General features: G+C 43.1%; 9 protein-coding genes, 1 long non-coding RNA gene and 2 pseudogenes across 16 annotated transcripts in view; 5 read left to right on the forward strand and 7 right to left on the reverse strand.

Moving 5' to 3' along the window:
- LOC115112872 (NHP2-like protein 1) overlaps nt 1–5062 on the forward strand; it is a 5985-nt gene extending 923 nt beyond the window's left edge. The window contains exon 3 of the mRNA XM_029639892.2: nt 4650–5062. Coding sequence (XP_029495752.1) covers nt 4650–4912 — 263 coding nt within the window. The 3' untranslated portion in view covers nt 4913–5062. The remainder of the gene's footprint in view (nt 1–4649) is intronic.
- Nucleotides 5063–7430: 2368 nt separating this feature from the next.
- Nucleotides 7431–14999, reverse strand: LOC115112873 (ras-related C3 botulinum toxin substrate 1). Of its 2 annotated transcripts, XR_003861042.2 has the most exons (7): nt 14680–14999; nt 11318–11389; nt 10859–10976; nt 9982–10044; nt 9631–9790; nt 8887–9069; nt 7431–8720 (listed from the first exon to the last, which is right to left on the reverse strand). XR_003861042.2 is itself a non-coding variant. In XM_029639894.2 (6 exons), the coding sequence occupies exons 1-6, from the start codon at nt 14712–14714 to the stop codon at nt 8939–8941; spliced, it is 579 nt and encodes a 192-aa protein (XP_029495754.1). In that variant the 5' UTR covers nt 14715–14999; the 3' UTR covers nt 7431–8938. The 2 variants fall into 2 exon arrangements, 1 of the variants encoding a protein (XP_029495754.1); XM_029639894.2 differs by having other exon boundaries at nt 7431–9069.
- Nucleotides 15000–39517: 24518 nt separating this feature from the next.
- On the forward strand, nt 39518–93749 carry LOC115113816 (cytohesin-3-like). Of its 2 annotated transcripts, none has more exons than XM_065012644.1 (13): nt 39518–39880; nt 60011–60093; nt 60301–60365; nt 61998–62064; nt 62574–62692; nt 71882–71962; nt 72129–72241; nt 83363–83511; nt 83594–83705; nt 89003–89079; nt 89616–89687; nt 89985–90139; nt 92962–93749. In XM_065012644.1, exons 1-13 carry the CDS (start codon nt 39862–39864, stop codon nt 93032–93034), a joined length of 1185 nt encoding a protein of 394 aa, XP_064868716.1. In that variant the 5' UTR covers nt 39518–39861; the 3' UTR covers nt 93035–93749. The 2 variants fall into 2 exon arrangements, with proteins under 2 accessions (XP_064868716.1, XP_064868717.1); XM_065012645.1 differs by lacking the exon at nt 39518–39880 and adding an exon at nt 40198–40313.
- Nucleotides 93750–94695: 946 nt separating this feature from the next.
- LOC115112874 (ubiquitin carboxyl-terminal hydrolase 42-like) lies at nt 94696–122284 on the reverse strand. Its single transcript, XM_029639895.2, has 18 exons — nt 122142–122284; nt 112410–112656; nt 107522–107731; nt 104239–104349; nt 103833–103932; nt 103362–103429; nt 101743–101813; nt 101555–101637; nt 101039–101150; nt 100787–100927; nt 98952–99052; nt 98619–98784; nt 97939–98523; nt 97762–97844; nt 96478–97671; nt 96031–96374; nt 95827–95936; nt 94696–95669 (listed from the first exon to the last, which is right to left on the reverse strand). The coding sequence occupies exons 2-17, from the start codon at nt 112645–112647 to the stop codon at nt 95860–95862; spliced, it is 3684 nt and encodes a 1227-aa protein (XP_029495755.1). The 5' UTR covers nt 112648–112656; nt 122142–122284; the 3' UTR covers nt 94696–95669; nt 95827–95859.
- Nucleotides 122285–122649: 365 nt separating this feature from the next.
- LOC115112875 (eukaryotic translation initiation factor 2-alpha kinase 1-like) lies at nt 122650–144538 on the reverse strand. Of its 2 annotated transcripts, none has more exons than XM_029639898.2 (15): nt 144202–144538; nt 136019–136186; nt 135681–135817; nt 135525–135568; nt 135179–135278; nt 135003–135083; nt 134759–134855; nt 134597–134645; nt 134131–134503; nt 132374–132470; nt 132134–132240; nt 126404–126524; nt 126044–126123; nt 123214–123447; nt 122650–122925 (listed from the first exon to the last, which is right to left on the reverse strand). In XM_029639898.2, exons 1-15 carry the CDS (start codon nt 144347–144349, stop codon nt 122800–122802), a joined length of 1962 nt encoding a protein of 653 aa, XP_029495758.1. In that variant the 5' UTR covers nt 144350–144538; the 3' UTR covers nt 122650–122799. The 2 variants fall into 2 exon arrangements, with proteins under 2 accessions (XP_029495758.1, XP_029495759.1); XM_029639899.2 differs by lacking the exon at nt 144202–144538 and adding an exon at nt 136450–136588.
- Nucleotides 144539–144932: 394 nt separating this feature from the next.
- LOC115112634 (uncharacterized) lies at nt 144933–147747 on the forward strand. The gene is made up of 2 exons (XR_003860982.2): nt 144933–146673; nt 147051–147747. It is a non-coding gene; the product is annotated as an uncharacterized LOC115112634 (long non-coding RNA).
- Nucleotides 147748–151829: 4082 nt separating this feature from the next.
- LOC115113818 (mismatch repair endonuclease PMS2-like) lies at nt 151830–154322 on the forward strand (annotated as a pseudogene).
- Nucleotides 154323–154510: 188 nt separating this feature from the next.
- rsph10b (radial spoke head 10 homolog B) lies at nt 154511–165814 on the forward strand. 3 transcript variants are annotated; one of them, XM_029639900.2, is made up of 19 exons: nt 154511–154914; nt 155081–155156; nt 155277–155345; nt 155442–155615; nt 155730–155815; nt 155939–156059; nt 156193–156369; nt 156461–156605; nt 156739–156872; nt 157058–157247; nt 157437–157548; nt 157671–157750; nt 157837–157985; nt 158138–158245; nt 162394–162648; nt 162755–162854; nt 162959–163078; nt 164511–164724; nt 164916–165814. In XM_029639900.2, exons 1-19 carry the CDS (start codon nt 154673–154675, stop codon nt 165109–165111), a joined length of 2748 nt encoding a protein of 915 aa, XP_029495760.2. In that variant the 5' UTR covers nt 154511–154672; the 3' UTR covers nt 165112–165814. The 3 variants fall into 3 exon arrangements, with proteins under 3 accessions (XP_029495760.2, XP_029495762.2, XP_029495763.2); XM_029639902.2 differs by having other exon boundaries at nt 154513–154914; nt 157440–157548; XM_029639903.2 differs by lacking the exon at nt 162959–163078 and having other exon boundaries at nt 154515–154914.
- Nucleotides 165815–178343: 12529 nt separating this feature from the next.
- LOC115113819 (vacuolar fusion protein CCZ1 homolog) lies at nt 178344–191910 on the reverse strand (annotated as a pseudogene).
- Nucleotides 191911–198973: 7063 nt separating this feature from the next.
- Nucleotides 198974–208614, reverse strand: LOC115112877 (parvalbumin, thymic CPV3-like). Of its 2 annotated transcripts, none has more exons than XM_029639904.2 (5): nt 208342–208614; nt 207472–207539; nt 206663–206795; nt 203007–203116; nt 198974–199319 (listed from the first exon to the last, which is right to left on the reverse strand). In XM_029639904.2, the coding sequence occupies exons 2-5, from the start codon at nt 207530–207532 to the stop codon at nt 199294–199296; spliced, it is 330 nt and encodes a 109-aa protein (XP_029495764.1). In that variant the 5' UTR covers nt 207533–207539; nt 208342–208614; the 3' UTR covers nt 198974–199293. The 2 variants fall into 2 exon arrangements, with proteins under 2 accessions (XP_029495764.1, XP_029495765.1); XM_029639905.2 differs by lacking the exon at nt 208342–208614 and adding an exon at nt 208195–208279.
- Nucleotides 208615–218396: 9782 nt separating this feature from the next.
- LOC115112878 (parvalbumin beta 2) lies at nt 218397–222458 on the reverse strand. Its single transcript, XM_029639906.2, has 5 exons — nt 222355–222458; nt 220119–220182; nt 219345–219477; nt 218936–219045; nt 218397–218797 (listed from the first exon to the last, which is right to left on the reverse strand). Exons 2-5 carry the CDS (start codon nt 220174–220176, stop codon nt 218772–218774), a joined length of 327 nt encoding a protein of 108 aa, XP_029495766.1. The 5' UTR covers nt 220177–220182; nt 222355–222458; the 3' UTR covers nt 218397–218771.
- Nucleotides 222459–228365: 5907 nt separating this feature from the next.
- Nucleotides 228366–231173, reverse strand: LOC115112879 (parvalbumin-2-like). The gene is made up of 5 exons (XM_029639907.2): nt 231070–231173; nt 230204–230273; nt 229944–230076; nt 229338–229447; nt 228366–228663 (listed from the first exon to the last, which is right to left on the reverse strand). The coding sequence occupies exons 2-5, from the start codon at nt 230262–230264 to the stop codon at nt 228638–228640; spliced, it is 330 nt and encodes a 109-aa protein (XP_029495767.1). The 5' UTR covers nt 230265–230273; nt 231070–231173; the 3' UTR covers nt 228366–228637.
- Nucleotides 231174–235000: the final 3827 nt, after the last annotated feature.

Below are 235000 nucleotides of genomic sequence, written 5' to 3' on the forward strand. Positions count from 1 at the left end.
CAAAAGGATTACTTTATCCTATCCTAGGTATTCCTAAAGAGGTGGGGTTTCAGGTGTCTCCGGAAGGTGTGGTGATTGACTCCGCTGTCCTGGCGTCGTGAGGGAGTTTGTTCCACCATTGGGGGGCCAGAGCAGCGAACAGTTTTGACTGGGTTGAGCGGGAACTGTACTTCCTCAGTGGTAGGGAGGCGAGCAGGCCAGAGGTGGATGAACGCAGTGCCCTTGTTTGGGTGTAGGGCCTGATCAGAGCCTGGAGGTACTGAGGTGCCGTTCCCCTCACAGCTCCGTAGGCAAGCACCATGGTCTTGTAGCGGATGCGAGCTTCAACTGGGAGCCAGTGGAGGGAGCGGAGGAGCGGGGTGACGTGAGAGAACTTGGGAAGGTTGAACACCAGACGGGCTGCGGCGTTCTGGATGAGTTGTAGGGGTTTAATGGCACAGGCAGGGAGCCCAGCCAACAGCGAGTTGCAGTAATCCAGACGGGAGATGACAAGTGCCTGGATTAGGACCTGCGCCGCTTCCTGTGTGAGGCAGGGTCGTACTCTGCGGATGTTGTAGAGCATGAACCTACAGGAACGGGCCACCGCCTTGATGTTAGTTGAGAACGACAGGGTGTTGTCCAGGATCACGCCAAGGTTCTTAGCGCTCTGGGAGGAGGACACAATGGAGTTGTCAACCGTGATGGCGAGATCATGGAACGGGCAGTCCTTCCCCGGGAGGAAGAGCAGCTCCGTCTTGCCGAGGTTCAGCTTGAGGTGGTGATCCGTCATCCACACTGATATGTCTGCCAGACATGCAGAGATGCGATTCGCCACCTGGTCATCAGAAGGGGAAAGGAGAAGATTAATTGTGTGTCGTCTGCATAGCAATGATAGGAGAGACCATGTGAGGTTATGACAGAGCCAAGTGACTTGGTGTATAGCGAGAATAGGAGAGGGCCTAGAACAGAGCCCTGGGGGACGCCAGTGGTGAGAGCGCGTGGTGAGGAGACAGATTCTCGCCACGCCACCTGGTAGGAGCGACCTGTCAGGTAGGACGTAATCCAAGCGTGGGCGCGCCGGAGATTCCCAACTCGGAGAGGGTGGAGAGGAGGATCTGATGGTTCACAGTATCGAAGGCAGCCGATAGGTCTAGAAGGATGAGAGCAGAGGAGTTAGCTTTAGCAGTGCGGAGCGCCTCCGTGATACAGAGAAGAGTCCGTCTCAGTTGAATGACTAGTCTTGAAACCTGACTGATTTGGATCAAGAAGGTCATTCTGAGAGAGATAGCGGGAGAGCTGGCCAAGGACGGCACGTTCAAGAATTTTGAGAGAAAGCAAGAAGGGATACTGGTCTGTAGTTGTTGACATCGGAGGGATCGAGTGTAGGTTTTTTCAGAAGGGGTGCAACTCTCGCTCTCTTGAAGACGGAAGGGACGTAGCCAGCGGTCAGGGATGAGTTGATGAGCGAGGTGAGGTAAGGGAGAAGGTCTCCGGAAATGGTCTGGAGAAGAGAGGAGGGGATAGGGTCAAGCGGGCAGGTTGTTGGGCGGCCGGCCGTCACAAGACGCAAGATTTCATCTGGAGAGAGAGGGGAGAAAGAGGTCAGAGCACAGGGTAGGGCAGTGTGAGCAGAACCAGCGGTGTCGTTTGACTTAGCAAACGAGGATCGGATGTCGTCGACCTTTTCAAAATGGTTGACGAAGTCATCTGCAGAGAGGGAGGAGGATTCAGGAGGGAGGAGAAGGTGGCAAAGAGCTTCCTAGGGTTAGAGGCAGATGCTTGGAATTTAGAGTGGTAGAAAGTGGCTTTAGCAGCAGAGACAGAAGAGGAAAATGTAGAGATGAGGGAGTGAAAGGATGCCAGGTCCGCAGGGAGGCGAGTTTTCCTCCATTTCCGCTCGGCTGCCCGGAGCCCTGTTCTGTGAGCTCGCAATGAGTCGTCGAGCCACGGAGCGGGAGGGGAGGACCGAGCCGGCCTGGAGGATAGGGGACATAGAGAGTCAAAGGATGCAGAAAGGGAGGAGAGGAGAGTTGAGGAGGCAGAATCAGGAGATAGGTTGGAGAAGGTTTGAGCAGAGGGAAGAGATGATAGGATGGAAGAGGAGAGAGTAGCGGGGGAGAGAGAGCGAAGGTTGGGACGGCGCGATACCATCCGAGTAGGGGAAGTGTTGGATGAGAGCGAGAGGGAAAAGGATACAAGGTAGTGGTCGGAGACTTGGAGGGGAGTTGCAATGAGGTTAGTGGAAGAACAGCATCTAGTAAAGATGAGGTCGAGCGTATTGCCTGCCTTGTGAGTAGGGGGGGAAGGTGAGAGGGAGAGGAGTGGAAAGAAGGAGGCAGAGAGGAATGAGTCAAAGGTAGGCGTGGGGAGGTTAAAGTCGCCCAGAACTGTGAGAGGTGAGCCGTCCTCAGGAAAGGAGCTTATCAAGGCATCAAGCTCATTGATGAACTCTCCGAGGGAACCTGGAGGGCGATAAATGATAAGGATGTTAAGCTTGAAAGGGCTGGTAACTGTGACAGCATGGAATTCAAAGGAGGCGATAGACAGATGGGTAAGGGGAGAAAGAGAGAATGACCACTTGGGAGAGATGAGGATCCCGGTGCCACCACCCCGCTGACCAGAAGCTCTCGGGGTGTGCGAGAGCACGTGGGCGGACGAAGAGAGAGCAGTAGGAGTAGCGGTGTTGTCTGTGGTGATCCATGTTTCCGTCAGTGCCAAGAAGTCGAGGGACTGGAGGGAGGCATAGGCTGAGATGAACTCTGCCTTGTTGGCCGCAGATCGGCAGTTCCAGAGGCTACCGGAGACCTGGAACTCCACGTGGGTCGTGCGCGCTGGGACCACCAGATTAGGTGGCGCGCCACGCGGTGTGGAGCGTTTGTATGGTCTGTGCAGAGAGGAGAGAACAGGGATAGACAGACACATAGTTGACAGGCTACAGAAGAGGCTACGCTAATGCAAAGGAGATTGGAATGACAAGTGGACTACACGTCTCGAATGTTCAGAAAGTTAAGCTTACGTAGCAAGAATCTTATTGACTAAAATGATTAAAATGATACAGTACTGCTGAAGTAGGCTAGCTGGCAGTGGCTGCGTTGTTTACTTCTCCACCATGGCCTTTTTCTTTTTTGCCTTTACCTCCCTTATCTCACCTCATTTTCTCACATTGTATATATACTTATTTTTCTGTATGTTTGTTTGTTCTACTCCATGTGTAACTCTGTGTTGTTGAATGTGTCAAACTGCTTTGCTTTATCTTGACTTGTTCTCAACTTGCCTACCTGGTTAAATAAAGGTAAAATAAATTAATGCACACCTTTTTATAGGGTTAGAGTTCCCACTCTGCCATATTTCAATTGTATTTATTTTATTTAACCTTTTTAATTAGGCAAGTCAGTTAAGAACACATTTTTATTTAAATTGACGGCCTAGGAACAGTGGTTTAACTTCCTTGTTCAGCTCGGGGATTCGATCTAGCAACATTTTGGTTACTGGCCCAATGCTCTAACCACTAGGCTACCTGCCGCCACTAGGCTACCTGCCGCCACTAGGCTACCTGCCGCCACTAGGCTATGTTGCAGCACAAACATGTTGTCACTGAAAAATACTGTCGGCTGAAACCGTTAAAACAGTGTACAGTAATTATGTATTTAGCATTTGTGAAATTATTTTGGTGTGATATGAAAGAGGGATGAATATTACTAGAAACGTACAGTAATTGAGAACAGATTAACGTTTAAAGATGGAGTATTTGGCTGTTTTGGCTTCCAGAGCCAATTCGCCCTTTAAACTGAAAATGTAAGATCCTTGGACTAAAAGCTTCCGCATGCTATGCTTCGGCTGGCACCTAGGCCAATTCTGTTATGTGAACCGAACGAGTGTGCTTGCATTTATTCAACTTTCGCTTAAACTGAGTGACAACGGTACTGTTTGTCCATCTTGAGATGTCTTAGCCAGTATACACTTCCTCAAAATGGAATTAATCGAACTCAAATCTTTCATTCATTTTGATTTTTTTTGCAGACATCTTGGTCATGTAATTTTACATCAAACTAAGGTGTTTGGTGCAGTATTTCTCAAGCTAGACTTGTTTATATGCTAATTTTATATCGCTAAATAACAGCACTTCATTGACGAATCCCTACTGTTGACCAGTCACCGACGACTGGGTATAGAATTCCAAACTGCTTGCTGGAAGCCTAAAGAAACAAACAAATGTTATGAAATATTGTCATATATGCACAAACTGTTTTGAACTGTTTCAGATGGGAAGGTCTTAAGGATTACCGTGCTCTCCTTTAGTCCAATACTGGGTTAACTCTTAGCCTTAACATTTAGCCTGGCTAATGTTAGCCACAACTAATTGGAATTTGTAACATATGCATTGCAAATTCTTAATATATCGAATGAAATGGATGGACATCCACAAATTAATACATACGATACCAATGTAACATATCAAACTAATTTAAGTGTCCCAGATTTGTTTACTATGTTACGTCTACCCCTGAATGGAGGTTGTGTGCTTGGTCTCAGACCACTGATTCGATGTTTCAAATCCTGCTCCGATTATGACTGTAATCACTACACGTTATCCATGGGGGTCTCATTCTGCACTATTAATCTATCAAAGACATGTCATTAATCCTTGAATCTTGTCTACCCTCTTCCAGCCACCAAGACATTGAACCGTGGTATCTCCGAGTTCATTGTGATGGCTGCTGATGCTGAGCCACTGGAGATCATCCTCCACCTGCCACTGCTCTGCGAGGACAAGAATGTCCCCTATGTGTTTGTGCGATCCAAGCAGGCCCTGGGGCGCGCCTGTGGGGTCTCCCGCCCGGTCATCGCCACCTCGGTCACCATCAAGGAGGGTTCTCAGCTGAAGCCCCAGATCCAGTCTACCCAGATGGCCATTGAGAGACTGCTGGTCTGATCTGGTTACTTATCTGCTCTGTTTGTATTGGATAGTCTGAGAGACTATATCAGGGAGATGGATTATGTTTTGTCTTTGGAAGAGACATTTTGTGTACATGTATCTATTTTACTTTTGTCAGGGACATGCAAATAAAATTATTAATGTCCATGTGCTATGTCATTCATTCTTGTTTTGTGATAAAACATAAACATGAGTTTCTTTTGTGTTCTTCCATTGTCAGACTAGTACAGTATAATACTGTATGCAAGAGAATGGTTGAGAACCTGAGATGGAGGATTTTTTTGTTTTTGGGGGGTCCTCAAACTGTCTTGGCAGCATTTAAATGTGCCCATTGAAGTCCTGTAGAGCGTTTTAACGCAGCCTCGAAGCAGGAATCAGTTTACAGTGAGAATCCAAAAGCTAAATGTAAACTGTCTGCACCCTTGTTGAGCAAATGTTTTGGCCACCGTGGCTGAGCCACTCATTGTACAGCACGGAGGTTTAAGAATAGTTACGTTGCTTTGAAAAAGCATGGGAAGTTTTCCAACCCGTTTGTAGTAAGGTCCTGTTAAAAATAACATTCCTGTTCCAGCTGCAGAGTGCATGCAAACACTTACTTGCTATGTCAACTTTTTTGTTCTAACGTTTGAATGTTTGTTGGGTGGGTTAGAGACCCACTGGTATTGTAGCTATGTACCTACCTCCAGACATAATGGGTTCTGGATCGAGACAATATGGAAGGCCAGAGGGATCACATTGGATTTGTGCATCTCCAACAGATGTGTGTGGAGCAGGAGGAAAGAGTTCTACCCAGTCCGCCCAAGGTCCTGTTACACTGAGGGTTAGTGAAGGGGGGAAGATGTCGGTCTCTGACAGGCCAGTGAACTAGTGGGTAAAGGCAGGTGAGACTCCTGACTGAAAACAGTATGCCATGACTTCAGATATCAATGTGTGAAAATATAAAACGCAACATGTGAAGTGTTGATTTCATGAGCTGAAATAAAGGATCCCAGAAAATAGACAACCATAATGTCAAAGCAAAAACAGGTTTTTAGAAATATTTGCTCATTTAAAAAAATAAACATTGAAATATGTTTTCAGACCCTTTACTCTGTCCTTTGCAGTACCTTCGCAGCGATTACAGCCTCATTTTGGGTAATTTTATTTAACAAGACAAGTCCGTTAAATCTTACTACAATGACAGCTTCCCAAAAGGCAAAAAAGCCTTCTGCGGCAACGGGATTAAAAATAGGACAACACTGCAGCGCTACAAACATTACTGGGCACAGACAACCGCACAAAGGGCAAGGTAGAGACAATGACACTACAAGTTTGGCACACCTGTATTTGGGGAGTTTCTGCCATTATTCTCTGTCAGTTTGATGGAGAGTGTCGCTGCACAGCATTTTCAGAGCTCTCCAGAGTTGTTCAAGTCCAGGCTCAGGCTGGGCCACTCAACATTCAGAGACTTGTCATGAAGCCATTCCTGCATCGTCTTGGCTGTGTGCTTAGGGTCATTGTCCTGTTGGAAAGTGAACCTTCGCTCCAGTCTGAGGTCCTGAGCGCCCTGGAGCAGGTTATCAAGGATCTCTGTACATCTTTCCCTCGATCCTGACTAGTCTCCCAGTCCCTGCCGCTGAGGAGTGGCTTCCATCTGGCCACTCTACAATAAAGGCCTGATTGCAGCAATCCACCAGAGATGGTTGTCATTTTGTAAGATTCTCCCATCACCACAGAGGAACTTTGTGGCCATCGGGTTCTTTGGCACCGCCCTGACCAAAGCTCTTAGGAAGAGTCTTGGTGGTTCCAAACTTCTTCCATTTAAGAATGAGGCCACTGTGTTCTTGGGGACCTTCAATGCTGAAGAATTGTTGGTACTCTTCCCCAGATCTGTGCCGTGACTCACTCCCGTCTCATGCTCTACAGACAAATCCTTCAACCTCCGATAGGTTTATGCTCTGACATGCACGGTTAACTGTGTTGAATGCCTTTCCAAATCATGGCCAATCAGTTGAACTCCAATCAAGTTGTAGAAACATCTCAAGGATGATCAGTTGAAACAGGATGCACCGGAGCTCAATTTTAAGTCTCATTTAGTTATGTAAATATGGTATTAATTTTACTTTATATATTGGCTACAATTTAAAAACTAATTTAATTCATTTTAGAATAAGGCTGTAACAAAACAAAATGTGGAAAAAGTCAAGGGATCTGAATACATACAACCTGAGGGGGGTTTACTACAAAGCAGGATCAATTAGTTAGCCAGCTAACCTTGATAAACAATCAGAAATAGTTTATTTTCTGGTTCATAAAGAAAGCTAAACATAGATATGTTTTTAGTTATGGAGTTAAGTAGACCATGCTCATTTTAAACTCAACCAAAAAAAGTGATTTCAGAATATTTAGTTAAGTTAGCTGGCAAAGTACTTGACCTTGTTTTGTAGTATACCCTTCTGTTCTGTTTTAAGGGAGTGGGTGGAAAATGTTTACATTCCTACAGCCACACAACAGAACTTAAAGCTGACAACAGGCAGAGATTTTAAATGAATTTATTTGCTTTAAAAAAAAAAAATCAGCAGAGTAACCACTATCATGTCCAAATAAAAGCAGAACAAAAATTGAGTTCTTTCAATGTGCCATTCATTAGTACACTGGTAATACCTCAGCGCAACAGCCTCTCACTCAGTCAAAAATAAAGAGCACTGAACCACTGTATATTGTAAATACAGCCATTAGAAGCTACTGTAAACCAAAGACATGGTCAGTCTTCTTCTGAACGCTATTAAAATAGTTTAGTGATACAGTAATAGTAATGTTTACATAGCATCATGTCAATGACATCCTTTCGAGTAGCAAACAAACTCCAGATTCTTCACACTTGTACTATACGTTTTTTAAAGGACTGGACAGATGGCAACTGCTGACAGAACCTGTTAAAAGGGAATAACGTCAAATACAGGCCTAGATTCTACCATAAAAACAAACAAGGCCTATAAGAAAAAGGTAATGATGCACCAGGTGTCTGGAGTGTAAAGCTGGCGGACTACACTCATACAATGGATGTATTTATGTACAGTAACACTCATGGTTTGAAACTGTTGTTTAATCCAACAAGAGGGATCCATCTAAATTGGTCTGATAAAAAGAACCATTCCCCATCCTCTTTCTGACCAATAGGTTCACCTATACACCTAGTCAGGTGCATTCTTAGTCTAGACACCTTAAGAATGCAAAATACTGGATCTTTTCTCAGACCAAGGGGGAGCACCAAGTACAATAAGTAGAGATTTAGATTGATCTAATATGCATTTACATCCACCTAGGTATAACGTGATAGCTATTATCCATGACTGACATCAGTTGTTTTGACAATGTATTCCAAGGTGGATCAAATTCACCTGAGGAGAAATGATTGATCAAAATCTACATAAGAGTATGATTATAGAACTTAACAGCTAGTACAAAGCTTAGAATTTGTTTATTTAGATTTCTCTTGAGCTATAAACCGTTTTGTCAAGATTAAGCAAATTATGGTCGCAAACATTGTACAGAAGAGAAAAAACAAGAAATCATGACATTTAGTGTACACGGAGCTCCTAGAAAGTGATGACCGTTATATGAAGTAGGAATTTTGGCAACACCTCAATTCATTGAAGTCTGTAAACAAACAATATGGACTCGGAGTGGAAAGAGACCGAAATTGAAAAGCGCAATTAGTATTACCTTCCAGGAACATAAAAAAAGGGAACATTTTTGAAGGCAGCAGGAATTTCTTAGTGTAGGGGAAACATGTAGGGCTTGTCCAACCCCCTTCTTCCTAGAGCTGAAGAAGAGTTCATTGTAAGCTTCGTATAATAAAATCAATCATATTTAAGTAGTATGTACCAATTACAATGTGAAAGAGAAAAAAATTATATCTGGATACATATGGTTTTTGTAGAATCCTCCCCCTTCCTCCTAAGACACTCCCCCGCCCTCTTATTCATTACCAATAGGTGAGCTCAGACTGCAGCGTGACTTCCTACTTCCTGTCTGCGGAATTTAGAGTAGTGAGCACTTCCTCTTCCTCTTCTTGACAGGTGGGGGACACAGGACCGCCCGGATGGCTTCGTCAAATACTGTCTTAAGGCCACGCTGTGTCAAGGCTGAGCATTCCAGGTACTTTACTGCTCCTGTAGAGAGACAGGCTGGCAGTCAACATAACAGCAAATAGGGATTTAATTCATTAAAATTCTAAATAGACTAATAGCTATGACTACCCTGAGCGGAGCCAGGTTAAGCTATGAAGAAACTGCATTGACATTGCTGTGTAGAGTCCAGTAATAGGCTTACTCTACGTCCGGGAAACTGGCCCCTAAAGTACTACTAAGAACTAAGTAAGCCTTGTCCGAGCCAGAACAGCCCATCTCCTGTTTCTGTACTGAGGCACCTTGATGTACAGTACCCCCCTGGACAGGACACTAGCCTATCTCCGGTGTCTGTACTGAGGCACCTTGATGTACAGTACCCCCCCAGACAGGACACTAGCCCCTCTCCTGTTTCTGTAGTGAGGCACCTTGATGTACAGTACCCCCCTGGACAGGACACCAGCCCCTCTCCTGTTTCTGTACTGAGGCACCTTGATGTACAGTACCCCCCTGGACAGGACACTAGCCCCTCTCCTGTTTCTGTAGTGAGGCACCTTGATGTACAGTACCCCCCTGGACAAGACTAAGTACCATCAGTAAACTAACCAATCTCTTTGGCCATGGCCAGGCCCTGGGGGTAGGTGATGGGGGTGAGTTTCTTCTCCTTCAGCTTCTCGATGGTGTCCTTGTCGTCTCTCAGATCCAGCTTGGTGCCCACCAGGATGATGGGGGTGTTGGGGCAGTGGTGTCTCACCTCTGGGTACCACTACGGAGGACATGGACAAGTCAGTCAGAATAGGATCAGGATATTACTGTAAACTAGAGGCCTACCTATCAGGTCTATACATCAGTTGTTTTGAGTATGTGGATAAAATCCACCCTTTCAAGCAATGACCTTGATGATAAAGCATTAAGTTATCACAGAACTAGATAAACAAAGCCAAGGCTATGGCTCACCTTGGCACGGACGTTTTCAAAGGAGGCAGGACTCACGAGGGAGAAGCAAATCAAGAACACATCCTGTTGAGAGGAAACAAACAGCATAATTTATATAAGATCCACCATGAAAAACTGAGTTTTAATTCATGGAGATGATGAATGGTACAAATTAACCACACAGACAGAGTTTATGAACCAGTCCTCAATCTAGGACAAAGTTTCCCTGAACACTGACCACTGTCAATTGATGGGAGGAGTCAGAGCCCAGAATGAGGGCAGACAAAGGGGCAGACAGAGCACTCTTTCACTTAATGCCTGCTCCAGACATTGTTTAGGTACTATGGGCAGAGGACTGTACTCTCATCCCCATACATGCAGACTGACATAATAAATGCTCAATGTTGGCAACAACGCAATATGCCTTTCCCCAACGCCCTGAATAACTTGCGTTATATTGTTCACAATGTTGTCAAAACCGGAACGAAAACAATGTTTTTGAGGGGGATATTCAGCTAACACCAGGAATTCAGCTAAAAACTACAAATTTAGGCAGTCTGTTCCCAAGTATTCCCACAAATAAAAGAGAAGTGATTGTGTCTCAATGTAAATCAAGGTATGAAATTGTTATTTTCAAACACTATTTTTGGGCTTAGCATTGGTCAATTTTCAGGGTAGAAATTACTATAGTTAATGGTACAAATTAACCACACAGACAGAGTTTATGAACTCCCCGACCATCCACTGCGACAAAAATCTACCCGCGGCTGAATCTAGTTGCCTACTCGTTGTATGAATTGATGCTTTACGCCCCGCTGACAGCAATGCACTGATAGAAATGAAGATAGTCACTAATTATGACACTAGTGACAACAGTACATTTCTCCTGTTGTTTTACCGTCTGTGGATAGGACAGTGGTCGGAGTCTGTCGTAGTCTTCCTGTCCTGCTGTATCCCATAGACCCAGATTCACTGGTTTCCCATCAACCATCACATTGGCAGAGTAGTTGTCAAAGCTGCAGGGAGAGATGCATATTGTTACGCCACAATGACATCATCAGGGAAGTGATTAGCACACAACCAGGAAATAATGGCAACCAGTAAAATGTCAATGATTCTACAGGCTAAATATATAATTTCCTGATTCAACAGGCAAAACTTAAAACCACACCTCTTATAAAATGTAAACATAGAATGCTAACATGAACATGCAGCACTATGTTTCTAGTGTAGGGGAGAAGGGTTAAGCATTATAACTTAGACCCTGGCACAGCATTTATTTTGCTGACAAAACTCTATGCCATTTGTAAGACCTGCTGCGGAGTGAGAGAGAGAGTGTGAGAGAGTGAGCACTTACACTGTGGGTATATATTCCCCGGGGAACGCATTGGTGGTGTAGCTGATGAGCAGGCATGTTTTACCCACAGCTCTGGAGGAGAAAACGAGAGATGGAGGGATAAGGAGGAGAAATAAACAACTTTAGTTTTGTTTATGTCAATTTCAAAACTGAAAGGAGAACTTGGAGGGGTTTAACTGGCCAACTTGAGACAATGAGTTAAACTATGAATAAATGTCTGCATTATCAAGTAGTGATGCACCGATATGACATTTCTGGCAGAAACTGATATTTTCCTTGCCAAAAAAAACCAAGCAGGGAATAGTTATCACACACACGCGCAGTGGTCTATGGGACTGCATTTCAGTGCAAGAGGTGTCACTACAGTCCCTAGTCGAATCCAGGCTGTATCACATCCGGCCGTGATTGGGAGTCCCATAGGGCGGCGCATAATTGGCCAGGCATCGCCTGGGTTTGGCCAGGGTAGGCTGTCATTGTAAATAAGAATTTGTTCTTAACTGACTTGCCTAATTTAGGTTACACACACACTGACCAAAAATTTATTTTGCTCGCATACATGTCCCCCATTACCAGTAAAACAATCAAAACCTGTTTCACTTACTTGTTGTGCCGTTTCGTTGTTCATTTGTTCAGTAGTTTCATTCTCAAACAGGATTTCTACAGAACGTCGTTTGGGTCTTTGCGTGTCAAAAAATATACTATTTAACGTGTCAACGCTACTGCTACTCTCTGTTCATCATATATGCATAGTCACTTTAACCATATCTACATGTACATACTACCTCAATCAGCCTGACTAACCGGTGTCTGTATGTAGCCTCACTACTTTTATAGCCTCGCTACTGTATATAGCTTGTCTTTTTACTGTTGTTTTATTTCTTTACCTACCCATTGTTCACCTAATACCTTTTTTTGTACTATTGGTTCGAGCCTGTAAGTAAGCATTTCACTGTAAGGTCTACACCTGCTGTATTCGGCGCACGTGACAAATAAACTTGTATTTGATTTGAAATAAGCTTGTTGACCAATCAGGACTTGAATATGAATGCACGTCACATAATACATTTAACACGTTCATTAAGTTTACACATTGATTACACTCATTCATATGTCACAAAGATTCATCGATACGTATGCTATGATTCTGGTAAATTTGTCTCACGCACCTACAGTGCTGGTCATTAAAAAAAAGAGCCGGCTAGCTCATGGACGCAAACCATGTTCTTCCCCAAAAACATAGCAAAACGACAATCTGTTTCAGTAGCTATAGTTTGCTAACTATATAGCTAGGTTTCATCTAAAATAACAATCATTTATAAGACAGTTCTTATTTGATTAATGGTCTGACCCATCTATGTGAAGCTAGCCACAATAGTGGACCTCACGGTTAGCCTTAAAAATAAAAGTATGGCATAATTCTACGATTTGTATTAATTTGCATCACTGTCAATTACAGACTTCTATTTAAGGCAACCTGCAAATTCCACCATTGTGCCTAATCCTTATTGTGGTCTGGTCGAGCATCACGAGCCAGATGAAGCTAGCTGGCTGCTTATAACGTTAGCTTTGGGCAACAGGGTTAAGTAGCTGGCTAGCTATTTATTTTCATGAACTGAAGTTCAATTTCAATAGGCGAACAACAAGAGGCAACCTAGCTAATACTTACAAGGATTCCTTAATCATTGCTAAAAATGAAAATGACTGCAGTTTCTACTGGTCATTGTTTTCAGGCTGGTTGTATTGGTGCTAGCTAGGTACCAAACTAAAGCCAGCTACCTTAGAAGTTGCGGTCGAACAAATGATGCTTTATTACCAACTCAGTATTGTAAACACATCGTTCATGGCCGGTGTTTGAAGACTTTTGTACAGCTTTGACAGTACTAATGTACCTTTTGACAGTGATACTGTATCTTTTTTGACACGCAAAGACCCAAATGGCGTTTCATAGTATGTATGTTGTGAAGCTAATCGCAGTGACGCTATTACTGTAACTCCGGTAGGGCAACATCTGAAAAATAGCACACTTGGTAGTGTGTACCGGTGCTCAACCAGTCTGCGAAAGTCAACATCACCCACGACAGAGAACGGTTGATTGTCAAGGGCAATGAATTCCATTATCTTGGCTTTAATGGATTTTGCCTTTGAGTGGTCTCAAATTGTGTTACTCTCAAATGACTGCTCGACTTGTTGACTACTCGATCCACACAGCAGACATTGTAGGCTAGTTTCGGAATACTTTGTTGCACGTATAGCGCAAAATTGTATGTGGCGTCATTACGTCATGTACCTACGTTATTGGTATACACGTCAGCTTTGACATCGGTTTTGCACCTCGACGTTAAACTAGACGTTGGCCGATACCGATGTTGCCATTTTTAGCTTATATCGTCCGATTCCGATATGTTCACCGATAATTTGTGCATCCCTATTATCCCGTAGTGATCCAATGTTGGGGTTTCGCTCTACAATAGGGACATATTATGAAGACTTGAGAAGATGACCCACTATCTAGCAGATATTTATCAGAACCTCTTAGTTTCTTTAGAAAGCTTCATACACTACTTACTATATCTCTTTAATTTAAATATGTCTGGAAAAGAGTAGTTAACTGCCTGTTAATGAACTCCACCATCAACATTATTTAGGACATGGTACCAGCATTGACAAAGCATGGCACTATGTCCCTATGTTCTAAATAATGTTGATGGTGGAGTTCATTAACAGGCAGTTAAACTACTCTTTTCCAGACATATTTAAATTAAAGAGATATAGTAAGTAGTGTATGAAGCTTTCTAAAGAAACTAAGAGGTTCTGATAAATATCTGCTAGATAGTGGGTCATCTTCTCAAGTGTTAAGTTCTCAATAAAGCAAAGGGAAGAAAATTATCTAAAACCCAATGGTGTAGCAAATTATGTCACTTATCATAATACAAGGCGGTAACAAGAAGTAAGTGGAATGATAGGACGGACACTAAAGGGTTGCTGGGAATGGATCATTTCTCATAACAGTACATACAGCGGGCTTTGTCTCACTCGCTAGCCACTACTCATTTTAACCTAACAAGAAACGTGTGGTCCTAACAGCAAACGAGAATGCATAACAGTTACCGTAAAGTAACAATTAGTTAGTATGCCACAACAAGTTTGCAGTCTGATGTTAGCAAGCTAACTTAGTTGACGCTAATTAGCTAACGTTAGTGTTGGGAACTGACAGTTGTCACCAATTAGTAAGCCAACGCTCAAACTGTGGGCTACTAGAAACAATTCACTTTGACAATGTATTCTAGATCATAACTTATATTGTATGACGTCATTTTATAAAAACATACCTAACTAGCTACATAAATGTAGGTTTAACTTACCCGTCCCCCACTACAACACACTTGATGGCCTGCATCGACGCCTCTCTCAGCTATCAAGCTACAGTAGCTAGCTCAAATTGTAGCTTATTGGTCAGCTGGTAAACCACTCTTTTGATGCGTGAACTTGTTTTCCCAAAAAGGAGAAAAACAAGGTTTGAAGCCTGGATTGGAGAGCCCAAATTGCAATAGGTTAGAAATGAGGAGAATTCCTTCAAATCAGTGTCCTCAAATAACTTGGTGGAGCTCCAAACTTATAAACCAAGCAGCCACCACCCCAAAAATCTCTGGTGCTAAGCTTGAAAAAACGCCCTCAGACAACGGAAGCTGTAGCTCCCATTCCATACTACAAGTCATTTCCGTTTACCGTAGATTGGATAAAGGAATTTTCAAAGGGCTGTCAAGCGACGCCACCTAGCGGTAAAGTAAGAACATTTCTACAGCCACTTTCAGTTTCTGAACATTAGAGGGCAGTATTCCCTCATCAGCTGAATATTGTAAAGTCGCTACAAGGTGGTGCACCATTTCAGAGTGGCAGGCGTCATGAGACAAGACAGTCAGTCAATACTTAGGGTCTAATGATTTCATTCATCCGGGAACTTTGTCATGGTTGTCCCGTGTTTTATCCTTTAAAAAAAGTATGTGTTTATCCACATTACAGCATCTTATCTAAGTTGGCATTTGACAGATGATCTTATCCAGAGTGACTTAGGGTTAAGTGCCTTGCTCAATTAGTAGACAGATTTTTCACCCATTTCACTTGTGGATTCAAACCACTGACCTTTTGGTTACTGGCCCAATGTTCTTAACCAGCAAGGCTACTTGTAGGCTACCTGCTCCCCGGCACGACACAGATTGTCTGTTGACTGCAGATCCAAAACATCTGAATAAAAACAGAATAAAACCAGTTAAGATGTAATTTTGAGTTCTCGCTCTCTTTCCCTTCTCTCTTCCTTCATCCTTCTCCCCCTTCTCATTTCATCAGCAAAACTATTAGTGTCTTCATTGTTAATTAATCAGTGTCTCTGGCTGTTCTACTCAAGGACATTCGGAGACTTGTCCCAAGCCAATCCTGTGTTGTCTTGGCTATGTGCTTAGGTCGTTGTCCCGTTGGAAGGTGAAGCTTCGCCCCAGTTTAAGGTCCTGAGAGCAGTTTTTTAAGGTCCTGGAGCAGGTTTTTGTCAAGGATCTTTCTTTACTTTGCTCCGTTCATCTTTCCCTCGATCATGACTAGATTCCCAGTCCCTGCCGCTGAAAAACATCCCCACAGCATGATGCTGTCACCACCATGCTTCACCGTAGGGATGGTGGAAGGTTTCCTCCAGATATGACACTTGGCATTCAGGCAAAATAGTTCAATCTTGGTTTCACCAGACCATTGAATCCTGTTTCTCATGGTCTGACAGTTTTTAGGTGCCTTTTGGCGAACTCCAAGCCTTTTACTGAGGAGTTGCTTCTGTCTGGTCACTCTACCATAAAGGCCTGATTGGTGGAGTGCTACAGAGATGGTTGTCCTTCTGGAAGGTTCTCCCATCTCCACAGAGGAACTCTGGAGCTCTGTCAGGGTGATCATCGGGTTCTTGGTTACCTCCCTGAACAAGGCCCTTCTCCACCGATTGCTCAGTTTGGCCAGGCGGCCAGCTCTAGGAAGAATCCTGGTGGTTCTAAACTGCTTCCATTTAAGAATGATGAGGCCACTGTGTTCTTGGGGACTTTCAATCCTGCAGACGTTTTTTTGGTACCCTTCCCCAGATCTGTGCCTTGACACAATCCTGTATCGGATCTCTACAGACATTTCCTCCTACTTTATGGCTTGGTTTTTGCTCTGACATGCACTGACAACTGTGTGTAGATGGATAAAATATTTATTTATTTGATCCATTTTAGAATAAGGTTGTAAATTTAAAATGTGGAAAAGGGGAATGCGTGTGAATACTTTCAGAATGCACTGTGGAGCAGGACTACTCATGTACTATTTGAGAAGGTCCAGTCAGAAACATTTCCTAGGTGGAAAAGGTCGGAATGGATATCATCATTTATTGGCGTAGTAACAAACTCCCACCTTGCAACCTATGCGACCCCAAACTGTTCACACCCCTCGTTGGCAGAGAGAACATTTTGCAGTTTTAAAGCTAATTTCCTAAAAATCCACGAATTTTCCCATGACTTACTGTAGGTTATGTGCGTTCCTATGATACCAGCTTACTGTAGGTTATGTGCGTTCCTATGATACCAGCTTACTGTAGGTTGTGTGCGTTCCTATGATACCAGCTTACTGTAGGTTATGTGCGTTCATATGATACCAGCTTACTGTAGGTTGTGTGCGCTCCTATGATAGCAGCTTACTGTAGGTTATGTGTGTTCATATGATACCAGCTTACTGTAGGTTATGTGCGTTCATATGATACCAGCTTACTGTAGGTTATGTGCTTTCATATGATACCAGCTTACTGTAGGTTATGTGCGTTCCTATGATACCAGCTTACTATAGGTTGTGTGCGTTCCTATGATACCAGCTTACTGTAGGTTGTGTGCGTTCCTATGATACCAGCTTACTTACTGTAGGTTGTGTGTGTTCATATGATACCAGCTTACTTACTGTAGGTTGTGTGTGTTCATATGATACCAGCTTACTTACTGTAGGTTGTGTGTGTTCATATGATACCAGCTTACTTACTGTAGGTGGTGTGTGTTCATATGATACCAGCTTACTTACTGTAGGTGGTGTGTGTTCATATGATACCAGCTTACTTACTGTAGGTTGTGTGTATTCATATGATACCAGTTGCCTGACTGAATGTTTTATTTGACTGTTTTTTGTCGGGAGTGTGTGTATGTTGTTTTCTACTTGACTTACATTGTCTCTAAGAGATCAATACATGTGGTCACAGAAAAATATGGTGTATCTATGCATCTATACAATGAACTCACTAAGCAGTCGTGTAGGTCGTATAGGATTTCTGATGTATTTTCACGTGTATGTTTGAGTCATCCATTATATATGTACATTTACTGTACTGTATGATTCATAACCTAACCAAAGGTTATTACTGGTCAGTCCATGAGTCTGTCAAGCTAAGCCACCCTCTTAGCAGAACACACACACATCCTCTATACCAATGCTGCCCCTGGAAAGTTGTATACATCTGTTTCAACATTTGAAGCTCAACAGTGCTGTAAATCTGCACCGGAAATATTGTCTTTGAATCGTAAATTAACTTCTCTTCCTCTAACAAACTTTTCTTCCTCTAACAAATCCCCTCTAGGTATCCATCCCTATCCCTAGTTAGTTCATCATGCCATTATAGTCATAAACCATATCTGGCTCTTCTCTGATGGTGTCAGAAAAGCTTCCCTAATGTGTATGTAAGCCAGATGCTCTTGCTGTGAAGCTTCCTGCAAGAAAATAGACCTACGAATGAAAGTACATGATTATAAGGCTGTTTGTGTGAGAAACTTCCCTTGTAATGAGTTGTATGAAGAATGAAAGCACATTCATTCATCAACCAGCAGCACTATTCTTTGGTGTTGCATTATAAAATCAGCAACCAGGACACTTTCAGTGAGAAGAAATTAAACCATAAACATTTACCATGGTGTTCAGTGATGCATTCTGCTCCACTGTGCTACGCATCTCAACACATTTCCACTGTGCTACGTATCAACACATCTCCACAGTGCTACGCATCTCAACACATCTCCACTGTGCTACGTATCAACACATCTCCACAGTGCTACGCATCTCAACACATTTCCACTGTGCTACGTATCAACACATCTCCACAGTGCTACGCATCTCAACACATTTCCACTGTGCTACGTATCAACACATCTCCACAGTGCTACGCATCTCAACACATTTCCACTGTGCTACGTATCAACACATCTCCACAGTGCTACGCATCTCAACACATTTCCACTGTGCTACGCATCTCAACACATCACTGTGCTACGCATCTCAACACATCTCCACTGTGCTACGTATCAACACATCTCCACAGTGCTACGCATCTCAACACATTTCCACTGTGCTACGTATCAACACATCTCCACAGTGCTACGCATCTCAACACATTTCCACTGTGCTACGTATCAACACATCTCCACAGTGCTACGCATCTCAACACATTTCCACTGTGCTACGTATCAACACATCTTCACAGTGCTACGCATCTCAACACATTTCCACTGTGCTACGCATCTCAACACATCACTGTGCTACGCATCTCAACACATCTCCACTGTGCTACGTATCAACACATCTCCACAGTGCTACGCATTTCAACACATCTCCACTGTGCTACGCATCTCAACACATCTCCACTGTGCTACGTATCAACACATCTCCACAGTGCTACGCATCTCAACACATTTCCACTGTGCTACGTATCAACACATCTCCACAGTGCTACGCATCTCAACACATTTCCACTGTGCTACGTATCAACACATCTCCACAGTGCTACGCATCTCAACACATTTCCACTGTGCTACGTATCAACACATCAACACATCTTCACAGTGCTACGCATCTCAACACATTTCCACTGTGCTACGCATCTCAACACATCACTGTGCTACGCATCTCAACACATCTCCACTGTGCTACGTATCAACACATCTCCACAGTGCTACGCATTTCAACACATCTCCACTGTGCTACGCATCTCAACACATCTCCACTGTGCTACGCATCTCAACACATCTCCACTGTGCTACGTATCAACACATCTCCACTGTGCTACGTATCTCAACACATCTCCACAGTGCTACGCATCTCAACACATCTCCACTGTGCTACGCATCTCAACACATCTCCACTGTGCTACGTATCAACACATCTCCACTGTGCTACGTATCTCAACACATCTCCACAGTGCTACGCATCTCAACACATCTCCACTGTGCTACGTATCAACACATCTCCACACTGCTACGCATCTCAACACATCTCCACTGTGCTACGTATCAACACATCTCCACTGTGCTACGCATCTCAACACATCTCCACTGTGCTACGCATCTCAACACATCTCCACTGTGCTACGCATCTCAACACATCTCCACAGTGCTACGCATCTCAACACATCTCCACTGTGCTACGTATCAACACATCTCCACACTGCTACGCATCTCAACACATCTCCACTGTGCTACGTATCAACACATCTCCACAGTGCTACGCATCTCAACACATCTCCACTGTGCTACGTATCAACACATCTCCACACTGCTACGCATCTCAACACATCTCCACTGTGCTACGTATCAACACATCTCCACACTGCTACGCATCTCAGCACATCTCCACTGTGCTATGCATCTCAACACATCTCCACAGTGCTACGCATCTCAACACATCTCCACTGTGCTACGCATCTCAACACATCTCCACTGTGCTACGCATCTCAACACATCTCCACTGTGCGCATCTCAACACATCTCCACAGTGCTACGCATCTCAACACATCTCCACTGTGCTACGCATCTCAACACATCTCCACAGTGCTACGCATCTCAACACATCTCCACTGTGCTACGTATCTCAACACAACACATCTCCACACTCCACGCATCTCAACACATCTCCACTGTGCTATGCATCTCAACACATCTCCACAGTGCTACGCATCTCAACACATCTCCACTGTGCTATGCATCTCAACACATCTCCACAGTGCTACGCATCTCAACACATCTCCACTGTGCTACGTATCAACACATCTCCACTGTGCTACGCATCTCAACACATCTCCACTGTGCTACGTATCAACACATCTCCACTGTGCTACGTATCTCAACACATCTCCACAGTGCTACGCATCTCCACTGTGCTACGTATCAACACATCTCCACACTGCTACGCATCTCAACACATCTCCACTGTGCTACGTATCAACACATCTCCACTGTGCTACGCATCTCAACACATCTCCACTGTGCTACGTATCAACACATCTCCACTGTGCTACGTATCTCAACACATCTCCACAGTGCTACGCATCTCAACACATCTCCACTGTGCTACGTATCAACACATCTCCACACGGCTACGCATCTCAACACATCTCCACTGTGCTACGTATCAACACATCTCCACAGTGCTACGCATCTCAACACATCTCCACTGTGCTACGTATCAACACATCTCCACACTGCTACGCATCTCAACACATCTCCACTGTGCTACGTATCAACACATCTCCACAGTGCTACGCATCTCAACACATCTCCACTGTGCTACGTATCAACACATCTCCACACTGCTACGCATCTCAGCACATCTCCACTGTGCTATGCATCTCAACACATCTCCACAGTGCTACGCATCTCAACACATCTCCACTGTGCTACGCATCTCAACACATCTCCACTGTGCTACGCATCTCAACACATCTCCACTGTGCTCAACACATCTCAACTACATCTCAACACATCTCCACAGTGCTACGCATCTCAACACATCTCCACTGTGCTACTCAACACATCTCCACTGTGCTACGCATCTCAACACATCTCCACTGTGCTACGTATCTCAACACATCTCCACAGTGCTACGCATCTCAACACATCTCCACTGTGCTACGTATCAACACATCTCCACACTGCTACGCATCTCAACACATCTCCACTGTGCTACGTATCAACACATCTCCACAGTGCTACGCATCTCAACACATCTCCACTGTGCTACGTATCAACACATCTCCACACTGCTACGCATCTCAGCACATCTCCACTGTGCTATGCATCTCAACACATCTCCACAGTGCTACGCATCTCAACACATCTCCACTGTGCTACGCATCTCAACACATCTCCACTGTGCTATGCATCTCAACACATCTCCACTGTGCTATGCATCTCAACACATCTCCACTGTGCTACGTTTCAACACATCTCCACTGAGCTACGCATCAACACATCTCCACTGAGCTACGCATCAACACATCTCCACTGTGCTACGCATCAACACATCTCCACTGTGCTACGTATCTCAACACATCTCCACAGTGCTACGCATCTCAACACATCTCCACTGTGCTACGTATCAACACATCTCCACTGTGCTACGTATCTCAACACATCTCCACAGTGCTACGCATCTCAACACATCTCCACTGTGCTACGTATCAACACATCTCCACACTGCTACGCATCTCAACACATCTCCACAGTGCTACGCATCTCAACACATCTCCAATGTGCTACGCATCTCAACACATCTCCACTGTGCTCGTATCAACACATCTCCACACTGCTACGCATCTCAACACATCTCCACTGTGCTACGTATCAACACATCTCCACAGTGCTACGCATCTCAACACATCTCCACTGTGCTACGTATCAACACATCTCCACACTGCTACGCATCTCAGCACATCTCCACTGTGCTATGCATCTCAACACATCTCCACAGTGCTACGCATCTCAACACATCTCCACTGTGCTACGCATCTCAACACATCTCCACTGTGCTACGCATCTCAACACATCTCCACTGTGCTACGCATCTCAACACATCTCCACTGTGCTACGCATCTCAACACATCTCCACTGTGCTACGTATCAACACATCTCCACCGTGCTACGCATCTCAACACATCTCCACTGTGCTACGTATCAACACATCTCCACAGTGCTACGCATCTCAACACATCTCCACTGTGCTTCGTATCAACACATCTCCACACTGCTACGCATCTCAACACATCTCCACTGTGCTACGTATCAACACATCTCCACAGTGCTACGCATCTCAACACATCTCCACTGTGCTACGTATCAACACATCTCCACACTGCTACGCATCTCAGCACATCTCCACTGTGCTATGCATCTCAACACATCTCCACTGTGCTACGCATCTCAACACATCTCCACTGTGCTACGCATCAACACATCTCCACTGTGCTACGCATCTCAACACATCTCCACTGTGCTATGCATCTCAACACATCTCCACAGTGCTACGCATCTCAACACATCTCCACTGTGCTACGTATCAACACATCTCCACTGTGCTACGCATCTCAACACATCTCCACTGTGCTACGTATCAACACATCTCCACTGTGCTACGTATCTCAACACATCTCCACAGTGCTACAACACATCTCCACTGTGCTCATCAACACATCTCCACACTGCTACGCATCTCAACAGATCTCCACTGTGCTACGTATCAACACATCTCCACTGTGCTACGCATCTCAACACATCTCCACTGTGCTACGTATCAACACATCTCCACTGTGCTACGTATCTCAACACATCTCCACAGTGCTACGCATCTCAACACATCTCCACTGTGCTACGTATCAACACATCTCCACACTGTGCTACGCATCTCAACACATCTCCACTGTGCTACGTATCAACACATCTCCACAGTGCTACGCATCTCAACACATCTCCACTGTGCTTCCACGTATCTCAACACATCTCCACACTGCTACGCATCTCAACACATCTCCACTGTGCTACGTATCAACACATCTCCACAGTGCTACGCATCTCAACACATCTCCACTGTGCTACGTATCAACACATCTCCACACTGCTACGCATCTCAGCACATCTCCACTGTGCTATGCATCTCAACACATCTCCACAGTGCTACGCATCTCAACACATCTCCACTGTGCTACGCATCTCAACACATCTCCACTGTGCTACGCATCTCAACACATCTCCACTGTGCTACGCATCTCAACACATCTCCACAGTGCTACGCATCTCAACACATCTCCACTGTGCTACGTATCAACACATCTCCACACGGCTACGCATCTCAACACATCTCCACTGTGCTACGTATCAACACATCTCCACAGTGCTACGCATCTCAACACATCTCCACTGTGCTTCGTATCAACACATCTCCACACTGCTACGCATCTCAACACATCTCCACTGTGCTACGTATCAACACATCTCCACAGTGCTACGCATCTCAACACATCTCCACTGTGCTACGTATCAACACATCTCCACACTGCTACGCATCTCAGCACATCTCCACTGTGCTATGCATCTCAACACATCTCCACAGTGCTACGCATCTCAACACATCTCCACTGTGCTACGCATCTCAACACATCTCCACTGTGCTATGCATCTCAACACATCTCCACTGTGCTATGCATCTCAACACATCTCCACTGTGCTACGTTTCAACACATCTCCACTGAGCTACGCATCAACACATCTCCACTGAGCTACGCATCAACACATCTCCACTGTGCTACGCATCAACACATCTCCACTGTGCTACGCATCTCAACACATCTCCACTGTGCTATGCATCTCAACACATCTCCACTGTGCTACGTATCTCAACACATCTCCACTGTGCTACGTATCAACACATCTCCACTGTGCTACGCATCTCAACACATCTCCACTGTGCTACGCATCAACACATCTCCACTGTGCTACGCATCTCAACACATCTCCACTGTGCTATGCATCTCAACACATCTCCACAGTGCTACGCATCTCAACACATCTCCACTGTGCTACTGCATCTCAACACATCTCCACTGTGCTACGCATCTCAACACATCTCCACTGTGCTACGTATCTCAACACATCTCCACTGTGCTACATCTCAACACATCTCCACAGTGCTACGCATCTCAACACATCTCCACTGTGCTACGTCAACACAACACATCTCCACACTGCTAAACACATCTCCAACACATCTCCACACTGCTACGCATCTCAACACATCTCCACTGTGCTACGTATCAACACATCTCCACACTGCTACGCATCTCAACACATCTCCACTGTGCTACGTATCAACACATCTCCACAGTGCTACGCATCTCAACACATCTCCACTGTGCTACGTATCAACACATCTCCACACTGCTACGCATCTCAACACATCTCCACTGTGCTACGTATCAACACATCTCCACAGTGCTACGCATCTCAACACATCTCCACTGTGCTACGTATCAACACATCTAAAACACTGCTAGGCATCTCAACACATCTCCACTGTGCTATGCATCTCAACACATCTCCACAGTGCTACGTATCTCAACACATCTCCACTGTGCTACGTATCAACACATCTCCACTGTGCTACGCATCTCAACACATCTCCACTGTGCTACGCATCAACACATCTCCACTGTGCTACGCATCTCAACACATCTCCACTGTGCTATGCATCTCAACACATCTCCACAGTGCTACGCATCTCAACACATCTCCACTGTGCTACGTATCAACACATCTCCACTGTGCTACGCATCTCAACACATCTCCACTGTGCTACGTATCTCAACATCTCCACTGTGCTACGTATCTCAACACATCTCCACAGTGCTACGCATCTCAACACATCTCCACTGTGCTACGTATAAACACATCTCCACACTGCTACGTATAAACACATCTCCACACTGCTACGCATCTCAACACATCTCCACTGTGCTACGTATCAACACATCTCCACACTGCTACGCATCTCAACACATCTCCACTGTGCTACGTATCAACACATCTCCACAGTGCTACGCATCTCAACACATCTCCACTGTGCTACGTATCAACACATCTCCACACTGCTACGCATCTCAACACATCTCCACTGTGCTACGTATCAACACATCTCCACAGTGCTACGCATCTCAACACATCTCCACTGTGCTACGTATCAACACATCTAAAACACTGCTAGGCATCTCAACACATCTCCACTGTGCTATGCATCTCAACACATCTCCACAGTGCTACGCATCTCAACACATCTCCACTGTGCTACGCATCTCAACACATCTCCACTGTGCTACGCATCTCAACACATCTCCACTGTGCTACGTATCAACACATCTCCACTGTGCTACGTATCTCAACACATCTCCACAGTGCTACGCATCTCAACACATCTCCACTGTGCTACGTATCAACACATCTCCACACTGCTACGCATCTCAACACATCTCCACTGTGCTACGTATCAACACATCTCCACTGTGCTACGCATCTCAACACATCTCCACTGTGCTACGTATCAACACATCTCCACTGTGCTACGCATCTCAACACATCTCCACTGTGCTACGTATCAACACATCTCCACACTGCTACGCATCTCAACACATCTCCACTGTGCTACGTATCAACACATCTCCACAGTGCTACGCATCTCAACACATCTCCACTGTGCTACGATCAACACATCTCCACACTGCTAGGCATCTCAACACATCTCCACTGTGCTACGCATCTCAACACATCTCCACTGTGCTACGCATCTCAACACATCTCCACAGTGCTACGCATCTCAACACATCTCCACTGTGCTACGCATCTCACACATCTCCACTGTGCTACGCATCTCAACACATCTCCACTGTGCTATGCATCTCAACTGTGCTACGTATCAACACATCTCCACTGTGCTACGCATCTCAACACATCTCCACTGTGCTACGTATCAACACATCTCCACACTGCTACGCATCTCAGCACATCTCCACTGTGCTATGCATCTCAACACATCTCCACAGTGCTACGCATCTCAACACATCTCCACTGTGCTATGCATCTCAACACATCTCCACTGTGCTACGCATCTCAACACATCTCCACATCAACACATCTCCACTGTGCTACGCATCTCAACACATCTCCACTGTGCTATGCATCTCAACACATCTCCACTGTGCTACGCATCTCAACACATCTCCACTGTGCTACGTATCAACACATCTCCACTGTGCTACGCATCTCAACACATCTCCACTGTGCTACGTATCAACACATCTCCACTGTGCTACGTATCTCAACACATCTCCACAGTGCTACGCATCTCAACACATCTCCACTGTGCTACGTATAAACACATCTCCACACTGCTACGCATCTCAACACATCTCCACTGTGCTACGTATCAACACATCTCCACTGTGCTACGCATCTCAACACATCTCCACTGTGCTACGTATCAACACATCTCCACACTGCTACGCATCTCAACACATCTCCACTGTGCTACGTATCAACACATCTCCACAGTGCTACGCATCTCAACACATCTCCACTGTGCTACGTATCAACACATCTCCACACTGCTAGGCATCTCAACACATCTCCACTGTGCTACGCATCTCAACACATCTCCACTGTGCTATGCATCTCAACACATCTCCACAGTGCTAAGCATCTCAACACATCTCCACTGTGCTACGCATCTCAACACATCTCCACTGTGCTACGCATCTCAACACATCTCCACTGTGCTACGCATCTCAACACATCTCCACTGTGCTACGTATCAACACATCTCCACTGTGCTACGTATCTCAACACATCTCCACAGTGCTACGCATCTCAACACATCTCCACTGTGCTACGTATCAACACATCTCCACACTGCTACGCATCTCAACACATCTCCACTGTGCTACGTATCAACACATCTCCACTGTGCTACGCATCTCAACACATCTCCACTGTGCTACACTGTGTACATCTCAACACATCTCCACTGTGCTACGTATCTCAACACATCTCCACAGTGCTACGCATCTCAACACATCTCCACTGTGCTACGTATCAACACATCTCCACACTGCTACGCATCTCAACACATCTCCACTGTGCTACGTATCAACACATCTCCACTGTGCTACGCATCTCAACACATCTCCACTGTGCTACGTATCAACACATCTCCACTGTGCTACGTATCTCAACACATCTCCACAGTGCTACGCATCTCAACACATCTCCACTGTGCTACGTATCAACACATCTCCACACTGCTACGCATCTCAACACATCTCCACTGTGCTACGTATCAACACATCTCCACTGTGCTACGTATCAACACATCTCCACTGTGCTACGTATCAACACATCTCCACTGTGCTACGCATCTCAACACATCTCCACTGTGCTACGTATCAACACATCTCCACACTGCTACGCATCTCAACACATCTCCACTGTGCTACGTATCAACACATCTCCACAGTGCTACGCATCTCAACACATCTCCACTGTGCTACGATCAACACATCTCCACACTGCTAGGCATCTCAACACATCTCCACTGTGCTACGCATCTCAACACATCTCCACTGTGCTACGCATCTCAACACATCTCCACAGTGCTACGCATCTCAACACATCTCCACTGTGCTACGCATCTCAACACATCTCCACTGTGCTACGCATCTCAACACATCTCCACTGTGCTATGCATCTCAACTGTGCTACGTATCAACACATCTCCACTGTGCTACGTATCAACACATCTCCACACTGCTACGCATCTCAGCACATCTCCACTGTGCTATGCATCTCAACACATCTCCACAGTGCTACGCATCTCAACACATCTCCACTGTGCTATGCATCTCAACACATCTCCACTGTGCTACGCATCTCAACACATCTCCACTGTGCTACGCATCAACACATCTCCACTGTGCTACGCATCTCAACACATCTCCACTGTGCTATGCATCTCAACACATCTCCACAGTGCTACGCATCTCAACACATCTCCACTGTGCTACGTATCAACACATCTCCACTGTGCTACGCATCTCAACACATCTCCACTGTGCTACGTATCAACACATCTCCACTGTGCTACGTATCTCAACACATCTCCACAGTGCTACGCATCTCAACACATCTCCACTGTGCTACGTATAAACACATCTCCACACTGCTACGCATCTCAACACATCTCCACTGTGCTACGTATCAACACATCTCCACTGTGCTACGCATCTCAACACATCTCCACTGTGCTACGTATCAACACATCTCCACACTGCTACGCATCTCAACACATCTCCACTGTGCTACGTATCAACACATCTCCACAGTGCTACGCATCTCAACACATCTCCACTGTGCTACGTATCAACACATCTCCACACTGCTAGGCATCTCAACACATCTCCACTGTGCTACGCATCTCAACACATCTCCACTGTGCTATGCATCTCAACACATCTCCACTGTGCTATGCATCTCAACACATCTCCACAGTGCTAAGCATCTCAACACATCTCCACTGTGCTACGCATCTCAACACATCTCCACTGTGCTACGCATCTCAACACATCTCCACTGTGCTACGCATCTCAACACATCTCCACTGTGCTACGTATCAACACATCTCCACTGTGCTACGTATCTCAACACATCTCCACAGTGCTACGCATCTCAACACATCTCCACTGTGCTACGTATCAACACATCTCCACACTGCTACGCATCTCAACACATCTCCACTGTGCTACGTATCAACACATCTCCACTGTGCTACGCATCTCAACGCATCTCCACTGTGCTACGTATCAACACATCTCCACAGTGTTACGCATCTCAACACATCTCCACTGTGCTACGCATCTCAACACATCTCCACTGTGTTACGTATCAACACATCTCAAATACAAATCAGATCAGAATTAAATTGTACAGTAGAATTAATGTTCCTGTATGGCGATGGATGGGAGGTGTCCTGACCAGCAGCCTTGCTCTATAATCAGGTCTAAGGTCATCATATTAAATCAGTCATTGTGAGAAGGAAGGATGTCCCCCACATTTCCCTTTCCCTCCAGCTCTGTGTCCCACTCCCTCGTCTGACCGCTTCACCCTCTCCCTCCCTCTGTGAGAAAGGAGGCATATCACATTCACTTCACTGTGTTCAAGCTGCACGCACACACATTCACTTCACTGCAGTAGTTCTTGGAGAATAGATGGGCATGCTTTTTCCCATGTCTGAGCTATGAGCAGTTTACCTGAATGTTGTGACAAGAGACACAGTGGTCAGTGTAAAAAGACACTGATTTGATCTGGTGTGGATGTGGATGGCTGAAACAAGATAGGCGGTTCATCCCTAAACTCAGCTGACTCAGTGACTCATCACATTCCACATTCCTTGGAAATGTATCAACATTCCCCCGCCCTGCTGAGAATCACTGCCACGGGTTTCAATCTGATTTCTCTGTCAATGAACCGATTCTCACAACTATTCAACCGCTGTTGTTGAGTCTGCCGCCAGTCATGGGCATGTGTAACCGCTGTCCAGTGAAGACAAGAAGACTGTTCTGGGCACCAGTGGAACAGATGTGATCGTACTTCGTTAATCTTGGGTTGTGTTTTTAAAGAAAGGACTGTCCCAGCCAGTGAGCCCAGTTGATTGGTGTTTATTCTGACGATAGACACAAGGAAGCACAGTAGATGTGCAGGACAACAGGATGTTGATGGCTGTAGATTGGTAATTTGTCTGTTAGAATGGAAATAACTGTGAATAAGCAGAAAGCTAATGTGACCATTACAATTAGTGCATGCTAGCTCTCGCTCTCACAGCAATAATATAAAAAAGAATATCCCAGGATTCCCATGTATATTCACCCTCAAGCCGATACCACGATGGCCCTCAAGGAACTACACTGAACTTTATGCAAACTGGAAACCACATATCCTGAGGCCGCATTTATTGTAGCTGGAGATATTAACTTAACAAAGCAAATCGGAAGAAAACGCTCCCGAAGTTCTATCAACACATTGACTCTAGTATTCGCTCTGGCAAAACACTCAACCACTGCTCCTCCCCTTTCGAAATGCCTACAAGGCCCTCCCCCGCCCTCCTTTCGCAAATTAGATCACGACCCATTTTGCTTCTCCCTTCCTATAGGCAAAAACTCAAACAGGAAGTATCCGTGCTTAGGTCTATTCAACGCTGGTCTGACCACTTGAAATCCATGCTTCAAGATTGTTTGATCACGCAGACTGGGTAGTCTCTGAAAATAACATTAACGTATACACGTACATTGTGATTGAGTTCATCAGGAAGTGTATAGGGGATGTTGTTCCCAATGTGAATATTAAAACCTACCCAAACCAGAAACTGTGGATAGAAGGCAGCATTTGCGCAAAACTGAAAGCGCGAACCACAGCATTTAACCATGGCAAGGGGACTGTAAATATTGTTGAATATAAACAGTGTAGTTATTCCCTCCGTAAGGAAATCAAACAGGCAAAACATCAGTACAGAGACAAAGTGGAGTTGCAATTCAACAGCTCAGACACGAGACGTACGTGGCAGGGTCTACAGACAATCACGGATTACAAAGGGAAAACCAGCCAAGTCGGACACCGACGTATTGCTCCCAAACAAGCTAAACATCTTATTTGCCCCCTTTGAGGATGACACAGTGCCACCGACACCACCCGCTCCCAAGGACTGTGGTCTCTCGTTCTCTGTGGCTGACGTGAGTAAGACATTTAAGCATATTAATTAACCTTCGCAAGGCTTCCGGTCCAGACAGCATCCCTAGCCGTGTCCTCAGAGCATGCGCAGACCAGCTGGCTGGAGTGTTTATGGACATATTCAATCTCTCCCTATCCCAGTCTGTTGTCCCCACTTGCTTCAAGATGTCCACCATTGTTCCTGTACCCAAGAAAGCAAAGGTAACTGAACTAAATGACTATCGGCTTGTAACACTCACTTCTGTCATCAATGAAGTGCTTTGAGAGGCTAGTTGAGAGGCTAGTTATATCACCCCTACCTTACCTGACACCCTAGACCCACTTCAATTTCTTAACCACACCAATAGATCCACAGACAATGCAATCGCAATGCCCTATCCCATCTGGACAAGAGGAATCCCTACTTAAGAATACTGTTCAGTGACTATAGCTCAGCCTTCAACACCATAGTACCCTCCAACCTCTCCATTAAGCTTTGGGCCCTGGGTCTGAACACCGACCTGTGCAACTGGGTCCTGGACTTCCTGATGGGCCGCCACCAGTGGTGAAGGTAGGAAACAACACTTCCACTTCACTGATCCTCAACATAGGGGCCCCACAAGGGTGCATGCTTAGCCCCCTCCTGTACTCCCTGTTAACCCATGACTGCGTGGCCATGCATACCTTCAACTCAAATCATCAAGTTTGCAGAAGACACAACTGTAGTAAGCCTAATCACCAACAATGACTAGGCAGCCTACAGGGAGGAGGTGAGGGCCCTGGCAGAGTGCCAGGAAATGTCAACAAAATGAAGGAGCTGATTGTGAACTTTAGGAAACAGCAGAGGGAGCACGCCCCTATCCACATCAACAGGACCGCAGTGGAGAAGGGGGAAAGCTTCAAGTTACTTGGTGTACACATCACAGACAAACTGAAATGGTCCACCCACACAGATAGGAGACTGAAGAAATTTGGCTTGGCCCTCAAGACCCTCACAAACTTTTACAGATTCACAATTGAGAGCATCCTGTTGGGCTGTATCTTCGCCTGGTACGGCAACTGCATCGCCTGCAATTCTCCAGAGGGTAGTGCGTTCTGCCCAACGCATCACCGGGGACACACTGCCTGCCCTCCAGGACACCTACAGCACCCGATGTCAGAGGAAGGCCAAAAAGATCATCAAGGACATCAACCACCCGAGCCATGGTCTGTTCACGCTGCTATTTCTTTTATATATTTTTTTATTTAACCTTTATCTAGGCAAGTCAGTTAAGAACAAATTATTATTCACAATGACGACTTAACCCTGGTCAAACCCGGACGACGCCGCCCTATGGGACCAATCACAGCCGGATGTGATACAGCCTGGATTCGAACCAGGGACTGTAGTGACGCCTCTTGCACTGAGATGCAGTGCCTTAGACCGCTGCGCCACTCGGGGGCCCTGTTGTTTAGGCCAAGGTATGTATCGTTTTTTGTGTGCTCTAGGACAACTGTGTCTAGACAGAATTTGTATTTGTGGTCCTGACAACTGGACCTTTTTTGGAACACCATTATTTTTGTCTTACTGAGATCTACTGTCAGGGCCTAGGTCTGACCGAATCTGTGCAGAAGATCTACGTGCTGCTGTAGGCCCTCCTTGGCTTGGGACAGAAGCACCAGATTATCAGCCAACATTTGACTTCAGATTCTAGTAGGGTGAGGCCGGGTGCTGCAGACTGTTTTAGTGCCCTTGCCAATTTGTTGATATATATGTTGAAGAGGGTGGGGCTTAACCTGCATCCCTTTCTTACCCCCCGGCCCTGTGTAAAGAAATGTGTTTGTTTGCCTATTTGAATCGCACACTAGTTTGTGTACAAGGATTTTATGTCGTATGTATTTCCCCCAACACCACTTTCCATCCATTTGTTTAGCAGACCCTCATGCCAAATTGAGTCAAAAGCTTTTTTGAAATCAACAACGCATGAGAAGACTTTGCCTTTGTTTTGTTTGGGTTGTCAATTAGGGTGTGCAGGGTAAAAGTCTGCTGTTAATGATAATGCAGAGGATTTTCTGAAGGTTGCTGTTGACGCATATTCCACGGTAGCTATTGGGGTCAAATTTGTCTCTACTTTTGTGGATTGGGGTGATCAGTCATTGGTTCCAAATATTGGGGAAGATGCCAGAGCTGAGGATGATGTTAAAGAGTTTAGCCAATCGGAATTTGTGGTCTGTATATTTGATCATTTCATGTTTGATATCATCAACACCACAGGCTTTTTTGGGTTTGAGAGTTCTTATTTTGTCCTGTAGTTCATTCAATGTGATCAGAGAATCCAGTGGGTTCTGGTAGTCTTTAATAGCTGATTCTAAGAATTGTTAAATGATCATGTATATGTTTTTGCTGTTTGTACTTTGTTATAGAGTCAAAAAGATAATTGAAGTGGTTTATCCATACATCTGTTTTGGATATATAACTTTTTAGATTTGATAGGGAAGCTGAATGGTCAAATATACTGTTTAGGCTTTCTACTGCCAAGTTTACACCTTCACTATTACAGTGAAATGTTTTGTCCAGGAAGTTGTCTAAAAGGGATTGAATTTGTTGTTGCCTAATTGTTTTTAGTAGGTTTCTACACTACTTTCCTTCCATCTATAGCATTTCTTAATATTGTGCAGTTCCTTTGGCTTTGATGCCTCATGATTGTGTATTGAGTATTGCTCTGTTCAGGTAGATTGTGATTTTGCTGTGACCTGATAGGGGTGTTGGTGGTCTGACTGAATGCTCTGATAGTCTCTGGGTTGAGGTCAGTGTAATCTACAGTACTACTGCCAAGGGATGAGCTATAGGTGTACCTAACATAGGAATCTCCTCGAAGCCGACAGAGCTACAGGAGTTGTGACCCATTTTTGTTGGTTATGGTATGTTGAAGTAGTTGTGTCTAGGGCAGGCCTGGGCAATTCCAGTCCTCCAGGCCCTGATTGGTGTCACACTTTTTCTCCATCCCTACCAAACACAGCTGATTAATCAAATTGCATTCTAAACTGAAGATCATGATTAGGTGATTATTGGAGTCAGGTGTGTTAGATGGGACTGGGGCAAAAGTGTGACACCAATCAGGCCCCGAGGACTGGAGTTTCCAAGGCCTGGTCTAGGGGGTCATATTTGGGAGGGAATACTGTCACCTCAAGGTAGATGTTTGTCTCTCTTTGTGCTGAGGGTGTCAGGTTGTTGTCCAGTTCTGGCATTTGGGTCGCCACAGACTAGTACATGTCCCTGGGCCTGGAAAGGATTGATCCCTCCCTCTAGGATGGAGAAGCTGTCATCATTAAAGTATGGGGATTCTATCTCTCTGTGTGTATTCGTCTGTATCTGTGTTGTTGAATTGAACTTTAGATCTATTCTCTGTCTACTCCCCTGATGAGTGGTCCTCAGTGCATCATTATAACCAGCTAGCGTTGCTCTCTGTATCACATCTTCTGTTGTAGCTGAGATAAAACAGAGGTCACAGTGGAAGAGGGATTGGGGGAGAGTGAGAGAAAGAGAGAGAGATTAAGAGGGTGAGAGACAGGAGGAGAGGAGGAGTGGGAGAGAGAAAGAGGAGGATTGTCGAGGGTAATCTGGAAATTTGATTTAGTGTGTAATGGAGGACGGGTTGTTGTTACATCGGCCTAACCTCTGCTCAGATACAAACATCATAAACTCCCAAAACATCTGTCTCCAACACATCATGTAATGTAGGAGTTGCCCTAAGGAGATAACCTCTAAACCTCTACCCTACTCAACAAATTGGATGCAGTCTATCACAGTGCAATCCGTTTTGTCACCAAAGCCCCATATGCTACCCACCATTGCGACCTGTACGCTCTCGTTGGCTGGCCCTCGCTTCATACTCGTCGTCAAACCCACTGGCTCCATGTCATCTACAAGACCCTGCTAGGTAAAGTCCCCCCTTATCTCAGCTCGCTTGTCACCATAGCATCTCCCACCTGTAGCACACGCTCCAGCAGGTATATCTCTCTAGTCACCCCCAAAACCAATTCTTTCTTTGGCCGCCTCTCCTTCCAGTTCTCTGCTGCCAATGACTGGAACGAACTACAAAAATCTCTGAAATTGGAAACACTTATCTCCCTCACTAGCTTTAAGCACCAACTGTCAGAGCATCTTACAGATTACTGCACCTGTACATAGCCCACCTATAATTTAGCCCAAACAACTACCTCTTTCCCAACTGTATTTAATTTATTTATTTATTTTGCTCCTTTGCACCCCATTATTTTTATTTTCTATTCTTTGCACATTCTTCCATTGCAAAACTACCATTCCAGTGTTTTACTGTATGTTTGCTATATTGTATTTACTTTGCCACCATGGCCTGGTTAAATAAAGGTGAAATTTTTTGTCACAAAAAGTTTTTACCTCCCTTCCTTTTACACCCCAACAGGGAGTCAGTCAGAGGTTCAAGCAGTGAGAGGGCTATTCCACCCCAACAGGGAGTCAGTCAGAGGTTCAAGAATTATCCTATATTCAAGTAGGGCTACACCCCAACAGGGAGTCAGTCAGAGGTTCAAGTAGTAGGGCTACACCCCAACAGGGAGTCAGTCAGAGGTTCAAGCAGTAGGGTTAAGGAGAGGGAAAAGGAAAAGTAAGCCTACACCCCAACAGGGAGTCAGTCAGAGGTTCAAGTAGTAGGGCTACACCCCAACAGGGAGTCAGTCAGAGGTTCAAGCAGTAGGGCTACACCCCAACAGGGAGTCAGTCAGAGGTTCAAGTAGTAGGGCTACACCCCAACAGGGAGTCAGAGGTTCAAGTAGTAGGGCTACACCCCAACAGGGAGTCAGAGGTTCAAGTAGTAGGGCTACACCCCAACAGGGAGTCAGTTAGAGGTTCAAGTAGTAGGGCTACACCCCAATAGGGAGTCAGAGGTTCAAGTAGTAGGGCTACACCCCAACAGGGAGTCAGTCAGAGGTTCAAGTAGTAGGGCTACACCCCAACAGGGAGTCAGTCAGAGGTTCAAGTAGTAGGGCTACACCCCAACAGGGATCAGTCAGAGGTTCAAGTAGTAGGGCTACACCCCAACAGTGAGTCAGTCAGAGGTTCAAGCAGTAGGGCTACACCCCAACAGAGAGTCAGAGGTTCAAGTAGTAGGGCTACACCCCAACAGGGAGTCAGTCAGAGGTTCAAGTAGTAGGGCTACACCCCAACAGGGAGTCAGAGGTTCAAGTAGTAAGGCTACACCCCAACAGGGAGTCAGAGGTTCAAGTAGTAGGGCTACACCCCAACAGGGAGTCAGTCAGAGGTTCAAGTAGTAGGGCTAAACCCCAACAGGGAGTCAGTCAGAGGTTCAAGTAGTAGGGCTACACCCCAACAGGGAGTCAGTCAGAGGTTCAAGCAGTAGGGCTACACCCCAACAGGGAGTCAGTCAGAGGTTCAAGTAGTAGGGCTAAACCCCAACAGGGAGTCAGTCAGAGGTTCAAGCAGTAGGACCACACCCCAACAGGGAGTCAGTCAGAGGTTCAAGGTGTAGGGCTACACCCCAAAACACCGCTATAGGGAGTCAGGGGTTTAAGCAGTAGGGCTATACCCCAACACACCGCTATAGGGAGTCAGGGGTTCAAGCAGTAGGGCTATACCCCAACACCCCACGACATGAGTCCTCTGCAACTGTAGGTGCACCTGTGAGTGGCCCTGTGGGAGGACCTGTGGGTGGACTGTGCCTGTACTCCTGTGAGTTAGTTACACTCCTCCATGTAGGTCGGATGCACTGAAGTCACTAAATCACTACTATTTTGAGGCATGGCTGGGTTGGGATTGACAGGAAGGAACTGACTGGAGTTCCTGTAACATGCTGAATACTGTATGTCATAATTGGCTATGCTTAACTATTGGTTTAATCTGTGATGTCACCATTGGGAAGAACCTATTACCATAACATTCCCCAAGATAAATGGAGGGACCTATTCTCCTAACATTCTCAAGAGAAATGGAGGAACCTATTCTCCAGATAAATGGAGGGACCTATTCCCCTAACATTCCCCAGAGAAATTGAGCAACCTATTCCCCTAACATTCTCAAGAGAAATGGAGGAACCTATTCCCCTAACATTCTCCAGAGAAATGGAGGCACCTATTCCCCTAACATTCCCCAGAGAAATGGAGGAACCTATTCCCCTAATATTCTCCAGAGAAATGGAGGAACCTGTTCCCCTAACATTCCCCAGAGAAATGGAGGAACCCATTCCCCAGAGAAATGGAGGGACCTATTACCCTAACATTCCCCAGAGAAATGGAGGAACCTAATTCCCCTAATATTCTCCAGAGAAATGGAGGAACCTGTTCCCCTAACATTCCCCAGAGAAATGGAGGAACCTATTCCCCAGAGAAATGGAGGGACCTATTCCCCAGAGAAATGGAGGGACCTATTCCCCTAACATTCCCCAGAGAAATGGAGGAACCTATTCCCCAGAGAAATGGAGGGACCTATTCCCCTAACATTCCCAAGATAAATGGAGGGACCTATTCCCCTAACATTCTCCACATTCTCCAGAGAAATGGAGGAACCTATTCCCCTAACATTCCCCAGAGAAATGGAGGAACCTAACATTCTCCAGAGAAATGGGAAAGAACAGTTTGATCCTGATATCCAACACTAAGAGCAATTCAATATTAATATCATACAGAATGCCATTTAATAATGCGATTGGCAAATTTAAATTATATTCCTCCAGACAGATTCATATTAATATCATTATCACCATTAAATGACAGCTTAAGCTTGTTGCACAAAACAGAGACTCTTTATCTTACATCTGTGAATTTAAAACAAAGTTTTGGAATAGATGGAGTAAAAATCTATATGTTTTATACAGGATAGTATAGGCTACATTTTTATATATACAGGACCTTCGGAAAGTATTCAGACCCCTTGACTTTTTCCACATTTTGTTATGTTACAGCCTTATTCTAAAAGGGATTACATAAAAAATGTTCCTCAGCAATCAGCACACAATACCCCATAATGACAAAGTGAAAACAGGCTTTTAGAAATGTTTGCAAATGTATTACAATAAAAAACAGAAATAGCTTATTTATTATGTGACTTTGCTATGAGACTCGAAATTGAACAGGTGCATCCTGTTTCCATTGATCATCCTTGAGATGTTTCTACAACTTAATTGGATTCCACCTGTGGTAATTCAATTGATTGGACATGGTTTGGAAAGGCACACGCTTGTCTATATAAGGTCCCACAGTTGACAGTGCATGTCAGAGGAAAAAACAATCTATGAGGTTGAAGGAATTGTCCGTAGAGTCAGGATTGTGTTGAGGCACAGATCTGGGGAAGAGTACCAAAAACTTTCTGCAGCATTGAAAGTCCCCAATAACACAGTGGTCTCGTCATTCTTAAATGGAAGAAGTTTGGAACCACCAAGACTCTTCCTAGAGCTGGCAGCCCATCCAAACTGCGCAATCGGGGGAAAAGGGCCCTGGTCAGGGAGGTGACCAAGAACCCGATGGTCACTCTGACAGAGCTCCAAAGTTCCTCTGTGGAGATGGGAGAACCTTCCAGAAGGACAACCATCTCTGCAGCACTCCACCAATCAGGCCTTTATGGTAGAGTGGTCAGACAGAAGCCACTCCGCAGTAAAAAGGCTCATGACAGCCCGCTTGGAGTTTGCCCTAAGGCACCTAAAGACTCTGACCATGAGAAACAAGTTTCTCTGGTCTGATGAAACCAAGATTGAATTCTTTAGCCTGAATGCAAAGCATCCAGTCTGGAGGAAACCTGGCACCATCCCCATGGTGAAGCATGGTGGTGGCAGCATCATGCCGTGGGGATGTTTTGCAGCATCATGCCGTGGGGATATTTTTCAGCAGCATGGATGGCATCATTCTGCGGGGTCGAGGCAGGATCGAGGCAAAGATGAACGGAGCAAAGTACAGAGAGATCCTTGATGAAAATCTGCTCCAGAATGCTCAGGACCTCAGACTGGGGAGAAGCTTCACCTTCCAACAGGACAACGACCCTAAGCACACAAACCTTTGGGACAAGTCTCTGAATGTTCTTGAGTGGCCCAGCGAGAGCCCAGACTTGAACCCAATCTAACATCTCTGGAGAGACCTGAAAATAGCTGTGCAGCAATGCTACCCATCCAACCTGACAGAGCTTGAGAAGATCTGTAGAGAGGAATTGGAGAAGCTTCCCAAAAAGAGGTGTGCCAAGTTTGTAGCTTCATACCCAAGAAGACTCAAGGCTGTAATCGCTGCCGAAGGTTCTTCAACAAAGTACAGAGTACAGGTTCTGAATACTTATGTAAATGTGATATTTTATTTTATTTTGTATTTTTTATTAAATTTGGAAACATTTCTAAAAACTTGTTTTTGCTTTGTCATTATGGGCTATTGTGTAGATTGAGGGGGAAACGATGTAATCAATTTTAGAATAAGCCTGTAACGTAACAAAATGTGGAAAAAATCAAGGGGTCTGAATAATTTCCGAATTCACTGTATATGTGCAGGCTACTTGGAATTAATGAAACATTTGTATGAAGGGAGGGGTTGTCTGTCAACCCCAAGGCGGAGCGAAGGGATGACGTATGGTAAACGTTGCCATCGCAGAGTAAAGAATCCGCTATCCTTTGCATCGCTTTGGAGTAACCAGGATCATCGAGAGGGTTCTGTAGTGGCAGGATAGCTATTCTCGTTGGATTAAATACATCCAATTCTTTTACATTTTTATTACACATAATACATAGATGTTTATTTGGTGGCAGCATATATTTCTCATGTAGGGATTTTGTCATTGACACATGCCGCTGTTGCATTTCTGCACAGCTCAGCTCTCTGTGTGAGCCGTCGGTCTGTTATTACAGTATCTACAGTTTATAGCCAGTAATAAAACACATCTTCCTTGACCCACCGATCTGATTTCTGGACTCTCATCACTGCATTCAAGAGATGGACGAAGAATATCAAAGTAAGACTCACGATGATTCACTCACCGTCTCTCTCTTTCTCTGTTTCATGGTCATTTGCTTTGGTGTGTGGATGGACTGATATGGGTTATGCGCCGTAAAGCATGAGTCAATGAATAGTTGTAACCACTGCATGCATTTAATCAGAAATGTATTTGTTTCCCTCCAACAGTAAGGTATTAAGAAATGCAATGGTATTTTGTCAACTGTTGTCATAAATGGGTGTAAATATAGGTAGGGTAAAAATAGCCTTTGATCATGACTCCGTTCCATTCCATTACACTTATTAAGTCATTGGGCGAAGGCGGCTTCTGAAGTGGGGCATTTTGTTAATTATGATCCCAGACTCTGAACATTTAACATGCATTGCTTGCAGCACGGTTTTGGAAGCATAAGGACCTTATCTTTAATTTCAGCGAGAAATCATAAAAAAAGGTAAATTGATACACACCTTTGTACGGTTAGTGTTCCCACAAGGCCATATCTCCACGCTACAGTGCTTGTTTGCTGAAGACAGACTGAAGACACGAGGCGAACACCTGTGTGTAAACTTAACTCGGGAAGTGTAGTTTCATCGGATGGAGGCACCCATAGTTGTATGGATCTGTGCAAAACTGCTACATTAAGTGTATATATTTTTTATTGTAATGATTCCTCTCGAGGTTGAAAGGGCCATATGTTTTGAAAGCCGTGTTGCAAGCGATTATTGACGTTTTTGTAAACGTTAACGCAGCATCGGGATTGTAGATCACATGAGGCAGTCGTGAGCGAAGCTAATGGCGGAAAACTGAAGGGAGAAGGCAGTATGCTGCCTGGAGTTTGAGAGCTCTAGTGGAGGATGGTTACTGGACACATTTCTTAATCATCAAGTGGGACAACAAGTGATATGTATCCATCAAATAGGAGGGCATATACATAGAGTATACAGAACATTAAGAACACCTGCTATTTTCATAAGACTGACCAGGTGAAAGCTATGATCACTTGTAAGGGGGATGCGCAACTCTATTAGGAAGGTGTTAAGTTTGCTATACTCAGCATATTAATTGAACTCTGTGTGGTGAATGCGTAAAAACGCATGCAGCAATGTGCTTCGTCGTCAATATGTCTGTTGCGCTGACTTGCTTTGAAGTTCGTGCCGGAGATTTAAGCTAGGCTAATCTTTCCATTACAAAGCAGTTCTATTGAAACGGCTGCTCAATGCCCTGGACGGGTGAAAAATATCAGATAAACGTATTTTTCAACAGGAAAGTCGACTTTTTCGGCTGGAAGGCTTTCAAAACAGGCTCATTCATTAGAACCTTCAGTGGCACCTGTTCCGAATGGATTGATTCAAATGACAGTGCTAAACCACAGCCTGTTGTATTCAATACTGCTTGCATGATGCGAAAGAAGAGACAACCCAAGGCAGGGGGCGAAGGCCATGTATATTGTAAACATTTGTCTTGAGAAGAAAAGCAGGATATCTGTTGGGGTTAAACTGGGAGAGTTTAGCAGACGCTGAAGAGGGGACCCTCTACATGTCTCACTGGTCCATCCTGTTGCTGTAGCGTTAACCCTTTTCGAAACCTAATTGCCTATTTAAATTAAAGTTTCACTATTTTTCAACTTCATATTAATCATCTCCAGGACCGGCCCAACATCAACCTACTGAATGTGAAAATGGCGAAAGGCGAGTGTTTCCAATGATATCAAATCAAATCAAATTTTATTTGTCACATACACATGGTTAGCAGATGTTAATGCGAGTGTAGCGAAATGCTTGTGATTCTAGTTCCGACAATGCAGTAATAACCAACAAGTAATCTAACTAACAATTCCAAAACTACTGTCTTATACACAGTGTAAGGGGATAAAGAATATGTACATAAGGATATATGAATGAGTGATGGTACAGAGCAGCATAGGCAAGATACAGTAGATGGTATCGAGTACAGTATATACATATGAGATGAGTATGTAAACAAAGTGGCATAGTTAAAGTGGCTAGTGATACATGTATTACATAAGGATGCAGTCGATGATATAGAGTACAGTATATACATATGCGTATGAGATGAATAATGTAGGGTAAGTAGCATTATATAAGGTAGCATTGTTTAAAGTGGCTAGTGATATATTTACATTTCCCATAAATTCCCATCAATTCCCATTATTAAAGTGGCTGGAGTTGAGTCAGTGTCAGTGTGTTGGCAGTAGCCACTCAATGTTAGTGGTGGCTGTTTAACAGTCTGATGGCCTTGAGATAGAAGCTGTTTTTCAGTCTCTCGGTCCCAGCTTTGATGCACCTGTACTGACCTCGCCTTCTGGATGATAGCGGGGTGAACAGGCAGTGGCTCGGGTGGTTGATGTCCTTGATGATCTTTATGGCCCTGTAACATCGGGTGGTGTAGGTGTCCTGGAGGGCAGGTAGTTTGCCCCCGGTGATGCGTTGTGCAGACCTCACTACCCTCTGGAGAGCCTTACGGTTGAGGGCGGAGCAGTTGCCGTACCAGGTGGTGATACAGCCCGCCAGGATGCTCTCGATTGTGCATCTGTAGAAGTTTGTGAGTGCTTTTGGTGACAAGCCGAATTTCTTCAGCCTCCTGAGGTTGAAGAGGCGCTGCTGTGCCTTCTTCACGATGCTGTCTGTGTGAGTGGACCAATTCAGTTTGTCTGTGATGTGTATGCCGAGGGACTTAAAACTTGCTACCCTCTCCACTACTGTCAAGCCTACCACTGTTGTGTCGTCCGCAAACTTGATGATTGAGTTGGAGGCGTGCGTGGCCACGCAGTCGTGGGTGAACAGGGAGTACAGGAGAGGGCTCAGAACGCACCCTTGTGGGGCCCCAGTGTTGAGGATCAGCGGGTTGGAGATGTTGTTGCCTACCCTCACCACCTGGGGGTGGCCCGTCAGGAAGTTCAGTACCCAGTTGCACAGGGCGGGGTCGAGACCCAGGGTCTCGAGCTTGATGACGAGCTTGGAGGGTACTATGGTGTTGAATGCCGAGCTGTAGTCGATGAACAGCATTCTCACATAGGTATTCCTCTTGTCCAGATGGGTTAGGGCAGTGTGCAGTGTGGTTGAGATTGCATCGTTTGTGGACCTATTTGGGCGGTAAGCAAATTGGAGTGGGTCTAGGGTGTCAGGTAGGGTGGAGGTGATATGGTCCTTGACTAGTCTCTCAAAGCACTTCATGATGACGGAAGTGAGTGCTACGGGCGGTAGTCGTTTAGCTCAGTTACCTTCGCTTTCTTGGGAACAGGAACAATGGTGGCCCTCTTGAAGCATGTGGGAACAGCAGACTGGTATAGGGATTGATTGAATATGTCCGTAAACACACCGGCCAGCTGGTCTGCGCATGCTCTGAGGGCACAGCTGGGGATGCCGTCTGGGCCTGCAGCCTTGCGAGGGTTAACACGTTTAAATGTCTTACTCACCTCGGCTGCAGTGAAGGAGAGACCGCATGTTTTCGTTGCAGGCCGTGTCAGTGGCACTGTATTGTCCTCAAAGCGGGCAAAAAAGTTATTTAGTCTGCCTGGGAGCAAGATATCCTGGTCCGTGACTGGGCTGGATTTCTTCTTGTAGTCCGTGATTGACTGTAGACCCTGCCACATGCCTCTTGTGTCTGAGCCGTTGAATTGAGATTCTACTTTGTCTCTGTACTGACGCTTAGCTTGTTTGATAGCCTTGCGGAGGGAATAGCTGCACTGTTTGTATTCGGTCATGTTACCAGTCACCTTGCCCTGATTAAAAGCAGTGGTTCGCGCTTTCAGTTTCACGCGAATGCCGCCATCAATCCACGGTTTCTGGTTAGGGAATGTTTTAATCGTTGCTATGGGAACGACATCTTCAATGCACGTTCAAATGCGAATCAGCGTATTCGTCAATATTGTTATCTGACGCAATACGAAACATATCCCAAATGGAAGCAGTCTTGGAGTGTTCAGCTTGGTCTGACCAGCGTTGGACAGACCTCAGCGTGGGAGCCTCTTGTTTTAGTTTCTGTCTGTAGGCAGGGATCAACAAAATGGAGTCGTGGTCAGCTTTTCCGAAAGGGGGCGGGGCAGGGCCTTGTATGCGTGAAGTTAGAGTAACAATGATCCAAGGTTTTTCCACCCCTGGTTGCGCAATCGATATGCTGATAAAATTTAGGGAGTCTTGTTTTCAGATTAGCCTTGTTAAAATCCCCAGCTGCAATGAATGCAGCCTCCGGATAAATGGATTCCAGTTTGCAAAGAGTCAAATAAAGTTCGTTCAGAGCCATCGATGTGTCTGCTTGGGGGGGGATATATACGGCTGTGATTATAATCGAAGAGAATTCTCTTGGTAGATAATGCGGTCTACATTTGATTGTGAGGAATTCTAAATCAGGTGAACAGAAGGATTTGAGTTCCTGTATGTTTCTTTCATCACACCATGTCTCGTTAGCCATAAGGCATACGCCCCCGCCCCTCTTCTTACCAGAAAGATGTTTGTTTCTGTCGGCGCGATTCGTGGAGAAACCCGCTGGCTGCACCGCCTCCGATAGCGTCTCTCCAGTGAGCCATGTTTCCGTGAAGCAAAGAACGTTGCAGTCTCTGATGTCCCTCTGGAATGCTACCCTTGCTCGGATTTCATCAACCTTGTTGTCAAGAGACTGGACATTGGCGAGAAGAATGCTAGGGAGTGGTGCACGATGTGCCCGTCTCCGGAGTCTGACCAGAAGACCGCCTCGTTTCCCTCTTTTTCAGAGTCGTTTTTTTGGGTCGCCAGCTGGGATCCATTCCGCTGTCCTGTTTGAAAGGCAGAACACAGGATCCGCGTCGTGGAAAACATATTCTTGGTCGTACTGATGGTGAGTTGACGCTGATCTTATATTCAGTAGTTCTTCTCGACTGTATGTAATGAAACCTAAGATGACCTGGGGTACTAATGTAAGAAATAACACGTAAAAAAACCAAAAACTGCATAGTTTCCTAGGAACGCGAAGCGAGGCGGCCATCTCTGTCGGTGAGATGTCTCTATTAATCGGTGTATCATCGGGGTGTATCGTGATTGTTAACCAATTATGAGTAGGCATTGCCTACTAATTGGTTGAGATCATTGGAAACACTTATCTTCCTCTTTTTTTTACTACAGAACATAGAAACGTGCCATATTCACATATGTTGAGGTGGTGCTGGAGATGATGAATATAAAAGGACATTTCACAATTGTTCTTCAAGGTTATGTTTCCGCCCTTCAGTGAATTGGAGTGCTGTTCAACGGCTCATTCACCATTAGATTTACTCTCCATAGATTTTATTCCTATTGGTCTGTATGTGTGTATACACTCAAACTCAATGGACAGAAGAGGAAAGATTTAAAGGGCTGCGTAACAATGGCTTGTTAACGTAAAACTTGGTCTTTAGGGAAGCAGTATCTACATGTACAATACAAGCCTTTGTCACAATACAAGGACATTGCCAACGCCAGTCATTTCCATTGTTCCCTCTGGTTTATAGGTTTTAGGTTTTACAGCTTTATATTTATTTATAATTTATGCACGATCATGCTTAAATAACTAAGCTCACACTTTGCCTATGCGGCAGTAGTCAAATTAATTTATTCAAATGTTTTCATAGATAAAGGGAATATCTGTAAAGCACAGAGTAATCTTTGGACATAGGAAGACACTGGATGAAGGGGGTAGCGGCATGGCGACGGGGGGTAGCGGCATGGCGACGGGGGGTAGCAGAACAAAGAGGCTTGAGGTCCTGTGTTCACACTGGGAAGATAAGTGCATGGAAACGATTACATGTTGTACTGCATGAATTAAAACAACAGTATAGATGTAACACACGCACATTGTACACAGACACACAAAGTCAATGCATTTATGCTGGCATGCTAAATTTACCCCAGCTAATCACGTACAACAGCGCTGGTTAAAATGCTTTTTAAATTCAAGCCAAACCCCTTCAACTGAAATTAGTGCAGTGCAGAGTGTAATGTCATGGAGCTGCACTGTGCAGCATACGGTCAAAGTTGGGGCATAATTTGTTTTCAAATCAGTTGACTGCCTGGCTGCTAACTAGGAGGGGGAGGGGGGGGGTGCCATTGTGTAGGATTAGGCCATGGTGTAGGATTAGGCCATTTTCTTATATGGGCTGATAATGGGCATGCATACTGCCTCATGCATAGAACACACACACACACACACAAACTATGGCAGTGAGTAGAGTAGAATATGGAATTAATTACTGCGTGTTTACTCTTAGTTCTCTACACTTGGTGCAATCCTCTGTTCTGTTTACATGCCACAAGACAGATGTCTGCTCTCATGTGACACAGACCCTAAATCCCAAGTGTTTTATGGCACCAAGTCTATTTATAGACATGGGTAGTTAGGCTAGTAGAGTTAAAGCAGAAGTGGAAAGACGAGAACCCACTACAATATAGAGCTACAAATTGGCCAGCACTCGCTTGATGCTGTTTTATTTTTTATTTTTTTAGCCTCTAGTTCCTCTGCAGGGACACTTTCAGCTTTGCCTTTATCAGGGGGATAGAAGGAAAGTGCTCTGTTTGAATGGTGTTTTTACTAAGTGCTGTGTGTCTTGACAGTATTTTCTGTCAGGATCCTGATAACTTTAGTGACTCCCTCTCTCTCAACACGCTTTTCCCTAACTGACTGTGAGAAACACTAAATGGGAATCTGCTTTCCTTCCATGCTCTATGGCCTGAAAATGTATGTGTTTATTCTTTGGGTGATAGTTTGGGGTGTTGAGGGTCAGTTGACTCTGTCAAAAGGCTTTTCTTATCAGAAATTGGCAACTTGACAGAACTGCCCGGTGCGATTAGTTTAGTAAGTTATTACTTTACCCCTTTATGTTGAATTCATGGCCATTTATGAATCTCACCCTCTGGGCAAGGAAACATACATATTCTTTGAGAAGAACATCAATACAAACTGCTTGAGTCTTTGGGGTGATGAAGTTTCATATGAATCCAGACATTGGTGGTTTCCTGCCCTGAGTCTACAGAACAGAGTTGGCCAGCAGTCTTTGTTGTAGCGGTAGGGTGAGTGGTGTGGGAGGACTTCCTAATGGAAGTCATTATTGCCATGCTGTGGGCAGCTGGTCTGTAGCTTTAACCCTGCCTGGAGGACCTTCTGGCTGGCACAAAGTATCTGGTTGCTACAGCCATCGGCTAAATGGCTACAACCGATACAGCCATTCAGCTAACTAGCCCATCTACTCAGCTGTTTCTCTCTCTCTCTCTCTGCCCTTCTGGTTTGTTAGAGTAAGTCCTGTTTTCTTTACCATCCTGTGTCTTACGGTCTTCCTTCCACACTGTATCTTTAAGAAGACAAAAAAAAAAACTTATTTGAGGGCCATCTGATACATTTGATATTTAAAGCCACAAAGAAGGTGTTGATTTGATTCTTTTGAGATTACCAAAATGAGAATAACTTTTCTTTTTCATCCTTAAAATAGCCTTTTCAGGTCCTCCCACCATCTTGCCTTATTCAACAGCTTAACAGGAGATTTAGAAACATTATTATGCTAATTTGGACCATTTAATATGGAGTTTTATTGTATTGTGGCACAACATTGAAGGATTAGGCTAGACAGTAGACACACACTCCCCTTAAGGGGTGAGTAATCAATGGCACTCCAGACTTGGTTTAAGGAGGGATTGAGAGGGTCTCATAAAGTGTCCCAGTACTGCTGCCTCATCTGTAGAGAAACACCATGTATGGAATTCATTATGGGAAATGGAAGAGAGGGTAGACTAGCACGTACAACTGTCTGGAAGGGTTGGCATGTACCACAGAATTTTTATTTGGGTGCAGTATATTGCCCCGACTGTTTGAGTTATAAAATGAGGAGAACGAGACCGGGATGGAGTAGAGTAGAAACTACACTACCGTCCAAAAGTTTGGGGTAACTTTCGAAATGTTCTGGTTTTTGAAAGAAAAGTTGTTGTCCATTTAAAATAACATACAATTGACCAGAAATACATCAAATTGACCAGAAATACATCAAATTGATCAGAAATATAATGTAGACATTTGTAAATGACTATAGTAGCTGGAAACAGCAGATTTTTTTTTCTTAAAAAAAAAAAGGAATATCTACATACTGTAGGTGTACAGAGGCCCATTATCAGCCGCTACAAGACCATGGTGCTTGCCTACGGAGCTGTGAGGGGAACGGCACCTCAGTACCTCCAGGCTCTGATCAGGCCCTACACCCAAACAAGGGCACTGCGTTCATCCACCTCTGGCCTGCTCGCCTCCCTACCACTGAGGAAGTACAGTTCCCGCTCAGCCCAGTCAAAACTGTTCGCTGCTCTGGCCCCCCAATGGTGGAACAAACTCCCTCACGACGCCAGGACAGCGGAGTCAATCACCACCTTCCGGAGACACCTGAAACCCCACCTCTTTAAGGAATACCTAGGATAGGATAAAGTAATCCCTCTCACCCCCCCTCCCCCTGAAAAGATTTAGATGCACTACTGTTCCACTGGAGGTCATAAGGTGAATGCACCAATTTGTAAGTCGCTCTGGATAAGAGCGTCTGCTAAATGACTTAAATGTAAATGTAAATGTAATCAGCAACCATCACTCCTGTGTTTCAATGACACGTTGTTAGCTAATCCAAGTTTATAATGTTAAAAGGCTAATTGATCATTAGAAAACCCTTTTGCAATTATGTTAGCACAGCTGACAACTGTTGTCGTGCTTAAAGAAGCAATACAACTGGCCTTAATTCAGCTAGTTGAGTATCTGGAGCATCAGCATTTGTGGGTTTGACAGGCTCAAAATGGCCAGAAACGAATAACTTTCTTCTGAAACTCATCAGTCTATTCTTGTTCTGAGAAATGAAGGCTATTCCATGCTAGAAATTGTCAAGAAACTGAAGATTTCATACAACGCTGTGTACTACTCCCTTCACAGAACAGCGCAAACTGGCTCTCACCAGAATAGAAAGAGGAGTGCGGGGCCCCGGTGCACAACTGAGCAAGAGGACAAGTACATTAGTGTCTAGTTTGAAAAACAGACACCTCACAAGTCCTCAACTGGCAGCTTCATTAAATAGTACCAGCAAACACCAGTCTCAACGTCTACAGTGAAGAGGCGACTCCGGGATGCTGTAGAAGGAAAAGAGGGAAGGAGAAATATCAAAAGAGAGGGAGACCTCACTTTCCTTGAGTAATATGCATCTTATTTCACTACTAGTAGGGGAACTAAATGGAAGCAGATCCAGTATTAAGGAGATGGCGAGCGGCTACATAGATGCTGAAGGCTACAGGGTTTGTGTTTCTTGGCCATGCTAGGTAAGTGCTGCTCTCTGGAGCCCTCAACCCTGAGAAGACAAGAATGGAATTCACATTCTAAAAGGAGGAGGTGTGCTGTGCTTGTATTTTCACGGATTCTAAAAGGTGTGCTTTTAGCTACTAACTACACTATGTACAGATTATGTAAAGATTTTTACAAACATCCACCCTAACTACACAACATATACAGATGTCGATGTAGGTGTTCGGTGACTGTTATTTTGAAGTGGCCTGTGTGTCTAGTCTTTTAAGCCTGCAGCAGGTCAGCCAAAGACAATGTTACTCTGCCTGGTAAGACGAGACAAGCAACAACATCCTGGACCTCCAGGCAGCAATCGCCTGGTTCGTATTCGGTCTTCTCAGTCACTCAACCCCCATCCAGCCCTCTGATTAGAAGTGGGTGCCAGAAACTGGCACCATTATGAATGCTCTGGCAGCAGGCTTATGGTCGTGGAGAGAAGACCCCCAGCACATCAAATCCAATACTTACATCATAGAGGTGACCCTGAGCAGATGTTGGATATAAGGGGACATGACGTCCGGACAGACCAGGACAGAGGGACCACCCAGACGGATGCATCACCCCCTAGTAGGGGTCCGTTCCCGAAAACAGCAGATTAAAACAATGTAATCAGTGGATGACAGTTTAGTTTAACCCCTCAGTACTAGATCCTAGATCTCTTCTGAGTCCTGACCCACAGAGGCAGCTAAACCCCAAGATATTACCCCCCCAAAATCTTTGCTGTCCTCTCACGCAATGATGTGAGCTATTACTGGAAAAATAATGGAATAGGGATCACACTCACAATTCACTTTATCTGGATCCACAAAGCAGTGGGGCGCAACATTCCCAACTATTGAAAAGTTCATACAGATGCCAGATCTTACGATCATAAAAAGAAACCCCTTTAAATTAGCTGCACCTGCCTGTCTATCTCATCCCATATCCCTGCTCTGTGACAGCCTGCCTGGCCTGTATCTCATCCCATAGCCCTGCTCTGTGACCGCCTGCCTGGCCTGTATCTCATCCCATATCCCTGCTCTGTGACCGCCTGCCTGGCCTGTCTCTCATCCCATATCCCTGCTCTGTGACAGCCTGCCTGGCCTGTCTCTCATCCCATATCCCTGCTCTGTGACAGCCTGCCTGGCTTGTCTCTCATCCCATATCCCTGCTCTGTGACAGCCTGCCTGGCCTGTATCTCATCCCATATCCCTGCTCTGTGACCGCCTGCCTGGCCTGTATCTCATCCCATATCCCTGCTCTGTGACAGCCTGCCTGGCCTGTATCTCATCCCATATCCCTGCTCTGTGACCGCCTGTATCTCATCCCATATCCCTGCTCTGTGACCGCCTGCCTGGCCTGTATTTCATCCCATATCCCTGCTCTGTGACAGCCTGCCTGGCCTGTCTCTCATCCCATCGTCCTGCTCTGTGACAGCCTGCCTGGCCTGTATCTCATCCCATATCCCTGCTCTGTGACCGCCTGCCTGGCCTGTATCTCATCCCATATCCCTGCTCTGTGACCGCCTGTCTCTCATCCCATATCCCTGCTCTGTGACAGCCTGCCTGGCCTGTATCTCATCCCATATCCCTGCTCTATGACAGCCTGCCTAGCCTGTATCTCATCCCATCTCCCTGTTGGGGCCAGTGGGGTGACTGGGTTCTACTTTTCTATAGTACTACAGTTTACGGAAAACCTACATATATAAAAAAAAATGTATACTGACAGCTGATAGTCATCACCCTCTCCTCCTAAAAAGCTTCAAGACAGAAGCCAGTTACTTAAATTTCAACAAAAACAAAAACTTCTCTGTAAACTATATACTTACTTTCAATGATGGGCGTAATGACATCAGGTCTATTGTCAGTTAACACTGACATATATATACTATCCTCACTCCTCTGACTTCCAGAATCCACCCTTATCACCTATAAATGATCAAGAAATGTATCAAACATATTGGTTAAATCAGATGTGGTCAGAGAGAGAAGAGGCATTCATAGAACATCCTTTTAACTTAGTATGCCCTCAGACTTCTAGGAGCTATGAGATAAGGTCTTGTAGAACTTGCACTACTAATAGTGTTATTTATATGTTAGTGTTCTTGTAATAAGATGTATATTGGAAAAACATTCTGCGCCTTAAAAGTACGCCTCGGAGAACATAAATCCACTATCAGACATCAAGATATCACCTCGCCAGTTGCGAGACACTTTTATAGAACAAAATCCGTATATTAATGAATTGCTTTGGATCTAAAAAGTTCATCCACCAGGCAGGATGTGATTACGACAACAAATGACTTAAAAGAGAAGCCATGTAGGTAGATCAATTAATTTCTGTATCTCTACATGGTGTAAACACAGAACTAGACTTCACCTCCTCTTTTATAGGCCACATTCAGGCTGTTATACAAGAACACTGTCCATATCAGATTTTACATATCATTGATGAGTCAGTCCAACTATTTATGAACGACTGTGCCTGATGTCCTTTTTTGGTAATCTATCTCAGGAATTGATATAATTTATCCAAATGAGGAGACACCTAAAGCCAATTGATTCATGAATTGCTCTTCGTGCCCACTCCCACACCCTATAATTCTGTATTTCTTTGTGACTAACTTGTAGACCAGAAAAGCCACATTCCTGATTAAAAGCACCTGCTGTCTTCAGTTGTTCTTTATAAATGCTGTTTTGAATTAAAAGAAAATTGCTCCAACACATTAACAGACCAGACTGTGACCATTACCCAGTTTAGCTCTTAACATGGGAAGTTGGCTCATGTACAGTCTGTAAGTGAGAATGGGATTTGGTCTAAGTCCCACTCAGTTCCACTGGTCAAGCTGGGATGAGTGGGGGTTTTAGTGTCACTAAGGGTCTGATTTATGATTTACTACACTGTCCAGTTCAAAAAGTGGCAAGAATGTGATGAAATGTACACTTTTGGGTTGATTTAACATAATGTTTTGAGGGGGGCTTTCTGCCCCCAAATGTATCATCATCCCATCTGAGATTCTGTTAGGTGCTCAGTCAGAATTAGTTTCTGTGTCATCAGCTACCCTAGTGGCAGAGGGAGGGTAGTGAACAGTTGGTCATTTTTGTGTGAGGACCTCATTGTTGGGATTTAGATTTTTTTTTTTTGGGGGGGTAAATGAGGCTCTGCTCTGTGGTGCACATGTTGAAATATATTTTGCCCCCTGCTTTGCACCCACCCAACCCAAGCCATCGCTCCGCACACTGGAGTAGATCTCATTCACTGTGTAGCTCTTTCAGTGGTACTCAGATGAAACTCAAATTAAATCCAATTCAGATACAACTTTGACATACCTGTGGCAGCTAGACCGTGCAGAGTGGTGAAGAGACATGAACCGATAAAAGGACAACCGTTTTGTTGATAAAGGAACCATTCAGTTGTGACCATCAGGGCTCTGGACCCTGCTAGTGTCACAGTTGTTGTGACTGTCAGAGATCTGGACCCTGCTAGTGTCAGTTGTTGTGACTGTCAGAGATCTGGACCCTGCTAGTGTCAGTTGTTGTGACTGTCAGAGATCTGGACCCTGCTAGTGTCACAGTTGTTGTGACTGTCAGAGATCTGGACCCTGCTAGTGTCACAGTTGTTGTGACTGTCAGAGATCTGGACGATGCCAGTTAAAAAAGAAAAGGTCTCCTCTGTCTGTCGACTGGAGACAACTAAACTCATTCTTTGGATGAGACGGAGGGCAGTTACCAGGAGGGATTGAATTGGAAATATAATTTGTAGACCCCTATTTTCATGTTTAATGTCCACTACCACTGGACCAGAAGGGTCCATTTTATTACCCATTTAAATGTACCTTCCTGACCTTTTGCCTTGCTTGTTGATCTGATAAATGAAGGTGTGTTTTGTAGGGTGACGTAATGGTCAGAGCAGATGTGATGTAGGGAGGCTTCTGAAGGCAGCTCAGCCTCCCATCTAGCCTGGTTAAACCACACTGAATGCTGTACTCGCATGGTCTGCTCAGTCTGTAGCATTCAGTCTGGTTTAACCAGGTTATCTCCGATTCACTGTCTCATTAACATCCACGATGAATCCGATCAGTCAGAGATGATTCTTCCCAGACGGTCATATTAACCTGAATACAGACCTCCTCAGGCCTCAGACAAAACCAGACTACATTCTCTCCATGCAGAATGTCATCCATCCAACAAGCAAATGATGAGAAATAACATGAGTCTAAAATATTTTCGGTTAAAGGCAATAATGAAATTTGCATTGGAGGATCCATATTATGATCGAAATAGACACGAGTGGGTTTCTGGGGAAACAGATTTCCTGTGATCTTGGGAACAGTAAGACACATACAGTAGAGTGGTGAAATGGAACATGTCATTTCTATCATAGATAACATTGTGCCGCTTCAAATTTGTCTAATTTCTCAATTGAGAGCTGCCTGCTGTGTGTCAACTTGAAACTTAAATGGAAACGAATTGCATCAGTCACAGTTCCAGTAGGTTGTATAACCGAAGAGGTTAACCCTGAGGTTAGCCAGCTAATTAATGGCTCTATTTTGATGTTGAACTCCAGTCAGTGATTATTGTCGCTCTACATCCCTTCTGTTGTCATACAGCAGCACGTAGTCTACTATCATGGACCAGAAGGAAGTCCCTTTACTGTCTGTCACACTCCCTGAAAAGCAGACCCCTTTACCCCCGTCCAGCCCGGACACAGGACTACATATGCTAGTTAGGAACAGTCATTTAGACGTTTCACAGGCTTTTGTGTTATTAATATCGTGGCTGCAATCACTGTTTGGACCCCTTAGCCGTGTACTTCCTCGTGCCAAATGAGTTCGAGGCCTCTCTTGAGCTAGGCTTCCTGGTTCACTTTTAAATGGCAAGACATTGCTTAAATTCTGTCTAAAGGGAAGCTCTGAAGTAAAGACTGTATGTTTCCACAGCTCGTATATGCAGAGGCTTAGCTGTGATATCAGGCTTGTCATGTTCCTGATTTATGAAGAGGCTACACGCACACTAAATATCTGCCTCTCAGCTGGGTTAATGAAGTCGGATCACAGATACCCCTCTCTGGTGGTTACACACACAGTGAGATATGTTTCACTCCAGCTCTAAGCCCCTGGGCGGGTAGAGTTGAGGGCGAAGGTTGCGTTAATGAAAAAAAAGAAATGAATCTGGATTGGTTTTATTAATAGAATATACCCCCGCGCATTTATAAAGGGTTGGAAAACACTTTCATGTGGAATAATTAAGACCGTTAGCCTTTTTTCCCACTAATTAAGACGTATTAGATTTTATTATTTCATATTGTTGCGTTGTCCATAAGGAAACTGCCAGTAAGCATTTAGTTGGATGGTGAATACCATGTGTATCCTGTACATACGACTAATAAAACTGTAAACTTGTATCTTTGATGCGTGTGACTCTGATAAACTGAGTGAAAGGGTTATAGTACTGAAGCAGAGTTAATTAGTGTAGGCTTAGTTAGTATAACTGTTATGTTACTGTAGCAGGCTTAGTTAGTATAACTGTTATGTTACTGTAGCAGGCTTAGTTAGTATAACTGTTATGTTACTGTAGCAGGCTTACTTAGTATAACGGTTATGTTACTGTAGCAGGCTTAGTTAGTATAACTGTTATGTTACTGTAGCAGGCTTAGTTAGTATAACGGTTATGTTACTGTAGCAGGCTTACTTAGTATAATGGTTATGTTACTGTAGCAGGCTTACTTAGTATAACGGTTATGTTACTGTAGCAGGCTTACTTAGTATAACGGTTATGTTACTGTAGCAGGCTTACTTAGTATAACGGTTATGTTACTGTAGCAGGCTTACTTAGTATAACGGTTATGTTACTGTAGCAGGCTTAGTTAGTATAACGGTTATGTTACTGTAGCAGGCTTAGTTAGTATAACGGTTATGTTACTGTAGCAGGCTTACTTAGAATAACGGTTATGTTACTGTAGCAGGCTTAGTTAGTATAACGGTTATGTTACTGTAGCAGGCTTACTTAGTATAACGGTTATGTTACTGTAGCAGGCTTAGTTAGTGTAACGGTCATCATACTGTGCAGCAGGCTTAGTTAGTATAACGGTTATGTTACTGTAGCAGGCTTAGTTAGTATAACTGTTATGTTACTGTAGCAGGCTTAGTTAGTATAACGGTTATGTTACTGTAGCAGGCTTAGTTAGTATAACTGTTATGTTACTGTAGCAGGCTTAGTTAGTATAACGGTTATGTTACTGTAGCAGGCTTAGTTAGTATAACGGTTATGTTACTGTAGCAGGCTTAGTTAGTATAACGGTTATGTTACTGTAGCAGGCTTAGTTAGTATAACTGTTATGTTACTGTAGCAGGCTTAGTTAGTATAACGGTTATGTTACTGTAGCAGGCTTAGTTAGTGTAACGGTCATCATACTGTGTAGCAGGCTTAGTTAGTATAACTGTTATGTTACTGTAGCAGGCTTAGTTAGTATAACTGTTATGTTACTGTAGCAGGCTTAGTTAGTATAACGGTTATGTTACTGTAGCAGGCTTAGTTAGTATAACTGTTATGTTACTGTAGCAGGCTTAGTTAGTATAACGGTTATGTTACTGTAGCAGGCTTAGTTAGTATAACGGTTATGTTACTGTAGCAGGCTTAGTTAGTATAACGGTTATGTTACTGTAGCAGGCTTAGTTAGTATAACGGTTATGTTACTGTAGCAGGCTTACTTAGTATAACGGTTATGTTACTGTAGCAGGCTTAGTTAGTGTAACGGTCATCATACTGTGCAGCAGGCTTAGTTAGTATAACGGTTATGTTACTGTAGCAGGCTTAGTTAGTATAACTGTTATGTTACTGTAGCAGGCTTAGTTAGTATAACTGTTATGTTACTGTAGCAGGCTTAGTTAGTATAACTGTTATGTTACTGTAGCAGGCTTAGTTAGTATAACGGTTATGTTACTGTAGCAGGCTTAGTTAGTATAACTGTTATGTTACTGTAGCAGGCTTAGTTAGTATAACGGTTATGTTACTGTAGCAGGCTTAGTTAGTATAACTGTTATGTTACTGTAGCAGGCTTAGTTAGTATAACGGTTATGTTACTGTAGCAGGCTTAGTTAGTGTAACGGTCATCATACTGTGTAGCAGGCTTAGTTAGTATAACTGTTATGTTACTGTAGCAGGCTTAGTTAGTATAACTGTTATGTTACTGTAGCAGGCTTAGTTAGTATAACTGTTATGTTAGGCTTAGTTAGTATAACGGTTATGTTACTGTAGCAGGCTTAGTTAGTATAACGGTTATGTTACTGTAGCAGGCTTAGTTAGTATAACGGTTATGTTACTGTAGCAGGCTTAGTTAGTATAACGGTTATGTTACTGTAGCAGGCTTAGTTAGTATAACGGTTATGTTACTGTAGCAGGCTTAGTTAGTATAACGGTTATGTTACTGTAGCAGGCTTAGTTAGTATAACGGTTATGTTACTGTAGCAGGCTTAGTTAGTGTAACGGTCATCATACTGTGCAGCAGGCTTAGTTAGTATAACGGTTATGTTACTGTAGCAGGCTTAGTTAGTATAACTGTTATGTTACTGTAGCAGGCTTAGTTAGTATAACTGTTATGTTACTGTAGCAGGCTTAGTTAGTATAACGGTTATGTTACTGTAGCAGGCTTAGTTAGTATAACGGTTATGTTACTGTAGCAGGCTTAGTTAGTATAACGGTTATGTTACTGTAGCAGGCTTAGTTAGTATAACGGTTATGTTACTGTAGCAGGCTTAGTTAGTATAACGGTTATGTTACTGTAGCAGGCTTAGTTAGTATAACGGTTATGTTACTGTAGCAGGCTTAGTTAGTATAACGGTTATGTTACTGTAGCAGGCTTAGTTAGTATAACTGTTATGTTACTGTAGCAGGCTTAGTTAGTATAACTGTTATGTTACTGTAGCAGGCTTAGTTAGTATAACTGTTATGTTAGTGTAGCAGGCTTAGTTAGTATAACGGTTATGTTACTGTAGCAGGCTTAGTTAGTATAACGGTTATGTTACTGTAGCAGGCTTAGTTAGTATAACTGTTATGTTACTGTAGCAGGCTTAGTTAGTATAACTGTTATGTTACTGTAGCAGGCTTAGTTAGTATAACTGTTATGTTACTGTAGCAGGCTTAGTTAGTATAACTGTTATGTTACTGTAGCAGGCTTAGTTAGTATAACTGTTATGTTACTGTAGCAGGCTTAGTTAGTATAACGGTTATGTTACTGTAGCAGGCTTAGTTAGTATAACGATTATGTTACTGTAGCAGGCTTAGTTAGTATAACGGTTATGTTACTGTAGCAGGCTTAGTTAGTATAACTTATGTTACTGTAGCAGGCTTAGTTAGTATAACAGTTATGTTACTGTAGCAGGCTTAGTTAGTATAACGGTTATGTTACTGTAGCAGGCTTAGTTAGTAGTTAGTATAACGTTATGTTACTGTACGGTTATGTATACTGTGTAGCAGGCTTAGTTAGTATAACTGTTATGTTACTGTAGCAGGCTTAGTTAGTATAACTGTTATGTTACTGTAGCAGGCTTAGTTAGTGTAACGGTCATCATACTGTGCAGCAGGCTTAGTTAGTATAACTGTTATGTTACTGTAGCAGGCTTAGTTAGTATAACTGTTATGTTACTGTAGCAGGCTTAGTTAGTATAACTTATGTTACTGTAGCAGGCTTAGTTAGTATAACTGTTATGTTACTGTAGCAGGCTTAGTTAGTGTAACGGTCATCATACTGTGCAGCAGTCTTAGTTAGTATAACTGTTATGTTACTGTAGCAGGCTTAGTTAGTATAACTGTTATGTTACTGTAGCAGGCTTAGTTAGTGTAACGGTCATCATACTGTGCAGCAGGCTTAGTTAGTATAACTGTTATGTTACTGTAGCAGGCTTAGTTAGTTATGTTACTGTAAGGCTTAGTTAGTTATGTTACTGTAGCAGGCTTAGTTAGTGTAAGTGTAACGGTCATCATACTGTAGGCTTAGTTAGTATAACTGTTATGTTACTGTAGCAGGCTTAGTTAGTATAACTGTTATGTTACTGTAGCAGGCTTAGTTAGTGTAACGGTCATCATACTGTGCAGCAGGCTTAGTTAGTATAACTGTTATGTTACTGTAGCAGGCTTAGTTAGTATAACTTATGTTACTGTAGCAGGCTTAGTTAGTATAACTTATGTTACTGTAGCAGGCTTAGTTAGTGTAACGGTCATCATACTGTGTAGCAGGCTTAGTTAGTATAACTGTTATGTTACTGTAGCAGGCTTAGTTAGTATAACTGTTATGTTACTGTAGCAGGCTTAGTTAGTGTAACGGTCATCATACTGTGCAGCAGGCTTAGTTAGTATAACTGTTATGTTACTGTAGCAGGCTTAGTTAGTATAACTGTTATGTTACTGTAGCAGGCTTAGTTAGTGTAACGGTCATCATACTGTGCAGCAGGCTTAGTTAGTTAGTGTAACAGTCATTGTACTGTAACGGTTGATAGTTAGTGAAATGGTCAGGTTACTGTAGCAGGCTTAATTAGTTAGCGTAACGGTCATCGTACTGTAGCAGGCTTAGTTAGTATAACGGTTATGTTACTATAGCAGGCTTAGTTAGTATAACCGTTATGTCATATTAGCAGGCTTAGTTAGTATAACGGTTATGTCATATTAGCAGGCTTAGTTAGTATAACCGTTATGTCATATTAGCAGGCTTAGTTAGTATAACCGTTATGTCATATTAGCAGGCTTAGTTAGTATAACGGTTATGTCATATTAGCAGGCTTAGTTAGTATAACCGTCATGTCATATTAGCAGGCTTAGTTAGTATAACCGTCATGTCATATTAGCAGGCTTAGTTAGTATAACCGTCATGTCATATTAGCAGGCTTAGTTAGTATAACGGTCATGTCATATTAGCAGGCTTAGTTAGTATAACGGTCATGTCATATTAGCAGGCTTAGTTAGTATAACGGTTATGTTACTGTAGCAGGCTTAGTTAGTATAACCGTTATGTCATATTAGCAGGCTTAGTTAGTATAACGGTTATGTTACTGTAGCAGGCTTAGTTAATTAGTTAGTGTAACAGTCCTCATACTGTAGCAGGCTTAGTTAATTAGTTAGTATAATGGTTATATTACTGTTGCAGTCTTAGTTAATTAGCTGGTATAACGGTTATTACTGTAGCAGGCTTAGTTAATTAGTTAGTATAACGGTTATATTACTGTAACAGGCTTAGTTAGTGTAACGGTCCTCATACTGTGCAGCAGGCTTAGTTAGTATAACTGTTATGTTACTGTAGCAGGCTTAGTTAGTATAACGGTTATGTTACTGTAGTAGGCTTAGTTAGTGTAACGGTTATGTTACTGTAGCAGGCTTAGTTAGTGTAACGGTTATGTTACTGTATCAGGCTTAGTTAGTATAACGGTTATGTTACTGTAGCAGGCTTAGTTAGTGTAACGGTTATGTTACTGTAGCAGGCTTAGTTAGTATAACTGTTATGTTACTGTAGCAGGCTTAGTTAGTATAACTGTTATGTTATTGTAGCAGGCTTAGTTAGTATAACTGTTATGTTACTGTAGCAGGCTTAGTTAGTATAACGGTTATGTTACTGTAGCAGGCTTAGTTAGTTAGTGTAACAGTCATCGTACTGTAGCAGGCTTAGTTAGTTAGTGTAACGGTCCTCGTACTCTAGCAGGCTTAGTTAGTGTGTGTAACAGTTCTTGTACTGTAGCAGGCTTAGTTAGTGTAACGGTCCTCGTACTGTAGCAGGCTTAGATAGTGTGTGTTGTCATGCAGTGTAAGAAGATGTATCAGCAGTAAAACTAAGAAGGTTTCTCTCTCTGTGATCTCTCTTCAGTACCTGAGGAGCTCTCACTGGAAGAGAGGGATGAGCTGTCAAACATCCGGCGGAGGAAGAGAGAGCTGCTGGATGATATTGAGGTGGGTAGCCTTGAAGTTGCTGTGGCTCGGCATAGTAGCTGGAAAAGCTTTAAAGAAGAGTGTTGTTTTTCTGATATGCTCGTGTAGCTTGTATAATTTTCTCAGAATGTCTAATCCCTGTTTGTCTCTGTTCATTAGGTTGAATAATTTTCTCTGAATGAGCTTATTCCAAGATACCAATTATATTACCTTTTCTTCCCCTCTCAGCGCTTGAAGTTTGAGATAGCTGAAGTCATGACTGAGATTGAGCAACTAACGTGTGTAGGAGAGAGGTGGGTGAACAGCCCATGGTCTCATTCACTGGTGCTCGCATTTGCTTTTCACTGTTCTAACTGCAAGACTGAACAAGTATGTGGTGTGCAGTGCTTTCAATCAGGTGATCTGTGCCGATGCAGTGATTTCAATCAGTCTTAGCAGGTGTACCATATCTAATGTCCTTACCCAAAATGTGACTAAACTACACTGATCAAAAAAATAAAGGGAAGACTAAAATAACACATCCTAGATCTGAATGAATGAAATATTCTTATTTAAACTTTTTTCTTTACATAGTTGAGTGCTGACAACAAAATCACACAAAAATGATCAATGGAAATCAAATTTATCAACCCACGGAGGTCTGGATTTGGAGTCACAATCAAAATTAAAGTGGAAAACCACACTACAGGCTGATCCAACTTTGATGTAATGTCCTTAAAACAAGTCAAAATGAGGCTCAGTAGTGTGTGTGGCATATGGTCTCACAAGGGGTCTGAGGATCTCATCTCGGTACCTAATGGCAGTCAGGCTACCTTTGGCGAGCACATGGAGGGCTGTGCGGCCCCCCAAAGATATGCCACCCCACACCATGACTGACCCACCGCCAAACCGGTCATGCTGGAGGATGTTGCAGGCAGCAGAACGTTCTCCACGGCGTCTCCAGACTGTCACGTGCTCAGTGTGAACCTGCTTTCATCCGTGAAGAGCACAGGGCGCCAGTGGCGAATTTGCCAATCTTGGTGTTCTCTGGTAAATGCCAAACGTCCTGCACGGCGTTGGGCTGTAAGCACAACCCCCACCTGTGGATGTCGGGCCCTCATACCACCCTCATGGAGTCTGTTTCTGACCGTTTGAGCAGACACATGCACATTTGTGGCCTGCTGGAGGTCATTTTGCAGGGCTCTGGCAGTGCTCCTCCTGCTCCTCCTTGCACAAAGGCGGAGGTAGTGGTCCTGCTGCTGGGTTGTTGCCCTCCTACGGCCTCCTCCACGTCTCCTGGTGTACTGGCCTGTCTCCTGGTAGCACCTGCATGCTCTGGACACTACGCTGACAGACACAGCAAACCTTCTTGCCACAGCTCGCATTGATGTGCCATGAGCTGCACTACCCGAGCCACTTGTGTGGGTTGTAGACTCCGTCTCATGCTACCACTAGAGTGAAAGCACCGCCAGCATTCAAAACTGGCCAAAACATCAGCCAGGAATCATAGGAAGTGAGATGTGGTCTGTGGTTACCACCTGCAGAACCACTCCTTTATTGGGGGTGTCTTGCTAATTGCCTATAATTTCCACCTGTTGTCTATTCCATTTGCACAACAGCATGTGAAATGTATTGTCAATCAGTGTTGCTTCCTAAGTGGACAGTTTGATTTCACAGAACTGTGATTGACTTGGAGTTACATTGTGTTGTTTAAGTGTTCCCTTTATTTTTTTGAGCAGTGTATTTTATAATGTCATCTATCAGCCTGCTCAGTTTCCTATCATTAGTTGATTCAATCTGGCTCAATGTATACAGCACTAATGGGTCTGTCTGAACAGCTGAAGGTTGAAACGGTACCTTTTGACATGTAAAGTTGCTGTTTTTTTAAGTTGGTTGGTTGTAATAGAAGGTTATTCATGGATTTTCTTCCATGTCATGTCTCACAGCAAAATGATACAGAGGAACAAACAGATTGCCATGGGGAGGAAGAAATTCAACATGGATCCTAAGAAGGTATTTTCAGGTTGAAATGTTTATGACCAGAGCCTCAGGGTTCAGGGATGGCCACATTATTTCAGCTCTGGGATAGCTTTTGGCGGGGTTGTGTCCAGTAATGTACCCCAGTGATATAAAAGCTATGTTTCCGTTTGTACGTATGGCCCAGGCTTCTTTGGTGTCCTCTTTTATTTCAGTCCTGGAATGGCTTTTGTGGGTGTTGTCTAGTAATTGGGGCGGCAGGGTAGCCTAGTGGTTAGAGCGTTGGGTTAGTAACCGGAAGGTTGCAAGTTCAAATCCCCGAGCTGACAAGGTACATCTGTCGTTCTGCCCCTGAACAGGCAGTTAACCCACTGTTCCTAGGCCGTCATTGAAAATAAGAATTTGTTCTTAACTGACTTGCCTAGTTAAATAAAGGTAAAAATAAAAATTATTTTTAAATTGACCCCTGTCATATACTCTGATAGAATCATTCACCAATGATTGAGATAAACAGTCCACTGTCTGTCATCCATCTTGTGTTCCAGGGGATCCAGTTTCTCCTGGAAAACAACCTTCTGCAGCACACCCCAGAAGACATCTCTCAGTTCCTATACAAGGGTGAGGGCCTGAACAAGACTGTCATCGGAGATTACTTAGGGGAGCGGTAAGCCATCCCATCTACATTGGTTTGTGCAATTATTCACCCCCTTGGCATTTTTCCTATTATGTTGCCTCACAACCTGGAATTAAAATAGATTTTTGGGGGGGGGGCTGTATCATTTGATTTACACAACATGCCACACAAAATATTTTTTTATTGTGAAACAAACAAGGAATAAAAACAAAAAAACAGAATTTGAGCGTGCATAACTATCCCCCCCTCAAAGTCAATACTTTGCAGAGCCAACTTTTGCAGCAATTACAGCTGCAAGTCTCTTGGGGTATGTCTCTAAGCTTGGCACATCTAGTCTCTGGGATTTTTGCCCTTTCTTCAAGGAAAAACTGCTCCAGCTCCTTCAAGTTGGATGGGTTCTGCTGGTGTACAGCAATCTTTAAGTCATAGCACAGATTCTCAATTGGATTGAGGTCTGGGCTTTGACTAGGCCATTCCAAGACATTTAAATGTTTTCCCTTAGACCACTCGAGCGTTGCTTTAGCAGTATGCTTAGGGTCATTGTCCTGAAGGAAGGTGAACCTCTGTCCCAGTCTCAAATCTCTGGAAGACTGAAACAGGTTTCCCTCAAGAATTTCCCTGTATTTAGCACCATCCATCATTCCTTCCATTCTGACCAGTTTCTCCAGTCCCTGCTGATGAAAAATATCCCCACAGCATGATGCTGTCACCACCATGCTTCACTGTGGGGATGGTGTTCTCAGGGTGATGAGGTGTTAGGTTTGCACCAGACATAGTGTTTTCCTTGATGGCCAAGAAGCTCAATTTTTAGTCTCATCTGACCAGAGTACCTTCTTCCATATGTTTGGGGGAGTCTCCCACATGCCTTTTGACGAACACTAAATGTGTTTGTTTCTTTAAGCAATGGCTTTTTTTGTGGCCACTCTTCCGTAAAGCCCAGCTCTGTGGAGTGTATGGCTTAAAGTGGTCCTATGGACAGATACTCCAATCTCTGCTGTGGCGCTTTGCAGCTCCTTCAGGGTCATCTTTAGTCTCTTTGTTGCCTCTCTGATTAATGCCCTCCTTGCCTGGCCTGTGAGTTTTGGTGGGCGGCCCTCTCTTGGAAGGTTTGTTGTGGTGCCGTATTCTTTACATTTTTGAATAATGGATTTAATGGTGCTCCGTGGGATGTCGAAAGTTTTGGATATTTCTTTTATAACCCAACCCTGATCTGTACTTCACAACTTTGTCCTTGACCTGTTTGGAGAGCTCCTTGGTCTTCATAGTGCCCCTTGCTTAGTGGTGTTACAGACTCTGGAACAGGTGTGTGTGTGTGTATATATACTGAGATCATGTGACTTATGTGGCACTTAGATTGCACACAGGTGGACTGTTTTTTTGAACTAATTATGTGACTTCTGAAGGTAATTGGTTGCACCAGATCTTATTTTGGGGCTTCATAGAAAAGGGGGTGAATACATACGCACGCACCACTTTTCAGTTTTTATTTTTTTACAACAGTAATTTATTTTCATTTCATCAATTTGAACTATTTTGTGTATGTCCATTTACATGAAATCCAAATAAGGCAACAAAATAGGAAAAACACAAGGGGGTGAATACTTTTGCAAGGCTCTGTATCTGCCTAGTAGAGATACTGTTTTCCCTCCCTGTCATACTTATAAACCCGTGCTGCAGATTTATGTCCACCTCTTGATTAGGCCATTCGTTCCCTGATTCTGAGGACATCTCCACGGGTTATTATGGTCTGGATTTATTGATGAAAGTGGCCACCTGGTTCCCTCAGAATACAAATCACCTTAGTAACGATTTGTCGTGGGTGTCTCGCCACCCCACTTTGAACACCTGACTAGCCATAAAAAAATAAGTTCTCATTTGCAACTGAGACCTGGCCAAGATAAAGCATAGCAGTGTGAACAGACAACAACAGAGTTACACATGGAGTAAACAATAAACAAGTCAATCACATAGTAGGGGAAAAAAATAATCTATATACTGTACATTGTGTAAAAAAGGCATGAGGAGGTAGGCAATAAATAGGCCATAGGAGCGAATAATTACAATTTAGCAGATTAATACGAGTGATAAATGATCAGATGAACATATGCAGGTAGAGATACTGGTGTGCAAAAGAGCAGAAAAGTCAATAAAATAAAAAACAGTATGGGGATGAGGTAGGTAAATTGGGTGGGCTATACACCGATGGACTATGTACAGCTGCAGCGATCGGTTAGCTGCTCCGATAGCAGATGTTTAAAGTTGGTGAGGGAGATAAAAGTCTCCAACTTCAGAGATTTTTGCAATTAGTTCCAGTTGCAGGCAGCAGAGAACTGGAAGGAAAGGCGGCCAAATTAGGTTTTGGCTTTCGGGATGATCAGTGAGATACACCTGCTGGAGCGCATGCTACGGGTGGGTGTTGCCATCGTGACCAGTGAACTGAGATAAGGCTGAGCTTTACCTAGCATAGACTTGTAGATGACCTGGAGCCAGTGGGTCTGGCGACGAACATGTAGCGAGGGCCAGCTGACTAGAGCATACAGGTCACAGTGGTGGGTGGTATAAGGTGCTTTAGTAACAAAACGGATGGCACTGTGATAGTGGCGGTTATGATATCGTTTAGTACCTTGAGCGTGGCTGAGGTGCACCCTTGACCGGCTCGGAAACCGGATTGCACAGCGGAGAAGGTACGGTGGGATTCGAGATGGTCAGTGATCGGTTTGTTGACTTGGCTTTTGGAGACCTTAGATAGGCAGGGCAGGATGGATATAGGTCTGTAACAGTTTGGGTCCTGGGTCTCCCCCTTTGAAGAGGGGGATGACCGCGGCAGCTTTCCAATCCTTGGGGATCTCAGATGATACGAAGGAGAGGTTGAACAGGCTGGTAATAGGGGTTGAACAGGCTGGTAATAGGGGTTGAACAGGCTGGTAATAGGGGTTGAACAGGCTGGTAATAGGGGTTGAACAGGCTGGTAATAGGGGTTGAACAGGCTGGTAATAGGGGTTGAACAGGCTGGTAATAGGGGTTGAACATGCTGGTAATAGGGGTTGAACAGGCTGGTAATAGGGGTTGAACAGGCTGGTAATAGGGGTTGAACAGGCTGGTAATAGGGGTTGAACAGGCTGGTAATAGGGGTTGAACAGGCTGGTAATAGGGGTTGAACAGGCTGGTAATAGGGGTTGAACAGGCTGGTAATAGGGGTTGAACAGGCTGGTAATAGGGGTTGAACAGGCTGGTAATAGGGGTAGCGACAATGGCGGCGGACAGTTTCAGAAATAGAGGGTCCAGATTGTCAAGCCCAGCTGATTTGTATGGGTCCAGGTTTTGCAGCTCTTTCAGAACATCTGCTATCTGGATTTGGGTAAAGGAGAAGCTGGGGAGGCGTGGGCGAGTAGCTGCGGGGGGGCGGAGCTGTTGGCCGAGGTTGGTGTAGCCAGGAGGAAGGCATGGCCAGCCGTTGAGAAATGCTTGTTGAAGTTTTCGATTATCACGGATTTATCGGTGGTGACCGTGTTACCTAGCCTCAGTGCAGTGGGCAGCTGGGAGGAGGTGCTCTTGTTCTCCATGGACTTTACAGTGTCCCAGAACTTTTTGGAGTTAGAGCTACAGGATGCAAATTTCTGCTTGAAAAAGCTGGCCTTTGCTTTCCTGACTGACTGTGTGTATTGGTTCCTGACTTCCCTGAACAGTTGCATATCGTGGGGACTATTCGATGCTATAGCAGTCCGCCACAAGATATTTCTGTGCTGGTCGAGGGCAGTCAGGTCTGGAGTGAACCAAGTGCTATATCTGTTCTTAGTTCTGCATTTTCTGAACGGAGCATGCTTGTCTAAGATGGTGAGGAAGTTACTTTTAAAGAATGACCAGGCATCCTCAACTGACGGGATGAGGTCAATATCCGTCCAGGATACCCGGGCCAGGTCGACGCAGAAGTGTTTTAGGGAGCGTTTGACAGTTATGAGGGGTGGTCGTTTGACCGCGGACCCGTAACGGATACAGGCAATGAGGCAGTGATTGCTGAGATCCTGATTGAAGACAGCAGAGGTGTATTTGGAGGGCAAGTTGGTCAGGATAATGTCAATTAGGGTGCCCATGTTTACAGATTTAGGGTTGTACCTGGTGGGTTCCTTGATGATTTGTGTGAGATTGAGGGCATCTAGCTTAGATTGTAGGACTGCTGGGGTGTTAAGCATATCCCAGTTTAGGTCACCTAACTGAACAAACTCTGAAGCTAGATGGGGGCGATCAATTCACAGATGGTGTCCAGGGCACAGCTGGGTCAGTAGCAGGCAGCAACAGTGAGAGACTTATTTCTGGAGAGATTCATTTTTAAAATTAGAAGTTCGAACTGTTTGGGCATAGACCTGGAAAGTATGACAGAACTTTGCAGGCTATCTCTGCAGTAGATTGCAACTCCTCCCCATTTGGCAGTTCTTGACGGAAAGTGTTATAGTTGGGTATGGAAATCTCAGAATTTTTGGTGGCCTTCCTAAGCCAGGATTCAGACACGGCAAGGACATCAGGGTTGGCAGAGTGTGCTAAAGCAGTGAGTAAAACAAACTTAGGGAGGAGGCTTCTGATGTTGACATGCATGAAACCAAGGCTTTTTCGATCACAGAAGTCAACAAATGAGGGTGCCTGGGGACATGCAGTGCCTGGGTTTACCTCCACATCACCCGAGGAACAGAGGAGGAGTAGGATGAGGGTGATGGAGTTGGTCCCCCCTTTGCTGCTATAACAGCCTCCACTCTTCTTGGAAGGCTTTCCACTAGATGTTGGAACATTGCAGTGGGGACTTGTGATCATTCAGCCACGAGAATTAGTTAGGTGAGGCACTGATGTTAGGCGATTAGGCCTGGCTCGCAGTCGACGTTCCAATTCATCCCAAAGGTGTTCGATGGGGTTGAGGTTAGAGCTTTTTGCAGGACAGTCAAGTTCTTCCACACTGATCTCGACAAACCATTTTTACATGGACCTCGCTTTGTGCACGAGGGCATTTTCTTGCTGTAGTGTTAAGGTTTCCCTATCACTGGAACTAAGGGGCCTAGCCCGAATCAGGAAAAATAGCCCCAAAACGTTATTCCTCCTCCACCAAACTTTACAGTTTGCATTGTGCATTCGGGCATGTAGCATTCTCCTTGCATCCGCCAAACCCAGATTTGTCCGTTGGACTGCTAGATGGGAATGCGTGTTTCATCACTTCAGAGAACAGGTTTCCACTGCTCCAGAGTCCAATGGCTGTGAGCTTTACACCACTCCAGCCGACACTTGGCATTGTGCATAGTGCTTTCATGAAGCTCACGACGAACAGTTCTTGTGCTTACGTTGCTTCCAGAGGCAGTTTGGAACTCTGTAGTGAGTGCTGCAACTGAGGACAGGCTATTTTTATGCGCTACGCGCTTCAGCACTCGGCAGTCCCATTCTGTGAGCTTGTGTGGCTTACCACTTTGCGGCTGAGCCGTTGTTTCTCCTAGACGTTTCCACTTCACAGCACTTACAGTTGGCTGGGGCAGCTCTAGTAGGGCAGAAATTTGACCAACTGACTTATTGGAAAGGTGGCATGTTGAAAGTCACTGAGCTCTTCAGTAAGGCCATTCTACTGACAATGTTTGTCTATGGAAATTGCATGGCTGTGTGTTCGATTTTATACACCTGTCAGCAACGGGTGTGGCTGAAATAGCCCGAATCCACTAATTTGAAGGGGTGTCCACATTGTCTGTCTGTCACATTGTAATTACAGATGTGTGTGCGAGATAAACCCTTATGGAAGGTAACTGATTTTCAGGTTTTGCACATGTAAAAACATGTGGTTTTGGAACATTTCACATGTAATGGTATTTCATATGTGATCACATAATTTATCACGTGGATTAATGGTGATTCCCTGAACAGTGGATAGGATGTCACCGGAACATCACAAAATAGTCGCAGTATTGTGTGTAGATTGAGGGGGGGAAAACAATTCTAATCCATTGTAGAATAAGGCTGTAATGTAACAATGTGGAAAATATCAAGAGGTCTGAATAATTTCCGAATGCCCTGTATTTGACACACTTTACCATATGATTACACTGTATGTTTATTTATACAGTAACTATTATTCAACATGTCGTCACCTGGGATTTGAACCCACAACCTCTTGGTTCATGGCATTCCGATCTTCCTGCTATGCCACAATGTCTGTGTTGACTGATTTTTCACCTGTATTCCTACACTTTGGACATCAAAGTAAATCTGTGTTGTTGAAAATACTCTGAAGAAAAACTATATTTGTCATAGTGATACAGGAGTATCATTAATCCAGAATTATTAATCCCACCAACATTAGACAACTATACAGGAAAACCCTCAAAGTTATGTTGAGAGAATAATCAGATTAACTGATAACTAAAATAGCAGTCAGATGGCACTCTGCTGCTCAGTGTAGAGATGTACTATAGGTCATGAAGGGGACTTCTGAGAATGCTACAGACTTTGTGGTGCAACAGAAAGATTAGCATACCCCAAATCCCAGGTGGGGTAATATTGAAATTCATAATGTCATTAATTAAACTTTTTTAATTTTTTACACAGCATTCCACTTCCCTTAACCCCCATTTCATTTCTTCCCTTACAAAAAAAACACATGACAATGCTAATTAAATATAATCATATGTATTAAATTTAGTTTCACATGTGAGGACAATAACATGTTTTCACCTCACATTGAAGAATTGAAGATTCACATGTGAAATTGGATTTTCACACGTGAACATCGGACTCTGTTTTACATGTGAGTTAACGTTTTCACGTGTAGTTTCACATTATCACATGTTGCTTTTGCATGTTGTCATGTGAAACACATGTGAATTTCAAATGTTTTTCTGTCTTGAATGACACAATCAGATGGGGTCTTTGATCAATGTTTTAGTAATCTTGTCCTGATTTCCACACTTTTCTTAACTCCTGTTGATACAATACAAGTTTAGATTTTCTCAGATGAATGTTTTAAGTGAGATATTGACAAAATTCTGTAGTACATCAATAATACAACTGTTTTTATTAGTATGATTGGTTCTTTAGAAGATATTCTGTTTGGTTGCCTTCTTGAGTGATTTTATTTATTTATATATATACACTGCTCAAAAAAATAAAGGGAACACTAAAATAACACATCCTAGATCTGAATGAATGAAATATTCTTATTAAATACTTTTTTCTTTACATAGTTGAATGTGCTGACAACAAAATCACAAAAAAATGATCAATGGAAATCAAATTTATCAACCCATGGAGGTCTGGATTTGGAGTCACACTCAAAATTAAAGTGGAAAACTACAGGCTGATCCAACTTTGATGTAATGTCCTTAAAACAAGTCAAAATGAGGCTCGGTAGTGTGTGTGGCCTCCACGTGCCTGTATGACCTCCCTACAATGCCTGGGCATGCTCCTGATGAGGTGGCGGATGGTCTCCTGAGGGATCTCCTCCCAGACCTGGGCTAAAGCATCCGCCAACTCCTGGACAGTCTGTGGTGCAACGTGGCGTTGGTGGATGGAGCGAGACATGATGTCCCAGATGTGCTCAATTGGATTCAGGTCTGGGGAACGGGCGGGCCAGTCCATAGCATCAATGCCTTCCTCTTGCAGGAACTGCTGACACACTCCAGCCACATGAGGTCTAGCATTGTCTTGCATTAGGAGGAACCCAGGGCCAACCGCACCAGCATATGGTCTCACAAGGGGTCTGAGGATCTCATCTCGGTACCTAATGGCAGTCAGGCTACCGGCTACCTCTGGCGAGCACATGGAGGGCTGTGCGGCCCCCCCAAAAAATGCCACCCCACACCATGACTGACCCACTGCCAAACCGGTCATGCTGGAGTATGTTGCAGGCAGCAGAACGTTCTCCACGGCGTCTCCAGACTCTGTCACTTCTGTCAGATGTGCTCAGTGTGAACCTGCTTTCATCTGTGAAGAGCACGGGGCGCCAGTGGCAAATTTGCCAATCTTGGTGTTCTCTGGCAAATGCCAAACGTCCTTCACGGTGTTGGGCTGTAAGCACAACCCCCACCTGTGGACGTCGGGCCCTCATACCTCCCTCATGGAGTCTGTTTCTGACCGTTTGAGCAGACACATGCACATTTGTGGCCTGCTGGAGGTCATTTTGCAGTGCTCCTCCTGCTCCTCCTTGCACAAAGGCGGAGGTAGCGGTCCTGCTGCTGGGTTGTTGCCCTCCTACGGCCTCCTCCCTGTCTCCTGGTAGCACCTCCATGCTCTGGACACTACGCTGACAGACACAGCAAACCTTCTTGCCACAGCTCGCATTGATGTGCCATCCTGGATGAGCTGCACTACCTGAGCCACTTGTGTGGGTTGTAGACTCCGTCTCATGCTACCACTAGAGTGAAAGCACCGCCAGCATTCAAAAGTGACCAAAACATCAGCCAGGAAGCATAGGAACTGAAGTGGTCTGTGGTTGCCACCTGCAGAACCACTCATTTATTGGGGGTGTCTTGCTAATTGCCTATAATTTCCACCTGTTGTCTATTCCATTTGCACAACAGCATGTAAAATGTATTGTCAATCAGTGTTGCTTCCTAAGTGGACAGTTTGATTTCACAGAAGTGTGATTGACTTGGAGTTACATTGTGTTGTTTAAGTGTTCCCTTTATTTTTTTGAGCAGTGTATAACACAATGAGTGTTCAAGCTCGAACATTCAAATGGATGTTACATAAACAACATCAGAGAACCACAGGCCACATAGCTTCAAAGGTGATGTTGACTTTCTTTCAAACTCCCCTTTGGAGCTGCAACAAATCTTTCGCACAGAAGGCTCCTGTGTCTGGATTCTGTGTCTTGTTTTTTCATCAATCAAATGCACCCTGGACCATGCCAGCTCCTCGAGGTATTGGGATCCATTTCAGTAGGCCAGCTCCTCGAGGTATTGGGATCCATTTCAGTAGGCCAGCTATTAGATTCCAGACTCTTGCAGCGCTGCTTTGTATGTCAATGAAGGCAGACATATGTCTGGAATTCAAAGGAAAAAGCATCTGCTTGGACAAAAGAACATTCACAGTGGAAATATTGTTTTCCCCTTCTGGGCTCAACCTGTGTGTGCAACTATTCCATCTCTTCTCCAGGACACTTTATATTCCCTTGATAATATTCCCATTCCTTGCTCTGGAAAAATGCCTTGAGGAAAAAGCAGTTCCTGATGGGATTACATGTCCTTGTGTCCCCAGAGATGAGTTTAACCTCGATGTACTACAGGCGTTCGTAGAGCTTCATGAGTTTGCTGACCTCAACCTCGTCCAGGCCTTAAGGTGAGCTATGTGTTTCTCTCATCTAACAGGGAACAAACTGCACAAAACTGGCATTATAAGGAAATGGAGACGTTTGTTCTTCTATATGGGACACACACAATACTGATATTGAAAATTGTGTTCAATGAGGTGCTAAGTGTCAATGTTTCTGCTCTGTCTGTTGCAGGCAGTTCCTGTGGAGTTTTCGTCTACCTGGTGAGGCTCAGAAAATTGACCGGATGATGGAGGCGTTTGCCTCGCGGTACTGCGGCTGTAACCCTGGGGTGTTCCAGTCAACAGGTCTGATTCTCAGCATTCAACACTGTCTACCTTCCAAATGGTACTTTTGACCAGGGCCCATAGTCGTATACTATATAGGGAATAGGGTGCCATTTGGGACTTACAGATAGTTCATATGTGTTTTAATGTAGCAGCGTTTTGACTGCTGTGGGTCTATGACACCCTCAGCCTTGTTATTCAATTATCACTAATGAATACTTCCTGATATTGATTGGAGACCATTGCCATCTGTCCTGGGTCAAAAGTTCACATGGGGACTGAACAACAAGTATTTAGCCACCAGAACATCCGTCCAGGCGGCCATGTAAGCAGAAAGATGTATGAAATACACCAGCATTGGATGAGACTACTGTAGCGCTGTTAAAGAACCTAGTCATCAACATTATTAGATTTACAATATCTGTATTCATTCGCGGAGGGTGTGTGTGTGTGTGTGTGTGGAGGGGGAGTGGGTGTGTGTGTAAATAGCAGGAACCTGGTTACTGAGATTTACTGCCCAAAACCACTACCTTTCCCTGGGATAACTGCGAGAAACCGGTAAATTATAATAAATTATTTATATGAACAGTATGGCTTGAATTAGAACCGTTCAATTATAGCCTATGCAATGTCTAAATCTGACTTCTCTACAGCCTCTGCATGATGAATCAATGCTCAGGGTGGGGACAGACCCATCTCAGTATGGAGCACAGTTCACCATGCATGTAGAGCTATCATCTCATCATGGTCACTTTTTTTCTTGTGACATGAAGGCCTACATTTGTTGCAGCATAGCCTATGCTACAGTAATATAAAGACCCAATGCGCATCTAATTTACCCATCTCCATCTGGCTTTTTTTATTGCCTCTGCAGAGTTTAAAAAACAACAACCTATCGCTTGAATATTGTTGCTTTAAAGTGGTGCATGTGTGAGCAGTCTCTCTCTCTCTCACCATCAACTCTAGATTTCCTAGCCTACCTTTTCAGGTAATACATTCAATGCCGTATTAGCCTTATTACGGTGCCTTGCAAAAGTATTCATCCCCCTTGGCATTTGTCCTATTTTGTTGCATTACAACCTGTAATTTAAGTGGATGTTTATTTGGATTTCATGTAATGGACACACACAAAATAGTCCAAATTGTTGAAGTGAAATGAAAAATAAATTATTTAAAAAATAAATTAAAAAAACTGAAAAGTGGTGCGTGCGTATGTATTCACCCCCTTTTGCTATGACGCCCCTAAATAAGATCTGGTGCAACCAATTACCTTCAGATGTCACATAGTTAGTTATATTGCACACAGGTGGACTTTATTTAAGTGTCACATGATCTCAGTGTATATATACACATCTGTTCTGAAAGGCCCCAGAGTCTGCAACACCACTAAGCAAGGGGCACCACCATGAAGACCAAGGAGCTCTCCAAACAGGTCAGGGACAAAGTTGTGGAGAAGTACAGATCAGGGTTGGGTTATAAAAAGAAAATATCAGAAACTTTGAACATCCCACAGAGCACCATTTAAATACATTATTTAAAAAAAAAATGGAAATAATATGGCACCACAACAAACCTGCCAAGAGAGGGCCGCCCACCAAAACTCACGGACCAGGCAAGGAGGGCATTAATCAGAGGCAGCAAAGAGACCAAAGTTGACTGAAGGAGCTGCAAAGCTCCCCAGCGGAGATTGGAGTATCTGTCCATAGAACCACTTTAAGCCGTACACTCCACAGACCTGGGCTTTACGGAAGAGTGGCCACAAAAAAAAGCCATTGCTTAAAGAAAAAAAATAAGCAAACACGTTTGGTGTTCGCCAAAAGGCATGTGGGAGACTCCCCCAAACATATGAAATTAGGTACTCTGGTCAGATGAGACTATAATTGAGCTTTTTGGCCATCAAGGAAAATGCTATGTCTGGCGTAAACCCAACACCTCTCATCACCCCGAACACCCATCCCCACAGTGAAGCATGTTGGCGGCAGCATTATGCTGTGAGGATGTTTTTCATTAGCAGGGACTGGGGAAACTGGTCAGAATGATGGATGGTGCTAAATACAGGGAAATTCTTAAGGGAAACCTGTTTCAGTCTTCCAGAGATTTGAGACTGGGACAGAGGTTCACCTTCCTTCAGGACAATGAGTCTAAGCATACTGCTAATGCAACACTCGAGTGGTTTAAGGGATACCATTGAAATGTCTTGGAATGGCCTAGTCAAAGCCCAGACCTCAATCCAATTGAGAATCTGTGCTATGACTTAAAGATTGCTGTACACCAGCGGACCCCATCCAACTTGAAGGCGCTGGAGAGGTTTTGCCTTGAAAAAAGGGCAAAAATCCCAGTGGCTAGATGTGCCAAGCATATAGAGAAATAACCCAAGAGACTTGCAGCTGTAATGGCTGCAAAAGGTTGCTCTACAAAGTATTGACTTGGGGGAGTGACTATTTACGCACGCTCAAGTTTTCCATTTTTTTTGTCTTGTTTGTTTCACAATAAATATTTTGCATCTTCAAAGTGGTTGGCATGTTGTGTAAATGAAATGATATACAAACCCCCCAAAATCTATTTTAATTCCAGGTTGTAAGGCAACAAAATAGGAAAAATGCCAACGGGGTGAATACTTTCGCAAGCCACTGTATGCATAACACATAATTAATTAGCCAAATATAAGTTTCTAACCTCTGTCTCTTGCGCAATACACAGGCACCTGTGCTCTGCTGGCCGCTCTTTAGACTAGAATAGCTAGCTGGACATTCTATTTTTTTTTGCATTTCTTATACCAATAGACTTGGAAGAGGGACGCAAGCTCCTTTTTTTCTGATTGTTAAGTGCAGCAGCCAATAACTCATGCACTTATGTTAGTCATTAACTTGTTTTTCAACCACCCCACAAATGTTTTAACAAACTATAGTTTTGGCAAGTCTGTTAGGACATCTACTTTGTGCATGACACAAGTAATTTTTTCCAACAATTGTTTACAGACAGATTATTTCACTTCTATAATTCACTGTATCACAATTCCAGTGGGTCAGAAGTTTAGATACACTAAGTTGACTGTGCCTTTTTAACAGCTTGGAAAATTCCAGAAAATTATGTCATGGCTTTAGAAGCTTCTGATGGGCTAATTGACCTTATTTGAGTCAATTGGAGGTGTACCTGTGGATGTATTTCAAGGCCTACCTTCAAACGCAGCACCTCTTTGCTTGACATCATGGGAAAATAGAAAGAAATCAGCCAAGACCTCAGAAATAAAATGGTAGACCTCCACAAGTCTGGTTCACAATCTCAGCAAAAAAAGAAAAGTCCCTTTTTCAGGACCCTGTCTTTGAAAGACAATTTGTAAAAATCCAAGTAACTTCACAGATCTTCATTGTAAAGGGTTTGAACACTGTTTCCCATGCTTGTTCAGTGAACCATAAACAATTAATGAACATCCACCTGTGTGGTGGAATAGTGGCATGGTTAACTCTTCCACCAAGGCATCTGCAAGTTCCCAGACATTTCTGGGGGAATGGCCCTAGCCCTCGCTGACCATGGCAGAACACTGACATTCCTGTCTTGCAGGAAATCACGCACAGAACGAGCAGTATGGCTGGTGGCATTGTCATGCTGGAGTGTCATGTCAGGATGAGCCTGCAGGAAGGGTACCACATGAGGGAGGTTGTCTTCCCTGTAACGCACAGCGTTGAGATTGCCTGCAATGACAACAAGCTCAGTCCGATGATGCTGTGACACACCGCCCCAGACCATGACGGACCCTCCACCTCCAAATCGATCCCGCTCCAGAGTACAGGCCTCGGTGTAACGCTCATTCCTTTGACAATAAACGCAAATCCGACTCCTGGTGAGACAAAACTGCGACTTGTCAGTGAAGAGCACAGAGAAGAGTCTTGTCCACGGTCCAGCGATGGTGGGTTTGTTGCTGGTGATGTCTGGTGAGGACATGCCTCACAACAACCTACAAGCCCTAAGTCCAGCCTCTCTCAGCCTATTTCCAGGCAGTCTGAGCATTGATGGAGGGATTGTGCGTTCCTGGTATTACCCAGGCAGTTGTTGTTGCCATCCTGTACCTGTCCCGCAGGTGTGATGTTCGGATGTATCGATCCTGTGCAGGTGTTGTTACACGTGGTCTGCCACTGTGAGGATGATCAGCTGTCCGTCCTGTCACCCTGTAACGCTGTCTTGGGCGTCTCACAATACGGACATTGCAATTTATTTCCCTGGCCACAGCTGCAGTCTTCATGCCTCCTTGCAGCATGCCTAAGGCATGTTCACGCAGATGAGCAGGGACCCTGGGCAGCTATCTTTTGGTGTTTTCCAGAGTCCGTAGAAAGGCCTCTTTATTGCCCTTACTGTGACTTTAATTGCCGACCATCTGTAAGCTGTTAGTGTCTTAAAGACCGTTCCACAGGTGCATGTTCATTAATTGTTTATGGTTCATTATGGTTCATTGAATAGGCATAGGAAACTGTGTTTAAACCCTTAACAATGAAGATCTGTGAAGTTATTTAGATTATCTTTGGAAGACCGGGTCCTAAAAAAGGGGAGTTTCTTTTTTTTGCTGAGTTTATATGCATCAGTCTAATAATTATACAAATGGGCACTATTATATTTCAAAATTGAAATCAAATCCGCTAGCCTATAATTGTAACTTTGTAGGCCGCATGTGCTGCACCAAAATCACGTTCTCTTCTGCTTTATCATGATTGGAATTGATGTGTGTAATTCCAGTCCATATAATACAGTTCACACTCAAAGATTAGCCAACTGGAGGTAGTTTAATTTATTTACGCAACAGGGCATATAGTTAGCTATATCTATGGGTTTTTGTTTTTCTGTCGTGCGTAATGTGCAGTGGCCTATATCATATATGTATTGGATAATGGCACAATCATTTGGGCTTGGACTCATTAAATGTTGTTAATGTAGGGCTCCTCAGCCTGAGGTAGTATCAGGTTTGTTAATGTAGGGCTCCTCAGCCTGAGGTAGTATCAGGTTTGTTAATGTAGGGTTCCTCAGCCTGAGGCAGTATCAGGTTTGTTAATGTAGGGCTCCTCAGCCTGAGGCAGTATCAGGTTTGTTAATGTAGGGCTCCTCAGCCTGAGGCAGTATCAGGTTTGTTAACGTAGGGCTCCTCAGCCTGAGGTAGTATCAGGTTTGTTAATGTAGGGCTCCTCAGCCTGAGGTAGTATCAGGTTTGTTAATGTAGGGCTCCTCAGCCTGAGGTAGTATCAGGTTTGTTAATGTAGGGCTCCTCAGCCTGAGGTAGTATCAGGTTTGTTAATGTAGGGCTCCTCAGCCTGAGGTAGTATCAGGTTTGTTAATGTAGGGCTCCTCAGCCTGAGGTAGTATCAGGTTTGTTAATGTAGGGCTCCTCAGCCTGAGGTAGTATCAGGTTTGTTAATGTAGGGTTCCTCAGCCTGAGGTAGTATCAGAATACAAATAGTCCGGGTAGCCATTTGATTACCTGTTCAGGAGTCTTATGGCTTGGGGGTAAAAGCTGTTGAGAAGCCTTTTTGTCCTAGACTTCGCACTCCGGTACCGCTTGCCTTGCGGAAGTAGAGAGAACAGTCTATGACTGGGGTGGCTGGGGTCAATTTTTAGGGCCTTCCTCTGACTACGCCTGGTGTAGAGGTCCTGGATGGCAGGCAGCTTAGCCCCTGTGATGTACTACCCTCTGTAGTGCCTTGCGGTCGGAGGCTGAGCAATTGCCGTACCAAGCAGTGATGCAACCAGTCAAGATGCTCTCGATGTTGCAGCTGTAGAAACTTTTGAGGATCTCAGGACCCATGCCAAATCGTTTTAGTTTCCTGAGGGGGAAGAGGCTTTGTCGTGCCCTCTTCACGACTGACTTGGTGAGTTTGGACCATTCTAGTTTGTTGTTGATGTGGACACCAAGGAACTTGAAGCTCTCAACCTGCTCCACTACAGCCCCGTCGATGAGAATGGGGGCGTGCTCGGTCCTCCACAATGTTTCTAGTAAATCATAAGAACCAAAGTTTGAACGGCCCCAACCTGTTCCAAACACATTGGGAGTAGAACGAAAAAACAGGCTAATTTATAACTTTTATAATCTAAGCACATAGAAAATGACCAAGGCTTCTGTAATGAGTGGCACACACATGAACTGCTGCCCGACCTCTCTCACAAAGGGACAGAAGAGCCATATCTACATCCTGTTTCCTGACAGCTGGTGCACTCTTAAAGTGGCAGCGCACGGTGAAGGCGCCGTGCAGGATTTCGACACACAACTTCTCATCCCCAAACAATCTGGAATTATTTATGATAAAGAGCCAGAGAAAGGATATTATTTCCACAATAGGTAGTAAATAGTTTTATAGTTAATTTTCTATGCTAGTCATGGGTTCATTCAGAGAGGGGCTGGACTGTGCCGTTTATCTGTACTCTGTTCACAATGGACACATCTCTGAACAGACAGTCTGTCATGTACAGAGCAGAACAACAGTACCAGAACCCATAGTACACCGATTTTGGCCTTTACTACTATAGCCCATAGAAACACATTGAATAACACATTCAAGTAGCAAAACACAGTAAAAAAATAATAAGAAAAAAGTTTTTCAAGTGTTTGTCCTAAATCTAGGAGACAAGAAAGCTCATGAAATATATATTTATTTTTATACATATTTAACCCTTTTATGGGGTAAAAACTACCTTCATACTTTTAAAAAACCAGTACCGGTTACCTTCAGACGAGTCCCGTGACACTTGTGGGGGGGTCTTAGAGAAAAAAATCTTGAGCTAAAATGTACAGATTTTCATGGGGATTATTTAAAAAAAAAATTACGGTGTGTCAATTGACTCTATGGGGATATATTACTTAAAGATATCGAGTCTCTACTAGTAGTAACAGTAGACTACTCCCTGCTGGGTCACCAGGTTGATCTACTGTAGTAGTGAGTCTCTACTAGTAGTAACAGTAGACTACTCCCTGCTGGGTCACCAGGTTGATCTACTGTAGTAGTGAGTCTCTACTAGTAGTAACAGTAGACTACTCCCTGCTGGGTCACCAGGTTGATCTACTGTATTGAGTCTCTACTAGTAGTAACAGTAGACTACTCCCTGCTGGGTCACCAGGTTGATCTACTGTAGTAGTGAGTCTCTACTAGTAGTAACAGTAGACTACTCCCTGCTGGGTCACCAGGTTGATTTACTGTAGTAGTGAGTCTCTACTAGTAGTAACAGTAGACTACTCCCTGCTGGGTCACCAGGTTGATCTACTGTATTAGGTCTCTACTAGTAGTAACAGTAGACTACTCCCTGCTGGGTCACCAGGTTGATCTACTGTATTAGGTCTCTACTAGTAGTAACAGTAGACTACTCCCTGCTGGGCCACCAGGTTGATCTACTGTAGTGAGTCTCTACTAGTAGTAACAGTAGACTACTCCCTGCTGGGTCACCAGGTTGATCTACTGTAGTGAGTCTCTACTAGTAGTAACAGTAGACTACTCCCTGCTGGGTCACCAGGTTGATCTACTGTATTGAGTCTCTACTAGTAGTAACAGTAGACTACTCCCTGCTGGGCCACCAGGTTGATCTACTGTGGTAGTGAGTCTCTACTAGTAGTAACAGTTGACTACTCCCTGCTGGGTTACCAGGTTGATCTACTGTGGTAGTGAGTCTCTACTAGTAGTAACAGTTGACTACTCCCTGCTGGGTCACCAGGTTGATCTACTGTGGGCCACCAGGGTAGTGAGTCTCTACTAGTAGTAACAGTTGACTACTCCCTGCTGGGTCACCAGGTTGATCTACTGTAGTGAGTCTCTACTAGTAGTAACAGTAGACTACTCCCTGCTGGGCCACCAGGTTGATCTACTGTATTGAGTCTCTAACAGTAGACTAGTAACAGGTTGATCTAGACTACTAGTAGTAACCCTGCTGGGCCACCAGGTTGATCTACTGTAGTGAGTCTCTACTAGTAGTAACAGTAGACTACTCCCTGCTGGGTCACCAGGTTGATCTACTGTAGTGAGTCTCTACTAGTAGTAACAGTAGACTACTCCCTGCTGGGTCACCAGGTTGATCTACTGTAGTGAGTCTCTACTAGTAGTAACAGTAGACTACTCCCTGCTGGGTCACCAGGTTGATCTACTGTAGTGAGTCTCTACTAGTAGTAACAGTAGACTACTCCCTGCTGGGTCACCAGGTTGATCTACTGTATTAGGTCTCTACTAGTAGTAACAGTAGACTACTCCCTGCTGGGCCACCAGGTTGATCTACTGTAGTGAGTCTCTACTAGTAGTAACAGTAGACATTTACATTTACATTTAAGTCATTTAGCAGACGCTCTTATCCAGAGCGACTTACAAATTGGTGCTTTCACCTTATGACATCCAATGTCTACTGTTACTACTAGTAGTAGACTACTCCCTGCTGGGTCACCAGGTTGATCTACTGTAGTGAGTCTCTACTAGTAGTAACAGTAGACTACTCCCTGCTGGGTCACCAGGTTGATCTACTGTATTGAGTCTCTACTAGTAGTAACAGTAGACTACTCCCTGCTGGGCCACCAGGTTGATCTACTGTGGTAGTGAGTCTCTACTAGTAGTAACAGTTGACTACTCCCTGCTGGGTTACCAGGTTGATCTACTGTGGTAGTGAGTCTCTACTAGTAGTAACAGTTGACTACTCCCTGCTGGGTCACCAGGTTGATCTACTGTGGTAGTGAGTCTCTACTAGTAGTAACAGTTGACTACTCCCTGCTGGGTCACCAGGTTGATCTACTGTAGTGAGTCTCTACTAGTAGTAACAGTAGACTACTCCCTGCTGGGCCACCAGGTTGATCTACTGTATTGAGTCTCTACTAGTAGTAACAGTTGACTACTCCCTGCGGGGCCACCAGGTTGATCTACTGTATTGAGTCTCTACTAGTAGTAACAGTAGACTACTCCCTGCTGGGCCACCAGGTTGATCTACTGTAGTGAGTCTCTACTAGTAGTAACAGTAGACTACTCCCTGCTGGGTCACCAGGTTGATCTACTGTAGTGAGTCTCTACTAGTAGTAACAGTAGACTACTCCCTGCTGGGTCACCAGGTTGATCTACTGTAGTGAGTCTCTACTAGTAGTAACAGTAGACTACTCCCTGCTGGGTCACCAGGTTGATCTACTGTAGTGAGTCTCTACTAGTAGTAACAGTAGACTACTCCCTGCTGGGTCACCAGGTTGATCTACTGTATTAGGTCTCTACTAGTAGTAACAGTAGACTACTCCCTGCTGGGCCACCAGGTTGATCTACTGTAGTGAGTCTCTACTAGTAGTAACAGTAGACTACTCCCTGCTGGGTCACCAGGTTGATCTACTGTAGTGAGTCTCTACTAGTAGTAACAGTAGACTACTCCCTGCTGGGCCACCAGGTTGATCTACTGTGGTAGTGAGTCTCTACTAGTAGTAACAGTTGACTACTCCCTGCTGGGTTACCAGGTTGATCTACTGTGGTAGTGAGTCTCTACTAGTAGTAACAGTTGACTACTCCCTGCTGGGTCACCAGGTTGATCTACTGTGGTAGTGAGTCTCTACTAGTAGTAACAGTTGACTACTCCCTGCTGGGTCACCAGGTTGATCTACTGTCACCAGGTTGATCTACTGTAGTGAGTCTCTACTAGTAGTAACAGTAGACTACTCCCTGCTGGGCCACCAGGTTGATCTACTGTATTGAGTCTCTACTAGTAGTAACAGTTGACTACTCCCTGCTGGGTCACCAGGTTGGGCCACCAGGTTGATCTACTGTATTGAGTCTCTACTAGTAGTAACAGTAGTAGACTACTCCCTGCTGGGTCACCAGGTTGATCTACTGTAGTGAGTCTCTACTAGTAGTAACAGTAGACTACTCCCTGCTGGGTCACCAGGTTGATCTACTGTAGTGAGTCTCTACTAGTAGTAACAGTAGACTACTCCCTGCTGGGTCACCAGGTTGATCTACTGTAGTGAGTCTCTACTAGTAGTAACAGTAGACTACTCCCTGCTGGGTCACCAGGTTGATCTACTGTAGTGAGTCTCTACTAGTAGTAACAGTAGACTACTCCCTGCTGGGTCACCAGGTTGATCTACTGTAGTGAGTCTCTACTAGTAGTAACAGTAGACTACTCCCTGCTGGGTCACCAGGTTGATCTACTGTATTAGGTCTCTACTAGTAGTAACAGTAGACTACTCCCTGCTGGGCCACCAGGTTGATCTACTGTAGTGAGTCTCTACTAGTAGTAACAGTAGACTACTCCCTGCTGGGTCACCAGGTTGATCTACTGTAGTGAGTCTCTACTAGTAGTAACAGTAGACTACTCCCTGCTGGGCCACCAGGTTGATCTACTGTGGTAGTGAGTCTCTACTAGTAGTAACAGTTGACTACTCCCTGCTGGGTTACCAGGTTGATCTACTGTGGTAGTGAGTCTCTACTAGTAGTAACAGTTGACTACTCCCTGCTGGGTCACCAGGTTGATCTACTGTGGTAGTGAGTCTCTACTAGTAGTAACAGTTGACTACTCCCTGCTGGGTCACCAGGTTGATCTACTGTAGTGAGTCTCTACTAGTAGTAACAGTAGACTACTCCCTGCTGGGCCACCAGGTTGATCTACTGTATTGAGTCTCTACTAGTAGTAACAGTTGACTACTCCCTGCGGGGCCACCAGGTTGATCTACTGTATTGAGTCTCTACTAGTAGTAACAGTAGACTACTCCCTGCTGGGCCACCAGGTTGATCTACTGTAGTGAGTCTCTACTAGTAGTAACAGTAGACTACTCCCTGCTGGGTCACCAGGTTGATCTACTGTAGTGAGTCTCTACTAGTAGTAACAGTAGACTACTCCCTGCTGGGTCACCAGGTTGATCTACTGTAGTGAGTCTCTACTAGTAGTAACAGTAGACTACTCCCTGCTGGGTCACCAGGTTGATCTACTGTCGTGAGTCTCTACTAGTAGTAGTGTCATGCATGCAGGGGGGCAGAGGAGAAGAAAAGTTGTTTATTGTTATTAGATCAATATTCAGATATAATTGATATTAACCACAAAATTCTTCCCAAAACTCATGAATTGACTAGTGTCTGGCGTCCTTGGTTAACCTCAGTGAAAGGCAGAGAGATGTCTGAGGTGTGTATCAGTACTAAATATTCATTACTTCTCTCCCTCCTGTAGACACCTGTTATGTGCTGTCGTTTGCCATCATTATGTTGAACACCAGCCTGCACAACCCCAATGTCAGAGACAAGCCCTCTGTAGAGAGATTCATCTCCATGAACAGAGGTATCAATGAGGGAGGAGACCTGCCAGAGGAACTACTCAGGGTGAGAGTGTGCGTGTGTTTGCGTGCGTGTGTAGAGCAAATGTTTTTTCCATTACTCAACCTTTTTGTATTCTATTTGACAGAATTTATTTGACAGCATAAAAAATGAGCCCTTCAAAATCCCAGAGGACGATGGCAACGATCTGACACATACATTCTTCAACCCTGACAGAGAAGGATGGCTACTGAAACTAGGTGAGTGACGACCAAAGAATCCACATCTTGGTTCACCAACATAACTCCAAGTATTCTATATCCTATCCTTTTTCACTAAATTTTTGTGCAGATGGCTATGATCTAATGTTAGCAATGTGAAAAACAACTCCTATTATTTCTGCACTACTGTCTCAACCTGTCTTTTCTCTCTAACTCCAAGCATGGTCTGTGTGATTCAGCTGCTTCTCTCTCTGTCCTTGGTTTTTGCCCTTACTGTTAAATGTGCCCTCTTGTTTTTTCACTCACCCCCTTTTGACTTGTCACCTTTCTGTTCTGTGACTGGCTGTTTCTTCTTCCTCTGCACTAGGAGGTAGGTACCTCTCCTCGATCCCAGTAGAAGTTGCCCCTAACTACTGATACAAGGTCAAATATATTGGTTAAGGTTAGGATTGAGGGTGGACGTAAACTGATCCTAGATCTGTGGTTAGGGACAACATCTCTCCCAACCTTCCCTCCCTCAACCCATGCTAACATGTAGACCAAGCGGTTAATCTTCTTAGTCAACAGATGTATTCGCTGCTAGCTGGTTAGTCTGTTTGTTTTTCCAGCCCATGTGACCTGACCAGGAAAAACTCAGGGCCCTAGTTATTATAGCATCGAGCTTAAATAAGGCCCAAGGAAGGGGTGCATTTATTTAATTTTGGTCATGGGTTTGCACTTGGAGAATGTGTTCTGTATGCTACAGTATGTGCTGATCTTGTGGTGTTCTGAGTTCTTCCTGCTGCTGCCCTCCAGGCTGCCCTGCTGCCAGGCCTGCTGCTGCCCTCCATGCCTCAACCACATCCAGGCCTCAAACCTGCTGCTGCTGCCTCCAGGCCTCAAACACATATGCTGCTGCTGCCCTCCAGGCCTCAAACACATATGCTGCTGCTGCCCTCCAGGCCTCAAACACATATGCTGCTGCTGCCCTCCAGGCCTCAAACACATACTGCTGCTGCTGCCCTCCAGGCCTGATACGCATCCTGCTGCTTCCTACTTCCTCCTATCTGGGTGCGTCTCAAATGGCCTCCTATATAGTGCACTACTGGTGAAAATAGTGCACTATATTGTAGAGAACAGAGTGCCATTTGGGATGAAACCTCTATCTATCTATTGGGATCCCCCTCTTTCCATCCCACCGGCTGCGCTTGCCAGATAATTTTAGTTTGTTTTCCACTCAGAGTTGCATGCATTACATCTGTATGCTCATTTTAGCATCATTTTAGAAGGAGCTGCCTGTTAGCCAACTTGGTTTTTATGATGTAGTTAAATGGGTCATTACTGCAGCCTGTCAGGTAGTTAAATGGGTCATTACTGCAGCCTGTCAGGTAGTTAAATGGGTCATTACTGCAGCCTGTCAGGTAGTTAAATGGGTCATTACTGCAGCCTGTCAGGTAGTTACATGGGTCATTTACTGCAGCCTGTCAGGTAGTTAAATGGGTCATTACTGCAGCCTGTCAGGTAGTTAAATGGGTCATTTACTGCAGCCTGTCAGGTAGTTACATGGGTCATTTACTGCAGCCTGTCAGGTAGTTACATGGGTCATTACTGCAGCCTGTCAGGTAGTTAAATGGGTCATTTACTGCAGCCTGTCAGGTAGTTAAATGGGTCATTACTGCAGCCTGTCAGGTAGTTACATGGGTCATTTACTGCAGCCTGTCAGGTAGTTAAATGGGTCATTACTGCAGCCTGTCAGGTAGTTAAATGGGTCATTTACTGCAGCCTGTCAGGTAGTTACAGTGCCTTCGGAAAGTGTTCAGACCCCTTGAATTTTTTCACATTTTGTTAGGTTATTATTATAAAATTGATTGTTTTTTTTTCGCTCATTAATAATGACAAAGCAAAACCAGGTTGTTTTAGAAATTTGTGCTAATTCATAAATGTGTAAACTGATATTACATTTACATAATTATTCAGATCCTTTACTCAGTACTTTGTTGAAGTACCTCTGGCAGCAATTACAGCCTCAAGTCTTCTTGGGTATGACGCTACAAGCTTGACACACCTGTATTTGGGGAATTTCTCCCATTCTTCTCTGCAGTCCTGTCAGGTTGGATGGGGAGCGTCGCTGCACAGCTATTTTCAGGTCTCTCCAGAGATGTTCGATCAGGTTTAAGTCCGGGCTCTGGCTGGGCCATTCAAGGACAATGAGACTTGTCCTGAAGGCACTCCTGCATGGTCTTGGCTGTGTGCTTAGGGTTGTTGTCCTGTTGGTGGAAGCTGAACCTTCACCCCAGTCTAAGGACCTGAGCGCTCAGGTTTTCATCAAGGATCTTTCTGTACTTTTGCTCTGTTCATATTTCCCTCAATCCTGTCTAGTCTCCCAGTCCCTGCTGCTGAAAAACATCCCCATAGCATGATGCTGCCACCACCATGCTTCACCGTAGGGATGGTGCCAGGTTTCCTACATGCGTGACGCTTGGCATTCAGGCCAAAGAGTTCAATCTTGGTTTCATCAGACCAGAGATTCTTGTTTCTCATGGCCTGAGAGTCTTTAGGTGCCTTTTGGCAAACTCCAAGCTGGCTGTCATGTGCCTTTTCCTGAGGAGTGTCTTCAGTCTGGCCACTCTACCATAAAGGCCTGATTGGCGGAGTGCTACAGAGATGGTTGTCCTTCTGGAAGGTTCTCCCATCTCCACAGAGGAACTCTAGAGCTCTGTCAGAGTGACCATCGGGTTCTTCACCTCCCTGACCAAGGCCCTTCTACCCCGATTGCTCAGTTTGGCCGGGCGGCCAGCTCTAGGAAGAGTTGATGGTTCCAAACTTCTTGCATTTAAGAATGACGAGGCCACTGTGTTCTTGGGGACCTTTAATGCTGCAGAAATGTTTTGGTATCCTTCCCCAGATCTGTGCCTTGACACAATCCCGTCTCGGAACGCCACAGACAATTCCTTCGACCTCATGACTTGGTTTTTGCTCTGACATGCACTGGCAACTGTAGCACCTTATATAGACAGGTGTTTGCCTTTCCAAATCATGTCCAATCAATTGAATTTACTACAGGTGGACTCCAATCAAGTTGTAGAAACATCTCAAGGATGATCAATGGAAACAGGATGCACCTGAGCTCAATTTCGAGTCTCATAGCGAAGAGTCTGAAATACTTATGTAAATAAATTACCAAATTTTCTTAACCTGTTTTCGCTTTGTCATTATGAGGTATTTTGTGTTAATGTCTTAATCTAATTAGGATAAGGCTGTAACATAAAATGTGGGAAAAGTCAATGGGTCTGAATACTTACCAAAGGTACTGTATATACAGTACCAGTCAAAAGTTGACACACCTACTCATTCAAGGGTTTTTCTTTATTTTTACTATTTTCTACATTGTAGAATAATAGTGAAAACAATGAAATAACACATGGAATCATGTAACTAAAGAATTGTTCAATCTAAAATATATTTAGATTTGTTTAATGTAGCCACCCTTTGCCTTGCCTTGACATCTTTGCACACTCAACCAGCTTCATGAGGAATGCTTTTCCAACAGTTTGGAAGGAGTTCCCACATGCTGAGCACTTGTTGGTTGCTTTATCTTCAGTCTGCAGTCCAATTCAACCCAATTTGAGATGGTTTAGGATGATGTCGGGTGATTGTGGAGGCCAGGTCATCTGATGCAGCACTCCATCACTCTCCTTCTTGGTCAAATAGCCCTTACACAACCTGGAGGTGTTTTTGTGGTCATTGGCCTGTTGAAAAATAAATGATGGTCCCACTAAGCGCAAACCCGAAGGGATGGTGTATCTCTGCAGAATGCTGTGGTAGTCATGCTGGTTAAGTGTGCCTTGAATTCTAAATAAATCACAGACCGTGTCACCAGCAAAGCACTATCACACCACCACCTCCATACTTCACAGTTGGAACCATACATGTGGAGATCATCCGTTCACCTACTCTGCATTTCAAAGACACGTCGGTTGGAACCAAAAATCTCAAATTTGGACTCATCAGACCAAAGGACAGATTCCCACCGGTCTAATGTCCATTGCTCGTGTTTCTTGGCCCTGATCTACCCCCTAAAGTATAGTAATACAATAGTAATCATAATAATATTACTTACAATTACATGGATTATTGACTGCTTGCATCATTTTGGTTTAATTAACAAACTCATAATCCTTCATCTGGACAACTGTAGAGAATTATCTGCATTTATCTGCTGACAAAGGCTTGACTCAAGTAGAGAAGAGTTAATGCTAACTCCATATCGTGAGGAGATATTCTTCCTGAAAAAAATGCAGCGTCTGAGAATTGTATTTTGCTACTCATTCTGTTCCTCACACTCCCTGGTTGGTCGGACAGACTGGCTTCCCGGTACAGAGAGATTTGGCCAAGTGAAAAGAACTGAGTTCAGACTATGATGAATGCTTCCATGAAGTGTATCCACATCCCCATTTTGTATTGATTGTTTGTATTTGAACAGGAATTTAAACAAGGAAACTCATTGCAGTAAACTCACTTAGTGTTACAGAAATGCAGAATGAGTAATTGTTCCTCTCTTTTCACTTTATATCTGCAAAATAATGAAATAAAATGAAGATGTATCACTTTTAAGAGGCAAATGTCTTTATTATGCAGTGGGCTGGGTATACAGTGATGTCAGTCTGAATGCATTGCCACCCCTGACCAATGAACCATATGCTCCCCAGCTCCGGCCTCATTTCTGGGATTTCTCCCCAAATTGAACCCACATTTTGACTGTTTTCACAAGCAATACCTGCACTGCTTTGGGACCTCTAGGGAGGCTGAGGGGCGGGAGGGGGGATATTGGGCCCCTGATTAAATCAGCCTAATGGACAGACTGCCAATCAGATAGGAAGAGTACCCTAAGGTCTGAGGGCTGGGCTATAGGCTAGTCTGTCTGTCTCAACATTGAGTCTCAAAGGAAATTTTCATAATTACTGTTGCAGTTTGCACTAAAATGAGTCTATGAGAAAGGCTTTGCTGGTTGCTGAAAGGTTGACATTAAGCAGCCTCCATCTAAAGCCTTTCCCATAATATTGTATAGGCCCAAGAGTTTCACATCCACATGCCATGCTAGGGTCTATTCAGGAGGGTGACATAGATTTGCCTAGAACAGATATCATTGTCATGTAGAATATAGAGAATCAGGTCAACTCTATACATTACGGTTAGTATTGCAGATAGAAATGTATCACCTCATTGGCTGTGTAGCCGACAGCACTGCATCGCTGCATGGCCATTGGCTCTTCTCTGTCTGTGGTTTGTTACACAACATGTCTCTCTTTGAGGATGTAACTCTTGTTACTCAACATGTCTGGTATATTTCTCTACAGGTGGAAGAGTGAAGACCTGGAAGAGACGGTGGTTCATTCTGACTGACAACTGCCTGTACTACTTTGAATACACAACGGTAATTTAGTGTGGTTTTATCAATGAGAGACCTCTGTAGCAGATGCAGCCTGGGCCTTTGACCTAAATGCACCATGGTCCAGCAATTAACACGATGCATGGAACCATCTGGGAGGTCTGCTGCACATCTGGCCTAGCCCAGACCCCCCATTATCCTATACACACTGATGAGAGTACAGCCCCAACACACCACAGCTTAGAGCCCACTACCAGGATTGAGCCCAGTCCCTGGACGTGTCCCCTCCCTGCTGTGTTCTCTCATTGAGAAAGACCGGGCTGTTCTGTTCCTCAAGGTCTCCTCAGCCCCCAGACACAATAGAAACCCACTGTAGGATTGGGTTACTTCTCCCTTCAGTAACTTCCTCATACAATATAATATTATCCGAATATTGCTGATTTATACACACTTATGTGAATAAAACACATATTACAAATGTGTGTTTTAGTTATTGAACCAGCAGCACAAAACAATTGGCCTGTAAGTATGTGCTGTGTGGCTACATATTAAATAAATGAATGTGTTCTTCACGTCTGCAGGACAAGGAACCTCGTGGGATCATTCCTTTGGAGAACCTCAGTATAAGAGAGGTGGATGAGCCCAGGAAACCTGTAAGTTCCTCAAAATATACTGAAACACTTTCTAAGAAAGGACTAATAAGCACTGAACACTTCTAGTCCCTCTTCACCGGGACTAACTGTCCCTCTTCACTGTAACACTCTTCAACGGGACTAACTGTTCCTCTTCACTGGGACTAACTGTCCCTCTTCACTGTAACTCTTCACCGGGAATAACTGTCCCTCTTCAACAGGACTAACTGTCCCTCTTCAACGTAACTAATTATTTGTCTTCACTGTAACTAGTTCTGTACTCACCTCTCTCTCTTTTGGACGCTGTCGTCCAATCAGAACTGTTTCGAGCTCTACAACCCCAACCACAAGGGTTTGTTGATCAAGGCGTGTAAGACTGAGGCGGACGGCCGGGTCGTCGAGGGCAACCACACAGTGTACAGGATATCAGCGCCCACCACAGAGGAGAAGGAGGAGTGGATCAAATCCATCAAGTATGTTTTTGTCTATAACCCACCTAAGGTTTTGGGAGTTTTACCCCTATGTAAACACAACAGATATTACTCACCAGGGTCCAAAGCCCATAGTCATCTGCTAGGAGACACCAGTGAATCCCAACGATTCAATGGCAAAGCTAGGATTAAACCAATATGTATGTATCCACTGACACTTCTTTGAAGATGGGTTGGTCTTCACACAAAGCACCATGACCATGTGTGAACTCTTTGATGTAACTGTGTGACAGACTAACCCATATGGCTGAGAGGCTCACTTTCTCAGTGTGCGGTAGACAAGACTGGGCTCAGAGTTGATCTGAGCTCTCTGGAGGTTAAATGGGTTTCTGTTTGATAAATCCCTGTAGTGTCCTGTAGGCAGGAGCGCTAGAACACACATGCTACACTCTCTCTTTCTAGCATTCAGTCTCAATTTGTTTCTCTTCGTGTTTTCGCAAAATCCACACTATTTATCAGGCACTACTGCTGTTTAGTTAAGGAGAGAAGGAATGATGAAAGTGCTCTGTTAAATTGGACCCAAAGGGTGATTGATCATTGCTCCTCTCAGCTGAGCTTTTCAATGATCAATATCTGCTGTGAAATCATATTAGATGATGCTCTCATCCAGGCATGAAGATATAGAAACACCATTAGGATTGAACGCTGGGTTTCCATTAGAACCAACAGAATAGATTTTTCTGCTCGTGCCACAACCTTACTGGCAACCTTGTTTTGGATGAAGTGGATGCAATACACAGGGGAACATGATGATTATGTCAACTTTAGTTCTGTAATTATCATAACTTTAGATGGGGTGTTGGAAAATGAGTTTACAGTGGGAGAATTGGGAAACCAGTGCCAATCCTAGTCCATACCAGCCCTGTATGAAATCTCAGCCGTAGGTCAACTTTATAAGCCTCTTCATTGTGTTGTAGCTGTCAGACTGTGCAGAAGAGGCCAGACCTGGGTTGCTTTACCTCACATACATACACCCTCTCTGTACTCTGAGTCCGCTTCAGTCTCCCCTGTGGTCAGCATGATACACACACCGAAAGGCCATCCTAGCATGTCCTGTGTTCCTACTGCCAGGAAAGCAGTGAATTACTTAGCCCTATTACAGTCCCATTGGATGCAAGGCTTGGACCTCTATGGGGTTTCCCCTCTGCAGTCTCCAAGGGAAAATATGGGTGTATTATAGTCTAGACAGTCTGCACTAATGTACCAAAGAACACACCTGTTGCCCTGTCAACTTTTTTCAATTTTTACTAATGACATGCCACTGGCTTTGAGTGTGTCTGTATGCGGATGACTCAACACTATACGTCAGCTACTACAGCGACTGAAATCACTGCAACACTTAACAAAGAGCTGCAGTTAGTTTCAGAATGGGTGAAAAAATAATAAGTTACTCCTACTAATTTCAAAAACTAAAAGCTTTATATTTGGGACAAATCATTCACTAACCCTAAACCTCGACTAAATCTTGTAATGAATAAGGTGGTGATTGAGCAAGTTGACATGACTAAACTGCTTGGAGTAACCCTGGATGGTAAACTGTCATGGTCCTATTGATACAACAGTAGCTAAGATAGGGAGCAGTCTGTCCATAATAAAGCACTACTCACTATCAACAAGGCAGGTCCTACAGACTCTTATTTTGTGACAACTGTTCAGTCTTGTGGTCAGGTGCCACAAAGAGAGACTTGGGAAAATGTCAATTGGCTCAGAACAGGGCAGCATGGCTGGCCCTTGGATGTACACAGAGAGCTAACATTAATAATATGCATGTCAATCTCTCTTGGCTCAAAGTGGAGGAGGGATTGAATTAACTTATTTTCAACTTGTTGGTGGTATTTATGTGAGGTATTGTCATGTTGAATACACCGAGGTCTGTTTGAACTACTGGCGCACAGCTCGGACACCCATGCATACCCCACAAGACATGCCACAGGAGGGCTCTTCACAGTTCCCATGTCCAGAACCGAATTTGGGAGGTGCACAGTACTACATAGAGCCATGACTACATGGAACTCTATTCCACATCAAGTAACTGATGCAAGCAGTAGAATGTGATTTAAAAAAGAACAGATAAAAATACACCTTTTGGAACAGCGGGAACTGTGAAGCAACACAAACAGACACATGTATACCATCACACGATAACATACGCACTATACATGTACCCATGGATTTTGTAGATATGTGGTAGTAGAGTAGGGGCCTGGGGGGGCACACTTAGTGTGTTGTGAATGTATAACTAGCTTTCATTTTGATGGACTCCAAGAATAGTAGCTGCTGTCTTGGCAGGAACTAATGGGGAGCCATAATAAACCCCAGGAGGAGTAGCTGCTGCCTTGGCAGGAACTAATGGGGAGCCATAATAAATACAAATAAGAAACCACTTGATTGTGTTACAGCTCTTTTGAGGTCCTCTGTCAGAGCAGAATGCTGCAGTGCCATGTTTTTCTTTGATAACAATTTAGGTTAAAATGTGAACTATGCTGATACTGAATGTAGTAAAGCTGGGGAAACTATTCCCCCGCCTGCTCATGAGGGGTAAAGCTGGGGAAACTATTCCCCCGCCTGCTCATGAGGGGTAAAGCTGGGGAAACTATTCCCCCGCCTGCTCATGAGGGGTAAAGCTGGGGAAACTATTCCCCCGCCTGCTCATGAGGGGTAAAGCTGGGGAAACTATTCCCCCGCCTGCTCATGAGGGGTAAAGCTGGGGAAACTATTCCCCCGCCTGCTCATGAAGACGTACATAGGCTACTGTAATACACAACCATTGTCTATTTTTCATAACCAATCTCTTCTTTCTGCAGAGCAAGCATCAGCAGGGATCCTTTCTATGACATGCTGGCAACCAGGAAGCGGAGAATAGCCAATAAGAAGTGAGGAGGAGTGCCTGGCCACATCCTCCCCATCATCAGTGACACCAGCATAGACCCCAGTCTGTCCAGGAGACCCTCTTTCACTCAGCCCAGGGACAGGACACATGGCTGCACGGCCACAGCAGAGACCAGGGTAAGGGGATCCAGATGTCGTGGGGAATTGACTTTGGATGTTACACCTCTCCACTTCATCAGCATGGATAAAGGACAAGATGGGGAAGGGCACTTGATATTTTGGTCATCAGTTTCTTTTCAGATGTTGTATGTGTGAATACAATTCACACAACTGTAAATTCTATGAAGTGTGAATGTACAGTATTGAGGACTAAATGAGAAATCGTATGGTCTGTGCTTACCCAATGTCCCCACACAGACTGAGCTTTCGTCAGCCATATAAGCATGCTCAAAGAAACATGTATATTGTTGCCCTCTAGTGGGTGAGTTGAGTATGATTTCAATGTCAGAAGACCCTAAATTTATGAATCAGCTGGTCTGATTTTCCACCCCTGAAACGATTGACACTAATAAAATAGGGATGGGTTTTTATTTTTTTCAATTTTTGTTTAACAATGAGATGCCCATGCCAGATATCTCTATGGTGAAGGATGCCATTTTGTCTTAGAGCTATAATACATTGTCATGTTTGTGGGACAGTTATCTAAAGCTAGTTTATGTATTGATTCAAAGTCCACCGCTATAAATCTTTTTTTTTCTCTCCATATTTTCTCTAATTACAAAAATGTTTTTTTCATCTTTACATTGTGTGTACACTGTACATGTTTATAATTAGTGTTTCTGTAGCATGTAAAAGTTATGTATGGCTAGCCTATACCCGCTTAAAGTTGAGCATTAAGAGTGCATACTGCAGTGGAAGAAACCCTGAACTCCAACTCCTCAGAGCAAATGGAGGAAAAAAGAAGATTCTTCATATTTCTAAGGTAAACAGAAAATGACGTAACAGCCAAGCCAGCTGGGTTTCACATGGGAAGGTGACAAGGTGAAACAACTCCTCACTAGGGGCTCTGACTCTAGTTCAGCGTCATGATTGAAATTTAAAGGCAACGTTCCTGCGTTAGTGGTGACTGCATGTACGGTGAACACGTATATCGGCTCAATCGGAAATGACCTTTTCCATTTCTATCGTGCAATCTGTAACACTTCAGTGATCCAGACTGAAGAGCGCCTCAAGGTTTGGATCTACAACGCCCCAGTGTGAGACTGACAGGTCAGTGAACTTTCTACAGGTCCAAGTTGTGTAAAAGTTCACATGATTCTCAGCGTTGCAGGAGCCTTTGAACTGTTGAGGATTTTGAATAAGATAAAATGTTCAGATATTCTCCTGTGTCACTGACATGTACCCACGTCCTGGTTTGAACTCCCTCACTGTCATTGTGTAACCTGGAAACAATATGAAAAATGACCTTAAGACTGTTGAAACACTCTGGATTCTAGGCTAACAGTCGTATCTGACGATCTTAAAAGCAATCAATTAAACAATCGCTCATATGCAAAATCTTTTACCAAAATTCAGAGAAAGGACTTGATCTGTCCAATACAAAGGCAGACGCTATTCCCATCGGTGTGTACATGCCCAGTTAATCCACAGCTTTCACTCCAACAAACGATGTGTGTGAACAAAGTAAGAGTTACTTTGACATTAGCAAATGTATTTACGCCTTTTTATATACCTTGTACAATGTATAAATTTGACATGCTATTGTAGAACTAAAAATGTGTTAACATGACCATTTGACTTTTTAGGTAGAAAAAGAACCAAGCAAACCATTCTAACTATTTCACTGACTTGTGTCAATTTAGAACAAGGTCTAAATTACATCGTGGTAAATCTCTAAAACAAAACTATTCCTGATACAGGACTTATGTAAACTGATAGTACAGTTCAAAATTTAATTCACAGTATTTCTTATGGACGCTAGAAAACATTTTTTTTTAAAGCAGAAACACAGGTCCAAAGCCATAAAGAGAACATGATTATTGTTCAGCTTTTTTTTAATGCTTGAATAACAAGTTAAAAGAATTGGACATCTCAGTGAGAGCAAGATGCTGAGGGAGGGAGACGATCTTAGGCTTTCGAAAGTAACAAAGAGCTGTCCCGAAGTCTCCAGGGTAGGTGGAGTTGTGTTAAGTGCACACGTAGTCACACCAGGCCAGCTCCTTCTCCTTCAGACACTACTCACTCAATAACATTTCCCTCCATCAGAGAGAGGTTTTATACCTCCACCTATACAGATAATGGTGACAAACTTGCAGCCAACTGATGTCATACCAAACAGGTCATCTCCTAGGCAAGAAAACTATTCGTCTTCCTCTTTTTGGATTATTTAACCAGTTGATCAGTTCTCCGAGGAGGAATACGTCTCGTTTGAACAAAGTCCTGAGTCTTCCACTGTGCAGCTTATTCTTTTGTTAATTATTTATCATAAATGTACATTGAGTGACGAGTGAAGTTGAAAAAAATCTATTTAAAAAAAGAATCTAGTAGAATGTTAATTTCTCATGTGGTAAAAATACAGTATATTCCCAATAATACAGCACCACGTTCAAATATTCGGGATGACATTCCTGTTGCTGTTGAATTTCACTTTTATATAAAGGTTGATATTTAAAGTATTCCAAGTCTGCAATGAGAGGGAAAGATGTCAGGTTTGCAGACAGTCCCATCAGTCTTTACACAATCAAGATGAGTTGAAACCGGCTCCTGGTTTTGCACTCAAACATGCACAGTCCAGCATAGAGATTCTGAGAGTAAGACAGAGGCAAAGGAAAGATACTTACATTGTTCTGTGTCTCTGGTCGAACAGAGAAAATCTACTGTCTAAGTTCATTGTACAGTCCATTGGTAGAACATTCGTGGGAGTTTCCATTGGGTTGACCTAAGCCATTACCTACAACAAAACATTATGGTCAAAATGATAGATTAACACAGTGACAAACTGAGAAACAACCACCTATAGAAACCACATCTGCTTGTTTTATTACCTGTGTGTTCGTTGAAGTGGCAGTGCGATGCGTTTTGAGGAGCTGCTGTTGGTGATCCATCACGAGAGGAGAAGGAGCGGTCGTTGTCATCAGCGCGATGGCGTTTCTTAGGGTAGCTGTTGTCATAGCCATCGTCCTGGTAACGTCGCTTCTTGCTCGCCCTCTCATCGTCGCTGCTGCTTGCCCTGCGACCCTCCCGGGGGGCATTGGGGTCACGGTGCCCCTCGGGACTCTGGGTAGAGTGGATCTCATCCTCCATGTCAGTGTCGTACCTCCTACTTTTGTTGTGTTTGGAGGAACTGCTGCCGTCGGCTGCCCTGTCAGAGGAATTCACGTCAAAGGTCCTGGAAGAAAGAACACCCAGGTCAGAGGTAATATAGATCAGTTGTTACTTTATCTGACAGTGTCTCATTGTGGAGGCTTAAGAAAGAAGAAAGACTGCCTTACCTATTCTCTCGGTGCCTCTCTCTGTCCTTGGACTTCTTCTTCTTGCTCTTCTTGGGTTTCTTGGCCCGACGCTCCTCAGAGCTGTCCTTTCTCTCCTCTCTGTGAGGCTCGGGTCGTTTCACCAGGGCTGGGGAAAGGGCTGGGAGGGACTGACTGGGCTTAGTGCTGGAGCTCAGTGGGGTGGGCAGAGGGGCCTCCTGTGAAGGGTAGTAACACCTCTCTTTACCTTCATCCCTCCACCTTGAGCGTCCATGAGGCTCCTCTCTGTGTGGGAGGCTGTGGTGGCTGTGCTCCCTCCTGTCCCTATTCCTGTCCTTACTCGTTCTGTGGTGGTAATGGTGGTGACAGCGGTCCCTGTCCCTCTCTCTGGGGTGATAGCGTCGCTGTGAGAGGAATGCCTCAGACTCCCAGTTCCGGTGTCTGTCCCGGCTGAGCGAGCGGTCCCGGTACGACCGGTGGTGGTCTCTGTCTCGGTGGTCTCGCCGGTGGCGGTAGTGGTCTGAGTCATGGTCCCGGTTGTGTTCACGGCTCCTGTCCCGGTGGTACCTATCCCCTTCTCCGTCTTTATCCCGGTCAGAAGAGTACAGCCGGTCTCGATCACGATCGGAAGAGTTCAACCCGCCTTTCTCCTCCCGATCGGAAGAGTTCAACCCGCCTTTCTCCTCCCGATCGGAAGAGTTCAACCCGCCTTTCTCCTCCCGATCGGAAGAGTTCAACCCGCCTTTCTCCTCCCGATCGGAAGAGTTCAACCCGCCTTTCTCCTCCCGATCGGAAGAGTACATCTGGTCTCTTCCATCTCTGGAGCTGGGCTTTCCATCCAGCCCTACAGCTGGGCTGTTCTGGGTCTCCCTGACGTCCTCCCCAGATCCCCTGTGTGGGGCTCCGAGATCTTTTGTGGCTCCCAGGCCTGGTCCAGAGAGGACTGGGGTACTGAGGGAGCGGGGGGTGGGCTGGAGGAATAAGACCCCAGGGTTGGAGCTGGATTCTCTCAAGGCGTCGGTAAGTGGTTTAGCTCCAACATCAGCCAATGTGGATGGAGGTTTAGCAGCGGTTGCTGGTACGTGGTGAGGGAGGGGGCCAGAGTGAGTTTTAGCCTTTTTCTCTGGGGTGAGGGAGAGGCGGCTGTCGATGTCGGCACTGTGCAGGCCTTGAGAGGTGCTGGCCTGGCTGGGGGTGGTGCAATACACCTCTTTGCTGTAGAAAAATACGACATTTTCATGAATTACTGGATCTTCAAATCATCAAGCAACCTGGATCAAAAGAAGAGAATTTGATCACGCTCACCTTGGGCCACTGTGGTGAGCCTCCGCCCCATTAGACATGCTGGAACCCAAACCGGGCGACATCGCATGACCGTTACCGTGGATCTGCACAACAACAGACACACATAATGAGTACACAGGTGATGTGATTTGTGGAGTTCAGTAAAATATTTAATGTGTGTCGACTGAGTATAGGTACCTTCTCAGGGTGTTTGATGTTGTGGTGTCCGTTCTGACTGAGTTTGGAGAAGCTGTTGGTCCCGTTACGGTGCATGGTAGCCTGGCCATTACCGATGCCGTTGGTCTTGAGGGTCAGCACTCTGGGGACGGGGCCGTAGACTGTCTCTCCCTTCCTCCCGTTAACGTGAGGCTTAGCCGTGCCGTTCCCCAGACCACTGCCTCCCTCCTGGTCCGACTCCTCAGACGACTCCTGGCCGTACGGTACCAGGAACGACGCCCCGTGACCGTTTCTGTTAACGGAGGGAGTGCCATTAATGCGAGGATCCCGGGGCGTAGACATGTCTGATGTAGACTGTGACGAAGAGGACGGCTGGGCATAAGAGGATGATGAGGGGCGGATCTGTTTGCCCTGACCGATGAAGAAGGAGAGCTTCTGGCGCTTGGCAGGGTCAGGGATGCCTGTGGGACGGTTGAGAGGATGGGAGGAAGAGGTGGCGAGCGGGCTGTAGCTAGTCTTGCCCATGCTGTTGTCACTGCTGGTGCTGGGCTTAGAGCCAGAGGGGTAGTCCCTTAGCGAGCCGTTCCCATTGACGTGAAAGATGTTCTGGGAGGGGAGGGGACACATTGGTTACAGGCTCTTACTAAACATCTTGCCTCTGAACAGATGATTGTGCAAAAGCTGGTGTGTTTAGGCTGTACCTTGGCCATGTGTGAGGGCAGCTGTGGCCCTATGAAACCAGTGCTGGTGTGTCGTGGCCCAATGTTGACCCGGGGTGTGAGAATGGGGCGGGGGGACAACTGGCCGAGGGGCCCCGCGGTCCGGCACGTGTGATTGTAGTCCCCTCCATTCTTCAGATCAGGTGACCTGGTGGCCAGAACAGGCAGCACCCATCACAGATCAAAAAGCTCAACCACAAAGGGAAAACAACCTGCACAGAACTGTTGCGTGGTCCAACACAATACTTTAACATGACAATATTTACACCATTCAAACAAGGCTCCCCTTGGTTGACATGAATGGGAGCTACTCACCTGATGTAGAAGAGAACGTAAGCCTGCTGGTTGAGGACTGACCTGATGTCACTGACCAACACAGAGGAGTCATTCAACTGGTACCACTGGCCATTGCTAGCCTGAAAGAGAGAGATTTATAAAACATGCATCACACTGACATACATAAGTATGAACATAATCCTTTATAGAAGACTAATCAAACATCTGGCTTACATAGAAAGGGTGAGAGGATTATTCACATGGGGGTTTGGGCTGTCGTCGTTAAGCTTTCTTTCATTGATTGTTCGAGAACCGTCCTACTAGTGACTTCTGTCAATATTGGAGCTTACCTTGAAGTAGCAGTAGTAATATATTAGGTTAGATGTTAGGGCTTCCTAAAATACACCATTTTGGGGTAAGCCCTAACATCTAACCTAATATATAAATACAGTGCATTCGGGAAAGTATTCAAACCAATTCCCTTTTTCCACTTTGTTACGTTACAGCCTTATTCTATTTTCAGGCCTCTCCAGAGATGTTCGATCCGGGCTCTGGCTGGGCCACTCAAGGACATTCAGAGACTTGTCCTGAAGTCATTCCTGCATCGCCTTGTCTGTGTGCTTAGGGTCGTTGTCTTGTTGGAAGGTGAACCATCGCCCCAGTCTGAGGTCCTGAGCGCTCTATAGCAGGTTTTCATCAAGGATCTCTCTGTACTTTGCTCTGTTCATCTTTCCCTTGATCCTGACTAGTCTCCCAGTCCCTGCTGCTGAAAAACATCCCCACAGCATGATGCTGCCACCACCATGCTTCACCGTAGGGATGTTGCCAGGTTTCCTCCAGATGTGACGCTTGGCATTCAGGCCAAAGAGTTCAATCTTGGTTTCATCAGACCAGAGAATCTTGTTTCTCATTGTCTGAGAGTCTTTTAGGTGCCTTTTGGCAAACTCCAAGCAGGCTGTCATGTGCCCTTTAATGAGGAGTGGCTTCCATCTGGCCACTCTACCATAAAGGCCTGATTGGTGGAGTGCTGCAGAGATGGTTGTCCATCGGGAAGGTTCCCCCATCTTCACAGAGGAACTCTGGAGCTCTGTCAGGGTGACCATTGGGTTCTTGGTCACCTCCCCTGACCAAGTCCCTTTTCCCCCGATTGCGCAGTTTGGCCGGGCGGCCAGCTTCAGAAAGGGTCTTGGTGGTTACAAACTTTTTCCATCTAAGAATGATGAGGCCACTGTGTTCTTGGGGACCTTCAATGCTACAGAAATGTTTTGGTAACCTTTCCCAGATCTGTGCCTCAACACAATCCTTCGACCTCATGCCTTTGTTTTTGCTCTGACGTGCACTGTCAACTGTGGGACCTTATATAGACAGGTGTGTGCCTTTCCAAATCATGTCCAATCAATTGAACTTACCCCAGGTGGGCTCCAACGAAGTTGTAGAAACATCAAGGATGATGGGGTTCCCGAGTGGCGCAGTGGTCTAAAGGCTAGAAGTGTAACTACACTGGTTCAAATACAGGTTGTATCACAACCAGCCGTGATTGGGAGTCCTATAGGGCAGCGCACAATTGGCCCAGCGTCTTTGGCCGTTGTAGGCCGTCATTTTAAATAAGAATGTGTTCTTAATGACTTGCCTAGTTAAATAAAGATAAAATAAAATGATCAATGGAAACAGGATGCACCAGAGCTCAACTTCGAGTCTCATAGCAAAGGGTCTGAATAATTATGTAGATAAAGGTGTTACAAATAAAAACAGATTTTTCACTTTGTCATTATTGTATGTAGATGGAGTAAAAATATATTTTGGATAAGGGCTGTAACGTGGGAAAAGTCCAGGGGTCTGAATACTTTCTGAATGCACTGTATATTAGTGCTTACTTTGACGTAGCAGTAGTAGTGTCCAGCGTGGCAGCTGAAGCCAGAGTGCACCAGGACAGCATAGAGCACGTAGACCTGGGGCTCGCCGTGGGACTGAGACATGAAGGGACGCAGGTCTAGGCACTCAGCATACCTTACGTCCTAAAGGAGAGAAACAGGCAATGGCAGTGGAAATCTAGATAAAGATCTGTAAAAAAAAACAGATTTCCATGTACATTTTGCTGTCACTGACCATGTTTCCTGATGTCTTACCTTAGCGATCTTGCCCCCGTTGTAGTTGGCGAATCGCTTCAGTGAGATGGTGAGCACATTAGCGCTGCGGTGGATGGTGAATCTCTTAGAGGCTGGAACCATCTTCTTACACCTGCACAGACAGATCAGTTAAATACCAAAAACAAAACATGCAGAATTGGGTCGCAATAACACTGGTTTAGGCAGCTCTATACTGAGATGAACAACAATAACACTGGTTTAGGCAGCTCTATACTGAGATGAACAACAATAACACTGGTTTAGGCAGCTCTATACTGAGATGAACAACAATAACACTGGTTTAGGCAGCTCTATACTGAGATGAACAACAATAACACTGGTTTAGGCAGCTCTATACTGAGATGAACAATAATAACACTGGTTTAGGCAGCATTTTGCTGAGATTAACAATAATAACACTGGTTTAGGCAGCTCTATACTGAGATGAACAATAATAACACTGGTTTAGGCAGCTCTATACTGAGATGAACAATAAATGAATCCAGATCTACTCACTTAGCGCATCTGTAGGCATTCTCTCCATCTAGCTGCTCAGGCTTAACAAACTGTTCCAGAGCCTTTGTGATACTGGGAGCAGTCTGAAAGGTAACACGGGTGACAGTTGTCTATGATGCATTCTTAGCAAGACACAATGGTTTGACAGGTTCCCCCTTTGTGTAGCATGAAAGGCAGTTCACCGTTACCTTTATTTCCAAAGCAACATCCAAATAAGGGTCAAATGTGTCAGAGACCGCTTTGCAGTTGAAACATTTTACTGTAAAAAGACAGACACAATTAGATCATCTTACCTATTAACAAATGGCAGTCATCGAATGTTTTAATGGTGTACAAGACACAGCGAGAAAGTATAGAAATCAATCAAACTTATTCAGCAGTTGTCACAGTGCTTTACAGATACAGGTGAAGTTTACATACACTTAGGTTGGAGTCATTAACTCGTTTTTCAACCACTCCACAAATTTCTTGATAACAAACTATAGTTTGGCAAGTTGGTTACGACATCTACTTTGTGCATGACAAGTCATTTTTCCAACAATTGTTTACAGACCGATTATTTCACTGTATCACAATTCTAGTGGGTCAGAAGTTTACATACACTAAGTTGACTGTGCCTTTAAACAGCTTGGACAATTCCATAAAATTATGTCATGGCTTTAGAAGCTTCTGTTAAGCTAATTGAGTCAATTGGAGGTGTACCTGTGGATATATTTCAAAGCCTACCTTCAAACGCAGCACCTTTTTGCTTGACATCATGGGAAAATCAAAAGAAATCAGCAAAGACCTCAGAAAAAAATGGTAGACCTCCACAAGTCTGGTTCATCCTCGGGAGCAATTTCCAAACGCCTGAAGGTACCACGTTCATCTGTACAAACAATAGTACGCAAGTATAAACACCATGGGACCACGCAGCCGTCATACCGCTCAGGAAGGAGACGTATTCGGTCTCCTAGAGATGAATGTACTTTGGTGCGAAAAGTGCAAATCAATCCCAGAACAACAGCAAAGGACCTTGTGAAGATTCTGGAGGAAACGGGTACAAAAGTATCTATATCCACTGTAGAACAAGGGAAAAGGGGGACACTTGCACGCTGAAGAACACCCTCCCAACCATGAAGCACGGGGGTGGCAGTATCATGTTGTGCGGGTGCTTTGCTGCAGGAGGGACTGGTGCACTTCACAAAATAAATGGCATCATGAGGAAGGAAAATTATGTGAATATATTGAAGCAACATCTCAAGATATCAGTCAGGAAGTTAAAGCTTGGTCGCAAATGGGTCTTACAAAAGGAAAATGACCCCAAGCATACTTTTAAAGTTGTGGAAAGATGGCTTAAGGACAACAAAGTCAAGGTATTGGAGTGGCCATCACAAAGCCCTGACCTCAATCCTATAGAAGATATGTGGGCAGAACTGCGTGTGTGAGCAAGGAGGCCTTACAAACCTGACTCAGTTACACCAGCTCTGTCAGGAGGAATGAGTCAATTCACCCAACTTATTGTGGGAAGCTTGTGGAAGGCTACCCAAAACATTTGACCCAAGTTCAAAAATTTAAAGGCAATGCTACCAAATACTAATTGAGTATGTAAACTTCTGACCCACTGGGAATGTGATGAAATAAGTAAAAGTTCAAATAAATCACTACTATTATTCTGACATTTCACATTCTTAAAATAAAGTGGTGATCCTAAAACAGGGAATCTTTTCCGACTTCAACTGAACCTAGTCTAATACCCCAAAGGGCAAACAACTCTCATATCGGCTTCAGTAAGTGAGACATTTAAAGATTACACCAATAAGCCTACCTCTGGACCGTAGATACCCTCCAAAGACTTGATGGATGAAACTGGTTGCTTGCGTTTGCCTGTCCAATCTGTTGTAAAAGTAAACATCAAATCGTTAAAGATGCTTATCAGTGACTCCCAATAGCCTTAAGGGAAATTGCCTTTATGCGTATACACAGGATCATATAAATCAAGATAGCCTTCATTTAATTTGTCATTGGGACAGCCCTTTGAGGAGCAACAGACACCTGAGGAAATAGAGCAAAGGTAATTGCTGAGAGTAGAGGCAACCTGTTGGGGGGCAGAATAGCCTTCCACTACACGGGAGGGGGATCCTAAAGTCAGTTAAGGGTCCCTGGTGTATAGGAGATGGTCACTAAAACATGATATATTAATCATGTCTCGCTCTGTGCTATATGTGAATGTGGGTCAGATGCAAGTCCAGAACAGTGCTTCCTAGTGGCTGAACACTGATTTCAGTGTAACACCTACTTGTTTAGAGGCAGGCAGGACTTTTGCATAGCGTCCACTGTGTACCGCAGGAACTCATGGGCATCCTCTTGGCTGCCAAAGCGGAAATGCTTTGCAATCCCTGCACAGGTGTTATACAGAGGTGGGGAGGAAGACTCAATAAATATACTTTAACCCTGTCAGTTTTCCCTACAAAAATGACAGCATCAACTCTTTTTTTTGGAGGGAAAACTATTTTGCTGACTAGGTTTCCCAGAATTCTGCACCTGTGATGCAGTCCCAACACTCCTTCCATTTTTGAAGGGAAAAACTATTTTCCAGACATGTTATTTAGTTGTAATGGCTTTCAACACGCCTGAACAAAGACTTTCCTTTCAACTTTGTGCTAAAGGGTTTCCCCCTCTGATTCCAAGTAAACACTACTTACGTTTGAGCTCGTTGAGGACTCCGATGGGCTTGATGACATTCCCAGAGTTGGCGAAGACCTGGGTGATGTGATTCTGCATTGTGCACATCATACAGAACCCAGGCTCATGACCTGAACATCAACACAGATGACGGTCAATCAGGTAATAGGTATTAAAAGGTACAATGCATTTAAAGGTCTCAATATTAAATCATTTATCATTTCTGGGTAACAATTAAGTACCTTAATGTGATTTTTCTTTACCAGTTTAATTGAAAACAATCAAAATAGCTTAACAAAAATCTATTTCTCAAGCAAGAATTTTGCTAGGATTGTCTGGGAGTGATCTGAGTGGGGAGGGAAAAACTAGCTGTTACTGGCAAAGAGGTTTGGAACTCTTTCTTATTGGTCTATTAACTAATTTACCACCTGGTGTTGTCACCAGGCAGGCCAAAACTCCATCCCACCAAAACAGGCTGAAATTTCAGGCAGTCTTTTCAAACAGCTCTTACACTTAAAGGGCAATATCATAATTTTCACAGTATTATTCCAACTTTTAGGGTGGAAATGTATATAAAACACATGAAAAAAGTTGACTGCACTTGGCCTTTAAAGGGATACTTTGGGATTTTGGCAATGAAGCCCTTTTATCTACTTCCCCGGAGTCAGATAAACGGCATGAAGGAAGTTAGAAGTAGTTTTGTGAGCCGATGCTAACTATCATTAGCGCAATTAAAGTTTATACCATAGAGTCTTGGTGCAGGTACAGCCAACTAGCGAAAAAATAATGTAAAATATATCGTAAAAATAATATCCCGATATGTAATTACTTTTTTTTTTTTTTTTTTTACCCCATCACAAATTGCCAAAACCCCAAGTATCTCTAAGCAAACAACCAACATACAGTGCCCAGAAAGTATTCACACCCCTTGACTTACTCCACATTATGTTACAGCCCGAATTCAAAATGGATTCAGTTGATTTCTCTCATCTACACACAATACCCCATAATAAAAAGTTAACATGGTTTTTGAATTTGTAGCAAATTTATTGAAAATGAAATAGAAAAAAAATTGAATTTACATAAATCTTCGCACCCCTGAGAAGCACCTTTGGCGGCGATTACAGCTTTGAGTCATCTTGAATATGTTGATCAACTTTTGGGATTTTCTCACAAATGTTCTCAAGCTATGTTAAGTTAGATGGGGAACGGCAACCCTCAAGTCTTTCCACAGATTTTCAATAGGATTCAAGTCTAGGTTTTGGCTGGGCCAATCAATGATTTTCAAACTCTTGTTCTGAAAACATTCGAGCATTGCTTTGGCTGTCTGCTTGTGGTTATTGTACTGTTGGAATGTAAATCTTCGCCCCCAGTCTGAGGTCGTTTGCAATCTGAAGCAGGTTCTCAGTAAAGGATTTGCCTGTATTTGGCGCCATTCATTGTTCCCGCTATCCTTACCAGTCTCCCAGTCACTGAATAGCATCCCCATAGCATGATGCTGCCACCACCATGCTTCATAGTAGGGATGGTGTTACATTTACATTTAAGTCATTTAGCAGACGCTCTTATCCAGAGCGACTTACAAATAGACGGGTGATGAGCTGTGCCTGGTTTTCTCCAGACATGGCGCTTTGTATTCAGGTCAAATAGTTCAATTTTTGTCTCATCAGACCACAGAATCTTTTGCCTTATGATCTCGGTTTCACACTCCAGGTGTGTTGTCATGTAGAGACTGTTGTCATTCTGGCAGGTTCTCCCATCTCAGCCAAGGAACTGTGTAGTTCTGTCAGAGTGGTCATTGGGTTCTTGGTCACCTCCCTGACCAAGGTCCTTCTTGCCCGTTTGCTCAGTTCGGCCGGACGGCCAGCTCTAGGCAGAGTCTGTATAGTTCCATATTTTTTCAAATTCCCAATGATGGAGACCACTGTGCTCTTGGAAACATTCAACACTCAAAAAATTGTTTTATACCCTTCCCCAGATATATAGTACCCGTCAAAAGTTTGGACACACCTGCTCATTCAAGGGTTTTTCTTTCTTTACATTGTAGAATAATAGTGAAGACCTCAACTATGAAATAACACATGGAATCATGTCGTAAACAAAAAAGTGTTAAACAAATAAAATATTATACATTTGAGATTATTCAAATAGCCACCCTTTGCCTTAATAACAGCTTTGCACACTCTGGAATGCATTTCAATTAACAGGTGTGCCTTTCCTTCTTAATGCATGAGTCAGTTGTGGTGTGACAAGGTAGGGTTAGTATACAGAAGATATCCCTATTTGGTAAAAGACCAAGCCCATATTATGGCAAGAACAGCTCAAATAAGCAAAGAGAAATGACAGTCCATCATTACATTACTTTAAGGTCAGTCAATCTGGAAAATGTCAAGAACTTTGAAAGTTACTTCAAATGCAGCCACAAAAACCATCAAGCGCTATGATGAAACTGGGTCTCATGAGGACCCCCACAGAAAAGGAAGACCCAGAGTTACCTCTGCTGCAGAGGATAAGTTTATTAGAGTTAACTGCACCTCAGATTGCAGCCCAAATAAAATGCTTCACAGAGCTCAGTAACACACACATCTCAACATCAACTGTTCAGAGGAGACTGCGTGAATCAAGCCTTCATGGTCGAATTGCTGCAAAGAAACCACTAAAAGGGCATTAATAGGAGGAAGAGACTTGCTTGGGCCAAGAAACACGAGCAATGGACATTAAACACGTGGAAATCTGTCCTTTGGTCTGATGAGTCCAAATTTGCGATTTTTGGCTCCAACTGTCGTGTCTTTGTGAGACGCAGAGTAGGTGAACGGATGATCTCCACATGTGTGGTTCCCACAGTGAAGCATGGAGGTGGTGTGATGGTGCATTGCTGGTGACACTCAGTGATTTAAAATTCAATGCACACTTAACCAGCATGGCTACCACAGCATTCATAGTTTTGATGTCTTCCCTATTATTCTACAATGTAGAAAATAGTAAAAATAAAGAAAAACCCTTGAATGAGTAGGTTCCCAAACTTTTGACTGGTACTGTATGCCTCATCACAATTCTATGTCAGATCTACAGACAGTTCCTTGGACTTAATGGTATAGTTTCTGCTCTGACATGCATGTTAACTGTGGTACCTTATGTATGAATCCATTTTGAATTCAGGCTGTAACACAACTTGGAATAAATCAAGTGGTATGAATACTTTCTGAAGTCTCAGTTTGTCAAATATAACTTATTTTCTTTCTCTTTCTAACCTTCTCCTGCTATGAAAATGTAACAGAGCCCCTGGTTCTATTACCCACATACATGTTTTAGAGTGCTCCCGGGACAGCATGTAGTTAGTGAGGGGAGCGGTATAGGTGAGACACTGCAGAGCAGAGTTGAGGAAGCAGGTGTTTCCCAGGTTCTGGAGACCTGATCCGATGCGGTGGACCTGGTTCCACTTCAGGCTGAGCCGCTCGGCTGGGAACAGCACCTTCTGGGGCAGGGCGATGCCGTCCCCACTGGTCAGCACCACTGCAAAGGGGAAGGGGAAAGAAATGGTCAAATACATGACAAAAGGAGTGTTGCCTGGTAGATAACCCAGTGGGAATAAATCTCTGAAGGTCGTCTAAGGAAAAGTTGTTTTTGACTGCGTCCAACTTGAAGGCACGATGAAATTGACAATCAATTTTTGAGAGAGTCTGAAAAGACTTAAATTCAAAGCTAGGGCATATTTGATGGGTGGGGGAAGGCAGGAAAATCCTGTGTTTCTTGTTTACTGACATAACATGTGGTGCCACAGGATCTATGGTTCAGGGTACATCAGGCTATTGATTTAAACCCCCTCAGAGAACAATATGTTTACATAACTGGGCCATTATAAAAGACCGCAACATAAAACACCTATGAGAATCGGTTCAGGCAGTCACTTATGAGAAGAGATGTGGGAAACTACAGCTACTCAACTCGGCACTCTCTGTGTGGAGAGGCTTGAAATACAGTGCATTTAGAAAGTATTCAGATCCCTTGACTTTTTCCAATTTGTTAAGTTACAGCCTTATTCTAAAATGGATACAATTATTTCCCCCCTCATCAATCCACACACAACTCCATAATGACAAAGCAAAAATAGGTTTAGATTTTTTGGCAAATTTATATTTTAAAAAATCTAACTCATGACATTTACATAAGTATACAGACCCTTTACTCAGTACTTTTGAAGCACCTTTGGCAGCGATTACAGCCTCGAGTCTTCTTGGATATTATGCTACAAGCTTGGCACACCTGTATTCGGAGAGTTTCTCCCATTCTTCTCTGCAGATCCTCTCAAGCTCTGTCAGGTTGGATGGGGAGCGTCGCTGCACAGCTATTTTCAGGTCGCACCAGAGATGTTCGATCCGGTTCAAGCCCGGGCTCTGGCTGGGCCACTCAAAGATATTCAGAGACTTGTCCTGAAGCCACTACTGCGTTGTCTTGGTTGTGTGTTTAAGGCCGTTGTCCTGTTAGAAGGTGAACCGTTGGCCCAGTCTGAGGTCCTGAGCAGGTTTTCATCAAGGATCTCCCTGTACTTTGTGCCATTCATCTTTGCCTCGATCCTGACTAGTCTCCCATTCCCTGTTGCTGAAAAACACCCCCACAACACGATGCTGCCACCCACATGCTTCACCGTAGGGATGGTGACAGGTTTCCTACAGACGTAACGCTTGGCATTCAGGCTAAATAGTTAAATCCTGGTTTCATCAGAACAGAGAATCTTGATTCTCATGGTCAGAGTCCTTTAGGTACCCTTTGGCAAACTCCAATCAGGCTGTCATGTGCCTTTTACTGAGGAGTGGTTCCGTCTGGCCAAGCTACCATAAAGGCCTGATTGGTGGAGTGCTGCAGAGATGGTTGTCCTTCTGGAAGGTTCTCCCACAGAGGTACTCTAGAGCTCTGTCAGTGACCATCGGGTTCTTGGTCACCTCCCTGACCAAGGCCCTTCTCTTCCGATTGGCCGAGTGGCCAGCTCTATGAAAAGTATTGGTGGTTCCAAACTTGGTGGTTCCATTCAAGAATGATGGAGGCCACTGTTCTTGGGGACCGTCAATGCTGCATAACGTTTTGGTACCCTTCCCCAGATCTGTGCCTCGATACAATCCTGTCACGGAGCTCTATGGACAATTCTTGTCAACTGTGGGACCTTGTATAGACAGGTGTGTGAGCCTTTCCAAATCATGCCAATCAAGTTGTAGAAACATCAAGGATGACCAATGTAAACAGGATGCACCGGAGCTCAATTTCCAGTCTCATAGCAAAGGGTCTGAATACTAATGTAAATAAGGTATCTGTTTTATATTTTTAATAAATGTGCAAAAAAATTCTACAAACCTGTTTTAGCTTTGTAATTATGGGGTATTGTGTGTATATATTGATGAGGGAAAAAATGTATAATCCATTTGAGAATAAGTCTGTAACGTAACAAAATGTGGAAAAAGATATGAAGATGGCGCCGGAGGGGATGGCTACAGTCTTATCGGCTCTTAACCAACCACGCTATTTTGTTTGTTTTTTCACATTGTTTGTCTTGTTTTGTACATAATGTTGCTGCTACCGTCTCTTATGAGCGAAAAGAGCTTCTTGACATCAGAACTGCGATTTCTCACCTCAGATTAGACAGAGTTTTTCTTCAATGAGTCAGACGGGAGGGAGATAATACAGACACCCGACCAAGCCCAGATCCCCGTCATTAGCTGGAGAAGGAAACTGAGATTTTGCGGGGGAAAAAAATCAGGGTGCCTTGTGAGGATCAGGTGACGAGTGGCTAATCTGCCTTTGCCTTCCGTCCTGCTAGCTAACGTTCAATCGCTGGAAAATGGGACGAAAGCACGTATATCCTACCAACGAGACATTACAAACTATAACATCTTATCGTGGCTGAACGACGACATTAAGAACATACAGCTGGTGGGTTATACAATATCTATCGTCAGGATAGAACAGCAGCCTCTGGTAAGACACAGAGCGGGGGCCTATGCATATATGTTAACAGCTGGTGCACGATATCTAAGGAAGTCTCGAGGTTTTGCTCACCTGAGGTAGAGTATCTCATGATAAGCTGTAGACCACACTATCTACCTAGAGTTTTCATCTGCGGACTCTCCTTCACCGCAGCCAACGTGAGTAAAACATAACGTGTTTACCCTCGCAAGGCTGCCGGCCCAGACGGCATCCCTAGCCGCGTCCTCAGAGCATGTGCAGACCAGCTGGCTGGTGTGTTTACGGACATTCAATCAATCCCTATCGCAGTCTGCTGTTCCCACATGCTTCAAGAGGGCCAACATTGTTCCTGTTCCCAAGAAAGCTAAGGTAACTGAGCTAAATGACTATCGCCCGCCCCGTAGCACTCACTTCCATCATCATGAAGTGCTTTGAGAGTCTAGTCAAGGATCATATCACCTCCACCCTACCCGACACCCTAGACCCACTCCAATTTGCTTACCACCCAATAGGTCCACAGACGATGCAATCGCAATAACACTGCACACTACCCTAACCCATCTGAAGAGGAATACCTATGTAAGAATGCTGTTCATCGACTACAGCTCAGGATTTAACACCATAGTACCCTCCAAACTCGTCATTAAGCTCGAGACCCTGGGTCTCGACCCCGCCCCGTGCAACTGAGTCCTGGACTTTACGACGAGCCGTCCCCAGGTGGTGAGAGTAGGAAACTATATCTCCACCCCGCTGATCCTCAACACTGGGGTCCCACAAGGGTGCTTTCTCAGCCCTCTCTTGTACTCCCTGTTCACCCACGCCTCCAACTCAATCATCAAGTTTGCAGACGACAATACAGTGGTAGGCTAGATTACCAACAACGACGAGACGGCCTACAGGGAGGAGGTGAGGGCCCTCTGAGTGTGGTGTCAGGAAAATAACCTAACACTCAACGTCAACAAAACAAAGGAGATTATCGTGGACTTCAGGAAACAGCAGAGGGAGCACCCCCCTAGCCACATCGACGGGACAGTAGTGGAGAAGGTAGAAAGTTTTAAGTTCTTCGGGCGTACACATCACGGATGGACTGAAATGGTCCACCCACACAGACAGCGTGGTGAAGAAGAAGCAACAGCGCCTCTTCAACCTCAGGAGGCTGAAGAAATTTGCCTTGTCGCCAAAAACACTCAAACTTTTACAGATGCACAATCGAGAGCATCCTGTCGGGCTGTATCACCGCCTGGTACGGCAACTCCCCGCCCACAACCGCAAGGCTCTCCAGAGGGTAGTGAGGTCTGCACAACACATCACCGGGGGCAAACTACCTGCCCTCCAGGACACCTACACCACCCGATATCATAGGAAGGCCAAAAAGATAATCAAGGACAACAACCACCCGAGCCAATATTTGGATGTAATAAATGTATCACTAGTCACTTTAAACAATGCCACTTTAAATAATGTTTACATACCCTACATTACTCATCTAATATGTATATACTGTACTCTATACCATCTACTGCATCTTGCCTATGCCGTTCGGCCATCGCTCATCCATATACTTATGTATATATTCTTATTCATTCCTTTACACTTGCGTGTATAAAGTAGTTGTTGTGAAATTGTTAGATTACTTGTTAGATATTACTGCATGGTCGGAACTAGAAGCACAAGCATTTCGCTACACTCGCATTACCATGTGTATGTGACCAATAACATTTGGTGTATTTGAATTTGTATTTTTTGTAGCTGTCAACATACCACCAGAGACCGATGCTGACACTAAAACCGCACTCAATGAGTTGTATACTGCCATAAGCAAACAGGAAAATGCTTATTCAGAGGCAGCACTCCTAGTGGCTGTGGACTTTAATGCAGACTAACTTAAATCCTTTTTACCTATTTTCTATCAGCATGTTAAATTTGCAACCAGAGGGGGACAAAATCCAGACCACCTTTACTCCATACACAGAGACTCGTGCAAATCTGACCATAATTCTATCCTCCTGATTCTTGTTTACAAGCAAACATTAAAGCAGAAAGCACCAGTGACTCGGTCTATAAAAAGTGGTCAGATGAAGCCGATGCTAAACTACAGGACTGTTTTGCTAGCACAGAATGGAATATGTCCCGGGATTCATTTTATACACTTGGGAGTCCTGCAACCAAAGATACATTGTCTACTATATCTGTTATGAGTTAAAAGATTTGAGTTGAGCACACCAACCCTCCTCACCTTGTTCCTTGGGCCTGTCTGCACTGCTGCTGTTGACTGTGGCTCCAGGGGTGGGACCCATGCAGCCCCCTGTCTTCACCCTGGGGGTGTCGGAGGACGAGGGGCCCCCCGCCCCCCAGCTGGAGCAGCCACTGTCCATCCCGTTCCCGTCACCGCCGGGAAAGTTCAGCGATCCTGAGCGCTTGCACCCGACTGACTCTAGGTCAGATTTCTCTGAAGATCTGTCAACTATGGTCATTGTTCATTGCTGTTGGACAAAAAAAAAACATAGAGAGGGTGATGTTAGGCAATGTTTCTTTAGATACTAACCTAGGCCTAGTTGGGAGTACTGAACTGTGTCAAAAATCACCCTGGAGGTAGAACACATGAAGTAACACCTAGGAATATAAAAGTAAACATCTTGAATAAGACTAGCTCTGTAGCTCTAGAAGAGGATGAAAGAGCTTTACAGAAACTGTAACCGCCCATAAACCACCCAAAAGCATCCTACTTTCCATTTCAAACTCACATTATTTCCTGGAACTCTAATGGGTCAGTGCTACTAGAGGTCGACCGATTATGATTTTTCAACGCCGATACCGATTAATCGGCCGATTTTTATTTATTTATTTGTAATAATGACAATTACAACAATACTGAATGAATACTTATTTTAACTTAATATAATACATCAATAAAATCAATTTAGCCTCAAGTAAATAATGAAACATGTTCAATTTGGTTTAAATAATGCAAAAACAAAGTGTTGGAGAAGAAAGTAAAAGTGCAATATGTGCTAATGTAAGAAAGCTAACGTTTCAGTTCCTTGCTCAGAACATGAGAACATATGAAAGCTGGTGGTTCCTTTTAACATGAGTCTTCAATATTCCCAGGTAAGAAGTTTTAGGTTGTAGTTATTTTAGGAATTATGGGACTATTTTTCTCTATACCATTTGTATTTCATTAACCTTTGACTATTGGATGTTCTTATAGGCACTTTAGTATTGCCAGTGTAACAGTATAGCTTCCGTCCCTCTCCTCGCTCCTCCCTGGGCTCGAACCAGCAACACAACGACAACAGCCACCATCGAAGCAGCGTTACCCATGCAGAGCAAGGGGAACAACTACTAGAAGGCTCAGAGCGAGTGACGTTTGAAACACTATTAGCGCGCGCTAACTAGCTATTTCACTTCGGTTACACCAGCCTCATCTTGGGAGTTGATAGGCTTGAAGTCATAAACAGCGCAATGCTTGACGCACAACGAAGAGCTGCTGGCAAAACGCACGAAAGTGCTGTTTGACTGAATGTTTACGAGCCTGCTTCTGCCTCCCATCGCTCAGTCAGATACTTGTATGCTCAGTCAGATTATATGCAACGCAGGACACGCTAGATAATATCTAGTAATATTATCAATCATGTGTAGTTAACTAGTGACTATGATTGATTGTTTTTTATAAGAAAAGTTTAATGCCAGCTAGCAACTTACCTTGGCTTACTGCATTCGTGTAACAGGCAGTCTCTTTGTGGAGTGCAACCAGAGAGAGGCAGGTCGTTATTGCATTGGACTAGTTAACTGTAAGGTTGCAAGATTGGATCCCCCGAGCTGACAATGAGAAAATCTGTCATTCTGCCCCTGAACGAGGCAGTTAACCCACCGTTCCTAGGCCGTCATTGAAAATAAGAATGTGTTCTTAACTGACTTGCCTATTTTATTTATTTACTATATATATTTTTTAAATCGGCGCCCAAAAATACCAATTTCCGATTGTTATGAATACTGTATACTCTGTACACTTCTGGCCCTTCTTTGGACACTGTTAACAACCCTCCAGGCAAGCTTCAATGCCATACAACTCTCCTTCCGTGGCCGCCAATTGCTCTTAAATACAAGTAAAACTAAATGCATGCTCTTCAACCGATCGCTGCCTGCACCTGCCCGCCATCACTACTCTGGACGGCTCTGACTTCAAATATGTGGACAACTACAAATACCTAGGTGTCTGGTTAGACTGTAAACTCTCCTTCCAGACCCACATCAAACATCTCCAATCCAAAGTTAAATCTAGAATTGGCTTCCTATTTCGCAACAAAGCATTAAAACTGACCATCCTACCAATCCTCGACTTCGGCGATGTCATTTACAAAATAGCCTCCAATACCCTACTCAACAAATTGGATGCAGTCTATCACAGTGCCATCCGTTTTGTCACCAAAGCCCCATATACTACCCACCATTGCGACCTGTACGCTCTCGTTGGCTGGCTCTCGCTTCATACTCGTCGCCAAACCCACTGGCTACATGTCATCTACAAGACCCTGCTAGGTAAAGTCCCCCCTTATCTCAGCTCGCTGGTCACCATAGCATCCCCCACCTGTAGCACGCGCTCCAGCTGGTATATCTCTCTGGTCACCCCCAAAACCAATTCTTTCTTTGGCCACCTCTCCTTCCAGTTCTCTGCTGCCAATGACTGGAACGAACTACAAAAATCTCTGAAACTGGAAACACTAATCTCCCTCACTAGCTTTAAGCACCAACTGTCAGAGCAGCTCACAGATTACTGCACCTGTACATAGCCCACCTATAATTTAGCCCAAACAACTACCTCTTTCCCTACTGTATTTTTTAATTTATTTTATACCCCATTATTTTTATTTCTTCTTTGCACATTCTTCTACTGCAAATCTACCATTCCAGTGTCTTACTTGCTATATTGTATTTACTTTGCCACCATGGCCTTTTTTTTTTGTTGCCTTTACCTCCCTTATCTCACCTCATTTGCTCACATCGTATATAGACTTGTTTATACTGTATTATTGACTGTATGTTTGTTTTACTCCATGTGTAACTGTGTCGTTGTGTGACGAACTGCTTTGCTTTATCTTGGCCAGGTCGCAATTGTTAATGAGAACTTGCCTACCTGGTTAGATAAATAAATAATAAATAAACAATGAAAACTTGAAATTGGCCCTAATTAATCGGCCATTCCGATTAATCGGTCAACCTCTAAGTGCTACCATCCACTTTGAAGATGCAGATTGTAGCAAATTCAGTGCACTGTACAAAAATTAAATGTATTCCTAGAACCTATCTTACACAGCAACAGTTAAGATTATGATTGTCATAAACATTTATGTTCTGAGTGTCACAATGTGACTAACGTTTTCAGTGATTGTTATCCTGGGTAGGATTTCAGTATGTAAGTAGCCTCAATCACACAGAGCATCAACCAGGATTGACCTGCTCAATTACCAGCAGGTGGTCTGTCTGGTGGTGTAAATGGGTCATATAAAAGTCATGCAGACAACCCAATGGATATAAAAGCAAAAGGTTTTCTCACTCTGAGAAATAAAGTTCTGCAGACAGTGTAGAAGCCCCAAAGGCATGCTTTGCTTAGGTTTTGCATTGAATTTACATGCAACATAGAGACAAAGCTTTGAAGTTTGGTTTAGTGATACGTTTAGTGACTGCAAGTTATAGAAGAACATTACAACAAAGTGAACAGCAATCCTAAATGGATCCTATGCCCCAGTGGAGATCTGAAAGAATTTGACAGGAAATGTATGATTTTTGCCTTAGTCAAGACTAAAATCCAGGAATTCAGCAACAAACAAAAAAACATGATTTAGGAAATATGTTCAAGTTGTTCGCAAAAATAAAAAGACATACAGTAGATGAGCAAAAGTATGTGGACACATGCTCGTCGAACATCTCATTCCAAAATCATGGGCTGTAATAACAGCCTACACTCTTCTGGGAAGGCAATGTAACATTGCAGCGGGGACTTTATTCCATTTAGCCACGAGCATTAGTGAGGTCAGGTACTGATGTTGGGCAATTAGGCCTGGCTAGCAGTCGGCGTTCTAATTCATCCCAAAGGTGTTCGGTGGAGTTGAGGTCAGGGCTCTGTGCAGGACAGTCAAGTTCTTCGACACTGATCTCGACAAACCAGTTCTGTATGGACCTTACTTTGTGCACAGGGGCATTGTCAACAGGAAAGAGCATTCCCTAAATAGTGGCCAAAAAGTTGGAAGCACAGATTCATCTAGAATGTCATTTTATGCTATAGCGTTAAAAAATATTTCCCTTCACTGGAACTAAGGGGCCTAGCCCAAACCATGAAAAACAGCCCCAGACCATTATTTCTCCTCCAAAAAACTTCACCGTTGGTAATATGCATTCGGGCATCAGCCAAACCCTGATTAATCCGTCAACCCCAGATTAATCCGTCGGACTGCCAGATGGTGTAGTGATTCATCACTCCAGAGAATGTGTTTCCACTGCTCCAGAGTCCAATGGCGGCGAGCTTTACACCACTCCAGCCGACGTTTGGCATTGAACATGGTGATCTTAGGCTTGGGTGCGGCTGCTCGGTCATGGAAACCCATTTCATGAAGCTCCTGACGAACAGTTCTTGTGCTGACGTTGCTTCCAGAGGCAGTTTGGAATTCGGTAGTGAGTGTTGCAACTGAGGACAGACAATTTTTAAGCAATAACAGCACTTACAGATGACCAGGGCAGCTTTAGCAGGGCAGGAATGTGACAAACTGACTTCTTGGAAAGGTGGCATCCATCCTATGATGGTGCCACATTGAAAGTCACAGTTCTTTAGTAAGGCCATTCTACTGCCAATGTTTGTCTATGGAAATTGCATAGCTGTGTGCTCGATTTTATACACCTGTCAGCAACGGATGTGGCTGAAATAGCCGAATCCACTAATTTGAAGGGGTGTCAACATACACTATATATACAAAAGTATGTGATCATGTTTCAAGGTAATCTAGGTATGAAATTATTGTATTTGAAAAAAACATCTCTTTTTTGGCTTTAGTTGTGGTCAATTTGCAGTGGAAATTAATATGCTTCGACCATCCGCTCCAACTAAAATCGGCCCGCGGCTGACTCTAGGTTCCTACCAGAGTGAGTCTAGGGGTCTTTGGTTCAGCGTTTGAGTTGCGTCTTCGACACCTGGCATCTGGGTTGCATATATAGTAAATGCGTTTCCGAGACACACACACACACACAACTTTACTAAAACGCCGCCAAATTACATCACATTATCACTACAGGTCAGTAGTCTAAACGATATATATATATTTTTTTAACCCCTTTTCTCCCCAATTTCGTGGTATTCAATTGTTAGTAGTTAGTGTCTTGTCTCATCGCTACAACTCCCGCATAGACTCGGGAGAGTCGTAGGTCGAGATCTATTGCGTCCTCCAAAACACAACCCAACCAAGCCGCACTGCTTCTTAACACAACACGCATCCAACCCGAAGCCAGCCGCACCAATGTGTCGGAGGAAACACCGTACAACTAGCGACCTGGTCAGGGTGCACTGCGCCCGGCCCGCCACAGGAGTCGCTAGTGCACGATGAGACAAGGATATCCCTGCCGGCCAAACCCTCCCCAACCCGGACGATGCTAGGCCAATTGTGCGCCGCTCGAGCCCAGAGTCTCTGGTGGCACAGCTAGCACTGTATAATGTTATTATACTGAACAAAAATATAAATGCAACAAGTGTTAGTCCCATTTTTCCTGATCTGAAATAACATCTCAAAAAACATCTAAAATGTTGTGCACAAATTTGTTTATATCCCTGTTAGTGAGCATTTCTCCTTGCCAAGATATCCGTACCACCTGACAGGTGTGGCATATCAAGAAGCTGATTAAACAGCATGATCATTACACAGGTACACCTTGTGCTGGGGACAATAAAAGGACACTCTAAAATTAGCAGTTTTGTCACACAATGCCACATATGTCTCAAGTTTTGAGGGCGTGTGCAATTGGCAGGTATGTCCACCAGAGCTGAATGTTAATTTTTCTACCATAAACTACCTCTAACCTCGTTTTAGAGAATTTGGCAGTACGTCCAACCGGACTCACAACCGCAGACCACGTGTACCCACGCCAGCCCAGGATCTCCACATCCAGCTTCTTCACCTGCGGAATCATCTGAAACCAGCCACCCGGACAGCTGATGAAACTGTGGGTTTGGACAACCCAAGAATTTCTGCAGTTCAGCATTGTAACTGACTTCTGTGGCCAAATGCTCACCTTCGATGGCCACTGGCACGCTGGAGAAGTGTGCTCTTCACGGAAGAATCACAGTTTCAACTGTACCGGGCAGATGGCAGAAAGTGTGTATGGCATTGTGTGGGCAAGCGGTTTGCTTATGTCAATGTTGTGAACAGAGTGCCCCATGGTGGCGGTAGGGTTATGGTATGGGCAGGCATACGCTACGGGCAATGAACACAATTTCATTTTAGATCAATTACATTTTAATACACAAAGATACCGGAAGCTGAAAATGTCCCAGTTCTTCCATGGCCTGCATAGCCACCAGACGTCATCCATTGAGCATGTTTGCGATGCTCTGGATCAACATGTACAACAGCGTGTTCCAGTTTCCACCAATTCCCGCAACTTCACACAGTCATTGGAGGAGTGGGACAACAATCGACAGGTCACAATCAACATCCTGATCAACTGTATGCGAAGGAGATGTCACGCTGCATGACGTAAATTGTGGTAACACCAGATACAGACTGGTTTTCTGATTCACGCCCCTACGTTTTTATTAAGGTATCTGTGACCAACCGATGCATATCTGTCTTCCCAGTCATGAGAAATTCATAGATTATGGCCTAATGAATTTATTTCAATTGACTGATTTCCTTATATAAACTTAGTAAAATCTTTGAAATTGTTGCATGTAGCGTTTAGTTTTGTTCAGTGTAGTTATCTACTACTGAAGTCACATGGACAACATTTGATTTTTATATAACATTTCAAATTACAATACAAACATACGACATCTCTACATGTATATTTTTTCTGAATAAACAAAAATCACAAGGATTGACTTTCAAAAGTTTAAGTTCCTAAAAAAAAAAGGATAACAAAACCAGGGGTTACAGTTGTATATATGATAGAGCTGTAAAAAGTTTTTTTTTTTGGTTATTGACTAATTCTAGGGATTTTATTAGATATTGGATTTAGAGACAGATTTCAAATATTAGTTTGTGTATATAAAATGTATCGAATAAATTAAACTACTAATTCAGTGGTTTTGTTTTCATTTGAATAATAACATATCACATCTTTCATTGTAAATACATGGGTCTTATTGATGAAATAAAAATTTTAAATACTTAACTCGCTCCAAAATTACTTCACAGAGTCTAAATGTGTATTGTAGTTTCTCCTTCTTTATCAAATAAAAGACATATGTCCTCTAAAACAATTCATTTAGACAGGTTATTGCAAGGATATAGTTTGTGCAAGATTTTAAAGTGAATTTATTTTACTTTATTTGGTATACAAAATTTGTGAGGAAGCAACCAAGCTTTCTTCCATTCAATTTCAGTACTATGTGTGTTCCAGAAGAATATCCCACAAGAGATCTTGTTCTTGGAGTGAAAAAGTTCTTCGTGAATGTATTACATTTCTTATCCAGCAGGGGGAAACCTAACATAAGTTGTGCATCTATCATGACATGTTCACCAAAACACAAATGAGATTTCATTAATTGAATCAGTCCTGCAGGTATTGCTTTGCATATAGAATACAATTATTTATAATGTATTGGGAAGTTATGTTTCTAAGAACTTTCTATAAGAGAGTATATTTTCTTCTTTATCAAATAAATCAAGCACAAATATAATATTTATTGCGGCCCACTTAGGAAAGAACAAAGACTTGTTTTTAACAACAATATCTTTGTTGTTCTACAGAAGTGCCTGGTGTGGGGAGGACATGACAGTTTCCAGGCTAAAAGGGCATGTTCATGAAATTTGGACAGTTTGATGGGTAATTCAGCTGGAGAATAATTGCACTTCCACAAAAATTGAAGACCCCACAATAAAATATGACAGGGAATGAAGTACCATATAGATTCTGAGCTAATCGTACATCTTTTTATCAAGTTCACTTTAAAATGTATTGTTGATATCAAAGAAATCTAGTACTTCAAGCCCACCATCAGCTCTTTGGTTTGATATTACAGACTTCTTACATGCGTGTTGTTTATTTTTCCATATAAAGTCTAGGAAAGTTTTGTTGATATCCTTGCTGGTTTGATCAGTTACAAATAGGGATAGAGCAGGGTATGGACAACATCGTAGCTAGCAGTAATGACACGTGACATACAGGAACAAACACTAAAGTGAAACCAGAGACGGATGAGGAAGCGAGACATCTCACTCCCTCATTTTTTCTGGTTCATATAGTCATACAACTAAGCAGACCAAAACTGAGAATTATTTCAATGGTAAAAGACCTGAGTAAGACATTTTAATTTATGCACCATCTTTGGTGAAAGATTTCCAGGGAAAGAAACCATCTTTCTCCAAAATCAGAATAGGGAAGCTTTGATCTTAAAGGGGCAATCAGCATTCGAAACAATAACAAAACCTCCGACCCTGTTTCGGTAAAAAGCTGAGGGATGGGGCTGGAGAATGTATGGACAGCGCTATGAATGCAAGACCAGACCATCCATGATATCACAATTATAGTTTCAACAATTGAGGCTATACAGTGTTTGTTTACAAACATTGGAGTAAAACATGCTTATAGTTTGGGTTCTGATGGTGTATGACAGTTGAACCAAGCTCATGAGGCATTTTAGTTTTTTGAAAAAAACAATTAAACATGAAATGGGCAGTCTAATTGACTCAACAATCAAACATATGTTTTGCTTTCTTAATGAAACAGAACATAATCTGTTGTTTATCAAATGTAACTGATCCTGCTTTCTAATATACTGTACCGCTCTGCTGTCTGTGCAAGAAGCTGACTTAGCTAGCATTTTTTAGCACATAGCTACTAACTAACGTTAGTTGAAAGCGTTCTAACGTTAGTACAGTACCTAGCAGGGACGCTATTTCCCCATTTTTACCTAGCAGAGACGCAAATTCCCAAATTGCGGTAGCAAACTAGCTAATGATTACAAATCAAAAACAAAATTAGCTACATGGATTTTAAGTTCTCAATAAATCAAAGTAGTATTCCTAGGACTTTCAAGCGACAATCGTTTCAAACAAATAATGTTAACCATTAAGATAGACTTTTTACACGCACGTTTACGACAACTGTTCCTCCCAAGTCCCACCTCTGCCTGGCAGTCTGGCTGGCTGAGGCTTTAGCGAACGCGATAGGCCTCTAACACGTAATTCAACAGATCAGAAAATATCATTTCAAACTTTCTTACCCTGTTTTTTAAATAAATGTTAGGAAAGTAAATAGTCGTATTTCTTATGAACACGTTCAGAATGTCTTATTCTGAGGTGTGCACGTATGGTAACCACAAACGCCATGGTAACGGCAAAACGTAGCTAACAATACTGCCCAAATGGGCTATGAGCATTGTCATTGTGCAACAATAACGAACTACGTTGGTTAGCAATCATTGGTACAATGCAAGGTAGCTGGTCTTTTCGGTGGTAAAACAATACATGTGGTGTTTATGTATGGTTCCTTGATAAACCTGAGACTTTAACGCCGAACCATTTTAGCATTCACAGGTTTATCTATGGGAAAGATGGCTAGCTAGCTGCTAGGCTAACTACGTTCTAAAGAGGGGCTCAAGATTTAAAATTCACCGGTGGTTGAGCGCTCGCCTCCGACATGACACTCAGTGAGCCGCCCGGTATTGGCTAACTACAGAAAAACCCAATGGGTTAAATCATTTGGACTTCTCCAACTAGACTAATACAATGCTCAGTATTTAATACAACATAAATGCCCTTACCTGTATTTTTTTATAAATATATTATTATACGTGCATGTCCATGTATTATTTCCAGCTGTAGTCAGTCCGTGAACAATGACGTAGCTAATTTCCCTACGGGTGAATCCGGGTACTACGGATGAAAGGAACTCTTGATTCGCCGAGGCTCAGTGTGAAACGTGTTCACAGGAGTCGTAGAAAGCACTTACACGCCTTGACCTTTATGATGAGATCCAACGGGTAAACCGTTAAAGGATCGTTTTTATGCATTATATTGGATTTGGATCGTTCTTAAACTAAGCTTATACAACAACTGTGCTCCCAGACGATTCATGACTGTTTGAGGCATGCAGAACAACAATTAACGGGAGTGAGTGTGTCTAATTCATTTCCTGGAATTCAAGTGGTCAAACAAATACAAGCCTTGTTGGCTTGATTACCTTCATCATATGAGTATATTATATTACACAAATTATGTAAATTAATCTTGACCGGATAAAAAAATATTGTCTACAATGAGACAGAGGAGTAAATTAAATAAGATTTATTGTACTGTTTTAAAACGTTAATGTCAGTGTTAGATCCACACACACATTCAACCATGTGCACCAAATTATTAATGTGGTAAGGTAAAGGGTTTGAATATATTGGGTTTGAAGATGGGCAGAGGTGGTTGATGTCAGGTCTTGTCGGTTGGATGGGATGCCTGTTGCGTGCTCTGAGTCTGTAGCTGACTGATCTGTCTCCTGAGTTGAACTATCTCCTCTTCCTGCTCTTCAACCCTTCTCTGCAAGCCATGGATAACCTGGAAAGAGAAGAGGGCCATTGGAGATGTTTGATCTGTGATAAATATTTAACACTCTTCTCCTGATATTTACTTTTAGTAGTTTGGCACCAGATTGAACCTGGTTGCAGTGTCAAAGTGACCTAGGGCAAATATTTATAGCCAAGCAATGCTACTAGCATTTGGCTCATGTCTGTTTGAACTTGATCAATAGCAGCGTAAATATGGCAAGCTGAAATTCAACAAGTACATCAAGCACATATCTATCAAAATGGTAGTCTCGTTCCCAGCCAGCCTGTTCATCCATACCATGTCTTTGCTGCTGAACAGCTCGCTCTGCAGCAGCTGTGTGGCGCTGGGTCGTAGAGAGGGGTCTCTGCTGGTCAGCAGTGTAATGTACTTGGCCAGAACAGGCCAGCACTGGGAGAAGGAGTCTGGGATCTTCCCCTCACGGAGGTCTCCTAGTGTACGCACGCGCTCCATCTCTGTCCCAAAGGGCTGGAACAGCTCCAGGGCCACCACTCCTACACTGTACATGTCTGACTGCAGGCCAGAAGAAAAGGCATAGTGATCCAAATCAAATCAGCACATACATGTTTTTAGCAGATGTTATTGCAAAATGTGTAGCAAAATGCTTGTGCTTCTAGCTCTGAAAGTGCAGTAATATCTAACAATTACACAACATATACCCAATACACACAAATCTGAGTAAATTAATGGAATAAAGAATATATACATATGGACGAGAAATGTCAGAGCGGCATAGAATAAGATACAGTAGAATAGTATAGGATACAGTATATACATATGAGATGAGTAATGCAAGATATGTAGACATTATTAAAGTGACTAGTGTTCCATTTATTAGTGGCCAGTGATTTCAAGTCTATGTATATAGGCAGCAGCCTCTATGTGCTAGTGATGGCTATTTAACAGTCTGATGGCCTTGAGATCGAGAGACTGAAAAACAGCTTCTGTCCCAGATTTGATGCACCTGTACTGACCTCGCCTTCTGGATGATAGGGGGGTGAACAGACAGTGGCTCGGGTGGTTGTTGTCCTTGATGTGTAAATATGTTTTATGTATTGATATACTGTGTATCAATTGGTTTATAAATACAAATGTTATATTGTCCTTATTATAATTCTATATACATTTGTTTTATGTAGACAACTCACACTAATTCAACTGATGTTCTGAAAGAGCAGAAAAATCTGGACCCCTACAAATCAGCCAGGCTAGACAATCTGGACCCTTTCTTTCTAAAATTATCTGCCGAAATTGTTGCAACCCCTATTACTAGCCTGTTCAACCTCTCGTGTCGTCTGAGATTCCCAAAGATTGGAAAGCAGCTGCGGTCATCCCCCTTTTCAAAGGCGGGGACACTTTTGACCCAAACTGCTACAGACCTATATCTATCCTACCCTGCCTTTCTAAGGTCTTCGAAAGCCAAGTAAACAAACAGATTACCGACCATTTCGAATCCCACCATACCTTCTCCGCTATGCAATCTGGTTTCAGAGCTGGTCATGGGTGCACCTCAGCCACGCTGAAGGTCCTAAACAATATCTTAACCGCCATCGACAAGAAACAATACTGTGCAGCCGTATTCATTGACCTGGCCAAGGCTTTCGACTCTGTCAATCACCACATCCTCATCGGCAGACTCGAAAGCCTTGGTTTCTCAAATGATTGCCTCGCCTGGTTCACAAACTACTTCTCTGATAGGGTTCAGTGTGTTAAATCGGAGGGCCTGTTGTCCAGGCCTCTGGTAGTCTCTATGGGGGCGCCACAGGGTTCAATTCTTGGACCGACTCTCTTCTCTGTATACATCAATGATGTCGCTCTTGCTGCTGGTGAGTCTCTGATCCACGCAGACAACACCATTCTGTATACTTCTGGCCCTTCTATCGACACTGTTAACAACCCTCCAGGCGAGCTTCAATGCCATACAACTCTCCTTCCGTGGCCTCCAATTGCTCTTAAATACAAGTAAAACTAAATGCATGCTCTTCAACCGATCGCTGCCTGCACCTGCCCGCCTGTCCAACATCACTACTCTAGACGGTTCTGACTTAGAATATGTGGACAACTACAAATACCTAGGTGTCTGGCTAGACTGTAAACTCTCCTTCTAGGCTCACATCAAACATCTCCAATCCAAAGTTAAATCTAGAATTGGCTTCCTATTTCGCAACAAAGCATCCTTCACTCATGCTGCCAAACATACCCTTGTAAAATTGACCATCCTACCGATCCTCGTCTTCGGCGATGTCATTTACAAAATAGCCTCCAATACCCTACTCAATAAATTGAATGCAGTCTATCACAGTGCCATCCGTTTTGTCACCAAAGCCCCATATACTACCCACCACTGAGACCTGTACGCTCTCATTGGCTGGCCCTCGCTTCATACTCGTCGCCAAACCCACTGGCTCCAGGTCATCTACAAGAACCTGGCAGGTAAAGTCCCCCCTTATCTCAGCTCGCTGGTCACCATAGCAGCACCCACCTGTAGCATGCGCTCCAGCAGGTATATCTCTCTGGTCACCCCCAAAACTAATTCTTCCTTTGGCCGCCTCTCCTTCCAGTTCTCTGCTGCCAATGACTGGAACGAACTACAAAAATCTCTGAAACTGGAAACACTTATCTCCCTCACCAGCTGTCAGAGCAGCTCACAGATTACTGCACCTGTGCATAGCCCATCTATAAATTTAGCTCAAACAACTACCTCTCCCCCTACTGTATTTATTTATTTTGCTCCCCATTATTTCTCTCTCTACCTTGCACATTCTTCCACTGCATTCTACCATTCCAGTGTTTTACTTGCTATATTGTATTTACTTCACCACCATGGCCTGTTTTTCTTCTTGCCTTTACCTCCCTTCTCATCTCATTTGCTCATATTGTATATAGACATATTTTTCTACTGTATTATTGACTGTATGTTTGTTTTACTCCATGTGTAACTCTGTGTTGTTGTATGTGTCGAACTGCTTTGCTTTATCTTGGCCAGGTCGCAATTGTAAATGAGAACTTGTTCTCAACTTGCCTACCTGGTTAAATAAAGGTTAAATAAATAATTGTGCCAAGTCATTTTGGTATGTCAAATATTTCTGAAATGACGGAGATGATTTACCTTTGAATCATAGTGGGAGCCCTCCATTTGTTCAGGTGCAGCATAAACAAATGTCCCCACTCCAGTGGTGTGTGAGGAACCTGCAGAAAGATTTCAAGCAGTGTCAAAAATATACAGTACCAGAACCAACCAGGCAAAATGTTGTCATAGAAAGGGATTTGGATGCAGAGCCATAGCCCCATCTACTGGCGATTTCAGGAATTACACCTATACCTACAAGTGTCCACTTTGATTTGATACACTGTATACATCTTTGAGATGTTGAATGTTTACATAGATATATATATTGTAACAACTGTTACAACCACTGAGCTTGTGCTGATAGACACATTAGAAAAATTGATGAAATCTGTTTCTCACCGGTGTTCTGTGAGGTGGAGGGTGGCTTTGCCTCGTCATCCATTATTATATCCCTGCAAGCCAGTCCAAAGTCTCCAATCCTCACATGGCAGTCAAGTCCATGCAGGAAAATATTCCTGGGCTATAAAACAAAAGCATACAAAATGTAAAACATTTATATATCATATTTGTATGGTGAGTGTGAGGTCATAATGCTATAGGAGATTCTAAAAGAAGGACTCTACTCTAAAATGCAATTCTATTTTGTCATTACCACTAGGCCACATTAATGCTTTAGTATATTGTTCAACTTTTTTAAATTTTTAAAATGTAATTTCAAATGGGTAATATTAGTAACAAACCATGTCTTAACCCCTAATGCATGCGTTGTACACGGAGTATACAAAACATTAGGAACACATGCTCTTTCCATGACACAGACCGACCAGGCTAATCCAGTTGAAAGCTATGATCCCTTATTGATGTCACCTGTTAAATCCACTTCAATCAGTGTAGATGAAGGGGAGAGGTCAAAGAAGGATTTTTTTTAAAGCCTTGCTTAAGAGAATTGAGACATGGATTGTGTATTTGTTCCATTCAGAGGGTGAATGGGCAAGACAAAAGATTCAAGTGCCTTTGAACGGGATGTGGTAGCAGCTGCCAGGCGCACCGGTTTGAGTGTGTCAAGAAGTGCAACAGTTTCCCATGTGTATAAAGAAAGGTCCACTACCCAAAGGACATTCAGCCAACTTGACACAACTGTGGGAAGCATTGGAGTCAACATGGGCCAAACACAATGTGGAACGCTTTCGACAACTTTTAGAGTCCATGCCCTGACGAATTTAGTCTTTTCTAAGGGCAAAAGGGGGTGGAACTCAATTTGATGATATGCAGTTTAAAATGAATGAAGCAATAGTTAAAGGAGATGTGTCTAGTATTATCACAGTTTTAAATCTCACCCGTCAACGAACCTGTTCAGATTTGGAAATACCGTACTGTTTTTTCTACACTTCTAAGACAGGCAAGTGTTTAAAAACATGTCATTTTTTCTAGCTGAAATATCTGCCAGTGCGTTATCAGTCACAGGGTCTGATACCCTGACTGCGGTGACCCCTTTACTTGGCCCCTCAGAAAGCTCTAAATATCTGCCAGTGCGTTATCAGTCACAGGGTCTGATACCCTGACTGCGGTGACCCCTTTACTTGGCCCCTCAGAAAGTTCTAAATATCTGCCAGTGCGTTATCAGTCACAGGGTCTGATACCCTGACTGCGGTGACCCCTTTACTTGGCCCCTCAGAAAGTTCTAAATATCTGCCAGTGCGTTATCAGTCACAGGGTCTGATACCCTGACTGCGGTGACCCCTTTACTTGGCCCCTCAGAAAGCTCTAAATATCAGCTGCAGAAATATGATGCATCTATGTGTTATGTTTAAAAAGCACTTTACAAATCAAGTTATTATTATTATTATTAAAATAATATAGCTCAGGTAGGATAGGCCTAAATTTAATAGAAAATACGGGTCGTCAACAAAATCTAATCCATATCGACGTCACCAGCAATGAAGAATGTTGACGTTTCCAAACTTGCCAATTCTTCAGAAACAGCATCAGAGCACTGACAGAGTACAGCGCTGGAATTGGCTGTTCCGAGGCTACTGTTGAGGCTGAAAACCAGGATTTCACGATAACCAAACACGCAACTTTTCAATAATGTAGAGCAGGGGTTCCCAAACGTTTTTGGGCCCCAAGAATGTGGGGGTGGGAGGGACATGTCCCCAGTGAAAGTTGCGCCCCTGCTGAAATGCATCAGAAAGGTATTGGGAAATTCAGAAGATCCTCAGGCAATACTTTTTTATGATCTTTTGTGTAGACTAGAACATCATCAATGATGATCTTTTTCCCCCAGTCTAATTTAGCGCCTGGTCTTGTCCATTCTGTTCTAATAAGACTTGTACAAATTGTAGCGGGAAACAGAAAACATATACACGTGATAGAGCCACATTGGTAGGAAGAAAACAAAAAACATTCTGTTTATTACAACCGCATCTAGCGGCTACCGGAGGTTACTGACATAACCCCGGGAACTATGAACCAAGCGCAATTTTTTTAATTTTATTTTTAGGATTTTCTCCTCTCGGGACCCCATTTTAAAATCGACCCCTAGTTTGTAAAACACTAATTTGTAAAGCAAAGCGGCAAATGCTTTAGTAGGATCTTCTTCGAAACGAACGTAAATGTTTCAGATGCTGAATTTAGGGCTGTCCCTGACAACAAAAAATATTGGTCAACCGATCGATTGTTCGAAATGTTGAAACTTATTTTTCCATATATAGGACAGACACAACCTGTGTGTTTGAATAAAACCAACTACATATAAACTGAGCTTGTTTGATGCTTTAAGCACACCTTTGATTAACTAATTAAGACACAAATTACTCAAGAAAGAGCACGATGGTCACATTGTGTTAAAAAAAAAAAGAGACAGTGAGTGCCTGTGTGACTGGCGCACGTTGTCTCGCTCTCCTACCTACTGCAGCGAAAAGGCACCACAGCACAGCAAGTATTTATTGCGCTGTCCGTGCTGAAGCAGCAACATTTCAGCCATTTAGTTTCTTACTTGTTTCTGACTGAATTGTTTTGTTACCGATATCCCTCATTTGTTTAGGAAAAAGATTCCCTCTTCCCTCAACCCTTTCTCTCTTTACGTGACACATGCATATGACCAATAGGGCCTGACCTATAGATGATCATAATTACATCAATAAATTGGTTAGAACAAACTCCGAACGCAGTAATGTCAATGGCAAAATAGATGCAGAGGACATGAAAAAGAAACTCGAAACGGGACAATGTTTACAGGTTGTTCAGGAGGGTTGGGGAAGTTAGATCTTTGGAAGAAATTTCACTTAGTTGTGGAAACTATTGGAAATCAAGAAAAAGGAGGGTAAAGGAGTAAGTGTTACATAAGTATTGTGTGTGCCAAACAGTTGCGGTTAGATTACAATATGGAAATGAGTGTACCAGAGAGTCTGTTCTAACGAGGAGAAAATATAATGTAAAGCCTTTATTACAGCAGACTAAAAACAGTTGCATGCATTCATGAATTGTGGTTTATTTATCGTTTCGGCTAATTATTCAAAGCTCACTTTTTCTTATTTAATTTTAAAACTAAAATGCTTGATTGCATTTCAAATCATGAATGACTCGTATGCTGTGTGATGACATGAATGAATAAATGATACAGTAGCCTATATAAAGTATTGAAATACAGGCCTAAGTAAGTTACGGTATTAAGACTAAACAGGATGTACTCTTTGGCCTACAGCTTGATGGTGGTTATACAAGGCTGCTATATTAAGTCTACTAATGAAAACGACATTACTTATTGTTATAGTGATGATTATAATAATAATTGTAATAATAACAATCAGAAGGAGATCAAGAAAAAGGACTGAGCTATGGGGACCTTTAACAGAATGTTACTGGTAGGAACGAGAGCTGCGTGCATATTATGTGTGACAAACAGGTGCTGTTAGATTACAATATTATTTATCTGCCTGTTTGGAACAGTTGTAAACAACTGTAATTAAGTAATACCAGCCTGTTCTAACAAAAATAAATAGTAAAGCCTTTATTACAGCATAGGAAAGATTAAAAACTGCCGAATCCGACATTTTGCCATTGAGTCAGGCTTGGTGCTCACAGAATCAGTAGGCTATTAAACAAACACTAACAGGAAACAGAAGCAAAATCTCTCTTCTGTAGATATACAATGCCTTGCAAAAGTATTCACCCCCTTGGAGTTGTCTATTTTGTTGCGTTACAACCTGTAATTTAAATAGATTTTTTATTTGGATTTCATGTAAATGGACATACACAAAATAGTCCAAATTGGTGAAGTGAAATGAAATGAAAAAAAAAAAAACTGAAAAGTGGTATGCATTCCCCCTCTTTGCTATGAAGCCCCTAAATAAGATCTGGTGCAACCAATTACCTTCAGAAGTCACATAATTAGTTAAATAAAGTCCACCTCTGTGCAATCTAAGTGTCACATGATCTCAGTATATATACACCTGTTCTGAAAGGCCCCAGAATCTGCAACACAACTAAGCAAGGAGCACCACCAAGCAAGCGGCACTATGAAGACCAAGAAGCTCCCCAAACAGGTCAGGGACAAAGTTGTGGAGAAGTACAGATTAGGGTTGGGTTACAAAAAAATATCTGAAACTTTGAACATCCCACAGAGCACCATTAAATCCATTATTTAAAATGTTTTAAAGAATATGGCATCACAAAAAACCTGCCAAGAGATGGCCGCCTACCAAAACTCACAGACCAGGCAAGGAGGGCATTAATCAGAGAGGCAACAAAGAGACCAAAGATGACCCTGAAGGAGCTGCAAAGCACCACACCAGAGATTGGAGTATCTGTCCATAGGACCACTTTAAGCCGTACACTCCACAGAGCTGGGCTTTACGGAAGAGTGGCCACAAAAAAGCCATTGCTTAAAGAAAAAAAATAAGCAAACACGTTTGGTGTTCGCCAAAAGGCATGTGGGAGACTCTCCAAACATATGGAAGAAGGTACTCTGGTCAGATGAGACTAAAATTGAGCTTTTTGGCCATCAAGGAAAACGCTATGTCCGGTCCAAACCCAACACCTCTCATCACCCCATCCCTACAGTGAAGCATGGTGGTAGCAGCATCATGCTGTGGGGATGTTATTCCATCGGCAGGGACTGAGAAACTGGTCAGAATTGAAGGAATGATGGACGGCACTAAATGCAGGGAAATTCTTGAGGGAAACCTGTTTCAGTCTTGCAGAGATTTGAGACTGGGATGGAGGTTCACCTTCCAGCAGGACAATGCCCCTAAGCATACTGCTAAAGCAAAACTTGTGTGGTTTTAGGGGAAACATTTAAATGTCTTGGAATGGCCTAGTCAAAGCCCAGACCTCAATGCAATTGAGAATCTATGCCATGACTTAAAGATTGCTGTACACCAGCAGAACCCATCCATCTTGAAGGAGCTGGAGCAGTTTTGCCTTGAAGAATGGGCAAAAATCCCAGTTGCTAGATGTGCCAAGCTTCGAGACATACACCAAGAGACTTGTAGCTGTAATTGCTGCAAAAGGTGTCTCAACAAGGTATTGACTTTTGGGGGGGGGGGGTAGTTATGCATGCTCAAGTTTAGTTTGTCTCATTTGTGGTTTGTTTCACAATAAAAAATATTTTGCATCTTCAAAGTGGTAGGCATGTTGTGTAAATCAAATGATACAACCCCCCCCAAAGATCCATTTTAATTCCAGGTTATAAGGCAACAAAATAGTAAAAATGCCAAGGGGGTGAATACTTTCGCAAGCCACTGTAACTTATGCATAATAGCCATGTTACTTAGTTAACTTGATTTCCAAAGTGCCCATTGAGGCAGTTATATTATGGTTTGTAAAGTGCCTCAGGGTGCTCTGCAGCAAATTGTACTTCGACCAGAATGTCACATTTGTTAAGGAGGGTGATGAAGTCCCACCTCGGTTCCCCCGCTTTCCCAATATGGAGGACTTCACAATGCCTCAAAGAGTCTAACTCCCCCTGTCCATTAAGGTGAAAGCATGTTACTTTTACATTTTAACACGCATTACCTCATGTGATCTACCTGAGGCAAAACCTCCTTTGTGACCATTTGATTGTGCACTTCTATTCTTGTGAAATTAAATAATATACACTTAAATAATATACACTTGTAAAGAACATACCTTCAGGTCTCTGTGCATGATACTTCTAGAGTGAATGTATTCCACTCCTTCAAGTATTTTATGTAGAATGCTAAGGGTTTGTTTGATGTCCACAGACCCATAAGGATCTGTAAAACAAAAGCCAAAACATACTCTAACAAATTCTGCAGAATAGAAACGTAATCAAAACATTGATAATGTTGAATGAAGAGTGAAAGCAACAAAGGGGTGCATCTTATTGTGAAAGTTATAAATGCTCACTTTGTGAGGTGTGTTCGGTGGTTCTCTCGGAGATCCAGTCTTTGAGTGAACGTTCACACAACTGCATCTGAATATACAGCATGAGGTGGAACTGCACCTGAGGTAGCCATAGAATAGTGTCCAGTAAAATCAGTTTGACAAAAAGAGAATCTATAAACTACCAGGCAAAAGTTTTAGAACACCTACTCATTCAAGGGTTTTTCTTTATTTTTTATTATTTCCTACATTGCAGAATAATAGTGAAGAGAACAAAACTATGAAATAACACATATGGAATCACATAGTAACCCCCCCAAAGAAATTCTACATTTGAGATTCTTCAAATAGCCACCCTTAGCCTTAATGACAGCTTTGCACACTCTTGGCATTCTCTCAACCAGCTTCATGAGATAGTCACCTGGAATACATTTCAATTAACAGGTGTGCCTTGTTAAAAAGTTCATTTGTGGAATTTCTTTCCTTCTTAATGTGTTTGAGCCAATCAATTGTGTTGTGACAAGGTATGGTTAGTATACAGACGAAAGCCCTATTTGGTAAAAGACCAAGCCCATATTATGGCAAGAACAGCTCAAATTAGCAAAGAGAAACAGCAGTACATCATTACTTTAAGACATGAAGGTCTGTCAATATGGAACATTTCAAGTGCAGTCGCAAAAACCCTCAAGCGCTATAATGAAACTGTCTCTCCCAAGAATGGAAGACCCAGTTACCTCTGCTGCAGAGGATAAGTTCATTAGAGTTGCCAGCCTCAGAAATTGTAACGCAAATAAATGCTTCAGAGTTCAAGTAACAGGCACATCTCAACATCAACTGTTCAGAGGAGACTGTGTGAATCAGGCCTTTATGGTCGAATTGCTGCAAAAAAAACTACTAAAAGGACACCAATGAGAAGAAGACTTGCTTGGGCCAAGAAACACGAGCAATGGACATTAGACAGTTAGAAATGTGTCCTTTGGTCTGATGAGTCCAAATTTGAGATTTTTGGATCTTTATGAGACATGGTGTGGGTGAACGGATGATCTCCGCATGTGTATTTTCCACCATAAAGCATGTAGGAGGGGTGGTGGTGCGTTGCTTGTATCACTGTCTATGATTTATTTAGAACTCAAGGCACACTTAACCAGCATGGCTACCACAGCATTCTGCAGCGATACGCCATCCCATCTGGTTTCGGCTTAGTGGGACAATCATTTGTTTTTCAACAGGACAATGAACCAAAACACCTCCGGTGTGTATAAGGGCTATTTTACCAAGAAGGAGAGTGATGGAGTGCTGCATCAGATGACCAGATCTCAACCCAATTGAGATGGTTTGGGATGAGTTGGACCGCAGTGTGATATGTTATGCTCAGCATATGTGGGAAGTCCTTCAAGACTGTTGGAAAAGCATTCCAGTTGAAGCTGGTTGAGAGAATGCCAAGAGTGTGCAAAGCTGTCATCAAGGCAAAGGGTGGCTACTTTGAAGAATCTCAAATATAAAATATATTTTGATTTGTTTAATACTTTTCTGGTTACTACATGATTCCCTATGTGTTATTTCATAGCTTTGATGTCTTCACTATTATTCTATAATGTAGAAAATAGTAAAAAATTAAGAAAAACCCTTGAATGAGTAGGTGTTCTAAAACTTTTGGACTGGTAGTGTATATACAGGGGACATTTGTAGATGTCAGAGTTGGAAGGTTAGAGGATTGTGTTAAAACAACAGGATAAGAGGCCCTACCGAGCTACATTATACAGGTTACACAGTATCAATACCTCCTTGGTGGGGCATTTCGTGTCCCATTCCTCGCTCCCCACGTCGATGTAGGAGTTGTTGTTCAGCTCCATCTTGTTCCTGGTTCCTGAGGCCTCCTCTGACAGGGCCGAGCCATCCCAGCTGACCACAGGGCAACCGTCCGGTGTCAGGCCACGCCGTCCCAGGAACACACAGGGGACAAAGTTCTCTGAGACACGGGTGTGGCGCATGGTTTTAGGACACACCGCCTGTGTGCTCTTCTCCTCTTTAGGGGCCAGGGCTTTCACCCGGAGGATCTCTGGTACTTTTGCAATGGCCACTGGCTCCTTCGAGTGATCTGAGCTCTCAAAGACTATTGAGGAGCTGTTGCTACTGCCGGTACTCTCCTCAGTGCTGTGAGAGTGGGAAAATACATGTTTCAGAATCTAATATGATATTCAATCATAACTGGTCTTGTAATTCAGTTATATGAGATAATAATGGTACCGTTCTGGCAGTGCAGGAGTTTCCAGTGCTGGGAGTATTGATGCAGGGTCTGAAATAGAGAAATGTAAATGAAAAAACACAATAATGAAGAGAGGTTAGCTATGAATAAATGAAATCATTTGAATTTCGAACACGTCAGAGGAGAGAAGTAACGGAAGTCACTGATAAAAGCAGGTGCGACATGCTCCATCCAGGCAGTGTGGTAGCCCACTACATTGATGTGCTGAAGACTGGATAACACTTTAACTTCTCTGAGAACCTGAAACAAAGACAGGAAAATACTCAATGACAAACTCACTTGTGTCCGTTATCGAATAGTGCACTGAAGTATACTGCATTTTTGGATCATTAAAACACAATACATTTTAAATTAATTGTGTATATATTATATATATATATAACATACCTTCATGCAGTCTTCCCGTGAAACATTCTTGATGAGAATTTTCTTCACAGCATACTTCTGGCCATCCAGCTTGTTTGTTACCTGGAAAGCACATGACCAAAACGAAGAGGGGGAAATTATTCCACTGTAGGTTATATTAATGCACTGGTATCATTTTTATTTTGACTAGACGATACCTTAAAGACTTTGCCATAGGATCCTTTTCCAAGTCTAGAGAGCTCTTCAAACTCGCTGAGGTAGCGCGACGCCTGTGCCTGGAACAGACCTTCTGTTGGTCTACGGCGAGGAGGATAATAAGCAAAGAGACAGATCCTCAAGATCCTTTCACAACACAACGTACACAGCAGTACATTTCATTTATTTTGAAATTTTAGTCATTTAGCAGATGCTCTTATCCAGAGAAACTTCCAATTAGTGCATTTATCTTAAGATAGCTAGGTGAGACAACACTAGTAGCTAGGTGAGACAAGTCAACACTAGTAGAAAAAGACAAGTGCCATTTTTTTTCTGTACTAATCTTACCTTAGCGTAAGGCTCTGGCTATCTGTATTACATAATCTTTGACCCTGAAATGGCAGGAAAAGAAACTGTCATTGAGTGAATATCAATGATAAACAAGAAACTTCACCATGCATGTCCCACACTACATTATCACTAAATGGCCACATCAAGTGTTACCTGTGGGAACAGGGAGGTGCTGGCAGCATCCAGTAGTTCAATGAAGGCTCTGTTGTGCTGGAGTCTGACTGAACTGAACTCCTCACTGATGGCCAATGGGGAGAGGAGGTTCATCGCTGCTAAACGCTGACCAATGACTGTAGAGGGCAGTTATTCACTGTAGTGTTTGTTGTTCACAAGTTCTTTTTTTCTTCTCATGATTTTTCACACAACAAAATATTTTTTTACAGAAGTCAGTGATGTTTAAAAAAAAAACATATCCTAACCTCCCTCTACACAACAACCAGAGAATGTTAATATTCTATTGACCGAGAAAGAGTTTAGTTGATCCTCTTTACCTTTGAACAGCATACGTGAGCGGGTCGGGTCGCTCTCGTAGACAAAGCACAGGTGTTCCAGCAGGGACCCAAGCAGAAGGTGGTTGGGGATGGCGGAGGCAAACTCCTGGGTGGACAGGTACTGCTTGCCAGCTATCAGAACCTCACAGTTGTTATCCAAGTCGGACGCTGTGTTTACATAGAGGAGAATGAGAAACAGGACAGAGAAGTGAGTGGTAAGTGTTTGTAACAAGATTATTGATTATGTAATAAATGGGAAAAAGCTAAGTTGTGTGTCTCAATGGCGAACAGCCCCCTCCAAAACTTCCTGTAGCCAGATGGCCAACATTGCATAACAAATAATCACCAACATGTGTGTGATTACTTTAGAACCGCTTTTATGAAGAAAATAAGATTTATAGATAACAGTTGAAAGAGCAAATGTATCTTACCTTCGGCAATAACTTTGGCAATTAGCGCTGCAATGTCTTTCTCCCCTAGGTCCATTTTGTCTAACGTATGTGTGATATTAGCTCAATATGAAACACTTCCAACACTAATGCAAGATTAACCTAACCACTTCAAAGTCAGCCAGCCCATCATGTTTATGCATGCTGGGGTGTGCTCAGTAGTAGGGCTTATCTGTCTACAACAGTACACACAGGACCCTCCACCCAAGGTCGCTAACGTGGAGGAAAATATAAGGGAAGAAGAGGTGTGAGAAACATGCCAAAAAAAAAGATTAAACTCTTTTAAATAATTATAGGCCAATCTCAAAGATGTCACCCCTGGTGAAAATACTTGAAACCCTTGTACGTGAACAGCTAAAATAGTTATTTACTAACTCTATTTGATCAATGTACCAATCGGGCTTCCTGGAAGAAGCATAGCACAATTACAGCAGCCATGAAGGTTTTAAATGATATCACTGAAGCCATTGACAAAAAACAGCACTGTGTCTCACTTTTTATTGATCTCTCTAAGGCTTTTGATACAGTTGATCATGCTATACTAAAGCAGAGATTGTCGAGTGTAGGTCTTTCGGAGCATGCAGTTGCATGGTTTGCTAACTATCGGTCTGATAGTGCACTCAATTTGATGGGCTTATGTCTGTTAAATTGTCTGTCTTGAATGGTGTGCCCCAAGGCTCTGTACTTGGTCCTCTCTTATTCACTATTTATATAAATGATTTCGACAAAAATGTCCCAAATGCACAACTTAATTTTTATGCTGATGATACTGTTATTTACTGTTGTGCCTCGTCTCTTACAAAAGCTTTCCAGAACATGCAAACTGCTTTTTATACTGTTCAACATACCTTGTGTCAATTGAAGCTTATCCTCAATACTGACAAAACTAAACTAATGGTGTTTTATAATGCAAGAAATAGACCTCTGAACCTTTCACCTATTACTACCTGTCAGGGCAAGGAGATTGAGGTAATAACCTCATAAATATCGTGGAATTTTAATTGATGACGGCCTCTCTTTTAAATTACATATTCAACAATTTACAAAAAAATTGAAGCTGAAATTGGGATTTTATTTTAGGAATAAGGCCTGTTTTTCTTTTGAAGCCAGGAGGCTAGTATCAGCTACATTTATGCCTTTACTAGACTATGGGGGTATTTTATATATGAATGCTTCCGCTCAGTGTTTGAGATCAATTGACACTCTTTACCATGGCACTTTGAGATTTATTTTAAACTGCAAAACTCTTACGCACCACTGCACTTTGTATACCAGGGTTGGCTGGCCTTCTCTAGTCACTCGTAGGCTCAGTCACTGGTATACTTTTATTTACAAAGCCATTTTGGGTTTACTACCTTTTTATTTGTGCATTTTTATTGTTCAGAAATGTGGTGGGTACTCTCCTTGTTCGCTGGACTTTATCCTGCTAATGTCCGAACTGAATTTGGTAAAAAGGCTTTTATGTACTGTGCGCCATCGTCTTGGAACACCTTACAAAATACTTTTAAACTGGAAGAACTTGTCCCGATTGGTGTTTTTAAATCACTGATTAAGGATTTTGAGGCTGATTCCCTGACCTGTCAATGTTTTTAATTTGCTGTTTTATACTCTTGTGAATTCAATGGTTTTTACTAGATTATTTGTTTTTCATGTTGTCTGTCTGTAATTTTTTTGTAATGACTTGGTGCTGCCTATCTTGGCCAGGGCGCTCTTGAAAAAGAGATTTTAATCTCAATGAGCCCTTCCTAGTTAAATAAAGGTTAAATAAATAAATAGATAAAATAAAAAGTGACTAGAACCATTCAACGCTGGTCTGACCAATCGGAATCCATGCTTCAAGATTGTTTTGATCACGCGGACTGGGATATGTTCCAGTCAGCCTCACAGAATAACATTGACCTATACGCTGGCTCTGAGTGAATTTATACGGAAGTGCATTGGAGATGTTGTACCCACTGTGACTATTAAAACCTACCCTAACCAAAAACTGTTGATGATAGCGGCATTCGCTCAAAACTGAAAGCGTGAACCACCGAATTTAACCATGGAAACAAGTCTGGGAATATGGCTGAATATAAACAGTGTAGTTATTCCCTCCGCAAGGCAATCAAACAAGTGAAATGTCAGTACAGGGACAAAGTGGAGTCGCAATTCAAAGGCTCAGACACGAGACGTATGTGGCAGGGTCTAGAAAACCAGCCATGTCACAGACATCACGCTTCCAGACAAACTAAACACCTTCTTTGCCTGCTTTGAGGATAATACAGTGCCACCATCGCGGCCCGCTAACAAGAACTGCGCCCTCCCTTCTCAGTGGCCGATGCGAGTAAAACCTTTAAACGAGTTAACCCTCGCAAGGCTGCTGGCCCAGACAGCATCCCTAGCCGTGTCCTCAGAGCATGCGCAGACCAGCTGGCTGGTGTGTTTACGGACATATTCAATCTCTCCTTATCCCAGTCTGCTGTCACCACATGCTTCAAGATGGCCACCATTGTTCTTGTACCCAAGAAGGCAAAGAGATTAACTAAAATGACTACCGCCCTGTAGCACTCACTTCTGTCATCATGAAGTGCTTTGACAGACTAGTCAAGGATCATATTACCTCCAGCCACCCTAGACCCACTTCAGTTTTCATACCACCCTAACACGTCCACAGACGATGCAATAGGCATGACACTGCACAATCACATCTGGACAAAAGGAATACCTATGTAAGAATGCTGTTCACTGACTACAGCTCAGCATTCAACACCATAGTACCCCGCCCTGTGCAATTGGGTCCTGAACTTTGACGGGCCGCCACCAGGTGGAGAAGGTAGGAAACAACACCTCCACCTCGCTGACCCTTAACACCCCACAAGGGTGCGTGCACAATAATGTAATGGGCTTGATTACCAACAACGAGACAGCCTACATGGAGGAGGTGAGGACACTCGGAGTGTTGTGTCAGAGAGGCTGCTCCCTACATGGAGACCCAATCACTGGACACTTTAAAAAATGGATCACTAGTCACTTTAAACAATGCCACTTTAATAGTGTTTACATACCTTACTCATATCATATGTATATATGATGTGTCAGAACCAGAAGCAAAAGCATTTCGCTTCACTCGCATTAACATCTGCTAACCATGTGTATGTGACAAATAAAATCTGATATCACATTATTGGGCACAGACAACAGCACAAAGACAACAGCACAAAGGGCAAGAAGGTAGAGATAACAATACATCACGCAAAGTAGCCACAACTGTCAGTAAGAGTGTCCATGATTGGTTCTTTGAATGAAGAGATTGAGATAAAACTGTCCAGTTTGAGTGTTTGTTGCAGCTCGTTCCAGTCGCTAGCTGCAGCGAACTGAAAAGACGAGCAACCCAGGGATTTGTGCGCTTTGGGGACCATTAACAGAATGTGACTGGCAGAACAGGTGTTGTACAGTGGGGAGAACAAGTATTTGATACACTGCCGATTTTGCAGGGGTTCCTACTTACAAAGCATGTAGAGGTCTGTAATTTTTATCATTCAACTGTGAGAGACGGAATCTAAAACAAATATGCAGAAAATCACATTGTATGATTTTTAAGTAATTAATTTGCATTTTATTGCATGACATAAACATTTGATACATCAGAAAAGCAGAACCTAATATTTGGTACAGAAACCTTTGTTTGCAATTACAGAGATCATATGTTTCCTGTAGTTCTTGACCAGGTTTGCACACACTGCAGCAGGGATTTTGGCCCACTCCTCCATACAGACCTTCTCCAGATCCTTCAGGTTTCGGGGCTGTTCCTGGGCAGCTCCCTCCAAAGATTATCTATTGGGTTCAGGTCTGGAGACTGGCTAGGCCATTCCAGGACCTTGAGATGCTTCTTACGGAGCCACTCCTTAGTTGCCCTGGCTGTGTGTTTCGGGTCGTTGTCATGCTGGAAGACTCAGCCACGACCCATCTTCAATGCTCTTACTGAGGGAAGGAGGTTGTTGGCCAAGATCTCGCGATACATGGCCCCATCCATCCTCCCCTCAATACGGTGCAGTCATCCTGTCCCCTTTGCAGAAAAGCATCCCCAAAGAATGATGTTTCCACCTCCATGCTTCACGGTTGGGATGGTGTTCTTGGGGTTGCACTCATCCTTCTTCTTCCTCCAAACACAGCGAGTGGAGTTTAGACCAAAAAGCTCTATTTTTTGTCTCATCAGACCACATGACCTTCTCCCATTCCTCCTCTGGATCATCCAGATGGTCATTGGCAAACTTCAGACGGGCCTGGACATGCACTGGCTTGAGCAGGGGGACCTTGCATGCGCTGCAGGATTTTAATCCATGACAGCGTAGTGTGTTACAAATGGTTTTCTTTGAGACTGTGGTCCCAGCTCTCTTCAGGTCATTGACCAGGTCCTGCCGTGTAGTTCTGGGCTGATCCCTCACCGTCCTCATGATCATTGATGCCCCACGAGGTGAGATCTTACATGGAGCCCCAGGCCGAGGGTGATTGATCGTCATCTTGAACTTCTTCCATTTTCTGATAATTGCGCCAACAGTTGTTGCCTTCTCACCAAGCTGCTTGCCTATTGTCCTGTAGCCCATCCCAGCCTTGTGCATGTCTACAATTTTATCCCTGATGTCTTTACACAGCTCTCTGGTCTTGGCCATTGTGGAGACGTTGGAGTCTGTTTGATTGAGTGTGTGGATAGGTGTCTTTTATACAGGTAACGAGTTCAAACAGGTGCAGTTAATACAGGTAATGAGTGGAGAACAGGAGGGCTTCTTAAAGAAAAACTAACAGGTCTGTGAGAGCCGGAATTCTTACTGGTTGGTAGGTGATCAAATACTTATGCCATGCAATAAAATGCTAATTAATTACTTAAAAATCATACAATGTGATTTTCTGGATTTTTGTTTTAGATTCCGTCTCTCACAGTTGAAGTGTACCTGTGATAAAAAATGACAGACCTCTACATGCTTTGTAAGTCTGAAAACCTGCAAAATCGGCAGTGTATCAAATACTTGTTCTCCCCACTGTATGTGGAGGATGAGGGCTGCAGCAGGTATCTCAGATAGGCCTCATTCCCCCCTCCCCCTAAGACGCTTTTATAAATAAGCAATCAACCAGTGGGTCTTGCGAAGGCATACAGAGACGACCAGTTTACAGAAGAGTATAGAGTGCAGTGATGTGTCCAATAAGGAGCATTGGTGACAAATCTGATGGCCGAATGGTAAAGAACATCTAGCCACTCGAGAGCACCCTTTCCTGCCAATCTATAAATTACGTCTCCATAATTGGGTATCCGCATGGGTAGGATGATCATCTGAATCAGGGTTAGTTTGGTAGCTGGGGTGAAAGGAGTGATTACGATTGAGGAAACCAAGTCTCGATTTAACTTTAGCCTGCAGCTTTGATATGTGCTGAGAGAAAAACAGTCTAGTACCGTCTAGACATACTCCCAAGTACATGTATGAGGTGACTACCTCAAGCTCTAAACCCTCTGAGGTAGTAATCTCACCTGTGGGGAGAGGGGCACTTCTTACCAAACCACATGACCTTTGTTTTGGAGGGTGTTCAGAACAATGTTAAGGGCAGAGGAAGCTCGTTGGACACTAAGAAAGTTTTGTTGTAGAGCGTTTAACACAACATCTAGAGAAGTGCCAGCTGAGTATAAAACTATCATCTGTGTATAAATGGATGAGAGAGCTTCCTACTGCCTGAGCTATGTTGTTGATGTAAATTGAGCAGGGCGTGGGGCCTAGGATCGAGCCTTGGTGACAGGCAGTGGCTGAGACAGCAGATATTCTGACTTTATACACTGCACTCTGAGAGAGGTAGTTAGCAAACCAGGCCAAAGACCCCTCAGAGACACCAATGCTCCTTAGCCGGCCCACAAGAATGGAATAGTCTACCGTATCAAAAGCTTTGGCCAAGTCAATAACAATAGCAGCACAATATTGCTTAGAATCAAGGGCAATGGTGACATCATTGAGGACCTTTAAGGTTGCAGTGACAAATCCATAACCTGAGTGGAAACCAGATTGCATACCAGAGAGAACACTATAAACATCAAGAAAGCCAGTCAGTTGATTATTGACAAGTTTTTCCAACACTTTTGATAAATAGGGCAAAATAGAAATAGACCTATAACAGTTAGGATCAGCTTGATCTCCCCCTTTAAATAAAGGATGAACCGGGGCTGCCTTCCAAGCAATGGGAACCTCCCCAGAGAGGAGAGAGAGGTTAAAAAGGTCAGAGATAGGCTTGGCGATTATAAAGAAGAAAGGGTGTAAACCGTCTGACCCAGATGTTTTTTAGGGTCAAGTTTAAGATGCTCCTTTAGCACCTGGTTGCATCAGGTGAGAGGGTTATGACTCAGAAGGTTATCTTTTTAAGGCTGCAGAATTGGTCATGAAGCCAACCACCCAATAGGAGTGAAGGAAAGACATTCTAGAAAAATCTCTCACTTAGCTGAGTTGAGAAGTTGAGAACAAGTTCTCATTTACAATTGCGACCTGGCCAAGATAAAGCAAAGCAGTTCGACACATACAACGACAGAGTTACACATGGAATAAAACAAACATACAGTCAATAATACAGTATAAACAAGTCCATATACGAAGTGAGCAAATGAGGTGAGGTAAAGGAGGTAAAGGCAAAAAAAAGGCCATGGTGGCAAAGTAAATACAATATAGCAAGTAAAACACTGGAATGGTAGATTTGCAATGGAAGAATGTGCAAAGTAGAAATAAAAATAATGGGGTGCAAAGGAGCAAAATAAATAAATAAATTAAATACAGTAGGGAAAGAGGTAGTTGTTTGGGCTAAATTATAGGTGGGCTATGTACAGGTGCAGTAATCTGTAAGATGCTCTGACAGTTGGTGCTTAAAGCTAGTGAGGGAGATAAGTGTTTCCAGTTTCAGAGATTTTTGTAGTTCGTTCCAGTCATTGGCAGCAGAGAACTGGAAGGAGAGGCGGCCAATGAAAGAATTGGTTTTGGGGGTGACTAGAGAGATATACCTGCTGGAGCGTGTGCTACAGGTGGGAGATGCTATGGTGACCAGCGAGCTGAGATAAGGGGGGACTTTACCTAGCAGGGTCTTGTAGATGACATGGAGCCAGTGATTTTGGCGACGAGTATGAAGCGAGGGCCAGCCAACGAGAGCGTACAGGTCGCAATGGTGGGTAGTATATGGGGTTTTGGTGACAAAACGGATTGCACTGTGATAGACTGCATCCAATTTGTTGAGTAGGGTATTGGAGGCTATTTTGTAAATGACATCGCCAAAGTCGAGGATTGGTAGGATGGTCAATTTTACAAGGGTATGTTTGGCAGCATGAGTGAAGGATGCTTTGTTGCGAAATAGGAAGCCAATTCTAGATTTAACTTTGGATTGGAGATGTTTGATATGGGTCTGGAAGGAGAGTTTACAGTCTTACCAGACACCTAAGTATTTGTAGTTGTCCACGTATTCTAAGTCAGAGCCGTCCAGAGTAGTGATGTTGGACAGGCGGGTAGGTGCAGGTAGCGATCGGTTGAAGAGCATGCATTTAGTTTTACTTGTATTTAAGAGCAATTGGAGGCCACGGAAGGAGAGTTGTATGGCATTGAAGCTTGCCTGGAGGGTTGTTAACGCAGTGTCCAAAGAAGGGCCAGAAGTATACAGAATGGTGTGATGATGATTTCTCAATTCTGCCTAGCTAGTTAGCATGAACATATTTGTAGTGTCTGGTGTCTGTCAACTTACTGTCAAATATAACCTCGTCGTCATCTTCACTGTTGGTCAAATTAAACACACTGCACTCATGTCCGGTTGTGGTGGTGGTTAGATTTCGGTTGATCACGCTGCTGCTATTTGAACTTACCCCTCGTTGCCCGTTCAGAGAGCTAAACATGGCGATTTAGGAAGATTCAGCTTGTTAACCTATTAAATATGACCTAACTTTTAGAATACTTAGGCGTTAATATTTTCCATTCCGCATGAATCATAACTAGTTAAGGTTATTCTAAAAGAATCACGTCAAAAGCTCGTCAGAAGAGCCCCATACCGCCTCGTTTCAGCATTGCCGAACAATACACACATGAAGGGAGTGAAGTCTTGTCTTAAAACACCACGAGCTGAACATAAATTCAGTTGAATAATTTCATGTCCACTGTGAGAAGCTTACGAATTAAGTCTGATTTATTTTGTATCATCATGTATTGATGAGATTGTATCACATTTAGTAACTCTATCCATTTGTGCAATACATTTAACTCGATCTTGTTCGTTTTATTATTTTGTGGGACACGTCAGATAGTCCCTGTAGCGTTTCATCTCACTTCGTTCCTTATCATGTGATCCTTGCAAATGATGACGATGAAACGCTACAAATGTTTATTGGTGACATACAATTACAAACTTGAGATATTTTTTTTTTTAAATAGGGTGAACCAGAAGCAATACAATATAGACTAAATATATGACTTTGGGGTGAATCATTGAAAAAGTCAGTACTTTTTCGTTTGAGCCCATCTCTCAAATGCGTATTCTTTCTGATGTGTGGTGTCAAAAATAAATGTGTAAATGTTATTGTCTTGTATATATACCATGTTGATAATGTATCGTCATCGTAGCCCATCACTGACTGACACAGGCTTTTATTTTCAAAGGTGAGTGGCAGACTTGCGCTCTCTACACAGAATCTCTCGCGACCAATCTTAACAAGCGCGCGAGGCCGGAGAGACGCATGCGTCAACATGAGGAGGAGGAGGACTACTTTAACGCTTCGAACACACCGAATGCTATTTGCATCAACGCTGCATAACATTTTGCGCGGCTATGCAACTATACTGATGCAGGTATCTTTTGCAGACGACCGCATGCGTTGGACACATGGAGGAGAGAATCCTGTTCAGTATCCTCAAAACCGTGTCTTTTTGACACAACTGCTGACAGCTACAGGGACATAACCACAAAAAATGCTGCTTGGAGACAAGTGTCCACGATAGTACCATTGCCCGGTCAGTTTAGTAGTGAGCTTGTGCTATATGTGGCTAGTTAGCTAGCTAGCTAGCCTAGCCAATTTTGTGTGTGTGTGTGTGTGTGTGTGTGAGACAAAGAAATAGTAATATAAATGATGCTGGTTACTACCCCTGATAACTTGCCCAAATAATCATGCTTGAAAGAGTGTGAGTGTGTATGTCATGTAAATAGAAATGGTAGATACTACTGTACCCCTAATAATTTGGTCAGATAACCGTGTGTGTCTGTGTGTATAGTAGGTGACATGTTAATGATAGCTATCTAATAACTATAGTTATGCTAGGTGATGGTTTGGCTTATCATGTTCATGTCTATGTAGAAGAAGACTGTAGGAGGAAGTGGAGAGGACTGAGGGACAGGTATCAGGGAGAGAGAAGGGCAGAGAAAGAGAAGAGGTCTGGGTCAGCAGCTTCAGGCCAGCAGCCTTGGCGCTTCTTCCACATTCTTTCTTTTCTGGATCCATTTATTGTGCCTAGGACAACAAGTGGCCATTTTACAGCCAGACCCTTTACGTCATCCACAAGTGTGGGCGCCACCGGTGCATCAAGACTCTCTACGTCATTAACAAGTGAGACCCTCTACATCATCCACAAATATGACCACCACCGGTGCAGCCATGGAAGATGATGAAATGGAGGAAGCACCTCTGGATCTATGACCACCTGAGATTATTAAGACCCTCACGGGAAGTGACCACTGAGGACCTTGTTGAACAGGATGTGGCCGTGGAGAGAAACCAAGAGGACCAACGTCACACCAGGCGCCATCGGCGGTACCAGCCCCCAGATCCACTCAACTCATTTCAGCAGAGGCTCCTCCAAGCCATCGAGAGGGATGCAGCCCAACCTGATGCTCACAGGAAGGAGGATGAAGAAACCTTCTTTGCCATGATTCTGGTGTTAACCCTGAAGAGGCTGCCTCAGCAAAGAAAAGGAGGATGAAGAAACCTTCTTTGCCATGATTCTGGTGTTAATCCTGAAGAGGCTGCCTCAGCAAAGAAAAGGAGGATGAAGAAACCTTCTTTGCCATGATTCTGGTGTTAACCCTGAAGGGGCTGCCTCAGCAAAGAGAAGGAGGATGAAGAGACCCTCTTTACCATGATTCTGGTGTTAACCCTGAAGAGGCTGCCTCAGTAAAGAAAAGCAGCATTCAAGGTTAAAATTCATCAGCTGCTTTTCTATGCCAAGTTCAATGGTATGTTTTTTTCTTCTTCTCCACAACACAGGTGGTGTCATAAGTATTGCGACAGTGAAGTAGGTCATTTTTACAGTATACTCATGTAGGCTAATTGGTATTTCAGATTAATATGAGGCAAATGTATAGCTGTTGTTTCTACGTTAAAAAATATCCTAAAACAGTTTGCTGTCTAGATATTTGCCTGTCATATTCATCTTTTGATCTGAAATAGAAATTCCATGAGTAAACAGCAAGAATTACCAACTTTACAACACTGTTCAAATATTTATGCCACTAACTACACTATACAAGCAGTATTTAGTTAACATATATCTCACCTTTTATTGTGTTATATTATGTAATGCTTGTAAGTGTTGTTTTCCTCATCCCTTCAGGAGATGGAGTCAATTTAGCGGACCAGCTCATAGGAAGGACAGGAAGAGGAGATTGTCTGGTTGTTGTTTTGACCTTCTCCTCCATGGGTTTTGAGCGGGAGGTAAGGAAAGGATGCGAGGAATCAAGGAACTGCAACTGAGATTTTCCCACTGTCCTCAACTGAGATTTTGTAACTGTTCTTATTGCGCTTACTATGTCCTTGTTAGTAGTTTCTCAATACTTAGGATAGCATTCATTATTAGTTGTACATAGATTGCATGAAAATTGACTGAATTGAAACGGACACACCAGAGAATTCAGATGCTCTTGTTGTTCTTTTACAAGACTAAAGGTGAAATATGTGTTTACCTGTATTGTGGCTCCACATTCACTTTTAGTTTTCAGACACACACACCTCCTCCACTCATCTATGTACCTCAGATCTCCAGTGCCCTGCCCTCTCTCTTTATGGCCATGTCTGAAGTTCCCCTACTATGTCTAGGCTTTATGAGTAGTCCCTGTATCTGTCTGCAGTTATGCAAAAAATACATGCTCTTGTTCTCTTACAGATTACACATTCATTTTTATATTTTTACAGGCACATACAGTACACACACACCTCTCAATAGTTTTTATTTTTTGTAATGTTTTTACAACACATACCTGTCATGTTCTTTCCTGTACTTGAATACTTATTAAATTATGTTTTCATTGTCAGTTGTTTCATTTGTTTATTAATATCTCATTTAGACTTCATCTGCTTATTTCTTCCCAACACCTTTGCAGATCTAAGACAAGATGAAAGTAAAAACACATTCTCTTCCTAATAGTTTTTTTTTCCACCTGCATTTTGTCAGACCAGTGAAGATGGTGGAAAACTATACTATTTGTATGGACCCTAGGTTACCTTTTCCCATTGTTATCATACTAACTGTATGTCGTATAACCTTAGAGGTCCTGCTCACCTGATGTACCATGCCAGGTGTGTATAGTACTGATGTTAATGGGAGAGGGGTAGGGGTTAAGGTGTGGTCTTTACTCCCAAATTTCACTTAAATATAACTTCCAATTGAAGAGAGTCAAGGAGACATAAAATATGGGGGGGGAATTATATTTTATGGACAAATGTGGATGGTTCTTAAAATAACCTTGGTGTTAGGGGCCATTAAAAGAGACGTTTCACTCCACGGCATACTGCCATGGGACTTCACCTTCTGGCGGTGAGAAGTAGATGGTCAGCTTCTCCCTCACCTGGAGTGCCTGTCTGGGGGCGTTGTTAGCACCTGCCCTGGTAACATCAGGTAGGCGACCATTTGGTGTGCCGTCTCCATCTGGAATGGCTCCTGGAATGACCTCTGCAGGTAGTTGTGGAGAACATATTTGGCCTTCATGCAGGCATTGACATTTGAGGGCTGATTCCAAGCACACTGATACATTCTCTACCAGCTGCCAGAATCCCAAAGGCGCATTCAACAACCAACCTTGCCCTGGATAGTCATTTGCTAAAGAGCCTTACAGGCTTTGGCAATGGCAGATGGCGTCCAGCGTAGGGCCTCATGAGGTTGGGTCTCAAAGGAAGGCCTCGTCGCCGACGAAGACGTGAAGAACGGGTTCCAGGTCTTCAGCCCCAGGGATTGATGCAGGTGGTGGACTCTCCAATGTGCCATTCTGAAGTGCCTGGCCGAAGGCAGAGTCCCCGGAGGGTCCCGCCATCTCTTCCCTTGCCGTAAGCACCAGCATCAATGACACGGAAACAGTAGAAGACATCTTCAACAGCCAAGTGTACAACTGAATATGTACCCTTGTAGTTGTAGAATTGCGAACCCGAGCACGGTGGAACCTGGATTACTACATGTTTCCCGTCAATGGAGCCAAGACAGTTGGGGAAATTCCACCTCTCCAGGAACTCGGCAGCAATGGCCCTCCAGTCTTCCTCCTTGGGGACAGGCATGTATTCACCAACCAGACAGTCCCAAATGGCTTGTGCCACAGAGGGGACAATGCCTGCCACCGTGGACCATCCAACTAGGAAGCTGAATCCAATGGTCCTGTAAGAGTCCCCTGTCGCCAAGAATCTGAAATATAATTCAAAATAATTATCAATATTGTGTGTAACTTGAAATTCCACCCACATATTCTATCTAGTTAATATACCTACCTCATTACAGTTTATTATGCTCTACTAATTATATTGTAATACTCATCAACCATCATTAACAATGCCTTGAAACAGTACAATTCAGTCTATGACTATATCAATAAACTGTAGCCCAGGCCAACTCTACTCTTAGAAAAAAAGGTGCTATCTAGAACCTAAAAGGGTTCTCCGGCTGTCCCCATAGGAGAAAAAAAAAACTTTTGGTTCTAGTTAGTACCCTTTTGGTTCCAAGTAGAACCCTATTCGGTTCCATGTATAACATTTTCCCCAAAGGGGTCCAGACCGGAAACCAAAAAAGGTTATCCTATGGGGAATGCAGAAGGACACTTTTGGAACCCTTTTTGCTAAGAGTGTAAGTGATTCCAGTAAGAATTTAATGAGTGTGAGTGACTGTAACTGTCTTGAACAACAAGGGTACCTGGAGAAGACCAGCCAACCTTCATCAGAGCAGAAGGCACCCAAACTTTCTTTTCATTTGGTAACATTGTATCATTAAAAAAGGATTTTAAACCAACTTTGGGAAAAGTTATAGTTCTAATGAACATTCTGTAATAGTCCATCTCATGTCACATAGGGGCTATTAACTAGAGAGCCCTTTATCTAGCTAGGTTGCACATTAAATATATCTAATATCAATCAATTACGGTATAAAAGGCTTTACAAATGACGGTATCAAAGGCTTTAAAAATTCACTAGAATTTAGCTTACGTGGTGACAAGTCGCCAGCCGTTCAACTGGGCTAATTGACTCCCGGTAGTTGGAATCCATCCGGGCGATCCTGGCTCCAACCATCGGTGCCGAGGAAGACTCCTGTCATGGAGTGGGACTGGACGCCGTGTCTGGACCGGGCATCGGCGCAGAGAAGGGCTCCTGCCATGGAGCTGAACTGGACGCCGTGTTTGGAAGCTCCGGACCGTTGACCCTCGCTGACGTTTCCGGACCGTGGACCGTCTCACGAGGTTCCGGACCGTTTCCGGACCGTGGACCGTCTCAGGAGGTTCCGGACCGTGGACCGTCTCAGGAGGTTCCGGACCGTGGACCGTCTCAGGAGGTTCCGGACCGCGGACCGTCTCGAGGTTCCGGACCGTAGACCATCTCGAGGTTCCGGACCGTGGACCGTCTCAGGAGGTTCTGGACCGTGGACCGTTCCTGGAGGTTCCGGACGGTGGACTGTGGTTGGAGGTTCCGGACTGTGGACCCTCGCTGAAGGTTTTCATTTATTTATTTTTTAAACCTTTATTTAACTAGGCAAGTCAGTTAAGAACAAATTCTTATTTTCAATGATGGCCTAGGAACAGTGGGTTAACTGCCTTTTCAGGGGCAGAACGACAGATTTGTACCTTGTCAGCTTGGGGATTCGAACTTGCAACCTTTCGGTTACATGTCCCCCCAAAAATCTTGGGGTTGTCCTTGGGCTTTCTGTGGCCGCGAACCCCGGCGTCGTCATTGTCCTCCCTCCTTAACTTCCGTCTGCCGCCAAGGAAGGGTTTTGCATCCTCCAATGACTTCTTCCCATGTCCAAAACTCCCTCACCTGGTGAACAAGCTGCTTGGTCCTGGTTTGGTGCAATCTTCTGTCACAATCGTCGTTAGAATCATCGGACCAAGTTGCAGCTTGATATGGTTTCCACATATTTATTTAGTGAAAACGCACAAAAAAACAATAAAGAAAGAACGAAACGTGAAGTCAATGAAGTACTAACAGGCAACTAAACATAAACAAGATCCCACAAACACAGGTGGGAAAAATAACGACTTAAATATGATCCCCAATTAGAGACAACGATTACCAGCTGCCTCTAATTGGGAATCATACATAGAAAAGAGACGAGAACGCAAGATAGACATAGAAATAGTAGATCACCCCCTATTCACGCCCTGACCTACTATACCATAGAGAAACAATGGCTCTTTATGGTCAGGGTGTGACAACTACAGAGGGTAGTGCGTACGGCCCAGTACATCACTGGGGCCAAGCTTCCTGCTGTCCAGGATCTCTATACCAGGCGGTGTCAGAGGAAGGCCCTAAAAATTGTCAAAGACTCCAGCCACCCTAGTCATAGACTGTTCTCTCTGCTACCGCACGGCAAGCAGTACCAGAGTGCCAAGTCTAGGTCCAAGTCTAGGTTCTAAACAGCTTCTACCCCCAAGCCAGAAGACTACTGAACATCAAATCAAATGGCTACCCAGGCTATTTGCATTTCCACCCCTCTTTTACGCTGCTGCTACTCTCTGTTACTATCTATGCATAGTCACTTTAATAACTCTACCTACATGTACATATTACCTCAATTACCTTGACTAACCGGTGCCCCTGCACATTGACTCTGTACCGGTACCACCTGTATATAGCCTCGCTATTGTTATTTTACTGCTGCGCTTGAATTATTTGTTACTTTTATTTATTTCTTTTTTGTAGGTATATTTCTTAACTGCATTGTTGGTTAAGGGCTTGTAAGTAAACATTTCACTGTAAGGTCTACACCTGTTGCATTTAGCGCATTTGACAAATAACATTTGATTTGATGCTGCTATGTTTCATCGGTTTGAATTAATGTTGAGTTTGACCTTTTCGCTTGGTTCCTACAGACCAGCAGAGCCTCCGTCTGACATGGAAGGTTCAGGTGGTTCCATCTGAGACAATGCCTCGCAAAGCTGGATATTATTTTGAACCTGTGATTCCAAGTCCCAGATGATCTTTCAATCTGGCTGACTTAAAATCTGCTTCCTCCATGCACAACAGCCCAGGCACTGGGGCTAAATCGAACACTATAAAGAATGCTAACACTGGTCCAACCCAGAAGAAGCTGCAGTCTTTCTTTGGAGGCTCTGAGAAGAGTCAGAACACACACAGGCCAAGTTTACAATCTCTTTTGAAATCCAGTCAAGGTGCAGTGAAATGTCTCCTGTGGGCAAGTCTGTGCTTGACCGGTCCAGGTATGGAAAGATGCCAGACAGCGACTTAGACTCTGGTAAAAGAGCGTCCCGTCGGAGGACAGCTCCCCCAGAGAGCCTCTGCTACTACAGGCTTCAACTCGCCAGACATCACAGTTGACAGCGAACCCAGTATAAAAAACGAGGCGCTCGATGAACCTTTGGACAAGGAACTCACAGTTTGGCACTTTGACCGGCAAATTGAACCACATCTTTCAGAGACGTCTGAGGAGATGAGCCTCAGTCCCAACGTCAAGAAGGCCTAACTAGAGGATGGTGGTTTCTTAGAGAACAACACCACACATTCAGCGGGCTCTGAGGGATCCTCTGGGTCTAACCTGGACGCCCCAGTCTGTGTACAGAAGTTCACATATTCAGCGGGCTCTGAGGGATCCTCTGGATCTAAGGTGGACGAACCAGTCTGTGTACAGAAGATCACACATTCAGCGGGCTCTGAGGGATCCCCTGGATCTAAGGTGGACGAACCAGTCTGTGTACAGAAGATCACACATTCAGCGGGCTCTGAGGGATCCTCTGGGTCTAAGGTGGACGAACCAGTCTGTGTACAGAAGAGGGCAGTGCCACTGCAGTTCTCTGTACAGTAGCTGAGTGGGAGGGTGAAGAGGCTGCAGGAACAGCATAGAGAGAAGGCTGAAGATGGGCTGTGCTACAGATGCTTCGGAGCCAAGATCAGCCCTGGAGAGAACCAGAGTGCTAAGGAGGAGCTGAAGAAAGAGAAGGTTGGAATTTAACTGCTGTTTTTGTTGGTTAATTGTAAGGACAATATTTTTTCCTGAACACTATCTGACCAGAAAAAAGAAGAAGAAAGAAAGTGGCACAATTTAATGTATTTTTTATTACATTTTTTAACCAAAATTTAGGTACACATGGACTTTTTCAGAGTTGAAATAACAATGTCATTATTATCAAGTTATTATACTGCAGTCTGTTGATGTTCCCTCTGTAATCCCCACAGCAAAGACAGTTTTAAGGACATGGAGATTTAGGACATGGAGACAGTTTAACCTGTGCTTCATCATAACTAAACTCATAACTAAACTCTCCTCTGACCTTCCAGCACGCCACTGATGAGAAGTACATCTTCGAAGTGCTTCAACAACACACCGCACTGCAAAGACAGAGACTCATCGTGTAAGGAATCACTGACATTCATCAATTCTTTTAGATGGTTACTAAAAACGTACTAGTTTTGTGTTAAGTATTTAATTTGTTCGTATGTATGAAGTTTTCAGTCCACTGAATCTCCACCTCAGGCTCACGGCAGTCAGCGAGAACGCTCTTATGGAGAACCTTGAGATCTTAAAAAATAATGGCTTTGATTTCCTCAGATGCGGATGGTAAATCAAATAGAATACAACACGCTCACTCACTGCTATATTTAGTGGGGTAAAATATACCCTGCCATAAGAAATTAGCATGGCACCTCTCCAAAAAGTAGATTTCAAAATAGTATGCATGGGTATGGCTCCTATCTGTTTTCTGATTCTGAATTCCATTGTGCTATGTGTTCCAGCTCAGGTGATGAAGCGGGTGAAGCTTGTGTCCCTGCCCACAAGTAAGAACTGGACATTTGGTCTGGGGGACATCGAGAAGCTCATCTTCATGTTGATTGACAGCCCAGGGGTTATGTGTCGGCAGTCTCGTGTCAGGCAGATGTTTGCCTCCAGGGCCTGCAGGAAGTCGGTGAGGCTTATGTATTTATGATGTGATTGATTTGTTGGCCATGACTTGCGATAAATATGAGCTGTTGGATTTCAGCACTAAATAAGAAGTGCTAGTAGAAATGCACCAGTTATAATGTGTGTTAGGCAATGATTCAAGTGTACATGTTTGTTTGGTGCTTTTGCACAAGTTTTCCAGCTATACATAAATTATATGTTTCCTTTAGAATTTTCATTTTAGCTCTGGTCCCCATGATGTTTATGTACTCTTCCTCCCACGTAAGGTGATGATTGGTACAGCTTTGAGCACCAGTGAGATGAAGAAGCTGGTGGTCATATGGGGGAGATAGAGCAGCCATGGAACTGCCCACATGACAGACCCACTATGAGACACCTTGCTAACTTGAACTTCATCTCATAAGACTGATCAACCCAGTTGGACCGGCTCAACTGAATACCTTTCAACAGTTTTGGCCTGCTCCTATATCTCTGAAAAGACACTAAGGTTGCATTTCAGCAACAACAACAAAAAGTATAACTCTCATTATGTAAAATCAATCACTTTTATATACAGTATATATATTTTTTCAAATGTTGACTCAAAAAAAGTTTTTGTATTTCTAAACATTTATTTTCGATTGTCTATTTTAGGTAAAATAATGAAAACACAAATGCTCTCACATGATCATTTCAGTACATAAACCTACTTTAATTAGAACAATTCATATTGTGAGTTTGTAAAGACTTGGCTTTTTGACATACTGAGGATTCCGTACCGAGGATTCCGTACCGAGCTCCTTAGCAACAGGTGCCTCGGTTGCGATGCATGGTATGTTTATGGAATTGCATCGTCTGGATGAACAGGTGAAATGGCGAAAGGGGATAAAAAGAAAAAACCCGAGAAAACGACTCCCGAACAATCATTTTTGTCAAATGGCTCCCACGCTGGTGTTGTATCAGAACCACATGTGTTAGATGAAGAGTCGGGACATGAAACAGATGTAATGACTGCCTCCTTTTCTTCACAACCACCACTCGCCGACAAACAACTTGAGAGAAGTGATGATGCATTTCATGAGGTCCCTGTTCTTCCTAATATTATTGTCCAGAGGTAAACCAATGCTTATCACTCGCATCTTTCTATGAACATGAAATAATGTCTCATATCATGTTGTTGGGGTTCTTTTCCATAATAACCTAGGCATACACAGCTACGCCTGCTAACGTTAGCTAGCTACTGTTACATTATCAATGAAAAGCAATCTGTGCTCACTCAGGTACGAGGGTGAAAAGCATCTAGAGCAGTTTCATGGAGAAGGTGTGGCATATTTTCAGGGAGGACATGTCTACAAGGTATTGCATTATGCCATTGCCATATGGTGTGTATATCACATTGTATAGCATGCATTACATGATGACTAAAATGAACCAGCAAACATGACATCAAATCAATAAGCTTTGTTTTTCTTCCAGGGTATGTTTTCAGTAGGAGTCATGCATGGACATGGTCTGTACACATGGGCAGATGGCGTGAAATATGAGGTATTTTGGTCCACCACCTTTACAAGATGTATTATTTCTTAGTTAATCTTATACTGCAGATGTGATCTGTGAACCATTTGATTCCCATAATGACAGGGTGAGTTTGCATTCAATGTGCCCATGGGCCATGGGACATACACCTGGTTGGATGGTAGCTGTTATGAGGGAGAGGTGTGCAGTGGAATCCGCCATGGTGTGGGGACATATAGGTGTGCCAATTCCTCTGTGATATATAGAGGGCAGTGGCATCACAGCAAAAGGCATGGAAAGGTATGATCCTGTTGCAGTCGTGAGCAATTTAAGTCAGATAATCATGCATCTTGTCCGCAGGTTTATTTAATGTGAGGTTGTTGTTTAATTTACAATATTTGTTTGTTTTATTAGGGTACAATATACTATAACCAGGAAGCGACGTCCTGGTATGAAGGAGAATTGGTAAACAATAACAGAGAGGGATGGGGAGTCCGATGGTAGGTGAACTTGTGTTTAGACAGTGTGTTACACATGTGAATGTTCTCCCATCAAATGTGTTCTTATGCTTAAATTATATCAGTGTCATACACCTTGCATGGGTTCTCTCTGCTGTGCCAAAGTTACCCCTCTGGAAACCAGTATGAGGGCCAGTGGAGGAACAACGTGAGACATGGAGAGGGCAGGATGAGGTGGCTGCAGCTGGGTCAGCAGTATAGCGGGATATGGGAGAATGGGATCCAGGTAGGTCAAACCATATCACCCTCATCCCCCATGACATAATATATTAATAAACCCATTATTTGGCTTTTGATAAAGAAAACATGGTTAGAGTAACTTCACATAAATAACTGATAAATCATCCTCTGTCTTTCAGCATGGACAAGGGACCCACACATGGTTCCTGAGGAGAGTGACAGGCTCTCAGTATCCCCTAAGGAATGAGTACACTGGGGACTTTGTCCAGGGGCTGAGGCATGGCCAGGGCAGCTTCTACTACGCAAGCGGGGCTCTTTACAAAGGAGAGTGGAAGGACAACAGAAAACATGGACAGGTGAAGGGGGAACATGTCCATAGAGTAATCATTCTAATTGAATAGATGTCAATATGGAGTGTAAATTATAAGATCTTGTTAAACATTCTAGGGAAAGTTCATTTTTAAAAATGGACGCATATTTGAAGGGGAGTTTGTGGATGACCACATGGCAGAGTTCCCAGCGTTCTGCCTGGATGGTTCAAACACCCCTGATCTGAGTGGGATTAGAACGCACACTCCCCATCCTGAGGACGGTAAGTACACCAAGTCCCTCTGAAAAATGTATGTCTGTCTGATAAAATTACTCATCTGACATCAACCCCCTGGAATGGTCCTGTATTTTTCATGTGGTTATCCAGTATAGTAAAAGTAAGTCCTGTGTTTCAGGTGAATCCCCCAGAAGAGCACCAGGAGGAGACTCGGGCAGTGGTCCAGCCCTGCTTGGGCCTGACATGGCTCTGGACATCACTGCTCTGCTGGAGAACCTCCCAGAGAACCAGAGAGACCTGCAGCTCAAACAGGTCAGTGGGACTGACCACATATGAAAATCCATTTCAATTTGTGTCAATTCAGTTGTCAAATTAGATTCCATATATTATAACAATCCTTGAACTAAGTTATGATAGCTTCAACCCCAACTCTGCACTGAGTTGACACACAGGTGGTGTTTTTTGCACCTCCATTTGTCCCTCTCGCTGTGTGCCAGGTGGAATTTGTGGTGCTGAGACACATAGCGGAGCTGAGGGCCATCTATAGCTTCTACAGCAGTCTGGGCCATGATCAGTCCCCAGACAATACCTTCTTGCTGTCCCGCCTGCAGCTTTGGAGACTCCTCAAGGACTGCAGCATCCACCAGCAAGGCATCACCCTGGCCCAGGTCGACCGCTACATCTGTGGTAAGGCCAGGGAGAAATAACCACCTCATTTCCCGTTTCTCCCTTCATGTTTGGCCAATTCATCCTGCTTTGTTAATTTGTTTCAGTCTCATCACAACATAACTTAACATTATAGAGACTCAGGGGTAGCCTGAGCAGAACTTGAGTCTACAATGTTACATTTTCTTGTTTTGTGAACTAATTTCAAAGCAGAGGATGTCCCTTCCAAGGAGATCCACTCTCCCTTCAGCACCATGCTGCTCAGAAGGTTCCTCAGCTGTGTTGTGGTTCTGGCCTACAACACCTACCATAAGGACATAGAGTAAGGACAACATTGCTATCCCTTACTCTCCTACTCCTGTGCAGTAACACTGTAATTACCGTAGTAACAACCTTGTATCAACACCATGTACTCTACTCCTGAGCCTCTCCTCTCCTTCCCAGGCCCTCTGATACCATACTGGTTGCATGTTTGTCCAAGCTGATGAGGGAGAACATCATCCCTAATGCCAAGAATGTAAAAGGTACAGGTACGCATGCATACACCATTGTTTACTCTTTATCAAGTGTAACCCACATTCATGCTCTCCTTGTTGTGAACTGAATGCAGGGCTGTTGTTCCCCAACCCCATGCATGCTGTGATTGCTGTCAACTACATTGGGAGGTGCTGGGAGATCTACAAGGCCTTCTGCAGAGCCAACCCAACCCCCCTAGCTGACCAAACCATGACTGTCAGGCACTTCATATGGATGTTTAAGGTACTTGTGACGTTCAACTAATGTGACCACACACTGATGATGTGTGGTGATGGGTGCTCATATTTAGAGCCCTGAGTTTTTCCTGACCATCACAACCCTAACATTACATGATGTAAGTTGATTGATGAAACTTGGTTCTGTCCCACCAACAGGACCTTAGTCTGTTTGATGCTGAGCTGACCACAGGGAAACTCCTAGAGATACTCTCTGTAGAGAACCCAGCTGCTTACGACCGCTACTACTGCAACCTAGACCTAGAGGTCAGCTAAACGCTTCTATAATTGATCATTTTATTTTTTCTCCACAATTTTCAATCTTGTCGCTGCAACTCCCCAAACGTGTTAAATAGGTGGTGGAACAGGTTCACCAGCATTAAGGGACTCTAACTTTCTAATAATAGTTTGTTTTATTCACGTTTTATTGTCACATGCACAAGTACATTGAAATGCTGAACAAGCTCTACCCTAAAGTGCAGTAATCAATATCAAAATAGTAACACTAATAAAATAAATAAATAATAATACAGTACCAGTCAAGGGTACCATTTAAGGGTTTTTCTTTATGTTTACTATTTTCTACGTTGTAGAATAATAGTGAAGACATCAAAACTATGAAATAACACATATGGAATCATATAGTAACCTGGAGGTATGTTGGGTCATTGTCCTGTTGAACAACAAATGACAGTCCCACTAAGCGCAAACCAGATGGGATGGTGTATCACTGCAGAATGCTGTTAGCCATGCTGGTTAAGTGAGCCTTGGATTCTAAATAAATCACTGACTGTCACCAGCAAAGCACTATCACACCTCCTCTTCCATGCTTCATGGTGGGAACCATATGCGGAGATCATCTGTTCACATACTCTGCTTCTCATAAAGACATGGCAGTTGGAACCAAAAACCTCAAATTTGGACTAATCAGACCAAAGGACAGATTTCCAACGGTCTAATGTCCATTGCTCGTGTTTCTTTGCCCAATCAATTCTCACCTTCTTATTGGTGTCCTTTAGTAGGGGTTTCTTTGCAGGAATTTGACCATGAAGGCTCTAGTCTCTAAACAGTTGTTAAAATGTTCTGTTACTTGAACTCTGTGAAGCATTTATTTGGGCTGCAATCTGAGGTGCAGTTAACTCTAATGAACTTGTCCTCTGCAGCAGAGGTAACTGGATCTTCCTTTCCTGTGGCGGTCCTCAAGAGAGCCAGTATCATAGCGCTTGATGGTTTTTGCGACTGCACTTGAAGTAACTTTCAAAGTTCTTCACATTTTCTGTATTGACTGATTCTTCATGTCTTAAAGTAATGATGGACTGTCATTTCTCTTTGCTTATTTGAGCTGTTCTTGCCATAATATGGACTTGGTCTTTTACCAAATAGGGCTATCTTCTGTATACCACCCCTACCTTGTCAAAACACAACTGATTGTCTCAAACACATTAAGAAGGAAAGAAATTCCACAAATGAACTTTTAACAAGGCACACCTGTTAATTGAAATGAATTCCAGGTGACTACCTCATGAAGCTGGTTGAGCGAATGCCAAGAGTGTGCAAAGCTGTCATCAAGGCAAAGGTTGGCTACTTCGAAGAATCTCAAATATAAAATATGTTTTTATTTATTTAACACTTTTTTTTGGTTACTACATGATTCCATATGTGTTATTTCATAGTTTTGATGTGCTCACTATTATTCTACAATGTAGAAAATAGTAAAAATAAAGAAAAACCCGTGAATGAGTAGGTGTGTCCAAACTGTTGACTAATACCGTATATAATAAAGAAAACACAAATAAGAGAGGAAGCTATATACAGTGTCAGTGCCAGTACCATATTGACGATGTGTAGGGATACTGGAGTATTGGGGGAGATATACATATGTAGACAGGGATTAGGAGACAGTAACAGGTAGCAGGATAAATAATAATGATAATAATAAACAGTATGGCAGCAGCATAAGTGGTTGATGGACGGGATATGTAAACAGAACTGGAAAGTGACTGGTGTTAGGAATATATAAATACTAGTGGTAATATACACTGAGTGTACAAAACATTAAGAACACCTGCTCTTCCCATGACAGGCTGAACAGGCGTAATCCAAGTTAAAGCTATGATCCCTTATTGATGTCACTTGTTAAATCCACTTCAATCATTTTAAATTAAGGGAAGGAGACCGGTTAAATAAGGATTTTTAGGCCTTGAGACATTGATTGTGCATGTGTGCCTTTCAGACGGTGAATGGGCACAACAGAAATTGTGCCTTTGAACAGGGTATGGTAGTAGGTGCCAGGCGCACCGGTTTGTGTCAGAACTCCTACACTGCTGAGTTTTTCATACTCAACAGTTTCCTGTGTGTATCAAGAATGGCCCACCACCCAAAGGACATCCAGCCAACTTGACACAACTGTGGGAGGCTTTGGTGTCAACATGGGCCAGCATCCCTGTGGAACACTTTCAACGCCTTGTAGAGTCCATGCCCTGACGAATTGACTGTTCTTGAAGGCAAAAGGGGTTGCTACTCAATATTAGGAAGGTGTTCTTAATGTTTGATATACTCAGCGTACTAATGGTAATATATACATTTAAAGTCGGAAGTTTACATACACTTATGTTGGAGTCATTAAAACTCGTTTTTCAACCACTCCACATATTTCTTGTTAACAAACTATAGTTTTGGCAAGTCGGTTAGGACATCTACTTTGTGCATGACACAAGTCATTTTTCCAACAATTGTTTACAGAGTATTTCACTTTTAATTCACTATATCACAATACCAGTGGGACAGAATTTTACATACTCTAAGTTGACTGTGCCTTTAAGCAGCTTGGAAAATTCCAGAAAAGGATGTCATGGCTTTAGAAGCTTCTGATTGGCTAATTGACATAATTTGAGTCAATTGGAGGTATACCTGTGGATGTATTTCAAGGCATACCTTCAAGGTCAGTGCCTCTTTGCTTGACATCATAGGGAAATCAGCCAAGAAAAATTGGAGACCTCCACAAGTCTGGTTCATTCTTGGGAGCAATTACCAAATGCCTGAAGGTACCATGTTCATCTGTGCAAACAATAGTACGCAAGTATAAATACCATGGGACCACGCAGCCGCCATACCGCTCAGGAAGGAGACGCGTTCTGTCTCCTATAGATGAACGTAGTTTGGTGCGAAAAGTGAAAATCAATTCCAGAACAACAGCAAAAGACCTTATGAAGATGCTGGAGGAAACAGGTACGAAAGTATCTATATCCACAATGAAACAAGTCCTATATCGACATAACCTGACAGGCCGCTCAGCAAGGAAGAAGCCACTGCTCCAAAACCGCCATAAAAAAGCCAGACTACGGTTTGCAACTGCACATGTGGACAAAGATTGTACTTTTTGGAGAAATGTCCTCTGGTCTGATGAAACAAAAATATAACTGTTTGGCCATAATGACCATCGTTATGTTTTGGAGGAAATGGGGAGGCTTGCAAGCCGAAGAACACCATCCCAACCGTGAAGCACGGGGGTGGCAGCATCATGTTGTGGGGGTGCTTTGCTGCAGGAGGGACTGGTGCACTTCACAAAATAGATAGTTGTCCTGCCTCATGATGCCATGTGGCTATATTGAAGCAACATCTCAAGACAACAGTCAGGAAGTTACAGCTTGGTCGCAAATGGGTCTTCCAAATGGAGAATGATCCCAAGCATACAACAAAGTCAAGGTATTGGAGTGGCCATCACAAAGCCCTGACCTCAATCCTATATAAAATTTGTGGGCAGAACTGAAAAAAGCATGTGTAAGCAAGGAGGCCTACAAACCTGACTCCGTTACACCAGCTCTGTTAGGAGGAATGGGACAAAATTCACCCAACTTATTGTGGGAAGCTTGTGGAAGGCTACCCAAAACATTTGACCCAAGTTAAACAATTTAAAGGCAATGCTACCAAATACTAATTGAGTATGTAAACTTCTGAACCACTGGGAATGTGATGAAAGAAATAAAATACGAAATAAATAATTCTCTCCACTATTATTCTGACATTTCACATTCTGAAAATAAAGTGGTGATCCTAACTGACCTAAACAGATTATTTTTACTAGGATTAATTGTCAGGAATTGTGAAAAACTGTATTTGGCTGTAAACAGGAGTAATAGTGACCAGTAGCAGGATAAATAGATACTAATGGCAATCAATAATCAATGAACAGCAGTGTAGTGGCAGTTATAAATCTAATCAATAATGATTTTAGCTGCATCGTAGGTATGAGGGGAAGCAGTAGTTATTGAGCAGTAGTTTAACAGGCCAGGGGATAGAAGCTGTTTAGGATTAATAATAATACAATTATATAGCGATTTTCATTACATTAAGAATCTCAGATGCTTAAAAAAAAAAAAACTTAATTGGAAGTTTGATGGTGAACCTGATTCTAGATGACGTTCCTGGAGTTCTTTGAGGCGTTGCTGGGCTGTGCAGAGGTTAGCGATCAGAGGGATGGTCAGACATCCTCAGACAGCCAGATGGAAAGCTGCCCTCTGGCTGACACCAGGAGGGTTTCCCCTGGGGAGAGGACCAGAGACAGCCCTCTACAGAGGTCCTCACAGCGGCATTCCCCTCTGACTGGACCTACTGCAAAGTCATCAAACCCCAACATCTCTCCTGATGTGGGTAGTGTCAAATCACTGGAGGTTGGTTTGATCAGCTCTGTCAAATCTATACATAATCTCACACGGCGGTCTGGAAATCGAGACCATTCCTTGTCTAAATTAGTTCATTCAATATTTTTCTACCCAGATGGGAAAATCCAAGGAGATTCTCCAGCTGTCTACACCTGAAGAGATGGAGCCCAGACAGAGTCCCAACGCAGCAGGCAACCTCACATCACAGACTGGGGGTGTGTTCTCCTCACATATCTTTCCTCTACTCACATATCCGTATTGTCTTGACTGGTCACATCTTTGCGGCATTGTTGAAGGTGTATGCGTGTGTTTGAGTCAGGTGGTGGGTCAGCAACCCACTCGTCAGACACTGAGAGGAGAGAGGGCTCAGGTGGCGCTAGATCAGCAGTGGAGGCCAAAGTGTCAAACCACCTTCCCCATGATCATCCCCCCAGCACAGGTAGATTACACAATAAGTACACTGAACAGATTTCATATAAGGAAATCAGTCAATTTAAATAAATTCATTAGACCCTAATCTATGGATTTCACATGACTGGGAAATATGCCTAAATTGATTACATTTTTTTTTTTTTAAGTTAGGGGCGTGGATCAGAAAACCAGTCAGTATCTAGTGTGACCATTTGCCTCATGCAGCATGACGCATCTCCTTCACATAGAGTTGATCAGGCTGTTGATTGTGGCCTGTGGAATTTTGTCCTCTTCAATGGTTGTGGGAAGTTGCTGGATATTGGTGGGAACTGGAACACGCTGTAGTACACGTTGATCCAGAGCATCCCAAACGGGCTCAATGGGTGACATGTCTGGTGAGTATGCAGGCCATGTAAGAATTGGGACATTTTCAGCTCCTATAAATTGTGTACAGATCCTTGTGACATGGGGCCGTGCATTATGCTGAAACATGAGGTGATGGCGGCGGATGAATGGAACGACAATGGGCCTCAGGATGTCGTCACAATATCTCTGTGCATTCAAATTGCCATCGATAAAATGCAATTGTTTTCCGTTGTCCGTAGCTTATGCCTGCCCATACCATAACCCCACCGCCACCATGGGGCACTCTGTTCACAACATTGACTTCAGCAAACTGCTCGCCACACGACGCCGTCTGCGATCTACCCGGTACAGTTCAAACCGGAATTAAGTCATGAAGAATACAACTTCTCTAGCGTGGCAATGGCCATCGAAGGTGAGCATTTGCCCACTGAAGTTGGTTACGACGCTGAACTGCAGTCAGGTCAAGACCCTGGTGAGGATGAGCACGCGTATGACCTTCCCTGAGACGGTTTCTGACAGTTTGTGCAGAAATTATTTGGTTGTGCAAACCCAGTTTTATCAGCTGTCTGGGTGGCTGGTCTTAGCTGACCCCGCAGATCAAGAAGCCGGATGTGGAGGTCCTGGGCTGGCGTGGTTACATGTGGCCTGCGGTTGCGATGCCTGTTAGATGTACTGCCAAATATTCTAAAATGACATTGGAGGTGGCTTATGGTAGAGAAATTAACATTAAATTCTCTGGTAACAGCTCTGGTGGACATTCCTGCAGTCAGCATTCCATTTACACCCTCGCTCATAACGTCTGTGGCGTTGTCACAAAACTGCACAATTTAGTGGCCTTTTATTGTCCCAAGCACAAGGTGCACCTGTGTAATGATCATGCTGTTTAATAAGCTTCTTAATATGCCACACCTGTCAGATAAAATCAGATACCACCTGGAGCTTCTCCCCTGTTGCACTTATATTTGTTCAGTGTATACTACACTAATTTGGAAGAATTTGACCTCAGAAAATCAGTAACGATATTACGTACATATCTTATCATTGACATGTTTAATTGCTATGCCAATCTTACACCTGCCGTGTCTCCTAACCAGAGCCCGTTGAAGACAGGAGTGGAGCAGGTATGACTTCCTGCCCTGCTGAGACTGAACTGGACAGCTGGGTCCAGAGGACCCACCAGTTCTTTACCCAGAGGTTCTTCCCAGCGTACGAATACAGCCTGGAGCTGAGGAGGGAGGTGCAGGAAGAGAGGCTGAAGCAGGCGGCACTAGCCCGCATCGCTCTGGCTAAGGCCAAGGAAGACGCCAGGTAGGCAGCTACTGAGACAACATGAGGCCGCTTGATCCAGTTTGTATTCAAAATGTATCCAGATGATGCCCCAGAGAATCTCTATTGGAAGTGATATTTTTAGTCCAAGAAATCTGCCCTTGATGTGAGCACCACACAAGCTCTACATGTTAACTCCACAACAAATAAAGCAATTATGAAAAATGTTCCAGGTTGAGGGAACAGTGGGAGGCAGAGGAGGAGGAGAGACGGAGGGAAGAAGAAGAGGATGAGGAGGCAGAGCGAGTAGAAGGGCTAGAGGATGACCTTAACCCATCTCCAGCGGCTCAGACGCCTGTGGCCTCCACCACCTCTGTGGTCATCACCAAACAGTCGCCTGCCACCGCAGTCAAAAAGAAGAGGAAATAGACTCTTAGACCACCAACTGTATGGCCAGATTAAACCTAGTCATGGATAAAAACTGACCTTTTCAGAGCAGTCATAACAACCCTCTATGATGTCAATAACATGCATTTCACACTTAGTTCCAGGAGTGGGACAAGTGTTTTGTGATTCAGTCATTGTTTGGTCGTTGTAGAAGAAGAGGCAAAAAATGTTTTATCTGTTGGTAGCAAATTTGAAGAATCTACATTTTATTTACACAAGTATATTCAATATAGCAACAAAGTTGATTTTGTATAGAACACCTGGGCTCCATATAGAATGTGGTTAATAGTTAACACTACCTGGTGCCTTTTTGGTATTAAATAATAAAATAGTACAGATAGCACAAAAGAGTTTAAGGAAAGTTACAAAAAAACTATTCTGACAATTATAAGTTTAAAATAAAACAATGCATATAAAAAAATATATATTTTTGAAACTATAAACTAGTGTAGCAAAATATACAACAGCAGTTATGCAAATCAATCTCATCAGTTGCTCGTTCTGTCAGAGGGAGGTGTGAACGACATGAGGTCACTGGTGCACATTGACTGTCTCACTCTGTCCATCTGATCAGGGGTGAACAGCAACAGGTCTGACTCAACTGGCTGGAGAGGAAATGGGGACAGCATGGGTCAGTTGAATGCATACCTAATTGTAAAATAAGAAATAAACAAATGAGATGGGAGTGAGATGTCGGGAAAATTAAAACCATAAGGAATACAAATATCTAAGACTAACCATATCCAAGCACACACACAGTACCTGTGGGAGTCGACACTTCCTCCTGAGGGGTCTCTTCAGACGGAGCCAACGGACTCTCCATTTCTACGTCTATCACCATGGGCGACAGCATCTCTGCAACAGCTGGCTCCCGTGGTGACAGGCTACACCTCACTGCAGGTTGGAGGTAGCGCTCAAAGTCCAACCCCGGAAGACCCTTGTGTATTTTGAGAAGTAAACCCAGATGAACTCTTGCCAGTAATTTAGTAATACATTAAGATGAGACATCTTCTTTAACAAAACACTGACCTCTGTGATGGAAGTGTCTGGAGTCACAGTCCCTGGTACATCGGCATTGAGGAGACTGTGAGCCATGATGAGATGGGTAGGCTGGTATCGTAGGCCTCTAAAGCCTATTTTCTGTCCTGGAGCTCTAATTGGTTGGGCTCTTCTGTGGCCAACACGGATTGGCTGAAGGCATCTCGATGCAGTTCGTCATTGGTCAACTGTTGTGTGTTGGATGGTGATTCACAGCTCTCAGAGTGCTCCTCAGGGCAAACAGTGGGCTCTGAAACAACCTCAGATTGGTCACAAGCTACATCTTCCTGCATGCTCTCGGGCTCTGGTTGGTCAGGAGTGACATTCTGCACATAGGCTAGCTCTGGTTGGTTGCTGGGGCCTTCCTCTGACTGGGTGTCCAGAGCTTCTTTGACTGTTGAGATGCAGAGAGAGACTGGTGGGGGCCGGGGTGTAGAACTGAGGATCAGGGTGAGGGGTTCGGAGTGGGGTGGCATTAAACAGGTAGGCAGGGGTGAGGGTGGAGCAGGCAGGGGTGAGGGTGGAGCAGGCAGTGGTGAGGGTGGGGTGAGCAAGGGTGAGGGTGGAGCAGGTAGTGGTATGGGTGAAGTGGGGGAGAGGGGAAGTGTGTGCAGCTGCAGCAGTGCTGGAGTGGCGAGTTCTGCCGGGGGTGGAGAACTTGGTGACTGAACAGGCCTGAGGCATGGCAGATACATGGGTGGATCTCCTCACAGAGCCTGGAAAGAGACAGCAATCAGTCCATGCCCAACTAACGAGCTCTATACAGCTTTACCAGGTACCTCAAACACTGACAGAGGGAGAGGTCAGGGGTCTTCCAGGTTCGAGCAAACCCGCCATCCTTTCTGCCTGCCATTCTACGCATCTTCATATACCTCCATATCTCTGAGCATCACAGCAGTTGAGGGGAAGCTTGGGGGAAGAACGGTGGAGGTACGAGTCTCACCTGTGAGTTTGGCAGGACTCTCCACCTGGAACACCACCACCAGTGGTTCTGGGGCCTGGGTCTCCGCCTGGGGGTCCTCAGGAGCTGGAGCAGGGTCGTCCACAGCACTGCCTGGCCCTGCGCTGCCTTTGCAGCCTGCTGCTTGGCCTTTATTGCAGCCAGACGAGACTTGGCGACAGCACCACTGGTAGGCTTAGCCACCAGAGCAGAGGGCAGCTTCTTGACCAACTTCCTCTGTCGTGGGGGTTTGCTTTCCTCCTGCCAACCTTTAGACTCTACCTCCTTCAGAGCACCAAACTTCTTGTTCACGTCCTCTACCTGAAAGTGGAAGAGCCAAACAAGTGGAGAGAGAGAAGAGGGGTTGCCCTTTTTAGAAAGCTTGCATCCACATTTTCAACCTTTCAGGATGCTGTACCAATCTAGGTGGTAATTCTTCCTAGAGGTAGCTAGTATAGTTTAGCTGTAGTGTTAACAGACAGGCACAAACAGAGTTTAACCACCAGTGTCTGACTGTTTGTTCATCTAATTCTACACACACACAGTAGACCATGTCCTCATTAACCCACATCGTAGGAGATCATGTCGGCAGGGTAGCCTAGTGGTTAGAGCGTTGGACTAGTAACCGAAAGGTTGCAAGTTTGAATCCCCGAGCTAACAAGGTACAAATCTGTCGTTCTGCCCCTGAACAGGCAGTTAACCCACTGTTCCTAGGCCGTCATTGAAAATAAGAATTTGTTCTTAACTGACTTGCCTAGTAAAATAAAGGTTACATTTAAAAAAAACATTTTTTTTAAATGTCCTCCTAGTCACTAACCCACTTGGTAGTACACCATGTCCCAGAAGCCTTGCAGGTCGGTGCAGGTGGTGATCTTCTCTCCTCTGCCCAGCTCACAGTCATCCACCAGGCCAGAGAACTGACCAAACCTCTCCTTCATCAGCAGCCTGGCCTGGCCCACCGCCGTATGCATACGGTCACACACTTCACACGCAAAATGTTGTTAAAGAATGGTGCATAACAAGGTTGGGACGTCAGCTGCCAATGCTCACCCCTGGTGTTCCTCCCTCTGCCAACAGGTGGTGCTGCAGACTGCTTGGCATTTGATCTGGTCTTGGAAGCTGGAGCAGGTTTGTCCTTTGCCACAGGGGCCACAGAGACCCGAGGCCTATTAGCTGAACTTGTGGATGGGGCTCTGACTACTGGTTCAACTGCAGGAAAGTGGAAAAATAACAGTCATGAGTTACGAGTCAAGGATATGTTTATCAGGGTCAAATAATTGGCTAAACAAAAGGCGTGGAGAGTAACGTAAAGAATAGCTGTGTGTAGTACAGTTGACAGATTGTTGTCATGGTTTGGAGTGTTACCAATAGCAATCCTGGTCCTTCTGGCTGACTTGACCACAGCTGGTTCAACTAAGCCAAAACCAGGTAGAGGTCAAGGGTCAGCAAGTGTTGAATCATGCAAACAATTTAAAGATGATATAGGCTGGACTAATTGTTTTAGAGGTAAAGTGGGGGTAAAGAAACACCAACCTTTTCTTGAAACAGGGAGAGTGTCAATAGGCTGTGTTGCCAAGGTCAATGGAACAGAGAAAAAAACTGCATATTGTGTAAATTATATGGTTATTCAAAAACGCAGCTATCGTAGTTCTTGACTAAATAATGTAACAGAAAATCTTACATAAAGACATGTGCAGAACAAATGTAGACTTGGCCAGGGAAAAAGTCACCTTGGGGGCTGCTGCCTCATGGTGGAGCGAGTCACTCTGGTGGATTGGGGCTGGACCACTGGCGTTGTTGCCTGGTTGGGGGGAAAAGCCAAGTTATGGCCATGTAACAACCACTAAGAACACCAGTTCTTCTGTTCTTATATGCTAATGAATTTTGGGCACATCGAAGTTGATCCTCCGGTGATGAGTCAATTACATTTTTATCAAATCAATGATTGAACAGTGACTCCCAAGGACGATGGATATAACATCTATAGACATGTCAGCAGTATACTGAGTCAGTCTTAAGCTGTGCCCTCTCACCCTGGCTTTTATTGTGGCAGCTGGGGCCTGCAGCAGAGGGACCAGGGGCTGAGCCTCTGGCCGGTACAGCCCAACCTTGAACACCCCCTTCTTCTCCCTTGCCCTCTTTTCTTTCTCCTTCACAAGCTCCTTCTTCTCTTCTGAGCTTTTTCATTCGCTCCTCCACTGCAGCGTCTGAGAAAAAAGAAGGAGGGAGTTGGAGAGAAAATAGATCAGTGTGGGATTACATAATGTTAGTGGGAGTGGAGGATGAAGAGGCATGAGGGTGAAGTTGGCTCAGGCTCATTTTTTAGACATACTCCACAGTTTCAGAGAATAAAATATTGTAGCAAGTAACATTACCTAGAGCAGTGGTTCCCAAATTTTGGGGAGCACACCCCTTGGGTCAGTAGGGGGGGTGCGGGGGTCCCCACAACATAATAAATAAATATATATGTATAGTGCAGTTAAAAAGCATTTGCACCCTTCTAATTTACTCTACTTTTGAATATTATCAGATCTTCAACCAAAACCTAATATCAGTTAAAAGGATCCTGAGTGAACAAATAACAATAACATAATTCTGCCTGTGTGAAAAAGTAATTGCCCCCCTTACACTCAATAACTGGTTGTGACTCCAAACAAACACTTCCTGTAGTTGTTGATCAGTCTCTCACGTCTCTTCTCTGATACAGAGCAGATTTAATGGGTCCTTCTATTAACGCAAGTCGTCCAGGTCCTGAGGCAGCAAACCATCCCCTATCACCATCATGCTTGACGGTTGGTCTGAGGTTCTTACTGTGGAATGCAGTGTTTGGTTTTCGCCAGACATAATGGGACCCATGTCATTCAAAATGTTATACTTTTGACTCATCTGTCCATAGAACATTCTTCCAAGAGTCTTAATCATCCAGATGCTTCCAGGTGCTTTTTGGCAAACTTGAGTCAACTTTTTGGATGAGATAGTTCCCATTATGCCTGGTGAAAACCAAACATGCCGATGGCTCCCATTACCTGCCCGGTAAAGTTGAAACAGGGCTTCATCAGTGAAGAGCACACTTCTCCTGCATGCCAGCGGCCATCGAAGGTGCGCATTTGCCCATTGAAGTTGATTATGACGCCAAACTGCAGTCAGGTCAAGACCTTGGTGACGAGTACGGAGATGAGCTTCCCTGAGACGATTTTTGACAGTTTGAGCAGAAAGTCTTAGATTGAAACTGTGGGTTTGCACATCAGCAGTACGGGTGGCTAGTATCGATTCAGCAGGTGAAGAAGCCGGATTTAGAGGTCTTGGCTTGGTACACGTAGGTTGCGGTTGTTGGACGTACTGCCAAATTCTCTAAAACATCAGTTTAGGCAGCTTATTGTAGAGAAATTAACATTAAATTATCTGGCAACAGCTCTGGTGGACATTCATGCAGTCAGCATGAAAATTGCACGTTACCTCAAAACTTGAGACATCTGTAGCATTGCTTTGTGTGACAAAACTGCACATTTTGGTGACCTTTTATTGTCCCTCAGCACAAGGTGCACCTGTGTAATAAAAATGATTGAACCTTTAATTAACTAGGCAAGTCCGTTAAGAACAAATTCTTATTTACAATGACTGCCATTAATTCTGCTCTGTATCAATGAAGAGACGTGAGAGACTGATCAACAACTACAGCAAGTGTTTGGTTGGAGTCATTGTCGCTAAAGGTGGCACAACTTTTCACATAGGGGTAATGACAATGCTGTTTAATCAGCTTCTTGATATGCCACACCTATCAGGTGGACGGATTATCGTTGCAAGGAAAAATGCACACTAACAAGGATGTAAACAAATGTGTGCACAACATTTCACAGAAATAAGCTTTTTGTGGGTATGGAAGGTTTCTGGGATATTTTATTTTAGCTCATGAAACCAACACTTTACATGTTGTGTTTATATTTTTGTTTAATCATTGTATGTATGTATGTATGTATACAGTACCAGTCAAAGGTTTGGACAAACCCCCTCATTCAAAGTTAAAAAAAAAAAAAATTTACAAATATTTTCTACATTGTAGAATAATAGTGAAGACATAATAACTTTCAAATAACACACATGGAATCATGTAGTAACCAAAAAAAGTTCAATCAAAAATATATTTTAGATTCCTCAAAGTAGCCACCCTTTGCCTTGATGAAAGCTTTGCACACTCTTGGCATTCTCTCAATCAGCTTCAAGAGGAATGCTTGTCCAACAGTCTTGAAGGAGTTCCCACATATGCTGAGCACTTGTTGGCTGCTTTTCCTTCACTCTGCGGTCCAACTCATCCCAAACCATCTCAATTGGGTTGAGGTTGGGTGATTGTGGAGGCCAGGTCATCTAACGCAGCACCATCACTCCTTCTTAGTCAAATAGCCCTTACACAGCCTGGAGGTGTGTTTTGGGTCATTGGTCCTGTTGAAAAACAAATGATAGTCCCACTAAGCACAAACAAGATGGGATGGTGTATCTCTGCAGAATGCTGTGGTAGACATGCTGGTTAAGTGTGCCTTAAATTCTAAATAAACCACTAACTGTGTCACCAGCAAAGCATCCCTACACCATCACACCTCCATGCTTCACAGTGGGAACCACACAAGGAGTTAATCTGTTCACCTACTCTGCAGCTCACAAAGACTCAACTGGTTGGAACCAAAAATCTCAAATTTGGACTCATCAGACCAAATGACAGATTTCCACCAGTCTAATGTCCATTGCTTGTGTTTCTTGGCCCAAGAAAGTCTCTTCTTATTGGTGTCCTTTAGTAGTGGTTTCTTTGCAGCAATACAACCATGAAGTCCTGATTCACAGTCTCCTCTGATCAGTTGATGTTGAGATGTGTCTGTTACTTGTACTCTGAAGCATTTATTTTGGGATGCCATCTGAGGTGCAGTTAAATAATGAACTTATCCTCTGCATCTTCCTTTCCTGTGGCAGTCCTCATGAGAGCCAATTTCATCATAGCGCTTGATGGTTTTTGCGACAGCACTTGAAGAAACATTCAAAGTTCTTGAAATTTTCCGGATTGACTGGCAAGAACAGCTAAAATAAGCTGAAAAATCTCTTCTTTTTTTTATACACTTTTTTGGTTACTACATAATTCCATGTGTTATTTCAAAGATATGTCTTCACCATTGTTCTACAATGTAATACCATATAAAATAAAGAAAGCCTTGAATGAACTGTCCAAACTTTTGACTGGTACAAACATATACATAAAGGAACTCAGTCCAGCTTTAAAATGATTATTCAAATTGATAATAGTAGAATGCACAACAAGGTGCAACTTCAAATGTAGGCAGTGTATCATCAGTTTCTGTTGTCGTGCAAGTCCAGTCATTGCAGACCTTTAAAGAGCTATTTATGACTTTTCAGAATTGTCGAGATCAACTAGCCCATGTCAGCTAATGTTTTTAGCCTTAGATTGATGTCATGTTTGAGTAACTGAAATATCACATGACAAAAGAAATAGAAAATGAGCTTAAATCCTGCAACATTTTCTCTCCACCAACAAGAGGGGTGTGAACAGTTTTTGTCATGTACAGTGCTTGTGCGCATAGAAATATACGTGCGCGTGCATGGGGGTTTCAAATGCTGGAAGGGGGGCCTGAGTGAAAAAGGTTTGGGAACCCCTGACCTATTGAATACTGTTTAGATTGTTAAATAAGTGAACCACGAATGCACCACTGAATCACCACACAAAAACAACTCACGTTTCACTTGCTTTGCATTCGCTACATTTTCCTGAACTACTGACACATTTTTCGCAACCGACATGTCCAGTTTAGAACATTCAAAATCGGGGAGATTGTCAAGCTGTCTGCGGCTGTTCAGGGCCTTGTCTCGGTTCACCTTCTGGGACTGCGACCTTCTCCGAAACATCTTCACCCGCAGCATGTCCACACTGGCGTCACGCTGACGCAGGTGGCCGAAACGAACTTCCATGGAGTCCATGATCCTGTGACAAATATAAATACAATGCTTGGCACTACTAGCTACTTACACGTTTTATAGACAAATACATTGATTATCTTGTGAATGTATACTGTAGCTATCTAGCCAAATAACGTTAGGCGCAGTCAATGTTAGCCACTGTATTAACATTAATGAGAAACATTTACCAACATAGTGCACTCTTACCTGTTGGAAAAAGTAGTTGTTAGTGGTGATTTCAAAGTTATAGCTGTCCAGCTAGCACGCTTTCTGGACGTGGGTCCTCAGATAAACAAGTTTGTTAACTCAAAATAACAACATGGCGGGGCAGTTTTGAAAAATCTCAATTCTGCTCGGCAATGCTAATGATTTCGAACACGTTCTGACATACTTTGACGTGTGTGCTTGTGGGCAAAACAACTGTAAGTACCTGAGGGTTAATCGATGTACAACAAGCCTAGAGGTCATGGCGTCATCATTGAACAAAGTTTGAACTCCCGCCCCTCTATTTTTTTTTTATCTCTCTGTGTGGGTGCATCGGCGCTTGAGCAATCTAGCAAAACATAGCAGCTGCACCCCCACTTTCGAAATATCAGTGTAAAGGTATGTTTTAGCACCCTAACTTTCAAAGTCTGGCACCCATTTGTGTGTGTGTGTGTGCGCCTGTGTCCCTGGCATTATTCTCATTTAATGTAGACCTATTAAACATAAAGATTATTATATGTCCTGTCCTATGGAATGTAACTGTTTCCCACTCTCATCATCTCTCCAATTTTATCGTTTCAAATTTCACCTTGTGTGTACTTTCCACACACCACAAAAGGGCGGTCACAGTGTTGTCAGCAGCACAACCATGAGGCAGACAGACAGACCGTATGGCGGAGATCTTTGTGGGCTATACTCAGCCTTGTCTCAGGATGGTAAGTTGGTGGTTGAAGATATCCCTCTAGTGGTGTGGGGGCTGTGCTTTGGCAAAGTGGGTGGGGTTATATCCTTCCTGTTTGGCCCTGTCCGGGGGTGTCCTCGGATGGGGCCACAGTGTCTCCTGACCCCTCCTGTCTCAGCCTCCAGTATTTATGCTGCAGTAGTTTATGTGTCGGGGGGCTAGGGTCAGTTTGTTATATCTGGAGTACTTCTCCTGTCCTATTCGGTGTCCTGTGTGAATCTAAGTGTGCGTTCTCTAATTCTCTCCTTCTCTCTTTCTTTCTCTCTCTCGGAGGACCTGAGCCCTAGGACCATGCCCCAGGACTACCTGACATGATGACTCCTTGCTGTCCCCAGTCCACCTGGCCGTGCTGCTGCTCCAGTTTCAACTGTTCTGCCTTATTATTATTTGACCATGCTGGTCATTTATGAACATTTTAACATCTTGGCCATGTTCTGTTATAATCTCCACCCGGCACAGCCAGAAGAGGACTGGCCACCCCACATAGCCTGGTTCCTCTAGGTTTCTTCCTAGGTTTTGGCCTTTCTAGGGAGTTTTTCCTAGCCACCGTGCTTCTACACCTGCATTGCTTGCTGTTTGGGGTTTTAGGCTGGGTTTCTGTACAGCACTTTGAGATATCAGCTGATGTACGAAGGGCTATATAAATACATTTGATTTGATTTGATTTGACAGTATCTCCCAGGTGGAAATTACTTCATGTATCTGAGCCAGGTGGCTTTAACAGTAGAAGTTGCACCAGGGCCAGATCATCCTACTCGCAATCATAACCTCAACCAGTGGGGCGTTGGAAAAATATTTGACCCTGTATCAGTTAGGGACCTACTTGTGGTAAGATCTTGGCCGGACAGAGTAGAGTGAAGTTGCCCACAGATGCTGATCTTGGGTCAATTTATAAATTTACTCACCAATGGTGGAGGTTAATATAAACGCAACATGCAACAATTTAACAGATTTTACTGAGTTACAGTTCATATAAGGAAATAAGTCAATTAAAATAAATGAGGCCCTAATATATGGCTTTCACATGACTAGGAATACAGATATGCATCTGTTGGTCACAGATACCTTAATAAAGGTAAGGGAATGTGTCAGAAAACCAGTCAGTATCTGGTGTGAACATCATTTTCCTCATGCAGCACAACACATCTCCTTTGCATAGCAGACTGTTAATTTTGGCCTGTGGAAGGTTATCCCACTGGAACATGCTGTCGTACATGTCGATCCAGAGCGTTCCAAACATGCTCAATGGTTGACATGTCTGTTGAGTATGGAAGAACTGGGACATTTTCAGCTTCCAGGAATTGTGTACAGATCCTTGCGACATGGGGCCGTGCATTATTATGCTGAAACATGAGGTGATTTCGGCGGATTAATGGCACGACAATGGGACTCAGGATCTCGTCATGATATCTCTGTACATTCAAATTGCCATTGATAAAATGCAATTGTTTTCTGTGGTCCGTAGCTTATGCCTGCCCATACCATAACCCCACCGCCACCATGGGGCACTGTTCACAATGTCGACATCAGCAATCCGCTTGCCCACAAGACACTATACACACTGTCTGCCATCTGCCCGGTACAGTTGAAACCGGGATTCAGCACATTTCTCCAGCGTGCCAGTGACCAGCGAAGGTGAGTATTTGCCCACTGAAGTCGACTACGACGCCAAACTGCAGTCAGGTCATGACTCTGGTGAGGACAACGAGAACGCAGATAAGCTTCCCTGAGACGTTTCTGACAGTTTGTGCAGAAATTCTTTGGTTGTGCAAATCCACAGTTTCATCAGCTGTCGGGGTGGCTGATCTCAGATGATCCCATAGGTGAAAAAGCTGGATGTGGAGGTTACACTTGGTCTGCGGTTGCGAGGCCTGTTGGAATCACTGCCAAATTCTCTAAAACGACATTGGAGGCGGCTTATGGTAGAGAAATTAACATTCAATGAACATTCAGCTCTGGTGGACATTCCTGCAGTCAGCGTGCCAATTGCACGCTCCCTTAAAACACAATACATCTGTGGCATTGTGTTGTGTGACAAAACTGCACATTTTAGAGTTGCCTTTTATTGTCCCCAGCACAAGGTGCACCTGTATAATGATCATGCTGTTTAATCAACTTCTTGATAATTCATCCACCTGACAGGTGTGGCATATCTTGGCAAAGGAGAAATTGTTACTAACATCGATGTAAACAAATTTGTGCACAACATTTGAAAGAAATAAGCTTTTTGTGCATATGGAACATTTCTGTAATCTTTTATTTCAGCTCATGAAATATGAGACCAACACTTTACATGTTGCGTTTATATTTTTGTTCAGTATAGATCTGCACCTAGGGGAAACTCCCCCCCCCCCCCCCCCCAGAGCAGTCTGAACCATTGGTTATGATGTGGCTTTATCAGTCCCTACAGGGTCAATTTAGGAAAGTACAAAATGTTCAGAAGCAGCTGATCAATGTTTGTTGTTATGGTTACCTAGCTAACAATTCTAGGGAGAGAGAGAACATTTTGTAATGTTATCCGTAATGTTCCCCTTACTTATGAGTGTCCAGTTTTCCATTAGTTGGGGGAACACTATCTATGTTAGCAAAAAACCTTCTGAGAACCTTTTTATCATGTTTTGGCGTTACAGTTAGGAGAGCATTCCCTTGTCAAACAGAACATATATTTTTAGGCTGTAGTTGAAATGGGCTACGTGGGAGGAAAATGATACTTTCTTAATTTATTTAATGTTGGGTTTGTATTTTATAATCCACATTAGGGCAAGCTTCTAAACAATTCTGATCATTTTACTCTTAATTACAAGAATGTGAAAAGCTTCTTTATTTCATTTTTTACTATACATACGGTAAGAGATCAATGGAACACCGATGGCCATGCAACCATAGGCACCCATTTAGAAAAGCTGATACAAAAAAGTGAGTATTTGTCAAATCCTTCATAATGTACAGTTGCTAGTGAAAGTCTACACACCCATTTGGACGGTCTTCACATTTTGCTACTTTAAGATTACATCTAAAAAGGGATAACATAAAAATAATCATATCGATCTACACAACCTACTCCATGTTTTCAGTTAAAGACAAATTCTAGAACATTTTCCAAATGACTAAGAAATATAAAAAAAATGGGGATGCATTTGAATAGGTCTTCGCACTCCAGAAGTTATACTTGGTGGAAGCACCTTTTGGCCGCCATCACAGCTGTGAATCATTTTTAATAAGATTCTACCAACCTTGCACAACACTTAGGGCAACATATTAAATTGATGTAGTTCTGTCCTTGAGCTGTTCTTGTCTATTAATATTCTGTCATGTTTCATGCTTTGTGTGGGCCACAGGAAGAGTAGCTGCTGCTTTTGCAACAGCTAATGGGGATCCTAATAAAATATTCAAAATACATATATCCATTGTTTTTGTAAAAATTTCTCAAGCTCAGCAAATTTGGTTGGGAATCATTGATTGACAGCAATATTCAAATATTGTCTCAGATTTTTTAAAGCAGATTTAACTGGACCAATCTGGAACACTCAACACCTTTGGGAAGCCATTCTGGTGTATTTGGCATTATAATTTGTGTAATTGTCCTGCAGAAAAATAAAACTCTATAGCTGTGATGTATTGGGGTGGCAGCATCATGTTATGGGTATGCTTGTCACCGGCAGGGACTGGGGAGTTTGTCAGGAGCAAAATAAATATGAAGGGGGCAAAGCCAGGGAAAAATATAAAGGAAAACCCGCCCCAGAAAACACACCACAGTGGCTTTACAATAGGTGTTGTGTGCACCTGAGTGGTCTAGTCTCAGTCCTGACTTAAATGTGCTTGAAAATCAGACACAAGGTTTGAATATTACTGTCCATTATTACTGAGCTGTCCAAATTTACTGAGCTTGAGAAATTTTGACAAAAACAATGGCATATGTTGCCCTAAGAGTTGTGCAAAGTTGGTAGAATCTTATTCCAAATTATTCACAGCTGTAATGGCTGCCAACAGTGTTTCCACCAAGTATTAACTCTGGGATGTGAAGACATACACAATAAAAGACACCTTTTTGTATTAATTGGAAAATTGTCAATAACTTTTTGTCTTTGAAAATGTAGAGTTGCGTAGATCTGTAAGAAACCAAACTATTTACTCCCTTTTTATATTTAAGGCAGCAAAATGTGAAGACTGTGCAAGAGGTATGTGTTCTAACAGGCCTATAATGTGGTTACTAAATAGATTCTGGACCTAACCCCACGGAGGGACGTGTGCGTGGCATTTTCATGGTTTGGTCGAACCCTTACATAATCTACGCAATTATTGCATTACACTAATGCTGTCATACTACCCTGCAATGCTGACAGTTTTAATGTGGTGAAACAGTCCATTTCTCTCTTGGTCTCTCGTTCTTCTTTGAGCAGTTCTTTCTTTCTTTCCTTCCTTCAGTCCAAGAAGAAAATGTTGTTGAACTGAGTCGCACAGAGCCTTTTCACTTCTTCTGTTGGGATAAGCAAGCATACCAAGAAAACGTGAGATGAGCTCCAAAAAATCCTTAATTCTTCCATCTATCTATGTTGGACCTACCATTAACTTCAAACAAATGGACATTCTTCTGGTTCAAGATGACGTACAGCTCTCTCTGGTCCGACTTCTGGCCGACCACCCAGTAGTCTGTCATTGCCTTCACAATGATCTCTTGATCTTCATCAACCCTGAGGCAACATACAAAAAGGACATGAACAAAAGGACACTATAATATACTCTACTCACAGAGAGCTGTCAAAACTAAGCCTCAGAGAGCTAACCCTAATAGGGTTGTAAGTTTTGTTGTGATACATTGTTGTTGTACTTAGTGCTTACCGGGCAAAGTCACAGTTGATGTCTCCCAGAATCTTCATGTCTGGGTGGACGGAGGTCAGAAACACGCTGGGAGTCTTCCTCATGTGGAGGGTGCTCTTCTCTGCATGGTTCATGTGGTTGAAGTAGATGAACTTGAACTGGGGCTCCTTGTCCGGCCTGCAGCAACACAGAGGGAGAGGATGACGATAATTACAAGGATAAGAGGAGAGTCAAACGACCTTTTCACACTACCGAGTCAAGATGAGCAGAGCCAAGCAGAACTGTACTATGCTAGCCTGCTTGCTTGCTCATTCAACGGAGTTGCTGGAACCGTACTGGAAAGGCCAATATGAAACTAAAATATCCTTGCCAGCACAACATGTTATGTTAAGGGTAGATGCAGCACCGCAGATATTGAGATGAGCACGATGCAAAACTTTGCTCTCAGAGTCACACAGAGTATCTGCGCAGGTGCGCTTCACATTGCTACACTGGGTACAAGACAACAACGGTAGAGAAGGTTAGTCTCGTGCTTCAACGTTCTTAAATGTTGCGGAAATAGGCTGGTGGTACCCATCCTGACAACAGAGAAGTGGCTTGTGTTAAAACAGCTAAAATAAAACTATTTGGCTGCTGAACAATCTTCCAGTCCAAATTCAATTACATTCAATTGCTCCAGATAAGGACAAGCTCCACTTCAGTGCATGCTGTGACAATAGTCTCTAGCTGTTGTATTTATAAGGGGTAAGTCTCTTGTGACAGACGAAGTTGGCAAGCGCACATGTGAGATTTGGTTCCGGATGCTAAGTTTAATGAGGGGTCGTTCGACCATATACCTCTTTCAATATTTCGGACCGTAATCCTCATCATTGCATGTTGAAGCAACACAGGCCGAGGAATTGGAGTGGAGGTTAGAGGCTTTGCAGATTAAAGTGACAGTACTGACCCTGATATCCTGCGGTTGACGTTGTACTGTTCACATACGTCTGAGGCCAGCAGGGTGAGCTGAGGACCCACCAGGCCATCCAGCTGCTCACAGAACTCCCTCGTCAGCTCCACCGACACTGGGAGAGAATATGACCATACAGTTAGAATTAGTAGAATGGATTTAGGAACTTTAGTTTTTTTTCTTTTCACAGACCACATAATATTTTGCCAATAATTTGCCATTGCTATATTCGCAAGAACAGCAGACTAAGAAAATGTAATAAGCATCAGCCCATATGTTTAGAAGGGGGGGGGGGTTGACCATATGATATGAGAAGATACTCGGCACTGATCATAAAACAAACCGCTGCACTCATCGCCTGAAATAAAGCAATGTGCCGTTTGAATAATGGGTCTAGAGAAAGGAATATTATAATTTAGAACTTACCAAATATATTGAATTTAGAAGCCATTTGAGAGACCAGAGAACAAAGCTGTCTATTCCCAACAAGAGGTCAACTTGGGTCAAACCCTCCCTCTGTCCTTCAGTTATGAAATAATACCAGATTACCAAATTGTCTGCCAAACAAATAATGGGTTGGGAGTACTACCAATCTCGCTCTCTTTAAAACATAAAAAAAGCCTCTTTGGGTTATTTCCATAATTAATGCTACCGAGTTCCTACTAACCAGCGGGACTCAAGACCACAGTTCCCTTCTCCTTAGTTCCATCCCAAATAACCCCCCCTTTTCCCTATATAGTATCCTACTTTTGACCAGAGCCTTCCACTACTTTTGACTAGAACCCTATGGGCCCTGGTTAAAAGTAGTGCATTATATAGGGAATATGTTGCCATTTGGGATGCAGACATCTCCTCACCTTATAAACAATCAGATGCAGCTCCTCAGAATTGTCCTCTGTGTTGACGCATATTCTGGGGAAGCGGAATTTGGCATCTGGGTCTTTGAGGTTAGCAGGTCCTTTGCATACTGTATGACTGTGTGGGTTTGCATACTGTATGACTGTGGGGTTTGCATACTGTATGACTGTGTGGGTTTGCATACTGTATGACTGTGGGGTTTGCATACTGTATGACTGTGTGGGTTTGCATACTGTATGACTGTGTGGTTTTGCATACTGTATGACTGTGTGGGTTTGCATACTGTATGACTGTGGGGTTTGCATACTGTATGACTGTGGGGTTTGCATACTGTATGACTGTGTGGTTTTGCATACTGTATGACTGTGTGGTTTTGCATACTGTATGACTGTGTGGGTTTGCATACTGTATGACTGTGGGATTTGCATACTGTATGACTGTGTGGTTTGCATACTGTATGACTGTGTGGGTTTGCATACTGTATGACTGTGTGGGTTTGCATACTGTATGACTGTGTGGGTTTGCATACTGTATGACTGTGGGGTTTGCATACTGTATGACTGTGTGGGTTTGCATACTGTATGACTGTGGGGTTTGCATACTGTGTGTGTACGTACGTACTGTACGTGCGTGCGACCCTTCCATCATTTACACTTGAACAGTTCTCCCCTGCCCTTGAGGCTTTTGCTGGATAATCTCCTTGTTAAATGATCCTCTCTCTCTCTCTGTGTATCCCAGGAGTCAGCCTGAGCTTGGCGTATCCAATTCCCCTCGCAGTCACGAGTCACACCGACAGCAGTACACTCTCAGGGGTCACCTCCCCCCACCTCCTCCTCTAACAACGGCTCTATTTCAATGCTTTGAAAATGCATTTATATGAAGTGCTTGTATTGTCTTCTCTGTGCCTCTACTTAGATCTACATAAAATGTTGTCTGTGTGTGTTTGACTACTTTCTGCCAAGCTACTTCCCCTAAAGGGATAACCTCTTAATTCTACCTATTCTTTGAGATCATTCATTCTCTTCCCTTCTATGAGGTAATCACTGATCTGACCAGACAGGATAGGTGAAAGCCATGTTGTGGAACCCATTCTTTCATCTATACAGCTAAAGCTGAATCAGTATAGTGGGACCCATTCTTTCATCTATACAGTTGTGTTGAATCAGTATAGTGGAACCCATTCTTTCATCTATACAGCTGTGTTGAATCAGTATAGTGGAACCCATTCTTTCATCTATACAGCTGTGTTGAATCAGTATAGTGGAACCCATTCTTTCATCTATACAGCTGTGTTGAATCAGTATAGTGGAACCCATTCTTTCATCTATACAGCTGTGTTGAATCAGTATAGTGGAACCCATTCTTTCATCTATACAGCTGTGTTGAATCAGTATAGTGGAACCCATTCTTTCATCTATACAGCTGTGTTGAATCAGTATACTCTAGTGGAACCCATTCTTTCATCTATACAGTTGTGTTGAATCAGTGTAGTGGAACCCATTCTTTCATCTATACAGCTGTGTTGAATCAGTATAGTGGAACCCATTATTTCATCTATACAGCTGTGTTGAATCAGTATACTCTAGTGGAACCCATTCTTTCGTCTATACAGTTGTGTTGAATCAGTGTAGTGGAACCCATTCTTTCATCTATACAGCTGTGTTGAATCAGTGATTGGAAGGGACGCAGGAAGGGTGCACTTTTACAGTATTCATACAGAGCCCAGGGCTTTTCTCAGACACAGCTGTACAACAGGCCCACCTCTGGGACTTGGGCTAAACTGAGGAGCGCCTCTGCAAATTACACTATATATACAAAAGTATGTGGACACCCTGTCAAAATAGTGGATTTGGCTATTTCAGTCACAACCGTTGCTGACAAGTGTAAAAAATTGAGCACACAACCATGCAATCTCCATAGACAAGAATGGCCTTACTGAAGAGCTCAGTGACTTTCAACGTGGCACCGTCATAGGATGCCACCTTTCCAACACAAGTTCATCAAATTTCTGGCCTGCTAGAGGTGCTCCCAGTCAACTTTAAGTGATGTTACTTTGAAATGGAAACATCTAGGAGCAACAACGGCTCAGCCACGAAGTGGTAAGCCACAAGCTCACAGAACAGGACCGCCGAGTGCTAAAGCGCGTAGCGCATAAAAATCATCCTCAGTTGCAACACTCACTACCGAGTTCCAAACTGCCTCTGGGAACAACGTCAGCACAACTGTTTGTCAGGAGCTTCATGAAATGGGTTTCCATGGTCGAGCAGCTGCACACAAGCCTTTGATCACCATATGCAATGCAAAATGTCGGCTGGAGTGGTGTAAAACTCACCACCATTGGACTCTGGAGCAGTGGAAACGCGTTCTCTGTAGTGATGAATCACGCTTCACCATCTGGCAGTCCAACAGACCAATCTGGGTTTGGCGGATGCCAGGAGGACGCTACCTGCCCGAATGCATAGTGCCAACTGTAAAGTTTGGTGCAGGAGGAATAATGGTCTGGAGCTGTTTTTCATGGTTCGGGCTAGGCCTCTTGGTTCTAGTGAAGGGGAATCTTAATGCTATAGCATACAATGACATTCTAGACAATGATTCTGTACAACCAACTTTGTGGCAACATTATGGGGAAGGCCCTTTCCTGTTTCAGCATGACAATGTGCACAAAGCGAGGTCCATACAGAAATGTTTTGTCGAGATTGGTGTGGAATAACTTGAATGGCCTGCACAGAGTCCTGACCTCAACCCCATCGAACACATGAACACCTTTGGGATGAATTGGAACACCGACTGCGAACTAGGCCTAATCGCCCAACGTCAGTGCCGACCTCACTAATGCTCTTGTGGATGAATGGAAGAAAGTCCCCACATCTAGTGGAAAGCCTTCCCAGAAGAGTGGAGGCTCTTATATCAGCAAAGGGGGGGACCAACTCCATATTAATGCCCATGATTTTGGCATGAGATGTTCGACAAGCAGGTGTCCACATATACTTTTGGTCGCATAGTGTCTCTTCCTCTCAAGCACAGAGGGCGGACTAGGCTAGACCGGGACTCTTAAACAGCTTAGCTCTCCCTCCCGCTCTCTGTTAAGTGTGATCCCAGAGTCAATCCCCCTCCTTTGTGTCTGTGTGTGGGATGGTAGAGAGCTGCAAATCTCATTATTGTTAGTGGAGTAAGACCACGCTGTGTTGTAACACTGATCAGTAATCCTCCATGTTGTTAAACAATCAGACTGGATATTACGCCTTCCTGGCCACCAACGCACTTTAATTACAACCTAATGCTACAATAATGACACTTTCGTAGCAAAACGATAAAAAAATACCCCACCCCAATTGTGCCATCACGCTTGGTTGATTTCACTTGATAATCTAAAACAATATGGTTCTTCCATCACTATACGTTGACCTAACAATATACAGTTGAAGTCGGAAGTTTACATACACCTTAGCCAAATACATTTCAACTCAGTTTTTCACAATTCCTGACAATTAATCCTAGTAAAAATTGCCTGTCTTAGGTCAGTTAGGATCACTACTTTATTTTAAGAATGTGAAATGTCAGAATAATAGTAGAGAGAATGATTTATTTCAGCTTTTATTTCTTTCATCACATTCCCTGTGAGTCAGAAGTTTACATACACTCAATTATTATTTGGTAGCATTGCCTTTAAATTGTTTAACTTGGGTCAAACGTTTCGGGTAGCCTTCCACGAGCTTCCCACAATAAGTTGGGTGAATTTTGGACCATTCCTCCTGATAGAGCTGGTGTAACGGAGTCAGGTTTGTAGGCCTCCTTGCCCGCACACGCTTTTTCAGTTCTGCCCACAAATTTTCTATAGGTTTGAGGTCGGGGTTTTGTGATGGCCACTCCAATACCTTGACATTGTTGTGCTTAAGCCATTTTGCCATAACTTTGGAAGTATGCTTGGGGTCATTGTCCATTTGGAAGACCCATTTGCGACCAAGCTTTAACTTCCTGACTGATGTCTTGAGATGCTGCTTCAATATATACACATAATTTTCCTCCCTCATGATGCCATCTATTTTGTGAAGTGCACCAGTCCCTCCTGCAGCAAAGCATCCCCACAACATGATGCTGCCAACCCCGTGCTTCGCGGTTGGGATGGTGTTCTTCGGCTTGCAAGCCTCCCACTTTTTCCTCCAAACATAACGATGGTCGTTATGGCCAAACAGTTCTATTTTTGTTTCATCAGCCCAGATGACATTTCTCCAAAAAGTACGATGTTGTCCCCATGTGCAGTTGCAAACCATAGTCTGGCTTTTTTAATGGCGGTTCTAGAGCAGTGGCTTCTTCCTTGCTGAGCGGCCTGTCAGATTATGTCGTTTCACTGTGGATATAGATACTTTTGTACCTTTTTCCTCCAGCATCTTCACAAGGTCCGTTGCTGTTGTTCTGGGATTGATTTGCACTTTTCGCACCAAATATTTTAATCTCTAGGAGACAGAACGCATCTTCTTCCTGAGCATTATGACGGCTGTGTGGTCCCATGGTGTTTATACTTGCATACTATTGTTTGAACAGATGAACCTGGTACCTTCAAGCATTTGGAAATTTCTCCCAAGGATGAACCAGACTTGTGAAGGTCTCCAATTTTTTAATGAGGTCTTGGCTGATTTATTTTTCATTTTCCAATGATGTCAAGCAAAGAGGCACTGAGTTTGAAGGTAGGCCTTGAAATGCATCCACAGTTGACTCAAATTATGTCAATTAGCCTATCAGAAGCTTCTAAAGCCATGACATAATTTTCTGGAATTTTCCAAGCAGGGTTAAAGGCACAGTCATCTTAGTGTATGTAAACTTCTGACCTACTGGAATTGTGATACAGTGAATTATAAGTTAAATAATCTGTCTGTAAACAATTGTTGGAAAAATTGCTTGTGTCTTACACAAAGTACATGTCCTAACCGACTTGCCAAAACTATAGTTTGTTGACCAGAAATTTGTGGAGTGGTTGAAAAAACGAGTTTTAATGACTCCAACATAAGTGTATGTAAACTCCCGACTTCAACTGTAGTTCTTCCATCACTATGTTGACATAACAATATAGTTCTTCCATCACTACATTTACCTAACAATATAGTCTTTCCATCACTGCGTTGACCTAACAATATAGTTCTTCCATCACTACGTTGACATAATATATTTATTCCATCACTACATTGACCTAACAATATATCCACTAAAACCCATCCTGAATGAACACGATAAAGTCCAAAAATAATTCCATCCATCCCATCCCCTCTTCACTTCTGTAGTCAGATTAGCAGTAGATGTGACATGGCTAGAAGGTTCCACCCTAACATGATGATATGGTGTCTCTGTCCTTCTGCATGGGACCAGAGCCCCAGCAAGGGAGGGGATGAGGGAACCTGGCCCAGCCTAGCCAGGAGACCTAGAGGGAGGGAGGGAGGCAGGGGACCAGAGAGGGTGTTTAAGGACTTGCCTCCCGTAGTGAAGCAGATTTCTTGCCACCTCAGGTCTTAGGGGAGAGTCCCTACCAGCCAGCTGGAGAGAGAAAGGAAGGGAGGGGAAGAGAGGGAGAGTGGGTGGAGAAGAGAGATGGTGGAGAGAAAGAGAAAACCTGCTTTAATAGAACTTAAAAAATCATTATCAACATTGTCTGGAGCCTGTGGGGTAACAATGGGTGTTCAACTAATTGTACCTGTTATAAATCATTCTTCGGGTCAAATACAGTGGGGCAAAAAAGTATTTAGTCAGCCACCAATTGTGCAAGTTCTCCCACTTAAAGATGAGAGAGGCCTGTAATTTTCATCATAGGTACACTTCAACTATGACAGACAAAATGAGAAAAAAATCTCGAAAATCACATTGTAGGATTTTCAATGAATTTATTTGCAAATTATGGTGGAAAATAAGTATTTGGTCACCTACAAACAAGCAAGATTTCTGGCTCTCACAGACCTGTAACTTCTTCTTTAAGAGGCTCCTCTGTCCTCCACTCGTTACCTGTATTAATGGCACCTGTTTGAACTTGTTATCAGTATAAAAGACACCTGTCCACAACCTCAAACAGTCACACTCCAAACTCCACTATGGCCAAGACCAAGACAATGTGATTTTCTGGATTTTTTTTCTAATTTTGTCTGTCATAGATGAAGTGTACCTATGATGAAAATTACAGGCCTCTCATCTTTTTAAGTGGGAGAACTTGCACAATTGGTGGCTGACTAAATACTTTTTTGTCCCACTGTATACTGTCTAGGTTTTCAACTGCCAAGTTTACACCTTCACTATTACTGTGAAATGTATTGCCCCGGAAGTTGTCTAAAAGGGATTTAATTTCTTGTTGCCTAATAGTTTTTTGGTAGATTTCTACACTACTTTCCTTCCATCAATAGCATTTCTTAATATTATGCAGTTCCTTTGGCTCTGATGCCTCATGATTGAGTATTGCTCTGTTCAAGTAGAATGGGATCTGATAGGGGTGTCAGTGGGCTGACTGTGAATGCTCTGAGAGACCCTCTCACACACACACACACACACACACACACACACCTCTGGTTCGGAGTGTCTGGGGAACGGTGACGTCGTCAGGTACTTGTACAGGATCTGCATGTCATCCTGCTCCAGACAACTTCTGAATGGGGACAACAAAAAAAGGGGACACACCTTAGTTAGCATCAAACATGTCCTGTTCCGGTTCACAGTCTGTTCAGGAGTATTGATAAACTAAGCCCATCATCTCCAGGCCCAATGCTATAACAACTGCTCAAATTCTTTGATTAGCAATCAATCAAATCATTACGATAATTATATTATCGTTCACATAATCCCCTGATTAGATATCAGGTCAGACTGAGTTAAAAGTGAGAGACATGTCGGGATTACAGGTTTACTGTAATCAGATTACGGTATGTATTTAAAGTCTCTGTGCCTCCCAGCCTCAACCCTAATGGGATGAGGAGTTGGAGGGATGCCTGGCACTGCTGCCAGGCTCCCCCACACCTTACAGTGGTAAAGGGCTCTAGCACGCACACCAGGAGGGGAAGCCCAATAAGCTCTCTCCCCCCCTCCCTGGCTTTGGCATGGTGGGGAGGCCTGAAAAAGAGCCTACTAGATACAGAGCCTGGCCATTTGAATGGTGGAGCAGCCTGTGTCTCAAGATCATGGGAGAATACAATTCAGAGCTTATGTTTTTCCAACCAGCTCTGTTAGCTTTATTCCTACCCATGCATTTGCAAATTGTAGGCTAAATTTGGTTTCTACATGTGGGCAGGTGTTTAAGACCAAAGTACAGCAGACCACCCCCACACATCCTACACACGATCTGGTTCCCCCAACTGTACCATATGAGCTGGTCGTTGTAGAGGAAAGCTGAGCATTTGATCAGCCTGAGGCACTCCTCCACTCTGTTGACAAATGACTGGATCTTCAGGTAGGTCATCTTGTCCAGGTGGGAAAAGGTGATTCTCCCCGAAGACGTCCAGCAGGTCACAGGACTGCAGGTGCAGCGTCTGCAGGTACTGGAGGAGACCAGGGATAGAGGACAGTTATACACGCAGTCTGAGTGGACAATGGAAGGTGAATAGAAAGACATGTATCAGTTTGGTTAATAGCCATTTAGGGATACTTGGGGAAGGTGAGGTGTTAGCTCAGAAAGCAACATTATACACACATCCCATTGTGCTCAGATTTCCGATCTGAGAAACCTCATTGAGAAACCTCATTGAGAAACACAAAAGGCCTGCAAACTGTATGCTGGACAATACAATGCTCCCATTTCCAGCTTCAGCAGCAACAATTTTTCTGTCCAAGGTGGATCCCTGTTAGGTCAAAGCTGGAGATATTAGTTTACCTGCATAGTGCATACATTGCTGTTCCCAAAGACAAGAGGACGCCATCTCAAATGGCTAGAACAGTGACATTCAACCTGGGATACAATACAGACGCCACATGCCTTCTGTGTCTTTAGGTTACATAATGGAAGGGGAAGCCCTTCATACAATTAGGGAGAGTTGGGGGTTTCCTCTGATTGGCTAGGTATGAATAGTGTTGACAGGTCATGGAAGTAAATGGGCGGGGCCTGTAGTATGGCAGAAGCTTTGACCAGCTCTCCTTGAGGAAGGCACTATTTCTGAGCAGGGCTAATTAGTGGGGGAGGCCATATTTGAAGACTGTCATCTGATCCTGTATTTAGTCACTGGAAACGCAATACAAGATCAACCCTTCTGGTGACGGCTAGAAGCACCCTGTCTGTCAAGCAGGCAGCCTGGCCTGGACACCACCATCAGACTGTTAGCAAAGTGGATAGTATTTACGCTTTGTAGCTTACAACACCGGATGCTAATGTTTTCACTGTAAAACTGGATGCAGTTCACCACAGTGCCATCCGTTTTGTTACTAAAGCTTCCAGTTGAAGCTCGCATCCGCTACAAGACCATGGTGCTTGCCTACGGAGCTGTGAGGGGAACGGCACCTCACTACCTCCAGGCTCTGATCAGGCCCTACACCCAAACAAGGGCACTGCGTTCATCCACCTCTGGCCTGCTCGCCTCCCTACCACTGAGGAAGTACAGTTCCCGCTCAGCCCAGTCAAAACTGTTCGCTGCTCTGGCCCCCCTATGGTGGAACAAACTCCCTCACGACGCCAGGACAGCGGAGTCAATCACCACCTTCCGGAGACACCTGAAACCCCACCTCTTTAAGGAATACCTAGGATAGGATAAAGTAATCCTTCTCCCCCCCCCCTTAAAAGACCTAGATGCACTATTGTAAAGTGGCTGTTCCACTGGATGTCATAAGGTGAAAGCACCAATTTGTAAGTCGCTCTGGATAAGAGCGTCTGCTAAATGACGTAAATGTAAATGTAAATACCACCCACCACTGCGACCTGTATGCTCTAGTCGGCTGGCCCTTGCTACATATTCGTCGCCAGATCCACTGGCTCCAGGTCATCTACAAGTCCATGCTAGGTAAAGCTCCGCCTTATCTCAGTTCACTGGTCACGATGTCAACACCCACCCGGAGCATGCGCTCCAGCAGGTGTATCTCACTGATCATCCCTATAGCCAACACCTCATTTGGCCGCCTTTCCTTCCAGTTCTCTGCTGCCTGTGACTGGAACTAATTGCAAAAATCGCTGAAGTTGGAGACTTTTATCTCCCTCACCAACTTCAAACATCTACTATCTGAGCAGCTAACCGATCGCTGCAGCTGTACATAGTCTATCGGTAAATAGCCCACCCAATTTACCTACCTCATCCCCATACTGTTTATATTTATTTACTTTTCTGCTCTTTTGCACACCAGTATCTCTACCTGCACATGACCATCTGATCATTTATCATCCGTGTTAATCTGCAAAATTGTAATTATCCACCTACCTCCTCATGCCTTTTGCACACAATGTATATAGACCATTTTTTTCTTTCTACTGTGTTATTGACTTGTTTATTGTTTACTCCATGTGTAACTCTGTGTTGTTGTCTGTTCACACTGCTTTGCTTTATCTTGGCCAGGTTGCAGTTGTAAATGAGAACTTGTTCTCAACTATCCTACCTGGTTAAATAAAGGTGAAATAAAAATACAAAAATAAAAAATGCGGTGAATGCCGTCATTCGCCACGGTAGACGGGAATCGCCACCAGAGTTCAAATATTTTGACTTTTGCCGTAACGTTGTTTTCTACCGGATGTTGATTTGCACTGTTTGTTTACTGAAATCATCACAGCAACGCATTCCGTCGTGCTGGCTTGGTTTTGCAGTCACCCTCTTTCTTGCTTTCTTGTCCCACTATGCTAACTGGTATGACGGTTTTACGTCCCTTGTCTAAACGCAGCATAAAAGGTAGGACTTACTAAGTATGAGTCAATGTGTGTCAAATATGTTATATTTACAAAGATAATAAAGAATCCGGCATTGAAATAGCAGTGCCCTGCTCCTAGCAAAACAATTGAGAAAACACATGCTTGGACGATTTCAGTTGAACCATGCAATCAAGCCACAATTCTCAAAGTATATAGTCACACGTGTAAAACAAATGTTCTGCATCCAATAAGACATGACAAATCACCTCCACCTAGTGCCCTCCATTACTATGCATATACAGTTACCCGTCAAACGTTTGGACACACCTACTCATTCAAGGGTTTTACATTATATGACTATTTTCTACACTGTACAATAACAGTGAAGACATCAAAACTATGAAATAGCACATATGGAATCATGTAGTAACCAAAAAAGTGTAACAAAATCCAAATATATTTTATATTTGAGATTCTTCAAAGTAGCCACCTTGATGAAAGCTTTGCACCCTTTTCTACAATGTAGAAAATGTAAAAAATATAGAAAAACCCTTCAATGAGTAGATGTGTCCAAACCTTTGACTGGTACTGTAGATGCAGATAATCATTTACTATGTTGTGTTTATTGTTTACCCTGTAGAAGAACGTTTCGAGCTTCTGCATGAGCAGCTCTACCCCACCTGCTTCCATTGCTCTGCCAAATGTGCCATTGAAGAGCTGGAGAAAAGAGCAATTTAAAGAACCATCAGCTAACCACATCCTTACTAGATGTAAGGATCTTTACTAAAGAATGTGAGCCAGTATGACTTGAGTCCCAACCAGGTGCTCACCTTGTACATACTGTAGCATTCCCGTAGTACTGCGCCATAAACTGTGTCCTACAGGAAAAAGAGAATAAACATCTGAATAAGAAATAAAAGTTCTGCATAGAAGAGTTGAATTTGCTCATAAATGGACAAAGATCAATAAACACGAATAAAAGACACAACAAAATAAGAGCTACAAGTATTTCCCCCTCCAAGAATGGTCCACCACCCAAAGGACTTCCAGGCAACTGGACAACTGTGGGAAGCATTGGAGTCAACATGGGCCAGCATCCCTGTGGAACGCTTTCGACACCTTGTAGAGTTCATGCCTTGACGAATTGAGGTTGTTCTGAGGTCAAAAGGGGGGGGGGGTGCAATTCAATATTAGGAAGGTGTTGTTCTTAATGTTTTCTACACTCAGTTTATAATATGTGTAAAGGAGCTGGAACACCAGCTTACCATGATGATCCAGAAACTGTCCTCCACTTCAAAGAAGAACTGCCTGTTCTTCTGTGAGTGGAGGGATTAAGCAGCTTTTGTTTGACAGAAGGTTCTGGAATATAGCAATGATGGTGGTCAGGAAGACAATACACACAACTAACATAGATGTGGGATGTTGTATTTCCAGATGATCGATTTGTTTGTAGTTCTTGTGTACCTGGTAAACTGTACAATGGCCAACATTACGGATCTTCTCATTCTTCTCGACCTCACTGGGATGGTAGAATAGAATCTTCTTCTCCTATAATGCATACAAGGATACAGTTTCCATGAGGCACAGTATTTAAATGGAGACAACGAAGTTGGCAGATATTCACATTGTATCATTTATAGCAGCTAACTGTGTTTGAAGTTCATAGTGAAAACATGTGAAACACACACAGGAAATCAAAACCACCAAGTGGAGCTCACCTCTCCCTCACATGGCCAAAATGAAGGATTATAGATGAAAAAACTGAGTAGAGATGAAGTGTACCGTTTCTCTTGCATTCGCAAAGTCATTCTTGGACTGCAACAGAGGAAGATGCTGATCAACTGTCTGTGACTGAACAGACTGAAAGATGTATCACTTGTTATCACAATGAGACCCTGGTTTTACCTGATCATCAGCATTAGTTTGGTTTGTGTCTTGACTTCCTCTGTTCTAGAGTGAATTGAGCCTTGTGGCTGCAGACAAAAATAATATCAGCTTTAAACTCTACACATCATTTCAGATTCAGAGAATCAGTGAGTGTGTCAGTTAATTTGGTCAGTTTACTTTAGACAGTAAATTGCATCAAAATCTCAATCTCGATCTCTTGACCGAGGGCTGAAATATAGCTATGCATTTTCCAATCTGTACACCTTGCACGGGGTTAGAAAAATCTCAAATCAAGTGGCTCTGAGGGGTGGCCAGTCCTCTTCTGGCTGTGCCGGGTTGAGATTATAACAGAAGTTCAATCTTCTCGGTGTAACAGTTGGGATAATGGGGCAATTCGGGGAACAACTCATTTCTCATTCCTGGATTGAGGTACGTTTACTGAGCCATATCTCACGGCGGTTCCATGGTGTCTTAATGTAAACAGGAAGCCTGTTCGACCCCAGTGCAGCTGTAAGCAAGCGTAGGGTCGGAAAACAATTCTGGCTAGGGTTAGCGAAAATGCTCTCCTAACCTGCTACAAAAGTCACTCGTATTTAGGTGCCGTGTTTTTAGGGAGTCCCTAGCGCTCAACCTCTAGGCGACATTCTGCCTTCTCCCTACAGTTCTCAGTCATTAACTTTGCCCACGACTGGCCCATGTGAACTACAATCCAGACGTTGCATTTTAATGTCTATAAATGTCAATAATCGCTTGCGGTACAGCTTACAAAACATACGGCCCTTATCTTTCATTAACAAGAAAGAATCCTTCCAATAAAAAATATACACTTACTGTAGCAGTTTTGCACAGATCCATACAACTATGGATGTCTCCATCCAATGAAACTACACTTCCCGAGGTAAGTTTCACACAGGTGTTCGCCTCTTGTCTTCAGTCTGTCTTCAGCAAACAAGCACTGTAGCGTGGAGATATGGCCGTGTTGGAAAAGTAACTCCAACTTTATCAAGGTGTGTATCAATTTAACCTTTGTATTATTAATAGGAATATTATTTCTAGCCGATATGAAAGATAAGGGACAGATCTAAATGTACTAGGGGGAGGGGTGGTCCAAAATAGGAGAGGGTTGTCAAACTTTATTTGGGGGGGGGGGGCACATGGGAAGGTCATGCATTTTCCCCCTGATTTACGTTCGCTCTTCTGCTCGTATTTTCCCAATAAACAATGGCTGGACTTTTGATATTACCCTAATTAAGTTTAGAAACGTTTGTAAAGGTTTGATATGGTGTGGCTATTATTAAGCTTTAGCAGACCTATGATATGAAGGTAGGGAGGCACTCCAACTGAATCTGACCGTTGAACTTGAGGTGAGGAAGACTGTTTCAGGCCTACCAGAGTTCTCCTATAATCTAACAATCTAATGCTTATCTTTATACAAAATATTCAGATTTGACAAATTACCCTCCTTCTGTACATCTGTATAGCAGACGCAGTAGCATTCATACATAAAGAAATGCATGTCGGTGTCTCTGGGGTTAGGCCTAAGTTTCTATTCCTTTATATAGGCTACATATACAAAAGTATATGGACACCCCTTCAAAGTAGTGGATTTGTCTATTTCAACCACACCCGTTGCTGACAAGTGTATAAAATCAAGCACACGGCCATGCAATCTTCATAGACAAACATTGGCAGTAGAATGGCCTTACTGAAGAGCTCAGTGACTTTGAACGTGGCTCTGTCATAGGATGCCACCTTTCCAACAAGCCAATTCGTCAAATTTCTGCCCTGCTAGAGCTGCCCCCGGTCAACTGTAAGTGCTGTTATTGTGAAGTGGAAACACATCGGAGCAACAACGGCTCAGCCGCAAAGTGGTAGACCACACAAGCTCACAAAACAGGACCGCCGAGTGCTGAAGCATCTAGCATGTAAAAATCCTCAGTTGTAACACTCACTACCGAGTTTCAAACTGCCTCTGGAAGCAACGTCAGCCCAAAAACTGATTCATGAAAGCTTCAGAAAATGGGTTTCCATGGCCGAGCAGCCGCACACAAGCCTAAGATCACCATGTGCAATGCCAAGCGCCGACTGGAGTGGTGTAAAGTTCACCGCCATTGGACTCTGGAGCAGTGGAAACGCGTTCTCTGGAGTGATGAATCACACTTCACCATCTGGCAGTCCAACGGACGAAACTGGGTTTGGCGGATGGCAGGAGAACGCTACCTGCCCCAATGCATAGTTCCAACTGTAAAGTTTGGTGGAGGAGCAATAATGGTCTGGGGCTAGGCCCCTTAGTTTCAGTGAAGGGAAATCTTAACGCTACAGCATACAATGACATTCTAGACAATTCTGTGCTTTCAATACATGCATACTTTTGTTAATACATTAATATTATACAGTGGACACCTAAGCCTATAGGCCTTTGCATGCAATGCACTGATACATTTAGTGCTCAAATCACTGACAGCTGAACCATGAGGTGGGCAATTATTGTTTTAGGATAGTATTTACATTAACATTTGTGTAATTTAGCAGATGATCTTATGTAGAGCGACTTAAATTAGTGAGTGCATACATTTTCATACTGGTCCCACAACCCTGGCGTTGCAAGCACCATGCTCTACCAATTGAGCCACATAGTAGCCTAAAACAGGCTATAAAGTTTTGTATATGCTACACATCGAAACACAAGAAATTGTGTTTTTGAAATTTGTTCTAGGCTGTTTTTAAGAACACGTAAATTAGGCTCATTTGGCCAACATCCCTCGTTTGATGTCATTGGAAGCGACAGGTTGGATGTGAATGCATATGGATGTCCATAAAATGTCTCAAATGTTTGGTCAATTATCATCTTCCCTGTTATGTTGTCTGGTGCCACATTTTCCTAAATTAAACTCTGAAATGGCATATTGTTTTTACGAAGATTTTAGAATATTCACATGAAAATGTGTTGCAAACTGGATGGAAACCTAGCTATAGGTGTCAGTTTGATTATGCTTCCACATCATGGTTTACCAACAACCCCAATCATCTAAAGTATAAGTTACCAGCCAAACCAGCTTGTAAGAATTTGACTTAAACTCCCCCCTCCTACTGATCTGGAGGTTGAGCAGTTTTCCATCTTTATAGCCCCAATGTGTCTTTATCTATGTAATTGTATATGTATTTATGTGGAAAAAAAATAGGGACCACAATGGAAATAAGTCTCTGACTTTAATGTGCAATCCCAGGTCACTTATTTTTGTGTATACTTGTGTTTTTTTAACTGACAAATAAAATCAGTCAATCAATCAATCCAAACTGTGCCGCGACCAAATGATGAAGGGAAAGAGATGGGTTACAAAACACCAAAGAGTTTTAATGGCATTCAGAGATTGCCAAGATTTCGATACAAGGTAAGGAGGGATGCATTTTCTGTTTGTCGAGATAGACATAGTCTATTTATTGTGGTGTTGAAAACCATGATATTGAAGTGCCCGAAGTCAGTATGCTTTGTTTATTGGTTGTGTGGTGCATTGGCACAGAATCCTGTTGGTGGAAAATCTGTTTGCATATATTTTATATAATTATAAATAGGGCATCAAAATGTTGAAAATCAGATTTCCCCCAAGCTGATCATTGTCTGGTTCATGCCGTGGGGGAGGTCTTTGTGGGTTGTACTCTGCCTTGTCTCAGGGTAGTAAGTTGGCGGTTGAAGATACCCCTCTAGTGTTGTGGGGGCTGTGCTTTGGCAAAGTGGGTGGGGTTATATCCTGCCTGTTTGGCCCTGTCCAGGGGTATCATCGGACAGGGTCACAGTGTCTCCCTACCCCTCCTGTCTCAGCCTCCAGTATTTATGATGCAATAGTTTGTGTTGGGGGGCTAGGGTCAGTCTGTTATATCTGAAGTATTTCTCCTGTCTTATCCGGTGTCCTGGGTGAATTGAAGTATGCTCCCTCTAATTCTATCTCTCCCTCCCAGAGGACCTGATGCCTGGGACCATGCCTTAGGACTACCTGGCCTGATGACTCCTTGCTGTCCCCAGTCCACCTGGTCGTGCTGCTGCTCTAGTTTCAACTGTTCTGCCTGCACCTTTGGAACCCTAACCTGTTTACTGGAAGTGCTACCATGTCCCAGACTTGCTGTTTTTGACTCTGTCTCTACCGCATCTGCTGTCTCTAACTCTGAATGCTTGGCTATGAAAAGCCAACTGACATTTACTCACCATCTTGCACCATCTACAACCACTGTGATTATTATTTGACCCTGCTGGTCATCTATGAACGTTTGAACATCTTGGCCATTTATTGTTATAACCTCAACCCGGCACAGCCAGAAGAGGACTGGCCACACCTCAGAGCCTGGTTTCTTCCTAGGTTCCTGCCTTTCTAGGGAGTTTTTCCTAGCCACCATGCTTCTACATCTGCATTGCTTGCTGTTTGGGGTTTTAGGCTGGGTTTCTTTATGACATTGGCTGATGTAAAAAGGGCTTTATAAATACATTTGATTGATTAAAGTACAGATACCCCCAAAAAACTACTTCAGTAATATTTAAGTATTTCTACTTAAGTACTTTACACCACTGCCCCTCCCCCAGTAAATGTCAATCTGTCTCTAAAATGCTTAGCTTATGTGTTAATGTTCAGATTGAGTGTTGGTGTTCTTAACAAAACACCCTGTACAGAAAAAGCCTTCATCCAATCACTCTTTTGTGTAATGGAACTGAGAGTCTTGATCAAGGGCTAGGGATTCCACATCGGCCTAGCCAGGTGAGCACAACGGGGAATATTTTGCCATCTGACAAGACACATGTGATACAAAGCAATCGAACTAGCTAAGATTATACATTTAAAAAGATACATTTTTAAATATAGAAAGCAGTTAGGTGGTCAATTTGTATGCTGGTTGCACTGCAGCAGCGCCAACAATACGCTACACTGTAGTTGTTTTCGCAGCAATCTGGGGAAACTAATTCTGAACCACAGATTAATTTGACAATTTAACACAACGAAGCGACTTACCTTGGTTCCACAACAAAAGTTCCTGTGATGCCCTTGCCTTTCCAGGCTGTGCATAAATTAGGCCTATATACTAATACAATGTTGAAGGAGAACATTAAGAACATTAATTGGTCTTGATGATCATGGATTTGTCTCAATGTCTCAATGTCTCAATTTTTGTTTTCTTGGAAAGCTGTGAGTGCTATTGTATTAAACAATATCAGTACTTTAAAAACGTGTCTAAGTCCTATCATCAACTGATTTGGCCAGTGTACAGAATGACTTTCGATTGAGTGCATTGTTGGAATGTTGCCATATTGGTAGTTAACTTGAAAAATCTATGGAATCGTTCATCTAAAACGGGCTGGCTAGCTAACAAACATACAGTATAGATATTTTTCAAACTAATTATTTTACACAATATCTTATCACAGTGCTGGCAAACCATGGTTGACCAACTCCCTGACAAAAAGGGCTGACCTTTAGACCAGGTTCATGGACATTCTAGTATTCTAATTCCTATTTCTATGGAACTGGACATGTTTCTGTCTCTTCACTTTAAGTTGAATTCATTCAACAGAAACCTAAGAGGCGTAGTCTTTCCAATTAGACATTGAGAGGCCTTAATCTGCACCCTGTGTCACCTCCATTTGCTTTAAATCTTTAACACTCTTATTCCAGACCTATTCCTGGATAAACGAGCAACATCCATTTTTTGAATGATTGAAATTTCTATCAACCACAAAATACGGTTTCCCATTGTTCTGAAGAATAAACAATGTTATTTTCAGTAAACTATTCATATACTATTCATCACCTAATTATCAAATATTAAAACAAAGATATCAGAACAAATCTTGTAAATGGAATCGAATAATCTTATGCTCAGTGTTGACCATTAACCTTTTATGACCCCATGACAGAAAAAAAAAATCGATATATTTTGACAGAATTTCCTATGGTGGTTGGTTATTGTGCCCTCTTCTATTCAGGTAAACACACACAGACATACTTAATGCGGTGTAACGGACACAAGTGTTACCCGATATAGCCTGAGAGATAGACTGGTGTCAATTAAGGTCATAGCTCACTTTTACTAGCTACTACACCGAGGAAAATATAACAGAACAGCTCCCTTTACACTTGATTGTCAGAAACAGCAGGCAAGGATTTCCCTTTACTCCTTCAACAGTTGTCTGAATGGGCACCTCAATGGTATCTTGTTTTCTGTTTCATGTGCAGTAGGTCAATGTATATGTGGGTTGATGCTGGGCTAGCAATGACGCTAACCACTGTAATGACCTGTGAGCTTTACACAACTAAGACAGACCACTGTGTCATACAAGCTGTAGTGTATTCATATTGTGATTTGGATGGACAGAACGGTGTTACACAATGTTACAACTAACATAGCAGCTCTTTACATTTTAGGCAACACTACGTAACATAAAGTAATAGTGCATTAAATTGATTTCCAGTGTGGATTAGCCCAAAAGCTATGTTAAATCCATTACAGGACAATATGATAATGCACTCTCTCGAGGGATAAGTGTAACATACAACACTTCCTTACATGGCATCTGTTGTATGGTTACGATACAGTCATTTAACAGATGTAAATGTTCAGGAGTTGTGTTTGAAATGTTCAGGAGTTGTGTTTGAAGAAAAAAAGCAATGCAATTCACCACAATAAGTTACAATGTGTTTATTCATTTCTTTGATAGACAATGTGGTGTGCATTGGAAGGAAACATGGAGCGATACAGCTATACAACCTTCTAGAACTTAATCAAAAGGCAAAAAAAATGGTCTCATGGATTCAAAATGTAATTGAATCGAGAGGGGCTCTGACAAAAATCAAACTTGAAGGGTACAATTCAAGCAGGACAGAGAAAATCAAATTTCCAGGAATGGAGGCTGCTGTAGGCTTGAGGAAGTAGACTGGAGGCTGGAAGCTGGAGGAAGGAGAGGAGAACGAACACCTGCTGCTCTCTCTGCGCCCATGGATCTCTCAGGACTGGACCATGATCAGGAATTCTGTGGCGGGAGAGAAACCATAGAATTAGAATGCAAAAAACATTGTGAGATTAGTTCTAATTCTGGATAAGAACAAGAACATTCTGAGATTAGATCAGAGCAGTACTCCGCAAACGTTGGTTATTTATGTAATCATTTCAATAAACAGCCCATAGAATTAAGAATTGGAATACTAGAATGGACATGAACTTTGTTATCAAAGACAGTACAGTATGAAGATAGGCAGAAAGTGCTTCTCCAATAGAAATCCCCAATCACACTTTTAGGCAATGTCATGGCGACGTTGGCTAGCTAAACTCATGTGCAGAAACATGTCATTGGGTCTAACAGTCGTCTCATGCCGAAATGGCACTCCTTCGAATATAAAGTTGTATTTGATGAAAACGAAAACATGTCAGTTTGTCACTTTCACAAGGTTGGAGTAATAATATGTTCACCAACACTGAGCAAAAGTCTAAACACAACACGCAACAATTTAAAAGATTTTACTGAGTTACAGTTCATATAAGGAAATCAGTTCATTGAAATAAATTCATTAGGCACTAACCTATGGATTTGACATGACTGGGAAAACAGATATGCATCTCTCGGTCACATATACCTTTAAAAAATGACTGGGAAAACAGATATGCATCTCTCGGTCACATATACCTTTAAAAAATGTAGGGGCGTGGATTTTTTTGGTCGACATTTAGGAAGTATAGAAAATAGAAACGACAATTGCCTGCTAAAGTACGTTTCCATTTAATTATCTTGTGTCAATAAAAAACAGTTGGACGTAATGACGTCACACCTAAAAAAAGATGTGTTGAATAAAAATGTAGTGGTTGAAGTGTTTCCAGTGGTGGAAAAAGTTGAAAGTTACTCAAGTAAAAGTTAAAGTCACCCAGTAAAATGCTACTTGAGTAAAAGTCTAAAAGTATTTGGTTCTAAATATACTTAAGTATCAAAAGTAAATGTAATTTATCAAATATACTTACGTATTACAAGTAAAAGTACAATTATAAATCATTTCAAATGATTTAAGCAAAGCAGACGGCACTACAGATGACCACGTGTTCTCCTGATAAGTGTGTGAATTGGACCATTTTCCTGTCCTGCTAAGCATAAAAAATGTAACGAGTACTTTTTTACTACATTATTTTCTTTAGGAATGTAGTGAAGTAAAATTTGTCAAAGAAATGTATAGTAAAGTATAGATACCACAAAAAATACTTTAAAAGTGCTTGTAAGTATTTTTACTTCAGGACTTTACACCAATGAGTGTGAAGTGGAGCTTCATAGTTACATTCATACCTTCAAATGTATTCGGCAAACATCACATCATTTCCGTCATAATTTGTGGCAATAAAGACAGTCAGAAAAAATAAAAATCCACTCCTGTCCAACAGGTAAAAATGTTGACCATCTTTAGAAAATGTCTCCAATATCTGACGTTTCCATTACACATGTCGCAATGATTTTGATTAATGGAAGCCTTCTTATTGACTTCTCAAAACCCAAATCCCGGCCTGGTCTGCTTGGTCTGTTTTACAAGCTTTCCCAGAAGTCTCTCAATGTTGTCGGAATACTTATGTAAATAAAGTAATTCTGGTTTTTATTTTTAATACATTTGCAAAACTTTCTTAAAACCTGTTTTCACTTTGTCATTATGGGGTATTGTCTGTAGATTGATAAGGGGAAAAAATAATTGTATCCATTTTAGAATAAGGCTGTAACATAACAAAATGTGGAAAAAGTCAAGGTGTCTGAATAGTTTCGAATGCACTGTATCACATGCCTTACTTTTATTGGTGCATACCACCATACGCATTCAGTGCCTTGCAAAAGTATTCACTCCTCTTCACGTTTTTCCTATTTTGTTGCCTTACAGAGTCTGCAACACCACTAAGCAAGCGGCACATGATGACCAAGGAGCTCTCCAAACAGGTCAGGGAAAAAGTTGTGGAAAATACAGATCAGGGTTGGGTTATAAAAAATATCAGAAACTTTGAACATCCCACAGAGCACCATTAAATCCATTACTAAAAAATGAAAGAATATGGCACCACAACAAACATGCCAAGAGAGGGTATGGAAGAAGGTACTCTGGTCAGATGAGACGAAAATTGAGCTTTTTGGCCATCAAGGAAAGCGCTATGTATGGCGCAAACCCAACACCTCTCATCACCCCGAGAATACCATCCCCACAAAGAAACATGGTGGTGGCAGCATCATGCTCTGGGGATATTTTTCATCGGCAGGGACTGAGAAACTGGTCAGAATTGAAGAAATGATGGATGGTGCTAAATACAGGGAAATTCTTGAGGGAAACCTGTTTCAGTCTTGCAGAGATTGAGACTGGGATGGAAGTTCACCTTCCAGCAGGACAATGACCCTGAAGCAACACTCGAGTGGTTTAAGGGGAAACACTTAAATGTCTTGGAATGGTCTAGTCAAAGCCCAGACCTCAATCCAATTGAGAATCTGTGCTATGACTTAAAGATTGCTGTACACCAGCGGAACCCATCAAACTTGAAGGAGCTGGAGCAGTTTGGCCTTGAAGAATGGGCAAAATCCCAGTGACTAGATGTGCCAAGCTTATAGAGACATACCCCAAGAGACCTGGGGTGGCTCTATAAAGTATTAACTTGGGGGGGGGGGGGGGTGAATAGTTATGCACACTCAAGTTTTCAGTTTTTTGTGTTATTTCTTGTTTTTTTTCACAATCTTCAAAGTGTTGTGTAAATCAAATTATACAACCCCCCCAAAAATCTATTTTAATTCCAGGTTGTAAGGCAACAAAATAGGAAAAATGCCAAGGTGGTGAATAGTTTCGCATGCCACTGTACATAGGTATCTTTCACAGAATCAATTCGGCCCCATGTTCAAGAGCTGATGGAAAAGCATAACAACAAACCTTAGGTAATACAAACACACAAACGCTTACAAAACCTATTGGTTCATTATTCCATCAATAGAGGGAAAGTGGGAAAAAAGGACCAAAATTACCCTGAACCAAATAGTTGGTTTGTAACCAGAGAATAATGTTTAGGGTTGTCTGAATTGTCTGCTTTATTGGAATCAATGGAATAGACCCAAAAATGCAAACGTCACCCATCTGGCACTCCAGGTAGGCTCAATCAAACGCTAAAAGTATATGAAAGGTTTCGAATACCATTTAAAACCAAGGTCTGCTGGAAGCTGTGACTTATGGATCTCTGCTTGGCAAGAAGACCAACAGGGATTGCAATTAAGAGCAATTGAACTCCACAATCTGTAATTGTCACCCTCAAAACACATGCTACTCTATACTCTACCAGGCCTGTCCCAAAGCCTTCCTAATGACCTGAAACATCTGCTGTCTGTAAAACCTACACTCTACCTATTCTATTCTGTCTGTCCTGGGCTGGCCCTTCAAAGCCATACATGTGTGTTGACAGGTGTCAGGGCAGATTACAACTCTAAAGAGCATAACGTTAATCTCATGCTACAAAATACACACGGCCATACAATGCCATAAATATGAAGAGAGACCCGACCATCGGCATGCTTGGCTTAGATTCAATAGTATTCTGCCATACTGGACAGGATGGCAGAATACTATGAAAGAACTTTAAACTATTTGATACAAGGAAATGCTAACAGCCTTACCAACTGGCTCATGATAATAACCCAGCCTGCAGGTGATTACAGAGAGCAACTCACCTTCTACTCCGATCTTGCCGTCGTTGTCATCATCAGCCGCAGACAGGAAGCCTTTGCACTCAGCGTCTGTCAGTGTCCGCGCCCCGGGAACAAACCGTTGCAGGAAGAACCTAGGGGAGTACACACACACATACACACACACACACACACACACACACACATACACACACATACACACACACACATACACACATATACATACACACACACACATGCACACACATACACTTACACACACACACACACACACACACACACACACACACACACACACACACACACACACACACACACACACACACACACACACACACACACACACACACACACACACACACACACACACACACACACACACACACACACACACACATACACACACATACACACACACACACACACATACACACACACATACACACACACACACACACACACACACACATACACACATACACATACACACACACACATACACACACATACATACAATCAGAATACAAACACATATACAATCATTTTGTGAGCCTTACACATACAGTACCATGCATCTGTCACGTGCGCACACACACAACTTGTTTTCCAGGACAGCCCTTCTGGCATAAAGGTTATTTGGCTCAACTTAAACAAGGATTGAAATAAATATAGCTAGGTTATATAGCCAAAACATCAAATGATAAACTCTCTGGCACAATGTTCTGTCTGGTCTCTCTGCAGCTTTGTAACAATGTTCAGCCTGGTCTCTTGCCAGCTTTGTAACAATGTTCACCCTGGTCTCTTGCCAGCTTTGTAACAATGTTCAGCCTGGTCTCTAGCCAGCTTTATAACAATGCTCAGCCTGGTTTCTCTCCAGCTTTGTAACAATGTTCAGCCTGGTTTCTTGCCAGCTTTGTAAAAATGTTCAGCCTGGTCTCTCGCCAGCTTTATAACAATGCTCAGCCTGGTCTCTAGCCAGCTTTATAACAATGCTCAGCCTGGTTTCTCTCCAGCTTTGTAACAATGTTCAGCCTGGTCTCTAGCCAGCTTTATAACAATGCTCAGCCTGGTTTCTCTCCAGCTTTGTAACAATGTTCAGCCTGGTCTCTAGCCAGCTTTATAACAATGTTCAGCCTGGTCTCTAGCCAGCTGTATAACAATGCTCAGCCTGGTTTCTCTCCAGCTTTGTAACAATGTTCAGCCTGGTCTCTCGCCAGCTTTGTAAAAATGTACAGCCTGGTCTCTAGCCAGCTTTATAACAATGCTCAGCCTGGTTTCTCTCCAGCTTTGTAACAATGCTCAGCCTGGTTTCTCTCCAGCTTTATAACAATGCTCAGCCTGGTTTCTCTCCAGCTTTATAACAATGCTCAGCCTGGTTTCTCTCCAGCTTTGTAACAATGTTCAGCCTGGTCTCTCGCCAGCTTTATAACAATGCTCAGCCTGGTCTCTAGCCAGCTTTATAACAATGTTCAGCCTGGTCTCTAGCCAGCTTTATAACAATGCTCAGCCTGGTTTCTCTCCAGCTTTGTAACAATGTTCAGCCTGGTCTCTCGCCAGCTTTGTAAAAATGTACAGCCTAGTCTCTCGACAGCTTCCTAACGAGTGTTTTTTATATGCATTGTCATAGAAGATGAGGGACAGTCAATTGAGTAAAATCTCTGCTATACTGCATCTGTCCATGAACTCAACTGTACTTGGGTCATACAGTTGGTGTCCAAAATTCTGCTGGCTGGCACATTTATTTAATGTAGACAGCACATTATATAATGCAAATATAACAATTATACTTATTTTTTTTACCCATGGATTTTATTAAGAAAAAGTAATAATGGTAGCCTTTCATTAAAATGACAGGGCAGTTGGATTGGACAATTTGATCTCATTGGCATTCGTTGCACTTGCAACAACAAAAATAGCTCATTGTATTAAATAATATTAAGTCTCCTGTCACACAGCATACATTTAGAAATGCTCTCTGTGGTTCTGATGGCTCAGCAGGTTGCTGCCCGCATAGTTGGTGGTCCTGTGTGGCTCAGGTTATAAGAGTGTGCTGCTGGCAAAATGCCAATGTCATGGGTTCAATTCCCACAGGAATCACATACGCTTAGTAAAAAATGAGAGGTTGACCGATTGTGATTTTTCAACGCCGATACCAATACCGATTATTGGAGGACCAAAAAAAGCCGATACCGAATAATCAAATAATATTTTTTTTGTTGTAATAATGACTAACTGAGCGGTGGTGCCTACCAAATCATAGATATAGTTATAACATGATAACACACAGAAATACGAGTCTTAAGTCATTAATATGGTTGAATCCGGAAACTATCATCTCGAAAACAAGACGTTTATTCTTTCAGTGAAATACGGAACCGTTACGTATTTTATCTAACGGGTGGCATCCATCAGTCTAAATATTCCTGTTACATTGCACAACCTTCAATGTTATGTCATAATTACGTAAAATTCTGGCAAATTAGGCGGCCCAAACTGTTGCATATACACTGACTCTGCGTGCAATGAACGCAAGAGAAGTGACTCAATTTCACCTAGTTAATATTGCCTGCTAACCTGGATTTCTTTTAGCTAAATATGCAGGTTTAAAAATATATACTTCTGTGTATTGATTTTAAGAAAGGCATTGATCTTCATGGTTAGGTACACATTGGAGCAACGATACGCACCGCATCGATTATATGCAATGCAGGACACGCTAGATAAACTAGTAATATCATCAACCATGTGTAGTTAACTAGTGATTATGATTGATTGATTGTTTTTTATAAGATAAGTTTAATGCTAGCTAGCAATTTACCTTGGCTTACTGCATTTGCGTAACAGGCAGGCTCCTCATGGAGTGCAGGTGGTTAGAGTGTTGGACTAGTTAACTGTAAGGTTGCAAGATTGAATTCCCCGAGCTGACAAGGTAAAAATCTGTCATTCTGCCCCTGAACGAGGCAGTTAACCCACCGTTCCTAGGCCGTCATTGAAAATAAGAATGTATTCGTAACTGACTTGCCTAGTTAAATGAAGATTAAATAAAGGTGTAAAAAAATAATAATAATAAATCGGCCAAATCGGTGTCCAAAAATACAGATTTACGACAGTTATGAAAACTTTAAATCAGCCTTAATTAATCGGCCATTCCGATAAATCGGTCGACCTCTAGTAAAAATGTATGGTATGTATTCACTGTACTGTGAGTTGTTATGGATAAAAGCATCTGCTAATTGGCACAGTTGTAGTTTTGAATCCCCCCAGTGCGACATACAGCCAACTGAATGTATTACGATAAGTCACTTGAATAAAGGTGTCAAGAAAATGACCATGTAATTAAATCAAGATGTCAGTAAAATGATCATGTAATTAAATCAAGATGTCAGTAAAATGACCATGTAATTAAATCAAGATGTCAGTAAAATGACCATGTAATTAAATCAAGATGTCAGTAAAATGACCATGTAATTAAATAAATGTGTCAGTAAAATGACCATGTAATTAAATAAATGTGTCAGTAAAATGACCATGTAATTACATCAAGGTGTCAGTAAAATGACCATGTAATTAAATAAAGGTGTCAGTAAAACGACTATGTAATTTGCATTCCTATATTATCATTACACAGGAAATTGGTCACAAGTGTCCCTCCTTCTAAAGGATTATTCCAAATGTCATACTTGAGCTCTGACTCCTCGATGTAGCCACTGTTGTCGTCGTCAAGGATCTGGAAGACATCTTTGACTTCTTTGGGAGACTTGGAGGTCAGGCCACACAGCTGGAAAAACTTCTTGAAGCTGAAGGAGTCTGGGGCTGAATGGAGTAAGAGAGAACGTGTCAGAGGAGGCTGGTGAGGGGAGGACGGCTCATAATAATGAGCTGGAATGGAGTAAATTGAATGGTATCAAACAAATGGAAACCAGGTGTTTGATGTGTTTGATACCATTCCATTAATTCCATTCCAGCCATTACTATGACCCATCCTTTTAAACTGCCATCAGCCACCGCTGGAACCCATGCACCCATAAATGCACCAATGCATGCACACACAGACAGTAGACACACAGCATGTGAGTGCACACAAACACACACAAACATATAGACACAGGTTAGAGTTCAGGCAAGATTGACTTGCTGAGGAGCTTAGGTAGCGTGGCTGCAGTCCAGACTGGAAATGTCTCCCTTTATAGGCTGGCACACAGACACTCTTCCTAAACTGGTACAGTCCTCTTCACCCCAGCACGTAGAGTAAAACCGATCCTCAGGATGCTAAATTCTACTGCAATAGTTTGTGGACTACTGTCAGCCTACTACTGAGTAGGAAGCACTTCACCTAACAATAACTCCTACAGTACTTGATAACTGTCTGTTAGAATCTGACCATCTCTCTCATCTCTCTGTTTTCCTCTCATTCTCACTCTCTCTCTCTCTCTTTCTCAATACTCTCTCCCTTTTCTCAGGTAGTCCTGCCTCCTGAAGTAAGACCTACCTTGGAACTCCTTAACGGCATTCTCAATATCCTCCGCGGAAAGGATAGAAGTGAGTGACATATTAATCCTGTAGGACAGAGGAACATCGAAAATTATTCACACACACACACACACACCAGTGCTATTTAAACGGTCAAATCCAGTCTCTTCATTTTGAGAATATGAGTCAGTAATCCTGACTGCATTCATATTCCTTAATGAATGGGGAAAAAGCAGCTGGATTACACAAGGGTGTACAGTAGGCTATGCCAATAATAATGCATTGATACAAAATTCATCAACTATGCAATGTTACAAATCAATTTCTTCAGAATTGTTCTAAAATGAATCAATCTTAAGTAACCAGAACCAACAACACTGCCACGAATTGAACAACACAACCGTTTAAATCTACCTATATGTCCCTTTCCCTCCCTCCCAGGTGATGACTTCTAAAAGTACAGTTTTAGTTCGTTCTGTCAGCTTCTTTCCTCTCCTTGCTCTGTTAATCTACATATATCTATGTCCCTGTTCTGTCTGTTTTGTCATAATCTGGCTGCTGGATCTGATTCCTCTGATTTAGCCGATTTGAAATTATCTGGCAAAAAGGCAATCGATGAACACGCAACAACACATCTGCATGCATTTGGCGTCTTCCAAATGGATTAGGAATAGTCTGGGCTATTTAGCGAAAACCTTTAAACCAAATTCCGTTAAAAACACAAATTCCCGAGAAAAATTACCTAAGAGAGGGTCAGCCAGGTAAATTAACCTGAAACTTCCTCCGTATCACCTGGGCCGCACTAGGCTACCTAAACATATCTCGGTCGGCAAAGCTACAGCACGCACACGTCACACCAAAAACTCCAATAGTGTTTTATCCTGCTCACCGCTTTGATTGTCTCGCCTTGCCGGTGTCCAAAGCAGAGGATGTAAGGCTTTGTGGTGACTGATGTCAGCCGATGAGGACTTATATATGGACTGGATACACCGAGAATCAGCAATGCTTGAGTTACCTGTCCGTGTATCAAATTCTCACAGCCAGGCCCCTCTCGAATTCCTTACCTAACAAATTAACTGTTAGCCTACTATTTATATCCGTCTTCACTGGCTGATGCGTGCAAGTAGGCACTGGCAACTGTACCGCCCTTATACTATAGCAGCAAGTGTTTTACGCATCTCTCTCTCTATTTATCTCTCTCTCTCTCTCCCCCTCAAACTCGCGTGCACACACACACACACACACACACACACACACACACACACACACACACACACACACACACACACACACACACACACCACACACACACACACACACACACACACACACACACCACGTATTGATATTCCCTATAGCAAGGTTCTCTATATGCATTTCCCCAATGATTTTATTTGGTCCCCCAAGTTTTCTGTTCTTTAAAAAAAAAAAAAGTTCGTTGTTGGACATAAAAGACTGTAAAATCACCAGCTAATCAGCTGAAAGTGATTTTAATTTAGGAAATTTGTTCTCAAGTATTCCCACGCATAAATAGAGGCATTTGGGATCGTATCCCAATGTAATAAAGGTTTGAAATGATTCTGTTTTTGTCAAATGCTATATCTGTTTGGGATTCTTGTTGTCAATTTGCAGTCTGCAAATGATATATACCTGTGTACCTGTATACCTTGCCCCTGACCATCCCCTGCTCTATAGTCTTAAATGGTGGTAGTCAGTGATAAATGATGTATGACTTTAATTTATATAATAACATTGAACATTGAGAAATGTTATTAACAAATAATCAAAAGAAACATCTACTGACTGATCCATGAGAAGATTAAAATGAGCATTGCCTGTTAAGTAAGTAATCCTAAAATATGAATTCCCCTACCATTCTGTCAAAAACCAAGTGGGAGCAGATGGGGACAGATTATCTAATATCTTCTCATGCTAATCTAATGTAGGCTGTCAGACAGATATTACACTGACCATCCATCAGCAAACGGCATGGCAATTTAACCATGTCACATCCCACCAGTATAAGGTTGCACTTCAATCCAACATATTAACTCACATACATCTTAATCTCAATACTTAGTGAATAAAGTCTACTGTACATGTTATTTTTCTTTTTTTTTCTTTTTCAAAAGTATTTTAGTTTATATGAACATGCAGGAAATTGTTAGAATAAAAACTCCTGTATGAAATGTTTGCTCTGCACCCTTTTGTTATACTCTCAGGGTACCAAACAGTGTTCTGTTCCACTGTAAAGGTGAATAGCCCACACACAGTATTCTGCCTCCTGAATAAATTCACTCAACCTACATGTTGGCTGATAGCCTGCACACTGTGCTTGTGATTCCACCTGGTCACTATAACAACCTTCTTGGCTGTGGTGAGGGATGTGTAAGGGATCAGTTAGAGGCTTTCAAAACATCCGGAACAGCAGCAGCAGCATCTCTCATGACTTCATTTAGTCAGGACAAAATGAAGGTGGAGGGAAGATGAAGGGACCAAGGGAATGATTTTTCTCAATTATACTCGACCCAAAACCCAGTCCAACCTTACCAACCATTCATCTCTTGATTGACAGATCTTGATAGATGATATGAAGGCATGCATAGAAGAAGAAACATGTTTGTGAAATGTTTATAATTTGATTCAGTGCCAGACAGTGCCTCTGGCATTAGATCGTTTGACTTTCACACCACCTAGCGGTTTGTCTCTGCCAATGCACGGGCCTCAACATAACATCCACATAAGTAGGCCAAAATGGCTTCTAAGTATTCGACCAATTTTTCACTGTTGTATAGGCTTATTAAATCAATAAGGGATAAGGCTGTTTCCCCCAACCCTCTAGTTTGATTGATTGGAGTTTGAGTCAGAAGTTGTGTTGTCTATATTTGATCTGTCGGCAGTCTAGTAGGCCTACACTAGAGGCATGGGTCATGGGTCACTGGTCACCTGTAGCCCATAGGCACACAGGTGACCAGGAAGTAGGGATGCAAAGGCAATAAACATAGATAGAGAACTCTAGTGCCCAAAAGCCCATTTTAGATTGGGCAGCACCATTGAGGACTTTCACAGTTTTCAAGTAGTCAACGTGGTGGGACTTCCTGTGGTTTAAGGAAGGATCACATAATTCCATCCAGGTCATCAGGAGGGATCAGCCAATTAATTATACTCGTGAGCAAACATTCCAATGACATATCAATTACCCAAGCCCAGGTCAGTTAATCCCAACCATTGTCTCGCTGGAAGCTGCTATAGACCACCAAGTGCTAACAGTCAGTATTTAGATAACATGTGTGAAATGCTTGATAATGTATGTGATATCAATAGAGACGTATATTTTCTGCATGATTTAAATTTTAGCTGGCTTTCATTATGCTGCCCTTTAAAAAAAAAACTTAAAACTGTAACTAGTATTTGCAACCTTGTTCAGGTTATCAGTTAACCTACCAGAGTAGTTACAAACAGCACAGGAATGAAATCATCAACATGTATTGATCCCATCTTAATGATCACAATATAGTAGCCATATCTAGGAAAGCAAAGTTCCAAAGGCTGGGCCTAATATAGTGTATAAGAGGTCATGTAGTGATTCCTATGTTGTTGACGTAAAGAATATTTGCTGGTCTGTGGTGTGTAGTGAGGAGCAACCAGAGGCTGCACTTTACATATTTATGAAATGTCTTATCCCAGTTACCAGTAAGCAAGCACTCATTAAGAAAAGGACTGTAAAACTGTTAAATCCCCGTGGATTGATGAGGAATTGAAAAATTGTATGGTTGAGAGGGATGAGGCAAAAGGAATGGCAAATACGTCTGGATGCACAGCCGGATATATTGATAAAAGACACCTTGTTTGAGAGAGATTTACACGGTTATCAAAACGTCACGCAGGGGTAAGCCTACATGAAACACAGCCCTTATTTAAAGTGTTTCTAAAATCCCCTACGGTAAAACTGGTGGAAATACGATTGGAACCATTTCCCTGTTTGACCGCTAGGTGTATGGGTATTATGACACCTCCACTGTGGGGCTCTATGGCACAGGCAGAGACAATAGAGAAAGCAAGACATTTCATAGGGCCTTTTTTCTGATTAATCTGTGGAGAGTTGGAGAACTAAGTAGACCAGACCCAGCTGCTATCGCATTGGTGCGTATGGGAGAGCCACCTCCTTAGTAGACCGGAACTGTGATTTTATTTTATCCAGTGGTAAAATGCCTTTTGGCATTATCTTTAAAATCCACTATCTTTGGCACAGGTATGGAGAACCTACTAATTACATCTGCCTGCATGGAATTGTTGCAATTTATGTTTTTGAATTTTGCTGCTAATAAATGGGCAAAAAGTCCAACCAGCTATAGCGTCTGCATGAACATTTCATTCATCATGCAATTGGCTGTCACCTAACTCAAAGTCCTCCTGACTTCAGAGTCTGGAAAGTTGGTCTTTATGTTTTTGGTCCGATGTGTTGATAATTAGTTAATGGACATTGGAGGTAATCTTCTTTATATATTTTTTTTATATGATTTATTTATTTGTTATGTTTATTTACTTATTTATTTTTACCCCCTTTTTCATCATATCCAATTGGTAGTTACAGTCTTGCCCCATCGCTGCAACTCCCGTACGTCCTCCCAAACACAGCCCCGCCAAGCCGCACTGCTTCTTGACACAATGCACGCTTAACCCCGAAGTCAGACGCACCAATGTGTTGGAGGAAACACTGTACAGCTGGCAACCGTGTCAGCGTGCATGTGCCCGGCCTGCCACAGGAGTCGCTATAGCGCGATGGGACAAGGACATCCCGGCCAGCCAAACCCTCCCTTAACCCAGACTACGCTGGGCCAATTGTACGTCACCTCATGGGTCTTTTTGAACCAGGATCTGTAGTAATGCAGCTAGCACTGCACGATGTATTGATACACAATGTGATGATAATTAGTTTATGGACATTGGAATGAATCTTTTTCCTGCAATTGACTGACACCTTACTCGAAATCCTCCTGACTTCAGAGTCTGGAAAATGTGTCTTTATGTTTTTGGTACGACGTGTTGATAATTAAGGGGTCTGTGGTTTTACTGGTTGGTTCTCCTGTGTGTCTTTCTCACTCAAACACCCACAGGCACAGCCACACACAGCCCACGAGCGCCGCCCCTTCCAATACAACTGTTGGATTTTCAGATCCAAACAATGAGACGTCTCAACCCCCTAGGGGGAAAAACATTTTACAGGACCAATCGATGCGTCTGCTCAATTCCTGAGTGAATATTGCTTTGTTAAATAGCTTCCTGTCCAGACCAGTGAGTCACAGCTCTTCCTCACTGTGTGGTCATGTGGGTCACAATAACAACATTCTCTGGTCTGATGAAACCAAGATTGAACTGTTTGGCCTGAATGCCAAGCTTCACTTCTGGAGGAAACAAGGCATTGCTCATCACTTGGCCAATACCATTCCTACGGTGAAGAATTAGGTGGCAGCATCATGCTGTGGGGATGTTTTTCAGCAGCAGGGAATGGGAGAAAAGTCAGCATGAGGGAAAGGTGAACGGAGCTAAGTACAGAGAGATCCATGATGAAAACCAGCTCCAGAGCGCTCCGGGGCGAAGGTTCACCTTCCAACAGGACAATGACCCTAAGTACACAGCCAAGACAATGCAGGAGTGGCTTCGGGACAAGTCTATGAATGTCCTTGAGTGGCCCAGCCAGAGCTCGGACATGAACCCGATCGAACATCTCTGGAGAGACCTGAAAATATATTTGAGTTTAATCATAATATTTGTTGTAATATTTGATATGTATTTTCTGGTGGATTTAACTGAAACAGCAATGAACTTACTATGTTTTGCTTTAAAAATAGCTACAGTTGAAGTCGGAAGTTTACATACACCTTAGCCAAATACATGAAATCTCCATCGCTAACAATAACATTTTCCGCCAAGATAGAACTGCCAAAGGGGGCGGTGTTGCAATCTACTGCAAAGATAGCCTGCAGAGTTCTGTATTACTATCCAAGTCTGTACCCAAACAATTCAAGCTCCCACTTCTAAAAATTCACCTTTCCAGAAACAAGTCTCTCACTGTTGCCGCTTGCTATAGACCTCCCTCTGCCCCCAGCTGTGTCCTCGATACCATATGTGAATTGATTGCCCCCCATCTATCTTCTGAGCTCGTGCTACTAGGTGACCTAAACTGGGACATTCTTAACACCCCGGCCATCCTACAATCTAAGCTTGATGCCCTCAATCTCACACAATTTATCAATGAACCTACCAGGTACAACACCAAATCAGTAAACACGGGCACCCTCATAGATGTCATCCTAACTAACTCGCCCTCCAAATACACCTCTGCTGTTTTCAAAAAAGATCTCAGTGATCACTGCCTCATTGCCTGCATCCGTAATGGGTCTGCAACCAAACGACCACCCCTCATCACTGTCAAACGCACCCTAAAACACTTCTGCTAGCAGGCCTTTCTAATCGACCTGGCCGGGGTATCCTGGAATGACATTGACCTCATCCCATCAGTAGATGATGCCTGGCTTTTCTTTAAAAGTGCCTTCCTCACCATCTTAAATAAGCATGCCCCCCTCAACAAATGTAGAACTAGGAATAGATATAGTCTTTGGTTCACTCCAGACCTGTCTGCCCTTGACCAGCACAAAAACATCCTGTGGCGTTCTGCATTCGCATCGAATAGCCCCCATGATATGCAACTTTTCAGGGAAGTTAGGAACCAATATACACAGGCAGTTAGAAAAGCTAAGGCTAGCTTTTTCGAACAGAAATTTGCATCCTGTAGTACTAACTCAAAAAGGTTATTGGACACTGTAAAGTCCATGGAGAATTAGAGCACCTCCTCCCAGCTTCCCACTGCTCTGAGGCTAGGAAACACTGTTACCACCGATATATCCACAATAATTGAGAATTCCAATAAGCATTTCTCTACGGCTGGCCATGCTTTCCACCTGGTAACCTGGTACTCCGGTCAACTGCCCGGCACCCTCCACAGCAACCCGCCAAATCCCCCACCATTTCTCCTTCACCAAAATCAGATAGCTGATGTTCTGAAAGAGCTGCATAATCTGGACCCATACAAATCAGCCGGGCTAGACAATCTGGACCCTCTCTTTCTAAAATTACCTGCCGAAATTGTTGCAACCCCTATTACTAGCCTGTTCAACCTCTCTTTCGTATCGTCTGAGATTCCCAAAGATTGGAAAGCTGCCGCGGTCACCCCCCTCTTCAAAGGGGGTGACACTCTAGACCCAAACTGCTATAGACCTATATATATCCTACCCTGTCTTTCTAAGGTCTTCGAAAGCCAAGTTAACAAACAGATTACCGACCATTTCGAATCCCACCGTACCTTCTCCGCTATGCAATCTGGTTTCAGAGCTGGTCATGGGTGCACCTCAGCCACGCTCAAGGTCCTAAATGACATCATAACTGCCATCGATAAGAGACATTACTGTGCAGCCGTATTCATCGACCTGGCCAAGGCTTTCTACTTTGTCAATCACAACATTATTGGCAGACTCGACAGCCTTGGTTTCTCAAATGATTGCCGCGCCAGGTATACCAACTACTTCTCTGATAGAGTTCAGTGTGTCAAATCGGAGGGCCTGTTGTCCGGACTTCTGGTAGTCTCTATGGGTGTGCCATAGGGTTCAATTCTCGGGCCGACTCTATTTTCTGTTGCTCTTGCTGCTGGTGATTCTCTGATCCACCTCTATGCAGATGACACCATTCTGTATACTTCTGGCCCACTCTTTGGACACTGTGTTAACTAACCTCCAGACGATCTTCAATGCCAGACAACTCTAAACGCAAGTAAAACTAAATGCATGCTATTCAACCGATCACTGCCCCCACCTGCTCGCCCGTCTCCTTCCGTGGCCTCCAACTGCTCTTAAACGCAAGTAAAACTAAATGCATAATATTCAACCGATCACTGCCCCCACCTGCTCGCCCGTCCAGCATCACTAATCTGGACAGCTCTGACTAAGAATACGTGGACAACTACAAATACCTGGGTGTCTGGTTAGACTGTAAACTCTCCTTCCAGACTCACATTAAGCATCTCCAATCCACAATTAAATCTAGAATCGGCTTCCTTTATCGCAACAAAGCATCCTTCACTCATGCTGCCAAACATACCCTCGTAAAACTGACCATCCTACCGATCCTCGACTTCGGTGATGTCATCTATAAAATAGCCTCCAACACTCTACTCAACAAACTGGATGCAGTCTATCACAGTGCCATCCGTTTTGTCACCAAAGCCCCAAACACTACCCACCACTGCGACCTGTAAGCTCTCGTTGGTTGGCCCTCGCGTCATACTCGTCACCAAACCAACTGGCTACAGGTTATCTACAAGTCTCTGCTAGGTAAATCCCCGCCTTATCTCAGCTCACTGGTCACCATAGCAGCACCCACTCGTAGCCCGCGCTCCAGCAGGTATATCTTACTGGTCACCCCCAAAGCCAATTTCTCCTTTGGTCGTCTTTCCTTCCTGTTCTCTGCTGCCCATGACTGGAACGAACTGCAAAAATACTGTATTTATTTATTTATCTTGCTCCTTTGTACCCCAATATCTCTACTTGCACATTAATCTTCTGCCGATCTACCAGTGTTTAATTGCTATATTGTAATTACTTCGCCACCATGGCCTATTTATTTCCTTAACTTACCTCATTTGCACTCATTGTATATGGACTATTTTGTTTTCTTTTGTTCTACTGTATTATTGACTGTATGTTTTGTTTATTCCATGTATGTGTTGAATTGCTATGCTTTATCTTGGCCAGGTCGCAGTTGCAAATGAGAACTTGTTCTCAACTAGCCTACCTGGTTAAATAAAGGTTAAATAAATAAATAAAATAAACATTTAAACTCAGTTTTGAACAATTCCTGACAATTAATCCTAGTAAAAATTCCCTGTCTTAGGTCAGTTAGGATCCCCACTTTATTTTAAGAATGTGAAATGTCAGAATAATAGTAGAGAGAATTAATTATTTCAGCGTTTATTTCTGTCATCACATTCCCAGTGGGTCAGATGTTTACATACACTCAATTAGTATTTGGTAACATTGCCTTTAAATTGTTTAACTTGGGCCAAACTTTTCGGGTAGCCTTACACGAGCTTCCCACAATAAGTTGGGTGAATTTTGGACCATTCCTCCTGACAGAGCTGGTTTAACTGAGTCAGGTTTGTAGGCCTCCTTGACCGCACACACTTTTTCAGTTCTGCCCACACATTTTCTATAGGATTGAGGTCATGGCTTTGTGATGGCCACTATAATAACTTGACTTTGTTGTCCTTAAGCCATTTTGCCATAACTTTGGAAGTATGCTTGAGGTCATTTTGGAAGACCCATTTGCGACCAAGCTTTAATTTCCTGACTTGAGATGTTGCTTCTATATATCCATATAATTTTCCTCCCTCATGATGCCATCTATTTTGTGAAGTGCACCAGTCCCTCCTCCAGCAAAGCACCCCTACAACATGATGCTGCCACTCCCGTGCTTCACGGTTGGGATGGTGTTCTTTGGTTTTGCAAGCTTCCCCCTTTTTCCTTCAAACATAACGATGGTCGTTATGGCTAAACAGTTATATTTTTGTTTCAACAGATCAGAGGACATTGCTCCAAAAAGTACCATCTTTGTCCCCATGTGCAGTTGCACACCGTAGTCTGGCTTTTTTTATGGCAGTTTTGGAGCAGTGGCTTCTTCCTTGCCTAGCGGCCTTTCAGATTATGTCGATATAGGACTCGTTTCACTGTGGATATAGATACTTTTGTACCTGTTTCCTCCAGCATCTTCACAAGGTCCTTTGCTGCTGTTCTGGGATTGATTTTCACTTTTCTCACCAAAGTACGTTCATCTCTAGGAGACACAACGCGTCTCCTTCCTGAGCGGTATGGCGGCTGCGTGGTCCCATGGTGTTTATACTTGCGTACTATTGTTTGTACAGACGAACGTGGTACCTTCAGGTGTTTGGAAATTGCTCCTAAGGATGAACCAGACTTGTGGAGGTCTACAATTATTTTACTGAGGTCTTGGCTGATTTCTTTTGATTTTCCCATGATGCCAAGCAAAGAGGCTCTGAGTTTGAAGGTAGGCCTTGAAATACATCCACAGGTACACCTCCAATTGACTCCAATTATGTCAATTTGCCTATCAGAAACTTCTAAAGCCATGACATAATTTTCTGGAATTTTCCAAGCTGTTTAAAGGGAGAGTCAACTTAGTGTATGTAAACTTCTGACCCACTGGAATTGTGATAGAGTGAATTATAGAAGTGAAATAATCTGTCTGTAAACAATTGTTGGAAAAAATACTTGTCATGCACAAACAAGATGTCCTAACCGACTTGCCAAATCTATAGTTTGTTAACAAGAAATTTGTGGAGTGGTTGAAAAACGAGTTTTAATGACTTCAACCTAAGTGTATGTAGACTTCTGACTTCAACTGTATATTTTGGAAATTATCTCATTTTCAAGTAACTGAAAGTTAGATTTAGGTCTTAGTGACAGAAATATACATGACTAACCACTTGTTCGCTACTATATGACATGACTATTCCAGTTCAACCATTGACCTCTCATCTCCTCACCTTAGTTTCTACTGTATGTGGTGATCATTTTGATTATAAATAGCGGATGCTCCGCTTATATCCACTTCGCACTATCCTACGGAGTCAAACTATGCTGGTTTCGATATTTTTTTTCCACATGGTCCTTTTCAGCAACTATGGGGGATGTGTAACTAGGCCAGCTCAGTACAGCTTGGTTTTGCTTGGTTCAGTTCAGATCAGTATTGTGAGAAAAGCTCTATTAAAGTGGGTCAGGTGATGACAAAATTCCCCTCTTGTCTAAAAAGGTACTTGCATATGGAGTGTTACTGAAATTCAATCAAACTCCTAAGAAAAGATGAGACACCATATTGAAAAAGAACGTTTATTCTCTTCTATATCATTCGATGTCTATTTCCCAAAAAGTGCACCATTGATTTGACAGTAAAGCAAAACTCAAATTAACGAGGACAGCGGAGACACAGCCATGCTACATTTACATTCAAAGTGGACAGAAAGATGCACTATGGGTAGACAGTCACAGGCTATGTCTGATATGACACCCTATTCCCTATGTAGTGCACTACTTTTGCCCATCGGCAATGGGTGAAGGTAGTGCACTATCTATGGGATAGGGTGTCATCTCAGACAGTCACAGTCACGTGTATAAAAGTGTTAAGATGAAAAGGGGGATGTCTTGGGTCAAGTTGTTCCTTCAGATCAAGATGTGTTGGTCAGGTCTTTATTTATCCTTTGATCATGGCAGCAAACTCTGAAAATGTGAACACAAAAATGTATATCAATGGTTCAATAATGTCTTATTCAACAGTTAATTGCAAAGACTTGCCAGGAACATGCATGTCTTGTTGTTGAAAGAATGCTCCAAAATTCCAAAAGGAATATTCCTCACCATCAACTCCAATCATGCCATCACCATCCTTGTCCCCATCAGCCAGGAAAGCCTTGGTCTCAGCGTCAGTCAGGGCTCTGGCAGAAGCAGAGAAGTTCTGCAGGAACAGCCTGGATGGATACAGCGCATGCAGGCAATGAGCAAAGACCGTGAATACAGACTATCCTGCTGCTTTCCTTCTCCACTCATATTTTGCTGAGCTAAAAATACAGAGAGGTAGGTTTGAAGTTAGGTAATTTTCTCCCCACACTAAACAATCAGTCAAGCCCCCATTCACTCTAAGGAACATGATCAAACTCTCCCTTTCAGCACAGCATCGGAGCTGTGAGCCTGGTGAGGCATGAGAGAGCAGGCATAAACCAGAATCAGAGGTGTTAGAGGATGAGTGGAATATCAGAGGGGTCCTTACTTGAGCTCATCCTCCTCAATGAAGCCACTCTTGTCCTGGTCAATGACGTAGAAGGCCTTCTTCACGTCATCGTTAGACTTGCTGGCCAGGCCAACCTTGGCAAAGAACGCCTTATGGTTGAAGGAGTCAGCAGCTGAGGGGAGATCAGGTATCCATTAAAGTGCTGTAGGAGGATTCCACAGTTACAACTACATGGCTGTGCCTGCATTGCTTTGGTAATGTTAACACGTTTCCCATGCCAATAAAGCCCCTTGTATTGAATTGCATTGAGAGAGAGAGAGAGAGAGACACTGAACGATGCTGGTGGGCCATGGCTGTGCCTGCATTGCTTTGGCAATGTTAACACGTTTCCCATGCCAATAAAGCCCCTTGTATTGAATTGCATTGAGAGAGAGAGAGAGACACTGAACGATGCTGGTGGGCCATGGCTGTGCCTGCATTGCTTTGGTAATGTTAACACGTTTCCCATGCCAATAAAGCCCCTTGTATTGAATTGAATTGAGAGAGAGAGAGAGAGACACTGAACGATGCTGGTGGGCCATGGCTGTGCCTGCATTGCTTTGGTAATGTTAACACGTTTCCCATGCCAATAAAGCCCCTTGTATTGAATTGAATTGAGAGAGAGAGAGAGAGAGAGAGAGAGAGAGACAGACAGACAGACAGACAGACAGACAGACAGACAGACAGACAGACAGACAGACAGACAGACAGACAGACAGACAGAGAGAGTGAAAATGAACTGAGGCACAACTGAGGCATCTATAAGAGGTTTACCTGCGCAAGCAGCGAGGGCTGCAGCAACATCAGCATCGTTAAGACCGGCGAAGGACATGTTTAGCTGTGTAGAACGCAGAGAAGATCAGTTACAGCAAAGCAAATGTTATTCTGTTCTTCACCTGCTTCTGCATAGCAACTGAAACTACTGATTTCATTATGTCCTTTGTCCTTGGATATTTGGAAGATTGAACCTCTCAACCCATATTAAACAATTGCATTTCCTAATAATATAAGTGGTAATAACATAGTTATTGTTATGTTATTAACATCTGAAAATCAAGTTCTATTATTTTGGATAGTTTTGGTTCTTTTGGTTAGGATAGGTTAGGACATGTTCTTTTCATTAGTTTTTGTTATTTTGGTTAGGATAGGTTAGGACAGGTTCTTTTCATTAGTTTTGGTTATTTTGGTTAGGATAGGTTAGGACAGGTTATTTTCATTAGTTTTGGTTCTTTTGGTTAGGATAGGTTAGGACAGGTTCTTTTCATTCGTTTTGGTTCTTTTGGTTAGGATAGGCTAGGACACATTATTTTGATTAGTTTTGGTTCTTTTGGTTAGGATAGGCTAGGACACATTCTTTTGATTAGTTTTGGTTCTTTTGGTTAGGATAGGCTAGGACACATTCTTTTGATTAGTTTTGGTTCTTTTGGTTAGGATAGGCTAGGACACATTCTTTTGATTAGTTTTGGTTCTTTTGGTTAGGATAGGCTAGGGCAGGTTATTTTTATTAGTTTTGGTTCTTTTGGTTAGGATAGGTTAGGACAGGTTATTTTGATTAGTTTTGGTTCTTTTGGTTAGGATAGGTTAGGACAGGTTATTTTGATTAGTTTTGGTTCTTTTGGTTAGGATAGGTTAGGACAGGTTATTTTGATTAGTTTTGGTTCTTTTGGTTAGGATAGGTTAGGACAGGTTATTTTGATTAGTTTTGGTTCTTTTGGTTAGGATAGGTTAGGACAGGTTATTTTCATTAGTTTTGGTTCTTTTGGTTAGGATAGGTTAGGACAGGTTATTTTCATTAGTTTTGGTTCTTTTGGTTAGGATAGGTTAGGACAGGTTATTTAGATTAGTTTTGGTTCTTTTGGTTAGGACAGGTTATTTTGATTAGTTTTGGTTCTTTTGGTTAGGATAGGTTAGGACAGGTTATTTTGATTAGTTTTGGTTCTTTTGGTTAGGATAGGCTAGGACAGGTTATTTTGGTTCTTTTGGTTAGGATAGGTTAGGACAGGTTATTTTGATTAGTTTTGGTTCTTTTGGTTAGGATAGGCTAGGACAGGTTATTTTGATTAGTTTTGGTTATTTTGGTTAGGATAGGTTAGGACAGGTTATTTTCATTAGTTTTGGTTCTTTTGGTTAGGATAGGCTAGGACAGGTTCTTTTGGTTAGGATAGGTTAGGACAGGTTATTTTGGTTAGGATAGGTTAGGACAGGTTATTTTGATTAGTTTTGGTTATTTTGGTTAGGATAGGTTAGGACAGGTTCTTTTCATTAGTTTTGGTTCTTTTGGTTAGGATAGGTTAGGACAGGTTATTTTGATTAGTTTTGGTTATTTTGGTTAGGATAGGCTAGGACAGGTTATTTTGATTAGTTTTGGTTCTTTTGGTTAGGATAGGTTAGGACAGGTTATTTTCATTAGTTTTGGTTCTTTTGGTTAGGACAGGTTATTTTGATTAGTTTTGGTTCTTTTGGTTAGGATAGGTTAGGACAGGTTATTTAGATTAGTTTTGGTTCTTTTGGTTAGGACAGGTTATTTTGATTAGTTTTGGTTCTTTTGGTTAGGACAGGTTATTTTGATTAGTTTTGGTTCTTTTGGTTAGGATAGGCTAGGACAGGTTATTTTGATTAGTTTTGGTTCTTTTGGTTAGGATAGGCTAGGACAGGTTATTTTGATTAGTTTTGGTTCTTTTGGTTAGGATAGGTTCACACAGCAGAGAGCATCAGGATGGAAGGTCTTCTATTCCAAAGCCCAGACTTGCAGGAAGTGAATGATAAAGGATATCATCCCAATGATGTAGCCTAGGGATTTAGTTGTATGATGTCCTTCCATTTGGTTCCTTCATTATTCCAAAGGCAAAAAACTTTTCCTGAGTTTCTTTAATTGAGATATTGTTTATTGTAGATGCTTCCTCCATGTTCAGTTCCATAGCAAGATGTAGTAAAGCCGAAGGGTTGAAGATACATGCAAGATGTTGTCGACCTGACAAGATTAAGATTTATCCCTCTGCAACAGACTCACCTCAGGTTTGGCTCTAAGGCTTGAGTGGATTCGCAAAGATGATTCTGCCAAATGGTGTAGGCCCCCCCTGCCTAAGCCTTTGACCTTATATATATATTACTCACCTGAAACATGAGATGTAATGTAATAGACACCGCATGCAAAGCAGTTGGTTGAAAATGTGTCCAGTAGTCGGGGTCCTTTCTATTTATATATACATACATGAAGATGCTTAAAAGGTACTTGTATGCTTAATATTAAATCGGGCTAATAATATACACTTCTGCTATGGATGAAATATACTTGCTGCCGATGCAGATTTATATCCTGTGAAAAGCCATACAGATGATGTGATGAGGTAAATTGGATTTTGTAGTTATTGAAAACCAGACTTTACACACAGATGTCTGAATCTTTTGTTGGCTTCGAAGTTCATAAGTGAGCGCCTGCACGTGCGCAAACGTTACTGTGATATTTTAAAAAATAATTTCAAATGTTTAGATTTGAAATGAAATGTTATTTGTCACATGCTTTGTAAACAACAGGTGTAGTAGACAGGACTCTATTCAATCCGCATCGCAGAAGTTCAGCTTTTGCAGAGTGATTGAAATTTAAAGACAATGTTTCTGCTGTAGCATAGACCGCATTCTCGGTAAACGATGCATATATCGACTCAATCTGAAATGACCTTTACATTTATATCGCCTCAGCTTTACACATTGAAAAAGCCATAACAGTGAAATGCTTACTTGTGTTTTTATTTATGTTTTACTGTCTGTTTTACAAAATGCATCAATAACCACTTAGTTTAACAGTTCAAAGGTCTAATTTACAACTGAGTTGCTCTAATGAGTTATTGGCATGTGCAAATTGTCTGTAATGAGTGGTTGCTCATGTACCCTAAGTGTTGAACAAAAGTAGAGTTTATGATGTATTGCTGTAGGTGTAGAGTGCTGTGTTATGTTGCAGAGGGAAACAAACACACTTGAATGACTTGAAAGGCTAATTATAGTAGTGTTGATGTGTCTTTTATGTTAATAGTTTTAAAACACCATTTAAAGGCCCATTGCAGTCAAAAATGTGATTTCCTGTGTTTTATATATTTTTTCACACTTTAAGGTTGGAATAATACTATGAAATTGTGAAAATGATGATCATGCAGTTTTAGTGTAAGAGCTGTTTGAAAAGACTGTCTGAAATGTCAGACTGTTTTGGGATGGAGTTTTGAAATGGCTGGGGACATCACCAGGCGATAGATTTAGTCCCCACTCAGGCCACTCCCAGACAGTCCTAGCAAAATTCTTGATTGAGAAATGGCTCTTTGCTATGAATCTATTTTTGTTTATTTTTGACCATTTCAATTGAAAACAATCACTGTAAAGTAATGAATTGTTACCCAGAAGTGATTTGATATTGAGATAAAAACGGCTTCCTTGGACTTTTAACTAGTGTGTAAATCACCAAGTGCTGCTGACACAATTGAAATTATATATGAGGAAAATAAAAGCAAAACAACTCAAGCAACATAATTCAAAATCTGACCCAAAATGTCACATTCAATTTTATATGTTGTTTTAATTGTTATATATGTTGTTGTAATTGTTATATAATATTTGCACATTTAGTAAAAAAGACAAAATTATACCAGACCACATGAAAAATATGAATTCCTAGAGCTCTAATTGGGGCCTAATAACTTCTGGAATCATGAATCTGTTCAATAGCTTGTCACACATCTTTCCCTACAGTTGGATGTACTGGTCCCTCCTGGGCAGTTCAACATGTTGACTGGGGACCTCTTTGCTGAGGAATGTGATTGCTTTTTCTCAGTGTCATTGTAATTCTGTATATAATGGTGCCGGAGGGGATGGCTGCCGTTTTACAGGCTCCTATAACCAACTGTGCTATATTGCTTGTTTTTACACATTGTTGGTAACTCATTTTGTACATAATGTTGCTGCTACCGTATCTTATGACCGAAAGAGCTCCTGGAAATCAGAACAGCGATTACTCACCTCGAACTGGACGAAGATTTTTTTCTTTAATGAGTCCGACGCAAAGGTTTATAAAGCTTCGTCAAGACAAGGTCCAAATCCCCGTCATCAGTGTGAAGAAACGGTGGGGGGAAAGGGGAGGAGGGCTGGGTGCCTTGTAAGAATTTGCAGATGAATTTGCAGATGAGTAGGTAAACCACCACTTATCTCAGCATTAAGGGCCAACGTGCAATCATTGGACAACAAACTGGACAATCTACGATTAAGACTATCCTACCAACAGGACGTTAAAAACTGTAATATTGTCATGCCCTGACCTTAGAGATCCTTATTTATTCTCTATGGTTGGTTGGGTCAGGGTGTGACTAGGGTGGGAATATCTATGTTTTCTATTTCTTTGTTGGTTTGGCCGAGTGTGGTTCCCAATCTGAGGCAGCTGTCTATCGTTGCCTCTGATTGGGGATCATATATACTGTAAGTTGTGATTTTCCGTTTGGGTTTTGTGGGGTGTTATTTTCTGTTTAGTGTCTGTGCCTGACGGAACTGTTCGCTTTTCGTTTTTTGGATTTGTTATTTTTGTTTGAGTGTTTCTTGTAAATAAATATCATGAACACTTTCCACGCTGCGCTTTGGTCCACTCTTCCTTCCACCGACGACGAGCGTTACAAATATCTTATGTTTCACCGAGTCGTGGCTGAACGATGACGGATAATATAGAGCTAAACTGTAGACCACACTATCTACCAAGAGAGTTCTTATCTATATTATTCGTAGCTGTCTATTTACCACCACAAACAGATGCTGGCACTAAGACCACACTCAACGATCTGTATAAGGCCTTAAGAAAACAAGAAAATGCTCATCCAGAAGCGGTGCTCCTAGTGGCCGGGGACTTTAATGGAGGCAAACTTAAATCCGGTTTACCTCATTTCTACCAGCAAAACAAAACAAATCTAAAAGTAACACAAGAAAATTTCATAACAATAATGAGGCTATAAACGGGGGTACCGGTGTCACGCCCTGACCTTAGTTATCATTGTTTTCTTTATTATTTTGGTTAGGTCAGGGTGTGACGAGGGTGGTATGTGGGTTTTTGTCTTGTCTAGTTTTTTTGTTGTAATTCTATGGGGTTTTGGTATGTCTAGGGATATGTAGGTCTATGGTGGCCTGAATTGGTTCCCAATCAGAGGCCGCTGTTTATCCTATTTAGATTGCCATTTTCCATTTTCGTTTTGTGGGTTATTGTCTATGTGTAGTTGCATGTCAGCACTCGGTTTAGCATAGCGTCACGTTCGTTTTGTTAGTTTGTGTAAGTGTTCTTTTTTAATTAAAGAAGAATGTATTCTTATCACGCTGCGCCTTGGTCTCATCATTACGACAAACGTGACAACCAGTCAATGTGCGGGGGTACAGGTTAGTCGAGGTAATAATATACAGCGAGTAGCAGCAGTGCTGGTGGTGTCAATGTAAGTAGTCTGGGTGGACATTTGAGTAATTGTTCAGCAGTCTTATGGCTTGGGGGTAGAGGCTGTTAAGGAGCCTTTTGACCCAGTGCCGTGCGGTTGCAGGGAGAACATTATACGACTTGGTTGACTGGAGTCTTTGACAATTATTTGGACCTTCCTCTGACACCAACTAGTATATAGGTCCTGGGGGGAAAAAATGCTAGGAAGCTTGGTGATGTACTGGGCCGTACGCACTACCCTCTGTAGCGCCTTCCAGTCAGACACCGAGCAGTTGCCATACCAGGCGGTGGTGCAACCGTTCAGGATGCTCTCATTGGTGCAGCTGAAGAACTTTTTGAGGATCTGGAGACCCATGCCAAATTTTTTCAGTCTCCTGAGGGGGAAAAGGTGTTCTCGTGCCCTCTTCACAACTGTCTTGGTGTGTTTGGACAATGATAGTTCATTGGTGATGGGACCTCAAGGAACTTGAAACTCTCGAACAGCTCAACTACAGCCCCGTCAATGTTAATCGGGGCCTGTTTGGCCCGCCTTTTCCTGTAGTCCAGGATCAGCTCACATTGAGGGAGAGGTTGTTGTCCTGGCACCACACTGCCAGGTCTCTGACCTCCTCCCTATAGGCTGTCTCATCATTGTCGATAATCAGGCCTACCACTGTTGTGTCATCAGCAAACTTAATGATGGTGTTGGAGTTGTGTTTGGCCACGCAGTCGTGGGTGAACAGGGAGTACAGGAGGGGACTAAACACCCTCTCCTGAGGGACCCCAGTGTTGAGGATCAGGGTGGCTGACGTGTTATGGCCAACCCTTACCACCTGGGGGAGGCCCGTCAGGAAGTCCAGGATCCAGTTGCAGCGGGAGGTGTTTAGTCCCAGGGTCCTTAGCTTAGTGATGAGCTTTGTGAGCACTATGGTGTTGAACACTGAACAGCATTCTCACATAGGTGTTCCTTTTGTCCAGGTGGGAAAGGGCATTGTGGGGTGCAATTGAGATTGCGTCACCGGTGGATCTGTTGGGGTGGTATGCAAATTGGAGTGGATCTAAGTTTTTCGGGATGATGCAGTTGATGTGAGCCATGACCAGCCTTTCAAAGCACTTCATGGCTACCGACGTGAGTGCTACGGGGCAGTGATAATTTAGGCAGGTTACCTTCGCTTCCTTTGGCACAGGGACTATGGTGGTCTGCTTGAAACATGTCGGTGTTACAGACTCGGTCAGGAAGCGGTTGAAAATGTCAGTGAAGACACTTGCCAGTTGGTCCACATACAAGTATACATACGTGTGTGACCAGATGAATGTCATTGTGTTCCAAATGGCACCCTTTTCCCTATGGGCCCTGGTCAAAAGTAGTGCACCATATTGGGAATAGGGTGCCACGTTGGATGTTTCTAATGGGTTTTATACTGCAGCAGGTGGCACTCTTGAGTTTTTCCTCTTGCTTTTGTGTGAAGGCATTTCACAGCCAGCTGGATAAACTTTGGGAATCAGTTTGTTACCATTCTATTTATATGGTTGTGTAGAGACTATCCAAACCCTTTTAATAAATCTAGCACTGGAAACCTCATCCGTTAATATTTTATGGTACATAACTTACCAGGCAGAGAATTACATGGGAAATGGTAATTACATATTAATACCAGTAATACCTGACCCCTAACCCCTGACCTTTACCCACAGACAGGTAGAGGAATCTATTTAGACACCCCTTAACTATTCTCCCTCAAATTATGTCCTTTGTATCCATTCCTGACATTATTTAATATGAGTGTCGTTGTAAAATGTCAGAAGAGTGGACAACTCGTTATTGGATGAAACTAGGACTGAATCCAAGCTGATGTGGGACATTCTGACATTCTGACATTCTGACATTCCAAACTCCACTTAGAGGTGATCCTTGGACTAAATTCCACCTTGTCATCAATTAGTATGTACAAATAATTAAATACAGTTTGTGTACATTCTAGCTGGAAACAAATATCTCCAAGTAAATGGTCAGAGTGCAATTTGTTCAATTCTCCTTTCCCTTTCTTCATAAATAGAAATGGCCTTATTCTATGTCACCGAGTATGACATTCTCTCAGTCTGATATCTGAGAGAGAGAAACGTATTCATAAATGTGCCTCATTAACAAAAATGGTGTAACTTGGGAGTTCTGAAACCCTAGCCGGGTACTGGCTGGGGCCCTTTGGAATGTGCTGGCTCTAACTGAACAGAGATCCTCTAGCTGGCCAGCCCCCTAAAGAGCTGGCTTCAAGAGGTCCTGACAGCGGCTGTGTCTTTCTGAACCAGCTATAGGTGTGCCAGAGCTGAACATATATCTGTCTCCTATATGCAGTGCCAGAAGGTGGATCCTGTTTGAACTTTATGTGAACATGTGTTCACATGATGTATGGCATTGTTCACTATATACAGTTACTTCTCTGTACTCCAGGGAATAATGTCAGGTGGGAATCCCAGCGTAGCTAGTGCAAAATCAGTCCTATATGCTCTATTATTCTAAATAAACATTCTTTAGTTCTTTGAAGGACTTCCTCAGTTGTGACACTCAATGTTCGATTAATAACAGAAGTCGGTGCTAATCCAAATGTGAATTTATTTCAATTTTCAAAAAGTGCAAAAGCATGGTGGTAAATTTTTGCACACCGGCTGAATGCGAACATAAGACATATTTAAAAAACATAACAGTCAACACGCTTTGGGGGTGTGGGGTTACAGTCAAAACAGTCTGTGCGACATTCCTAAATCAAATGAATATAAAAAAGATGCAGTATGTGACAGGCAGCGGGCCAGGACAAAACCTCAACAGCAGATGTGTGTTTCTATGATAACCAAGCCAATGGTAGATGACTTATGCGTTCACCAAGGTGACAAACTCTGTGGAAACAAGGAGGAAACCACAACAGTTATTGTAGTGGCAGGTCTTGATGAGATCTTTTAAAAAATGCACCTCATAAAATCCTCATTCCTACATGGCATTTAAAAGTAGTTATATGTAACTCGTAGTTACACAAGTCATAAAAGCAGTTACTTGTTATTTTTAGGGGTACTTTTAGGGGTACTTTTATATCCAATTGGTAGTTACAGTCTTGTCCCATTACTGCAACTCCCATAATGACTCAGGAGAGGTGAGAGCCATGCGTCCTCCGAAACACGACCCTGCCAAGTCACACTGCTCACTTTAACCCGGAAACCCTACGCAATGTGTCGGAGGAAACACTGTACAGCTGGCGACGAAAGTCAGTGTGCATGCGCCTGGCCTGCCACAAGGAGTCGGTAGAGTGCGATGGGACAAGGTCATCCCGACCGGCCCAAACCTCTCCTAACCCAGACAACGCTGGGCCAATTTTACGCCACCTCATGTGTCTCCCGGTTACGGCCAGCTGTGACACAGCCCGGGATTGAACCCGGGTTTGTAGTGATGCCTCAGACCACTGTGCCACTAAGGAGGCCTAGTTACTTGTTACAGTTACTTGGCCAACTGAATAGGGTAAAGTACATAGTTGCTAGTTTGATAGTTTAATTGAAATGTGTAAAAGTGATTTGTTTACCATCTACTCCGATCATGCCATCCCCATCAACATCTCCTGCTGCAAGGAAGGCCTTGGTCTCTTTTTCTGTCAGAGCTCTGGCACCAGCAGAGAAGGTCTGGAGGAACAGCCTGGAGAAAGAGGAGGAGGGTGGAAGAGAGGGAGGGAGAGAGGGAAAGAAGGAGGGAGGAAGGGAGAGCAAGAGGGAGGAAGGGAGGGAGAGCAGGAGGAAGGAGGGAGATAGGGAGGGAGAGAGGGAGGAGGCTTTTTTTGAAAATTGTGTGCTATTTTCCTATGTGAATTCATGACTTTTGAATTCATTAGTTGAATAAAAATGCATTTAACCCTCGAATTGACCCTTGGATCTATTTTAGTTTAAATGATTTACATTTCTGGCCTCAGAATAGTCAGAAGGGAATAGCCCAAATATGGAGGTTACTGGTGTTCATTTCAGTTGAAGGGTGTGTTTATGTTACCCCTATGCAATCAAATGAATATGAGACTTGGTGGGTAGAGAGCAAGGAATAGTCCAGATATGCACTGGTATTAATTTCAGTTTCAAGGGTAGTGTTGCGTTGTACTGGACAGTAACGTAGCCTTTGACAACTGAATCAACATGAGACTTACTTGAGCTCATCCTCCTCAATGAAGCCACTCTTGTCCTGGTCAACGAAGTAGAAGGCTTTCTTCAAATCCTCAGCAGACTTTCCGGCCAGGCCAACCTTGGCGAAGAACTCCTTGTGGTTGAAGGACTCAGCAGCTGTGAGGGATAAACACAGTGGTCATTTCAACATCACAACCTGCTCATGGATGATTAAACCTGGTCAATATGGCCCCTTCCACTTTCACTGACATTGGTTGTCATAAATCAATTAAGTGTAGCACACCTGCACAATGCTTGAGGGCAGCAGCGATATCCTCATCCTTAAGCATTCCCTTGAAAGCCATTTTTAGATTCTGAGAAATGGAGAGAGAGAAAGTGAGAGAAGAGAGAAGAGATTGAGAGAAACATTTTCGAAGTCCTGAACATAAATATTTAACAGTAAATACATAGACTATCTTTTGACAGATAACCACAACTGTCAAGAAAACTGTTTTAGGCTTATAGATAGACCTTTTTTCAAATGTTCTTTAATTAATTAACTAATTATTTAGTTGATTCATGGATTTAAATGGATAAGAAATAGCATTGGTTCTGTTTTATCTGTATCCTACAAGTTTACATTCCAAACTTAGCTCCTCTGTGCTCAAAGGCAGAGTGCCCCAATGCAAGAAACTACAGTAGGCCAGCACGCATACAGTAGTATGCTGTGACCCATGACCTTTAGCTCTGCTAGACCTGTTTCTATTCTGTCTCTCAACCATTCACACACAAAGATTCACATAGGACATGAAAGTCCAGCCATGGTAATTTAGATTGAGAACAAGCATTGGTTTAGAAAGAAAGATTGAGTAAGACATGTCTGCCAGCGACAGTAAGTCGTTTTTAGAGTGGTCTTCGAACTGACATTCCTCGTGAGCCAAACCCATGGCATAAGTCCTCCATCTCCATCTCTCAGGTAAACGCTTGAAGTCCCATATTTTTTTTATTTTTTTAAAAACTCCAACTCCAAACACATTCCAGATAGAAACGTTTCCCTCTTCATTTTTATTGAATGTATTCCATGGAGGTTGTAAATAAAGATCTTTGCGTGTTGTTGAAAACCATTGGTGGTCAGTAAATTAGAACATCAGTCCGATTGAGGGAACTCACCTTTGGAAGATTAGTGGCGAGGAGGCAGTTGTATCTCAGTGTAGGGCCGGATGAAGCAATTCTCCTTTAGCTCTCACATTATATACTCTCGCCCTTCAAGGTGTAACGCACACCATATGCTTAGGGTTAGTTTTGGAAAAATGTGTCTAGTAGTCAAATTGTGCTATTTTTATCCTTTCAACTAAGGATATGCATGCAGTCCTTGGTGAAACGCAAGGCGTGCATTTTTGGCCTCAAGCTCATCTACTCATTCAGCTGCATGTTGGAGGTAAAATGCCTGCAATGCATATTGGTTTTGTAATATGACCCCTTATCTGCAACCTCAGTGAGTTTCTGAATGTGTAGAACAAGTCTTACATCATAAAACAGATATGAACCATTTAGTATATGTCAAATCACATCATTTAGTTTTATATGATTTATATACAAATGTAACTGTTTTAAGCTAGTGTACATTACAGTTTTAACCATTATGGACACTAACATCTCTGTTTGCCGCAAATTGATATATTCATGTGATGTAGGCCTCAATGTTATACTTCATCATTCTTATGCTAGACGATATTGTGCTTGTCGTACTTGTAAACAATATAAATCACCTACATACCAGCACAGTCTCATTTAAAAATGTTAAAAGTTGCTGTTGTTGTTGATAGAAACATAGACATAATCTTCTTGACAGTTGAAAGGTTCCAATGTTATCAGTTTATAGCAAGAAACTTAATCCCTCGTCTGCCCTTCATATAATCACGAGGAAATGACCTGGTTTGGATGATCTACTGCAGTTGGATACACATGAGAGGAATATAGACGTTTGTTGACTTGACTCCTTACCCTGGGCTACATGCTCATGTAAGGCCCAGCCTGTCAATGACATGGCTAGGATACATCACAGTGTCGTACGAAGACAGGTGCTACATAATTTATGGTCAAACCCAGATACAGTATATGTATATACTTTCCATCAGAGGAAGACAGCTGCAGGCGAGGCAAGGGTTAAGCCAAAGACTGTTTATTTGTGTTGGTTTACAATATCATATTTTTCTTTGTCAAAAATACCTCAGATTATACTACTAGTACTGACAGACAGAGGCTGGACCAACCCAAGAAGGCACTGAGCAGATTCACACAGACCATGTACAGCTTGTCTTCAAATTGTCAAAATACATATCTTCCTCTTCATGTCTTTATGAAGACATGACAAGGTTGGAGAACTCTGATAGAGAGACAAACAAACAAAAAATGAAAATGTGCTCATTAACCTTCAATATGCAGAATGTAGAGATTGAATTACTTTCCAACCACATGCCAAACTAGGTTTCTGATCCAGTGATCCTGAAACTGCCACAAGAATCAGAAATGTTAACTCTGGCCCAAGGCCCTCGTTGCCTAGTAACTCTACCGTCCCAGCCTATCTTTCCACCCCTGTCATTGTCCCCAGCCAGGAGGAAGGCTCTGGTCTCAGCCGCTGTCAGGGGACGAGCCCCCTTGGAAAAGTTCTGGAGGAAAAGCCTAATACACACACAAGCATGAAACACAAAACATTAAAGTAGTATTACATACAGTACACTATACAGTATAGGTTTTGTGTGTTTGATTGTATCCATCTAACAGATCAGAAGTACTTGTATTAGGCATCAATTGTTGAGAAACGAAATAAAAAGTATTCTTAGTGTGATATCTGCTTAGTATCAGCTGCTGTTTTGATCATTGGTTCAAGTATGTTATATTGAGACTCAACTGTAGATTGTCCTGTTTGATGTAGCCACTCTTGTTCTGGTCCAGGATCACTGAAGATCTTCTCAATTTCAGGGGGAGACTTCTTGGCCATCCCACCATCGCAAAAAAATTCTTTGGGCTGAAGGAGTCGTTTGCTAATAGCAGAATGGACAATGCAAAATGACAAGTGACCAAACAAACCGCTGACGTTTGAAGTTATTAGTTCATATCTCACTGAGTTTCCTTTTCATTGGACTTCTTGAGTCTTAATATAACCACATTTGTGAAGCCACAATCATATACACAAAGATATACTGCATTCATGAGACCCTATGGGCAACCTAACATCCCTAATGTAAGATTCAAATTCAAATCATTTTATTGGTCAATTGCAAACAAGGTCCAACTGAAATTTAAATTCTGCTTTTAACCCGACCACTCCTAAGGACGCACATAAATATAGAGGTTTGGAGAGATGCGGGGGCTGACAAAATAACATTCCCCATACCAATTCAGCTACAGTAGAGGTCAAAACATTCCCCATGCTCATTAAGCTACATTAAAGGTCAGAACATTCCCCATACCAATTAAGCTACAGTAGAGGTCAGAACATTCCCCATACCAATTAAGCTACAGTAGAGGTCAGAGTCAGAACATTCCCCATACCAATTAAGTTACCGTTGAGGTCAGTGCAAACGCACAATGTAGTACATCCATGCCCCTGCAAGTGTTGATAGCTGAAGTAATATCTGACACAGCGAGGAAGTCTGTGAGAGTCATACTGAATCTGTAGCGAGATAGTGATGAGACGTAGCAGCTAGTGGTTGTATCCAGACTGATGGTGAGGTCAAAAGCTACTGATAAGAGGGACTTTATGATACCGTGGTGTCAGAAACCACCATCGTTTCCCTGCCAAACACAGCTGCCTTCTGTACCCACTTGATGTTCAACTGACGTGGATGTCACAGCGTCACTATGACAAAGCTTTTGTTTGGCACTTTAGAGACAATCTGAAAGTATCCCTTCTGGTGAACAGAAAGCCTTTCTTACTAGCTTTCCCCCCATATACTGAGCATTCGGGAAAGTATTCAGACCAGTGGAGGTTCCTCAGAGGAGGAAGGGGAGGACCATCCTCCTCAGTGAATTTTATAAAAATAAAAATAGTAAATAATTTAAAAGTTATCCTTTTTAGATAAAACTATCCTAAATTTAATCACGCTGTCTCCTCTCCTTGTTCGGGCGGCGTTTGGCGATCGACGTCAACAGCTTTCTAGCCATCGCCGCTCCATTTTTCAAATATCCATCATGTCATTTATCTAATTGTATTTAACCCTCTGTTTCCCATCATGTTTTGTGTGTAATTGTTTTCATGTCAAGCGATGTTCTTTAGCGGTTTACGTTATTGTTCCGTTTTTTTGAGCGAGTTTGTTTTGTTGTGCTCCCGGTTTGCAACTATAATAAAGTACACTTTATTTATCATACTCTGCTCTCCTGCACCTGACTTCGCTTTTACACACACATTGACACACGTCAACAAATAATTGATTAAAACATACTATTTTGCCATAAAGGTCTATAGTAGCCTCAACAGCACTCTGTAGGGTAACACTATGATGTATCCGGAGGACAGCTAGCTTCCGTCTTCTTATGGGTACATTGACTTAAATACAAAACCTAGGAGGCTCAGGGTTCTAACCCCTTTCCATAGACTTACACAGTAATTATGACAACTTCCGGAGGACGTTCCCGGAGGACATCCTCCAACCTATCAGAGCTCTTGCAGCATGAACTGACATTTTGTCCACCCAATCAAAGGATCAGAGAATGAATCTAGTAGTGAAAGCATAAGATACAGCTAGCTAGCAATGCACTGCATAACATGTGGTGAGTAGTTGACTCAAAGAGAGAGAAATACAATAGTTGAACAGTTTTGAACAAATTAATTTCTTCCAAAATGAAGGAGAAGCAAGAAATATATAAAGTGAGAGATTTACATTTTTTTTCACTTGCAGTTTCACTTACTTTGTTAGCAAATGCAGCTAGCTAGTTTAGCCTTCTCAAACACCCTGCTCAAACAGAGGGATGCTATGTTAGCTAGCTGGCTATGACTATCCAACACAACACTGGAACTCTTCCAAGTCAAGGTAAGCTTTTGGTTTTATTAATTTATTGCCACCGGGGCCCGCTGGTGTAACTGCTTATTAACGGTACA

Source organism: Oncorhynchus nerka, linkage group LG28, assembly GCF_034236695.1.
Source record: "Oncorhynchus nerka isolate Pitt River linkage group LG28, Oner_Uvic_2.0, whole genome shotgun sequence".
In the NCBI taxonomy this organism is placed as follows: domain Eukaryota; kingdom Metazoa; phylum Chordata; class Actinopteri; order Salmoniformes; family Salmonidae; genus Oncorhynchus; species Oncorhynchus nerka.

Coding starts and splice junctions, on each gene's coding strand:
- LOC115112874 (XM_029639895.2), bottom strand. CDS start 112,647: ATGACCATAGTTGACAGATCTTCAGAGAAATCTGACCTAGAGTCAGTC. Junction 103,430..103,832: donor TCCTGCCTGCCTCTAAACAA/GTAGGTGTTACA, acceptor CTTTTACAACAG/ATTGGACAGGCAAACGCAAG. Junction 97,672..97,761: donor GCTCACCACAGTGGCCCAAG/GTGAGCGTGATC, acceptor ATTTTTCTACAG/CAAAGAGGTGTATTGCACCA.
- LOC115113816 (XM_065012644.1), top strand. Junction 71,963..72,128: donor AACCTCGTCCAGGCCTTAAG/GTGAGCTATGTG, acceptor TGTCTGTTGCAG/GCAGTTCCTGTGGAGTTTTC. Junction 83,706..89,002: donor AGGATGGCTACTGAAACTAG/GTGAGTGACGAC, acceptor ATTTCTCTACAG/GTGGAAGAGTGAAGACCTGG.
- rsph10b (XM_029639900.2), top strand. CDS start 154,673: ATGGCGAAAGGGGATAAAAAGAAAAAACCCGAGAAAACGACTCCCGAA. Junction 157,986..158,137: donor ACTTCATATGGATGTTTAAG/GTACTTGTGACG, acceptor TCCCACCAACAG/GACCTTAGTCTGTTTGATGC. Junction 162,649..162,754: donor GTAGTGTCAAATCACTGGAG/GTTGGTTTGATC, acceptor TTTTCTACCCAG/ATGGGAAAATCCAAGGAGAT.
- LOC115112873 (XM_029639894.2), bottom strand. CDS start 14,714: ATGCAGGCCATCAAGTGTGTTGTAGTGGGGGACGG. Junction 10,045..10,858: donor CACTGTCCTATCCACAGACG/GTAAAACAACAG, acceptor TCCTCTCAACAG/GATGTGTTCTTGATTTGCTT. Junction 9,070..9,630: donor GGCCATGGCCAAAGAGATTG/GTTAGTTTACTG, acceptor GTCTCTCTACAG/GAGCAGTAAAGTACCTGGAA.
- LOC115112875 (XM_029639898.2), bottom strand. CDS start 144,349: ATGTTTAGCTCTCTGAACGGGCAACGAGGGGTAAGTTCAAATAGCAGC. Junction 135,279..135,524: donor AGCCAGAGCCTTACGCTAAG/GTAAGATTAGTA, acceptor TCCTCGCCGTAG/ACCAACAGAAGGTCTGTTCC. Junction 122,926..123,213: donor TGTTCAGCAGCAAAGACATG/GTATGGATGAAC, acceptor TTCTCTTTCCAG/GTTATCCATGGCTTGCAGAG.
- LOC115112878 (XM_029639906.2), bottom strand. CDS start 220,176: ATGTCCTTCGCCGGTCTTAACGATGCTGATGTTGCTGCAGCCCTCGCT. Junction 219,046..219,344: donor ATTGAGGAGGATGAGCTCAA/GTAAGGACCCCT, acceptor GTATCCATCCAG/GCTGTTCCTGCAGAACTTCT. Junction 218,798..218,935: donor TGGCATGATTGGAGTTGATG/GTGAGGAATATT, acceptor TCACATTTTCAG/AGTTTGCTGCCATGATCAAA.
- LOC115112877 (XM_029639904.2), bottom strand. CDS start 207,532: ATGTCACTCACTTCTATCCTTTCCGCGGAGGATATTGAGAATGCCGTT. Junction 206,796..207,471: donor TGCCGTTAAGGAGTTCCAAG/GTAGGTCTTACT, acceptor TACTCCATTCAG/CCCCAGACTCCTTCAGCTTC. Junction 203,117..206,662: donor ATCGAGGAGTCAGAGCTCAA/GTATGACATTTG, acceptor GTACTCCCCTAG/GTTCTTCCTGCAACGGTTTG.
- LOC115112879 (XM_029639907.2), bottom strand. CDS start 230,264: ATGGCTTTCAAGGGAATGCTTAAGGATGAGGATATCGCTGCTGCCCTC. Junction 230,077..230,203: donor TGCCCTCAAGCATTGTGCAG/GTGTGCTACACT, acceptor TATCCCTCACAG/CTGCTGAGTCCTTCAACCAC. Junction 229,448..229,943: donor ATTGAGGAGGATGAGCTCAA/GTAAGTCTCATG, acceptor CTCTTTCTCCAG/GCTGTTCCTCCAGACCTTCT.